Source organism: Tamandua tetradactyla, chromosome 7 (assembly GCF_023851605.1).
Source record: "Tamandua tetradactyla isolate mTamTet1 chromosome 7, mTamTet1.pri, whole genome shotgun sequence".
Classification (NCBI taxonomy): Eukaryota; Metazoa; Chordata; class Mammalia; order Pilosa; family Myrmecophagidae; genus Tamandua; species Tamandua tetradactyla.
This window is the reverse complement of record NC_135333.1, coordinates 137946117-138217554: the sequence shown is the minus strand read 5'-3', so window position 1 is coordinate 138217554 and position 271438 is coordinate 137946117. Positions and strand designations below refer to the sequence as shown.

General features: G+C 38.0%; 3 protein-coding genes, 1 non-coding gene and 1 pseudogene across 15 annotated transcripts; 3 read left to right on the top strand and 2 right to left on the bottom strand.

Annotated features, from left to right (window-relative positions):
* The first annotated feature begins 32200 nt into the window (after positions 1-32200).
* On the top strand, positions 32201-32419 carry LOC143690188 (phosphatidylinositol N-acetylglucosaminyltransferase subunit Y-like; annotated as a pseudogene).
* Positions 32420-38962: 6543 nt separating this feature from the next.
* Positions 38963-41420, top strand: LRRC10 (leucine rich repeat containing 10). Its single transcript, XM_077168129.1, has one exon. It carries the CDS (start codon positions 39077-39079, stop codon positions 39914-39916), a length of 840 nt encoding a protein of 279 aa, XP_077024244.1. The 5' UTR covers positions 38963-39076; the 3' UTR covers positions 39917-41420.
* A 14865-nt stretch (positions 41421-56285) lies between these two features.
* On the bottom strand, positions 56286-73418 carry CCT2 (chaperonin containing TCP1 subunit 2). The gene is made up of 16 exons (XM_077111402.1): positions 73244-73418; positions 72508-72582; positions 72342-72407; positions 71562-71673; positions 71158-71234; positions 70942-71054; positions 69921-70123; positions 68098-68198; positions 67796-67923; positions 66270-66373; positions 62058-62177; positions 61523-61651; positions 61208-61311; positions 60779-60878; positions 59621-59762; positions 56286-56552 (listed from the first exon to the last, which is right to left on the bottom strand). Exons 1-16 carry the CDS (start codon positions 73244-73246, stop codon positions 56522-56524), a joined length of 1608 nt encoding a protein of 535 aa, XP_076967517.1. The 5' UTR covers positions 73247-73418; the 3' UTR covers positions 56286-56521.
* LOC143643019 (U6 spliceosomal RNA) lies at positions 68275-68378 on the top strand. The gene has a single exon (XR_013156072.1). It is a non-coding gene; the product is annotated as a U6 spliceosomal RNA (small nuclear RNA).
* Positions 73419-86009: 12591 nt separating the features above from the next.
* On the bottom strand, positions 86010-264081 carry FRS2 (fibroblast growth factor receptor substrate 2). 12 transcript variants are annotated; one of them, XM_077111389.1, is made up of 11 exons: positions 263915-264081; positions 212130-212179; positions 191327-191451; positions 173124-173216; positions 171706-171748; positions 99717-99811; positions 94626-94717; positions 93210-93396; positions 92410-92568; positions 91902-92065; positions 86010-91222 (listed from the first exon to the last, which is right to left on the bottom strand). In XM_077111389.1, exons 7-11 carry the CDS (start codon positions 94689-94691, stop codon positions 90269-90271), a joined length of 1530 nt encoding a protein of 509 aa, XP_076967504.1. In that variant the 5' UTR covers positions 94692-94717; positions 99717-99811; positions 171706-171748; positions 173124-173216; positions 191327-191451; positions 212130-212179; positions 263915-264081; the 3' UTR covers positions 86010-90268. The 12 variants fall into 12 exon arrangements, with proteins under 12 accessions (XP_076967504.1, XP_076967503.1, XP_076967507.1 ...); XM_077111388.1 differs by lacking the exon at positions 191327-191451; XM_077111392.1 differs by lacking the exons at positions 191327-191451; positions 263915-264081 and adding an exon at positions 263741-263869.
* Between the last annotated feature and the right edge of the window lie 7357 nt (positions 264082-271438).

The window sequence follows — 271438 nt, the reverse complement described above, 5'->3', positions numbered from 1 at the left end:
TTTCCACCTCTAACTAGTAGCTCATCAGAATTCTCTCATTCTCCAGGACCCTCGTCTCTTTTTTACTGAAAGCTTTTCTTCTAACCCTCGTAAGCAGTAAGCTTCCATCTTGTTAATTTTGTCATTTCTCTTTTGGCTTTAATTTTTTCTTTCATATACTTTCTGACTTCTCCCAAATCTTCCTGCTCTCACTTTTTCATCATTCTTTTTACTTCTCACAGAAGCCCAGGCCGCATCACCGTGGCGATGAAACCTCCCCAACCCATCATGTGTATCAGTTCCCTCAATCAAATATGGAGCTAGAGGATATTTCATTGCTTTTGTTCTTTCCATTATAAGTCTAGAGAACAGACATATCTTTCTGGCTTGAACTTAGTGGACCCTCTTAGGGCATCTAATCTCACTGCACCTCATCCTATATCAGTTAAGTAGAAATAACTTCAATTATAAAAAGCCCTGTGCAAGAGCCAAATTAGAATTTAATTCCACCTGCCCTTCCCTCATCACAATCATTTTCTACATCCTCAACCACAACTACTTTCTGTTGTGCTGTAGTATTAATAGTAATAACCAAGAAGCTCCCTCATTTCATCTTACTGAACTTTCTCAGACATATCCTAAATCACTTTTGCACTCCTTATGTTTTTCTTAGTGCCCTGAGCCCTAATTTATAGGGCAGTCTTTTCTACTGAAATGGCCATCAAGACAAAAGAACCAAAGTTTTTTTTGTATGCTATATGGTGGGGTCACATTTTATTCTTTTTCCATGCAAGTGTCCCTCTATTGCATTACCATTTGTTGACATTTTTGTTTGTTTGTTTGGGAAGTGCATGGGCTGGGAATCAAACCTGGGTCTTCAGCATGGCAGGCGAGAATTCTACCACTGAACTACCTTCGCACCCCCAAGAACCAATTTTTAAATACCAGGATTGTTCTTTTATTTCAAATCTGACAAAATCGAGAAGGACCCCAATTCACCAGCAAAGCTTGCCATGCAACCCCAGTGAGTATTCATTTCCCCTCCAAACTCTGCATCACCCGTGTGTGCTGCCGGCTCATTGCTGGTGGCAGCACATAGAAAACTGAAAGCAATTGCCCTGGAAAATAGCCGCATTTGCCTCAGTTACTCAATTAATTTTCAAGAAAGCCTCATTTGCCTCAGTTACTCAGTTAACTTTTATTGAAGATTAAATTGTTGTGTTGTGTTGTGTTTCTGAATTAATCCAGAAAATGGGCCCAAGTCTTCCTATTGTCACAGTTTTAGATGTAGCCAATCTGTGCTACCTGGAATCATTTTCTCTGAGCTACCAGTTTTAGACATTTGCCTAAAGAGGCAGCAGATGGAATGTTGTAACTTGTATCTTAAAAATGAAGAACATTTCTCAAAGCAGGTTTTGTGCAGAAATGCTGGTGTGTCCCAGGTCGGTTGTCTGGGTCAGTAGTCCTCAACCAGAGGCAATTTTGCACCCAGACACACTCGGCAATGTCTGGAGCCATTTTGGTTGTCACACTAGGATAGGGGTTGCTACTGGCATCTAATGGGTAGAGGCCAGAAATCTGCTAAACATCCTACACTGCACAGGACAAGCTTCAACAACAAAGAATTATCTGTCCCAAAATACAGAGGTTGAAAAACCCTGCTTTGGGCCAATAAGAAAATAAAAATGAGGCAACCATCAAGGAGATTAATGAAAAGAGATGAGCTAGAGCAAGAAATAGAAGTAGAAGAGAACAGATGAAACCAACAACTGGCTAAATTCCTAGTGTGGACACACTGTGAAATAATTGTTTCTATCTTGATGCTAAAGGATTAGGTATCTCAAATTTAAAAAAAAAGAAACTGGGGGTGGGCCAGGGTGATTCAGCAGGCAGAGTTCTCACCTGCCATGCTGGAGACCCGGGTTCGATTCCGGACACCTGCCCATGCAAAAGAAAAGACTGGATTTGAACCCTGAGGTTCATCCTCAGAAAATCTCTTAGATGGCTTTTATCAGTCATCAAGTGTCATTAAATGCCATTGCTAGCAAGATTGCAATTTCCTGAGAGTGATTGTAATTTTCTTATATACAGGGTGACAATAGTGTATTATACCAATTATTTAAGAACATGTGCTAATAAACCACTAGAATGTGGCTAGACAGCTGATCCAGCTTCAGATTTTATATATGTCTTATTTAGGACCAAACAAACAAAAAAACAAAACATATCTTCTAGACAGACAATTTGGCATTTTATTTTTTATGCAAAGTATTTTTTAGCAGAGAATAGTTATAATGGGTAAGATCAGTGAACCTTTTTTACCATGGGCCAAGCAAATGCATGGATTCCCCCACCATTTCCAGGAGAAACCCATTAGGGAATTGGCAAAGTCCTGGATGTTGTCACCAGTCCAGTTGGGCTTTAATTCATAGGTCACCATTAGGTGAAAACTACAGGGGGTCTGGCACTCAGCTAGGGCTGGGTGGGCAGGAGCTCCCACTGCCTTTTGAAGTTCAGCCAGTTTGGTTGTTCCCTTTCATCCCCACTCCTGTTCTTCCCCCCAACTATTTGTTTAATAAGAAGCCCTTTGTTTGCATACATTCTTACAAAATGTGTATTACTGTTCTGTGACACTGTTTCCTAATTTATGTAAATATTTTCATATTATAGTTCTCGTCTGTTTTTAAGATACTCCCAAGTCCTCTTATGTTCATCTAACCCATTGCTTCTAACTGCTGCAGAATCCAAATGTGGTTCTATTATCTCTTACTTACCTCCTCCCCCAATTGCCTTCCACCTGCCTCCCCACAGTAAGCATCCTCAAACATCTCTCTTAATGAACCTGTAGGAGTTTCTTTAGGGTATATACCCAAGAGCAGAGTCTAGGGGTCTCAGGGTCAGCATATATTTTACTATGTATGTCCAACGACTCTCCACAGTAATGGTGGCCACCAGCCCTGCCCCAGCAGCACACAAATGTCCTTCTGTCTCCACCAGCATCACCCCACTACCACCTCAGTACTTGACATCACCTAAATTTCTAATTTCTCCAGTCTAATGAGTAGAACAACACCTAGTTGTTGTTAAATCAGCATTTAATTCCTTGGGATTTCTCTTCTGCAAATTTCCTTTTCAAATTCTTTGCCCATTTATCTAACGGGGCTTCTATATTTTTCTTGTTGATTTACAAGAGTTACTTTTATATTCTTGCACATTAGATGCTTGTTGGTTTTGAACATTGCAATGGTCTCTTCTCAATTCTCTGTGTGTCTGTTGAATTGTGTCCCTGTTGTGGTTTGTTGGATAGAAATACTTAATTTTGATATGTTTATTAATTTTTGTTTTATGCTTCTGAAATTTTAGATAAGAAAGTCTTTCCCATCCCTATGTCATGATATTCTCCTACATTTTTTCTATTACCTTTACAGTATTAGGCAGGGATACAGTTTTATTTTTCTCCATAGAGTCAAGTTCTTCTCAATACCACCTATTAAATGACAAGCTTATAAATGAAGAAAACTTCTAATCAGAACATTGGCTTCAAACCAATACAGCATCTGAGAGAGGTGAAAAGCAAAGTGGAATGAACAGAATAAAAAAACAGATGACCCTAAAAGCTCACAAAACTCTAGCTCCTGCCTACCAAATGCAAACTTCCTCCAAAACTCACCCCCTCCTGCTGTCTTTTGACTAGTGATTTTTCCCTTCAGTGCCAGGAGCGTGTAGCCCCTTGTTGCACTCTTCTACTCAAAAAGCCCATGAAAAATAGACCATCTCTCTTATCAAGCTGGGACGAAACTGTTAATAAAACCGTGATATATAAGGAACTCTTATCAAGGAGATGGCATTATGGGGTTAGTGCAGAATCTTTCACTGCTCAAAAGAAGACAGGATCAAAATCCAGAGAGGTGGAGTCCGTCATCAAACTATATTTAGGCTCCAGGATCAGCAAAGGCAGACACTTTATACAAGGAGGGCTGCGTCACTGGCTGAGCATTCTGGGGCCGTTGGGCTTTCCTAGGGTCTCGGTCTTCATTCCCCCCCAACAGGCTGTGCTCAGCAATGGGTAAATTGCTAGTGGTTACAGCCGCCCCCGGCTCTGTCCTTAGACATCAGCTGCTGCGCTCAGGAGAGTTACAGGTGGTTTCAGGAGAAAACTAACCTTCTCTTCAGTCCTCAAGGAACAAAGTTTTCTGACATGTGCGGCATCCTTGACAAGCCTGTTATTCATCTATAGAAACTGCAAAGGGAAAAGCACTTTTCAAGATTAGAAGGCATTTTCAAACACAGAGTCATCTTTTTCCCAATAAAAATGGGTTTTGATACTTTCATCTCTAATGAATGTCAGACGACCGGCTAGATGACACATTCAGTGCCTTCAGCAGAAGTTTGTCCCTCCTGGCTCCAGTTCAGAAGTTATGTTCCCTACGATACTTTGCCAGGGAAGAAGGTCCAGGTTGACCTGGCAAGAGGCCAGGTGGGATGAGGCCACGCTGTGGGTGAAATGGAAATGAGGCACAGCCTCAGCTGCCCTAGGAGGCTTCCACACCCTTCTCACCAGGATGTAAGCTCCATTCACTGTCTCCTTCAGCCAGTGCATTACCTGTATGTATAATGATGCCCAATGTGTCCCATAAAATACTAGATGTATCAAGTCTTGGAAGAGTAAAAAGAGAGAGACAGAGAGATTGAGAGAGAAGCCAGCAAGAGAGAAAGACAAGGAGGAAGGGAAGGAACCAAATTAGATCTAGATCCAAAGCTGGGAGACCCAGAAATCTCAATCAAATATGACCACAAAGTTAGCTGTGTGGTCTCAAGCAAGTTACTTTAACACTCTGGATGCTTATCTCTAAGATGAATGGTTAGACTGAGTGGTCATTAAGAACTTTCTCGAATACTATGCCAATGACATTTCTGGAGATTCTATGCATGGGGAAGGAAGAAAGAGACAATTATGACGATATTGAAAAAATGGACCCAAATGGCGAACGAAACAAAAAGGGATGGTGAATTAATACCTATTGGATACTTAGGATATGCCAGGGGTTTTACATGTATCATTTCAATCAATCCTCACAACTAATCTATGAGAAAAGTGTTGTTATCCTATTTACAAGCAGACATGGAGAAGTTAACTTTGCTGAAGTTTGCATGACAATCACAATTTCAACCTAGGATTTTAAACCACATTTCTTAGGCTCATCATGGATTCTCCCATTCCATACTGCATTCAAGAAGATTAACAAAAGTAGAATAGAATTTTCTGTCTGCAAAACACATGGAAGAGCAATCACCACACTCACTCAATCACATCCCCTGACCTAGCTGGCTAGGTCTGGGGAGCGAACTTGGGAAACCACATGAGTGGGAGATGTAAATTCCTCTGTCAGCCTCAATTCCAATGTGCTGCGAGGGATTCTGATGTTTTAAAGATACAAAATTAGAATTTTTCAACAACTGGCCCCTGAAAACAAGCCAACAACTTCATCTGCCTCTCAAAGAAAAACTCCTGCCTTTCTGTAGCATCCAGACATGTCTTCTTCCTGAGAAAGGTACTGCATTGGTCCCCAACGTGGGACATTCCTAATTGATTTTCAATGGTAGTTTTTATTCTACCAATTTTCTCACTATGTGCTGCCTGTAGGGCCTGACCCCTGTGTAAGGTCACTGTGATGTGTTCACCACCAAGGATTTACACTGGGGCACCTCGGAAGTTCCAATTTCCATGAAAAGAAAGTACAAAAGGAGAAATACTTGTAGCGATTTTACTGAATCTGTTTTTTTCTCCATTTTTACATTAAATAGAATCACATTTATTCTGGTGAGTTCCTTTACTTAGTAGTTTGAAAATTAGCCTACAGCCTCTGTTGAAAGTATATGATTTTGGTCTCGTGACATGGAATGGAGGTTAATACTCCATAAGGTAAACCCAAGCAGGTAGCTGATCATCTGAATCTGATTCTCAGATGACTCTTGCTTGGCCAGAACTTCCCAATTTACCACAATCTCCACCATTCCCTATTACCCTACACTAGGCCTGCTTTACCCAATTTTTACCTGCCTCACCGTGGTAAGCATCTCGAATTTGCAATGCTTGTACTAAAGTGTAGCTAGCTAGCTCCATGGAGATATCAACCATTATGGGTTCAATAAAATCCTAAAAGAGGGAAAGAATCAGAAAATGCAGAAGCTAAAAGGTACTATAAACACCCCACAGCCCCAAGCTGCCACTCAGACATGTTGAATCTGCATGCTTTTCTCTTTCTCACTCATCTCTGTGGGTGAAGTCTGTAGTTTTAATATTCTCCCTGGCTTTATCAGTGCTTGAAAGAAAAAAGAAGTAAAACCAAGTTAGAGCTATCTAGTGCAAATCATCCGAGAATCAGGGACTCATGGCACAGCCCGGCTTGACCTGGCCCCGTTGGTGGCAAAACTTGCAGAGATGTCAGACCCCAGACAACCCTGGAACAGCATGTCTTGCTGCATCATGCTGTGGGAGAAACTCAACCTCATCTCTCAGGCCATTTGCATAGCCGCAGCTGCTGTTCCTGGTACCCGGGAGACTGGCTACCTCGCCACAGGCACAGGTAACCAGGAGCCCTTCTGCTATTGCCATCCATCCACCTCCGGACGCATTGGTTGCTCTGAAGTCGGCTCTGAATCCGATGTCAGGAGGAACATCAAATATAAGAGACAAGAAATACTCTTGTAAACTTCAGTTCTTGAGTTGTCTCCTTGGGAAAGGGGTGGGGACACTGGCTTTGTGTTTAGCCAGCGAGAATTCCAGCGGCACTCTCTTCAGAATACACTTCAAGGGACATTCAGAGAACCTGTGGGAGGAACCCTGGAGTTTGAGCGTGAGGAGGAGAAAGCCCTACATCTGATTAGAAATGATCCTCTCCTTTGGCTGTCCCATCAATCACTTTTAATGGGGTGTGGCCCCCAGCCGCCGCTCTGGGCCCTGCAGCTGACCCACTGTGATGGTTGGGTTTGGATGTCAACTGGCCAGGTTATGGATTCCAGTTGTCTGGTCAGGCGAGCACTGGCCTCACCATTACTGCAAGGCTAGTTTCGTGGCTGGTTGATAAACCTGAAGGCTGGTGTATTAAACCATCAGTCAGTTGATTGCCTCTGTGGCTGATTACATCTGTGATCAACTAAGGAAGTGTCTTCAGCAAGGAGAGAATCCAATCAGTTGGATTTATTCCAACCAGTTGAAGACTTTTAAGGGAGAAAAGAGAAAAGAAAAGAGAATTTTCACTTTTTTCTTCAGCCAGCCAGCCTCTCCTGTGGAGTTCTTCAGGGACCTTCACGGAGTTTCCAGCCTCACGCCCTGCCCTGCAGATTGTGGATTCTTGCATCCCCTTGCTTGCGTGAGACATTTTTACAAGTCCCATATTTATAGATATCTCCTGTTGGTTCTGTTTCTCTAGAGAACCCTGATTAATACACCCATTAGCTATGACAAAGTTAAGGGATAGGTGTCACACTAATTCATGGCTTTTGCAAGCCCCACTCTGTTGTCACCCTGATCAAAAACACAGTAAAATTCAGACATAAACATGTCTCAAAATAGCCAGAGCAGTCCAGGTTGCTGGCACCATCCAGAGCTAGAAAGCTCCCTCTACACACAATCCCAGCCCTCAGAGCTTCCCAGAATCAAAAAGAACAGATGTGGGACACACCAAGGCATCACTGCCATCCCACACCCATGAACACTGCTGGCTGGGTTCCAGCCGTGTAAGTTACAGTGTATATTTCAACAGACTGGGTATACTCCCCACAGTCAATGGTGAAGGTCACTGAGGCAAATTCAGCAGTCTTCTGCAGTCTCTGCAGAGCACAAAAGGCAGAGAGAGCTCTTGTTTTTACTTTACATTTCATGCATAAAACCAAAATTCAAGCACGGCCTAATCAACCTATGTCAGGAACAGAGGTCTTTGAGCTTAAATGGTCAGAATATGAGCTATGGACTTAGATTGCACAAGTTCAAATCCTGGATCTACCGCTTTTTATGACTTTAGTAAGTTATTAACCTTATATGATTTGGTTTCCTCAAAGATAGAGTTCGTCATATAATAATAACTTTCTCTGGGGTAGCTGTGAGGTTTAATTGAATTAATACATACAAAACTCATAGTACACTGCCTGCCACTTAGTAAGCACTTAATAAATGCTTGTTATTATTCTTATATCATCATATTTTAAAATAGTATGGTGATTAAGAGCTTGGCACTGGTTCTATTCAGGCTAAGACAGTTCCTAACTTGTGACATAGCTTGTGACATTACTGAACATTCCTTAGCCTCAATTTCATCAACTAAAAATGAGGATAATGCCAGAGCCTGCCTCATGGTGTTCTTTTAAAAATTAAATGGAAATCATTGATGTAAAGGAGTTAACAGTGAGTCCGATGCAAACTTATGGCCTAACAATTGTTAGCTGTTATTATTAATGAACCAAATAGGCCTGAATTTAGGGCATAAGATTTGAGAATTTTTTAAGTTAAGATATAAAAATGACTATTTTGCTGAGTCCAAGATCTAGATATATAATTTCTTTAATGTTCTACCTTGCACAGATTTGATAAACAGCATTTGGCAAATTCCAGTTGGCAGAGGCAAGGTCAAAGCCAAGGACGAGAGAGGGGTCAGGTTCTCAAGAGCCGCTAATCGCAGCTGCCTCTAGGTGGCAGCATGTTAGCACGCTGAGCTGCGAAAAGCCCCAGATCAGCTCCTGAGGTTGAATCCCTCTAAACCCAAGGGTCGGTGTCACCTTCATCCCTGTGTGCTGCAAGAGGTGCTCGGATGCGCCTGAAGTGCTGCTGGGAGAGCAGGTTTGGGACAGAGTCGGACAGAGTCAGGGACGCCGTTAGGATGTGCGAGGGCCCTGTCTATGTAAACAATTCGGACACGAAAAACAGTGTGACAGCCCCTTTCTCACGCCACTTAGCACTAACAACAACAACAACAAAGGAGACCAGACCGCGGTGCGGGGCGCCCGGACCACCCACCCGCAGAGTGGAGAGGCGGAGAGCGGGTGACAGGCTAGCACTGCCCAGCCCCCGCCAGCCCCCGCCAGCCCCCGCCAGCCCCCGGCACCAAAACGGGTCTTGAACCTGAGGAAATTTAGAGGAAGTCACTCCAAAGCGCTGAGGGGTAATGGGGTGGGGTGAGGGGGTGGGGGCTCTCGAGGGGCGGGGTCTTCCTTCTCTGGGTCTGCAGCAACGCATGTGGAAGTGAATGCAGGACGTAAGGGTGGGAGGAAAGAAGGGAAAGGACCGGAATGGGGGAAGGGGTCTCACATTCTCTGCCCCCCCCAAAAAAAAATTCAGAACAGCTGGCCAAAACATCCCCCTGCTACTCCAAGGGCTTTACCAAATTGGGACAAAGGACAGCCCATGCACACACACTTCATTTCTTAAAACTGTTGTTAATATTTAGAGCCCCTTCCAAATGGATTGCTTCCCAAAGAAAGAATCCAAGAAATTGGCAGTTAAGAGTCTTAGAAGGGGGAGCTGATGCAGATAAAGATGAGTATGTCATCAACATCAGGAAGGTGCCAGATAGCTCCTCCCAGGTGTGCATGGCACCTGGGGACATTAGTTCAGTTGAGGAGGTAGATCAAGATGGGGACAGAGAAGGCAAGGTTGCATCAGTAGAAGTCTAACACAACAATCTGAGCAGCGATGGGGAGCTTCAACCTTCACACGCGTATCAGGGCCCCTCTGATGCTCCTGGCCTTCTCTTTCACACTCAGTGTGATATTATGGATTAGTGACTCTCTTCACTTGCTGGACATCAAGGAACAGACTTCAGGGGCTACAGACAGTCCAACCACAGGCTCCAGGCTGGGTGGAGTAAATGCATTCAAGTTGGGTCTTCATGTCACTGAACCGCCAGTTCCTAGAACTTTGTGGTGGGAAGGAAATTCCAGTGTTGCCTAGCTCAGGGTCCCAGTGGTTGCTAGACTTCTCTCTACAATATCCTTCCCAAGGGAATGATGGAATCCCTCCAATGGGAGACAATTCACTCCCTTGACCCACTGCATTCTGGGGCATCATGCTCATTAGGTGGCCTTCTCTGTGTTGAGTGGAAAGCTGCCTCCTGACAACCCAAACCCAGTGTTTCCCATTCTACCTTCCAGGAACATAGCTAATAAGTCCATCCTTTTCCCACACATGACCAGCATCAAACATGTATAGAATGTTGTTCTTCTGCTCCTATAGATGTCCCCAACACACACACACAAAACACATCTTTTCTTGAAACTAAGCCTTGCCAAACCAAAAACCAAACTATTCTTTTCATCTCATGATCTCCAATCCCTTGTCCATCCTGATCCCTCTGCTGGAAGTATCATGTTTTTACAATTTTCCTACTCAAATGTGCACCCAGAAGCTAGCACAATACTCCCCATGTTTCTTTCACTGATTCACAGTAGAACAGCATAATCAGCTTCCTTGTTAAAGACACTCAACTTCTATTCAAGTGGCCAATGCAATCAACTTCATTTTTTTTTCAATTCCATTTTTAAAGTTAGTTCAGAAGGGTAAAAACTAAATGTATTGCTTGGCAGAATGTTGATTGAATTTTGCGCTTTTAAATTAGGGGTATTTTAAACATGTCCTAAGCGCAAGTGGAAAAGTATGTTTTGTTGTACTTTTGTTAATTATCTAACTTTCCCACTGACTGTAAGCCCATGATGAGAGGGACTCGGCTAAATCCCTGGAGACTAGCACACTGTCTGGCATAGGATGGGTGCACATTTATTTGTTTAACAAATGAATGGATGATATTTCGAGAGTAGAAATTCATTTTTTTTGCTTTGTTGTAGTTTGTTGATTATTACTGTTAATAGTCAAGAGGAACTTAAGGATTTCCATATTTGACATGGCCCTGCAGGCGTGGCCATCGGCTAACTGAGCCAAGTGCAACAATCATTCCTCATTAACTCCAAATATGACAATTGGATATAAGCGAAATGTGATGGGTACCTGAGTGGAAGAGGAACCCATTTACCCTGGACTCCGCTCTTTCCCCCTTCCTCTTGGACTAGGAAGTAGGGGTGACGAGCAATATTGAAAGCTGTTGTGTTGAGGATGACAGAGCCACCTACCTGCCCTGCACTTGTTCGCGACCTATGACTTTTCCATGAGAAAGATCAAAACTTCTGTCTTATTCGAGCACTGTATTTGGAATCTCTTTCTTACAGCATTTTAGAGGTTACTATAACTAATACAACCACATACCGTGGGATTTCATCTCAGGAACTCTTCAGAGCATCAGCCCTTCATCCTGTGTTCCCTTTTCAATAATATTCCAGAGTCCATTAATTCCAATAACCACAAGATCTCTGAATGGCAATAAGGATTCCAAGGACTAGCCTTAGACATAATGTTTTAAGTCAACATTTGATATTCTAAAACTTCCAAGACAAAAATACCTGTACAATAAATGAAAATTACAAAAATGAGATTTAATCAAAACATTGAAAGAATCGTTAGTAGATGAAAAATACAAAGACAGAGATGCTGTGAAGGTTACCAAAACCTCTTTCAGCAACTGCAAAGACTGCAGAATCACTCAACGTAATTCAATTCTGACTCTATCCAGAGTTAAACCAGATCCCACAGCTCAAGGGCAACCTTCTACAAGATTGTCTTTCAGTCACAAGTTTTGGGTCTCAGGCCGCCTGCACTTCTGAACAGCTGGTTACAAATTCAGGGGTTCCCATCAACCCCTTCAGGTTCAATAATTCGTTCAAATGACTCACAGAACTCTGGAAGCACTGTACTTACGATTATAGCTTTATTATAGTCAAAGGATATAAATAAGGAGAAGCCAAAAGAAGAGACACACAGGGTAAGGTCTGGGAGGATCTCAAACTCAAGCTCCCATGGCCTCTCCATGTGGAGTCTGAGCACATCACTCACCAGGCATCGTAGTGAAGTGTTTTCTCAACCGTGGGACTCCTCACGGCTATGAGGGGACTGAGTTTAGATGGGGTCTCATTATGTCATATGGTTGAACTGAATCCGCAGCTCCCTCTTCCCTCCCAGCGGTTGGGGAGGTACGCTGATACGAGGTAGCGCAAAACCCTAATCACTAGATTGAATATCGCCAGCCCCCATCCTAAGACTGCAAGGGTGGTTGGCCCTCCTTGTCATCTCGTTAGCATATGAGCCATCAGGTATGGTCCCGAGCCCACCATGAAGAACAAAAGCATTTCCTATCATAAGAAATTCCAAAGATTCAGAGTTGCTTCCCCAGGAACCCATGACAAAGACCAGCCATGTTTTTGTTTCTGTTTTTCATTATACTGCAGATGCCAAGTCTGTTTTCTCCTCAATGGCACTACCAGAGCCTATTCTACATTGGCGGTTGCTTTGCCCTTGATCCTACTGGTTTTCTTTAGAGCTATTTATGGAGCACCTGCTAGTCTTGCAAGACCCATGCAATGGAAGTCATTTCTAGTTCCATCACACAGGTGAAGAAGCTGCGGCTCAGAAAGGCTCACATAACTTTCCCAAGGCCATAGACCTCTCAGAGAGCAGAACCAGAATTCAAGCCCACGAGCCCCAGAGAGTAAGTTTACAGCCCCACAGCACGAGGCCAGACTTAGGCAGTAACAACTCAAGCAAGTAGAGGAAGGAGGGGGAAGAGGAAGAGCATCCACTTTCCAGCTTTAGGTGTATCTCCTCACCAAGCCCTGGATTCCTCTCTCCAGTGGGTATTGTAGTGGCTCCAATATAAGCCAGAAGTTTCTGAATTTGTGAAGATGGGCTGGTGATAAAGAAGTGCCTAAACCCACAATGGCTTCACAACTATAGTGACAAAATTCAGCCTGCCCTTGATTTTTCACTCTGAGGGGAAACATGTGCAAACACATCAAAAGAGTGCCAAAGACATTAAGTCCGGACTGGTGATTATTATTTCTGGATTTTGAGAAGCTGTTTTATATACGTAACCTGATATTTAGAGATAAGAATGAAGCCAAACAGGTTGGGGTTAAAGTAATTCAGAACACAGAGGTAAGGAAGGTAGTGTCTATATTTTAGAACCACACATACTTCTTGAGACCAATAGAAGAAAGGTTTATTTTATCTGGAACTGAAATTTTCTGTAGTGCATAATTTAATTCAACCTATCTGTATAGCTCATTTGAACAAGTGAAACACAGGAAGCACAGAATAAGAAAGAGGTTTTAATCCTGTATAGATTATTGTAATGCCTGGATACATCCTAGAGTACATTAAGCAGATAATCAAAAAGTATTGGCAAAGTGAGGAGAGAAGAATATGGAAGTATTAAACCTTACCATCAGGGAATCCCCTGATACTGTGTCAGACTTTAGGGATATCCAAATCAATAGGCCATGCCCTCGATCATCAGGCTTACTCTTGTGAAACTTATGTAGGTAGCAGAGAAGTTTAGACTACCAATAGGCATGCCTGAGAGTTTACTTCTGGAGGACACCTTTTGTTGCTCAGATGTGTCCTCAGTCTCTCTAAGCCCAACCCTGCAAATGAAATCACTGCTGTCCTCCCTACATGGGACATGACACCCAGGGGTGAAAGTCTCCCTGGTAACGTGGGAGATGACTCCCAGGGATGAATCCAGACCTGGCACCATGGGATCAACAATTGCATCCTGACCAAAAGGGGGAATAGAAGTGTAATTAATAAAGTATCAGTGGCAGAGAGAGTTCAAATAGAGTCGAGAGACTACACTGGAAGTTGCTCTTACACAAGCTTCAGGTAGACCTTGCTACTACCTATCATAACCTGCCATCCCCCAACCAGGACCATTCCAGCCAATCCTAAAGAACACCTAGGGAAATTTATAAGATTCCATGAGGGTTTCAGGCACTAAGGTAACTTTCCAGAAACCTACAACCTCCAAATGGGTCCCTGGTCCAGATAAGTTCTGAAACCTAGCCCAGCCTCTCCAGAACATCAGATAGTTCCATCGCTCTACCCCACATTAGTGACAGACCCTTCCAATATCAAAAATTTAGAATTGCCATAACCCAAACACCTCTAAAGACAGGTATGTAAAGATCAAATGTGGTGGTGGAATTATACATAGAAGATAGCACTTAACAAATGAATATGAATGCTGAATCATTAAATTGATATCTCTTTGAGTCTCCAGTATTTTAGAGCAGCTAGAAGTAAAAACCTAAAATTGTGGAATTGTAACCCAGGTAAAACTCTGAAATATGCTCTGCACCTAATAGTGGTGCTGTTCTTTGAAATTTATAGCTTTTTTGTATACATGCTATTTTTCACAAAAAAAAGAAGGAAAAAAAGTCGATTGTGATGATAGAAAAACATTTAAACCCTCTAGCCTCCTATATTCTGGAACAGCTAGAAGGAAAAATCTGAGAGGATCATATGGTAGCCCATGACAAACTCTGGGATCTGTCCTGTAACCACTCGTTGAAGAGTGCTTTGACAATGATTGCTTTTTATTTCTTTGCTTTGTATATATGTTACATTACACAATAAAAAAAGTTAAAGAAATAAAAAGACTACCAAAAACTCAGGGTAGCAGGAGGGCCTTAAGCATGTGATACAAAATGAAGGACAGGGACTGTTTCTAACCTGAACACCCCTGGCATCTGAGCAGACAACCTAGCAGAGATGCACAGAAGATAAAACCTTCAGAGAAGGTGGCTACTGCCTGGGGTGCCTCGGGGTTCCAAGAGCCCCAGAGAGTGAACCAAGAGCTGCTGACTTCAACAGACATAGCCCACCTGTGCAGCTCTTCCTATACCCTGCTTCAACCTCCTTGAATAAGGTATAGAAGCATTCCCTGCACAGGGACATGTGCAATTTACATTAGAGGACTTGTCAGATAGAATTACAGACAGACTATCAAAGCCACAGACTGCGTCATTTTGTTTCCCTACTTAAATCTTTGCGGAGGAGTGTCCTCCGAGTGAGCCCAAATTCCTTATTATGGCATAGGAGGCTCTGCTTCCCTGGCCTCTGCTCCCCTCCTCAGCCTCAACTCTCTATACACCTACAGTTACCAGCCTCACGTGGTACTCCCCCTTTCCAGCCAGTCTGAATTTATTTCATTTCCAGCAATGGTCATGTACCCCACCTGACTAGGCCCTTTGTTTTCCTCAGGACTGAATTCATCAGACCCAAGGCAGCCTCCATCTGGCTAATTCCCACACATCCCTAAGGATGTGACTTTGATGTCACTTTCTCCTAGAAAGTTTTTCCCAGTCTCCCAGGTTAGGGTACTGCCTATGGGATCTTATAGCCTCTTATGTCCCCTACTAGAGAGCACATTCCTTGTAGAACTGAAGCTCTGTGAAGGCACCAAATAAGAGAGTGTATCTTATTTGATGCTTAGCATGTAGTAGGACCTTAATAAATATTTGTTGAATTTGTCTCCCCTCCTAGACCATGAGTTCTCATGGGTCATGTGTCCTGACTGCCTAGGGACCTAGCACATTACCTCTCATATGCTTAATCATTCACAAATATCTGGGGATGAGTTTTTTCACCTTGTCCAACTAAGATCCGATACCATCTGTTTCAATTTTATTGGCCCCCAAGTTACCAAAGTTAGGGTTTAGTTCAAACAAACTCTAGTACAGTTTGGCTTCTCAAGCAAGAGCTCCACAAAACAATGGAGCCACCTTGTCCAGTGCTGGAATGTAACTTCTTTTGCTACTAAGATGTCCTCCTAAGTTCATCCAAAATTGAACTTCCAAAGATACATTTACAGGATATGCTCTGATTCTACAATTCCACAAGAGCCTTTAAGAATCATGGAGGCTCCCAACAACCCCAGACTCCAAATTCATTATCAGCTGACAGTTTTGACTAAGTTTAGCAGTAGAAGAAATAAATGAGGCATTTCCTGGACATGTCTGAAAGAGGTGGTGCTGAAAATTCAAGCCAACGAGCAATAAATATAGCAAGAGCTCGGGAAAAATATAGAAAAGTATCTATTACTGTGGCTTCAAAAATTTCATGCCCTCTTTTTCAAAGCAATTTGCCAGTAATTTTTTTCCATGAGTTCAACCCAACGGATGGATCCTAAGTACAGGGGAGTTCATAACTCCCAGAAGCAACTCTCCACCATGAATTTTACCATGCCTGAAAAAAAAAAAAAACAGACCCTAGGAAACCAAATTGCTTTCAAGAAGGAAAGAAAATGCAAACGGAAAAATTCAGTGTGGACAAAGCCACAACTTTTCACAGTTACCCATCTGAGCTGAGGCTGTTTGTGTTTTGAGTCACATGTCATGTTGTTTGTCTAAGACAGAGTTTTTCACAGCCAGGTAGCAATTCATGATGAATACACAATCCTGAGAAAACTCAGTTTGGAAAAGCAGCAAAATAAGGGAGAAAGGGCAAAGGATGTACTTGTCACCCAAGTGACACTTGGGGTGTTTGACCCAAGTAGATGGGCCAAAACTTGGGCCATCCACTTGGATGAGCCATTTCACCCAAGTGATGAGTCATTTCAAGCCCTTGGGACCTTGGCATTTTCCTATTAGATAGCTGTGAGCTCTCCCTGAGATATGTAAAACACTTTTAGAAAAGCAAAGCCTAAATATTAGTTGCTGTCTTCTTACATCTTAGAATATACAAAAGCAAAAAAACTGAAAAGAGGAAAAGAAAGAGAACTGGAGAAGGAAATAAATTATTTTCCTTTGAGGCAGCCATCCAAAGCAGTGGCTCGAAATGGTAGAATTTACTCTGCACCAACAGTGAGGACATCTGATAAACAAAGAGACAAATGTTAGATGAAATGAGGCTTAAGTAAATCAATATCATCTTACACTGAATCAATTACAAAATGTCAGCATTGATGGAAGAACTTAGAATGTGTCTAATCTATTTTCTTTCCATTACAGATAAGGACTCAAAGGCTCAAGGTTAGTAGGTGGCTCGCCTAAGGACACATAATAAGTTGCTAGGACAGCTAAAACAGGAACTAAGTTCTCCTCTAGAACATACAACACTGCCTCCTAGTGTTCAGTCCCACAATTAGCCCTACAATCCCCCAAAGGCACCACATTATTCCATAATACACCTTAAATTACAAAATAAATAACCTGCAAATTCTGCCTTAAATATACACTATTTTTTTTTCATCCTAATTACCTTAGGTCGTAGCCCCATTAAATCTAAGTGATGTATAAATTTTTAGCCTTGGAATATATACTCAACTTGAGTGACGTTTTTTGTTGGTGTCATTTTAATCTTTTCTGTCCTGTTCTATCTCAGGTTTGATGCTATTTCTCAACAGGATGCTTTGGCTCAGAAATTTTCCCCATCACAAGAACCAGTGATTCTGATGCCAGCATTCCTTCGTCCAATAGCTATTTAATGAGTGTGTGTGACATACCAAACACTGGCCTGGAAGCTGACAATCTGCAGTGAACAAAAGTGACAAAACCACTCACTGGTGGAGCTTACATCCCAGTGGGGGGTGGCAGACAGTAAACACATTACTCAATAGAATATATAGCTGGGTAAATGATGATAATGTTATGGAGAAAGACAAAGCAGTGGAGGTGAAAAAAGGCAAAGGAATTACACTTTTTATAAGATTTGAGGAAGGCCTCGTTGAGAAGGGAACTTTTTAAAAAACATTTTTATTATAAAATACAGCATAAATACAAAAAAGCAATAAATTTCAAAGTACATTGTAACAAGTAGTTATAGAACAGATTTCAAAGTTTGGTATGGGTTGCAATGCCACAATTTCAGGTTTTTCCTTCTAGCTGCTCCAAGACACTGAAGACCAGAAGAAATATTAGTATCATAATTCAGCAGTCATGTTAATCCCGATCTTCTCTGTTATAACTCCTCCATCATCTCTGATCCTTCTCCCAATCTTTAGAGGTATTTGGGCTATGCCCATTCTAACTTCTTCATGTTGGAAAGAGGTGTCAATAATATGGGATCAGGAGATAGAACTAATTGATGTTCTTGGAAAGGCTGACCCCTCTGGGTTTGAGGACTTATCTGGACTAGGAACCATCTGGCGGTTGTAGGTTTCTGGAAGATAAGCTCAGTACATGAAACTTTTATAGAATCTCAGACAGAGCCCTAGATATTCTTTAGGATTACCAGGAATGGTTTTGTTTAGGGTTTGGCAAACTGTGGTAATTAGCATTATCTACCTGAAGCTCGCATAAGAGTAACCTCCAGAATAGCTTCCCAACTCTATTTGAACTCTCTCAGCCACTATTACCTTATTTTGTTACATTTCTTTTCCCCCTTTTAGTCAGGAAGGCATTGTCAATCCCACAATACCAGGGCCAGGTTCATCCCTGGGAGTTGTATCCCACATTGCCAGGGAGACTTTCACCCCTGGATGTCATGTTCTACACAGGGAGGGAGAAGGGAACTTTGAAGCAAAGATGTAAAGTAAGAAAAGGCAAGCCTTGCAGGTATATATATATATATATATATATATAAACAGTGAATGCAAAGGCCTTGAGGTAGGGAATCCCTTTTCAGTAATTTGATCCATTCGTTTTATTTTAAAAGCCTTCCTGTTAGAAGAAAGAAAAACAATGGTTCTTCACCAAGAGCTCATCATCATCTTGTCATTCCTCCCAACTGATACCCCTGATTACCCTAGACCAAGCCACATCAGAATTGTGCCAGGGCAAATGTCATCCCAGGCTCAAAACAAGACCCTCCAGAATCTTGCTCCTTGATGCGTATCTGATGAGGAGGAATGAAGCTTGCGTGTCTGAGTTAAAGGTTGGCGGTGGTAGTGGGAAGGAAGTCACAAAGGCCTTGCAGTCCAGAATTGGGGTGTGGATTTTATTCTAGGTACAATGAAAAGCCATAGGAGGTTTCTTTGCCAGTGTCTGTTATCTGACTTACCTTGTTAATGCATCGTGTTGCTGCTATGTGAAGAGTGGTCTGGAGAGAAATCCATGACCTGAACTGGACTATGGCAATGGAGATGAAGTTGGGGTTGGGGCAAGAGGCAGGCTATGTTTCAGAGATAAAGCCAATTGGTGAACTGGATGTAGTGGATGAGGGAAAAGGAATAATCGAGAATGGATCCTAAATTTCCCTTCAAACAACTGGGTGTTTCGTGGTGCTGTTTTCTGACATGGAGAAGACAGGAGGATGAGAAGGTTGGGATGCAGTGGGACAAAAAGTATAAAGAGCTTTTGTTCTTAGTTTTTAAAAAAGTTACATTTTTGCCAAAGAAATGAAACTAATGATGAAATCATCCCCACATAGTCAACTTCGAACTCAGATGGCTTTCCTGATGACTTCTATGAACTTGAAAGAAGAAAAACACCATCCCTATCCTCTTTCAGAAAGCAGAGCAAAAAGAAACACTTCACAATAAGTGTAGGGCACCAGTATTACCCTGATACCAAACCTGGCAAAGATATCACACAGAAATAAAACTGCAGACCAATATACTTCAGGAGAATGTTCACAAAATCCTTAACAGAATATAGACATATTGATCCACCAACATATGACAAGGATAAGACATCATGGTCAAGAGATATTGGTCAACAGGAATGCAAGTTAACATTTAAAATTCAAAATTTGAAATCTACCCTGTTAGCTAACTAAAGGAGGGAAAGCATAGATAGCCATCACAATAGATTATGAAATAATTTGAAAAATATCATTCACCTATTCATTATGAGAAAAAAACAACCTTCCCAACAAAATTGCTATAGAGACCAATTCCCTATATGTAATAAAGCACATCTATATAGACTCTTCAGCTAGTTATTTTTTTTTAGTATTTGATTTTTTTAATAAAAGTTGTAGGTTTGCAGAAAAACCATGAATTAAAGAGTTTAATTTTGTATATATTAAATTGCACCCAAGTAAAGATGTCAGACTACTCAAGGCACATACACATCTGAACTTAGAGAAGTCAGGAGAGGAGAAAGCATAGAGTCATGCTTTCAGAGAAAGAATGAAGCCATACATTACAGAGAATGAAGCCATATTGTTGGGTTAAACTGTCTAGGAACTTAACTAATACAGGTGCCCACCTTCTTTCCACATTGCATTCAGAACTCAGGAACAAGTACAACAGAAAATAAAATATCCCTCCACCTCTCCCCATATCCAAGTATCAGTCCCATTCATTTTTTTTTTCAGGTGGGCACAGGGAATCGAACCCAGGTCTTCAGCATGGGAGGAAAGAACTCTGCTGCTGAGCCACCATCACAGTGCCCCATGCCATTCACTTTTATCTTCTCCATTCCCACAATACCCAGGAGTTTTCCAGTCCATATCGAAGACAGAATGACTGCCCTCCTTGCCAGTAGGAACTGGAAAGGAAAGATTGGAATCAATTTTTTCTGGGAGCTACAAGATGAGCTTCTATTACTGCTAGAGAAAAACAAATCACTTCTCATTCTAAAGCCAATTTCTTTCACAACACATGGTATAAACATAGAGATCAGTAAGCAGCGAATTGGCATTTCTACCTTCTACTCATAACTACCTACCTAGCACAGCCAGGTGATATAATGTGGGATTCATGGTGTCCCGTGGAATAATGGACCGGGGTCTTCTGTGGTCACTCTGTGATCACTAACACTAAGCCAGATTTGTATTAAGAATTTTACCAGATTTTCTCAGTTAATGTTCACACCAGCCCTATGAAGTAGATTTTCCCACTTGACAATAGAGCAAATTGAGTTAGAGCAGGTAGATTGATTTATTCAAGGTCACAAAGACAGGAGATTGATTTTATCTGGGGTGTGTTGGATTGAATTATGTCCCCTAATTTAGATACATTCTTTGTCTTGATCCGGTATGAACTCATCGTAAATGAGAGCTCTCAAAAATGTTATTTTTGGGTGCATGGGTATTTCTGTGGTAGAATGCTTGCCTTCCATGTAGGAGACCCGGGTTCAATTTCCGTACCATGTACTGAAAAAAAAAATGTCATTTTAGTTAAGATGTGGCCCAACTGAATGAGGTTGGGCCTTAATCCAGATTTCTGGAGTCCTTTGTAAGCAGAAGAAATTCAAACCGAAAGACAGAAAGCTATGGGGAGGAGCTGGAAGCTGGAAGTCAGTGGAACGTGGAGGAGAAAGGAGAGGATATGGTCATGACAGGAAATCTAAGGAACCAAAGGATTGCTGGCCAACCAGAATGCTACACCCCCAGGAGGAAGCAAGCCTTCCAGCCTCTGCAACCGGGAGCCAATAAATTCTTGTTTTGAAGCCAACCCATTGTATGGTATTTGTCACAGGAGTTTTGGGAAACTAAGACACATGGTCACCTAATCCCTTTCTAATTCCTCAAGATAGATTTAAGCCATCCCCAAAGGAAAAAGGGGAATTGTTAAAACATATTTTTCTTTATAAAAGTAAGCACATTACCTAATATTTAGGAAAATTTGGAAAGAAAAATAAATCATCCATTAACAAAACTACTGTTAGCATTTTAACATGCCTTCCTTCCAACCTTATCTTTTCTTCTCCAGTGCAAATTTTTTCTCATAATTTTAATCAAGGCATAATATAAATCCTTCATTAAAGAATATTCCTAAAGATCTATTTTCCTCCGGAAATTTTCTACCCTTAAGTGTGTGATTTATACTATTTTTGATTTCCACAAATGTAAAAGCAACAGGTATCTGCCTTGACGTCCAGGAGCAGTCTGACCCAGAGTTCATGCCAGGAGTCTGTAATGTCCCAGCCTGCCCCAGTATGCTTCCCAGAGAGTCATGACTAATATAGAGACTGAGTGTGGACATGAAATCTCAGGAGAGGTCACAGGGCTGTCCCAGTGCACTGCACTGGGATCAGGTGTCCCAGGGAGAGCATTTGGGGCTTTGGGGTTGATTTTCTTCTTGCAGAAGTTGGCAGCACAACTGTCCCAGCTCAGGGCATGGAGAGCCCCAGGGGCAGCCATCCACAGTTCCTAGGATTCCTGGGAAGTTTTCCTCTGGCCACCAGACAACATGGCCATGTGGCAGCCCTCTCCATGAATCTTTTTCACTTTTCTGCACTCTATCCTGCAGAAGGCCCCTACTCCCTACTTGCCAGAAGCCTCTGTTCCTCTACTTTAATATTAAGGTACTCACCATCAGACATAGCCCTGGGGGGTTGTGGCCTCTGGAGTCATATGGACTCTCAACTCTGCCACTTACTACCTCTTTGGCCTGGACACTATTTAATCCTTCAAGGCCTGTTTCCTCATCTGAAAATGAGGATAACTATAGTCCCTGCCTTGCAGAGTTGTTGGGAGGGTTAAATGGACATTTAGCCGAGTATCAAGCATGTAGTAAGAGCTCAGTAAATGGTAGTTGTTATTATTAGTAAATTTATCCATACACACACTATGAAGGAAGGTGTGGAGCAATTGTCAATGCAATGGAAGCTGGAGAACACATGTAAACAACATGCTACTTATCAGGAATGTCCAAATTCTTGCAGCCTCTTAGTACCATCCAAGCACCAGGGAGCAGGGAGACTTCCTGAGACCCCCTCCCAATTCTCTTCACCTCTCTTCTGTCTTCCTTGTGCCATTTTCCAAAAGTACAGAAAGGACTATACCAGGGGTAATATTCCCATTGGGTAAAAACCCAGACCAAACCAGTATGATGCCAGCCATGGTGCTGAGATAGCGATCTGGGGGTGTCCTGCCACACTGGGTGTTACCGCTTTATTTCCTGGGTTGTGGGAAGTCCCAGGAGAGGGGCCAGGGAAGCTGGAGCAGTGGGAAGAGCACGCAGTGGGCTCCGGGAAACAGCTATTTGCCAACCAGCGGGAAGTATTTTGACATTTTAACAAACAATATGGCCAAAACAGCATGTTCCAACTTATTTGTCCCCAGGTAAGACCCTGGGAAGTTGTCTTGGGATCCCCTTGAAGAATACAGAGACCACATAGTAGATGAAGCCCATTTGGGGCACGTGCCCTGGGTGAATTGAGGAGAAGGGCTTTATCGCCCAGGAATCTGCTCAAGCATTAAGATACTTCCAACCAAGTCATTCCTTATGCATACCTCACTGATACAGTAGGCAGAACGAACCAGAAGTTGGACAAACATCACAGTGAATTCCTGAGGTGGGATGCCGATGCTGAGAGTCCTGGGTCTGAAAGAAAAAGGGACCAAACTCAATGAGCAGAGCAGGTTCGCAGCCCAGTACCAGTCCCTCCTGTCCATTCATTCAATTATTCATTCCAGTAATATTCATCAAGCCCATATAAGGTACCAATTATCCTGTGGGTTGGTGTGTTGGTTTGAAAAGCCATGTTTTAATCCTGATTCAATCTTGTGAGGGCAGCCATTTCCTTTAATCTTGATTCAGTACTGTAGTTTGGAATCTTTTGATTAGATTATTACCTGGAGATGTGACACGTCCAATTGTGGGTGTGACATTCCAGGTGGGTTTTGATTAGTTTAGTGGGATCCTTTAAAAGAGGAAAGATTTGGAGAGAGTCAGAAATGACGGAGCTGACAGAAATTTCAGAGCAGAACTGACACAGATGCCAACATGTAGAGAACAGGCACAAAGATGTTTGGAGATGCTTGGAGCACAGCAGACATTGCCATGAGATGTTAAGCAAGCCAGAACCTGAGACAGTCAAGGGAAGCCAAGAGATGAAAGCCAGCCCCGGAGAAGCAAAGTGAGTAACCCCCATAGGAACAGAAGCTGCAAGCAACGGAGTCCAGGAACAAGGGACCACTAGCCACCAGCCATGTGACTACCCAGCTGGCAAACGTGTTCCTGACCCACTGACGTCCTTGAATTAAGTTATCTTTCCTTGGATGCCTTAGTTTGGACATTTTTATAGGCTTAGAACTGACTGTAAACTTGTAACTTATTAAATTCCCTTTCTAAAAGCCATTCCAGTTCTGGTGTATTGCATTCTGGCAGCTTGCAAACTAACATAGTTGGGCATACAATAGTGAGCAAAACCAATAGGGTCCTGCCATCACGGGCCTAGCCTAGTAGGGCAGCCAGACTCGTGAACATAAAATTACAAAGCAAGATGATAAGAGTTACAGAGGGGAAATAGACAGGATGCCAGGGGAGCAAGGGAGATGCCTAACCCAGAAGTTTCCCCAAAGTGAGTACCGTTAAGCCAAGACCTGAAGGCTGACAGGGAGCTAGCCAAGTGAAAAGATGGGGAAGAGTGCAACGGCATGTGCAAAGCCCAGAGACTGGATGAACTATCAGAAGAATAAAACAGAAACATGTGAACTCAAGTTGAACATAATCATTTTTGATGTGTCAGGTTTTGGGTGCAACTGACACCAACAAGGTCATCTTGCCTAACCAGGGAATGGTTAGTGAAGACGGTAACCATGCAAATCTAATTTACAAACCAAGGGTGCACATGGCAATTAGAAGGTAGTGTCACAAAGGGTTAAGTGTTGAAATTCTAAGCTGGGTGACCCTGGGTAAGTCAATTCAACCTCTCTGGGCTGTAGCCCCCTCATCTATAAATGGAGGATAATGCTGGTGTCTACTTAACTACACTAGTGGTATTCAAATGGGAAAGCAGATAAAATCCTCAGCATGGTGAGTAGCATGCAGTCTGCTCTTATTAATAAAAACTAACTCTGTCTACTTCATACCTGCTACAATGGCTATTAAAAAAAAAACAACGGAAAATAAATGTTGCAGAGGATGTAGAGAAAAAGGAACCCTCATACGTTATTTGTGAGAACATAAATTGGTGCAGCCACAGTGGAAAACATTTTGGCAGTCCCTCAAAAAGTTAAACAAAATTACCATATGACTTAGAAATCCTACTTCTAGATACATACCCAAAAGAACTGAAAACAGGGACATGAACAGATATTTGCACACCAGTGTACATAGTGTCATTGTCCAAAGATGGAAACAACCCAAGGGTCCATCAAGCAATGAATGAATAAGCAAAATGTAGTATATGCACATAAAGGAATATTATTCAGCCATTAAAAGAATGAAGTTCTGATACACGTGACAACATAGAGGAACTTTGAAGACATCACGTTGAGTGAAATAAGCCGACACAAAAGGACAAATATTCTACGAGCTCACTGATATGAATTAATTAGAATAAGTAAATTTATAGAGTAAGAATCTAGAATACAGGTTACCGGGATCTGGAGTGGGTGTAGGGAATGAGGAGTTAATGCTTAAATTGTACAGAGTTTCTATTTGAGTTGATCGTAAAGTTTTGGTAATGGATGGTGGTGACGGTAGCACAACATTGTGAACTTAATTAACTTTACTGAATTATATATGTGAATGTGATTAAAAGGGAAATTTTAAGTTCTATAAATGTTAGTAGAATAAAAATTAAAAGAAAAAAAAGGACTGTATAAACACAGTGAACCCTATTTTAAAGGATGAACTACAGTTAATAGTGCAATTACAAAAATGCTTTCATGAACTGTAACAAATGTACCACGCTAATGCAGGGTATTGATGACAGGGTGGCATATGAATTTTATGCATGATTTTTCTGTAATTCTATCACTTCTCTAAATAAAAAAGCATAGATTTTAAAGAGAAAAATAAAACAAATCCATCCTAATCCAAGCATCATAACCAACATTTATCAAGTGTTTACTATGTACCAGTTTCTGTTCTACAAGACTTCCATGATTATTTTATTTAATCCTCATGACAACTCATTAATGAAGGTACTGCTGCTATCTGTGTTTCCCAAACTAGAAAACCAAGGCAGAGGGGTTTAATGACCTTCCCTGCTAGCCATTAAAAAGCTAAGAAGTAACACCAACAGGCTTCAGACCTAGGAAGTCTGGCTCCAGAGCACACTTCTCTAACCGTAAGTTTATACTATCCCCCAACTTCTCATGAAAGGAAAACTCCAACTTTTGATATAATTAAAAAAGAAAAGAACATACACATATGAAACGAGATGAGGAGATCACTGGGGTTTTGGAATGTGGTTACATTTCGGGTTTGCTTGCCCTTTCTAATCCTTTCTGGAGGTCAGGCAAGGCTTTGAAGCTGATTAAGCTAACTCCTGTTTCATGTGTGGTGTTTGATGAAAAGCACCTGACTTGTGGCACGAGGCCAGCATCCCAAGGGCCCGTAGGACTTGGGAAACAGCTGTGAGTAATCTGGGGCACCCGGAGAAGAAAGCTTTATCAGTTGGCCTGTCCCAAAGCCGCTGGGAAGATTCTTTATCTGCTGGTGCAGCAATGCCTCCAACTACCCTATTTTTAGAGAAATGCATTCTTCCCAGGGCTGTGCTTCTGAGAAAGGAGAAAGCCCGCTGTGTCCCAAGGCAGACCCAGTGAAGATCAAGCCACTTCTATTCGTTGGCCTGACTTAAGGCTCATTTTCTGCAAGTTTGCGGATTGCATTCCAAAGCATTTCCCAAAAGATTTATATGATGCCAGCTCATTCCCCAGGTGGGGGGGGATGCAGCGTGATGTAGCTTTCTGTGCCCAGAAATGGGATGTAAGACATTGTAAGGTGCTGCTCAATCAATAGCATTTTGTCAACATTTCAAAGAACACCACTCAAGGTCAATAAAAAGCTTTTTTTCACCCTGTAAGGATGCAAATATCTGCTTGGGAGACCTAATGACTTATTTTATGTTCTATGTCATGGTGGGAGGAGGAGGTGCAGGAGACAGTGGAACCGAGAAAGTTTGGCATTGGTCCAATAGGGTAACTGGGACCACCTGATCCAACCCTCTTGTTTCCAAACGAGAGAAAGGAGAACATGATAACTTAAACAACTTACCCAAGGTCGCATAGCAATGATTTCAAGAACAGGTCTTCAGAATCCAAGTCCAGGACCCTTTCTACATAACCACACCTCCCCATCAACGTGGCTCTAACTGGGTAGTATTCGGTAAGCATTCAAATGGAATCCTGCTAGTCTGAAAAACACCCAAGATGGGGAAATGCTCAGCCAATGTCACTGCTTCTTCCAAAAATAAATGGGAAAAAAGGCTCTCTAACAAGAAGGAAACAACTTGGCTTAGGTCCTGAGAAGTCCAGATCAGTTTGTGGTTTTTCAGAGCCAGATGTCCCCTCATCCCCAACTTAGTGACATTCATGTGATCACATAAGTGTTCTTTCGTCATCTTGACATGTAAACATGCTTTCTGAAGGAAACATGGCAGATATGTCCGAGTAAAAACTTCTGGCTGGTGGTCTTTCATGAACTCCTCCAGGGTTCCTGCTTCTCAGAGATGATGCCTGATGAACTTAAATTGGACAAAAGAGAAAAAAAATTCTGAGAAGACAAAGAGGGAGGAGCAAAAAAAAAAAAGAGGGATGAGCTCAAGGTTTCAGTTCCATCCCCAATTTCAGTTTATCTCATACCTGTGCCAGCCCAGTAGTGCATGTGGTGAATGAGAGGCAACAGTTACGGAGTGATGATGTCAAATCTTCAGGCTGGGCCAAGGTTTCCTCACCTCTTGCTGCCTAAACTGATCTGAAAGCACACCAAAGCCACCACGACCAGGTTCATGGCTCTTACTCAGTGGGCAGTCTTTACAAACCAGGCTCTTTTCTATACCGTTAGTCTCCCAAAGTTGTGAGATCGTTCCATCAATTCCAGAAGGTTGTGTATTGGCAGGTTGTTGATGTACCGGAGATGACCATAGCTGAGCAAATATTGACATCCCTTAAAGACGTGAGGTGGTACCAAACAAGTATCAGTAAGACAGAAAGCTTGGGGGAGGGGATAGGAGGTAGACAGGTATCCAGCTCCTTTGGTGTTTCAGACATTTGCTTTGTCATTTAATCTTCACCATGACATTACAATTGCCCTCATTTGACAACTGTAGAAAGACTTCCAAAGAGACTGAGCAATCTCCCCAGGGCTATACAGCCAACAAACGGCAGAACTAAAATGCCATCCCCAGACATTCCAGTGGCTGGTCCTGTTGGTTTCCTCCCTAGCCTTCCCTTTCTTCCTCGCTGAACCCTGGTTGTATTTAGGCAGCAGCGTGCCCACCTCCAGGCTGCCGCAGTTTAGTCACTTCTACATCCTCCAACATCACTTCTAGCTACTGAGCTTCTGATGCTTGGGCTGCAGCTCATGTTCCATTTCCTCATAAAAATGTTTGATGCACAGTAAAGACCAAAATCACTCTATCTTTACCACATTTCTGTTGTCCTATGGATTAAGCCAACTTTTGTGGACTGACCTGGGATATTACCATTCATAGTATTGGTTCTATTGGAAAATGCATTACCAAACTAATAAAGGATCAGTTGCAGAGAGAGTTCAAATAGAGTAGAGAGACTACTCTGGAGGTTGCTCTTACTCAAGCTTCAGGAAGACCTTGATACCTATCATAACCTGCCAACCCCCAACCAGGACCATTCCAGCCAATCCTAAAGAACAACTAGGGCAATTTATAAGATTCCACAAGGGTTCCAGGCACTAGAGTAACTTTCCAGAAACCTGCAACCTCCACATGGGTCCCTGGTCCAGATATGTACTGAAACCTAGTCCAGCCTCTCCAGAACATCACTATCCCATATTAGTGACAGACCTTCCAATATGAAAAATCTAGTATGGTCATAGCCCAAACACCCCTACAGAGAGGGATGGAAAGACTAAAGGTAATGGTGCAGTTATTCAGTGAAGATAGGATTTAACAAATGAATATGAATGCTGAATCATTAATTTAGTCTCCAGTATCTTAGAGCAGCTAGAAGTAAAAAAGAAAAATTATGGAATTGCAACCCATGTCAAACTCTGAAATATATTTACAACTAATTGTGGTGCAGTGCTTTGAAATTTATTGCTTTTTTGTGTATACATTATTTTTCACAAAAAAAGGGGAAAAAGTCTATTGTGCTGATAAAAAAAATATTTAAATCCTCTAGCTTCCTACATTCTGGAGCAGCTAGAAGGAAAAATATGAGAGGCTCATAACAAACTCTGGGATCTGTCCTGTAACTACTTGTTGAAGAGTGCTTTGGAAACTATTGCTTTTTTGTTTATTTGCTTTGTATATATGTTATACTATGCAATAAGAGAGTTAAAAAAAAATGCGTTACCAGATCTGCCACCCCCTCCCCCTGCCAAAGAAAACAAAATAACTTACAAGAGACTTTGCAAACTCTTTGCAAAACTAATGGTTCAAATTTCATAGATCCAAACCTAAAGCCATGTTTATATTATCAACCTTTTACTTATCGGAACATCTAGGAATACTACTACTACAAAAGAAATTCTTGAAAACATAGTTAAATACAGGTTATGGTTATTTCTATTTCATACCACTCCACTTTATTAACTTGAAAGAAAATCTTCAGTAATACTAAAAAAAAAAAAAAAAAAAAAGGCACTCCAGTCCAGAAGATAAAATATTCATGGGTCCATTTTATGATTACCATGCAGCATTTTCTCAAGGGGAGACTGGCTGGCATTAGTATAGCCCAGAATTTCTGAGCCTTGGCACTATTGCTACACATAACTCTTTGTCAGAGGGGGGCTGGGGCAGGGTGGGTGCTTTCCTGTGGAGTGTCTAGCTGTATCCCTGGAATCTACCCTCTAGGTGCCGGGAGCACCCTTTCAGTGTGACAATAAAAAGTCGCTTCAGATGCCAAATGTTCCCTCAGGGTGCAAAATAGCCACCAACGAAGAACGCTGGCAGAGGCTGGTGAATTGGGATGACCTACCTACAAGGCTGCATTAAAGCTGACAGCCATGAAAGCACTCCAGTGTGGGAGGAGGCACTGATCCGTATTCCGGTGGCAATCCTACCTTGGGGAAGTAGGGAGCAGACGGTCACTGAGATGGCCTTTGGCTGAAAACACTGGCGAGGCCTACTATCCAGGGCATCGAGAAATCCAGCTTCAGAGATCACAACCCCTCTCCTAGCTGGTTCCCAGGGATCGTGAAGCAGACGCCGCTCAAGGCTCACATCCCTGACCTCGGCTTCTTCGGCTCACACACAGGTCTCTAAAATCCACCGCTCCCACTTCAGTTCATTTCCCCCCAGCATTCAGCCCTGTGAGTCAATGGAACTCCCTCAGGGGCTCATGTTTCATTTACCGCTCACTTTTGAAGCCCCCTTTTCTCAGAACAAATGTCTGAGAACAAGAATTGCTGGTGAACAGATCCCAGCCATTCAACATTGAAAGAGAACCTAACGAACTTCACGGAATATTTTGGGAGACGTCTCTGGAATTCAGTTTTGGACACTTAGAGCAGGCTCAGCAGGCTTTCACAGTGGCAGGTCAGACTCGTAGGTGAAACCCTCAGTTCCCTCCTCAGCACCGAGTCCAGGAAAATACAAAATGGAGCTTATCCTATAGCTTACAAAAGCAATTGTGATTTTCTTCTTGGATTTTTCCAACCCTGTGTATATCTTAAATGCATTGACTAAATTACGTGAATCCTTCTTAGAACCACTCTGCTTTACCTCAATGATAATCAATCATGGAAAAAAATTTTATTCATAAATGTATATTGTAAATCACCAGCCACTAGCAGGTTGAGTTTACATTACCAAACTGAGAGTAATACGTAAGCTGTTCATACATTCACTCAAACCCTCCAGGGGGTCAGGGAACTTTGTCCTTTGTTCACTGCTTATTTGCTGAACAAATTAATGCCCACTTCATCTGAAGGCGCTGTGGTTAGTGCTAAGAACACAACAACGGGAACGGGGAGGCACAGTCCCTGACCTCAGGGAGCTTACATGCCAGGAGGTGGAGCAAGACAACTACCAAATAAATAAAACAATCACAAATTGTGGTGCTGGCTAAAATGGGGTATGGGGACAGTCTGGTTTAAATAGGAGGGTCAAGGAGGCCCGCTTCGAGAAGGTGCCTTTCAGCTGAGGCATGAAACGATGTTAAGGGGACGATGTTCAGGGGACTATACACACACATGCCACACATACATACAACATATGCATGCATACAAATGCTTTAAAACATATGCCCCATGTGTGTGCATACATGCATACCACACACAAATATATACACACAGCTTTTGGGCTGATGGAACATTCTCAGGGCTGAGGGAAAAGATGCTAGCACAACATCTGGAGACTTGTTTCGTTTTTCTTAGTGAAAAGAAGAGGAAAAGGCATCCCATTTCCCATAGCAGTGGTATTTACCATAACGCTGAATGATAAGAGTATAAGAAAACCTTGAACTAGTAATGACCCTGGAGTTAATAAAAGAAAAACTATTTTTCTTGGGCCTAACCCTGGATTTACTCCAAATGTATAGATTTTATGGGTATAGGCCTAGAAGCATTTCGTATTTAAAAATTAAAAAGTTATGATGGGAACTGCCTGAAAATGTAGAGCTGTGTTCCAGTAGCCATGTTCCTTGATGATGATTGAACAATGATATAGCTTTCACAGTGAGACTCTGTGAATGTGAAAACCTTGTGTCTGATGCTCCTTTTAGCTACTATATCAACAGAAGAGTAGAACATATGGAATAAAAATAAATAATAGGGGGAAAAAATGTTAAAATAAATTCAGTTTGAAATAGTGGTAAATGAAAGCGAGGGGTAAGGGGTATGGTACGTATAGTTTTTTTTTTCTCTATTATCATTTTCTTTCTTTTTCTGTTGTCTTTTTACTTCTTTTTGTAAATCGATGCAAATGTTCTAAGAAATGATGAATATGCAACTATGTGATGATATTAAGAATTACTGATTGTATATGTAGAATGGAATGATATCTTAATGTTGTGTTTGTTAATTTTTTTAATTAATAAAAAAAGTTAAAAAAAAAAAAAAAAGTTATGATGGGAGGGTGGGGTCTGGCCTGCGGGGCTGCGTCGGACCCAGGGCAGCTGGCGAGGTGCGGTGGCAACTGCGGGACGCAGCTGAGCCGGGCGTGTGGCAGGCTCGCCCCAGCGCTGCGGGGCGCACCCACGCCGTCCTCCGCACTCAAGCCGCCCTCCGCGGTGCTCTGTAGGTGGCTGCAAGCGTCGGGTCTACGCAGGGTGGCGGATTGGTAAAGGAGGGGAGAGGAACCCTGCAGGAGTTGTTGGTGTGCCCGCTCTGCGAGAAGACGCTCAGGTATAAAGCGTCAACCCATACATTGATCAATGAAGAGTTGAAATAACGTATCCCCCAAATTGATGGCATTCCTAACACGATACCACAGGCAGCTAGGATACGACACATCAAACTAAGAAACAAGAAGAAATGCAACAGCATCAGATCATAATTTAAAGAAACACAATGATTAAATTCTGCTAGTGCTCTATACCTTTTTAAAAGTCGGGGTGGTGGGTAGTAAGTGGGGAAGAATGCCTCTGTCTCTTCCTAAGTTGAGTGTTCTTATTCCACTGGTCTCTTTAGCAGGACTGTTCTATTCAGCCACTTTTTGAAGAAAACTTCCCCCAGGGCTGCACTAGCACAACCAGCCTGTGCTTTTATACTCTGCTCTTGCCGATTACTATACCAGTTTATGTGTTTTTCCACCTTTGGACTTAGATGGGTGTTAAAAACTCTTCAGACATAATTAACGCAACCAGAGCCAAGATGGTGTACATGTAATAATGATATGTCTTGGGCAGCTATCTCTGAAAGCTCAACAAGATGGAAATACTGGAGGCCATTTCCTTTGCAGGAAGATGCTTTGCCTTGCATCTGTCAGGCATGGGCCTATGGAATGCTTAAGCTGCAAAAGCTTCTATTATTGTACTCGTGTTCTGCCTTGTTATTTGAAGGTTCTAATTTATAACAACTGCTGTCTCAGAGGACACATTTCGGCAAAGTGTCTTGTTAGGGATTAAAAGCCCCAATCAGTTGATGACTATTTCTCGTCTCACTTTCTAGAAGTTAGTCATTTGAAATTTTGTTTGTTGAAATTCAAGCTTTTTGGTGAATTTAGGGATGACTAAAATAATTTCAAAGGAGCAGTACTAGAACAGTTTTAGAAAAATGCTTTTGAACTACTGTTACATAAACCTTCCACTAAATGGAAGTTTCATGTAGTTGCGAAAGTTTTGAGTTTAGAAAATTACCTTAATTTCTTTGGCATCAAATGCATACATTGATAATAAAATAAGATGTGATTCTTCCCACTCCCCCCAAAAAATTTAGGATTAAAATACCTGCCAGAAAGGTAACCATCATTGATTATTCTATATCTGAAGCTATCCCTCTCTACTCCCCTTTTCCCAATAAAAGTTACATTTATAATATTAGCACATTATAGAAACTACATGTGTATTAAATATCACACAAACAAAACTGTAAAACTCAAGCTTCTTACAAAAGGTACTATCTATAGCAGTATCGACTGGTGGAGAATAAATTAAATCTGTGTTCTTTCCTGTATTTAGTGTCATCTTTAGCATTTTAAAAATAATCTCAGGTCCATGGGTGGTTCAGTGATAGAATCCTCGCCTTACATGTGGGAGACCCAGGTTCAAAAGGAGAGATAAAAATGATCTCATTTCTGAAAATCTATGCCTAATTCACTAGCAAATTCATATCAGCTCATGCGTTTATACTTGTGAGGGCCTCCCAGGGGCCAGGTACTGAAATAGAGACCAAGGGATACTGCAGTGAGCAAGTTCCAGCAGAACTCTGGCTTTGAGATTATGGTCTGGGGGGTGGGGGTGGGGGCCTGGCCATCAACTGATGTCTATAGAGAGAAGTATTTACAGCCCATGATGTCATCATGTACATGACGCAGACTGAGAAGGATATGACTTGTAAGTTGGGACATAACAGATCAGAAGGAGCCAATGCCAGTCAGTAAAGAGAGGGGCAGAGGGTGGGGAGAGAGCATTCCAGGCAGAGGGGGTACATGTGGGAAGGCCCTGAAGGAGAAGAGGGTTGGTACATCCCAGGAACCCAGAGGATCAGTGTGGGAGGAGGCCAGAGAATGAGGACGATGGGAACAGCTGTTGGGCTGGAGAGACAGGCAACGGCCAGATGCAGGAGGACCTTGTAAGCTCGTTAGGGAATCTGGGCTTCGTTCTGTGGGGAATCAGAAAGCTGCCACTGAGGCTAGAAGTGGGGAGTGACTTAGCTTGTTACTTTAGGAAGATCCTCTAGATTTAGGGCTTCCCTGTAAGGTGGGCCTCTTGGAGTTGGTGTCCCCAAAAGGAGGTGTTGTGGCACCTTGTAGGAAATGGGTAGGGTGGGGGCCAGTGAGGGCACAATGGAGAGACCAGTGGGGATGGACATCAGTGGACTTAGGTATAGAAAAGATCAGTGTCTTTTCCTGAAGCCTCAAGATCTCAGCCCTACATATCCTGAGTAGCGCAGGACTGTGAACACACAGACCTTTGGAAATCGCGTAGGAACAGGTCACTGCAAAGAGCAGGCAGCTTTCCCCATCTCTCGTGTTGAAACTACTGCCTTTTCATACACAGACCACCAGTCCATCACCCCTTTTCAGGGCCCTTAATCACCTTCGGTTCTTGGCTGAATTAAGACCTGCACATCTTCTTTGGGTTTCTTAAATAAGCCTGTATAGAGCTCTCTGGGCTCTGGAAAACTTTGCCTATGTGGTAAACTGGGTTGAGTTTCCCATAGGGATCACATGGTATTTGTTTTATGTGTTAATGGACATCTGAGGACATCTGAGATTGCCATCCTCCTAGCAATGCTGGCTTAGGGAAGAGGCTCATGTGAGACTCTGAGAAGTCATTGTACCAATAGGCTGTCCCCTTTGCCAGTCAAAATACGGCCTGTCAATACCATGGGTTGGGTCAATTAACCAATCACAATAATGACTAATCTATAACCCACAATGCTTTCCAAGGGACATTTTACTTGCTTTAAATCTGATGAAGACACATGAGATGTGAAGGCAGAACGAATCCCCATTGTAGGTAAAACCCATGAGAAAGGATTAAATTGTTTCAACTCCCACAGGCTGAGCCTTCCTCAGCAACCCCAGGGCTGTGCATCTGCTTCAGTGGTAAAATATAAGGATGTGTGGGGAAACTCCGGGAGACCCTGGTGTTGTAATCCAGAGACAGAAAGAAGGAAGACAGAAAGGATCTCCTGAAAGGGGAAAACATCTGTTGCATAACAAGGATCACTTACATAAGAGGTTGTCAAAATTTGCCTCAAACTGAACTCCCTGGTTTCTTCCGCCACCCAGGGCAGTGCCCTCAAGAGGCTTCCCTTCTGCTTTGGATTTTTTTGTTTGTTTTTTTTGCATGGGCAGGCACCAGAAATGAACCAGGGTCTCCAGCATGGCAGGTGAGAACCCTGCCTGCTGAGCCACCGTGGCCTGCCCTGCTTTGGGTTTTTACTACTCAAGTTGGGATAACAATTTTGGAAGAAGACCCCAGAAGGGCCAGGTGTGTTTAATTCTCCCTGAAAGAGCAGGGAGCAGAGGAGAGAAAAGAATGATTACAAAAGGAGGCAAGGAGAGAGGGCAGGTGTGGGTTGGGAAAGGGGCAAGCAGCAAAGAGAGCTGCATCCCTGTGCCAGCAGCCATAGGAGCTCATGTTGTATTATTGACACTGTAAGGTATTAAAAAATTCAATGAAGTCTACATCAAAATTTTACTGTCTCCTCCCATTTAAAACTTCTTTCTGCCCAACTGAGGCCTGACCTATGAGTCCCCTATGGTTTGGGGACTATTTTAGTTTGCTATGCTGCCAGAATACAATATACCGGAAACGGAATGGCATTTAAAACGGGAATTTAGTAAGTTGCAAGTTCATAGTTCTAAGGTCATGAAAATGTCCAAATAAGGCGTCGAGGGAAAGATACCTTGATTCAAGAAAGGCTGATGGGTCCTGAACACCTCTGTCAGCTGGAAAGGCACATGGCGACATCTGATAGCTTTCTCTCCCAGTTTCTTGTTTCATGAAGCTCCCCGCTGGGCATTTTCCTTCTTCATCTCCAAAGGTCTCTGGCTGTGTGGGCTTTGTAAGCTCTGTAGCTTTTTCCAAAATGGTTCCCCCTTAAAGGACTCCAGTAAGCAACCCCACCTTGGATGGGTGGAGACATGTCTCCATGGAAACCATCTAATCAAAAGTTACCATGCACAATTGGATGGGTCACAGCTCCATGGAAACAATCAGAAAGATCGCATCCAGCAATACTGAATGAGGATTAAAGCGCATGGCTTTTCTGGGGTACGTAATAGCTTCAAACTGGCACAGGGACCCACAATGAGAAAGAAGTTGGGGGTAGAGGTAGGAAATGCATAATCTGTTCCTTCACTCTCTTTCCTCCACTTCTTTCCTTTCCACCCTTACTTTTAAGTACATAATAGAACCAAGTCAACCAAATGTTACCTAGTAAGAGTCCTGTTTTTAAGAACTGCTTTCCTTTCATTTCAGTGAACAATTATTAGTATGTAATAGAAATAATCCTTACCCATTAATGGTTTTTGAGAACTTATATGCTTGAAAAAGTCTTTATTCTACATCCTACTTCACTGATGCTCTGATGGGCTCTGATGGGCTCTGATGGACTTCTATGTTGGAAATTATTTTACCTTAGAATCTGAAGACACTCCTCCATTATTTTATAGTTTCCTGTTGTGCTGTCTAGAAGTCTAATGCCGTTCTGATTTCCAACTCTTTACCTGTTGTATGTAGTCTTCTGTCTAGAATCTTTTAAGATAGTCTCTTAAATTCTGGTACCCTGAATTTTACAAAGATATGTCCTGGTCTATTTCATTTATTGTTCTAGCAAGATCACAGGCCTTTTAGATCAAGGAACTCATCTAATTCGGTCGCCCAATTTTTTTTTCTTCTTTCGTAATTGTCTCCCTTCTGTTTTCCTCATTCTTCCTGGAACTCATTACTTGGATGGGGCAAATCCTACTTTGATCTCACAATGTTTTAATTCCTCCTAGCCTTGTTTTTCATACTTATATCTTTTTGTTTCATTTCCTAGTAGATTTTCTCGGCTTTCAGTGAGGGTTTCTCAAACTTTCTATTGTACTTTTTAATTTTTTTTTTTTTTTTTAATTTCTGAGTGCTTTCTAGTTCTTAGAACATTTTATTTTTTAAAAATAGCATCCTCTCCTTCTCATAGATGCTCTATTACCCAAAAGGAGGCAGAGTATTCACGACACTGAACAGGGAGCAAGACAACCTGGGGCTCAAATCGTGGCCCTGCTCCTACTGGCTCCTTCTAGTTACATAACCTCCTTGCACCCCAATAGCCTGATACATAAAAAGGAAATAGTAATTGTCCTGACACTTAAGGGTTGTTGTGAGGGTTGAGCGTGTTTAGAACCGTAGCCAGCACACAGGTGCTATAATTAACTCACTGATGATTTTGTAATATTATGATTTTCTTCTACCCTCTCCTTTTCTCTCTTGATTTCTTTTCTTAGAACTGTTTCATGAAGAGTGCTTCCTCAAGTGTCTGGTTGTCCTTACCTGCCTATTCTTATTTAGGGGCCAGATGTTAAAATGGTATGGGAAGTTGTGGGAATGGGGGTCTTAACTCCAGGAGGGGACTCCTCTGCCCCGAAAGAATTGTAACTCCATGAGAACAGGGCCCTTACTATCATGTCAGCCACTGGATTTCCATGCACTTAAAATGTAGTTGGTGCTCAAGTGGGCCACGGTGGCTCAGCAGGCAGAGTTCTTACCTGCCATGCTGGAGACCTGGGTTGATTCCTGGTGCCTGCACATGCAAAAAAAAAAAAGCAAACAAACAAAAATGTAGTAGGTTACTCAATACATATTTGATGTTATTGTTAAGACTTTCTGAACCTCAGTTTTTGCATCTGAAAAATGGGGATAAAAAATATCTGGCAGGTGTTGTGAGAAGAGATATATGTGTAAAACACCTGACAGTGCTTAGTTTTTAGCAGATGCACAATAAATGACAACTATTGGCAATCGTTATTAAATTCATTTCTAGGAAACCATGTGTCTGAGGCTCCTTTTATCTAGGGTATGGACAGATGAGTAAAAAATGTAGAAAAATAAGCAAATAATAGGGGGAACAAAGGTTAAAATAACCTAGTTATTTTAGATGGAAATACTAGTGGTCAATGAGAGGGAGGGATAAGGGGTATGGTATGTATGAGTTTTTTCTTTTTTCTTTTTTATTTCTTTTGCTGGAGAGATGCATATGTTCAAAAAATGATCATGGTGATGAATACACAACTGTGTGATGATATTGTGAGCCGTCAATTATACACTATGTATGGAATGTTTGTATGTTTGTATGTTAAGTTTTATCAATAAAAATATTTTTTAAATTCATTTGTAGGGATGACATCAAGGCAGCTGCTTCATGACATTTGTGGGCACCTCTGATGGTGCTAAATATAGAGGTAGAGAACAGAACCTCTTGAGAGGCCGGTTGTTACAGTACAAATAAGCAAAGCAATAAGAGGACTCAAGATAATAGCACTTGACATTGAATGTGTAAAAAATCCGAGAAGTACACTGGCTTCAGTCGTGATCTTGTGAGGAGAAAGCAGGTGGGGAATGATGCTGCATTGCCAAGTAGCTCTATAAAATCACCATTCATGTGCAATGCTCCTCTTTGGTCCATCACTCTGTCCAGTCTGGTATAAGCAATTGGGCAGTGAAGGCATTGGAGGAAGTTAAATGCTATGCCAGCCCTTCCCACAGAGAACTGTTTAAATTATAGTACATGCATATACTGGAATACCATGGAGGTATTTAAAATAATCTAGATATCTGCTAACATAAAAATATGTCTTTGATACATTATAAAAATAAGGCTCTTAAACAGAGTAAATAAAAACAATTTTTTTAAACAAATTGATGGTTTATAGCAAAAAGGCTGGGAGGACATACATTAAAATGTTGATAGTATATTTGTCTCTGGGTGGTAGGACTATGGGTGTTTTTCACTTTCTTGTTTTACACCTTTATATAATACCTTGATGTTTAATCAACATCGGGAAAGGCAGTGAAGTTATTTTCAGCTTTAAATGAAAAAAAAAAAGTTGATAAAGGGGATTGGGGCTTAGGTGCCTGGAGGCACGGATGTGAGTCAGACCTGGCCTCCTGGACCCTGTCCGTCTGTCGGGCCTGTCACCAGACACTCAAGTAGCTATCAGGAGCACTTTTCTCTGTTGAAGTGACTGGCTGTTGTCATGCAAAGCCCAGGTTATAGTGGGAGAGTAGGACAGGCCCCCGAGCAGTCAGCAGAGCTGCCCCGTTGGTTGGTGGGCTGGGGCTGGCCATGCCTCTGGTCTCTACATGGGGAACAGCATCAGGGCCCTTGCGGCCTTCATCCCTGCTGACTGCTGCCAGAACTATGTGGTTGGCAACCTCCAGGAGATGCCGCTGGACAAGATGGTAGATCTCAGTGGGTACCAGCTTTGCCACTTCCCCGTGCACGTGTGCTCCTTCAGGGAGCTGGTCAAGCTCTACCTGAGTGACAACCACCTCAACAGCCTACCTCCAGAGCTGGGACAGCTGCAGAACCTGCAGATCCTGGCCCTGGATTTCAACAACTTCAAGGCTCTGCCCCAGGTGGTGTGTACCTTGAAGCAGCTCTGCATCCTCTATCTTGGCAACAACAAGCTCTGCAATCTCCCCGATGAGCTGAGCCTGCTCCAGAACCTTCGGACCCTATGGATCGAGGCCAACTGTCTGACTCGGCTGCCAGACGTGGTCTGCGAGTTGAGTCTCCTCAAGACTCTGCACGCAGGCTCGAATGCTCTGCGTCGGCTGCCACGCCAGCTTCAGCGTCTGCGGGAGCTGAGGACCATCTGGCTCTCCGGCAACCTGCTCACCGACTTCCCCCCTGTGCTGCTTCACATGCCCTTCCTGGAGGTGATCGATGTGGACCGGAATAGCATCCGTTACTTTCCCAGCCTGGCCCACCTGTCAAGTCTGAAGCTGGTCATCTATGACCATAATCCTTGCAGGAATGCACCCAAAGTGGCCAAAGGCGTGCGCCGCGTGGGAAGATGGGCAGAGGAGACGCCAGAACCTGACCCCAGAAAAGCCAGGCGCTATGCATTGGCCGAGGAGGAAATCCAGGAGCCACTGGCACCTGCCCTGCCTCCTTCCTTTGCTGCTACCAGCTCCTGAGGAGCTTTGGTTTTTGGTCAACGCCAAGGACGCAACCAACTCCAGCATCTTTTGGAGGCCTATCCATTTGAGTGAAAAGGATAGCTCTGGGCCATTTGGAGTGATTCTGTTCACAGGGGATGATGGAGAGCAGGGTGAAATGTTGTAAATCACACTGAAAAAGAAGAAAAAAGAAGTCTGACCAATAGCATCTCTCCCAAAGGAAAGTTGTATGATATCGGTGGCATGACAGCCTAGAGAGATCACAACGTCTCTGTAAGAAAGTCAGCCTCTCCAAGCAGGTATTTTGAGATATTGAAGAACAAGAAGGGCTGGGATACTTTGGCTTCTTCCGATCATGGGGCTGCTGAGCTCCGCAAATAAGTTATTTGTTACAGAACTTACCTAAAAATTCAGGTGGCCTGTTTCCAGCCCTTCTCCGGACATACTTTCTTTGTTAAGACCATAAACGGTTTAAGATTACTGTTACTAATTCAGGTCCCTCAAAAGGACATTTCTACCTTGTTAGTCAGACTAACAGAAAAAAATCTTCTTGTTGTAGTTGCAAAGGCTTAATATGAAGCATTTTCCCAGGAGTTTAGGGCCTGCTGAGAACTGATGGAGAATGCCTCTTGGCAGATTGAGCTGCTATTTTAGACTTGACAGTGGTCCACACTGATCTAGCTTGTTTTCCCTAAAAGGCTTGACCCACAGGCTACTGCCAACTGTTTGCTGTCACTAACAACATTACAAGTCATCTGGAAAGTGGATCGTCTTCAGCGATGCCGTCTCTTTAAGTTCAAGCCTAGTTGTGATTCCCACCAACCTCCCTGGAGCACAGTCCTGCTGTTCTTTTCACATTAACAAACCAGAACCGAACTGAATCCCCTTCATGAAGGAACACCGTATTTCCACCATATTAGCTTAAAGATATTAGGTGAGAAATCTGTTCACTTGAAAAAAAGCATTTAGAAATTTGAATTGCAGATTGCAGTATATATAGGAATTTTCTGCCTCTTTAGCCTCACTGTCTCTGCCTTCATTCTGATTTGTGTTTTGATTTTTGTTTTGGATAGGACTTTTTGGCAGTTAGTGTATAAAAGTGGGTATTTTGGCCATTATTTTTTGTAAGATGTGCATTGTAATCTTTTCTTATTCTTGTGAAAATGTTAACTTCAAAGAAATTGCTGTCACAATGATATAGCTTTCACAATGAGACTCTGTGAATGTGAAAACCTTATGTCTGATGCTCCTTTTGGCTACTATATCAACAGAAGAGTAGAACATATGGAATAAAAATAAATAATAGGGGGAACAAATGTTAAAATAAATTCAGTTTGAAATAGTGGTAAATGAAAGCGAGAGGTAAGGGGTATGGTACGTATAGTTTTTTTTCCTCTATTATCATTTTATTTCTTTTTCTGTTGTCTTTTTATTTCTTTTTCTAAATCGATGCAAATGTACTAAGAAATGATGAATATGCAACTATGTGATGATATTAAGAATTACTGATTATATATATCGAATGGAATGATTTCTAAATGTTTTGTTTGTTAATTTTTTTAATTAATAAAAATAAATAAATAAAAAGAAAAAAAGAAATTGCTGTCAGTGCATGATTTAATAACACAATCCCATATATGTTTAATCCTTTTCAGCAAACAAGGGCACAGAAAGTGTCGTCTTAACTAAAACACTGTATTTTTTAAAAGTACTCTTGCCATAAAAGAATCTTAACTCAGCAAAATTTGGTTCTAAAATATCATTCCACAGCAAACTATTTTCATGCACATTTCATACCACAAATATTTCTTGCTAAACCAGAGAGAGAAAATTATATTGCATAATCTTTTATCATTATCTCCCAGTATATAGGGCATCTGCAACCCCTGATTAGACTACCAAAGTGTCCCTTTAATCATGTAATGGTATAAATAGGTATAAATAGATTTATATGTATAGGTCAAACATTTGAATATTTAACTCCTTTAGAAACAATTCCCAATTTCTATTAGATAGCTAGGATTTAATAAATGACTTTCTCACTCTATTGATTGAAACCAGACAATACTCAACTGATACTATAAACTGTGCCAACAAAATCTGCCCTCCGAGCTTTATCTGTAGCAAGTTGTATGGGTTGTTATGACTTTGTTTAGACCGTTATTCCCCTCCCAAGATAAATGGACCCATCTGTTTCAAGGTAGCTGCAGGCTATAGCCATAAAACAGAGTGAAGATAATTGACCCACATTGGCTTCTCACTTAATCAAATATCTAATTATAAACATTTTGGCCTATTATCAACTCAGCTGTTTCCTTCTAAAACAATCAATATATAACAGATGAATATTTCTCAACTAGGATTTACTACTGATTTTACAGCCCTAAAATGTTTCTTATCATGGGTTTTCATTCAATTTTGTAAAGAAAGCTCAAAATAGTCAATGAAATATATTTCTATGATAACCCTTCTGATGTCTCCTGAAAATTGACATAGTTGGAAAGTAAAATAAGAAGAAAATGTTGAAACACCAAATGTAAATTTTTACTCATGATTTCCCAAAGTGTTTCAAAGAGGAAAATTTCTTCTTCCAGAAGTTTATATAAGATTTTAGCTTCTATAAATGAGCACTGCCAACTTAAAACTTTAACGTAGATGCTATGGAAATGAGCTAAAGCAAACAAGTTATCTTTTTCTTTCTTTTGTCCTAAAGTGCAACAGCATTATAGTTTCTAATTTTACGCTTAAAAAAATGGGCTTGTACCAAACACCTCTAAAGAGAGGGATGGAAAGATCAAATGTGATGGTACAGTTATACAGAGAAGACAGGATTTAACAAATGAATATGAATGCTGAATCATTAAATTGATACCCCTTTTAGTCTCCAGTATTTTAGAGCAGCTAGGAGTAAAAACCTAGAATTGTGGAATTGTAACCATGTCAAATTCTGAAATATGTTCTATAACTAATTGTGATGTTGTGCTTTGAAATTTATCGCCTTTTGTATACATGTTATTTATCACAAAAAAAAGAAGGAAAAAAGTGATTGTGATGATTAAAAAAATATTTCAGCCTTCTAGTCTCCTATATTCTAGAGCAGATAGAAAGAAAAATCTGAGAGGATCTTATGGTAGCCCATGACAAACTCTAGGATCTGTCCTGCAACTACTTGTCGAAGAGTGCTTTGAAAACTATGGCTTTTTTATTTCTTTGCTTTGTATATATGTTATAACATACAATAAAAAAATTTTTTTAAAAAAACCTAGGATCTCCAAAGGAGAAGGTGGAGTTATAAAAGAGAAGATAGGATTTACCAAATGAGTATGACTGCTGAATCATTATATTGCTATTTCTTTTAATCTCCAGTGTCTTGGAACAGCTAGAAAGAAAAACCTAAAACTGTGAAACTGTAACCCATACCAGAAATCTGTTCTATAACTAATTGCTGTGCTGTGCTCTGAAATGTATTGCTTTTTTGTATATGTTATTCTTCACAATAAAAAAGAATAAAAGAAAAAAAAATGGGCTTGTACCCTAAAACCCAACTGTGCTCAAACAAATTAAAAGGATATATCACTCCACGGTCACTCAGAAACAGTGTTAAAGCAGAGTGATTAGGAACATGGCCCTGCAAAGTACCTGGGTTCAAATCCCAGCTATTGCCACTTACTAGTTACCATCTGTGCCCCACTTCCTTCATTAGTAAAATGAGTATAAAAGCTCTACTTCATGGGGTACTATAAAGATTAAACAAATCACTGCATGTCAGTGCCTGGCATCTGGCAGCTAATGATTATAAAACATGTTCTTTTATTAATTAAGTTTTATACTATACAGCACAATACTTATATTCACCCTAAAATCAGTGTAATTCCTTGCTTGAATTAAAAACATAAGTGGCAATAGAACAAAAAATCATTTCCTTTCTATAAATTAGTTTTTTAACAAAAGTGTCTATAGTCCTGAATATAAGAAATATAACTGCAATGTGATCAGATGCTTCTGGCTTGCCTAATAGGAAAACAAACAGATATGATTACCAAGGATTCTTTTTGCAGTTGCTAAATAACTAGACTTTGCCTTTTCCCTGTATTATTTTAGAATTCTTAAAATCACCAAAATAAGTACTTGAAACGTGAGGCTATTTCTTGACATTGAACCCATACGTTGCATGAGGGGTAGGAGGCATATGACTGAAGACATGGGTGGGTGCCTGCTTTACTTTGCTTTTTGACATTATAAAAGCATGTATACTCCTTGTAATCTCAGTGCAATAGAAAGGACACTAATGCTACTCAAAAAAAAAAAAAAAAAGCAAAATTTACACACCCCTTTTCCCTTTCTGGACTATGCACTTTTCAAGAATAGGAAACATCTCATTTTATCTTTGAAAATCCAGTGCTTAATTAAGTGCCACCACATTTGACTATTGAAGATGTCAGCATACACTGAGCCCCTAGGAGAGCACAGACTGGCATGGAACACTCTGTAGGTCTGGTACTAGCCTCAGTGTATTGTAAGTTAATTCATGGGAATCTTCTCAATGCCTCTTTGAAACAGGTATAAGTACTGCACACAATTCAGAAATGAGAAATTTGAGATCAAGTTTGTCATTATTCTTCATATTGGGAATCTGAACAGAAAAGTTTCACAGAAAATCTATGATTGAAAAAAGGCCAAGTCCTTTTTACATTTCTGTTCTAATATACTAGTAAGGCATAAGACAAAGCAGACTTTAGAAAGCAGTTTCATACAAAGAGTATATTCTGTTGATTTGTATTAGTTCTGGCAAGAAACTGCATTCACCAAAGACGGAGAGAGATGGAGAGACTATAACAAAGAGACTATTTACAGAGTCGACAGGATTGGGCAGTGGGGGGTGGGGGGACAGGAATCAAGGTAATAGTGAGGCACCCAGAGACTAGCCAGAGCATAAGCTGTTACCATCTGCAAGGCTGAACGATGAAAAGAAAGTTATCCAAATCCAGTAAGAGCTGAGAGCTATGAAAGGGGGGGCTGGCTGCCCAGTGAAAGCTGTAGTGGGCCATCTTGCAGGAATGAAGCCACTTACCAGAGACATGAGCAAAAACAGAAAGGAAATAGATCCCCTCTTCCCATATCCTGCCAGTGCCTCCTGAGTTGAACCCAACAGGAAACCAGCCCAAAGGGAAATTACTGTAAGTAGTATAGTCTAGCAGGGGTGAATTTCCACAGACTTGGAGCAGGGAAAGAATGGATCTTAGGTTGGGGAGAACAAAAAAAGAATAGCCAGCATTAAAAAAAGCTAGATACTAGGATAGATTTAACAATCCTAAGTTTAAATAACTTTCTATGCAGTGACAGTTAACTATTAAATAACATTTTAATCTGTTCTCATGTGGCAAAATTCTTGTGAAAATAAGGAAAATTTCACTGCTTCCATATGTGGTGTTTCTGAGTCAAAATGAACTCCATCTAAAACCATTTCAGGAATTAGAGGCCTAGGTTTACTTCATCTCTGAAACTGCAAAGATTTTTAAATATGCAAACCTGGGATTCTCTAGGCCTAAGGCAATACAATTTCTAAGGGCTTCAAAGAATATGGATTCAGTGGGGAGAAAGGCATGGTACACTCTTGGGTATAACAATTAGGCCTCCAATGTTTTACCTCTTTTTAGAAAGATTAACTTCACACTTACCGGTTTATCCTTTAAGGCCTTTGGAGAAAATGAGCCCGAGTAATTTTAGACTGAGATCGAACTCCAGGCTATCTGATCTCCTGGGACAGACATTTAAACCCACTGCTCCCATTGAAATCTTTGCAGGTTTTCTGTCATAATTCGCTGGCCTGCCCCACCTGAGTTGTAGGGAATCAAAACTGATATTTAATATGATAAAGCACCTAAAGAAAAAAAGAATTACGCAGCAGATGGCATTGCTATGTTACTAAAAATAAAAACTATCAGTATATTATTTTTCAGATGGTTCCTAAGCCAGATAAGCCTGAAATCCACAGCTACCACTCTCTCCAAGAGCATCAACCAGTTGCATCCTCCTCCCCCATAATGTCAACACCCCTTTTCAACATGAAGAAGTTAGAATAGTCATTGCCCAAATATTCCTAAAGATTGGGAGAAGAAACAAAGGAGAAGGAGAAATTGAACAGAGAAGATTGGATTTAACAAATAAGTATGGTTATTGAATCATAATATTGGTATTTCTTTTAGTCTCCAGTGTCTTAGAGCAGCTCAAAGGAAATACCTGAAATCATGGAATGGTAACCCATGCCATACTTCGAAATTTGTTCTGTAACCATTTTTTAAAATGTACTTTGAAATTTATCACTTTTTTGTATATGTTTTATTTCACAATAAAATGTTTTTTTAAAAAACTATACAATTCTCTTATAATGACAGGAAAAATTTCCCTTTTATATGATTTTTGGAAGACTTAAGCAGTTTTACAAGAATACCAATTTTACCCAGCTTTAATAGGTTCCACATAATGGTATTAGAATATTGAGAGTAACTTTCAGACAAAAAAAAGTTCACTGGTGTGTTTCTTTGAAAATTCTTTTGCTCCTTTATGGCAACAAAATGCCTCCTTATAATGCTAGTAATACCCAATAAAAACTCCTAACTTACTGTTGGGCTTTCTCATTTTTATTGAACATTCTGAATATACATGAATTATTAACCTCCAAATCTAAATTCTCCTTTAAACCACTAAACTCAGTATATATTTATGCTCATTCTCATTCTCTCTGGACTCCATTTACCAAGAATGAAAAACATAGAAACTCTACCAAAACAACAAATAATAATAATGCTTAAATCTAAAATATCCATCTTCTTTAAAAGAATACAGCCCTACTGAGTTCCGGGAAGATGGAGGAATAGGACAGGTCAAGTTCAGGCCTGCTCCAAGGAGCAGCTAGAGAAGTGACAGAAGAACAAATGGGACAGTGATTCCAGGGTGTAAGTGACTTGGGAGGGTCTTCTACACCGTAGGAGGTGCTGGTTGCAAAAGCTGAAGAACTGAGACACAGAGAACCTGAGACTGCTCAGCTATGGCAAGCAGCCTCACACACCCATTTCCAAACGGAGGCCGGGAGCCCTCAGGAGGGCACGGACCAGGAGACCGGGACTAGCAAATAAGCCAAGCTGTTCTCCTTCAGTGTACTACCCTCACATGCACTGCAGCCCTGCGACCCGCGACTCCCCCAACACCAACATATCTGAACCCCTTCACCCGACCCGCCCTGCACATCCTCGCCCCACAAACCCAGCTCCGTCTGCGCGCTTGCACAGCCTGCCTCACCTCTCCCACGCAAAAGCAGTGCCTCACCCAGCCCCTTCTGAGACCTGCGCACTGCCCCGGCCCTCCACCTCCCTGCCCCCTGCATGCAGTCACCGCCACACCTGGGCCACACCCGACCCCAGCCCATACAGTCGCACAACCCCACCCTGCGCCCCCTGAGCTCTGTGCATGTGTATATCAGCTTTTGGGTCCCCTCAGATCTATGCACGCACAAAAGACCTGCCATGCACCCCCAGCTCTGGATAAGCACTGACCTGCCCATCCGGACCACACTGGCCCCCAGCCCACATAGGCACAACCCTGCCCCGCTGCCCCTGAGCCCTGTGCATGCACACACCAGGGCCCGAGACCCCAGACCCCTGCACACCAGGGCACGGCCCCCAAGACCCGCGAACGCGCACAGCCACGACCTCCCCGCCAGGCACCCACACATCTGTGCACCAACCTCTTGAGCCCTGCACCCTCCCATATGCGTACCCTTGCCCTAACCCCCAGCACAACACCCTGCTCCCACACAAGGCAGGTGCTCACATATGCATCTATGCCACATGGCCCCAGCTCTGCACTGCTGTACACCCCCGCCCTAACCTCACCCCACACCCCTCATCCCCCACCCCTACACCTGTGCCAAGGCCCCGCCCACCCAACATCATCCGCCCCTGACCCATATCCCACAACCCCTGGACCACTGCCCCGATCCCGCACACCTGGACCACTCTCCCCTGCACAAGGACATAATCTGCCCTCCCAGTGCCCCAACCTCTGTGCCCCATACCCCACACCCTGAAACCCACGACCCCCATACTCCACAAACCCACCCATATACTGCCTGCGCACCAGCCCCTATGCATCTGCACAGCACCCCCATCCACCTTCCCTCATGTCCTACCTCTGTGTCTCCCACACTGCACCCTGCTCCTGCGCTCCAAGGCCCCTGCACTGCACCTCCACAACCCAATGCCCCACACCCCACGCTAACAGGCACCAGCATAGAGTCCCTGATACATGCCTAAACCTGTCACAGCACTGTTGTGCCCCACCCCACATCCCGTATCCTGCTCCACACATGGGTATGGAGTCTAATTTGAAGCTTTAGACTATTGAAGGAAATCAACTGCCAAAGTAACCCTATCAAGATATTACATGCCTTGAAGGCAAGAGAAGCATATGAAGATGTAGACAGATACAGCCCAGCCTAATGATCAAATTAAAACACCAGAGGAGACAAACTTTGGGACAACTAATCAAAGATGTTCATATAACTCCACTATATAAAATAAATGGGATGGCTAATGACATAAAGGAGATAAAAAATTTGAAAGAAATAGAAAAATAGCAGATATCACAAAGATTAAAGATGCTATAAACCAAATAAATATACTAGAGACACACAACAGCAGATTTGAAGAGGAGGAAGAAAGAATAAGCAAGTTACAGGACAGGACAACTGATTTCAAACAAACAAAAGACCAAGTGGCAAAAAAAGATGGAAAATTTTGAGTTGGACCTCAGGGAATTGAGGGACAAAGCAAAGCGCACAAATATAAGTATCATCAATGTTCCAGAAGAGAAAAGGGCTAGGAAGATTAGCTGAGGATATAATGGCAGAAAACTTCCTAACTCTTAAAAGGACATAAATATGCAAATCAAAGATGCCCAACAAACTCCAAATAGAATAAATCCAAATAGGCCTTCCCCAAGAAACATACTAATCAGTCTGTCAAATGTCAAAGAGAAGTAGAAAATCCTGAAATCAGCAAGAGAAAAGCAATCTACTATATACAAGGGAAACCACATAAGACTGAGTTTGGACTACTCTACTGGCATTCTGGAGGTGAGAAGGCAGGGTATGATATATCAAATTTTTTTTTTTTTTTTTTTTACATGGGCAGGCACTGGGAATCAAACCCGGGTCCTCTGGCATCGCAAGCAAGCATTCCTGCCTGCTGAGCCACCGTGGCCCACCTGGTATGATATATCTAAGAACCTGATGAAAGCCTTTCAACCAAGAATTCTGTACCCAGCCAAACTGTCCTTCAAAAGTGAGAGAGAGATTTAAATTTTCACAGACAAACAAATGCTGAGAGAATCTGTCAATAAGACCAGCCCCCCAAGAAATACTAAAGGGAGTTCTGCTGCCTGAAAAAAAAAACCAGAGAGGGATGTCTGGAGGAGGGTACAGAATTGAAGAGTATCATTAAGGGTAGCTTAAAGGATAAATAGAAAAAGAGGAAGAATATATAGATCTGATAAATAAAATCCAAAGGATACATGGTGGATTAAGAAGTGCCTTTACAGTAATAACTCTGTTAATGGACTAAACTTACAATTAAAAGATACAGATCGGTGGAATGGATTAAGAAATATAATCCAGCTACATGCTGCTTACAAGAAACTCATTTTAGACACAAGGATACAAATAGATTGAAAATGAAAGAATGGAAAAAGGTGTTCTATGCAAGCTGTAATCAAAAGAAAGCAGGAGTAGTTATACTAATATCAGACAAAATAGAGTTTAAATGTAATGATATCATAAGAGACAAAGAAGGACACTATAGATTAATAACAGGGACAATTCACCAAGAAGAAATAACAATCACAAATTTTTATGCTCTCAACCAAGGAGCTCCAAAGCACATGAGACAAACATTGGCAAATTTGAAGGGAGCAAAAGACATTTCAACAATAATAGTAGGAGACTTCAATATATCACTGTTCTCTATAGACAGAACATTCAGGCAGAGGATCAACAAGGAAATACAGAACTTAAACAATTTGATAAATGATTTAGACCTAACAGACATATATAGCTGTTACAGCCCCAAACACCAGGATATACATCCTTCTCTAATGCTCATGGAACAGTCTTTAGGATAGATCATCTGCTGGGGCACAAAATAGGCCTTTATAAATTTAAAAACATTGAAATTATTCAAAGCACTTTCTCTGATCACACTGGAATGAAGGTGGAACTCAATAACCACAAAAGAACAAGAACTTTCATAAACACATGGAGATTAAATAACACACTCTTAAACAACCAGTGGGTCAAAGAAGAAATTCCTAGAGAAATTTGTAGCTGTCTGGAGACTGATGAAAATAAGAACACAACATATCAGAACTTATGGGATGTGGCAAAGGCTGTACTGTGAAGGAAATTTATTACCCTAAATACCTATATTAAAAGACAAGAAAGAGCAAATATTGAAAATTAACTGCTTACCTGGAGGAACTTGAGGAAGAACAGCAAATTAACCCCAAAGCAAATAGAAGAGAAATAACAAAGATTAAAGCAGAGTTAAATGAATGGGAAAGCAAAAGAACAATAGAAAGAATCAATAAAACCAAAAGTTGGTTCTTTGATAAAAATCAATGGACTACTAGCAAGGCTGACAAAGGAAAAATGAGTATGCAAATAAACTAAATCAGAAATGAGAGGGGGGTTGTTACCACAGACCCTAAAGAAATGTTTTAAAAAATCATAAAAGGATACTACGAACAACTATATGCCAACACAGAAGACACTTTAGATGAAATGGACAAATTCCTAGAAACACTTAAGCTATACGAACTCAAGAAGAAATAGAAGATCTCAACAAACCAATCACAAGTTAAGAGATTCAATCAGTCATCAAAAATCTTCCTACAAAGAAAAGCCCAGGGCCAGGTGGCTTCACAGGGGATTTTTATCAAACATTCCAAAAAGAATTAACACCAATCCTGCTTAAATTCTTCCAAAAAATTGAGGAAAAAGGAACACAGCCTAACTCATTTTATGAAGTTAACATCACTTTAATACCAAAACTGGGTAAAGAGGCTATAAGAAAGGAAAACGTCTGTAAACTTGCAATATAATAAATTTCCCTTTTGTAAAAAAAAAGAAAGGAAAACTTTAGGCCAATCTCCCTAATGAACATAGATGCAAAAATTCTGAAGAAAATACTAGCAAATTGAATCCAACAACACATTAAAAGAATTACACACCATGACAAAGTACGTTTATAGCAGGAATGTGAGGATGGTTCAACACAAGAAAATCAACTAATGTAATACAGCACATTAACAAATCAAAAGAAAAAATCACATATCATCTTGATTGATGCTGAAACAGCATTTGATGAAATTCAACATCCTTTTCTGATAAAAACACCCAAAAGGTAGGAATCAAAGGAAACTTCCTCAACATAATAAAGGGCATATATGAAAAACCCATAGCCAACACCATACTCAATGGTGAGAGACTGAAAACTTTCCCCCTAAAGTCGGGAGTGAGACAAGGATGACCTCTTTCACTACTATTATTTAACATTGTACTGGACGTTCTAGGTAGAGCAGTCAGGCAGAAAAGAAATAAAAGGCATCCAAATTGAAAAGGAAATAATAAAACTTTCATTATTTGCAAGATGACATGATACAATACTTGGAAAATCCTGAGAAATCTACAACAATGTTACTTGAGCTTTAATTCAGCAAGGTGGCAGGATATAAAATTAATGTGCAAAAATCCTTTCTACACACAATGACTTACCTGAGGAGTCAATTAAGGAAAAAATTCCATTCAAAATAACTTAAAAGAATCAAGTATCTGTGTGATTGTGAAAACCTTGTATCTGATGCTCCTTTTAACTAAGGTATGGACAGATGAGTAAAATAAATGGATAAAAAATAAATAATACAGGAACAAAGGTTAAAGTAAATAGAGTAGATGGAAATACTAGGATCAATGAGAGGGTGGGATGAGGAATATGACATGTATGAGTTTTTTATTTTTTATTTCTCTTTCTGAGGTGATGTAAATGTTCAAAAAATTGATGATGAGGATAAATACCAAAAAAAAAAAAAAAAGAATCAAGTATCTAGGAATGAACTTAACTAGGGATGTAAAGGACTTGTACAGAGAAAACTACATAACATTGTTAAAAGAAATCAGAGAAGATCTAAATAGGTGGAAAGACATTCCCTGCTCATGGATAGGAAGGTTAAACATAGTTAAGATGACAATTCTATCTAAATTGATCTACAGATTCAACGCAATGCCAATCAAAATTCCAACAATCTACTTTGAAGGCTTGGAAAAGCTTAGTTACCAAATTCATCTGGAAGGGAAAAAGACCCCAAATAACTAAAAGCATACTAAAAGAGAAGAACAAAGAGACCCCGAACAGCTAAAAGCATACTAAAAGAGAAGAACTAAGTGGGAAGATTGACACTTGCTGATTTTAAAATTGATTATAAAGCCACAGTGTTCAAAACAGCATGGTACTAGAACAAAGAAGTATTGACCAATGGAATTGAATCAAGAGCGCAGAAATAGATCACAAAATCTATGGTCAACTGATCTTAGAGAAGACCCCCAAATCCACTGAACTGGGACAAAACAGTTTTTTCAATAAATGGACAAGAGAGAACTGGATATCAATAGCCAAAAGAATGAAAGAGGACCCTTATGTTACACTCTATACAAAAATTAACTCAAATTGAATCAAACACCTAAACGTAAGAAGCAGTACCATAAAGATCCTAGAAGGAAATGAAGGGAAACATCTTCAAGACCTAGTAATAGAAGGTAGCTTCCTAAACGTTCTCAAAGCACAAGCAACAGAAGAAAAAATAAATGAAAACTTCTCAAAATCACATGCTTTTTTTGCCTCAAAAGACTGTCAAAAAGGTGAAGAGGCAGCTAACTTGATGGGAGAAAATATTTGGAAACCACACATCAAACAGGTTTGATATCCTGTACATACAAAGAAATCATACAACTCAAAAACAAAAGAACAAGCAATCCAATTATAAAATGGGCTAAATAAATGAATAGGCATCTTTCTGAAGAGCAAATGCAGATGGCTAAAAAGCACATGAAAAGATGCTCATTTTCATTAGCTATAACAGAAATGCAGATTAAGACCACCTCACACCTGTAAGAATGGCTGCTATTAAACAAACAGGAAGCTATAAATGTTGGAGAGGATGTGGAGAAATTGGGACATCTAGGCACCCCTGGTGGAAATGAATAATGGTACAGCTGCTATGGAAGACAGACTTTGTGGTTCCCCCAGAGAACTAAATATCAAGTTGCCCTATGACTCGGCAATATCACTACTCAGTTTATACACAGAAAAATGATAGTGACACAGACATCTGCACACTAATGTTCCTCTTTCATTCTTTTGGCTATTGATATCCAGTTCTCTCTTGTCCATTTATTGAAAAAACTGTTTTGTCCCAGTTCAGTGGATTTGGGGGTCTTCTCTAAGATCAGTTGACCATAGATTTTGTGGTCTATTTCTGAGCTCCTGATTCAATTCCATTGGTCAGCATTATTTCACAACCGCTGAAAGATGCAAACAATCCAGGTGCCCATCAACAGACAAGTACATTAACAAAATGCGGTACATACATACGATGGAATACTGTGCAGCAGTAAGAGGAAATGAAGTCCTGAAGCACATGACAAGATGGATGGGTCTTGAGGATATAATGCTGAGTGAAATAAGCCAGACACAAAAGGATACTGTATGATTTGTTTTATGACCACAGTAAAGGTAAAATCAGAGGCTTTTAAACAGAATACAGGGGACTTAGAGATACACAGAAACTAGAGATGGGTGAAAGTTAGCTAACGAGATTGAACTTAAATTTAAATGTAAGGGAATAGATAGAAGTGAAGAGAGTTCACTAGTGGGTCTATAAGTAATATTATGATATTGAAGTGAACATGATTGAAAGGGGTCGTATAGACCCTTGTGTTCCACGGATTAACACTACAAATATAAATTAAGTTCTTGCATGACCTACTGCAAAAGTATAGGGGAAAAACAGATATTGCATGCTATGGGCTATGCTTAACAGGAAAACATCAACAGTACCACAGCAACACCAGGAGTAAATAATGGAGGGAGGCACAAGAGTTAAGGGGGGTTAAATTTTCTGTTTGGTGACGGTGTGTTTATTGGTTATCTTTTTCTTGGAAACAGTGGAATTAAAGAGAGTGTTGATGGACTGTTGACTTTGGACATTATACATGATGCCCAATGAATGGAGGGGGATGAAGGATGCACTGACTGAGAAGTAGATTGGGAAATGATGGTGTATACATATGATTGAATATTGTGCTGCTACAAAAGGAATGAAGTTATGAGGCATGCAACATTGCAAATGAACTTGTGGGGCATTTGGTGACGCAAAATAATCCAAAAACAAGAGCAGATATTATGGTCTCATTTAGAAAATACTTGTAAGAACACAGGGGCCTAGATTATAAGCTCTTACAGCAGTCACACTTAGTCTGGAGCGGTAATTGTTATTTCTGGATTTTGAGAGGCTGTTTTATATATGCATAACCTGATATTTAGAGATGAGAGCAAAGCTGATCACGTTGGGCTAAAGATAATTTGGAATACGGGGTAAAGACATTGTATTTTAGAATTTCATCTACTCTTTGAGACCAAAGGAGGAAAGGTTTACTCTATCCAGAACCTAAATTTTCCTAAATTCCTAATCATAACGTAACTCAACCTGTCTGATAATTTAAACAATCCAACAGAGGGAGCCCAGAATAAGGATGAGGGCCTTTAACCCTGTAAAGCTTAATGTAATGCCTAGATATAATCCAGGATATATTAAGATAATCAAATAATATTGGCAAAGTCCCTTAAAGGACGGGAGAAAAAAAAATACCGAACTATTACCCGGTACTGTGTCAAACATTAGGGACACCCAAATCAATAGCCAAGCCCTTGATCTTGAGGCTTGCTCTTGTGAAATTCATGTATGTAGTGGAGAAGCTTAGCCTATCTATAGGTATACCTAAGAGTTTTACTTTCGGAGGACCTCTTCTGTTGCTCAGATGCGGCCTCTCTATGCCCAACTCTGCAAGTGAAATCGTTGCCCTCCCTGCTAAGTGGGACATTGACATCTAGGGTGCAAAGTCTTCCCGGTGGCATGGGAGATAACTTCCAGGGATAAGCCAGGCCCTGGCACTGTGAGGTCAACAATACCATCCTGACCAAAAGCAGGTAAATAAGTGTAACAAGTAAGGTATCAGTAGCTGAGAGATCAAATAGTTGGGAGGCTACTCTGAAGGTCACTCTTAAGCAAGTTTCAGTTAGAAAATGCTACCTATCATAGTTTGCCAAACCCTAATCAAAAGTATTTCTGCTAATCCTAAAGTACACATATGATGTTATTTAAGATTCTACAAAAGTTCCATGCACAAACATAAGTTTCAAGAAACTTACACCCTCCAGAGGGGTCCCTGGACAACATTAAGTCCTGAAATGCAGAGGGGCCAGCCTCTATAGAACATAGTTCCATCCCCCTATCCCATATTATCAACAGACCCTCCCTACATGAAAAGGTTAGAATGGGCATATTCCAAGTACCCTTAAAGAGTGGAAGAAAGATAAAAGGTGGTGGTAGAGTTACACAGACAAGGTTGGGTTTAACAAATGAGTTTGACTGCTGAATCATTATAGTTTCCAGTATCTTAGAGCAGCTAGAAGCAGAAACCTAAAATTGTAGAATTATAACCCATACCAAACTCTGAAATCTGTTCTACAACAAATTGTGGCAATGTGCTTTGAAATTTACTGCTTTTTTGTATGAGAAAAAAAAAGGGGGGGATTGTGATGATAAAAAGAAAAAAATCAGAACAAAACCACCAAAAATAAATAGCCCTAAAAAGCACTAGAGGTGCTTGAACAGCTTGTAACATTTAAAATTACTTTTTCAAACTTAAAATAATGGAAACTACCATTTTTTCCCCAATGTAAAAGATAGTGCTTTGCAACATTAATATTAAAGACTATGCAACATTAAATGAGCTGTAAAGTTTATGGTACTTTCACTACATAAAATTAAATGGGTAGTAAAGATTGTATGATTTTGTTTATGGTCCAACAACAAAACCAAAAGATTAAAGTGACATGGTGCTTGACCCATTTAGCTTGGGCTTCTATTAAAAGATAACTATTTCATTAATTTTTAAGGTTTTTATGCTGAAACAACTCTATACTGCAAAAATATAATGACTCATTCCCATTAAGTAGAGTTAAATCAGGGTACAAATCAGTAAGACAGATAAAGAACGTAGTAGTTCTAAACTTTTATTTTAATGCACAGTATTAGAAACCAATTGGTTTTTATGGAAAAGCAAACAGCAAATAAATTAGACCCATGTTAAAATACAAGGTCAGCTAAATATCCAGGAACTTAAGGATATAACAGCCTCAGTTAACTTTGTTTCCACAGTCTTCTTTAAGAGGTTGAAGGCTTTCAAACATAACTTTGCTATGAACTGGTCCAGAACACAACATATGGGAATGCTTAACAGGGGTGGTGATCAGGAACACGTTTCCTATAACAATTACAAAATACACATGTAAGTAAAAAGCTAGTAGTGAAAAATGAAAAGCATGATTTTATATATTTTTTTTAAACAAAGTACAAACCCAGCTAGATCACTAATTTAATGAAAACCATTATAAACCAATTCTCCCCTCAATAATTATATTATAAAATCTGTGGAACCTTAAGGACTACAGTATTTAACAGTTCTCAATTTCTTATCCAAACAACAAACCTAATTAACAAAGACAATTTCCAGAAAAAGTTAATTCATGTTTTCAATTGACAGATGTGCTGGAGAATTTTACTAAATTGATCGAGGATAGTTACTCTTAACCAAAAGTTGTAAAATAACAAGGCTCTGGAGCCTCTAGATGAAAATTTCTGGATTACTATTTTAAAGGAAAGAAAAATGCCAATAGACAAGCTGTTGATGGGGTAACCCACTGAAGTACACTAGCATTAACCCTCACACACTGTAGATGTCACATTTTATTTTCTAGTGGCAGTGCAGTGAAGAGGAATATGAGAGTTTCTTGGGGAGGGAGGCTGATAAGTGTACTTAATGAAATTTTTTACTTAACACCTGGTCCAAGGAGCCAGGGCTTGAAAGACACTGCTGCTAGAACCAAACATAGCAGTAAGAGAAGTAGGTAAAGTACAAAAAAATCAAAGAGTACAGCATACTGGGGTCACATAAAGGAAGTGATAAATTTATCCTCAGGAGTTTTAGAAGAATGGGGATTAGAATATGATAAAGGATGTTAATCATCATTAATATAGAAAAAGTTAACAAGCAGTTGTTGCAGAGCACTGATCTGTGCTGCTTTGGTAATGTTAACAGAAGGTCAACAAGGAAAAAGAATTCACAAACCAGTAAATTTGGGAAGTCTGGGTTAAACAAAAGTATTCATATGTCTTCACCACAAACATCTCAGAATTTCTAATTTATTTTTAACAGACAAATCTCTGAGAGCAAAACTATCAGAGCAGGTAAGGTATCATTCCAAATCGTGGTTCAGGGCATGGAATTATTGCAAAGATTCATGAGGGTAGGTGTGACTATGTGACTTTACCAGTGTCAGAAAATCTTAGTAATAGAACCCGGTTTTCTAAAGACAATAAAAGCATAATAGCATTTTACCATCTCTGATGGCAATACTTTCAAGAAAAATGTATCAACTTCTTTCCTTGGGAGTACTTTTTCATTTCAAAATATGGAATACTTCCCATTATCCTATTGTCCCTCCAGGGCCAGTAGTAGAGAATTTCTATATTTTTTAGCCCAGCCTCCTTTCTACCACATCAAATTAGATTTGAATACTGTAACTCTTTTCTGTCCACATCCAAATCACTATTTCCTTCTTTTTCCTTCCTTCAATAGTCACTGACCAGAGAGCTACAATTCAGTCAAAAACTGCTCCTATCTAAATCGATTCCATTGATTTAGATCTCCCCTTTTGCACTCTAGATCTCCCCTTCCCTCTCCACTAGAGACTGCTCCCCTCTTCTACATCAATTATTCCCCCTCTCTACTAAATCACTCCCATTTAAACATGCTGAGTATTAAGGCTAAAACTCACACTCCCTAACTACATGCTTAAAAGAGCTATCTATAAGCACTTTGTCCAATTCCTCTTTTCTCAGCCTCTATTTAAACATACTTTAGTCAAACTTTTGCCCCCTCCATTCCACTACAATTGCTTGAAATTACCAATGGCCCCTAGGCTGCTAAATCCAATTTTTTAAGGTCAATATTCAGTCTTTATCTTATGTGACCTATTCACAACATTTTGAGAGTTCCCCCTTTAAATACTTTCTTTATTTAGCTTCCAGGACACAAACTTCCTCGGTTTCCCTCCTACCTAAGTGGCATCCCTTTTTAAAAAAATATGTGTATTATGGAAAATTTTAAACATACAGTTAAGAGCACAGATTATATTATGACCCCTCATATACCCATCACTCAGTTACCCATATTTGTACATTCCTTAAATCTCTTTTGTTGGTTGCTCTAATTGTTCCCAAACTTTATTATTGGACTCCTCTAGTGCTCAATACTAAAAATCTCTTCCCTTCTTCAGTTACATTCACTCTTAGGGACCCAGCCAAGTCTCTTGGCTTTAAACACCATATACAGGCTAACAACGTTTAAATTTATCAACTACAGCTCTTACTTCTCCCCTTAATTACAGGCTCAACTAGCCAACTGCCAGTACTCAATAGACATCTTTTTCAAATGTCCAAAACTCAAACCCCAATCTTCCTCCCAAATATCTTCCTTCCATCTCATATAAGTGATAGTCTTGTTTCTCAGGACAAACATCTTGAATTATCTTTTATTTCTTTTTCTCTCACATCCTCTATTCAACCCACAATCAAATCCTACTGGGTAAAGGATGATATGGCCCATACTTTCAAACTTCAACTTCTGTGTGAGACCAAAGGGAGAGATGTTTATTTGGTGCAAAATTTATATTTTGTGTAGCACATTATCTAATTTAACTTGTAAGATCCGTTTATTTGAACATCATAATTATATGGAACCTTGAATAGAGCATGAGATCTTGTTGGTTTGTACAGGTTAGTGTGATGCCCCAATATATCCTAGAGTAATTTGGGCAGAGAATAAAAAAGTATTTGCAAAGTCCCCTTAGGGGGCTGGGTAGAAAGGAAGAAATATTTAACTTCCCCATCTGGGGAATTCCTGATATTCTCACAGCATTGGGGAAACCAATTCAGTAAGGCTGAGCCCTCAATATTGGGGTTTGCCAATATGAAGCTTATTTGTGGCAAAGGAGAGGCTAGGCCTACTGATAATTATACCTAAAAGTCACCCAAGAGAACCTCTTCTGTTGCTCACATGTGGCCTCTCTCTTCTCTAAGCCAATCTGACAGGTGAACTCATTGCCTACCTACATGGGACATGACTCCAAGGGGAATAAATCTCCCCGGCAACATGGGACCTGACTCCCGGGGATTAGCTGGGACCCAGCATCACTGGAATGAGAAAGTCTTCTTGATCAAAAGGCAGAAGACAGAAATGAGACAAAAATGTTTTTAAAAGTGCTATGATACCTTGGTGCTGCTTTGATAATGTTATCCACACGCAGAATCACTTCTGCTGCTTCAGCTGCACTCAAAAGAACCTGTCGCTTGACTTGGAAACTTTCTGTTATACCCAGTACTGCCATATCTCCAATGGTACCTTCTTTCATATCTGAAAATATAAAATATTGACTAAATAAATTCCATCTTAAAGAACCAAAACATCAAAACATCTCTAATGCTTTAGAACAAATAAAATTAATCCTCAGATTTATAAAAAATAAGATTACAACACCTAATTATTCAACTTAGCACATTCTCATCAGCCTATAGAAACTCAAGGAAAGTCTTAAAAAATTAAAAGGTCACCTACTTACCATGTGTATCAAGAGAAGGCAACAGTGTCAAATAATGAAAATTATACAGAATACTACATCACACATTAATCTTCTATCAATGGATCTTTAACAATATCAATATTGTTATTTATGTAAGATTATTGCAGAAAATTTGTCCATCACTAATAACCATGAAATCTTAACTGGAAGCAAATTAAGACGTCTACCCAACTTTTTTCTCATGTAAGAATCCTACTTCATATCTGATACATTAATAAGTTCCCTTTTGTCTAGTGACAAAATTAACTCCCATCTGAGAGTACGATGTGAAGTTCTTTAATCTCAATGAAATCTGCCTTCTTTGCCACTTTTATCTACCCTCAAGAATGTCACAGAATAAACTGACTGTGAGATTAGGAGTTAACACTAACTGTATTACAAGAAATATAACAGAGTTTATATCTATTTCAGAATATAAAATACAGTTTAAGGGCGGGCCACGGTGGCTCAGCAGGCAAGGACGCTTGCCTGCCATGCCAGAGTACCCAGGTTCGATTCCCAGTGCCTGCCCATGTTAAAAAAAAAAAATAAAAATACAGTTTATTTGTATCCTACTGCCATTATATACCAAACTAGTCACAAATCCTCTATCCAGCTTTATCTTACTTAAAAAATAAATTTCTTGATGATACTGAGAAGAATATGAAGTTAAACAGCTTTTCCCAGAATAAATGTTTCTGAAGGGAAGAATCACAGGAGTCTTCTATATGGTTATTATGAGAATTTTGTCAAAAAAAAAAAGGCTTGGTAAAGTTACTTTTAATAACCAAATGAACAACTGATTTCTCACCCAATCCAGCAGTTATTTTGCCTTCACTGTGGGCAGCTCGAAGCTGCGCAACCAGATCTGCGCTGTCATAACCAGCATTGTCAGCTATGATGGTTGGCAACTATGAAATGAAGACAAATATAACCAGTGTTATTCTACTATAATAAAGTTGATTTAGTCCTAAGGAAAAGGCCAGCTTCTAAAAATTAACATTTTAAAACAACGTAAAACGTGCTTTCTTTTAATTACTGCTCATAAAGAAGATAAACTCCAGAATTAAGTAGAAAAGTGGTATGAAACACTACTTGTATTATTATTTTTTGAAATGGAACATTTTTAAAAGCCAAAAGTAAATCTTTTCTGTCCAAGATAGAAAAAAATGTATTCATTTTTTAAAACCATAAATACCCACAGAATTTACATTCAGATCTCTTGTTTTCATTATCTTACCATTCTCAGTGCCTTGGCATAAGACTCCATTGCAACAGCTTCTTTGCCTGGTGTTCTACTAGCAAGCTTTGTAACAGCATGAGCCATTAGCATCTCAGAACAGCCTATGAATTAAAATTTCAATAAAAAATTGTTATGCTTAGTTGCCTCCAAGGCACTGACTGAATTACTGACTTCCTTTCAGATCTGTCAAGTACTTCGAAATTAAGTGCAAAAACAATTCAAATAAAATTTCTATAAGAGCCTTTAAAATCATTATGATTCGTCCTGTACTTTAAGAGAAATAAAATATGTTCAATTTTTTCAAATGCTTACCTCCTCCATACACTGTTCTAGAATCCTTTACAGTTTGAGCAAGTACACAAAGAGCATCATGCAAAGATCTTTCTGCTTCATCTAAAATTTGCTGAGTGGCACCACGCAGAACAATGGTACAAGCCTCACCTAAAATTAAAAAATAATATTCTTATGGCACAGAGAATACCTACTTATTAAACATAAAACAGTAGGAATTATTTATGTAGGTTGTTTAACTAATTATTTGGCTTTGAAAATTAACATGTGTTCCACTGTTATAATTCTTTTTGCTAACAATCCATTTTCATAATAATAGTTTAAGTTATCAAGAAAAAAACACGTTGACTATACACTGTTCACAAAGGCAAGGTAAGTATGATTCAGGCTGACCTTAAAAAAGACTGAAATAAAACACATCATGCTTCTCTATATATAGTTAAGATTTACAGAATAACATATTCTAATATAATATAGGAACTTTTTCTTTCATTTCAATTCAATAGATCCTAGCAAGGATTTAGACATTTTAACTAGGATCTACACAACTGCTCACCAAGAGCTACCCCAGAAAAGTGAATGAGTTTGTCTTCTCCAATCATGACTTCCTCAATAAGTTTGCAACTTCCAAGCTTTACCAGCTCTGGGTGATCAAAAGTAGAGGCAATTTCACCACCTATAAACATAAATATGTATTAATTAAATGCCTAACAGGTTTAAAATTTGTCTTTCAAAAAAGCAGTAAACAGGTTAACATCAACATTTCAAAAACTAATTGCTTACAACATGCAGATACTTCAGACGGATTAACTTTCATAACTCCTCTATGAGATAAATTCTATTATCCCATTTTACAAATGACAATACTGAAGCAAAAGAGAGGTTTAGTCACCTAAGTTATAAATATGGTGAAGGTGGGATTCAAACTCAAGTTTGGCTTCAAACCTATACTCTATAGGTTAAACTGAGACATTAACCTTTAAGTCTGAACCTGAATTTAGATTCTCTTTTGAATCCAGTCTACAAGAGAGACCAGGCTTCTTATACAATTTTCAGGCACAAAAGATGAAAATGTTTGACAAATCCTAGTCCTATTATGTTAAAAACAGTACAGATTTTAGACACTGTTTTTATAGTGAGCATTTGGTATCTACATATTTCATAATGGAAATGTTAGAAAAAGGCTCCTTTGGGGTCTGGAAAGGGGGCAATGTATACTGGGAATTTCCCAGAGAAAACTTATGGAAAAAAAAATTCATTTTATTCCTTATGTCTCATCTTCTATTGCTATTTTCCTCCATTTTGCATGTTGCAAACTGAAAACGTCAGCTATTTCCTTTCCTGGTTCTTAATTAAGCGGGAGCTTGACTTCTATTTTCAAATTCCTTTCTCTAATTCATTACTCTTTTAATGATGCAGGGTCCATGTATTACCAACTAACCAGTTTCTTACTCCTTACAAATAAATATGCTGAATAATTAAAGCTCTATTATCTTTTTTTTTTCTTTTCCATATGTTCTTTTCCATGTTCATATGAAACTTAACCCCACAAAGAACAGGTCAAGCCTACTTAAAATTAGGCCTAAGAGTCATCCCCAAGAGAACCTCTTTTGTTGCTCAGATGTGGCCTCTCTCTCCAGCCAAAACAAGCAAACTCACCACGCTCCCCCTGTCTACGTGGGACATGACTCCCAGGGGTGTCTACTATCTTTTTAACTTTACATTTGTAAAAAAGACTATTGGTATTCCAAACTATAATTTGTATAGCTGAAGTTCTTTTTACTTTTGGTTAGCAAATTCCTAAGATATCTAAATGTGGAAACAGTATGGTTGGCTTTTCACTTAATTCTTCCATGTTTGCTTTCAAGACATTACTCGACATCTCCAAGATCCAATTTCACACACCTTGACAAATGAGATCCTGAAGATGGGAGCAGCAACTGCCTCAACTTCACAGCCATATAGTGAGTTTGCTTGAAGTAAATTTGTTTGTGAGTACGAGGCAATTTCATATATGAAGCCCTAAGACAGGTATCAACTTATTGCACCAATGTAATATCATTCACATTTATTTCCTATTTTATCTTGTATTTTTCTCACATTAAAAGGTGAATTACAAAAACATGAGCCCATACACTTTACATGTCAACTGAAGCCTCAGGTATGCAAAGATTTTAAAAGAACTTTATTTAATTAAAGCAGGCAAACAGCCACAAGGTAATTAATGAAAGAAAAAATGCCTCTTTAGGTCACAGGAAGACTATGCTCCTGAAATTATTAAAAATGGCGTAAGAATCTGGAAGTTATTCTTATGCCTTAAAAAGGTATCCTTTCAGTTTATGGTGTATTGGAGTGGCTAGAGGGAAGTACCTGAAACTCGTGAACTGTGTTCCAGCACTGATTCTTGAAGACTGTATAACTACACAGCTTTTACAATGTAACCGTGTGATTGTGAAAACCTTATGTATGGTGCGCTTTTTATCTAAGAAAGCTAAAAAATAAATATTATAGGGGCAGATACAGGGTAAAAATTGGCTAGATTGAAATACTGTGGATCAATAAGAGGGAGGGGTCAGGGGTATGGGAAGCATGTTTTTTTTTTTTGCTTTTTCTTTCTTTTTCTGGAGTGATGCAAATCATCATGGTGAAAAATAAACAACTGTGTGATGATACGGTGAGGCACTGATTGTATAATATAGTTGGACAGTATATGTGTGGACATTTCTCAGTAAAAATATTTTAAAAAAATTTTTAAAAACGAGAAATAAAATGTCAAAAAGGAAAAAAAAAGTCTTAAGAAATTATTCTGAGATGAAACCAATTCTGTTTTTCAAATGTGAGTATGCTTTAATTTCACCGAATACTAATAACAGTTTCAAAGTGAATACAATAATCCTAAAACCTTGACATTGCAAATGCCAGGTCTCCTTAATTCTCATCCCCAGATCCCAAACCAACTTTCCAACCTATTCATTCATTTTCCAGTATCTGAAGATTAGAGGATAGACGTTATTAAAATTTTTCAAGGGCAGCTTAGATTTCCCTAAAAACTATTTCACAAGAAAAAGCAGCAAGTTGTACTATATGTCATTTTAAGGTAGGTATGTGTCACATGTAAACAAAATTTCTACGCAACACAAGTGGGACCGTATCACTGGTATTTTTGAAGATGTAACTTTTCATTATACATCTTCATATTGTTTCACTTTAACATTTACTACTTTCAAAAAACTTTAAGTTAATAAAAGCAATGCTTACCTACTTGACCCACTCTCTGGCACATAAAGATTGCACAATGAAGATTACTATTATTATTGTACTCTCACACTGGGCACAAAGATTATATTACTCAAGACTTAAGACTTTCTTTTTAAAGTTCTAGTTGATTTAGATTATATGCTTAAAATGGTGGTCCTGTGGGTTTGTGAGAAAAAATATAGTATATCTTTAAGATAATGTTTTAAGTCTATACTTAGAGCAAATTTGGCATATAATTTGAGATTTGAACAGAATTTCTGTTTGGGTTGACCATAATGGTTTGATAATGGATGGTAGGAATAACAGCACAATACAATATGGTAAGTGTAAATAACTGCAATGAGTTACATAAGTGAATATAGATAAAAGGTAAAACTTAAAGTCATACATGTTATGATAGCACAAATTTAAAATATAGGACTGTATAACACAGTGAAGTATGTAGCACATACTTAGCACAAGTAAGACTATTCCTTTATGGATTATAACAAACATACAACACTAATAACAGGGTGGCATATGGGGAAAAACACACATAATGTAAACTATGGACAACAGTTAATAGTACCATTTCAATAATTTCATCAACTGTAACAAAGGTAACAACTGTTAAAAAGTACAATAAAAAAGTACTGCCATCAATTGTAACATATGTTCCACATCAATGAAAGATGTTGGTGGTAGGGAAGTATACATGAATCTTATATTTCATTCATAATTATTCTATAAACCCAAACCTCTCATTAAAAAAAAAAATAAAGCCTTAACTAAACTAAAGGTTTTGATCCAAATAAGTCAGATTTCTTAAGCTCTGTCATGGCAAGATAGGGGTGCCCATTTGTCTGGCTGGGCAACTGCTGGCCTATCTGTTGTAATGAGGACATTGCATAGAATTAAATCATGATCACATCAGCTGCATCCATAGCTGATCGCATTTGTAATCAGTCAAAGGGAGTGTCTTCTGCAGTGTGTGATGTTTAATCTAATCACTGGAAGGCTTTTAAGGAAGATTGAGGAAGAGACAGCCTCTCTACCTGCTTTGGCCTGAGAACCTCTCCTGTGGAGTTCATCCAGTTCCTTCATTGGAGTTATCAGCTTCACTACGGCTTCTGGACTCTACGTTCCAACGGTTCTGTGAGATACTTTTTTTTGTTGTATGCTGTATGGCGGGGTCACATTTCATTATTTTTTCCATATGAGCATCCTGTTATTGCAGTATGATCTGTTGAATTTTTGTCTTTTTTTTGGAGCGAGGGGGAGTGCATGGACCAGGTATCAAACCTGGGTCTCCCACATGGCAGGCAAGAATTTTACCACTGAACCCTTCCCCCCTCAACCTGAGATACTTCTATAAATTTTATATCTATGGATATTTCCTGCTAATTCTGTTTCTCTAGAGAACCCTAACTAATACAAGCACCTTGAAAGGATTTCTTCGTATTCTTAACAATGAGTTCCACATAACAGCACCCAGTAAGTCCAAGAGTTTGCTTGTTACAAATGTCCATACCTGTTACAAGAGCTAGGCGTTCCACTCCTGCAAAATCTGCATGCTCAATAGCCATGACACCAGCAGCACCAAAGAGCTGTTCAGGATAATTATAAATTAACTGCCTGTAAATAAAATACATAAAAGCATTACGTCCAAAACTGGTAAGTCACAAGACAAAATACAGTAGGCTAAAAAAACATGGAATTATTTTTACTTCACCGGTTATCAGAAAATGCAAATTAGAACAAGATAACCATTTCTTACTTTTACAATTATAACTTATAAATCTTAATACCAGTACATCCATGCTAGCATTGAAAATAAGTTTTTAAAAAAATATTGCTACTGACTATAAATTGGGCCCACAATTTATAAAAGTAGTGACGCACTAAAAATAATAAAAGCTCATATGTTTTACAGCCTACTCTTGGAGGTATAGCAAGAAAATTAATATTTAAAAACTGAATGGAGGAGACACTTGTCAGAATTTTTGGATATAACAGAACCTGCCAATGACCTCAATGTCCACTAGGACTGTGTTTAAATAAATCATAACATACTAATTAAATAATGGCAAATTCATAATTTTAAGTAAAAATTTGTACTTTTCACTTTAAAAATTTTAAGTGAAAAAACAAGTTACAAAAGAACAATAAAGGGTGGTGCAATGGTGGCTCAGTGGCAGAATTCTTGCCTGCTGTGCCAGAGACCCGGGTTCATTTCCCGGTACCTGCCCATTGGGGGAAAAAAAAAAATAAAAACCTGAAACGCTATACACACAACACACAAAAAAACGTCAACAGGATAAAGGAAAAATTTCTGGTAGGCAAGACTTTAATGTCTGTTTCTTCTTTATACTTATCTATTATCTAAGATGAGCAAATATTACTTTTACAATAGGAGTAAAAAGAACTTCCAAAAATTTGTAACTTAAAAAATATGTATTATCAGATTCACAGATGACATCAAAGTTTAGAAACTTACTTTTAAAAAGCCCACAAACATTTGGCCCAAAACAATTATTTTTAATTCAAGCACTATTACTCTATTTAGATTGTCCTAAAGTTAACTATTGCCACTGAACTCAAAGTGCTGTTCTTCTAGTGTTTTCACCATTCAAAACAATCCTCAAATGCTTCAGATGCTGAAAATTAAGGACACATGCAGAGAATTTACAAATTTTTTTCACACAAATTAAAGATAAGCTCCAAAACTCTTAATATGCATCATTTCTTCATTCTTGTCTCATTCCTATGTTCTTAGCCTTTTGTTAATTTTAACTCCTGTCACTTGGTTTGAAATTAAACCTCTACTCCAAATACATAAAGCCAAATCAGAAAACTGTTAACATAAAAAGGGTAAATTAAAAAAAAAAAAGCAGTGAAATCATTGCAATGCAAATGCCTTGTTGCGCAATATATTTATGTTTGAAAAAAGGAGTTTTTAAATATAAAATCCAATGTAAGGTATTTCCGTAAGTCCTCACAGAAAGAAAATTCTTTCTCAGACTATTACAAATACTGCCAGCACAAGCAAAGACAGACCTGTTAATAAAGCAATTTATTCCATGCTTAAGAATACGTTCAACTTTCTCCTTCATTTTTTCCTTTTCTGCATGTTCTATTTCTGCAACCTTTGCTGTAGAATCAACTCTTACACGGGAACCAAATATCTACAGAAGGAAGCATAAAAATAATATCACTTTCATTACCCTTACAGTTTCATAGCATATTTCAACATTTGTATGTACATTAAAAAATAAAGTCTTAAGTTTTTTAGTGCAACTGACTTTCAAGCCTTGAGTGTATAACAACCAGCAATTAGAATTTCAGATGTACTCACGCACCTTTATTTTGTCTGTATCCATCCCAGTATTTGCGATAAGAATTTTAGCATTTTCGATTCGTTTTGGTTGATTTACTCCAATTTTTTTATCCAACAGAAAACCTACAAGAAATACATGAATCATTCTACTATATTAAAATACTTCAAGGCTGCATCAGTAAATCTAAAAAGCTACCAGGTGCTTACTGTGGCAGTACATATACTAAAATCAGAATGATACAGAGAGCAGCATAGCTCTTGTGCAAGGATGACATACAAATTCATGAAGTGTTTCATATTTTTTAACGTAAACATAACATTTTAAGGGAGATGACTTGTTGGTTTTGGCTGTATATTCATAGAAACTTTTAAAAGAGATGAGTGATAGAGCTAACCCTTATCTGTAAATTTTGAATTTATATCAAGTTTCGTCCCATGTACAAAAGCTTTTTTTTCCTACAGAAGTTTTTTCCAATGGGGGGTTGCAAAGGAAAGCAGAATGTTTTATTATGATTTTTACTTCGGTGACCATGGGACAAAGTAAAAGTCCTAAACTCTAGGGACAGAAAAAAAAAAGCTATCAGCTTTATCAAATTAATCTTTCAAAGAATGTATGTAAGTCCCAATTTACCAAGCTCCTAAAACTTCCACTAGAGCAGTGGTCATAAAAACAATTTAGTAGGAAATATAAAAAAAAAATATATGAAACACAAAATAGTAAAAGTTAACATACTATTCTGAAACTTTGTTTCAGATACATACTACACACACAGGTGTATAAAAATATTAAGTTAAATCTACTTTCATTAGCTTAAAGCCAGTATCACAAGTGGAAACAAGCTGTGATGATTCTGGTACACAAGGTATTAACAGAGGTTACTAAACCTTTTTTTTGCATAGGCAGACACTGGGAATTGAACCGGGTCTCCGGCATGGCAGGTGAGAACTCTGTCTGCTGAGCCACTGTGGCCCACCCTAGTAAACTTTTTGAAGAACTGAGGCTGGTGGTAAATGGAAAAGCCATGGACAACGGAGTCAGACAAATCTGTCCCAGTCATGTCCCTGTTTACTGGCTAAGTAAACTTGAACAAATTACTCAATCTTATACACTCATCTGTAAAATGGGAATGTAATCAGTGGCAGAGACGCAAGTTACCCGCCTAGTGCCCTGCTGATTTGGAACCAGTATAAAGCCAGTACTGCCTACCTCTCCAGACTCATTTCAGATGAGGTAACTTTTATCTTTATTAAGCCACTATTAACTTGAGTTTTCTGTTCAGCTGAACCTAACCAAAGTTTCAAGTGAAATTCCTTGTACGGCTGGCAGAGAGTAGGCTTCAAGCTTGGTAGCTGTTAAGTGCAACTATCCATGTTTCAATGATCTTACCCTATCACAGCCCTTATTAGAAATGATACAGAGTCCTGACATAAATTCAAGAATATTTCCAGAATTATGTTACTCCTCTGAATTAAAGACATATGACATGCAGCAAAACAAAGACTCCAAATTATTGTTCAAACACAAACTGTAAAGCACAACTTATTCCTTTCTTCCCTTCTTAACAGAGAGAATGCTTACACACTTTATACAGGACATATTGAGAAGTAAAGACAATATAAAAACACTTCAAAAAACTCATACTCTATAAAACACAATTAAAAAAAACACAATATAACAAACAGATTAAAATGACATAAATAGTTACAATATGATTTGTGTCCTTTACAAGCTGATTAGCTTTGTATAGCATCGCTGGCCTGGACTAGCTAAAAACAGTATCTGCATAGTTTTTACCCCTCAGCATACAAAACTCCCATATTTGATACACACACAGACACACATACCTTCATCTAAATAGGAATCTACCAGACTTCCTCCTAGCTTCTTGATGACATGAATTGCCTCTAGATTGCCAGATCCTTTCAGTCGGAGAACAGCTTCTACAGCTAGCTTAGTAAAGTGGTCTTTGTGATGGGTGAGAAGTTTTGAAGATAACGTTGTTCCTGCAATGTTCATTAAATCTTGACGGAATTTAACTTCGTCAGAGCTAAAAACAAACAAAAAAGGATATCATATCTGTTCTTAAAATGCTTCTCTAAAGATATCAACTCCTTTTTTCAAAATTTATTCAGATACCCTATGTCAAATAGGTAATCTCACTCCAAATGGCAAGTGTTCTAATTTTTTAATGTACGCAATTTGAAAATAATTCAACAATAATCAAGAAATGCAAATTAAAAGTACCATTTTCCTCACCAAAAAAAAAGAAAAAGAAACAAATCATATTCGCACACGCTGTCAAGAACACAGGGAAACAGTCACTGTTATATACCTAATATTTTCTAGAGATTTAATAATGTAAATAAAAATGACTTAAAACACCTATATACCTCAGACCCAGCAATAACATAATTACTTGGTAACAAGTTTGTCACATTATTATAAAGCTAAAAATTGGCAACAACAACAAACTTTCAACGTAGACAAGTTGAGTGAATTATACCATAGTCATAAAAATCAAATGACTATAGTAAAATTAATACTGCTGAGAATATCTGACATTTAGAAATGTGCTTAGTATTCAACAAGGTTAAAGAAGCTAAAAACTCTCTATATAATATACTACTTGCTTTCTGTTTGCATCTTTGTTTTGATTATATAAGCAAAAAACCCCAGAAATCTAAACTTTGATGTTGATGGCTATCACTGGAGGATGATGTGGGTTTTTTTTTATTTGGGGAGGACAGCAGCATCTGTTTGTGCTTACCTTTCAGTGCTCTCCAGATTTCCTACGCTGAGCATGTTATAAATGAATGCGAAATTTTAAGAGTAGAAAAGTAGATAGTAGTATTTTGGTATACCAACCCATGATCAACTGCAGAACTCAACAGAGCCTCTCTTGCTGCCTTTGTAGCTTCTCTCCAACCAGCAATGATGGTCTGTGGATGAATCTTCTTTGCAATTAAAGTTTCTGCTTCCTATTAATAAACAGTGGAAAGCACTTGTCAATAGTGAAGATGTGATTACTGCTATTTAAACTACAGTAGCAAAACAAAGTTAAAGTTGCAGTTATTTTCTTACCCTTAATAATTCTGCTGCTAAAACAGTAACAGAGGTAGTGCCATCACCAACTTCATCATCTTGAACTCTGGACATATCTAAAAAAAATCATCTATTAACTCATATCTAATTCTGCTTTTTGCATTACTTCTCTATTGCTTAATGCTCCAAATACATCAATTACCAATCTAAATCTCACTTACCTAAGATTCCTTAACCTGACAGTCTCTGGAACTTTAAGGTCTGCAATGTAATAGTTTTAACCACCAATAATTATACTGCATTCTAGAAGCTTGTGTTTTAGTAATAACAATCCAGTAAAAAGTGGTGGGCAATTAACTGAAAGTACAATTAGTTAACACAGCCTATTAAAAAACAAGCTTCTTAAAATGTTAATGAAACAACAATATTATCCTCAGACTCACCAACTAAAACTTTAGCTGCTGGGTTGTCAACACCAATGTTTTTTAGAATAGTTGCACCATCATTGGTTACCATAAGAGAGGCATCTCGTCCACTGCTTAAAAGAATTTTATCCTAAAGGGAATATATTTGATCCAAGTTAAGACAGAGGTACATTTTTTTTTTCAGAGGTACATCTTGAGGAAAGTGGGTCAATTAGTATTCTCACACACTGTTACTGCATAAACACTCTGGATAGCTAGCTATTTTGATGTATCTACTCAAATTTTTTCAGTATGTACACCCCAAAACAAAGCCCTAGCATTTAATCCTACAAACACTACAAAGCACAGGGAGACAGGAATAAGGTTTGTTTCAGCACTGTAACAGTTGAAACAAGGGGAACAGATGAAGTGTCCATCAACAGTCATAGTAAACTATAAAATAATCAAATTGCTTCTCGACAGTTAAAGTGGAGGTAATATATCTACTTACGCTAACACAAAGCAAGCTACAGAAAAAGTGTAACACACACATTAAGTACACAGAAAGATATCCAGAATATGTAAATCAAAATAACAGTGGCTGCCATTGGGGAAGGGACTAAGTTTGGGGAAGGTGTTCTATCAAGACTTGAATGGGTACTATTTTGATTTTTAGTGAGAATATATTTATATCTTACTTATATAATTCTAAGTTTTAAAGATAAAAAAAATTTTAAAAACTAATCGTTATTAACTATATCTCTACCAATGACTCTAAAACAGTATTAAAATTTACAAAAACATTCCTGTTTTCCTTACCATGCCCTTAGGTCCCAAGGTGCTCTTTACCAAATCTCCAATGGCGATAGCACCAATGAAAGAAGACTGAAATAAAGTCAGAGAATGTCAGAATCAGTCACCTTTAAAGTCTTAAAGGAAGAGTACAATTTTATTCTTAAAAGCAGGAAGAAAAAACAAAGCTCACCAGACGAGCTGTCTCTGCTCTTTCTTCATCAGCTCCAGCCTTGAAGATGTTAACAGGTGCAAGGGAAAGGGATGCCTAAAAAGAAAAATCAAGAAACCTATAATTTGAATTATCAGTACTCTTTAACACAGTATGTTCAGAGTTCTTCCACTAGACTTAGAGTTGATATCTAAGCAAAAATTTTACAGCACAGTGTACCTGCTCTACATCAGAACAGGTGAGGCGGAGCTTGCAAAACCTGTACCAAACTAAATTATACTCCAAAGAAACTGCCTGTTAAGTACGGCACAGCTAAAAATAATTTTAAACTACGAATAAGAAAGTCGGGATCTGCAGACCACCTCGGGAGGATCGTCCGGCAGGCGAGGGAATAATGCCGCCAAGGCCTCCATCTTCAACCCTCGAACCTCCTGGACCCGCCCCAAGAGGGAGGGCAGAGCCAGCCTGGTGTACTAGAAATTTCTTCGCTCGAGCTAAGGCCTGGGCGGCAGAAATTCTGGAACTGTGGAGGCCGCGGAATAAGGCGTTACCTTTGAGGCCTACTCTTCTCCCCGCCCGGCGTAGAGGACTCACACCAGTGGGCACCACGCAGGCCCCACGCCGCTGCCCGCGCCATGTGCGGCGGCCCCACGAGAGAGGCACTGGGAGCCCGCGGCGCTGGGACAGGAGAGCGGGCAGTCGGGCGGTAGCCCACCTCGGGACACAGCAGGTCAAGAGCAGGGGTAAACGGACTCACCATGGCTCCAAAGAGTTCAGTACGCCCGCTAATTCCTTTACAGCTCACGCGGGAGGACTGAGAAGATGAGGGACACGGAAGTGACACCACACGCTCTTCTGGAGGGGGCGGGACCAGGCTCCGCGCTCCGCCCCAGACGCCGCTGCGCGCAGAGGAAGGGAAGAGGACGTTTTGAGTGGAGGCTCGCGAGACTTAAGCGCAGGTCTTTACACGGCAGGGGGCGGGGCCTCGGCCCACGCTCCTCCCTCTGCTACAGCACCACCCTCAGGCCCGGAAGGGAGGAGTCTGGCATTCTGGGTGGAGCCGGGCGGATTTGGCTGTGGGCGTCTTGAGGACAAAGAGACGCTGCGCCGCAGGATTTATCATAGCAACGGGGTTCTTGCCCGCCCTTCAGTTTTCTTTTCTTACATTTCGTTTTTAATGATTTGTTTTAAAGTAAACATACACAGTGCAAAGTGCCATATACTAATCATGGAAAACATAATTCTCCTACTGCATCATTACTCTTCCTAGAAGCAACGCCTTTGAACTTTTCCAGCTTTTTTTGGTTGTTTACATCGTATTCTTAAATATGTTTATTGCTGTTGTAATTTAAAATATGGCTTAGGTATTAAGAAGGAACACATACTTTCCTTTCACTGAATTTTAAAACGCTGCTTCTAATTGGAAGATGACTGCGCCAAAGGGCAGTCCGGGGAACTCTGGAGTCCTTTATCTTTGCGCATTTTCAGAAGGCTTTGCATTTTATTCGTTTTTTTTTCTCCTCACTAGTGGAGATGACTAACATACTCTTACATAATGTCTTGGTAAAGATAAAAAAATCAATGCCAAATATTTCAGATTTTAAAAACAAACAGTATTCTTATTTCCCAAAATGACCTCTAAGACTATAAAGCCAGTTAAAAAAAAAAAAGAAAACCCATTGGTTTTCTATCATCCGCTATTATCCACTTTTCTTCTGTTGGCTAGTTGCTTAGCAAGCTCCTGATTTTTGACAATTGCTTACATTTGACAGGTATTTTCTATTTTAAATTGCCTTTCTGCCTTTCAATACACTTTAAATGGGGAGGGTTTACACCAGGGTTTGGCAAACTATGGGAGACAAATCCAGCCTGCCTCCTGTTTTTGTATGGCCCAAAAGCTAAGAATGGTTTTTACATGTTCAAATGGTTGTGAAAAAAATTTTTTTAATGATTTTGTGATGTGAAAATTACATGAAGTTCAAATTTCAGTGTCCATAAAATTTTATTGGAACACAGGCATACCCCTTCGTTTTTGTACTGTCTGTGACTGCTTTTGCAATACATTGACAGAGTGAGTTATTCCACAGTCCTGTAGACACTTTGTGGCCTGTCAAGCCTAAGGTATTTATTATGGGATCCTTTACAGAAGATATTGCCAATCCTGGGTAACACTATTCCTAACATCCAATTTGAAAAGGAGTGTTCTAACTGAGTAAATTTTTAAAATCTACCTAGAATTTTCTGGGGTTTTGTGTGTGTGTGTGTTAAAATTGGTCTTTCAAAAGGAAATGCACTTCATTGGGCATATCTCAAATTGCATTCTGGAATGAGAAGAGTCACTATAATGAGCAGCTAAGATGCCTGCATAATATTGTAAAAGGCTACTTTTATTGTGGGCAAAATTACACATTGGGAAATATTTAATATTATGTCAACTGAAGGGTAAGCCTGAGGCTAACGATGATGGCGAAACCAATGGACCCTCCTTGCTAGGGTCTTCCAGTGGGGACTTGGGAGTCAGCTACTGCTACCTTGTGGAGCTGAGGCCAAAGGCAGCCAACAGTGACACCTGTGAAGAGACTCTCAGACATTTGTTTTTCTCCATTGGGTCTTCTGACCCTTCCTCTGATACCGGACAAAAGTGGTGAATTTTCTACCAGATGGCTGAAATAACCTATTCCTGAGACACCAAGGTTTCAAGGAGAGAAAGAGTTTAATGCTAGGCATGAAGCAGGAGAACAGATGGCTTAGTGACCCCAAAACTTGATCTCTGAACTGAAGTAATTATGATAATTTTATAGTAATAAAAGGTGGAAAGGTTTTAGGATAATGGCTCTAGATGATGTAATTAAGGTAATCTAATTATTGAGCCTGCACAGATTGATTACATGCTTAGTCACGGAATGTATATAAGAAAATGGCAGCCCCCATATGATGATGGGCATGATTTTTAGTATTATACTGAGGTACAAGTGACTTATAGGTTAAACTGTATGGATGGACCCATTTAGGTTAGATCCAGCTTCAGTTATCAAGATAATTTTGGAATTGGGATGGGTTAGTTCTGGGTTGACCTAAGGCCCTTCATTATTAAACATTAAGTCGATTCCTTGCCCATGCATCCCCAAAATAATAATAATAAACAAACAAACCTTATGGGCTATATTTGACAGGAAAACATCAGCAGTAGTACAGCAACAGCAGGGGTAAATAATGGGGGGGAGGCACAAGAGTTAAGGGGCGGTTTAGATTTCCTATTTGGTGAGGGTATGTTTATTGGTTCTCTTTCTCTTGGGAACAATGAAATATCTAAAATTGAGAGTGTTGATGGACTGTGAACTTATACATGATGCCTAGTGAATGCAGGTGGCTGAAGGATGCACTGACTGAGAAGTAGATTGATGAACAATGGTGTATACATGTGATCGAATATTGTGCTGCTACAAAAAGGAACAAAGTTGTGAGGCATGCAACGATGTGAATAAACCTGTGGGACGTTTGGTGAGGCAAAATAAGCCAGAAATGAAAGAGCAATTATTGTATGGCCTCCTTTAGAAAATGCTTGAAAGAAAACAGGGACCTAGGTTGTAAGCTCTTATAGCAGACACATTTAGTCTGGAGTGGTAATTATTATTTCTAGATTTTGAGAGGCTATTTTATATATGTATAACCTGGTATTTAAAGATAAGAATGAAGCTGTTCAGATCGGGATTCAGGTAATTCAGAACACAGGGGTAAGGAAGACATTGACTATAATTTAGAACCTCACCTACTCTTTGAGGCCAAAGGGAGAAAGATTTGTTTTGTTCAGAACCTAAATTTTCTTAACACATAATCTAACTCAACCTACCTGGATAGCTTATTTGAACAGTTGAAACACAGGGATCCCAGAATAAGAATGAGGGTCTTTAATCCTGTATAGCTTAGTGTAATGCCTGGATACATACTAGAATATATTATACTAAGCAGATAATCAAAAAATATTGGCAAAGTCCCTTGAGGGATGGGAGAGAAAATATGGAACTATTAAATTTTACCATCAAGGAATCCCCTGATACTGTGTCAAACATTAGGAACACCCAAATCAGTAGGCTAAGCCCTTGAACATGAGGCTTACTCTTGTGAAGCTTATGTAGGTAGCAGAGAAGCTTAGCTCATGTATAGGTATGCCTAAGAGTTGCTTCTGAGGACCTCTTTTGTTGCTCAGATGTGGCCTCACTCTCTCTAAGCCCAACTCAGTAAGTTAAATCATTGCCCTCCCCCCTACATGAGACATGACATCCAGGGGTGAAAGTCTCCCTGGCAGTGTGGGAGATGACTCCCAGGGATGAGTCCAGCCCTGGCACCGTGGGATCAATAATGCCATCCTGGAAAAAAGGGGGCAAAGAAGTGTAACTAATAAAGTCTCAGTGGCTGAGAGAGTTCAAATAGAGTTGAGATGCTCCTCTGGAGGTTACTCTTACATAAGCTTCAGTTAGATATTGCTACCTATCAAAACTTGCCAAACCCCAGCTAAAACCATTCCAGCCAATCCTAACGAATACCTAGGGCAATATATAAGATTCTACAAAGGCTCCATGCATTAGGGTAACTTTCCAGAAATCTACAACCTCAAGCTGGATCCCTGGATCAGATAAGTCTGAAACCCAGAGGGTCCAGCCTCTCCAGAACTTCAGCTAGTTCCATTTACCTACCCCATATTACTGATGGCCCTTTCCAACATGAAAAAGTTAGAATGGCCATAGCCCAAATAACCCTAAAGAGTAGGACAGAAAGATCAAAAGTGGTGGGTAGTGTGATGGTGGCTCAGTGGCAGAATTCTTACCTGCCATGCCGGAGACCCGGGTTCTATCCCTGGTGCCTGCCCATGCTAAAAAAAAAAGTGAAAGATCAAAGGTGGTGGTGGAGTTATATAGAGAAAGTAGGGTTTAACAAACAAATATGATTGGTGAATTATTAAATTGATATTTCTTCTAGACTCTAGTATCTTAGAGCAGCTAGAAGTAAAAACCTAAAATTGTGGAATTGCAACCCATACCAAACTCCGAAATCTGTTCTACAACTAAATGTTATGCTGTGCTTTGAAATGTATTGCTTTTTTGTGTGTATGTTATTTTTCAAGAAAAGGGGAAAAAAGTCAATTGTGATAATAAGAAAATACTTATTCCTTCTAGCCTCCTATGTTCTGGAGCAGCTAGAAGGAAAAATCTGAGATAATGGTATGGTAGCCCATGACAAACTCTGGGATCTGTCCTGTAATTACTTGTTGAAGAGTGCTTTGAAAACTATTGCTTTTTTCTTTCTTTACTTTGTATGTACGTTATATTATACAATTTTAAAAGTTAAAACTGCAGCAGCAACAACAAAATCATTATGGGCTGCCTTCAGTGATCATAAGACTCCAAAGTCAAAAAACCGGATAAAATGTGCATAAGTGAGGGTCAGTCACAAGGTTGTTCCAATCACAAAGGCACAAGATAAAGGCTATGCAATCATTATTAGATATCAAAGCTTGGATTACAGTTCAAAAATTTCAGGTATTTCCCTCTGTCTGCTCCAATATATTAGAAAGCAAAAAGGAATATCTATATAATGATTCAGCAACCATAATCACCCCTTAAATCTTAATTTCTCAGTTGCACCTTTTTTCATGCCACCTCTCCACCCAAAGGTTAAATGTCCAGCTTCTGGAACCAGGCTGCATGTGACTGAATTTCATCTCTTCCAGTTACTAGTTTTATAATCTTAGGAGAGTTCCAACGGTTCTTTAAGTCAGTTGGCTGAAAGTGATCTTGAAGAGTGATCAATTTACTGAATTTATTGGCTTACAAAATTATATATCATTAAGGTATTTACAGATTTTACTGAAATGTGTATCAAACGAGTTACAGGGCCTATGATGCACTGAGAATCCATGTTTCTGCAATATTTAGACTTTCTCTGCTCATCTCCCCTTCTCTCCACCCAATTTCTGCTTTCTTTTTTGACCCCTTAGCCATCCCTTCTCCCTGCCTCTCAGTCTTTGTGACCCTCTCCTGTTAGTGACCCTCAGTCTCCTTCTCTCTCTTCCACTTGGTATGAATTGGTTGTTAGTAAGTTGGCTTTTGTTAGTTGGCCTGCTTCCAATTACATTATCCCTCTATAACTATTATTATTAGCTATTATTATTATTATATCCCCAAGCTTCTAATAAATTTTGTTAAACATTGTAGCTTGGACTTGAGTGTACTTGGCTAGATGTAGAACCTAGGAAAGCACTGTAGCATGCTAGTCGTAGATAGCTAGAGGTGATTTGGGGACAAAGGTGGAGTCATTATCTAGAAAGAAATGGCTAACTGAAGCAACAAGCAACAAACAACAACCAATGCAGAGTTGTGGGACTTGTAAGCATTTCTCAAGAACACTCAGAAATACCTGGAGGAGAAGCCAAATGAAGGACCACATGTTTACAGTCACATGGGTTAGGGTCCATCTAGACTCCCACTGTTCAGGTAGTAATGAGATTGGAAAACTTGGTAATATCTGGATATTATACACAATTCTGATATTTGGTGGTTTGCCAGTGAAAATAGAGCACAATAGTCTTAGAAATCAAGGTCAAGATCATCTTTAAAGTAAGCTAATAAAATGCCCATGAAAATACTTCATAACTGTTAAAGAACACTGCACAGCACAAAACTCAAAGTTTATATGAAAAGAACTTACTAGTTAGTATTCAAGTAATAAATTGCTTTAGTTAATGTGGTTGCTTTTTTGTTGATTTTGTTTCTTTTCAGGTCACCTCTGGCTCCAGTGGCTTTCAAAGGGGATGGTACTGACCCTTGTTGGGGAGGGAGGGAGTTTTTAAAAACATATGGAGCCCTTTTAGGTCATCAAAATATTTGAAGGACATGAATGGAACTTCTTGGCTGGGAACAAGATAGATGTCTAGCATCCTGTGTGACCTCTGGGAGTTCCACATGGGTTTCATTCAATAGGTTAAAAACCTGCTTCTAATGTAATGAATCTAGAACCTAAGTCTGTTTTATATAGAGAGAATTTTGTTTTTGTTTTAATATACATATCATACAAATATTCCAGGCATGCAACTACCGTAAAAATTAATGATTTTATTGTTGAGAGAACTTTACAGAGAGTTATTCAACCACTTGGGGAAACTTACATTACTGAAGGTAAAGCTGCTTGTGGTATTTGCATTTGGGATAGTTGCGTTCATGCTGATTCCATGTAGAAGTGCAAGAATCTAGCTGCTTCATTGTTTCCAATGTATTTAAAAAAATTTTTTTTGGGGGGGGTACCTGGTCCAGGAAACGAACTTGGGGTTCCTTCATGAAAGGCCAGCATTCTAGCACTGAACCACCCGTGCACCCCCTAATTTATTTATATTTTCACTTTTTAATTGAGATGTTTTCTCATACCATATGTATTAGTTTGCGAATGCTACTGGAAAGCAATATACCAGAAATGAAACATTTAGGGAATTTAATAAGTTATAAGTTTACAGTTCTAGTGTCAAGAAAATGTCCAAACCAAGGCACCAGTGTTACTCAAGAAAGGCCGATGCAGTCTAGAACATCTGGGAAGGCACATGGTGGGCATCTGCTGGTCCCTTGCTCCTGGGCTTCATGGCTCTCAGCCTCTGTTTCCTGTGGGGCTTCCTCACTTGGCATCGATAGGCCTTCACTTAGTTCCCCCAGGACAAAACTCTCAGTTCTGGCTTGAGTGCCATATCATGGGCAGGCACATGGTGACATGTGCTGGGTCCTGCATCTCCAAATGATTGGATATAGTGTTGACTCTGCAGCTCTGAAGCAACTGCTCTCCAAGCATCTGTTTTCTGCTCTGTGCTTTCTTCAAATGTTTCCTATTTTAAAGGAGTGCAGTAAATTAATCAAGGACCACCCTGAATGAGTGGAGTCATATCTCCATCTAACCAAAAGGCCACACCCACAATTAGGAGCACCACTTCTTCATGGAGATAATCTCATTAAAAGAGCGCATCCACAGCTGGGAATGTCACATCTCTGTTGAGATAATCTAATCAAAAGGGTTTCCACCCATCAATTTTTAATGAGGATTAAAGGACGTGGCTTTTCTGGGGTACATAACACTTCAAACTGGCACAACATATATCATTCAAAGTGCACTATCAGTGGTTCACATTCGATTTTTGAATTTTTATTACTCAAAAAAATAATACAAATAAGAATTAAAATAAGAATAAAAGTGAAAAATAGAACACCCAAACATCCCATCCTTCCCATCCCTCCTATTGTTAATTTATTTTTTGTCTTTTTTTTTTCTTACTCTTCTGTCCATACATTGGATAAAGGAAGTGTCCGTCACAGGGTTTTCACGATCACACAAACACATGTTAAAAACTCTATGGTGGGCGGGCCATGGTGGCTCAGCAGGTAAGAGTGCTTGCCTGCCATGCCTGAGGACCCGGGTTCATTTCCTGGTGCCTGCCCATGTTAAAAAAAAAAAAAAAACAAAAAAACTCTATGGTTATTCAGTAATCTTCAAGAATCAAGGCTATTGGATTACAGTTCAACAGTTTCAGGTATTTCCCTCTAGCTACTCTAGCTACTCCAATACATCAAAAACTGTAAAGGGATATCTATATACTACATTAGAATAATCTCTCGACTCTATTTGAAATCTCTCAGTCACTGAAATCTTATTGTGTTTCATTTTTCTTCCCCCTTTTGATCCAGGTTTTTACACTCCTACATTGCCAGGGCCAGGCTCATACCTGGGGGTCATGTCCCACATTGGTGGGGAGGGCAGTGAGTTAGTTTAGAGAAAGGGGCCACATCTGAGCAACAAAAGAAGTTCTTGAGGGGTGACCTTTAGGCATAATAATAAGTAGGCTTGGCTTCTCTTCTGAAGGACTAAATTTCATAAAGGCAAGCCCCAAATTCAAGAGCCTGGCCTATGAAATTGACAGTCCCCAGTGCTTGTGAGAATATTAGGTCTTCCCCAAGTGGGAAAGTTCAATATTTCCACCCTTTTCCCCAGTTCCTCAAGAGAATTTTGCAGTTACTTTTTTTTTTATTTTTGGCATGGGCAGGCACCAGGAATCCAAACTGGGTCTCCGGCATGGCAGGTGGTAACTCTTGCCTGCTGAGCCACCATGGCCCACCCTTTAATTACTTTTTAAACTTCCGCCCAGATTACTCTGGGATATATCAGGGTATCAAACCAACCTTACAAACCAACAAGGTCTCACTCCCTATTCAAGGTTCCATGCAATTATGGTGTTCGAATAAACTGAGCATACACATTAAATTAAATAGTGTGCTACAGAAAATATAAATTTATAATTTATAAATAAACTTCTCTTCCTTTGGTCTCATACAGAAGTTGAAGTTTTAGAATACAGTTAAGATCATCCTTTAGCCTTTAGTCTGATTTACTATAGTACTACCCAAATTAGTTTCATTCATATCTCTAATTGAAGTCTGATCACTTTTTCATCAATCAATTGCTTTATGGGTTAATCCTGTCTTTCATAGCTGCAGCCTCTAGCTCTGCGTCTCAGGTGTCACACAAATACCTGAAGTTACAGGGAATGACAAGGTTATATACAAAGAGCTCAGCATCTCAGAATTTAGAAATAACCATTACAATTCCGGAATAGATATGACTGCTGTAAGAGCTTACAATCTAGGAACCCTTACAATAGGCCTTCACCTGATAACCTGTGTTCTCGAATTCAATTCTCAGAGTTTGCACAATATAGTTAGTTCATATCAGTGAGGCATTATAATATTTGTCTTTTCATTTCTGGCTTATTTCACTCAACATATTGTCCTCAAGGTTCATTCACCTCATAGTATGCTTCAGAATTCCAATGTATTTTAATAAGTAAATCCTTCCACACAATAACCTATGCTTTTATTATAAAATACTTTTGACTTATTCTTTTTATATTACAGGACATTTGTATTATCTTTTGAAGTTACATATGTAGGTAGGTTGTATCATCAATGAATTTCACTTCAAGAGTTAATGGTCGTTTACAGAATATTTGCTATACAAAAGAGGCATTGGGTCTTGCTGCAGCAGAGAAGCATACCAAATGCTCAATTTGGGGAAAGGAAGGAGTCAAAAATTTCCGTTGTGCATTTTTCCCCCAAGGGTTCTATTAACAACTCTTTATCAGGTATTTACTGTTTGCAGAGTACTGTGGCAGCTACTCCTTCAAGCTCTTTAATCATAGGATTTAGTTTCCTTGGTTGCTTCAGCAAACAGCAAGCAATGGGCTGGCCTAAACAATGGAAATTTATTAGCTCACAATTTGAGGCTGGAAAAAATATCCAAATGAAGGCATCAAGACTGTAGCATTCCAGGGCTGGATACCTGTGATCCCTAATCTTTAGCTTGTCACACGGCAAGGCACATGCTGGCATCTCCTGGTCTCTCCCTTCTCTTCTGGTTCTGTTGATGTTCAGCTTTTGACTGCTCCCTCTGTGGTTTTCTCTGTCTGAATTTCATTCCGCTTATAAAGGACTCCAGAATTTGGAGTCTTAATTTGGATTTAGTCCAAATTAGTCCTTAATTTGGATTAAGTCCCTTCCTGATCGAGGTGGGCTACACCTTAATTGAAGTAACTTCATCAAAAGGTTGTACTTACAATGGATTCATTGAGGAATGAATGGATTAAGGAATGGTTTACGCTTAGGAACATGTTTTCTTGGGCACCTATAGCTCCAAACCACAACAGGTATTCCCTAGGACTCTGTCCTTGAATGACCACACATTCTATAAATCTGTACATACTTCCCAGATGGCTCCTCAGCTTCACACTTAGATGTCAAGTGAGCCCTAGTCTTCCTGGAACTCTAGGTCAGTGCCTCTCAAACATCTGTGGTGAAGAACTGCTTTTTAAAAATACCAATCTATCTCAGACCAATATTTTCACAAAATACGAATTCACAGGCTTGGATGTAGCAGCAGTGTCAAATTGTTTCATGTTTTTATAAACATTCGGTTTTGATTTTTATCTAGCTGCAGGAACCAGTCTACAGATCCCACTTGGAATAGCACTGCTCTGTCTAGGACCTTACACACCACCAATTTTTCTGAATCAGGAAATAGCTAAAAAAAAAAGCATTTCTGGGATTGACTAGGGAAATCAAGTTCATTAGATATTAAGTTACATCCTGCAAAAGAATCACCAAAAGGCTCAAGAGGTAGAATTTAGGTCGAGTAGAACAAGAAATGACTATATTTAAAAACATGGGCCCTGGCAGGCAGATTGCTTGGGTTCAGAATCCTTCTTAAAGGATTCTGAAGCTCCATCACTTATAGTGTGGTACCAGGAGCAAGTTACTTAACCATTGTTTCATTTTTTTTTTTCAGTAAAAGGGGAGTGACAAAAGTATCTACCTACCTCATATGGTTGTCATAAGTTGACAAGAGTTAATACATAAACAGAGTACAGCCCATAGTAAACATTATATAAACAATGGCTTTTATTATGGCTATCCACAGGAAAGGAAGCATAATAACTAGAGATAGGAGGGAAGTATGGTAGAAAAATATATAATTTTTTATTTCTGTACTTTGGGCTTGGCTAGTTTGAATGGAGTTTTGTTTTGTACAGTTGTGAGACATGTCATAATCAAGTGACAGCTGAAAAGCTGTCTTATAAGGTCTGTTGTGGGTTGAATTGTGTCCTCCCCGCAAAGACATATTGAAGTCTTAATCCCCAATACCTCAGAATGTGATCTGTATTTGGAATCGCTACAGATGGAAACAGGCAACTCGAAATGAGGTCATACTGGAGTAGGGAGAATCCCTAACCCTACTTTTTATGAGAAGAGAAATTCAGTTACAGATAGAGGACAGCCTTATGATGGAGTGGACACTCCATGACTGGAGTTAGGATTGAAGACCAAGGATTTTTGGCAAACCACGAGGCCATGAGAGGCCCTACAGACACTTTGATTCAGATTTCTAGTCTCCAGAACTGAGACAATGAACCTTTCTATACTACTCTGCCTTTGCACATGCTGTTCCTTCTCCCTAAGACATCCTCTCTCTGCCTTTCTGTTCTAAGGCTTCCTTCAAAACACCTCAGGGATTACCTCTCCAAAGAAGCTTTCCTTGAAAATGCCCACTTCCAGGCTGAGTTAAATGGCCTTCCTTTGTGTGTACCTTTATCACATCATTTATATTAAGAATTCTAGTGACTGTTTTCTCAAAACTCCTAAGATATAGCTGATACCATTTTAGATGCAACAGAGATAAATTAATTCATTAAATACAACGCATGTTTAGGGCTCAATTCTCTGGGGGAGTGAGGGGAAGGGAGAGTATCCCCACTTAGAAGGGCTGTGGCAGACTATAAATTATTTTGAGGACAAGGGCTGATATCTTTATTATAGCATAGGGCCTGGTTCAAGTTCAAGCTCATTCATTAAATAAAAAGAACATGTCAATAACTACTGTCCTCAAAGGAGCTCTAAGAACAAATACAAAAAATAATCCAAAGATTTTTATTTCTGAGATCAAATGTCCAACAAGTTTTTCAAGATGCAGTCTCTGCTACCATATCTTAGCTGATGTACGTGTTCCATAATGTCTGTAAAAAGTAAGCAATCATATGTGGACTTGGCTTTCCCTTTCATTGTTTAAATTATCTCCATCTAGACCTATATCCAACTAGGCTTCCAGTGTCACTCAGTTGCTAAAAAAAAGTTGAGAATTCGAAAGCTGAGAACTACTAATTTGAATGACCAGGCTGATAAAAGTTTAAGAGGCTGTGGAACAAAATTTCATTTCACTTTGATAAAAGATATAACCCTAACTCATTTTAGGTTCACTTTGAAAATTGAGGCGGTGGTAGGTATGAAATTAAGAAATAAAACCTCTATCATAAAGTTTCAATAAGTGTGAGAAATATAAATATGGTAAAAGTTTAAACAGGTATACAACCAAATTTTTATTGAGGTTTTATTGCAATCTATTTTCAGCAATAAGGGGAAAGTAAGCATAACAATTCTGATTAGATTTTATTTAACAAAACAGTTTTCAATGAATGCTTAAGGTTAGTGTATAGTCAGCTTAGCTTCCAGTATCAACTTGAGTATTTCATCATGGAACTTGATGCCAGAATGACAACACTAAGGCATTGTAAGATTCTAAACCATCTAACATTAAACTGCATTTTACATTTTATAATTTTTACGGTGGTAAGGAATACTAACATTCTACAAGTTAGAATTTTAAAAATGTATTGCTTAGCCCTTATTAACTAAATTCAATTATTAGCTTATTCCTTAAGTACTCCTTGATTGTACTTCAAAAACTCATTTTTCCAAAGATAAAAAATTAGTCCTTGCATGACAAAAATTAAGCTTAAAAGCATAGTTACACTTGTCCTTAAAAGCATGTTTACATTACATATGACATAACTGCTCATGCCTGAAGACAAATTTTATATGGCAAAAAGAGATATATGCAAAAAGCTAGAGGGCAATCCTCCCATCCCCTCCAAAAAGCCACACTTGGCCTCAGTGTAAAAGTTTTATTTTATTGCCATGCTACAAATGTACGAAGTTGGCACTGACGGAGAAACAGAAAACAAAGAGTGGGGAGGGTAAAGGGTAAACGATGTTGTTACACATACAACAAGATTCTAATTAACAGTGGTGAGTTTTGCCAATATTAAAAATGCAAACCAAAATTTAAAATGCTGATAAGAAACAGCATTAAAAATACAATTTATGCATAGTACAGAATCACTTATGTCTTTTATTAGAAAATATGGAATGTTCATAAAAGAAATTAACCATAGGGGGTAAAATTCATATCTCATATACAATTTGGCAATGGTAGTCCCACTGTTAGACAATTTTTTTATAAAAGAAAAAATTAAAAATCTAATAAGCTACCTCCATACAAAGTTGCTATATTATGCCTTTACGTAGGAAAAAACCTTAACATTTATAATGCAAATTAGGACATACAATAATCTTACAATACTATACAATGTAATGAAAATAAAATATAACACAAAATTTGTCCTTTATAAAATGTGTATTTTGCATTTACTAATGCAAATGTGGCACACTGGTGACTACTGTACTATTAATACCAGTCCATTTCCATGCTATAGTTGTCCAATTTCATAGAATTGCAATTCTAATGATACTACAAAAGAATTGTGTTATACCCCCAAACAATGAGGAAGTAGGGATGAGTAATAGGGATGTAAAGAATAGGAAAGATAGATAGGGTGCTGGTTTGGGTAGAGTATATTGTGTTATGTCATAAAATACTTGTTAATTTTCAAGCCAAAATTTTTTTCTAAACATTCTCTAATTTTGTACCAATGCCTTTATTCAAATTTGGCAAACACCAAGGAAAAGCTAATGAGTACCATATACCTCACATATCAGAAATATGAATGAGATGTCAATACGTCAATTACTTCTGCATAATATCTTGGATGGTATGTCTAGCCCAAGGATATGTATGTGTATACACACACACACACACACACACACACACACACACACACACACACATATCCACACTTACATACATACACACATATACACACACATTGCACATTGCACAAAACACTAGGACAATATGGGTCAGGATGGATAGCACAGGGGGAAGCGGGAAGTATATTTCAGCTTGTCAAAACCTTTACCTTGAGGCAAAAATATGGTGGCACAACGTTGGGAAATTATGAAAACATAAGGCCCCTGTCCCATTTTTAATAGAACATTACTGAGGTACATCTTTATATGCCGTGCCACAGATGGTCTATTTGGGTGTATGTGTGTGTGTACACAAACATTAGCTTGACTTACTCTTATAACATTAATATCTATAAAAACAAAGATTGCTTGGCAAATTTCCATAAGTCCCAAATGTGGTGATCTATTCTGGATATACTGGGAAGTGAAAAGCTTTTTTTTTTCTTTTTCTTGTTGAATCTTCAAGATTAAAGTGCATATCTCATCACTTCACAGCAGCAGTAAATAAAAGGAACTATTTGCCACTCTTCCTGGAGGGAGGGAAGGCACTATATTTTTATTTTTAAAGGAAGATGAAACTGGGAAATAAAATACACTGAGAAAAAACACACATACTACCTGTATCAGCTTCCAACCTTGGTCTAGGATGAAGGCTGTTATGATCTACATGGATAAAACAGGACTCTCTTTAAGGGAAACTGCATGAACAATGATTATATTTCCAAAACCAAAAGGTGGGATCACACGGTTTGTCAAAAGAATAGAATATATAAAACTAGGTCTATCTCAGGAAATCTGAGACATATGGCCACAGTTATATGCCAATAAAATATCTCACTCTAAAATGCACCTAGTAACAGATACATTCTTTCAGACGGAGCTTAATGTCCAGTACTAGACTACCACAAAGGACAAGCAGTGTTCTAAATTATTTTATTAAATAGGAACACAGGTGATTTCTAGAAGGCATCTAAATATTAACACCAGTTGTATACATCTTCCTAAAAAATTCATACAGTACCTAAAATCAAATTCTTAGCAGACAAATTGGTCCCATTTTCATTTTTTAAAGCACATAATATTTATAAAGCATAAACTGTAATGATTATATTGGAGCTATCTAAAAATATAAAAACTAACTTGAAATTGGAGGAAAAATGATAAGGAGGTAAAGAAAAGAAAGTATCCAACCCCCGTAATGAATAAATAAGTCAGCCCTTTCATTTAGAGGTTAGTGTCCTGTGTTGACTGCTTGTTCTCAGAAAAAAACACGTGCACTCTTTCCATCATAATTCTTATTCCACATCACAAAAGCCATCACATAAATTTGGCACAATTAGCAATCTACTCAGAAGAAAGTATAACTGGAAAAAATATATTAAAATTGCAAACTGTAATAGGGAAACTGCACATGTATACCATTGTTCTCCTTTTTGGAGAACAGCAAACACTTTAGTAAGCACCAAGTTCACAGGGAAAAAAAAGAGAGAGAGAAAAAAAAGAGAATTCTGCTATGCACATAAACCAATGGCACTAAAAACAACAGACACCTTTAATAATTTATTTTCTTTATAATGGTCCCAACTCTATTGTTCTGTTAATCCATTCAATGTCCTATCATTAGGTTATTTATTTTATAGGTTGGCTGCTATTTGACTGAAACTTTTTCTTGCTAAATTAAGTTATATCTGGTATATCCAGAACATAATCTAAAAGTTCCTCATATTTAGAAGAAACAAAATATTTTGTAAGGTGATTTTTCTCTCCACTCTACCTTCTCTTGTATTCTCTAGTGTTTGGAAAACTAGGGCATTCTTGATGTTCCTAGAATTTGACATGAGGACTCTCATCATTTCATAAAAACTTCAGTTCATTTTAAACCTTAAATTATGATACAATTTCATTGCTACAAGACTTACATTGTACCTATGTTTGTAACAATATGCACATTCTGTTGAAGTCAAGGGATAATCAAAGATCCAGCTATGAATGAAAGGACAGCAGAGCTGAGGAACACTACAGTGGGCAGAGTACAACTGCAGCCATATAACTGAGTGAATCACTGCTAAAGTGCTGGGTAGAGTGCCCACAGAGAAAACATAGTACCTTTAGGAACTCTGTACGTTAAAAATATCCTTCTTTTTTTTCCCAGCTGCTAAAAGATCACCTATGGACACAAGTGAAATTTAAAATTGAGAGAATGTTTTTTTATCAACTTGAAAAGTAAACAGCATATAAATAAATACTGGACAAGGGCAACCCTGTTATAGAATAACAGTAAGTTCCAAATGAACCTTCAAAACCATACTTTGACAAAAACGCAAACCAAACAATGAACATATCACCCATCTTAAAACTATATACAAACTTTTAAGCAACTTAAAATCCAAAAAGACATTAACCAACAAAACAAGACATCCCAAACACCAAAGGAAAAAACCTGAAGATAAATGGGAATCTAATAGCACAAATGCCTCCAGAAAACTATGGTAATGTTAATAATATACAGGAAAAATTTCTCAATAACTCATGGTTCAGATTTTCAAAAGTTTTTGGGTAAAGTATGACCTGAGACTGATTCTTGAGCCTATTAAGATTCTGAATAAGATACTGGACATGCCCTTCAAATGACATGATGAGATGAGTAAACAGAAAATCTTATCTCTTTCTTGCCTTTTCAACACACACCAACAGCAAACCATATTCATGAACACAGTACTCTTTCTAGTAACGCTGAAGGCAAAGGAGCTGTCTGGTATATAAGGAGGTGTGGTACTTATATTTCCTGTACATATGTTTTGGCTCAAGTGAAAAAGCCATTAATTTATGAAATAAAGGATTCCTCATGTTGCATGCTGGAGGCCACATACCATGAATAGTGAATCTACAAATATTACTTTCAGAGCCTAGAGTTACCTGTTAGCAACACACATTATCAAGAGGCTTTATAAAATGTTCTAAACACCAACCACAACTTAGAATGATATGCATAAGTCCAGAATATTGATAACCAACCAGCATGTCACTCACTTCAACTCTCATTTTAAATAGGCACTGTGAAAATGGGAATGCTGCTGTACAATGAGCAATATTTAATGAAATTAGTGTTCTTTAATGAGTACCTGCTCTACATTAATTCCCTTTAGTTAAAGAAGCACATGAAATAATCAGAAAAAAGTTAGTCTATAAAAGGAGTTAGTGTTTAGAAATGAAAATGAAGCACTTGCATCTTCATTTTAAAAAAATTCACAAAGGTGCAAACAATGTAATGCTTTCCAGGCTCACATGGGCAGATCAGTACTATTATGTCTAGTTTTCCTAGATGTACCATCATCTCGTGGCAGTGCTTTCTGCAAATTTGACATAGCAGCAGTTCTTTCAATGTCTATCACAGCATACAGCTCTGTGCGCCTAGTAGGAGTTTGTGGAAGGGGAGTAGTAGGCGTTTTTGGAGTCTGAGGGTTGTCGGAGTCACTGCCACCTTCCAAGTCAACCTGTATGTAATTGAGCTGCCTGTGTTCTAAACTTGGGCGTCTGATATCAAAGTTAAAGACTGTTGGTGTACAGTCCCGACGTCTTGAATATTCTATTTTGTGAGCACTTGCTGGCACTGTTACATTCTCTGTATTTACATAGTTATGCATTGGATCTAGGTTATTATGGTAGCCATTTAGAGATGGGGTCTTTGGTCCTAAATTGTCATCTTCATCCCTACTTAGCTTGCGGGCTTCCCAAACAGGAGGCAAAGATGGTAAATTTTCATAGTTTAATAACGCAGTTCTCCTCTGAGCTGAGTTGTTGATATTCTGGGTATCTGAGGTACTTGTGGATGTCAGACGACCTCTCCTGACCCCTGAGGCACTAGGGATAGATAGCCCATTTATATTTTCATATACCAGTTTGTTAACAGAGGGTACATCTCTTCGTTCATCACTGTCATATCCAGTGTCCCATTCTGTGTTATTTGCAGAATAACTTCCACTAACTTGATCTCTTCCAAGTTGCTCCAGTTTCTCTTTTTCCATTAACTGTTTTTGAACAGGGGTTGGTCCTAAAACAAATTTGACTCCTTCTGGCTCAAGAAGAATCTGAGGGTCCCTTTCCTCAATACTACTTGGTTCTTCTTTTGGTGTATTGCTTTCAGCATTAGAAACCCTTGCCTCCACTGGGACATGCACACTTGTTCGATTTTTCCGTTCTTCTTGCACACCAGTAGTGTTGACATAGGTATGTACCTAAAAGAAAACAGGAAAGTGAATCAGTAACTGGCTTTAAAAACAAAAACAAAAACAAAAATGCCTGACCACATCAATTAATTTTATTAATTAACTTTCTCTCAAAATGTACTCCTACTTCTAGAGCTTTTGTGCCTAATTTTTATTAATAAAAAGGTAGGAGGAAGGAAATTTAGATATGTCTTCCTAACTTAAAAGAATAACCACTTTAAAATAACATGCAGCTTTATACATGGTGAAACAAGCAATATTCTGTAAAATCAGAAACAAAACAGGGACTATCATTTTCATGTTCTTCTAAATAGTCCCATCAATGCATTAAAAAATGATTCAGAAATAAGAAATAAGCATTGAAAAGGAAGAGACAAATGTATCACTTTACTTACAGATGATAAGACTATACAAATTGTCTTAATAAGAGTTCTGCAAATGCAGAGATATAAAATGCAAAACTGGGAAAAATATAATTAAAGCAAATAAAAACTACTTTGATGTCATGTTTTTCTGAATATCTTTACTTGTGCATACGCCAGCAAATATATACTATTTCCTCTGATTCTTCACTGTAAAAGTAACATACAAACAGTGATAGTTGAAACTCAAACTGAATAAAAACTTCAAGTATTATCATGGGAACACATACATACAATCAATATTACTGTTATACAGTAATACTTACTTGTTCCTCAGCCACAAGCAAAGGATGCGTAGATTCTTCACCTACTGAAGGCAGGCGTGCACTTCCCACAGATGGATGCCTACTTGAAGGATGGGATGAAGCATCTCCAAATGAGGGATATCGGGGATATCCATTAGGTAAGTTCTGAGAAGTGAACCCTGGAGCTGAGAAGTTTTTGTTTATTGGTTTAAGGAGAAAGGCAAGACATTAGGGGAGGAGAGAGAGAATAAAAGTGAATGAGTATCAAACATACACTGAGATTAAAATTTCTAGAAGACACAGTAGAAATCAGGGTGCAAATCATTTCTGGCTTTAATTTTCCATTCATATCTTAGAGCACATGCAGCATTAATGCTTTCATATTTTAAATATTAAAAATGTTTACAATGACAGCTAAGTTTTCAAAAACTGACATAGTGATTTCTGGTGTGTTAAAGAATAAATAACTATAATCAATACCTTATAAATGTCTGCTATTCAAAGTATGACAGTGGAAATGGGTACTTACTTGTAGGTGTTCGAGGTGTTCTGGGAACTTCTAATTCTGTCTGATGATTACTCCTTTCTACAACTGGCTCTTCCACCACATTTATACTATTATTTTGCATAATCTCTTGTAACATGTTAAATAATTCTTCTGCACGGGCACACTTAAAGGCAAAAATTCCTACAAATATAAACCAGGAGAGGATCACGGTTATCAAACCTTTAAAAAGCTAAAGGAGCATCTATCAAAGAACAACACTGTAAAGTTAGGATGCTGTGTACCAACAGCAAGAACGCCTTTCAAATAAATGTCTGATAAACTAATGATCTCCTTATTTCAAATGTAAAGCTCAAAAAAGGCTTGCACACCTACTCTGCTTTTTAACAGAAGAGGGAGCTCAATTCAGCATTATCAAGCCTTAATGCTGTTCTTTAACTGGTGTCTTGTTTAATTATTACAATAATTTGTAAGTAGGTATTACCATTCTCCTTTTATGGAGAAAAAATATGAAGCTCAACAGAGACCACACAACTCACCCAATGCCATTCAGGTAGTAGGCAGCAAAAGATCAAACTAGGCCAGTTTGACTCCAAAGTTTAGATTCTTTTCCCAACAAGTTATAATATAAAGACATATAGTAAATTTGCCAGGACTAATCAGTTACTGAAAGTCTTCAAATTAACAGGAGTCAAAATTACTGATGTAGAAACTGTGCTTAATAAATGTTTAATAAACGAATAAATATTTACTATATATCTTTTTTACAATATTTCAAATGTGAATATAAATGTCTGAAGAAAAAACATAAAGGCTCTACCTACCTTGTCCAGTTTGGCACCTTCGACCACTTTCAAAAGAAAAGAGATTTGAATCATAGCCATAACGTCGCAGGCAGAGGTAGTGCCATTTTACTGAGTCACGTTTGCGGGTGTATAAAATCAGTTCTGTGTCTGTAAGTTCCATTATGCCAGAACCTAACTCATTCCCATCATCATCCACATTAATAACCTAAAAAAGAAAGCTTACTTAGTGTTAACAAAATTCTCCCATGTAACAGCCATACAAGTATTTTACCAATTTTTCAGGAAAATGCATTGTTGTTGATTGGTTTAGTTATTGCTCTTTTGTTAGTTCTTTCATCAACCAATGTGTATGTAGATCATGGACTATGCAGCAGTGTAAAAATGGTTCATATCTCCAAGAAATTTACATTTTCACTGGGGAGAAGATAAACACAGAAAATCAACAGCATAAAACTGTATATCATTAACAGAAAAATGAGTGTAACAGAAACTGCAGAAGGCAGGAATTTTAGCTGGGCCTCAGGTATAGATAAATTTAGAAAGGAAATCAAATAGGAGGGGAAATCTGGTGGGTAAGGAGTTGTAGAATACATCAAGAGATGCAATGCTAAAGCAGAAACAAAGAAGGTATGTCTCAAAGAAACCAAAACAAGATTGATACAGAATTTATATACAGAATAAACATTTTCTGAATACTGAGTTTCAGAAAAAGTCCTAAGACTAAGAATAAATAACACTTACAAAGAACTTACTCTATGCCTAGATCTAAGTCAAGGGCTTTGAGTGTATTTTTTCACATTAATCCTCCCCCCAATCCTAGACTGCAGGTAAAACTATTTTCTCCACCGTACAAAAGTGGAACTAAGGTTTAGTGATATGGTAACCTGCCCAAGGTCACAAAGCTATGACATAACAGAGCTGTAACTTACACCTAGGTTTGTCTGATCCAGAGGTTATAAATTATAGCAAACTGAAGATAAATTACAAGAGAGACAAAGTAGCTGTAGATGAATAAGGCAAAAAGTATTTAGCCTACAGATAACAGAACACTACAAAAGTTTTAGCAAACAGGTTAATGAATGATGAAAGATGAAGATTAATTTGATGGTAACTGCAGGATGGATTACATTGCTGGAGGTAAAGTCCTATGAAGAGAGTATACAGGATTTAGACTGGGAGGTAGTGAAAAAGCTGAAAAAGGCACCCATAATATTGTGTTTTAAAGGAAATATTACCAGAACTGTGTTGCTAAATTGGATACAGAAGTCCAAGAAAAAAGACAGAGAGAATTCCAAACAGTTAGTAAGAAAATGCTGTCATCAAAAGGGAAAGTGTAAAAAAAGGAGTCTAGAGATAAAATTAAATCAAGATATATGAAGTGAAGTAAACATCCAAGCAGTCAGTAAGAGATGTAAATCAACCAGTTTTACTGACCTTAAACTTGTTCCGATGGTTATCTGGGACAGTGTCTTTATCTGGACAGCTACAACAGCTACCCATGGCTTCTTCAGAAGACCATGTGAGCTCTATATGAAAAAATTAGATATAGAATTTTAAAAATCATAAAACAAGAAAAGACTTCAGAAATCATTTAACACAAGCTCTGCAATATTTTGATCAGGAAAATAAAGCCCAATGAGGTATAGGGCTGCTGCCAGATTTCACCTATCTAGCTAGTGAATTTTGCTTAGTGACAAGAAAAATTTTTTGTAGAAGTAGACTTCACACAAGTCCCAATTTTCTAATTGGTTTTCAGTCTAATTTGCAAAGGTCTGCCTGCTCAAGAAATACCTTAAAAACACACCAATTTAAAGCCTCATATACAAATAGTATTTAAATAAAGTCAACCACGGAATTAATCCTTTATGACTTATCAGGATTTCACATTTCTCTTAAAAAAAACTGCCAAAATTGGGGTGCTGGACTGGATTTGGCAGGTATTTTGATTCTTATTACACATGGTAGTATCCTTTATGTATGCCACATGACAGGGTTCATTGGTAGATGAGACCCAAAACAAATCCGGAATAGTTCTTTAGTAAGAAAGACTTCTAAAAATTCAGGCAGTAACCTAACACACAGAATATTGGCAAAACTGATATAGCATGTCTGTCCAATCTTTCTTTCCCAAAGAAAGGTCAGAGGTTATAGTTGATATTAAGTTCAAGAACACTCAAAATGAATGATCAAAGGAAAAATTCAAAACATTACTTACAAATAAGAGGAAGAAGCAGAATGAACAGGACATTTTAAAGAAGGGGATGGGAAGGAAGCATAAGAAACTTCAAAAACATAAATCAGATTGAAACTTTCTTAAAATCCTCCAGAGGCTCTTTACCACCTTCAGGGTAAAAACCAAAAGTTGTCAGCATGACATATAAGGTCCTTCACAATCTGGTCCCTATCTACAGCTTCTGTCTACGCTCTCCTTCCTCTAGGCTTCAAGCCCTATCCTTAGGTCCAGTCATATAAAACAACCTGCAGTTTTCTCAGACCATCTGAACATGTGGGGCATTAAAAGGAGAAGAGAGAACATTCAGAGAAAAAAATGGCTGAAAACTTGCCAAATTTAATGAAAGACATAGATATAGACATCCAAGAGCCTCAACAAACTCTAAATAACATAAACCCAAAAAGATTCATTCAATAGTTTGAAATCCAAAGATAAAGAGAGAATTCTGAAAGTCACAGGGAAAAAGTATAGTATCATGTACAAGGGAGCCTCAATAAAATTAAGGGCTTGCTTTTCATCAGAAACCATGGAGGCAAGAAGACTGCAGGATGACAAACTCAAATGCAGAAAGCAAAAATATGCCAACCAAGAGAATGATAGGGGGAGGAGGCCTGGGGGCACAAAGGAATTTGGAAGGAAAGATAAACAATAAAGACTGAGATGGTATAATCTAGGAATGCCTAGAGTATATAATGATAGTGACTAAATGTACAAATTTAAAAATGTTTTGCATGAGGAAGAACAAAGGAATGTCAATAATGCAGGATGTTGAAAATAGATGGTAATTAATGTTTAAAACTTTAACTTAACTGTGCGACTAAAGCAAAAAATGTTTATTTGGTATAAAATTTATATTTTGACTAGAGCATTTCCTAATATAACTTATGTGGACAGCTTAATTGAACAAGATAAGTACATGGAACCTTGAGTAGGGCATGAGATTTTTTGTACGTTTGTCCAGAGTGATGCCTCGATAAATCCCAGAGTGATTTGAACAGGGAATAAAAAAGTATTTTCAAAGTCCCTTGGGGGAACGGTAAGAAAGGGGAAAATTCAACTTCCCCAAGTAGAGAATTCTCCGTGGGTGTGGACCTTCCTGGCAACATGGGACAGAAATCCTAGAATGAGCTGGGATTGAGAAAACCTTCTTGACCAAGGGATTGAGAAAACCTTCTCAACCAAAAGGGGGAAGAGAGAAATGAGACAAAATAAAGTGTCAGTGACAGAGATTCCAAACAGAGTCAAGAGGTTATCCTGGAGGTTATTCTCATTCATTAAATAGATATCACCTTTTTAGTCAAGGCGTAACAGAGAGGCTAGAGGGAACTGCCTGAAAATGTAGAGCTGTGTTCCAGTAGCCATGTTTCTTGAAGATGATTGTATAACGATATAGCTTTCACAAAGTGACTGTGTCATTGTGAAGAAAACCTTGTGTTTGATACTTCTTTTATCTACCTTATGGACAGATGAGTAAAACATATGGATTAAAAATAAATAAATAATAGAGGGAACAAATGTTAAAAAAAAAATGCCAACCAAGAATTATATCAGGTAAAACTATTCTTAAAATATGAGGAGACATTAAGACATTCCCAGAAAAAAAAAGTTGATGGAGTTTGTCAGTAGACCAGCCCTAAAAAAAGATGCTAAAAGAGACTTCTACAGGTTGACATGAAAGGAAACTAGGCAATAGATCAAAATCACATGAAGAAATAAAGATCTCTGGTGAGGATAACAACATGGGTAAAGAAAAATACTAGTATTGTTGTATTTTTGGTTTGTAACTCCACTTTCTACTTCTTCAGGATCTAAAAGACAAATGTATTAAAGGTAATAATAAATTAGTGATTTTTGGACTCATATAAACATGTAATTGTGACAAGAACTACACAAAGATGGGGGAAGATAGAAGGATATAGAAACACAGTTTATGTATACTACTGAAATTAGTTAGTATTGAAGCAAATGAGATTTTTACAGATTTAGGAGATTATGTTTAAGCCTCATGGAAATTACAAAGTTAATATCAAAGAATATGTAAACTGACAGAGACAGAAATTATAGTACAGGTTGCCAGGAGTGGGGGCAGAGAGAATAGAGAGTTAATACATAATGGGTATAGGGTTCCTGTTTGGAGAGATGGAAAAGTTTTAGCTTGGAAGGTGGTAAGGACAACACAATATTGTGAATGTGATTAATCCCACTGAATGGTATGCTTGGGAGTGGTTGAGAAGGGAAAGTTCATGTTACATATATAGTCCCACAATTAAAAAAAAGCAACTGAAGAGACAATGACAATAAAATGTAATACATGATCTTGCATGGGATAAGGGAGGAAACAGGCTCAACGGGATATTATTCGAACATATGAAAAAGTTGTAAGCTTTGTATCATTGTTAAATTGCTTGAACTTGATAACTGCACTTCAGGTAGTTACATAAGTGAATATTCTTATTCTTAGGAAATGTTCATAGAAGTATGAAGTCTTCAAGGAGCATAATTTATACAACTCACACTCACGTGTTCAGAAAATGGATTGGAAGATAGGCAGACAGAATGACACGGCTAAAATGTGGTAAAATGTTAAAACTGGTGGATCTAGGTACCTGGGATTGGGGAGAAGGGGGAGGTATGTTGGAGATCTCTGCATTGCGGTTTGCATTATTTTGTAACTGTCCTATAATTTTGAAAGTATGTCAAAATAAAAAGTTAAAAAAAAAAAAAGAAGACACTACTGTTCAGAGATAGTATGAAGAACGGTCTGCAGTTGAAATTTTAGGAAATACTAATATGTTTCAGTGTGGGACTAAAGAGAGGCCAGTTAAAGAATTAAAAACAAAAGATAAGAATTAGAAATAGAAGGGAACATTACAAACTAAGGAAAGCTTCAAAAAGGAGAGTACCCTCTACGGTATAGAATAGACAGAAGTCAAAGGTCAATCAGCAATTGGAAGACGAAGAAGTAGCTCCCAGAGAAAACAAAAAGCTCTTTCAGGAAGCAAGTTGAAAAAGCAAAGAGTAGAACATTAGGGTATGGACTGATAAGTGTTCAAAACAGAATATACTGCCTGAGTTATTATTTTAAGGTGACAGATTTACACAGGCTTGCAATCAGTGGGTTAGGAGAGGTTAAAATAGAAAAACAAAGATTAAGAGAGGGCTAAGTAACTGATGGATTCAGACAGAGAGGGAGATTAGAGAAAAGGAGTACCAGGGCCCAGACAGAGAGGTCTGCCAAGAGGAGAACCCTGTCCTCTGAGGAGAGAGGGAAGAAAATAAGGATGGATGGAACACAGCAGAGAAGGTGAAACAGATAATATTTACGGTTCTTAAATTCCTTTGGAAAATATAAGACAAAGTCTGCAAAATCAGGGACTTGAGGAGAATAAGACTATTCACAGAGGAGGTACCTGAGAAAGGTAACAGGATTGTTAGGTAGGCAATGCGGAGAACTTGGCAGAGGCTAGAGAGTAAGATTATGCTATTCTTCAGACTGTGCTCAGCAGTCCAGAAGGTAAACAGTTAGACCCAGGATCAGAGGGTAGGAGGGTAAGGAAATTCAAGGATGTTGGCAATACATGGATTTGAAGGATGGGCCATAAAGTCTGGTCAGAAAATAAGTAAAGAAAGAAGAGGGCTGACAGAAAAGGAGAAAAATGGAGGCAAAAAGGAACAGGAGATCTCAATAAAGTTAAAGACTGGACTTATTATGAGTGAGGAACTGAAATTGTTGGAATGACAGCTGTGGTCAACCTTCTAACTCATGGGAGACTTCTCTAAAAATGTGGAGTTTTTTTTTTTCCCACACCTCTATCTCTATCTCCTAAACCACAAACTCCTAAGCAGAGGGAAAGGCTACATACCAGATATTTGCATTTCTGACCATTATATTAATATTTGGAGACCACAATTAAATAATATATAGTAATGTTGTAAATACTTGATGAAAAATCCATGTGATCACATCAGCATACACTCCTTCAAGTTAATAACTCAGCAAAAACACAAACAGTTGTCTTATACTCCTTCACAGAAGTAAAATATGAAAAGTACCTAGAGTACATACAAGGACAAAAAGGTAGCTTCTGTTTGGGAAGATCAATAGTGCAAAAAGTTTGCTGAATATTTCAAATTAAAAACACTGTCTTAGTTTCATTGAAGCCATTTGTTCTTATTCTTGCAAGGCAGGAGTGGCAAATCAGTAGGCAAATGGTGGCACTCAAGACAATATTATTAAACTCCCTATTTAAAAAATATAATTTGTGGACTTGGTGATTAAATATCAAACTTACCTAGATCTGGCCATTAATATTCTTAGCCTCTGCTGCAGCATCAGGAGTTTAATCATACTTCAAAATACCATGTTTTCTTTACTTGCTGATTTAACCTAGAAATAGGAGGGAAAAATATCCAGAATTACTCATTTATTTTAAAATTATAGTTTTCCTTATGAGACTTCTGGCAGCACTGTTAGCTCAGTTAATCTATTTAAACAAATGCAAAAATCCAAAAAACTGATAAAAAATTACATAATATACAATTTAATTAACATGATATACACATGTTACTATTGATACTGTCTTTTCAAAAATAAAAAATGCAATAGTAAAAAAAGTTATCTGATGTTTGAATATCAGGAGTTCTAGAAGCACTGATTATGGCTTCTCACTACAAATGTGACACTGGACAACTCATTTCTCTATACTTATCTCCTCAGCCGTAAAATAGGGGGTTAGATTAAACTACCTCCAAGATTCCTTTTGAGCTCTCAAACCCCATTTTAGTTGGTGGCAGGCTAATTTCTTGCCCCCAGTCACTTTTCCTAAACCTCACCATCACTTCTCTCTAAGAGTTGAATCTCTTTAGAATCTACCCTTTATATCTTCCTATTCCCCAAGACCATCAAGAACCAAATTCAGAGCAGTCGGTCGATCAGAACAAGCATGTCACAGAGTCACAGGACAGCAATAAATTGTAACAAAAGATTACAGCCTGGAGTTACAAGAGATTTCAATCCCTAATCTTGGAAAGTTTCTGGCCAACTTATTCACTCTGTACAACACAGAAAAAAACAATTCACTAAAATAGAGGCAATAACATTTACTGAATATTTATACTATATCATGCATTATGTTAAAAGTTTTGCAAATAGTTTCATTTGAATCTATTTATTCAATAAAATTAACAAATATCATTGATATTTTAAAAATAAACATTTCTAAAACCATGTACCCACACACAATCAACTCTGGACTTCATATAGTGTATATATAAAATCATCTGACCAGTCAGGTGCTTGCTTATGCCTTTCATGAGTTTCTACTATGCCCTACCTTGGGTGGGCAACAACCCAATGCCTCTTCCTTAGCAACTCCCTTCTTCTCTCCAAAAGCTCAAACAGACATCATGCCTTTTCTCTGGCTTATAAAACTGTCCAGAGCTGAGCCAATTCTACCATAAACCATTTCTCTTAAATGAACATATAGCCTCTTTGTCTATTATCCAAGCGTTTTTAGCTAACTCAGGAGGATCTCTCTTCATCTCTCTCTTCATAATACCTTCCACCCTGAAATGAGTTTAATCACAATAAATAAGATTAAATGACAGTGATCTATCTTTTACTGTATATCAAAAACAGTCATAAATTTTGTAATGATGTATTAGAACCAGAATTTTAACCTATACAGCTTTAGAAAATATTAAAAAGCTCCTATTAGAATCCCTGAAAAAATTTTTTTTCTCTCCCATTTTCCGCCTCTTTTTGAGGATCAATATGTATTCAATTTTAGTTTTTCACTATTTTGATTATTCACACTGCCAAAGTATTCTGAAGTTTTTGCTTGCTTTTTACTATTTATCGGTGCAAATATCCAGCATGTCAATTACATTAGGGCTTAAAAGTCTTTTTGTGCTTCATTTAAAAGGACACCTTCTATAAAAGAACACATTCTGAGTTCTAACAACTCATATACCAAAGCACTTTGGAATGACATAACCCATTATGGATTGCAGGTGTCCTGCCTGTGACATTGGAACATGGATGCTTCAGAAACTCTCCATGACTTTCCTAACCCCCTTCAGTTTCTTCCCACAATTGGAAGGCTAAGAACTGAAAAATGATTGGGAGGGAGTGAGATGAAACAGCTTATTATTATGGTGGTTATTAATATAATGGGAATGCTTTTATATGAAATAGGTAGGTATATAACAGTATCAATTATGATTCTATATGCAAAAAGAATATGACTTTACCATGAAAATTAGCCAAAAGTATGCAAAATATTTTCTATCACCCTCTTTTTATACAGCAAACTCATTTTAAAGTCCTTACTGTGTCCCAAGCATAGACTTCGTTGGAATGTTCTCAATTAACCCATACAATACCCAATGAGGTAAATACCACCATTAATTTTGCTTCAAATGTGGGAACTCAGACTTAAAGACGTTAGGTAGCTTTCCCAACGTCAATAGCTGATAGGCGACAGGGACAGAATTAAATTCAGATCTATCTCCAAAACCCAAGCACTTATACACGTACAAAACTTAAAATAGTGGTTAGCATACAGTAAGCAGTATGATATTAATAAATGTTTGCTACTGAAATAACAATAATTTATTACAGTGCTGTATGTCTCTGATTAGCCATTCATTCATTCAACCTTTCTGTACCTAAATTTCCTCCCAGAGTTACCATGAAAACCAAACAAATTATGGATATAAAGATATTTGATAAAGTACATAATGTTTACAAAGACAAAGCATTATTATATTACCAATACAGGTACAATCCTGTCTTTTTATATCAATCACAAAGGAGCCTTTACACTGAAAACATAGAAAACCTAGAACTTAAGCACCATCCCCATAACAAGTGCTACATTAATAAATTTAGTCAAGTTATTCTAAATTTTATTCTTGCAGAATGACAAGAGAACACTGAACTCTATTCATGAGTGTGATTATAAATCTGGTGCTTAGGAAGGTATATTTGCTCTTTCAGTTCACTAGCACTGAATGTGAATTTGGCTTATACTACAATAGTTCTGTTCAAATACAGCTGGGATTGAATATTTATAGTTAGAAGCATAGTAACATAACTAAGTTTTGGGCACAGCTAACTGCTATGTTTAATTGCATTAAAACAATCAAGAGAATAATATTAAAAAACTATATTTTGTATCAGTGATTGAGCTGGTTGTTTTAAAATCAATGATTAGACCTCTTCTTGTTTTATTTATATATATTAGCTGTCTGTCTCTTCTTAACATTGATAAAGATTTTTAATTATCTAATTTATTTTGAGGAAGAAGAGGAAATAAAATTTAAAAAGCTAAGAAGGGGAGATTTCCAGGCCATTCTGCTAGTCACCTACACCTGGAGCCATCCTGTGAAAAATAAAGATACCTATAACATGGTTTCCTCATTTGCTAAAAATTTAAAGTACATACATGCACACAAAACCACAAAGGCATGTGTCATGGTCAGGTTCATGTGCCAGCTTGGCTAGGTGGTGGTGCCTGGTTGTCTGGTCGGGCAAGCGCTGGCTTGTCTGTTGCTATGTGGACATTTCATGGAATTAAATCATGATCATGTTGGCTGCATCCACAGCTGATTGCATTTGTGATTAGCTAAGGGGCATGCCTTCTGCAATGAGTGATGCTTAATCTAATCTCCAGAAAGATTTTAAGGAGGATTCAGAAGAGATACTCACTCTTCCTGCTTCAGGCACTTAGCGTCTCCTTTGGAGTTCATCTGGACCCTTCATTAGAGCAGCCAGCATCACAGCCTGCCCTACAGATTTTGGAGTCTTAAATTCCCACGGTTGTCCAGCCAACCTCTCCTTAGAGTTTGCTGAGGACCTTCATTGAAATTGCCAGCTTGTGGCCTGCCTGACTGACCTTGGACCCTTACAGTCCCATAGTTGCCCAGCCAGCCTCTCCTGAGAGTTCGCAGAAGACCTTCATCAGAGTTGCCGGCTTGCGACCTGCCCTACAGACCTTGGACTCTACATTCCCATGGTTATGTAATACGCTTTTATAAATTTTATATCTATGGATATCTCCTGTTGATTCTGTTTCTCTAGAGAACCCTAGCTAATACAGCTTGTGAGTATTTTTAAATACCTAACCATGGATTGGTTGTATCAGCATATTCCTAACCAGATTCTTCTTCCTCTAGATTTTTTTTTTTTTTTTTTATCAGTGTGTGCCAGGAAGGGATTTATTTTCCAAACTCGGGCTTTAAACCTTCAGGTAATGCCAGGTGCAGGGTGGGTAGGCCCATTCAAACATGGTTCTAGAAGCATCTCTGTGGTTTCTGAGGATAGATTGCTAAAAAGATGAAGAAATTTACTTTTTTTTTTAGTACCAAATTATTTTCTGTGAAGGAATGGTGCAAAGGAAAGAATTTGATGGGTGTTCATACAATTATAGAAAAGATAACCCAGCATGCATGTACTGCCATGGTGAGCACAGACGTCACCCCATGGCTCTGGGAAAGACGGCATAGGCTTTTAACTCTCATCATCACTGTTTTCCCAGAGTGTGCTTGTCAAAGAATACGCTGCCAATCTGCCAAGCTGGAATCTGGGGACCCATCTTGCACACATTGGTTACATAGTCACCCAATTCTTTGATAGATTTCACCTGCTCATTTAGGCAGTGTGGCTCAGTAAAGTCATACAAGTGGGGGTCATTTCTGCCAGTGGCCAATTTTGCAGTTTCAGTAGTGACTGATCCACCCTTTTTTCCAAGTGTAATGCAAGCTCCATTGCGTTCAGCCTGCTCTTCCTGTCGCCTCATTCTGGCTTCTTGATATCCTGAAGGAAGATTCAGCCACCTCCGTGGTTTTGCAGCTTCATAAGTTTCTCAGCATGTTCCCTCTCCTCCTGTGGCAAAGTTCTTCAAAGCCACATCATAACAGTCAAAGTAGTAAGACATTGACAGGCAGACGGAAGAGGCGTAGAGCTCCAAGTTGATCTGGCGGTTGATGGCGGCTTCTGAGTCCTTGTTGTAGTTCTGGAGCCCCCAGACAGGACATGGTCGCTGTGGCAAGTGGTTGAGGACAGGAGGGTTGAAGAAAGGCGGCAGTGCGGGACTGCCCAGGGTGGCCGGCTACGGGGTGAGTGCTGGTTCCACTCAAGTGCTGTTGAAGCAGGAAACCAGGGTGACTCTCTGTGAAGACATCTGGATATTTTCTCTTAATCTTGTTATTTGGGGGTTGGGTGGGGTGCTCAAGTTCTCATAGGCTATTAAAGCTCTTAAACTTTAGTTTTGTTTATTTGTTTTCGAACCTATTTCCATATGGCAAGTAGAAATAAAATTCTTAAAATGAGAAGGGTCTGTGCGTTGACAAAAACGAACATTTACTGAACACTTATGTGTGCCAGGTGCTTTTCTATTTTCATTCTCTCTCTTTATTTTTTATTAATTAAAAAAAAAATTAACTAGCACAACATTTAGAAATCATTCCATTCTACATATGAAATCAGTAATTCTTAATATCATCACATAGATGTATGATCATCGTTTCTTAGTACATTTGCATCGATTTAGAAAAAGAAATAGCAAGACAACAGAGAAAGAAATAAAATGATAATATAGAGAAAAAAATAAAAATACAAAATACAAAAAATATATATATAAAAACAGAACAAACAAACAAAAAAACTATAGCTCAGATGCAGCTTCATTCAGTGTTTTAACACAATTACATTGTAATTAGGTAGTATTGTGCTGTCCATTTTTGAGTTTTTGTATCTAGTCCTGTTGCACATTCTGTATCCCTTCAGCTCCAATCACCCATTATCTTACCCTATTTCTAACTCCTGATGGTCTCTGTTATCAATGACATATTCCAAGTTTATTCTCTAATGTCGGTTCACATCAGTGGGACCATACAGTACTTGTCCTTTAGTTTTTGGCTAGTCTCACTCAGCATAATGTCCTCTAGGTCCATCCATGTTATTACATGCTTCATAAGTTTATTCTGTCTTAAAGCTGCATAATATTCTATCGTATGTATATACCACAGTTTGTTTAGCCACTCGTCTGTTGATGGACATTTTGGCTGTTTCCATCTCTTTGCAATTGTAAATAATGCTGCTATAAACATTGGTGTGCAAATGTCCGTTTGTGTCTTTGCCCTTAAGTCCTTTGAGTAGATACCTAGCAATGGTATTGCTGGGTCGTATGGCTATCCTATATTCAGCTTTTTGAGGAACCGCCAAACTGCCTTCCACAGTGGTTGCACCATTTGACATTCCCACCAACAGCGGATAAGTGTGCCTCTTCCTCCGCATCCTCTCCAGCACTTGTCATATTTTGTTTTGTTGATAATGGCCACCTTTAGATTTTTTGTTCTACTAATGGTAATGCTGGAGAACCACTGTGTAAACCCTCAACACCTATTTTTAGCTCTCAAAAAAATAAAATAAAATAAATTACATCACTTACAAATCATTTCAGTATCTGATACTTTATTTTCTGGAATCTATGTCTAATCTAAATTCCTCACACTGCAATTTAAACCAGATTCCTCTCATCTATGTTTTCTTTGTAAGAGACAAGATGAAACCAGGATGATCAACAAAAAGTAAGTACATGTTTTTGTATGTTTAAATAAACTGCCATCAGTTCATTTTCTTACAGATAAATCTAAAATATTTTAAAGTGGCATTTCTTTATTTCAGACATAGCTGGTTGAAGTAAGTTAACAAAAGGATACTTAGAAGATAAAAATGATTTATAAACAGCTATCAATATAAAATAATTTTTTTTTAATGAGTTCAAACATTTCTCTATTCATCCATCCATCCATCAAGGCATTCAACAAGTATTTTCTGAGCACCTACTCTCTAGTACACAGAGTTAAAATGCTAGACATAAAGATGAAAGACACATTCTCTAATTCCAACTTTACTTACTATTGAGGGAGGCAGACAAGAAAATGAATCAACCAGAGAGTCATAGATTCTAGCATCAATGCTATCAGAGCACTTCAATCAGATGAGCAGAGGAGACAGAAGTGTTAAGAAAGGTTTCCTAGGAAAGGAGATCCCTAAATTGAGTTTGAAAGACAGATGGGAATTAGCTGGGGGAAGGCAATCTAGACCAAGAAGAGTGCATGCTAGAGCAAAGAAGCCTAAAAGAAAATGGCCTACTCCAGGAGAAGCAAGTAATTCTTTATGGGTGGCATGTAGGGTGGGAAAATATTAGGAGATAAGGGGGGAGAGTTAAAGCATAAAATTTGACTTCCGGAGAAGATGGCGGCTCAGTAAGACACGCGGATCTTAGTTTCTTCTCCAGGACAGCTACTAGGGGAGTAGAAACAATACAGAACAGCGCCCAAAGCCACAACAGAGATAAAAAAGACAGCGTACCCCATCCTGGAACGGCTGCCTGGCTGAGAGAAGCCACTCGGGTGAGATCGCCGAGGCGCGCGGGCTTTACCGGGCGGGGCGGCAAGCGGCCGGAGACACTCCCTTCCCCCTTCCCGGGCCGGCTGGGAGAATTGGAGAGGCGGTCCCCTGAAACCGCGGCGGCTGGCGCCCACACCACGCGCAGCCCACCGGACCAACTGAGAGAATTGGATCGGAAATCTCCAGGCTGCGGAGAACGGTGACGGGTGGGGGAGGCCCCTTCCAAACCCGTGACTCCCCGGGAACGTGCACTCTCCCGGGCGGGCCGCTGCAGCTGGCGCCCTCCCGCCACGCTTGTCGCCCGGGCGACTAGGAAATTCGGACGGGCGCTTTCCCGGGCTGCGGCAGCCAGCAACCCTCCCCGCGTTCGGACCCCGGGCCGGCTCGAACTCTTCCAAGCCGCTTCGGCTAGCGAACCTCCCGGACGGCGAGAGTTTTCCAAAGTTAAAGGACCCACAGCACCTTTTACTGGTGGGACCCGCAGACAAACGTGTGCCACGAGCGCCACCTACTGGGCAGGATAAGAAAAACAGAACCCAGAGATTTCACAGAAAAATCTTCCAAACTTTTGGATCCAATACCCAGGGAAATCTGTCTAAATGCGCAGACGCCAACAGAAGATAACGGATCACGCTCAAATAATTGAAAATATGGCCCAGTCAAAGGAACAAACCAATAGTTCAAATGAGATACAGGAGCTGAGACAACTAATGCTGAATATATGAACAGAAATGGAAAACCTCTTCAAAAACGAAATCGATAAATTGAGGGAGGACATGAAGAAGACATGGGCTGAACATAAAGAAGAAATAGAAAAACTGAAAAAACAAATCACAGAACTTATGGAAGTGAAGGACAAAGTAGAAAAGATAGAAAAAACAATGGATACCTACAATGATAGATTCAAAGAGACAGAAGATAGAATTAGTGATTTGGAGGATGGAACATCTGAATTCCAAAAACAAACAGAAACTATCGGGAAAAGAATGGAAAAATTTGAACAGGGTATCAGGGAACTCAAGGACAATATGAACCGCACAAATATATGTGTTGTGGGTGTCCCAGAAGGAGAAGAGAAGGGAAAAGGAGGAGAAAAACTAATGGAAGAAATTATCACTGAAAATTTCCCAACTCTTATGAAAGACCTAAAATTACAGATCCAAGAAGTGCAGCGCACCCCAAAGAGATTAGACCCAAATAGGCGTTCTCCAAGACACTTACTAGTTAGAATGTCAGAGGTCAAAGAGAAAGAGAGGATCTGGAGAGCAGCAAGAGAAAAACAATCCATCACATACAAGGGAAACCCAATAAGACTATGTGTAGATTTCTCAGCAGAAACCATGGAGGCTAGAAGACAGTGGGATGATATATTTAAATTACTAAAGCATAAAATTTATACTCCTGAGGGCAGTTCACATTTTCCCCAACTATTTTAAAGACACCACTAATATGCTACTGCAGTATAATGAAAAACTTGACTTGTCGTTGCACGGTTTCTAGAGAAGCAATCTGTGAATCTTTGGAATTTCCTGTAATGAATGTCTTTTATTCTCCTTGGATCCAGGACCCACAACTGGAAGTTCATATGCTAATGACTTGACACGGAGGGGCAAGCCACACCAGAAGTTTTAGGGTGGGGTCTGGCCTCACCCTCAACCAGTTGATAGTGAGTTGGGGCTTTCAGCCAGGTTTTTATCAGCCCAGCAACCCAACCTCTGGGAGGGAAGGGGAGCTGCAGATTGAACTCAAACATGTGAACATTTATTCTATAAATCATGTCTGCTTTATGAGACCCCTATATAAACTTGTGGTACCAGAAGACATAGGAACTTCCATGATTGAGAAAATAATGTGGCTGCTGTGCTGGGAGGATGATGCACTCTGACTCCGTGTGGAAAGGCTATGGAAGTTTGCATTTCAGACACTCCCAGACCACACCCTACGTGTCTCTCTTTTTTTGGCTTATTTATATCCTTTACAAAAATAGAGCTATAATTTAAAGTATAACATCCAATGAGTTCTGAGAGTTGTTCTAGCAAATTATGGAACCCAAGGAGGGGTAGGAACTCTCAAATTTATAGCCAGTTGGTCAGAAATGGGTGGCCTGGGTCCCCAAACATGCAACTGGTTCCTTTTTAAAAAATTTTTCATTGAGAAATCTTCACACGGATACTTTCTATACATGGTGCATAATCAGTGGCTCACAATATCATTACATAACTGTATATTCATCACCATGATCATTTTTCAGAACATGTGCATCACTCCAGAAAAGATATAAAGAAAAAACTGATACATACCATACACCTTACCTCCCTGACCACTAGTGTTTCCATCTACCCAATTTATTTTACCCTGTCCCCACTATTATTTATTTATTTATTTTTATTCATATTTTTTACTCATCTGTCTATACCCTTGATGATATAAAGAGCATCAGACACAAGGTTCTCAAAATCACACAGTCACATTGTAACATTTTATCTTTATATAGTCATCTTCAAGAATTTAGGCTACTGGAACACAGCTCAACAGTTTCAAGTATTTCTCTCTAGCCACTTCAATACACCATAAACTAAAACGGGAAATCTATACAATGCTTAAGAATAATGTTCAGGATAACCTCTAGACTCTCTCTGAAATCTCTCAGCCACTGAAACTTTATTTTGTCTCATTTCTCTCTTCCTCCTTTTGGCCAAGAAGGCTTTCTCAATCTCTAGATGCCCAGTCCTGGCTTATCACAGGCTTTTTGTCCCATGTTACTAGGGAGATTTACAACCCTGAGAGTCATGTCCCACAGGAGGGAAGGCAGTGAGTTCACAGGCTGAGTTGGCTTAGAGAGAGAGGCCACATCTGAGCAACAAAACAGGTTCCCTGGGGGTGACTCTTTGGCCTAATTTTAAGTAGGCTTAACCTATCCTTTGCAGGAATAAGCTTCACAGGAGCAAATCCCAAGATTGAGGGCTCAACTTATTGATTTGGTTGTCCCCATTGCTTGTGAGAGTATTAGAAATTCTCCAAATGGGGAAGTTGAGTATTTCCTTCTTTCCTCCATCCCCCCAAGGGGACTTTGAAAATACTTCTTTATTCACTGCCCAAATCAATCTGGGGTTTTTCGGGTCATCACTCACCTGGACAAATCAACAAAATCTCATGCCCTACTCAAGATTCCATGTATTTATGGTGTATAACTACACTGACCATACACGTTAAATTAGGAAATGCACTATCCAAAAAATAAATTTTGCACCAAATAAACATCTCTTCCTTTAGTCTCACCCAGAAGTTGAGGTTTTAAAATATGGACAATATCATCTTTTACCCAGTCTTCTAGTATACCATAGTCCTAGCCAAATCAGCATCATTCATATCTCTAGTTGAAGTATGATCCCTTTTTCAAGGGATGTATGGGGTACTGATCACTTTCACAGCTTCAGAGCTCTCACTGTGAGTCTCAGGTGTCACATAAGTACCCAAAGTTTCTGGGAAAGACCATGTTATATACAAACAGCTCTGTATCTCAGAATTCAGAATTAACAGTTACACCTCATGAATATATGTGAGTGCTGTAAAAGCTTACAATCTAGGACCCTTTATAATAAGCCCCAATCTCATAACCCATGCTCTTGACTTTGGTTCACCAAATTTTAATATTATAATGTTAGTTCATATGATTGAGACATGATAATATTTGTTTTTTTCCCCTGACATTTCATTCAACATACAGCTCTTAAGGTTCATTCACCTAGTTGCATGCCTCACAACTTCATTCCTTCTTGTGGTTCAGTAGTCCACTGTATGTATACACCATAATTCCCCTTTCCATTTCTCAATCCTTGTACCCATAGGCCACCTCCATTCATTGTGGATTAGGAACACTGCCGCCATAAACACTGGTGTGCAGATGTTCATTTATGTCTCCGCACTCAGTTCCTCCAGGTATATACTGAGCAAAGGGGTTTCAGGATCATATGGCAAACCAGCCCTCAGCCTCCTGTGGAGCCACCACACTGCCCTCTCCAAGGGGCTGCACCTCTCAATTCCCTACCGACAGTGAATAGGAACATCTCTTTCTCTGCATTTTCTCCAGTACTTCTCTCTGTTCATTTTTTTAATTTTCAACTTTTTTTATTGTATAGTATAACATATATACAAAACAAAGAAAAAAAAGCAATGGTTTTCAAAGCACTCTTCAACAAGTAGTTATAGGACAGATCCCAGAGTTTGTCATGAGCTATCATATGATCCTCTCATATTTTTCCTTTTAGCTGCTCCAGAATATAGGAGGCTAGAGGGTTTAAATATTTTTTTATCATCACAATTGACTTTTTTCCTTCTTTTTTTGTGAAAAATAACATATATACAAAAAAGCTATAAATGTCAAAGCACAGCACCACAATTAGTTGTAGAACATATTTCAGAGTTTGACACGGCTTACAATTTCACAATTCTTGGCCTTTACTACTAGCTGCTGCAAAACACTGGAGACCAAAAGAGACATCAATCCAATGATCCAGCATTCACACACATTTGTCAAATCCCATCTTCTCTGTATAACTCAACCATTACCTTTGCTCTTTCCATCCCTCCCTTTAGGAGTGTTTGGGCTACAGCAATTCTAAATTTTTCATATTGGAAGGGTATGTCACTAATATGGGGTAGGGAGATGGAACTATCTGATGTTCTGGAGAGGCTGGGCTAGGTTTCAGGACATAAATGGACCAGGGATTCATCTGGAGGTTGTGGGTTTCTGAAAAGTTACTCTAGTGCATGGAACCCTTGTGGAATCTTATATATTGCTCTAAGTATTCTTTAGGATTGGCTAGAATGGTCCTGGTTGGGGGTTGGCAGGTTATGATAGGTAGCAATGTCTAACTGAGGCTTGCGTAAGAGCAACCTCCAGAGTAGCCTCTCAACTCTATTGGAACTCTCTGCTACTGATAATTTCTTAAATTAAATTTCTTTTCCCCCATTTGGTCAGGATGGAATTGTTGATCCCATGGAGTCATCTCCCATCTCTGCTCCATTTTTTAGAACAGTTTTATTCACACATCATACAAGCCAGATTAAGTATATAGACATGTCTTCACCACCATACTCTAACTAAAGACATTTCCTTTTCATTCACAAAGAATCTATACCCCTTTCCCAATCACCCTGCCTGCTGACATTTAGTTTTGGCATAATGCTTTTGTTACTTTCAGTGGAAGCGTATTACAATGTTACTGTTGACTAGATCCTAGCTTACAATGATCCTACTTTTCCCCATCTATTTTCAACACCCTGCAATACCGTCATTTACTTGTTCTCCCTCATGCGCAAACATTTTTTAATTTGTACATTTAATCACCATTATTGCACACTCTAGGCATTCCTAAATTATATCTTCTCAGTTTTAATCTCTAATTTCCTCTTCGTTTTATACGTGCCCCTAACCCTTCACCCCTACCATATTCACATTCAGTTTCATTCAGTGTACTTACATTATTGAGCTACAATCAGGTAGTATTGTGCTACCCATTTCTGAATTTTTACACTTAGTCCTCTTGCATAATCTGTATTCCTTCAGCACCAACTGCCCAATCTCTACCCTGTTTCTGTCTCCTGATAATCTGTGTTTTTAACTTCAATTTTCGAAGTTCATTCTTAATGTTAGTTTGGAAGACCATACAGAATTTGTTCTTTTGTTTCTGGCTAATTTCATTCAGCATAATGCCCTCAAGGTCCATCTATGCTGTTATATGACTTTATTCTGTCTCATAGCCGCGTAATATTCCATCATATGGATATACCAGTTTGTTTAGCCACTCATCCGTTGATGGATATCTGGGCTGTTTTCACCTCTTGGCAACTGTAAATAATGTTGCTGTAAACATTAGTGTGCAAATATCCATTTGTGTTCTTGCCCTCATGTCCTCTGAATAGATATCTAGCAATGGGATTCCTCGATCATATGGCAATTCTAAACCTTAGCTTCCTGAGGAACTGCTAAACTCCCTTCCAGAGTGGTTGTACCATTTTACATTCTAATCAACAGTGGATAAATGTGCCTCTTTATCCACATCTTTTCCAGCATTTGTTGTTTTCTGTTTTTTTTTCCAATAATGGCCACCCTAGTGGATGTCAAATGACATCTCATTGTGGTTTTGATTTGCATTTCCCTAATAGCCAGTGAAGTTGAGCATCTTTTCATGTGCTTTCTAGCCATTTGTATTTCCTCTTCTGAAACATGTCTGTTCATGTCTTTTGACCATTATTTGAGTTGTCTTTTTGTTGTTGAGTTGAAGAATCTTTATATATATTTTGGATACCAAACCCTTATCTGATATGTGGTTTCCAAATATTGCCTGCCATTGAGTAGGTTTCGTTCTTCCTTTCTTGAAAACGTCCTTTGACGCACAAAAGTGTTTGGTTTTGGGTGGGCCACCATGGCTCAGCAGGCAGAGTTCTCACTTGCCATGCCGGAGATGCCAGTGCCTGCGCATGCTAAAAAAAAAAAGTGTTGGTTTTTGAGGCGTTCCCATTTATCTATTTCTTTCTTCAATGCTTGTGCTTTGGGTGTACACTAGGAAACTGCCTCCTATTACAGGTTTTATAAAGTATTTCCCTATATTTTCTTCTAAAAGTTTTATGGTCTTAGCTCTAATGTGTAGGGCTTTGATCCATTCTGAGTTAATTTTTGTATAAGGTGTGAGATATGGATCCTCTTTCATTCTTTTGCATATGGATATCTAGTTCTCCAAGCACCACTTATTGAAGAGGCTGTTCTGTCCCAGATGCTTTGGCTTGACTTGCTTATCAAAGAGCAATTGTCCAAGGATGAGATGGTCTATATCTGAACATTCTATTCAATTCCATTGGTCAGTGTACCTACCTTTATGCCAGTACCATGCTGTTTTAACCATAACTTCATAACATGCTTTAAAGCTAGGTAGTGTGAGACCTCCCACTTCATTTTTCTCTCTCGAGATATTTTTAGCTGTTTGGAGCACCCTGCCCTTCTAAATAAATTTGGCTATTGATTTTTCTATTTTTGCAAAGTAAGGTTTTGGGATTTTAATTTGTATTGCATTGATTACCAAATAATCAATTTGGGTAGAACTGGGATCTTAACTATATTTAGTCTTCCAATCCATGAAATGGTATACCCTTCCATTTATTCAGGTCTTCCATGATTTCATTTAACAATTTCTTGTAGTTTTCTGTGTATAGAACTTTTGTATCCTCAGTTAAATTTATTTTAGTGTATATTTATTTAGTGTATAGAAACACTACTGATTTTTGGGGTTCTGATCTTGTATCCTGTCACTTTATTTATTAGTGCTATACTCATTTATTAGCTCTAGTAGCTTTGCTGTTGACTTTTCAGGATTTTTGACATATAGTATCAGATCATCTGCAAACAATGAGTTTACTACTTCTTCCTTTACAATCTGGATGCCTTTTATATCTTTTTCTTGTCTAATTGCTCTGGCTAGAACTTCCCTCACAATGTTCAATAACAATGGTGACAGTGGGCATCCTTGTCTTATTTCTGATTTTAAGGGGAAAACTTTCAGTCTTTTCCCACTGAGGATGATGCTAGCTATGGGTTTTTTAATCTATTTCCTTTATCATGTTGAGGAAGTTCCCTTCTATTCCTATTCTTTGAAGTGTTTTCCTCAAGAAAGGATCTTGACTTTTGTCAAATGCCTTTTCTGCATCAGTCAAAATGATCATGTGGTTTTTCCATGTTGACTTACTGATATGGTATATTACATTAATTAATTTTCTTATGTTGAACCATCCTTACACACCTGGAATAAATCCCATTTGGTTACTGTGTACAATTCTTTTAATGTGCTGCTGGATTCGATTTGCAAATATTTTTTGAAGATTTTTGAATCTATATTCATTAGAGAGATTGGTTTGTAATTTCCTTTTCTTGTAGTATCTTTGTCTGGCTTTGGTATAAGAGTGATGTTGATTTCAAAGAACGAGTTAGGTAGCTTTTCTTCCTCTTCAATTTTTTTTTGAAGAGTTTGAGCAGGATTGGTACTAATTCTTTCTTGAATGCTGGGTAGATTTCACATATGAAGTCATCTGGTCCTAGACTTTTTGTTTTTGGGAAGCATCTTGATGACTGATTCAATCTCATTACCTCTGATTGGTCTGTTGAGGTCGTCTATTTCAAGTCAACAGTTGTTCATGCCTTTCTGGGAAGTTGTCTACATTGTCTAGTTTATTAGCATATAGTTGCTCATGGTATCCTCTCATTACCTTCTTTATTTCTGCAGGGTCAGTAGTTATATCTCCACTTCTTTTTCTGATTTTACTTATTTGTATCCTCTCTCTTTTATTTTGTCAACCTTGCTAAGGGTCCACTGATTTTTAATGATTTTCTCAAAGAACCAACTTCTGGTTTTGTTGATTTTCTCAATCTCATTTATTTCTCCTCTAATCTTCGTTATTTCTTTCCTTTTGTTTGCTTTGGGGTTAGTTTACTGTTCTTTCTCTAGTTTTTCCAAGTGAACTGTTAATTCCTTGATTTTTGCTCTTTCTTCTTTTTAAACATTGGCATTTAAGGCAATAAATTTTCCTCTTAACACTGACTTTGCTGCATCCTGTAAATTTTGATATGTTTTGTTTCATTTTCATTTGTCTCAAGATATTTACTGATTTCTCTTGTAATTTCTTCCTTGACCCACTGGTTGTTTAAGTGTTTTGAGCCTCCATATATTTGTGAATTTTCTGGCCGTCTACCTGTTATTGATACGATCTGAGAAAGTGTTTTGCATTATTTCAATCTTTCTGAATTTATTGAGGCTTGTTTTGTGCCTCAGCATATGGTCTATTCTTGAGAATGATCCAAAAGCACTTAAGAAATGTGTGTATCCTGCTGTTTTAAGGTGTAATGTTCTGTAAAAGTCTAGTTCATTTATTGTATTATTCAAATTCTCGTTTCTTTATTGAAACTCCGTCTAGATGTTCTCTCCATTGATGAGAACAGGAATTAAAGTCTCCAACTATTATGGTAGAGGTGTCTATTTCTCTTGTCAGTGTGGTCAGTGTTTGCTTCATGTATTTTGGAGCACCCTGTGCATAAATATTTATGATTTTTTATCTTCTTGTTGAAATGTTTCTTTTATTAATACATAGTGCCCTTTTTGTCTCATTTAATTGTTTTACATTTGAAGTCTAATTTGTCGGATAATAGCATAGCTACTCCTGCTCTTTTCTGATTGTTGTTTGCAGGAAATGTCTTTTTCCAACCTTTCACTTTCAACCCATTTTTGTCTTTGGGTCTAAAATGAGTCTCCTGTAGATAGCATATACTTGGATCCTGTTTTTTAATCCATTCTGCCAGTCTGTCTTTCGATTGGGGGTTTAATCCATTAACATTCAGTGTTATTACTGTAAAGGCAGTAATTTCTTCTACCATTTTGCCTTTTGGATTTTATATGTAGTATCTAAATTTTTTTCTCTTTTTACTTTTACTGATATTCCTCATTTCTATACTTTTCTTCACACCTCTCTCTCCAGCTTTTTCCTATCTGCCTGTAGTGCTCCCTTTAGTAGTTCTTGCAGAGCCAGTCTCTTGGTCACAAATTCTCTCAGTGATTTTTGTCGGAGAATGTTTTAATTTCCCCCTCATTTTTGAAAGACAATTTGGCTGGATATTAAATTCTTGGTTGGCAGTTCTTCTCTTCTAGAATATTGAATATACCATACCACTGCCTTCTCACCTCCATTGTTTCTGTTGAGAAATCCATCCATATCATTATTGAGCTTCCCTTGTATGTGATGGATTGCTTTTCTCTTGCTGCTTTCAAAATTCTCTTTCTCTTTGACGTCTGGCAGTCTGATTATTAAGTGTCTTGGAGTATGCCTATTTGGATTTATTCTGTTTGGGGTATGCTGCACTTGTTGGATCTGTAATTTTATAATTTTTTATAATTTTCAGTGACTATTTCCTCCTTTTCCCTTCCCTTATCTTTCTGGGACACCCACAACATCCATATTTGTGTGCTTCATTTTGTCATTCAATTCCCTGAGATCTTTCTCATATTTTTCCAATCTTTTCCCTATACTTTCTTTTCTTTGTTGGATTTTAGATTTCCAGTCCTCTAGCTCACTAATCCTTTCTTCGGCCTCTTCAAATTTGTTGTTGTCAGTTTCCATTGTTTTCTTCATCTCTATTACTGTGTCTTCATTCCCATAAGTTCTGTGATTTGTTTTTCAAACTTTTGATTTCTTCTTATTTGTCCAATGCCCTCTTTATGTCCTCCCTCAACTCACTGATTTGATTTTTGATGAGATTTCCATGTCTGTTTGGACACCCTGAATTAATTGTTTCAACTCTCGTATCTCATTTGAATTGCTGGTTTGTCCCCTTTGGGCGATATCTTTGATTTTCCTAGTATGACTTGTTATTTTTTGCTGGCATCTAGGCAATTGATTTCCTTAATTAGTTTATTCTGGAGGTTGTTTTCACTCTTTTACCAAGGATTTTCTTGCTGGATGGCTTTGTTCTCTATCTGTCCTCTGACATACAGTTCAACTTATTCTAGACCTCCAGCACAGGTTCTGCTTAACTGATAAGAATTTTTCAGTTCTTGTTTTCCTGTTTCTTTCCCTGCCTTTATGGGGGCTTTATTTATTTTTAAAGGAGGGTCAGATATTATAGACTCCAGTCAGATTTCCCTGACTGGACTAGCCCATGTCTCAGGAGGAAAGAGTCACCAGTATCAGTTTTCCCTGAGGCTGAAACTCAGCAGGCTGCCAGACTTTCTTAAGAAGCCTCTAGGCTCTGTGTTTCTCCAGTTTTGTCCAGTATGTGGCACTTGTCTGCCCATGGCTTCCCACCAGTGTAAAGTGATATGGTACCTTTAATTTCAGCAGACTCTCCCCACAGGGGTGAGGGTAAGACAGAGGAGAAGTTGTAGGTTGGCCTTAATTGTTTGTTTCCTAGCTCCTGGGGCTTCAGTTCCTTGAGGGAGGATTCCACTTCAGGGTCCCACCTTTTTCTTGGAGAAGGAAGACCTTTAAGAAATTAACTCCTTTCACCTGACTAGTTATTTTGTCTCTCAGAGGAGCTCAATTTTGCCCTTGCCTGGTGTCAGAGCTGGTGCCTGAGAAGGCTTCCAGTTCTACCGAATGAGCTCGTAGATAGTAGAAACAAAGAAAAAAAAAATCCTTTGCAGAGCAGGACCCCTGTTCTCAGATTTGTCAATCAAGAGCTTAAGTTATTATGTGGCTCTATGTATCTCCAGGCTCTATGTGCCCCACATCCACCCCCATTTCATATAGGTCCAGTCCTTTTCCAGTATATTGTAGTGTTCAACTCAAAAAGCCTCAGTTTGTCTTTCCTTTTTCCTGTCAACCCCACCCCCTCTCTGCCAGGGCAAAAATTCTTAATTCTCTTATTCCAGGTTTATCTGGGTTGGGGGCCTATTTTCATTAGTCAGAACTTGTTAAATAATTCTGCAATTGGGGCTTGGTGGAGCAAAGACTAAAGTCTACTTCCTTTCCCTTTGGGGAACTAGGCTGCTAGGCCCATGGGGAAGGGGTGTTGGCTTCTGCAACTTGGAGAACTTACATTGCTGTGTGGGGTCTCAGCTGCTTCACCTTGTGGGACTGGTGTCCGATGTGTATCTGGTCACAGATGTAGCCCAAGCAGTTGTTCTGTCCTGTTCCTGGCTATTTACTAGCTGCTCTGGAGGACGAACTAAATTCCATGTCATCTTCCCCACCGGAAACAGTCACTTTTTGCAGTGCGACTGGTTCTTGAAGGACAATCTCGTCAAAGGTTGACCTTAACCAGTGGAGTGTGGCCTAACTCCTGGTACCATCAGAACTGAACTGGATTAAGTAACTGGGCAATCCTGGCATGTGTTGATTGAAGTTTCTGATAGCAATACAGCTAGTGTCAAACTGTTGTGGAAGTTTTTGATAATCTGCACTCCTACTAAAATATATCTCTAGGAGCAGAAATCTAGATCTAGAGTACATAGGTAACTTAAAATTAATAAGAACCAAATATAATCTGTTTATAAACATTCACCCTAAAGAATCTGAACGTGGAGTGAGTATTATTGTCAGATGACCGCCTGAACTTCAGATTCCCCAGTCCTTGAGACCTTGAGAAAGGCACCCACAAAGTCACTTCCAATTATGCACTTTAATTTTTTGGGACAGTAATGCAAGAATCAACAAAAATGCCTAATAATAGCTTTGAGTATTTAGCAAATAGTGCATTTAAATTTCTGTATGGCATGTCAGAATTCCATATTTGTGTTCTGCAATGTAGTTATTATCTCCATTTATTAATTCTTAAAGCTGAGTCAAATGAAAAAATGATTGTTTAGCCCTCATAATGACTCTCCAGTTTATGAATGTACTAATACACATTAATCGATTAGTAGGGATTGAACTGTAGCAAAATAAATAGTTACTCATGAAAAACCATACATTACACAAAACCTTTGCCCAAAAGCCATTTACTAAAGTATGAAATTAAAGGCATTGTCATTTCCTAAATAAATGCTATATTCTTCTTATAATAAACATTGAATAACTTAAAGATCAATTCATTTCTTTTCCAATAATACACTTGTGTTTCTAGTTGAGAATCTACTCAATTGAGCAACATTATGAAGAATTATAAAATATTTTCCTTAGTATGGTATACCTAACAGTTCACAACATACATTTGACTGTATGGGTTATTCTTTAAAACAAAAATGCAAGTCTGGAGTGATAATTGTTATTTCTCAATTTTGAGGGGGCTGTTTTATATATGTATAATCTAGTATTTAGAGATAAGAATGAAGCTGATTAGGTCAGGATTAAGGTAATTCAGAACACAGGGGTAAGGAAGACATTGCCTGTATTTTAGAACTTCAACTACTCTTTGAGACCAAAGGAAGAAAGTTTTATTATGTCCAGAACCTACGTTTTCTATAGCACATAATCCAACTCAATCTGTCTAGATAGATCATGTAAAGAATCCAAACACAGGGAGCCCAATATAAAAATGAGGGCCTTTAATCCTGTACACCTTAATGTAATATCTGGATATATCACTTAAGGGATGGAAGAAAAATTAGGCAACTACTAAACTTTACCATCAGGGAAACCCCGGACACTGTGCCAAATATCAGGGTTACCAAAATCAATAGGCCAAGCCCTTACTCTTGAGATTTGTTCTTGTGAAGCTTAGGAATATAGGGGAGAAGCTTAGCCAACCAACAGAGTATTAGTCTTAGACTCTTACCTAAGAGTCACCTCCAGAGGATTTCTTTTGTTGCTCAGATGTGGCCTTTCTCTCTCTAAATCCCACTCTGCAAGTGAAACCATTGCCCTCCCCATTATGTGGGACATGACATCGAGGGATGAAAGTCTCCCTGGTGGTATAGGAGACGACACACAGAGATGCGCCTGGCCCTGGCACTTTGGGATCAACAACGCCATCCTGACAAAGGGGGGAAAAGAAGTGTAACAAATAAGGTATCAGTGGCTGAGAGTGTTCAAATAGATTCAAGAGGCTACACTGGCGGTCACTCTTATGCATGCTTCAGTTAGACATTGCTACCTACCATACACAGCTCGCCAAATCACAACCAAAATTGTTCCTGCCAATTGTAAATACTTAGACCATTATATAAGATTCTACAAAGGTTCCATACACTAGGGTAACTCTCTAAAACCTGCAACCTCCATATGGGTCCCTGGACCAGATAAGTTCTGAAAGGCAGAGGGGCCAGACTTTCCAGAACATCAACTAGTTCCATTCCCCTATTCCATGTTATCACCAGCCCTTTCCAATGCGAAAAAGTTAGAATGCGCGTAGGCCAAATACTCCTGCATTAGTTAGCACTGTGTAGACAAACAGAATCAACAGGAAGTGCTTGCAAATATAAAATTTATAAAACTGTCTCACGTAACCATGGGAATGCAGAGCCCAAAATCTGCAGGGCAGGCTGTGAAGCCGATGATTCAGATGAAGAGTCTAGATGAAATCCACAGGAGAGGATCGCCAGTGGAATCAGGAAGAAAGCCTGTCTCTTCTGAATCCTCCTTAAAAGGTTTCCAGTGATTAGATTACTTATCACTCATTAAAGAAGACACTCCCCTGGCTGACTACAAATGGAATCAGCCATGGATGCAGCTGACGTGATCATGATTTAATTCTATGAAATGTCCTCATTGCATTAGACAGGCCGGGACTTGCCCAACCAGAAAAACAGGTACCACCATTTGGCCAAGTTGACACGTGACCTGACCTTGACAGTCCACCCCTTGTCAACTTGGCAGCTATACACATCACCTTAAACCATATCTAATTTCTAAATAAAAAAATAAAACGCACATTTTTTTTTTCACCCAACAATACTCAACTGTCCTGCATACAACTGGAAATACATTAAATCTCTCCAGAATAGAGTGCAAGTCCTTGGGTAATATTCATTCTTAAACTTGGTATCTTACAACTCAAATATGATAACATGAACAAAACAACATTACAGTCTCCTGACAAGGATGCCAGCTCCACTGACATATTTTTGTATGTGTGGATTAAACCAGCAGGCAAAGTGCAGGGATGTTACTTGGCACATAGTAGCTCACTGTTCTAATAATTGCTTAGGGAATAAGTGGTAATTCTACAAACTCCAGAGATAAATTTTGAGTGAATTTAAATGGACTGAAGATATACAGCACTCTACACGAACAAAACAGCATTACAGTCCTCGTTTCTGTAACTGATCATGTGGCTGTAGTTCATATTTATCACTACCTTCTTCCAATACCCATTCCATGATTCCTTTACCCTCAGCAAGCACTTCAGCTAAGCTGTGGTTCTCTGCCTAGTAGGGTGACTCAAATCTTCATTCCTGAAGTTTCAGAGAAATCGGTAGTCCTGCCTGGATTGGGTTGTTGCAGTTTTCCATCAATTTTAATCACAGAGCATGGTAGTACTAAAAAGATGCCCTAGGGGATCTCCTGTATTCCAAGAAAACACTTTTTTACCTCCATTGTGCAGTTGCAGTCCTATTTTCCCCTAATAGTCAGGATCAATCACCCCAGACAATAATGTAATTCCCTTCTTGGCTTGTTGATCCAGGGACATGATTAGCCCAAAGTGCCCTTGCTGTTTCTCCTGGTGGAAGCGCTCCCCTTTTACAACTAAAACCTGTACCCCAGCAGGGCTCAGGGTCATAGGGACAGGAAGCAAAAATGTTCCTAGTGGATCACTAGAGGTAATAGTGGTACCACTCCCATTTCCACCCCTTGGTTCCTGGACCCATGTATCCTGGCAATGGGAGAAACAGCACCATATAGCAGATGTTGATTCACAGCATACACAGCTTCCTGGAAAACATTACCCCAGCGCTTACTGCCACCTAGTTGGCACTGTAATTGAATTTTCAAAAGGCCATTCCACCGTTCTATCAATCCAGCTGCTTCTGGATGATGGGGAACATGGTAAGACCAGAGAATTCCATGAGCATGTGCCCATTCCTGTATCTCATTTGCTGTGAAATGTGTTCCTTGATCAGAAGTAAAGCTGTGTAGAATGCCATGAAGATGGACAAGGCACTCTGTAAGCCCATGGATGGTAGTTTTGGCAGAAACATTGCATGCAGGGAAAGCAAATTCGTATTCGGCATATGTGTCTATTCTGGGTAGAACAAATCGCTGCCCCTTCCATGAAGGAATGGTCCAATGGAATCAACCTGCCACCATGTAGCTGGCTGGTCACCACAGGGAATGGTGCCATATTTGGGGCTGATTGTGGGTCTCTGCTGCTGGCAGATTGGGTACTCAGTAGTGGCTGTAGCCAAATCAGGCTTGGTGAGTGGAAGTCCATGTTGCTGAGCCCATGCATAACCTCCGTCCCTACCATCATGACCACTTTGTTCATGAGCCCATTGGGAAATGAGAGGAATTGCTGAGGAAAGAGGCTGAGTGGTATCCACAGAATGGGTCATCTCATCCACTTGAGTATTAAAACCTTCCTCTGCTGAAGTCACCCTCTGGTGCACATTCACATGGGACACAAATATCTTCATGTTTTTAGCCCACTCAGAAAGGTTGATCGACATACCTCTTCCTCAGACCTCTTTGTCACCAATTTTCCAATTATGGTCTTTCTAAGTCCCTAACTATCCAGCCAAATCATTAGCATATCCCATGAGTCAGTATACAAACACACCTCTGGCCAATTCTCTTTTGAAGCAAAATGAATAATCAGGTACATTGCTAGATGTTCTGCTCAGTGGGAGGATTTCCCCTCACCATTGCCCTTCAAGGACACCCCAGAAAGGGGTCGTAGTGCTGCAGCTGTCCACTTTCAGGTGGTACATGCATATCGTGCTGAACCATCTGTAAACCAGGCCTGAATTTTCTCTTTCTCAATCAATTCACTGCAAGGAACTCCCTAAAATTCCATAGCTCTGGTCTGGGTAAGAGAAGGTAATGTGGCAGGAACAGAGACCATAGGCATTTGGGCCACTTCCTCATGTAACTTACTTGTGCCTCCAGGACCTGCTCTGGCCCTATCTTGTAAATACTATTTCCATTTTATGACAGAGTGCTGCTGTGCATGCCCAACCTTTTGGCTTGGTAGGTCAGACAACATCCAGCTCATGATAGGCAACTCAAGTCTACTGCTAACTTGGTGGCCCAAGGTTAAGCATTCAGTCTCAACTAAGGCCCAGTAGCAGGCGAAAACTTGTTTCTCAAAAGGAGAGTAGTTATCTGCAGCAGATGGTAAGGCTTTGCTCCCAAATCCTAAGGGTCTGTATTGTGATTCTCCTTTAGGGGCCTGCTAAAAGTTCCAAACAGCATCTCTATTTGCTGCTGACACTTTCAGCACCATTGGATCTGCTGGATCATACGGGCCAAGTGGCACAGCAGCTTATACTGTAGACTAGACCTGTTGCAGAGCCTCCTCTTGTTCAGGTCCCCACTCAAAATCAGCACCTTTTCTGATCACTCAATGAATGGGCTGGATGAAGAATATGTTGTTGCCAAAATCCAAAGAGACCAACTAGGCGCTGTGCCTCTTTTTTGGTTGTAGGAGGGGCCAGAAGCAGCAACTTATCCCTCACCTTAGAAAGGATATCTAGACATACCCCACACCACTGGGCACATAGAAATTTCACTGAGGTGGAAGGCCCCTGTATTTTTATTGGATTTATCTCCCATCCTCTGACACACAAATGCCTTACTAGTAAGTCTAGAGTAGTTGCTACTTCTTGCTCACTAGGTCCAATCAACAAATCATCAATATAATGGACCACTGTGATGTGTTGTGGGGAGGAGAAACGATCAAGTTCCTTGTAGATAAGATTATGACATACAGCTGGAGAGTTGCTATACCCTTGAGGTAGGACAGTGAAAGTATATTATTGACCTTGACAGCTGAAAGCAAACTGTTTCTGGTGGTCCTTACTAATAGCTATTGAGAAAAAAGCATTTGCCAGATCAATAGCTGCATACCAGGTGTTCTAGTTTGCTAGCTGCCAGAATGCAATATACCAGAAACGGAATGGCTTTTAAAAGGGGGAATTTAATGAGTTGCTAGTTTACAGTTCTAAGGCCGAGAAAATGTCCCAATTAAAACAAGTCTATAGAAATGTCCAATCAAAGGCATCCAGGGAAAGATACCTTGGTTCAAGAAGGCCGATGAAGTTCAGGGTTTCTCTCTCAAGTGAGAAGGCACATGGCGAACACAGTCAGGGCTTCTCTCTCAGCTGGAAGGGCACATGGCGAACAGGGCATCATCATCTGCTAGCTTTCTCTCCTGGCTTCTGGTTTCATGAAGCTCCCTGGGAGGCGTTTTCCTTCTTCATCTCCAAAGGTCACTGGCTGGTGAACTCTGCTTCATGGTGCTGCTCTCTCTGAATCTCTCTGAGTCTTCTTCTCTAAAATATTTCCTCTTTTATAGGACTCCAATAAACCAAACAAGATCCACCCAAATGGGTGGAGACATGTCGTCCCTTAATCCAGTTTAACAACCACTCTTGACTAAATCACATCATCCAGGGAGATGATCTCATTACAGTTTCAAACATACAGTATTGAATAGAGATTATTCTACCTTTATGAAATGGGATTTATATTAAAACATGGCTTTTCTTAGGGGGCATACTTCCTTTCAAACCAACACACCAGGTACCAGGGGATGTACTGAATTGCTCAAGCAATGATACCACACCTGGAACAGGAGCTGCAATTGGAGTTACCACCTGGCTGAGCTTACGATAATCCACTGTCATCCTCCAAGATCCATCTGTTTTCTGCACAGGCCAAATAGAAGAGCTGCATCCTTCAAGTCCTTAAGAGTGGCAGTAATCTCTGCAATCCCTCCAAGAATCTGGTATTGCTTCTGATTTACTATTTTACTATGTAGGGAGCAGTTCTAGTGGCTTCCACTTGGTCTTTCCCACCATAATAGACCTCACTGCACGAGTTAGAAAGCCAACGTGGGGATTCTGCCATTTGCTTAATATGTCTATTCCAATTCTACATTCTGGAAATGGGGATATAACTACAAAATGGGTCCGGGGGTCCACTGGACCCACTGTGAGATGGAGCTGAGTTAAAACTCCATTGATCACCTGGCCTCCATAAGCTCCAACTCTACTGGTGGACTAGAGTGACGTTTTGGGTCCCCTGGAATTGACGTCACTTCTGAACCAGTGTCTAATAATCCCCGAAACATCTGATCATTTTTGTGCTGGTTTGAAAGGATGTATGTCCCCAGAAAACCCATGTTTTAATATAAATCCCATTTCATAAAGGCAGAATAATCCCTATTCAATACTGTATGTTTGAAACTGCAATCCGATCATCTCCCTGGAGATGTGATTTAATCAAGAGTGGTTGTTAAGCTGGATTAGGTGATGACATGTCTCTATCCATTTGGGTGAGTCTTGATAAGTTTCTGGAGTCCTACAATAGAGGAAACATTTTGGAGAATAAAAAAGAGATTCCGAGAAAGCCAGAAAAGAATGACGTAGCCACAAGAAGCAGTGAGCCCACTAGCCAGTGACCTTTGGAGATGAAGAAGGAAAATGCTGCCCAGGGAGCTTTATGAAGCAGGAGGCCAAGAGAGAAAGCTAGCAGATGATGCCTTGCTCACTATGTGCCCTCACAGCCAAGAGAGAAATCGTGACTGCGTTTACCAAGTGCCTTCTCACTTGAGAGAGAAACCCTGAACTTCATTGGCCTTCTTGAACCAAAGTATCTTTCCCTGGATGTCTTTGATTGGAAATTGGATAGATTTATTGTAACTGGGACATTTTCTCGGCCTTAGAACTGTAAACTAGCAAACTAGAACAATTTCTTTTCCCCAATGCACAGTTACCCTAGTAAAGTCCACTGTCCTCCTTGGGGAAGGCTTGTAGGAAGATTAACAGTATAGATTTGAGGCAGTGTAACAGGGTTCTCCCCCAAAGGGACCTGGTCTCCCCTTCATTAAAGGGGCTCTGGTCTGTAAACTCTCTCAAGGCTGGAAACTGATTAAGGGGCCATGATTCTGTGTTTTTGTAATTCAGGTTAGACTTCTATTCATTTGACCTAGAACTCTTGTTTATACAGCTCAAACAAGAATTTTGTATACTGCCCATCTATTGTATTTCTAGGTACCCCATGATTTACCAGCCAATGCCACAAATCTCTGTGAGTCATATAATTTTGACGCCTGCTTTGAGTTTGCTGTCTATTATAATAGCCATGTCCACCCTGTCTTTGTCAATTAGGTGATGCCACCTGGCTTCCACCAACTCGGAATCTGGTCATCCCCATTGTGTTTAAGGATTCCAGCTCAGTGACAGCAGTTCCCACAGTAATATCTGACCTACAGAGAAGTCCATCTACAGAGATCTTCAGGGATGATGGCACTAGTCTCACAAATTTATTTCTCACTGTCTGGTAAAAGGTGCATCCTCCAGACATTCCTGGGGTGTAAGGGAGAAGCTTTGCATGATAAATCCACGCTGACACTCCAGTCCTTCTAAGCCTCTGGATCCCCTCATCTACATTATACCAGGATAGTTCCGGCATTTCAACCTCAGGTAATGTCGGCCACCTTTTGATCCATGTTTCAACCAACCATCCAAACAAACTATTAATGCCTTTTCTAAGCCCTCAAGCTATAACATTGAATGCAGAATCTTTGCTTAATGGGCCCACATCAATAAATTTAGCCTGATCCAGCCTTATATTCCTCCTATCATTATTCCCACACCCTTAAAATCCATTGCCACATATATTCCCCCAATTTCTGTCTGTATAAATTGGGAAACTCACACAGTTCTTTTGGAGTATAATGTACCTCCTCACGTGTGATACTTTGTACCTCACCTTTAGGGGCCTTTTGGGACTTTATCTAGTTATTGGTCTGGAAGAAATGAGGGGTGGTGGGGGTGGGTCATGGATAGAATTAGAAATATCTTCCAAGCCATTTGCTTCAGGGTATTCATTCAGAGTTTCATCTGATGAAATAGGATTAATTCCTCTAGGGCTAATCCCTTCAGGTGGAGGTTGGGTAGCCAACTCCTCAAGGCAGGCTGGAGGTGGGGCAGCTATGTCCTCAGGGCAGACTATTACAGGGTTATCTAGAGAAGACTCAGCAAGACCTAGGGTTTCAACCTCAACCCTGACAACATTATCAATCCATATGTCACCATTCCATTTTTCAGGGTCCCACTCCTTTCCCATCAACACCCTGACATCAACAGCTGACACCATGTAACATTGAGATTTCAGTTTACATTGTAAAGTTTCTGCTCTAACAATAAGGTTCTGAGTCTCATTTTCAGAGATCTCAAGTTTATGGCTTCAGTAACTAAGATTTTCCTTCAGGATACTCCTAGAAACTTCTACATCTGTCAGGCGGTGCTTAAGCTTCTCATTTGAAGCCTTAAGCCCATCCCTTGCACTCATTAATGTATCCAGTGTATCTAACAACAACCAGTGAACATCTATGTACATCTTATTTCCAAAAAATTCTGTAAAGGTGTCAAAAACATAATCCTCCACGGCCTGGCTTCATACAAGCGAAGTATTAGGAGAATCAAATGGCGATATTTTGACTATCTCTTTTGCCAACTCACTCCATGGATTGGGAGTGTCACTCTGATGATGGGAATCAGAATCCTTTAGTGCCTCTGAGTCCAGTCAAAGTAGAAAACCATTCATAAAAGCCCATTTTTATGATTCTGTTTCTTAAGAACCACTCCTGGTACCAAGTTGTATTAGCTAGGGTTCTCTAGAGAATCAGAATCAACAGGGAACACTCGCAAATATAAAATTTATAAAAGTGTCTCATAATCATGGGAACGCAGAGTATAAAATCCACAGGGCAGGCTGTGAAGCTAATGATTCTGATGGAAGGTCTGGACGAACTCCACAGGAGAGACTTGCGGTGGAAGCAGGAAGAGAGCCTGTCTCTTCTGAATCCTCCTTAAAAGGCTTTCAGTGATTTGATTAAGCATCACTCATTACAGAAGACACTCCCCTTGGCTGACTGCAAATGCAATCAGCTGTGAATGCAGCTGACATGATCATGATTTAATTCTATGAAATGTCCTCATACCAAAAGATAGGCCAGCACTTGCCCAACCAGACTAACAGGTACCACCACTTAGCCAAGTTGACACATGACTCTGACCACGACATCCCCTAAAGACTGGGAGAGAGATCAAAGATCATGGTGGAGTTACATAGCGAAGGTCAGGTTTAACAAATGAGTGTGAGTTCTGAATTGTTATATAGATATTTCTTTTAGCCTTCGGTACCTTAGAACAGCTAGAAATAAAAACCTAAGCTTGCAGAATTGTAACCCATACCAAACTCTGAAATTGCTTTTACACATATACGTTATTTAAAAAGAAGGAGGAACATAAACAGAGAAGATAGGATTTAACCAATGAGTAGGACTGCTAAATCATCATATTGACTTTTCTGTTGGTCTCCAGTGTCTTGGAGAAGCTAGAAGAAAAAACAAAAAATTATGTAACCGTAACTCATACTAAACTTTAAAATCTGTTCTATAACTACCTGTTAAAATATATTTGGAAATTTATTGCTCTTTTAAACATATGTTACATTTCACAATAAAAACATGTTACAAATGTGTAACTAAATATAAGTTATTCTAAGTCCAAACTTCATGTTAGATAAATACACATATAAATTATTCAGTATCACCCAAGCATAAATATCAACAAAACACTAGAAGGCATGCAAGAATATCTCTAGACAATCATTTTTATACAGTGCAATTATCTGTAATTAAGTCAATGTTAGTGAAGGATAACAGAAAAGGGAAGTAATTTTCAAAACTGGATGTACAATGCTAATGGATGGAGATGGACCACGGGTACATTGGCTGATGAGTGGAAGGGCAAACTGTGATGCATACATACAATGGAATATTGGGTGGCTGCAGAATAGAAAGAAGTCGTGAGACACGCAACAAGGTGAAGGAACCTTGAGGATTATGTTGAGTGAAATAAGCCAGAAACAAAAGGACAAATATTGTATTGTCTCATTAATATAACCTAACTATAATAAGCAAACTCTAAGAATTAAATTTGAGAGCATTGGTGTACTGGTCTGAATCTGTGGTGGACCGCAGAAAAGCCATGTCCTTTGATCCTCATTCAATATTGCTGGGTGGGAGCATTTTGATTGTTTACATGAAGATGTGACCCACCCAATTGTGGGTGGTAACTTTTGACTAGATGATTTCCATGGAGGTGTGTCTCCACCCACTGAAGGTGGAGTTGTTTGCTGGAATCCTTTAAAAGAGGAAACATTTTGGAGAGAGTCCCTTTTGGTAGAGCCACATGAAAGCCAGCAGACGCTGCCATGTTCACCATGTGCCCTTCCAGCTGAGAGAGAAACGGTGAACGTCGTTGGCCTTCTTGAACCAAGGTATCTTTCCTCGGATGCCTTGATTGGACATTTCTATAGACTTGTTTTAATTGGACATTTTCTTGGCCTTAGAACTGTAAACTAGCAACTTATTAAACTCCCCTTGTTTAAAGCCATTCCGTTTCTGGTATATTGCATTCTGGCAGCTAGCAAACTAGAACAGATTTTGGTACCGGAGAGTGGGGTGCTGCTGCTGTGGTTTGCAAATACCAAACACGGTGGAACGCCTTTTTAAATGGACAAAGGGAAGATTCTGGAAGAATTGTGAGAAGCTTGATAGAGAAGGTCTGGAATCCTTTGAAGAGACTGTTTGTAGAAATGTAGACTCTAAAGATACCTCTGACCAAGTCTTACACAGAAATGAGGCATGTGTTATTATAGACTGGAAGGAAGATGAGCCTTGTTTTAAAATGGCAGATAATCTGGCAAAATTGACCAGTGGCTTTGGCTGGAAGGCAGATTTTAAAGGCCATGAACTTGAATATTTAGCAGAGGAGATCTCCAAATTAAATTTCAAAAGTGCAGCCTGGTTTCTCCTTGCAGCTTATAGTGAAATGCAATAGGAGAGACATAAGCTGAAAACTTAACTCCTGAGTACAAAGAAACCAGAAATTGAAGTTCTGGAAAATTCTGGGCCCCCAGAAAGGGAGATCCCAGAGAACATCGGCCCGTGTGAGGATTTAACCAAATGTGAAACCAGTCAGTCATTTCAGAGAAAGCCAGGATCGGACATGGAGTTATCCAGGAAAGATTTGTGGAAACTCCTTATGTCTGATGGGCATGATCCAACACTACTGCATAGAAAGCCGACAAGAGTGCTGTGGGACCTGTATAAACAGAGCCGCTGCCAGTCTGGACTGGGGGGTTCAGAGAAGGGACACATTGGAGGAAAAATAACTTCAGAGGCAAAACCATGGAGGCTGAGGTCTGAAGTCAAGAAGCCTTGGGCTAGGAGAGCAGACCCACCCAAGGCCAAGAGAGGGTGAGTTTGCCCCGAAGACAGAGGACGGGCCTTCCACCTCATTGCAGTAGAAAAGTCATGCCGCCTCAGGCCTTGGAGAGGGTGAAGCACATTCCTTGGGGTTTGGGGAGAGTCTGGCTGCCACCACATGCAGGGGCTGAGTGTGTGCCCTGGAGATGGCAGAGAGCCCGGGAGCAGCCCCAATGCTTGGAGAAGATGGAGCTGAGAAAAAGGTGGGCTCCCCAATGTCCTCCAAGGTTGTATTCGGAGAGAGGCAGGCCTCTGTGTAGGCCCTTGGAAAGGATGGGACTGCCACTTTCAGAAGTCCGGAGGACAAATGACTCTCAGACTTTGAAATCTAATGGACTTTGCCCTGTGGGTTTTCGAAATTGTATGGTTCCGGTGACCCATGTGTTTCTTCCTCCCTATGGAAAAGTGTATATGTATCCTACGAATGTTCCTCCTTTGTATGCTGGCAGCAAATAACTTGTTATGAGTTTTACAGGTCCAGAGCAAATGGAGAAAATTTTGCCTTAGGTCGGACCATGCTTGCAATTGACTTGAGATTTTATACTGTGTCTAATTTTGTACTTCATTTGTTTTGCTACTGAAAGGTTTAAGGTTTTCTGATATTGTTATGGAATGAATGTATTTTGCATTTGGAAAGAGCATGTCTTTTTGGGGTTCAAAGGGTGGAATGTGCCAGTCTGAATCTGTGGTGGACCCAGAAAAGCTATGCCCTTTGATCTTCATTCAATATTGCTGGGTGGGAGCATTCTGACTGTTTCTATGAAGATGTGACCCACCCAATTGTGGGTGGTAACTTTTGATTAGATGATTTCCATGGAGGTGTGTCTCCACCCACTGAAGGTGGAGTTGTTTGCTGGAATCCTTTAAAAGAGTAAAGATTTTGGAGAGAGTTCCTTTTGGTAGAACCACGTGAAAGCCAGCAGACGCCGCCATGTTTGCCATGTGCCCTTCCAGCCTGAGAGAGAAATACTGAATGTCGTTGGCCTTCTTGAACCAAGGTATCATTCCCCAGATGCCTTAAATTGGACATTTGTATGAACTTGTTTTAATTGGGACATTTTCTTGGCCTTGGAACTGTAAACTAGCAACTCATTAAATTCCCCCTTTTAAAAGTCTTTCCGTTTCTGGTATATTGCATTCTGGCAGCTAGCAAACCAGAACAGTTGGTTATCAAGAATAGAAAGTGGGTACAGTTGGGCAATCAAGGATGAATAAGTACAGAAAGTAGAATAAGTCTCACTGTAAAGGTTCTTAGATTGTAAACTCTTATAGCAGTCACTTTTATTACTAAGTTTTAATTGATGACTCTAAATTCTGAGATGCTGTGCTATTTATGTATAAACTGGTAGTTCCCTGAAACTTTGTGTATCTGTGTGACACCAGAGACTCAGAGTTAGAGCTCTACGGCTACGAAAATCAGCATTACTCCACACAGCAACTGTTAAAGAAGATGATCTGGTTAGGACTAAGGCAAATAAGAATACAGGGTAAAGATGCTATTGTCTGCATTTTAAAACTTTAACTTCTGGTGAGACCAAAGGAAGAGATGTTTATTTTGTTCAAAATTTAAATTTTCTTAGCACGCTATCTGATTTAACCAGTCTGGGTCAGTTTATTTAAAAATCTAATTACATGAAAACTAGAATAAAGAATGAGATCTTGTTATTCTGTACAGGTTATTAAATACAGATATATTCCAGAGTATTTTTGGAACAAAATAAAAATATATTTGCAAAATCATTTAAGGACTGGAGAAAATACATAGAACTGTTAAACTTCCCCGTTTGGGGAATTCCTGCTATTCTCTCAAGCATTAGGGACTCCCCATTAAATAACCCAAGCCTTCAATCTTGAGGCTTCCCCTTATGAAACTTGTTTCTGTAATGGTGAAGCTAAGCCTCCTTATAATTATGAATCACCTTCAGAGAATCTCTTTTGTTGCTCAGATGTGGCCTCCGTCTCTAAGCCAAACTCTGGCAAATAAATTCACTACCCTCTCCCCCTATGTGAGACATGATTCCCAGGGATAAGCCTGAACTCTGGCATCACGGGGTCAATAAATGCCTCCTTCACAAAACGGGGGAAGAGAAATGAAACAAAATAAAGTTGCAGTGGCTAAGAAATTTCAAACAGACTCCAGAGGTCATTCTGGAGGTTACTTATATGCAAGCTTCAGCCAGATATTTTCAAGTTGCCACAATATATGAATCCCCAATCAACAGTATTCCTGAAAACCCTAAAGAATACCCTGGGCTCTATCTGAAGCTCTATAAAATTTTACCTATTAAATTTATTTTTTCAGAAATGTCAAGCTTCCAGATGGCTCCTATGCCAGGTAAGCCCTGAAACCCAGGGTCCCAGTCTCTCTAAGAACATCAACCAATCATTCCTCTACTCATAATGCTGACACCCCTTTTCAGCATGAAGGAGTGAAAATGGTTATTGCCCAGATATCCCTGAAGACTGAGTGAAGGATCAAATGAGAGAGAGGATTTGTAACTGAGAAGTTAGGATTTAACAAATTATTATGATACTGAGTCATAATATAGATATTTCTTTTCAGCTTCTAGCATATTAAAACAGCCAGAAGGAAATACCTGAAATTGAACTGTAATCCAGTAGCTTCAATCTTTGATAATTATTATGTAACTACACAGCCTTCATCTTGTGACTATGTGATTGTGAAACCCTCATAACTAACACCCTATTTATCCAGTGTATGGACAGATGAGTAATAAAGACATGCACACACAAAAAAAGGCTGGGAATATGGGGGAAAAAACCTTGTACATAAAATATGGACAATAGTTAGTAGTAGTCTTTTATCAATTGTAACGAATGCAATGAATGTTAAAAAAAAAAAGCTGAATTACAAAAAAAAGTGCTATGATCAATTGTCGCAAATCTTCCTAACCAATGTAAATGTTGGTGCTGAGGAGGTATATGGGAATCCTGTATTTATATATAATTGTTCTGTAAATCCACAACTTCCCTAATAAATTTTTTTTAATTAACAAACAAAAACAACCTGAAAAAATTAACAAAAAAATAGTTTATGAATAAGATAAAAGGTAAATATATTTTGAAAGTCAGGTGGATATCATGTTAGTTACCAAACTAATAGTAAAAGCATAAATATTGACTCTGAGTATGTAAAATGTATATACATGCACACACACATAATCTGCTCAAAATAAGCTACGCCAAAATGCCAAGCAACTCTAAATAACCACTAAAACAAATTGCTTTATGAATAGCTCATCAGTGTCTGCATTTAACTCAATCTCAAATGTTCTTAAACATACTCTCAAAGGAAAATAAACTTGCTTACTTAATTTCTACTTTTAGGGTGATATATTCAAAATTGCTGTTTCAATCTAGCATTAAATAACTCAATTGATTCAAATACTTCAATAACAAAAATATATTTTCTGACACTCCTCACCCTCTCAGAATGCAACACCCATGCCAAAAAAACACTCAACCAGAACTATTTACACCAAGATAGATGTATCCATTTAATAAACTTTTCTGGTACCATTAAGCATTTTCACAAAATATTAAGAATATTTAATGACACCAAATGTTTCTGATTTAAGCTTAAACAGAAAAAAAGGAATACAAGCTAATATTTATTTTATTTTATTTATTTATTTTTTACATGGGCAGGCACCAGGAATCTAATTGAACCCAGGTCTCTGGCATGGCAGGCGAGAACTCTGCCTGCTGAGCCACTGTGGCCTTCCCTAACATTTACTTCAAATATACTAAATGCAATGTGGCGATCCTGTGCTGGATTATGGAAAAGAAAAACAATGGTAGGAGGAAAAAACTGATGAAATCTGAATTAGGTCTGTAGTTTAGTTAAAAGCATTGTACCGACATTAATTTCTTAGTTTTGTGATTATGTAAGCTGTGAAAATTAGTGGAAGCTGGGTGAAAGGTATACAGAATTTGTACTATCCTTGCAATTTCTCTGTAATTCTTAAATTATTCTGAAGTAAAAAGTATATTTCAAAATTACTCATGTCTACCAACAAATCTGAGGATTCTCATAAATGAAATTTTACACTTATTTCTCTCCCACATCCCCTCCCATCTCATAATCATATACTCTGAAAAAAAGACTACACTAAAATGGTAGCACTGATTTACTTAGTAGTGGAATAACAAGTATTTTTTTCTTTTATATTTTTCTATATTTTCCATAGAGATACTTTTATAATCAACAAGTTATTAACCTAAAGAATATACAAATCAATAGTTCATAAAGGCTTTTTTAGAAAGAAAAGCTATAAATGTCTAAGCAGAGTATGAAGGTAGACTATATACAAAATTGATTAGGGGAGAGCATAAAGAACACATGAAGTGGTCAGGGGAAAATGCCAGGAAAATTTAAGTAGGCAAACTCAAATTAGTAACTGTTGGAAGCCAGCCAATACCAAAGACTTAACTATCCATTCTCAGCCTAATGGTGCCCACTGTGAGCAAAGTTATGCTCAGAATTCACGTGCCATGGGGAAATGTTCTGAAAGGCCATATAATAGTAAGAATTTATGGAGATATACAACCTACCTGGGGTCACCTCAAACAAACAATGCAGTTGATACATAACTGCCTTCTGAGAAATTCTAGAGACACTCTTCAGCTCTGCAATATGTCCTCTAAGTTTTTCTCTTCCACTTCTTCCTTTTCTAACGCCTTTCCACTACCTGTTCCCAGCCCTTAGCCCAGTGGCCTAAAAATGAAACCCTGGAATCACTTAACAGCATGGGTAGAATTATCAGGTCAAGAGACAAATGGGAGTAGAGAACCAAATCCTATTTCAGATGTCTGACAGATGAGTATCACAGCAGTTTTTTTTGTGATACATTTATGGCAAAATATGTCTTAGAAAATCCATTAAGCCATAACAGTGGGAAATTTAAACAACAAATATTCCCCAAATAAAAAGAAAAAATAAAATTCATTTTGTCCCTTAAAAAAAGCTCCAGTAGAATCACAGAAACTGGACTTTGATAAATAGCCTCTACCAAGTTGTAACCAGGGTAACTGATGTGTGTTAGGCTGTTTGCTCCTCCTGAAAGGCAGTTCTGCATTTTGCATTGCTCTTTCAAAATAGTTTTTAATTATTAATTTGTTTGTGGACACACTCATTCTCAGCTGGTACTAGAAACACCACATAAATACGTATATTAATTCTCTTTCAGTTTGCTCATTAATAGGGTCATACTGCTTTTCATCTTTGATTAGCTGTTCCAAAGTCAATGTCTCCTCAGGTGTTTTAAATCGGTCATTAGGCTAGGCCATATCTGTCTGCATCTTCATATGCTTAGTGATCTTCTGTTGCCTTTGAGGCATGTAAATATCTTGACAAGCATATTAAAACTTCAACTACTGTGTGAAACTAAAGCAAGAAATGTGTATTTGGTCCAAAATTTATATTTTGACAAGTGCATCTCCTAATTTTACTTATATGGTCAGTTTAATAGAACACCATAAGTACATGGAACCTTGAATAGGGCATGAGATTTTGTTGGTTTGTCCAGTTACTGTGATGCCCCAATAAATCCTAGAATGATTTCAACAGTGTAAAGAAGCAAAGTCCCCTTGGGGAGTGGGGACAAAGGAGGAAAATTTCAACTCTCCCATCTGGAGAATTCCTGATATTCCTGTAACCAGGGCAGGCAATCAAATCAATAGGCCGAACCCTCAAACTTGGGGTTCACCCCTATGAAACTTATTCCTGCAAAGGATAGAGAAAGCCTACTTAAAATTAGGCCTAAGAATCAACCCCAGAGAACCTCATTTGTTGCTCAGATCTGGTCTCTCTTTCTCTCAGCCAACACAGCAAGTAAACTCACTACCCCCCACCCTCTACGAGTGACATGACTCCCAGTGGTATAAACCTCCCTGGCAACAGGGGACAGAAATCCTAGGATGAGCTGGGACTCGGCATCAAGGGATTGAGAAAATCTTCTCGACCATGAAGCAGGAGATCAGATGGCCTATTGGCCTAAAAATCTGGCCCCCCAAATTGCAATAATTCTGATAGTTTTATAGTGTCAGGAGATGGGCAGGTTTTAGGATAATGAGCACAATGGCTCTAGATGATGCAATCAGAGGTGATTTAATTATTGGGCACGCACAGATTGATTTCATGCTTAGTTACAGAATGCATGTAAGAAAATGTCAGTCTTAAAATGATGATGGGCATGATTTTTAGTATCATAATTAGGTATAGGGCACTTATAGGTTAAAGTTTAAGCTACTGCACCTGTCAGGTGGACCCTTTTTGTTAGATCCAACTTTGGTCACCAAGATAAGTTTTGCACTGGGGTGGGTTAGTTCTGGGCTGGACCCAGGGCCCTTCATTAAGTAACATTAGGGACTGGTCTTATTATCATAAGACTCCAAAGTTGAAACATCAGATAAAATGGGTACAAGTGAAGGTGAATCATGAGATTTTTACAATTACAAGGGCACAAAATAAAGGCTATACAATCACCATCAGAGATCATGGCAGCTGGATTACAGTTCAGAGATTTCAAATATTTCCCTATGTCTATGCTAATATACCATAAAGTAAAAAAAGAAATACAATATAATGATTCAATAATCACAATCATCCTTTAAATACTTACTAACTTCTTAGTTATAACACAGCTCCCTCTTATTTGATAATCTTCTCAGCCTTAAGGGATATATGGGCAATGATCATTCTTACTACTTCACGGTGAAAAGGGCCAATCGACATTATGAGACAGAGACAAAACTGGCTGCTGTTCTTGGAGAGATTGGTACTTTAGGTTTCAGGGTTTTTCTATCACAGAAAAATCAAGAGACAATAAGTCTTTGAAAAATAAGCTCAATAAATAAAACTTTTATAGAATCCAGGTATTCTTTAAGGTTTTTAGGAATACTCTTGATTGAGGTTTGGCATACTGTAGCAGCTTGCAGTATCTCGCTGAAACCTGCATAAAAGTAACCTCCAGAATGACCTCTTGCCTCTATTTGAAATCTCTTTATTTTATTTCTTTTTTCAGTTCTGGTCAACCAATCCCAAGATGCCATGACTCATCCCTGGAAGACTTGTCCCACACTGCCGGTGAGACCCACACCCGTTGAAGTCATGATCCACATGTGGAAGAAGTAAATAAGTTAATCTACAGAGTTTGCTTAGAGAGCGAGAGGCCACATTTAAGCAACAAAAGAGGTTCTGTGGGCATGACTCTTAAGTCAATTACAAGTAGGCTTAGTTATGCCGCTTACAGAAGTAAGTCTTATAAGGACAAGCCTCAGGAATGAGAGCTTCGCTTATTAAACTGGGAGGCCCTACTGCTTAAGAGAATATCAGAAATTTCCCAGGTGGGGAACTTTAGTATTTCTACTTTTCTCCTCCAGTCCCTCAAGGGAACATTGTAAATAGTTTTTCATTTTATGCCCAAAATACTCTGAAATGCATCAGGGTATAACATTCACCTGTACAGAAAATAAATATTTTATTCCTTATTCTAGGTTCCATGTCAAATAAAGCTGAATTAGGTTGCTTAAAAAAATTGACCAAACCAGTTAAGTTAGATACTGTGCTACAGAAAATTTAAATTTGGACAAAATAAACATTTCTTCCTTTGGTCTCCCACAGAAGTTAGGAGTCTTAAAATACAGACAAAATAATCTTTTACCTGGTATTCTGATTCATCTAAGTAAGTCTTAGCCAGATAAGCTTAATTTACATTTCTAATCAAAGTCTAATTTCTTTTTCAGCTTTTTAATGGTTGCTATATGGAGTGACTTTCAGAGATGGAGAACTCTAAGATACCTAAAGTTCAAGGGAACTACCAGGTTAAAAAAGCAAAGCATCTCAGAATAAGTAATAGTTAAAGCTCAGGAGTAAATGTGATTGTTTTAAGAGCTTATAACCTAAGCCCTGTTTTTTTTTTTTTTTAATTTTTAATTGTATAGTATAACATATATACAAAGCAAAGAAATAAAAAAGCAATCGTTTACAATGCACTCTTCAGCAAGTAGTTACAGGACAGATCCCAGAGTTTGTCATGGGCTACCATACAATCCTCTCAGATTTTTTCCTTCTAGCTCTTCCAGAATATAGGAGATGAGAAGGCTTAAATATTTTTTTTATCATCACAATCGACTTTTTTCCCTTCATTTTTGGTGAAAAATAACATATATACAAAAACGCAGTAATTTTCAAAGCACTGCACCACAATTAGTTGTGGAACATATTTCAGAGTTTGACATGGATTACAATTCCACAATTCTAGGTTTTTACTGCTAGCTGTTCTAAAATACTGGAGACTAAAAAAGATATCAATTTAATGATTCAGTATTCATATTCATTTGTTAAGTCCTATCTTCACTGTATAACTCCACCACCACCTTTGATTTTTCCATCCTCTCTTCAGGGGTGTTTGGGCTATGGTGATTCTAAATTTTTCATACTGCAAGGGTCTGTCACTAATATGGGGTAAGGAGATGGAACTATCTGACATTCTGGAGAGGCTGGGCCCTCTAGGTTTCAGGACTTATCTGGACCAGGGACCTATCTGGAGGTTGTAGGTTTCTGGAAAGTTACTTCAGTACACAGAACTCTTGTAGAATCTTACATATGGCTGTAGGTGTTCTTTAGGATTGGCTGGAATGGTCCTAGTTGGGGTTTGGTAGGTCATATTAGGTAGCAAGGTCTAACTGAAGCTTACCAAAAAGTAAACTCCAGAGGAGTCTCTCGACTCTATTGGAATTCTCTATGCCACCGATATTTTATTAGTTACCCTTCCTTTCCCTCCTTTTGGTCAGGATGGAATTGTTGATCCCATGGTGCCAGGGCCAGATTCACCCCTGGAAGTCATATCCCACGTCACCAGAAAGACTTTCAACCCTGGATGTCATGTCCCACGTAGTAAGGAGGGCAATGATTTCATTTGCAGAGTTGTAAGCCCTAATTTTTTTAATAAACATTTTTAAATGGAGCTACTTTCAGAAATAAAAATACTGGGCTACTGTCCTATATTGGAGTCATCAACCCCAAACCCCAGCAGAGGTTCTGTCTTGTTTTTAGCTTTACATATTTACCAGGGTTATGTTAATTAACAAGTAAAACATAATTTATATAACTGTCGTGCTTTTCTCTTAAAGTCTCTTTTTGGAGTAAATGAAATTTTGACTTATAGCCTGACCACACGTACTTTCAGAGAAGCATTTGAGCAAAGTAGTGTGACTGACAAGAAAGTATGGTGTTTCCATGATCTGTAACCTTTTTCTAAGAATAACTCAAAACCATGACTAACAACATCATCTCATGTCTAATGTCACAGAGCTCAGTATCAGGATATAACATGGATAGTGAGAACATTGTCATGTCTTTTAGAAATTTTATACACTCTCTAAATATATGAATAACATTTCACCAATAAAAATTTAGCTGACAAAAGGATAGGAAATCCTTTTTTATTATCGTAATATTTCTCAAACACCTCCTATGTAATATGTTACACATTTTAGCACCAAAGTTTTCAAGGTGGAAGAACAAATCCTTTGTAACAGTTTTCATTTAAAAAAGGACTTGTCTTCTGAAATAAAGGATGATAAAGCCAATATAAACATCAATAAGGATATTATTCTGTGATAAAATCTTTGCCTCCTAGACAAAGTAAGCAGATAGTTACCAAAAATTTTTTATAACTTTTCATTAAGAGCAAACTAACAAGGTCATGGTCAGGTTCATGTGTCAACTTGACCATTTGGTGGTGCCCAGTTGTCTGGTCAGACAAGCACTGGCCTGTCTGTTGCTATGAGGACATTTCATAGACATAAATCATGACCACAGTGGTGGCATTCACAGCTGACTGGGAGTGTCTTCTGTAATGAGTAATGCTTAATCTAATTACCAGAAAGCTTTTAAGGAGGACTCAGAAAAGACAATCACTCTTCTTCCTGCTTTAGCCAGCCAGCCTCTCATGAGAGTTCTTCGAGGGCCTTCATTGGAGCTGCCAACTTGTGGTCTGTCTACAGATCTTAGACTCTAGCATCCCCATGGTTGCCCAGCCAACCTCTCCTGAGAGTTCACTGAGTACTTTCGTTGGGGCTGCGTGCTCGCAGCCGGCCCCCTACAGACCTTGGACTCTACATCCCCACAGTTACATGAAACACTTTTCTATCTTCTGTTTATTCTGTTTCTCTAGAGAACCCTAGTTAATACAAACACCATATTTTAAAATTTCAGCTTTAGTGTGAGACTAAAGAGATGTTTATCCGGTGCAAAATTTATATTTTGGGTAGTATATTTCCTAATTTAACTTGTATGGTCAGTTTAGTTGAACACCATTAAGTACATGGAATCTTGAAAAGGGAATGAGATTTTGTTGGTTTGTGCAGGTTAGTGTGATGCCCCAATAAATCCCAGAGTTATTTGGGCAGTGAATAAAAAAATATTTGCAAAGTCCCTTTGGGGGAATGGGGAGAAAGGAAGAACTATTCAATTTCCCCATTTGTAGACTTTCTGATATTCTTGCAAAACAGTGGGAACAACCAAATCAATAGGCTGAGCTCTTGATCTTGGGGTTCACCCCTATGAAACTTATTCCTGCAAAGGATAGGCTAAGCCTACTTAAAATTAGGCCTAAGAGTCACCCCCAGAGAACCTGCTTTGTTGCTCAGACATGGCCTCTCTCTCCAAGCCAACTCAGCATATGAACTCACTGCCCTCCCTCATGCATGAAACATGACTCCCAGGGGCTGCAAGTCTCTCTGGCAATATGGGACAGAAATCCTGGGATAAGCCAGGACCTGGCATAAAGAGACTGAAAAAGCCTTCTTGACTAAAAAGGGGTAAGCAAGAAATGAGACAAAATAAAGTTTCAGTTGCTGAGAGACTTCAAACAGTCTAGATATTATCCTGGAGGTTGTTCTTATGAATTATATAGATATCCCTTTTTAGTTCATGATGTATTAGAGTGGCTAGAGGGAAGTAACTGAAACTCGAGCTGTGTTTCAGTAGGCTAGATTCTTGAAGACAATGTATAAAGACATAACATTTACAATGTGGGAAAAAAAAAGCAGACTAACAATCTACATTATTTTAACAAGGAGAACACGAAACTTTAGTTTTGTATGAATACACAGTTTGACACAAATCTCTTTTTTTAAAAAAAATAATATTATAACAGGTGTTCTAGTTTGCTAACTGCTGGAATGTGATATACCAGAAATGGAATGGCTTTTAAAAAAAGAGAATTTAATAAGTTGCTAGTATACAGTTCTAAGGCTATGAAAATGTCCCAATTAAACCAAGTCTATGAAAATGTCCAGATTAAGGCAACAACAAGAGGCTACCTTCACTCAAGAAAGGCCAATGAAGTTCAGCGTTTCTCTCTCAATCGGAAAGACACATGGCAAACATGGTGATGTCTGCAAGGTTTCTCTCTAGGCTTTTTGTTTCATGAAGCTACCCCGGGGGGCGTTTTACTTCTACATCTCCAGAGGTCTCTGGCTGTGTGGGCTCTCACCTTCCCCGCTTCTCCCACTAGCCCAAGGTTAATACCCACAATTGGGTATTAACACAATTGGGTATTAGCTTCTCCCTCTAGCCCAGCTTCTCCTGCTAACCCAAGATTAATACCCACAATTGGGTGAGTCACATCTCCATTGGAGATATCAAAAAGCTTCCAGCCAGCAATACTGAATGTGGATTAAAGGACATGGCTTTCTGGGGTCCACCACAAATTCAAACGAGCACAACAGGCTTATCAAATTTTTGGTCAGCATTGACTGTGACAGACAGAATTCACTTTTACTGTTTGGATAATATTTTCCTCTACCATTTTGCCTTTTGTATTATATATATCATATCTGATTTTCCTTCTTTCTACACTCTTCTCCATACCTCTCTCTTCTGTCTTTTCGTATCCGACTCTAGTGCTCCCTTTAGTATTTCTTGCAGAGCTGGTCTCTTGGTCACAAATTCTCTCAGTGACTTTTTGTCTGAAAATGTTTTAATTTCTCCCTCATTTTTGAAGGACAATTTTGCTGGATATAGAAGTCTTGGTTGGCAGTTTTTCTCTTTTAGTAATTTAAATATATCATCCCATTGTCTTCTAGCTTCCATGGTTTCTGCTGAGAAATCTACACATAGTCTTATTGGGTTTCCCTTGTATGTGATGGATTGTTTTTCTCTTGCTGCTTTCAAGATCCTCTCTTTCTCTCTGACCTCTGACATTCTAACTAGTAAGTGTCTTGGAGAACGCCTATTTGGGTCTATTCTCTTTGGGGTGCGCTGCACTTCTTGGATCTGTAATTTTAGGTCTTTCATAAGAGTTGGGAAATTTTCAGTGATAATTTCTTTCATTAGTTTTTCTCCTCCTTTTCCCTTCTCTTCTCCTTCTGGGACACCCACAACATGTATATTTGTGCGCTTCATATTGTCATTCAGTTCCCTGATCCCCTGCTCACATTTTTCCATTCTTTTCCCTACAGTTTTGTTTCTTTTTGGAATTCAGATGTTCCATCCTCCAGTTCACTAATTCTAGCTTCTGTCTCTTTAAATCTATCATTGTAGGTATCCATTGTTTTTTCCATCTTTTCTACTTTGTCCTTCATTCCCATAAGTTCTGTGATTTGTTTTTTCAGCTTTTCTATTTCTTCTTTTTGTTCAGCCCATGTCTTCTTCATGTCCTCCCTCAATTTATTGATTTGGTTTTTGAAGAGGTTTTCCATTTCTGTTCGTATATTCAGCATTAGTTGTCTCAGCTCCTGTATCTCATTTGAACTATTGGTTTGTTCCTTTGACTGGGCCATATCTTCAATTTTCCGAGTGTAATCTGTTATTTTTTCTGCTGGCGTCTGGGCATTTAATCAGATTTCCCTGGGTGTGGGACCCAGTAGGTTGAAAGATTTTTCTGTGAAATCTCTGGGCTCTGTTTTTCTTATCCTGCCCAGTAGGTGGCGCTCGTGGCACTCGTTTGTCTGCGGGTCCCACCAGTAAAAGATGCTGTGGCTCCTTTAACTTTGGAAAACTCTCGCTGTGGGGGAGGGTCGCCAGCCGAAGCGGCTTGGGGGAGTGCTGATCCGGATCTCCCAGCCGGCCCGGGAATCCGCACGTGGGGGGGGGGGGGGGGCGCCGGCTGCCGCGGCTTGGGGGAGTGCCGGTCCAAATCTCCCAGCCGGCCCGGGACACCAAGCGTGGCGGGGGGGCACCGGCTGCTGCGGCTTGGGGGAGTGCCTATCCAACGTTCCCAGCCGGACCGGGAAGTCATGTGTGTGGAAGGGACCCCAGTCGCCGGTCTCCGCGGCTTGGGGTACCTCTGATCCAATTCTCCCAGCCGGTCTGGGGGGCCGCGTGTGGGGGATTACCAGCTGCCGCGGCTTTAGGAGACCGCCTGTCCAATTCTCCCAGCCGGCCCGGGAAGGAGGGAGGGAGGGACTCCGGCTGCCAGCCGCCCATGCCCGGGGAAGCACACGCCCCTCGGTGATCTCACCGCTGTAGATTCTCCCTGCCGGTTCAGCCGTTCCAGAATGGGGTACGCTGTCTTTTTGGTCTCTGTTGTGGCTCTGGGAGCTGTTCTGTACCGTTTCTATTTCTTTAGTAGCTTTTCTGGAGGAGGAACTAAGACCCGCGTGTCTTACTAAGCCGCCATCTTCTCCGGAAGTCAGAATTCACTTTTATAAACTTGCAACTTTCCATAGTCATTCAGGTCTTGTAATATGTCTTTACATATTAGAACTAGCAAATTTATTTTAGGACAAACCATATTCTCTTAGATAAGCTTATCACATTTCAGTCAGGACTGACTACAAGAGACAAAATTCACTTTCCCAAACCTATCATAACTTTCCAAATCTATTCAGGGCTTTCAGCAAGCAATGACTACAAGAAAAAAAATTCATTTTCCCAAACCTTCTATAACTTTCTATATCCACTTAGGGCTTACAGTTATCAATAACTACCACAAACAAAATTCAAGTTCTCAAACCCTCTACAACATTCCATATCCATTCAGGGCTTATTGTCAGTAATGACTACAACAAACAAAATTCACTTTAATCAGAAAATATGATCATTTTAGTATGCAGAATAATAAAAATACTATCCATTACACCTATAGCATGCAACTAGAAATAAATCTGATAACAAATTTACAAAGCTGACATGGATACTATCTTCCAATAACAATATACATGAAACGGAGAAGAAACATTGATACTACAAAAATAATTGGAGAAAAAATTTATGCTTGGGTTTGGAATATAGCCAGACATTTTATACTTTATAAACAATACGCAAATGATTACTTTACAATATGCCTAAAATCTCTCAGTCCAAGCCAGCACTACATTCAAAGGTCAAAAATAAAATCAGCTCTTCAATAACTATGGGATTTATATCCAGAAAAAAACTCAAATTTTTCTCAACATTATTCTCAAGCACTACATAATACCAAGAATATGTCAGTACACAAAATTAAGTTATGGTTTCTAAAATAAACTAATTCAGAGTTCTATTTTCTCAAATGCTTTCTCATTCAAAGGTTTTACAAGTGCTGTCTCTTCTATGAGGTCTTCCCCTAGGTCTAATCTTTATTTATCTATTTAAAAATAAATTCTTCTAGCATTTTTATTCCTTTATTAAGATAATTAACAGGTTCATCATATATGTGTCTTACACTGTGCCCTGGTCAACGCAATTATCAAAAATAAACTGCTTGTATTAACAAAGCCAATATAAATCCAAATTCTTCCACACATTGGGGTACCAAATGGCAGAGCAATTAAGAAGTCAGATTATTTGAACTCCAGATAATAAAGGTTACAAAAATCTCATTTATATTTCTTATTAAACTCAACTGATTTCTTAAATAGGTCATATCTGAAGCATCAATATATCCTCATTTTATTCTATTTTATATAAATATCATTGTTACCTGGTATATTGTTCAGTTTTGCAACTTGTCATTTAAAAAAAAATTATTGTAGAGAATAACATATATACAAAAAAGAAATAAATTTCAAAGCCACACTGCAACAATTATAGAACAGATTTCAGAGTTTGGTATGGGGCACAGTTCTACGATTTTAGGTTTTCCCTTCTAGCTGCTCCAAGACACTGGAGACTAAAAGAAATATCAACATAATGATTCAGCAGTCACAATTATGTGTTGAATACTATCTTCTCTTTTATAACTCCACCTTCTTCTTTGATCTTTGTGGGTATTTGAGCTATGCCCATTCAAACTTTTTCATGTTGGAAAGGGCTGTTGATAATATAGGATAGGGGGATGGAATTAGTTGATGTTCCAGAGAGGCTGGACCCTTTGGGTTTCAGAACTTACCTGGCCTAGGAACTCATCTGGAGGTTGTAGGTTTCTGGAAAATAATCATAGTGCATGGAACCTTTGTATAATCTGAGATAGAGTCCTCGGTGTTTGTTAGGGTTGGTAAGAATGGTTTTAGTTGGGAGTTGGTGTATTAGTTAGGGTTCTTTAGAGAAACAGAATCAACAGGGAACACTTGCATATATAAAATTTATAAAAGTGTCTCACGTGACCGCAGGAACGCAGAGTCCAAAATCCACAGGGCAGGCTGCAAAGCCGACGACCCAATGGATGGCCTGGATGAACTCCACAGGAGAGGCTCACCAGCCAAAGCAGGAATGGAACCTGTTTCCTCTGAGTCCTCCTTAAAAGGCTTCCCATGATTAGATTTAGCATCACTAACTGCAGAAGACACTCCCCTTTGGCTGATTACAAATGGAATCAGCTAGGGATGCAGCTGACGTGATCATGACCTAATCCTATGAAATGTCCTCATTGCAACAGACAGGCCAGTGCTTGCCCAATCAGATAAACAGGTACCACAACTTGGCCAAGTTGACACATGTCCCTAACAATGACAGTTGGCAAACCAGGGTAAATAGCAATATCTAGCTGAAGCTTGTGTAAGAGTAGCCTCCAGAATAGCCTCTCAACTCTATATGAACAGCCACTGATACTTTATTTTGTTACAATTCTTTCCCCCCTTTTGGTCAGGAAGTCACCGTCAATACCATAGCCCTAGGGAGACTTTCAGCCATGGATGTCATGTTCCACATAGGGGGGAAAGTAGTGATTTTACTTGCAAAGTTGGGCAGAGAGAGAGAGAGAGAGAGAGAGAGAGAGAGAGAAAGGACACATATGAGCAACAAAACAGGTCCTCTGAAAGTAACTCTTAAGCATAACTATAGGTAGGCTTAGCTTCTCCACTACATAAAAAAGCTTCATGAGCAAGTCTCAAGATCAGCTTAGCCTACTGACTTGAGAATCCCTAATGTTTGAGACAGTATCTGGGGTTTTCCTGGTGGTAAAGCTTAATAGTTTCACATTTTTTCTCCCATCACTCACTGGCCTTAACAAATATTTTTTGATTATCTGTTCAACATACTCTGGGATGTACCCAGGCATTACATTAAACTATATAGAATCACAAGCCCTCATTCCCATTCTGGGCTCCATGTGTTTGGGCTATTTAAATGATCTATCCAGACAGGTTAGGTTAAATCATGTGCTACAGAAAATTTAGGTTTGGACAAAATGAACCTCTCTTCCTTTGGTCTCATAGAGTAGGTGAAGTTCTAAAATCGACAATATCCTCCTTACCCCTATATTCTGATTTACCTTAATCCTGACACAGTCAGTTTTGTTCTTATCTCTAACTGAAGCCTGATCTCTTTTTCAATTTCTTTAATAGCTGTTGCATGTGGCAATGCTGCCTTTCCACCTGCAGAACTCCTACTCTGAGTCTTAGGTGTCACACAGGTATCTAAAGTTCTAGGGAAATACCAGATTATACATATATAGCACAGCCTCTCAAAATCTAGAAATAACAATTACAGTTCCAGACTAAATGTGTAAGAGCTTACAATCTAGGCCCCAATTTTCTTGTAAGTGTTCTCTAAAATGTGATCATACAATATTTGTTAGGTATATTAGTTTGTTAAGCTGGAGGAATGCAATATACAAGAAATGGAGTGGCTTTTTAAAAGGGAATGTATTAAATTGTGAGTTTACAAATATAAGACTGTTAAAATGTCCAAATTAAGGCACCAACAACCTTTTCAAGAAAGGCTGATGCCAGCCACTTGGAACACCTCTGTCAGCTGGGAAGGCATGTAGCTGGTATCTAGTGGCCCTCGTTCCTGGTTCCTCTGCTTTTAGCTTCTGATGCCAATGGTTTTTTCTAAGCATCTGTGGGCATTCATTTAGTTGCTCCGGGACAAAACTCTAGGTTTCTTCACTTAGTTTAGCATATGCTAAGAGATTTCTTCTCTCCAGGTTTTGGCTATTTCTGTGAACGTTTGCTTAGCACCTGGCTATTTCTGTCTACTCTCCAAATGTCTAAATCAGCTCTGCCTCTCAGATCTGAAGCAACTGTTCTTCAAAAGCCCTCATCTGTATCAGCTGTGAGCTCGTTCCAAAATGTTTCCACTTTTAAAGGATTTCAGTAAGCTAATCAAGACCCACCCTGAATGGGTGGAGCCCTGTCGCCATCTAATCAAAAAGGTCAAACTCACAACTGGGTGTGCCACATCTCTGTGGAAATAAATAACCTAATTAAAAGTTTCCCAGCTACAATACTGAATCAGGATTAAAAGAAACAATGGCTGCCCCCACAAGTTTGGATCAGAATTAAAACATGGCTTTTCTGGGGTACATAACAGCTTCAAACTGGCATATTAGGCAACTCTTTTTTTTTTTTTTTCCCATGGGCAGGCACTGGGAATTGAATTGAACCGGGGTCTCCAGCATGGCAGATGAGAACCGTGGCTCACCCTAGGCTACTTTTTAAGAGGAATATCAACAATGTACTTATAGTTTATCAGTCAGTTTCTATAAATTTAGGGGGAACATACCTAAGTAGAATAAAATTGTGTTTGATGCAAAAAGTCATCACAAAAACAAATCAGACTAGACTTGGTCACTACATCTTTTTGCAGTTTTATTTCCATTTTTTTTTTTTTTTTTTTCTGCATGGGCAGGCAATGGGAATCAAACCTGGGTCTCTGGCATGGCAGGTAAGAACTCTGCCTGCTGAGCCATGTGGCCCGCCCTTTTTGCTTTTTTTTTATTCCTTCTAATGGAGGTTAAAAAAAACTCTTTGTTTTCAATATCCCAAAATTACAACCTTTAAAGTACATTGATTATTAAGCTATGGAAAATACACTGTAGTTTAATATGTCCCAAGCATAAATCCAGGTAAACATTTCCATAGCTCTCAAAGAGCTTTCATTTTATTTACTGAAATTTAGCAATTAGAACTTATTTAATTACTCCTACCTCAAGGGCTATTTATATTTTAATAATGATTTGTTTACTGTTGTTACCACTACAAAGCTATTATTGGAAAAAAAACAATTTTAACAAACATGGCCTTTCCCACAGCATTTCTTCTATGTCTACCATTTCTAATTTTCAGGCCCAGTAGAAAGAATTCTAAACTATACCTCCTCCCACCTTTTTGTACCCAATTCTTTCCTCACAGCTGTCTTAGGTAGTCAGACCATGGGAGCAGGGACAGGTGAGAAAGACTGAATGAGATCTGGCCTGTTGAACTTGGTTTTAAAAGTTTTAAATGAGGGCTGTGGGATTTGAGAGTTCCTATGCCCTTATTTTAATTGTTTCCAGTTGTTAGATTTATTTCACGTAAAGCTGTTGACCTGGACAACTGGAAAAGGTCTTTGCCTTTTCCCTGAGGCAGCACTCTGATAGCCCTCTACTACTTAGAGAAATTTCAGGGGTGCTTTCTTTCTAATGTAAAGCTTCGTTTACAGTATTACAAAACCTAAGGCTTAGGAACCCTACTTCCCAGAGAATTTTTTTCCTTTTTCTCTGAGACTTCAGGAGTACTAATTTATATTTTACAGAAAAAACGCTTATTTACTTTTAAGCAATTTGAATACAGCTCTTTAAGATTTTTTTTTATTAATTAGTAATTACCATCCAGAGATATGAGAATATATATTGAACAGGCAGACAGACACAAATATAGTTAGTCACACAAGAAACAAACACATAAATACTATTGAGAAGGACAAATAAAGGATTAATAAACATGATCTCATCCCATTTCTGCTCTCTTTTCCAGAACAACTCTTATTGTAATATAGAGTCATTTTCTATAGAACCATTTTCAGGCCATTCTTTCCTAATTCTAAATCATATTTAGGCCAGACTGTTTTTTCCCCTCACAGACTCATAACTAAAATCTTTCGAGTTTTTCAAAATACAGCCCAACTACTTAACAAATTTCAGTAATCAGTAACTAATTAGAAACACTTGAAGAATATAAGTGCAGCAACACACCAACAATTTTTAACATTCAACACTCACCATATATTTAAGTAACACACCAATTAATAATTAGATCAAACACAACAACTAACACTTACTATACCTAAGTAACACATCAGTTAACTGTTAAACAAGCATACTTAATTTCATTAAATTCCAATTACTTGTTGGATGACTTATTTTCCATAAATTCCAATTACTTGTTGGATGACTTATTTTCCAGCAGTAAATTTAACAAACTCAGGACAGGGTTTTAAAGTCTGTACAGACAAACAGGTCAGGGCTTTGAACCCTGTAAAGCGGGGTACCTAGAAAACAGAAAGGTGTAGAGGTCAGAGCAAACGGGATCATTCTGGAAGCAGGGCTTCAAGCCCAGGTTTAGGACTCAAACCAGTGTGTACTAAGTTTCTGATCCACTTTTACCTTGATGACCTCACCAAGTCAGATGTCTGGACATTGAACTGCAAACAGTTCCTCTGTGCCGGCAGAACAGGGAAAAACCCAATTATCAAGCCTCTAGACTAAAGGGCTTAGTGACAGCAAGAGGCTCAATTACTTTGTTTGCCTGTCCTATCGAACTTTGGGCAATTGGCTTCCTTGCTTCTTAGGACCATTCTTCCTATCTGGTCACCAAACTGATACCAGACAAAAGCAAGCTCTCTGCCTAATGCGCTCCAATGACCAATTCCCAAGACACCAGCGTTTCCAAGAGAGAACGAGTTTATTGCTAGGCATGAAGCAGGAGATCAGAAGGCCTATCAGCCTAAAAATCTGTCTCCCCCAAATTGCAGTAATTCTGATAGTTTTATAGTATCAGAAGATGGACAGGTTTTAAGATAATGAGCACAATGGCTCCAGATGAGGTAATCAGAGGTGATCTAATTACTGGGCAAGTACAGACTGATTACATGCTTAGTCACAGAATGCATGTAAGAAAATGGCAGCTTTAAAATGATGGTGGACGTGATTTTTAGTATTATAATGAGGTAAAGGGCACTTATAAAGTTTAAGTTAACTGCATGTGTCAGGCGGGCCCATTTTGGTCAGATCTAGTTTTGGTCATCAAGATAATTTTTGCACTGGGGTGGCTTAGTTGTGGGCTAACCCAAGGTCCTTCATTAACAAACATTAGGGGCTGGTCTTTAGTGATCACAAGACTCCAAAGTTGAAAAACCCGTTAAAATGGGTACAAATGAAGGTGAGTCAGGAGATTTTTACAATCACAAGGGTACAAGATAAAGCCTATACAACCTTTTATCAGATATTAAGGCAGCTGGATTACAGTTCAAAGATTTCAGGTTATTTCCTTCTCTACACTAATGTACCATAAAGGAAAAAAAAAAGGAATATCTAAATATATTGATTCAATAATCATAATCATTAACTCCTAATTTCCTGGTTATGATGTCATGAAATATTATTCTTTTGATTTCCACCCCCCAACCTTCTAAAAACATAAAAATCATCCTTAGCTTACAGGCTACACAGATAAATACAGAACAGCAGCATGTGGGCTGGATTTGGCCCACAAACCAGTTTGCCAACCCCTGATTTGAACACTCCAACTGGTAGGGAAATCCTTCTCTCCTCCAATTCACTCTTTCAGTATGAAAAGTGTGTGTGTGTGTCACAAGATTTGAGAGGAACAAAAGAGATGCTTAAAACGATATACTTCTATTTATATCCTTAGTCTTTCCCAATCCTTTTTGTACAACTCTTTCTGGGATACAGGCTCTATTTTTAAAACCAAAGAAGTGTTTCTGAAACAAATGGTAGGATTTCAGAGCAGCCAAGTCCCTAAGTTCTTAAGAGCACTGGATAAAACAATCTCATAATGCAAACTGTTGGAAACTATTTTCTTCATATATCAAATGGGAAAAAGAAGGTGAAGTAATGAATCAAAATTTTACTAGAAGCCAAATTTAGAATTTTGAAGTTTTCCTGCCTGCCACTTTAACAAAGACAATACGCACTCTTATCCTCAAAGTTCCTCAAGGCTTGTTTTCCTTCAGATTTAGCTTGATCTCAAACTCAGGATATCAATCATCTGTGGTGAAGGTAACTCTAAAGAGCCACAGTCACAAGTACTAAGGTCACCGGGGCTAGTCCCTCTAAGCACAATTTATGATAGAATATAATTTGAAAGCATTGTGAGAATATTTCCTGTTTTTAAAGAAACGAACGTGGAGAAAAATCCCTATAGTAATCAGCATGGATTTCTAAGAGATGTTTTATTCTGTTTCACTTTCAAAATGTTTCTTCCCAATACTGGCTGAAAAATTATTTACTTTAAATCTTCTTTAAAAATCTTTGAACTTTATTAGCTCAACTGTTAGTTACTAAGATTATTAGTTTCATATGATTAGGCATATAAAAAACTCATGTCAAAGCAGTTTTCTCTGAGCCTTAAAGTTTTAAATTTTCCACATGCAAATTTCAATTCTCTGAAACTATTAACTCTGCCTAATAGAAGGTAGAATGTGGCTAAAAGATTTTAATTCCCATATAACTGATAAATGGCCACAACAGTCCTGCTAATTAAACATTCTTTAAAACCTCACATTAGGTTCTAAAAGTCTTTGCTTTTGGTATTCTAAATTTCTCCAGCAGAAGATAATATTAGTCTCTGATAATACCAGGAAGGCAGCATGATACTATGAAAACATCATGGGCTCTAGGGCAAAAGAAATCTGAGTTCTTACTTAATCTCTCTGAATCTAAGTTTCCTCATGGTTAAGTTAAATATACTATTACTAATACCACTATTACCACCACCACCACCTAGCTTATGGTTGTTATAGGTTAGGAGGCTATTAGAGTAATAACAATGGCCACTGGACTAGGTAGTGAGAAATAAAGGCAGAGAAAAAAGGATGAATTAGAGTGATACTTAAGAGATAGCACTGTGATGGTCAGGCTCTGGTGTCAACTAAGACAAGGGGTTATGCCCAGTTGTCTGGTCAAGCAAGCACTGGCCTGACTGTTGCTGCAAGTTTTTGTGGCTGGTTGATAAACCAGAAGGCTGGTGTATTAAATCATCAGTCAGCTGACTGGATCTGTGGCTAATTACATCTGTGATCAACTATGGCATGCCTCCCACAACAAGATAACCTAATCATTTAGCGACTTTTAAAGAAGAGAGGCTCTTTCACTGCTTCTTCAGCCAGCAAGCCTTTCCTGTGGAGTTCATCCAGATCCTTCACTGGAGCTGCCAGCTTCCCAGTCTGCTCTGTGGCTTTTGGACTCTTCCAGTCCCATGGTTGCATGAGACACCCTTATAAATCTCATATTTACATGTATCTCCTATTGGCTCTGCTCTCTAGAGAACTCTAACATAAGCATTAGTAGCATCTGCTGTTTGATTAGACTGGGAAGGAAAGTGGGAGTCTAGGGAAATAAACAATTTTTAGCTTAGGTGATAGAATAGTCATTGAGTTACAGAATATAGAAGGGAGACAAGGCAGATAATTTCAATTTAGAATGTACTGTGATACATGTGACATCCAAATAGAGATCCTCAACAATCAAACAAATATAAGTATGGAGATGGGACAAAGATCTGGATTGAAGATAAGAGATCAGGGTGTCATCATCTTATAGAAGGAAACTGAAGGCATGGGACAAAAGGAGAATGCCCAGTGAGAAGAAAAGTAAGACCTACAGAAACCCAAAACACCAACATTTAAAGTAACTGCAAAGGAAGAAAAACCCCAAAAGAGCCTAAACAAATCCCAGAAGCAGGAAGAAAAACCCCTAGAGTGTGGTATCACTGAAGCCAGAGAGGACAACGAATCAAGGTGAAATGAGATGGAAAGAACAGTATCAAATCAGTTCGGTAAGACTGCAGAAATCAGGGACATTTTAGTTTGGAAAAAAGAAAATTAAACAGTATGGAATGGTACAAAAGAAACAGGCAACTGTTTTCAAACTTCTGTCTGAGTTATGGAATAATAGACTTGACTTGTTCCTGAGACAGAAGTTGAACAAAAACCAGAAGTCTGGGAATAAAATTTCAGACCAATACAAATAAGAACTTTTATGTGTATATAATAAAAAACTGATTTCCCTTTAAATGTTGAGTTCTCCAATCACTAGCAATGTTTCAGTAGATTCCACTACTAGTTAAGTGATGATTTGGGTTGCATGGGTGGCTGCCTGCCATGCAGGAGACCCAGGTTCAATTACTGAACCATGTGTTTCCTCCCCCTCCTCAAAAAGTTTGATTAGAGCTTTCTTTCAATTATGTAAATTTCAAGGACTAAAATAAATCTGAAACAGTTTGCATAAAAAGACACAACAACAGAGCTTTTACTTAGACATTTAAAGTAATGATTCTATGAGGTTTAAAAATTATATTCAATTAATTCTAAGCAAAATGAATAAAAAAGATAAAGGCATTTTTAACACTTTGGGTCCAAAGTACAGTGTTTAATATGATATAAAAACTTTTCAGTTTTCAAATTTTATGGTTATTTTTAGCTATAAATATTCTGTTTATTTCATTAGAACCTATGCAACTGAGTTTCTATAACTTTCTACTGCAATAAAAATGTGTCCTTTAAAGTGAAAGCTACTTTTTTTTCCAAAGGCAGAGTTCACAGAGTTCACTGTAATGCTGAATATTTTTCATTTGCCTCTCCAGAGACACTTTCAAAGAAACCTTTTCCATCAGTCTTTGTGCCCTAGGAGCCTGACCTGCACAAAGCACCAGCAGAAGATCTAGATAATGGGAAGAGATAAGTTAGGTACTACTCTCTGCTCTCACCCCCCCAAGACTCCAGGTTGACTGTGTCTCCATTCCTTACTAAGGTTCCTTACTGATGGCTTTTGTCATCAGCCTTTCCCTGTACTTACCGCTCTTGCTGGGTTCAAGTAACTACTCACTTCCCTTCCCCTTTTAGATCTTGAGTAGTAACAGCTTCTTGCTATTGCTAGCTAGCCTGGTCATCATTGCTTCCTGGTTTCTTTTTATCAGTCTAAACTCCGCATATAATCCCTTCATTAAATTCTCTTCTATTATACTTCTAAGTAGTTATGTTTCCTGCCAGAACCCTGATAACAGTTGCTACTTATGTTTTTAGTATGGTAATTATATCCTGCATGATAACCACTGGAAAAAAGACCTTATAAGAAAAGAGCCATGATCATCAACTTTTACATTTCTAGTCAAACCAACTGAAATCATCTTTAAGAATGAGAAATAAAAATTAACAACCTAAAATTTGGTTGCTGAAAGAACAAAAGAATTATCTGTTAACCTTACTAAGATCAATATCCAAAGTTTTTCTCTCACAGCTTTATCCAATCCAGCAATCCTTTCAGGTCCATCTTCAGAACATATTCAAAGTTAATTAATGTAACCCATTACATGAACAGGCTAAAGAAAAACCATACGACCATATCTCAACAGACAGAGAAAAAGCACCTGACAGTTAGATGAAAAATGGGTCTATTCATGGGGCCATTATCAATTGCATTCCACTGAACACAACTGATTTGTATTTCATGGCTAAGATGAACTTGCATTTTTATCAGTTTTCTATAACATACAGAGGACAAAATCCTGCAATGGTACCCTGCAAATAAAAAACAGACTTCTTAATGTCCTAAAAGGTCCCAATTATTTTTTTCCTGTCATTTCCAGTCCCCTCCTGCTCTAGTACCCTTATAATCGAATGTACTTTATAACTTTCCCCCTCAATACTGCTCCAGCTACACTGGCCTCCTTGCTGTTTCTGGAATAAAATAAGCATGCTCCTATCTCAGGGCCTCTGAAACTGCTATTCTTTCTGCCTGGAATTCTTTCCCCAGCTTGCCCCCCAACTTCTTTCAGGTCCTTACTCACAAATCAACTACTGGAGAATTTCTCTGACAACCTACGTAAATGCAGTGTTCTCTGATAACCCTACATATTGCAGGGGTGGGGGACCTCTCTAGTATTCCCTTTTCATCTTACCCTGTCATATTGTTCTCCACACGACTCATGACCAACTATCATGTTACATATTGACTTATTTTTCAACTCCATTTCCCCACCCCTCTGGCCCCACAAAATGTAAACTCCATAGGGTCCAAGACTTTGCTTTGTTCATTGCTATATTCCCAATGCATATAGAGTGCCTGATGCATAAAGTTTAGTTGAATGAATAAACATCCCACTCCTAGAAAGGACTCAAAAATAACAGTATACTAATTCATAAATTTTGCCCCTGAATTTCTTCAATATGACAACATATTAATAAAACTTCAAAGAACTTCACTTATTAACATAAGTTACTTGTTATTTATCTGACTTTTAAAAATGGAGCTCAAAATTATCAGATTGATCTTTAAACTAACAGCTAACTCAAGAAAAATGCTTTATAGTTTATGATGTAGTACTATAAAAATTCTCTTAGAGTAATGCTATCATGTTGCTGTCAATGTAAACAAGTACACTTAAAGACTTAGGTGGCACCAGATGTCCTCCTTTTCACATTATAGACATGCAAAGATTGTCATCTGGATTGCAGTTATGATAGCAGATGTGATGCCTGAACAGTCTATTTGGGTAAGTCAACTGCCTATAAGCCATTATCTGAATCATGTCACTTCCTCCAAGCCAGATCACTCCTTGAAGTTTGTGCAATTCTGGGAAAAGATGAGAGACTCTACAACTAAGACAACTGTCTATGATCATATTTTCAATCTTAAAAGGCACTTAATATTAACTAGTATTTGCTTTGTATATCACATGACCTACTTGCCATATACCAATTTCAACACCAACACCTAAAAGGTCTAGTGAACATAGTTGTTTTCAGTGAAAAAAGGAATGTGGTTACGTATGCTCAAATCTATAGAGAGGGAGAAAACACAAGTCTGAGACAACACAGGCTATTGAAATGATGGTTTAGCTTTTAACAGCATTAGCTTCTTCAAATATTTTCTTTCTTTACAGTAATTAACTCAAATATTTGTTTAAAAATTCAAAGAATAAAAAAGCTAATCTTTTCCCTGTAGTCAAATATATAAAGATATTGAATTCCTCTTGTTGATGTGGCTAAAATAACTTAAGATTGGGTTTGCTAGAATGCATACTTTCACATTTTGATTAAAATGCTACAAATTTATATGCTGATTTTGTTAAAACTAAATACACCTATTAGTAAAGGAAAATATCTAGACTACGCCCCTCCCAAAGAAGATACACAGGTTTGGAGGGAATGAATGCTGTTTTCTTAATATACAGCCCAAGTGACACTTGATTTATGTAATTAAAAGATAACCAATCCATCATTCAAGTGTCCAAGGCAAAATTATTCTAAAAAGCAAATAAATTATTTCTTTGATACCCATTAAAGTTATTAAAACTATGTTAAGATTATATCAAAGAATAAAAATAGACTTTTACAGAAAACCTAAAAAGTTAGGTTTGATTTAAATCAAAACCACCCTACCATCTGAATTTTGAGAAAAGTGTTATTGTTGTACTAGTACACCAGAATATAGAATAACTGGACTTAAAAATGTTAAAGCAGGTTTGTTACAATTAATGAACCTCTACTGCTAAATTATTATTAACTAAAGATATTTTATACAGATTTCCTTAGTATAAATTTAATGTCCTTTTTCTGTTCAGAATCCTATCAAATACTTCATTATACTTAGTTATCATGTTTCCTTAGCTCCTCTTGGCTGTGAGTTTTTCAGACTTTCATTGTTTTTGATAACCTGAACAAGTTTTGTAGAATGTCCCTCTAATGGATTTGTCTTGTGTCTTTCTCATGATTAGACTGGGTTTATGGCTTAGGGGAGGAAGACCACAGAGGTGAAGTACCATTTTCATCACATCATATTCCTTGATACATGACTTAAAATTGTTGATGTTAATGCTGATCTAGCTGAGGTAGTGTTTCTCAAGTCACGGTAAAGCTACTTTGTCCCTTGCATCCCATCTTTTACATACTTATGCTTTGAAAAATCATTATGCAGAGTCCACACTTAAGGAATGGAGATATATTCCATCTCATTGAGAGAGGAGTAGCTACTTAAATTCTTTAGAAGTCTTCTGTATGGCCCCAAACTTAGGGCCAGGGCTTTTTTTTTTTTAATTGGGCCCTATTAATTGGAATTCTGTGTCTTATTTCCTTATTTCTTGCATAAACCTTATCAAAAATTTAAATTTCTTTGAAATGGATCAAGGCTATCCATTTCTGGCAACACAGCAGATTAGATGCCCCAGTTGATTTTATTGCTTGAAACTCAAATGTTGCATAAATTATTTTTAAAAACATATTTTTAAATTGGAACACACATAAAGAAACTGTGGAAGGTGACTCGACTTTAAGGTTACCTCACAGTGCTGCTCTGAAAACTGCACAGAGGACTGGAGAGAGGCTACACGTCCTGTCTCCCTACTATGGGGAATGTAATCAAAGAATTTTGTATATCGCTGGAACTCCAAAGGGCCACACATGCAAAATATAGCTAAATGAACAGTAATACTACCTAGCAGAAGGTGAAAGCAAATTTTCCTACTTGACCTTGGTGCTGGGTAGAAGAAAGAAGAAAATCCTCCTGTGAGAATTTGTAATTACAAATTAGTTCTCAAATGAGTTTATTGCAGAAGGATAAAGATGAAGGGTGATGAACATGGAAAACAGACTGAAAAGGCCTAATATCTGTTTTATTGGGGAATAGTTATTTATGGGAGAAAACAGCAAATAAAGAGGCATTATTCAAAGAGATAATAGGCAAGAATTATAAAGACACCATGCTCAGATTTAGAAGGTCCAAAGAATTCCAAGTAGGATCATAGAACAATAAAATAAAACCAAATTTAAAGAAAGCATGGAAAACATTAGAAGGAGAAGGTCTGTCTAACGTATGTTTTACTGGGGAATAATTACTTCTGGTAGAAAATGGAGCAAATAAAGAGGCATTATTCAAAGAGATAATAAACCAAAAAAATTTTTTTTATTTACTTTTTTAAACATAACAACATACAAACATGACCATTCTTACCATATGATCATTCCATTCTTGGTATATAATCAATAACTTACAATACTATCACATAGTTGCATATTCATTATCATAATCATTTTTTAGAACATTTGCATCAATTCAGAAAAAGAAATAGAAAGAAAAAAGAAAAAAATTCATACATAACATACCCCTTACTCCTCCCTTTCATTGATAACAAATTATCATTTACATGCTATACAAACATTATACAATCATCTTCAAGAAACATGGCTACTGGAACACAGCTCTACATTTTCAGGCACTTCCTTCAAGCCTCTCCATTATATCTTAACTAAAAAGGTGATAATATAAGTAATGTGTAAGAATAACCTCCAGGAAACCCTCTCGACTCTGAATAAGACTAAGGTAAATCAGAATACTAAGTAAAGGATGATATGGCCCGTATTTTTAAATTTCAACCTCTGTGCGAAACCAAAGGGAGAGATGTTTATTTATATTTTGGGTAGTGCATGTAACTTGTCTAGTCAATTTAGTTGAACATGATAAATACAGGCAATCTTGAATAAGGTATGAGATTTTGTTGGTTTGTCCAGGTTAGTGTGATGCCCAAATATATCCCAGAGTAATTTGGGCAGTGAATAAAGTATTTGCAGTTCCCTTGAGGGACTGATGTGAATGGAAGAAATATTCAACTTCCCCATTTGAGGAATTCCTGATATTCTCGCAAGCAATGGGGACAACCAAATCAACAGGCTGAGACCTCGATCTTGGGGTTCACCCCTATGAAACTTATTCCTGCAAAGGATAAGCTCAGTCTACTAATAATTATGCCCAACAGTCACCCCCAGAGATCCTCTTTTGTTGCTCAGATGTTGTATCTCTCTCTCTAAGCCAACTTGGCAGGTAAACTCACTGCCCTCCCCACTACATAGGACTTCCAAGGGTGTAAATCTCCCTAATAATGTGGGACAGAACTCCCAGGCTGAGCCAGGACCCAACATCATGGGAAAGCCTTCTTGACCAAAAGGAAGAAGAAAGAAATAAGACAAAGTAAAGTTTCAGTGGCTGAGAGGTTTCAAAGAGTTGAGAGATGATCCTGGAGGTTATTTTTATGCATTATATAAATATCCCTTTTTAGTTTATGGTGTAGAAAAGTGGCTGGAGGAAAGTACCTGAACTGCTGAGCTGTGTTCCAGTAGCCTTGATTCTCCTGGATGACTATATAACTATATACCTTTTACAATGTGACTGTGTGACTGTGAAAACCTTGCGTCTGGTGCTTCTCTTATCCAGGGTATAGATAGATGAGTTAAAAAAAAATGGATAAAATAAAAAAAAAAAAAAGGGGGAAAAAGGAGTAAAATAAATTGGATAGATGGAAATACTAGTGGTCAATGAGAAGGAGGGATAAGAGGTATGGAATACATGAGTTTTTTCTTATTTATTTATTTTTCTGGAGTGATGCAAATGTTATAAAAAAATGATCATGTGATAAATATACAACTGCATGATGATACTGTGAGCCATTGTGTGTACAGCATGTATGGACTGTATGTGTGTGAAGATCTCTCAATAAAATATTAGAAAAAAAGTCAAAGGTTAGGAAATACAATACTGACCAAAAGAAAACAAACATAGGTATAAACAACAATAAAAAACAAACTTTTAAGGCTATAAACATTTTTAGAAAAAAGGGTACTTTTCATAATGATAAAATATTTAACAATTATAAAACAATTCTATGTTTGTATGGACGTTTTAATAACATAGACTCAAAACAATTAAGCAAAAATTTACCCACCTATAAGGAAAAACGGGCAACTACCATCGTGGTAAGAGACTTTAACATGTTTTTTTCAATAACTAATAGAGCAGTAATAAAATAAAACCAAACTGAATCCAAAGCAAAACCAAGAAAAACAAACACAGAAGATTTGAGTAGAACAATTAAAATAAGCTAGTAACATGAGAATTCACACTCTTTCCCAACACACTTGGAACACTTATGAAAAGTAGAAATGTGCTGGACTATAAAGTTAGTCTCTACAAATTACATTATAGTTTCTGACCATAATGAAATTAAAATAGAAATGAATAATGAAAAATTAATTTCAAAATTTTAAAAATATCATGTATTTTGAAAATAAGTATGCATTTCTAATAATTCATGGGACAAGTTAATGGAAATTAAGAACTGTTTTTAAAATGAATGAAACAAAATATTACATATCAAAACTTAAAGGGATAGCACTTAGAGATAAATTTAAGGAGTAAAATTCATTTGTAAAAAAAAACTAAAGACTCAGAGAAAGTAGACAGAAATAACAAAAGCAGAAAATAAAACAACAAAAATTTATGATTGAGATGACCAAGAGAACCAAAAGTTCATTCTCTGAGTAATTAAAAAGATAAAACCTCTGGAAAAGAGAAAATAAGTGGTATTAAAAGGGAATATAATTACAGATGCAATCAACGTTCAACTGTTAAGAAGATACTATAGACAAATTTTACACTATTAATTTGAAAACTCTGAAAAAATTTTAAAAACTTTAGAAAAATACAATTTATTAAAAATAATTCAAAAAGGAATGGAAGGACGCACTGTTCCTGATTTCAAAACTTACCACAAAGCTATAGTCATCAAGACTGTGTGGTATTAATATAAGGATTGGCATACATATCAATGGACTAGAATAGCAAGTTCAGAAATAAAACTCATGCATTTACAGTTAACTGATTTTCAACAAGGGTGCCAAGACAACACAATGGGGAAAGAGGAGTCTTTTCAACAAACTGGGCTGGGATAACATGCAAATTGAAAGTGGGACTCCTATCTCAAACAAAAATACTCAAAAGGCCTAAATGTAAAAACTAAAACTATAAAACTCTTAGAAGAAGACATAGGTGTTACTCTCTGTCCCTGAATTAGGCAAAGATTTCTTAGAAATGACACCAAAAGCACAAGCAACAAAAGAAAATATAAAGTGGATTTCAAAATTTAAAAATTTGTGCATCAAAAACACTATCAAGAAAGTGAAAAGACAATCTACAGAATGGGAGAAAATATTTGTAAATCATGTATCTAAAAGGTATTAGAAAGGTCTAGCATCCAGAATAAAGAATTCTTACAACACAAAAAATAAAAAGAGAAATAACCCAATTTAAAAATAACTGATAGATCTGAATAGATATCTCTCCAAAGAATACATACAAACAGCCAATAAGCACAAAAAAGAGGCTCAACCTCACTGTCATTAGGAAAAGTAAATCAAAACTGCAATGAGATACCAGATACCACTTCTTACTCACTAGGATGGCTATCGTAAAATAGACACATACTATCTAGTGCGGAGATATTAGAACCCTCAAACTGCTGGTGAGAATGTAAAACGTGAAGTTGCTTTTGGAAAACAGTTCAGCAGTTCTTCAAAAGGTTAAATATATGACCCAGTAATTCTACTCCTAGGCACCCAAAATTGAAAATGTATGCCCACACAAAACTTGCATGTTTTTTGGCAATCATAGCCAAAATGTGCAAACAACCAAATGCTCATCAACTGATGAATGCATAAACAAAATGTGATATAGCCATAAAAGTAAATATTTTAGCCATTAAAAAGTAAGGAATATATGCTTCAATATGAATGAACCATGAAAACATTATGCTAAGTGAAAGATGTCAGACACAAAAGGCCACATATTATATGATGCCATTTGTAGAAAATGTCTAGATAGAAAAATCCATAGAGACATAAAGTATACCAATTGTCAGGGACTGGAGATATAAGGGATGAGAAGTGAGTGCTAAAGGGGATTGGATTTCTTTTTGGAGTGATGAAAATGTTCTGAAATTAGATTGTGGGGTTGGTTGCACAACTTTGTGAATGAATTTTACGTTTAAAAGGGGTGAATTTCATCTCAATTTAAAAAGAAAAACAAATAAATCAACCATTAAGAAGAGAGAATGTCATCAAGGAACAACAAATCATTACAACCTTAAACTGTTCCATATAATAGTAAAAAAGGAATCACTTTCTAATTCATACCAAAATCTAACTAAGACAGTACGAGAAAAGAAAATTACAGGCCAATCTGACTCATGAACACAGATGTAAAAAATCTTCAACAAAGTGTAAGAAAAATCAAATTTGGTGATTTATAACAAAAATCAACCCACCTGACTAAACTGCATTCATCCCAGGAATATTTGGTTAGCTTAATTTGAAAATCAATGTAACTGATAAGTTAACAGATTAAGGAGAAAATTTACTTGATAATGTCTAGAGTTGTAAAAAAGCCTTTCAACACAATTTAACACCTATTCATGATTTTTAAAAACCAAATCAAACAAAATTCTTAGCAAAGTAGGAATAGAATGAAACTTCCGTAACTTAATAAGGGACATCTGCAAAAAACTTACAGCAAGCATCATTTTTAATGGTAAAATTGGAAAGCATTTCCTTTGAGTACAGAAAGATAATACAAAAATGTGAATATCTACAGATATCTAACACAGTACAGTAACGGAAGAGGGTAGACAAAAAAGACCAAGGACACAGAAGATAAACTATAGAAGAAACCTACCCCATACATGAAAATTTGCTATTAGACAAAGGGTGCTTTGCAGATCAGAGAGGAAATGAAGGGCTATTTAATGAATAACCAATTCATTATTGGGATAACCAATATCCCAATATATAAGCAATTATCCAACTGAAAAAAAGGTAAAATCATATTCCTTACCACTGTACACAAAAATCAATTACTAAGAGATTTAAGAATTAAATATGAAAGGTCAAAACCCATAAAGCTTTTAGTAGATACTATAGGGGAAAGTATCTTTGTGATTTCTGGATAAGAAAAATTTTCTTAAATATGATAAAATTATAAAGAAAAAAACCCATACATTTAACTATATTCAAATTAAGGATTGTTAATTGGCAGTTCTTCAAAAAAGGTTAAACAGATGTTACTATATGACTCAGCAATTTCTTCTATTTGAGGTGTGGGTATAAAGAATGTCATCAAATTTTATCAAGGTATATGTGAAAAATGTCACATAAAACAAATGAATTCAGTCAAAGATCAAATTATTTTAATCCTATAATCCCCTTCCATACTTTAAAACTAGACAATTAAATAATAAACCTTGTTAAAGCTAGTAAACTATCAGTTTTTAAATAATATATATGATAAGCTAATATAATAGGGCTGCCATCTTAAATATATTATACATTTGTTCTAGTTTCCTAGCTGCCGGAATGCAACACACCAGAGACAGATTGGCTTTTAATAAAAGAGGATTTATTTTGTTAGCGCTTCAGAGGAAAGGCCGCTAACTTTCAACTGAGGTTCTCTCTTACGTGGGAAGGCACAGGATGGTCTCTGCTGGCCTTCTCTGCAGGCCTCTGGGTTCCAACAACTTTCCTTGGGTGATTTCTTTCTGCATCTCCAAAGGCCTGGGCTGAGCTGTAAGTGCAGAGATGAGGTATGCTGGGCTGCTTGGGTTGTGCTCTCTCATTTAAGCACCAGCCAGTTAAGTCAAACGTCATTCATTGCAGCAGGCACACCTCCTAGTTGACTGCAGATGTAATCAGCAACAGATGAAGTTCATGTACCATTGGCTCATGTTCACAGCAACAGAACTAGGTGCCTTCACCTGGCCAAGTTGACAACTGAATCTAACTACCACAACATTTATGGCTTCATTTAAGATCAATACATTTTGGATTTGAAAACAAGAATTAAAAGAAGGACATGACTCAGTAAGCATTTATATTAATGCCTATATATCTCATTCCAAATATTAGCAATGATACCCATGGCAAAATCTAAATAATATTTCAGATAAGTGGGTGTTACTCTGACCCTTCCCACTGCTTCCTGGATCATTTTTTTAATCAAATGGGCTATTTAAGTCATCAGATGTGATGCCTGAACGTATGTTTGGATGCTCCAGGAAGAAACGTTTAATGTACTCAGATAAGATCCCCCTTGTTAAGCATAGCTTTAAAAAAAAAAAAAAAAAAAAAAAGGCAGTGGAGCAAGCAGACAATCAGGGCTTTCCAAATAGTGTGAAATTAAAAGTGTTAAAGAAAGAGGCACAATTACAGGGAAAACATTCATTTGGGGAACTACTGAACACTGTATATATGACTAAAAGAGATGAGTTGAAAGGACAACATTTATCTCAAGACAATACTTTCCTCCCACCTACAATATGAAAATATTGTACAAAATAAATTAATTCCCAATTTAACCACTAATGCATACTTCCCTTCACCCAAAACACACCCACACACATACATACACAGTAGATATTTTCAATCTAAACTATAAGCTCACATGAAAACAAAACCATTTTAGCCACGCACAGTCTCTAGCACTTCAATTTGTAGTTTCTACATGCTGCATTTTGTAAGCATGTGATTAGGAGGAATGATGCACAATCACACCACATTCCTTCCCTCAACTCACACATCAAGAACTTGCCCTCTCAGCTGCATTCTTCTCCAAACAGCCATGGTCACCTTAGCAACCCTATGCTCTTAATATGGACAGCTGGTCCATTTAAAGTCAGCCTTCTTGGCAAGGAAAATGCTTGTTCTTCAAATTGGGGGAGAGAGGAGAGATTTTCCTTTCAATACACATTACAGGGGTTGATTTAACTTGATCAGCACTTTTGTTCTATGGCAGGAATTTGTGTTAAGTTTCAACCTACTCTTGGTTGTTTTTTGTGGTATGTTTCTTTTTCTGAAAAATCTAAAGTAAGTGGCTGAAAAAATAAAATCAAATTGGCTCATATGGAACTCTAAGGAAGAATAGAATATGAAACAAAAAAGTATCTGAAATAATTGTATTTTATAAACCTGTATTTTTGAAAATTCAACTTCACTTAAATTGAGCTGAAAGTAACATCTGAAACCTTAATACACACAATAAGAAATCAGAGTCATAAAACCAATGTCTTTTTTTTCCCAATGTCTTTTTAACATTTCTGAAAAATAAAACATTTCTGAACAACAACGTCCTATAACTTCAATCTATTCAATAGACTACAAGTCTACTATATTCCTTTATTCTACCACCTGCATGTGAAATCTCTCACAATCTTTTCACTGGTTCAAATATAAGCTTTCACAATGAATACCAAATGGTCAGTATATCAGAGGACCTTTCAGACCGAGAATGACCTACAATAGCAATGGATTATTTAAAACCAATCTTGATCTGTGCTTATACCACTAATCCAAATTAAACTTCAGAATAAAAGACACAGGTTTATAAACTAGTTTACCTGATTTTTCATACAACAAATGAATAATCTGGGGAGAAGAGGATTATCCTATTCTAAAATATGCAACATCAAATTGCTCAACCCATACTGTGATTGTCTAAAGCTGTATGTACCCCAGAAAAGATCACAATCTTAAAGCTAATCCATTTCTGTGGGTGCAGACATATTGTGGGTAGGACCTTTTGATTAGGTTATTTCAGTTGAGGTATGCCCCAGTCTCCTCCTTACTGGAGTCCTACGAGCACGAGAGAGAGAGAGAGAAAAGCCAGAGAGGCCGAGAGAGAACAACACACAGAAAACAGAGAGAAACCACAGAAACAGAGAGGAAGCCACTGAAGCCAGAAGCTGGAACAATGAAACCTGGGAGAAAAGGGAGAAACGAACAGAAGTTGCCATGTGCCTTGAGGATCACTGGTAGCTGGTATTCAGGGAAAAATCACTGCCTTTTGATGCCTTGACTTGGACATTTTCACAGCCTCAAAACTGTAAATTTGCATGTTAATAAATATATTATAAAAGCCAACCCATCATTGCATTTCAGCAATTCTAGCAAACTAAACTACATACTCACAGAGAGATTCTAATGGCTCATACATCAAAATAAAACACCCACCCTTTAAGGAAAATAAAAAAACAAAACAAAGCAAAAAAACATAATTTTTAGTGTTCATTCTAAAATGGAAATATTTATGACATAATTTTCAATACAACATTGTGCTGGTTTGAAATGATGTATGTCTCCTAGAAAAGCCATGTTTTAATCAAAATCCCACTTCATAAAGGCAGTATAATTCCTACTCAATACTGCATATTTGAAACTGTAATCAGATCATCTCCCTGGAGGTATGATTTAATCAAGAGTGGTTGTTAAACTGGATTAGGTGACAACATGTCTCCACCTATCTGGGTGGGCCTTGATAAGTTTCTGGAGTCCTATAAAAGAGGAACATTTTGGAGAATGAAGACGATTCGAAGAGAGCAGAGAATGATGCAGCACCACGAAGCAGAGTCCACAAGCCAGTGACCTTTGGAGATGAAGAAGGAAAACGCCTCCCGGGGAGCTTCATGAAACAGGAAGCCAGGAGAGAAAGCTGGCAGATGACGCCTTGTTCGCCATGTGCCCTTTCAGCTGAGAGAGAAACCCTGAACTTCATCGGCCTTTTTGAACCAAGGTATCTTTCCCTGGATGGATGCCTTTGATTGGACATTTCTATAGACTTGCTTTAATTGGGACATTTTCTCGGCCTTAGACTGTAAACTAGCAACTTATTAAATTCCCCCTTTTAAAAACCATTCTGTTTCTGGTATATTGCATTCCAGCAGCTAGCAAACTAGAACAAACATAAATGCTGCTTTAGTAAATCTTAAGGATGACTATCACCTACATAATTTATTACTTATATTTTTGTTAATATATGTGTATTTTAAACTTTTGAGGTTATAAGGTTCTCCCTAATTAGAAACAATTCTTTCAAGTTAACCTTGTCCTAGTAATTAAATTTTCTCCATATAGCAAAATATCAATTGATAAGTGGCAGTATAGATTATAGTAAAAAGAGCCTAAAACTAATTCTATTACTGGTTTCCTCATTCATAAAATGGAAATACTATCTGTTATATTTATGCCAAATGTTAATGAAAGTAATATGCAAGACTACCCAAATATACTAAAAAATTAAAAAGGGAAAAAGTACTATATTACTCAAAAAGGTGCAATATTATTCAAAAATACTCAAAAGTTACAAAGGGGGAAGGTACTTTAGATAATCTGATGTTTAACTCTCAGAATTATTGTTTTTAAAAAAGAGAAGGGGCATATTAAACAATGCATGGAATACCAAATCAATATTAACTTCAAAAATTGTTGGTCTTTCAACAAAAGAGCTTTCAAACACTTAAGTGTTTATACATAAATAACTACTTTCAAAAAACTACCTCAACCTGGACTTCACTTACAGTAGACATTTGAATTTTCTTCCCCTTTCTATTCCACTACTAAATGGGGTTTCAAATTTCTTTCTAGCTACCAAAACTAACTGTCCCTTAGCCCTTCCTCCCATGCTAAATGCTCCCAGCTAGGCACCCTTAGCTACTTCCCAACCCTGGAAGCCCCTCCCTGGCCCAAGGGGGCCTGTCTCAGTCGTCCCAGGAGTCTCTATTTCCTCTTCACTACTATAGGGCACACCATCACCAGAGACTTGGAGCTGCTTAAGTTCCCACTTTCTGACAATTTTTAGAGACAGGATCCAAGAGAAATTGCTTCTTCTGATACTGCACTACTGTGTAACTGTGCTTCTGCATCCCAAATTTAGAACCCTGTACTTGTAGTGTTAATTATTCAGTTTTCACTCTGTATTGGATTCAGTGAGAGTCACAGAAGTTCCTGCTTAAGGAAGTAATTAAAAAATTAAGTTCAATAACAATACAACGCAGACATTAATAAGTAATAGATAATAGGAGGTCCCTGATATCACTGGTATTACCTTCCAGTTACTAAACTTTGGTTGGTTAGCACTAAGACCTAAGCATTTAATATAATGTTGGTAGAAGAAAAATACATGTTTTTTTGTTAGGCCCCAATTATCCTTTTCTTGACTATTCTAACAGACTCTTAGATAGGCAGTCTTCTGAACAAATGTTTGTATTTCTTCCTCTAAACTTCCACAGCACCTAACTCAAATTCTTTGACATCAATTCTAATATGTGAAATGAGCATAACTGGCCTTTTCTTAGATGTTCAGGTTAGTGTGCCTTATAAACTATAAAGGAATTTTACATATAACCTTTTCATTTTCATAATTACCAACTTGGAATACAATGTACCAGTTAGAAACAACAAATTACATTAGACACTCAGCAACATGGCCAGATTCTAGGGAAAAAATGGAGCCGGCAATGGAACACAAGAATTAGACTAAAATTTAATGTACAAAACCTTTTAGATAAATTAAAATACAAGTGCACAAAATAATAAAACATTTTATAAGATATAAAGAAAAAGATACATATCATGTATCTTAAATGTAAATCATTGCTTTTATGGGGACAGGACATAAAAGAAAATGAAGTAGGGTTTAACAAATGAGTATGACTGCTGAATCATTATATTGATATTTCTTTTAGTCTCCAGTACCTTAGAGCAGCTAGAAGTAAAAATCTAAAATTGTGAAACTGTAACCCATACCAAACTCTGAAATCTGTCCTACAACTAATTATTATAATGTGCTTTGAGATTTATTAATTTTTGTATTTATGTTATTTCTCAAAAAGGGGGGGAAAGTAAACTGTGATATAAATGCAATTAACAAATAAATAATACCAAAATTAAAAAAAAAAAAGAGGGAAAGACAGTCACAAACAGCTGAAATTTGATTACATGCTTCTGAGAAATGGGCAAAAGGAGTTCCATTCACAAGATGAGCCTTGCAAGTGAAGGCAGGAGAAACTGGCAAATGCCAAGGAATAATGAAAGTCTAAGCAACAAATGGCAGATGTGACCTATTCATGTGGCTCAAAGTAGAACTGATGAAATATGGCAGTTAAGTAAAAAGAGCAAGTTAAAGAACTACAAATATAGAAAAGAATGAGCTCATTAGACTATATGAATAAAAATGAAAAGATTCGCTTCCCGGTGCCTGCCCATGTAAAAAAAAAAAAAAAGAAAGAAAGAAGGGACTTTTAATGGATCAACAATGATGGTCATGACACAAACTGAGGAAAATCATTAATTTAATATTCCTCTACTGAGTAAAACGGCTATGTCAGTCATCTTTTTTCATAATAAAGTTGCCTCCAAATTGAATTTTTAAAGGTTGTCATCCTTTTAATACCTTTAACTATGTATCAGGATAATACCAAATAAATGGAAATAAGCTTTCCTTGATATTTTCTACTTTAAAAATTTAAAAATTATGAAAGCATCTGGGTATGGATAAAAATAAATATTTACTGAAACATATAGGGGAGCCCTCAGAGTACTGAAGACTATGGCCCTTCATTACCTTTAATAATTTGTATTAATGTAAAAGACTAATTTCATTTGCCAAAAACCAAAAAACAGATGAAATTCACAGGGACATGGATCTTTTGAAGTTTCTGTTTTTTCTTTAATCACATGGTCCAGGAAAAGAAGGATCTAGATTTCTCCTGAAGTTCTGCCTCACTGCCTTTGAGGAGTGCTCTGGAAGACCAGACGGTGTTCCATACAGGTTTCAGGACTTCACCTCCTCCCTAACCCCTTGGAATTAAAAGAATTAAAAAATAGAGAAAAAAGAGTTTCACAAGAAATTTGGAATGGTAAAATATTGGTCATACGCTTTTTCCTTCTCCTCCTTGGCTAGTGAGTCCTTTTTCACACTTTGTTCTCAGTGACCACGATAAAAACTTAACCAAATCTATAGCTGTTTCAAAAAACAGGTAAAAAAAGATGTGTTTGAGATGTATGCTCATCCTAGGATATAAAGTATTGAAAAAAGAATAAATGAAAAAACAGAGCTATTCATCTGAACGAGCTACTGCATACAAACATCATGTTGAGTTGCCAGATTCAATTAATCTTCAGCAATCACTACTATCAGTAGCAAAAAGTTCCTGAGAAGATTTAACTACAAAGTACCTTCATAAGGCTGCCAAGTAATTTGTTTTACATTCTGGGCATAATGTAACACACAAAAAAGGGGACTTTTTAATATCCACTTACTTCAACAATTCATCCTTCAGAAGTCTAAAGAGTATAAAAATGCAAATCAATGATGATTTGAAATCCATTGTAAAGGTGATCATTCCGTAATTTTTAAAGAACATTAAATGTTACTCAATCTTTATTATGTATCTTGTAGAAAACATTCTACCTTTGAAACTAAATATGAGTTACATATTTTTTCCATAGGTTTTAGAAACATACCTAAACAATATCTTTTAATCTAAAGCCTCAAAGAGTTTTATGACCCTTCTACTCTGCAAAGTTAATTATATAATGTCCACTAAGTAAACGATGAATAAGCCTCAATGAAATAACTTTTTCCTTATATGGATAAACCTATTCTTAAGGATGTGGGGAATAAACTGACCATTAGAAGAAGTACATGAGTTTAAAAAGCTAAATTTTATCATACCATTTTAATCCTAACCTCTAACAAGACAAGAGGTGTTTTGCTATCAAATTTTGAGATAGTAAAAGAGCAGCTAACAAATCCATGAGAATCTTATAATAATCAAGAATAGTTATAAATATGAGGAAAAGGATAATAAAAAAAAAAGGAACGAGAAAAAAAAAAAAGGAACAATGAGGCCTGTAATCAACTATACTTGTTTTATTACTATATTAACAATTTCTTACCTTGTGGAATTCTCTTCTGATAAAAACAGATGTAATTTTGTTCCTAAAAGAAATTCAGATAGGAAAGTTGAAATGCTATTTTTAAAACAGCAAGTCTCTTGGCAAATGAAAAGACCTATTACATTCTCACTGAAATCCTGCATTTTTATAAGGGAGGAAAATGTTACCACACAAATTTAAGTATAAGAATATTTTTTAAATCAAAATGCGAACATAGTACATTCAGAATACTGACATTTGATAGTACCAACATTTAAGAGATTAAGTATCAAATAATAAAAGCAATTTATTATTTTATAAAAATACATAAAATTTATTGTTTATTATTATAAACTGCATATTATTTTACTAACTGATCAAGTCAGTTTTGCTAGGTACACAATAATGTTTGGTACATTTTCATCTTCTAAAACACCAATATTCAACTTGTCTAAGATCTGATATTCTGATGGGTGCTTTTTTTCTTAGGTATAATTTACATGTCATAACATTTACTCTTTCAGTGTACAAAAGTAAATAGCTTTCAGTATATTCACAAAGTTGTGAAATCACCACCACTGTCTAATTCCAGAATTCATAACCCCCCCCTCAAAAAAAAACCCTGTACTGAAACGCACACTTTTAGTCCCACAGGCAAACATCTGAAACAAATCTAATTTGAAAAGATATGTAAGACACATATTCTTTAAAACACTATAATCGAAATGATGTTTTTTTAAATGTGTGGAGAAAAGACTGAAAAACAAATATCAAAAAATTATTAGTAGCTGTATTTGGATAATGGTAATATAACGGCTCTTTTTCATTTATTTCCTCAAAATTCTATATTACCTTTATGATTCTTAAAAAGATACAGCACAGACATGCATTTTCTAAAGCTATATAGTAAAATCTGTACTATAAGCCAAAGTAAAAACAGATATACACCTTGTATCTGATGCTCCTTTTACCTACCATATCAACAGATGAGTAGAACATATGGAATAAAAATAAATAATAGGGGGAACAAATGTTAAAATAAATTTAGTTTGAAATGCTAGTGATAAATGAAAGCGAGGGGTAAGGGGTATGGTATGTATAATCATTTTTTTCTGTTATCGTTTTATTTCTTTTTCTGTTGTCTTTTTCTTTCTTTTTCTGAATCGATGCAAATGTTAGTCTAAGAAATGATGAATATGCAACTGTGTGATGATATTGAGAATTGCTGATTGTGTATGTAGAATGGAATGACATGTTAATATTTTTGTCTGTTTGTTGTTAATTTTTTAAATTAATAAATAAAAAAAGAATAAAAAAACACTGATATACAAGCTGACATTTTTTTTCTTTAACATTCATTCTATTTTTTATTTTAAAATGTTTTTCGAAATAGATAAAATAACTATAAAGTACAATAAATAAGACTTGGCCACGCTTACCAATCTGATTGAAAAGCTTCAGCTGCATCTTTCTTTATGACAAGCTGACTGTTTCATCTCTTTTACAAATGGGCATCTACTTAATGGTCATTTCTGAAATAAAGATGCAGTTATTAAGAATGTTACAATAATGTTATAATTAAAAAAAATTAAAGGAAAATTACCTAAATTTTAGTGACCAGAGAGAGATATCAAAACAGTTCTTGATTAAAATTCTAATAAAAAATTTATTAATGGAGCTAAGTGTGGAGTGAAATACAGGCTATTGTCCCACAGGACCAGAATTATACAGCATGTTACATGTACTGGATATAAAATTCTACAGCCTCCAATGCCTTTCCCCCAGTGAGACTTTGCAATTTCTAAGCATTCCATTCATAGACTAGAGAAATAAAAAGTATACAAAGGAAAAAAGAAAAAAGGAAGATAGAAGAGCCTAAATTCACATACTTTGAACACAATAAATTAATTCATTGATTTTCCTAATTATAGTAATCAATGATATCTGGTGATTAAGGAGACAAAAATAGAGAAAATTGGCAATGCTGAAGAAAAACCACACAAATAGAATACCTGGTTCTTTACAATCAGGATCACAAATTTCATACAGGCCTTCAACATGTGTTATAACACTATCTGGCAATCTTACTTCATTTCTCCAGCTCAAGACAATTTTCTCTTTTATCTCCTTCTTCCCCAAACCTCCAGTTCTTGTAGCTTCCTTACTCCTCAGCTGATACTCTTGTCTCATATTTTATTGAGAAAATAGAAGTCTTCAGACAGACAGAAATCCCTTCTTCTTCACACAACCACGTGAATGTATGTCATACGAAAAACACAGTTTGGTGCCCCTTTTCTGCCTGTTCTGGATGACTTCTATGATAAGTATCACATGAACTCTAAAAGAGAGCCACTTCTCCCAACAAGTCCTTTTATGCAGTTATCTGTTCCACAAAGTGACCACTAATACAAAGTAAATCTACTCTGGAATCCATTCAGAGTGCCACTTTAAACTGTGTGCCATACTTTGTATATATACATACTAGAAAATTCAAATTGGAAAACCCACCTACAAAAAATATTGGCAAATAACAATGAAAAAGCTGAGTTTATACTCAAGGCTGTAAGCAAGTGAACATGGATTGGCTATCTACAGCACCAAACAGTTTCATGTGAGCCAAGTGTCAACCAAAGAGCGACGTATTAGATATTCCTTCCTTGTGAAAGTATTCTCAATATTCAGAAACGGTTACATTTTATGTGATAAAAGTATATATGCACAGTTTATCAACCTACGAATGAAAGACAAAACTCCAGGATACTATCTACAGAGCAAATAGGTTGGTGTTTAAGAAAATGGGAACAGAGAGGGAAGAAAAGGGGTGAAATAAGGATGCCCCAGGTAATTTTAAAAATTCTCTTCTAGTTCAGAAAGCTAACAGTGATAAGTGAAACATCTAAAGCCTAAAGCCAAATTGATGCCAATACTATCAAAAATAATTCACAAACTCATTAATTTTTGGTTTCTTTTTAATAATATGAGGTTAATGATTTCAAGTAGGCTCACCTTTTTTTAAAACTTTTTTATTAATTTTTAAATTAAAAAAATTATAAGTAACACATTCTTAACATATGATCATTCTGTTCTACATATATAATCAGTAATTTACAATATCATAACATAGTTGCATATTCACCATCATGATCATTTCTTAGAACATTTGCATCAATTCAGAAAAAGAAATAAAAAAACAGAAAAATAAAATGAAAACAGAAAAAAAAAAATTATACATACCACAACCCTTACCCCTCCCTTTCACTGATCACTAGCATTTCAAACTAAATTTATTTTAACATTCGTTCCCCCTATTATTTATTTTTATTTCATATGTTCTACTCATCTGTTGACAAGGTAGATAAAAGGAGCATCAGACACAAGGTTTTCACAATCACACAGTCACATTGTGAAAGCTATATCATTATACAATCATCATCAAGAAACATGGCTACTGGAACACAGCTCTACATTCTCAGGCAGTTCCCTCCAGCCTCTCTATTACATCTTGGATAACAAGGTGATACCTACTTAATATGTAAGAATAACCTCCAGGATAACCTCAGGACTCTGTTTGGAATCTCTCAGCCATTGACACTTTGTCTCATTTCCCTCTTCCCCCTTTTGGTCGAGAAGGTTTTCTCAATCCCTTGAGTCTCAGTTCATTGTAGGATTTCTGTCTCATGTTGCCAGGAAGGTCCATACCCTGGGAGTCATGTCCCACGTAGACAGGGGGAGGGTGGCAAGCTTGCTTGTTGTGTTGGCTGGAGAGAGAGGCTACATCTGAGCAACAAAAGAGGTTCTCTTGGGGGTGACTCTTAGGTCCAATTTTAAGTAGGCTTGACCTATCCTTTGTGGGGTTAAGTTTCATATGAACAAACTCCAAGACTGGGGGCTCAGCAAGTAGGCTTACCTTTGTTAAAATCACTGCTGAGTAAACCTTAATTTCACAAATGTTCCATAATTCCAATTCCACACATACTACCATATAATGGCAGAGACACTGAGGAAGTAACATTTCAAATCCTAAAATCTCTAATGAAAGCAGAGATCACACTTAAGCTTTAAGAAATTGCCTGAAGAAAAGAATTATAAATAGAATACTGATTTATAAAATAGTCACTGCTTTTGTCTGCATCAGTTAGTGGTACCTCTTAAGCAGCAACCTAAGAAATAAAAATTAATTTAAAAGAAATAGTCAAAACTATGATGAGAAAAGATATACAAGATAGAAGCCCTGATGCATGGAACAACATGGATGAACCCTGTGGACATTAGGTTGAGCAAAATAAGCCAGACACAAAAGGACAAATATTGTATTGTCTCACTAATATGAACTAATTATAATAGCAAACTCTGGGACTTAAAATTTGGATTATAGGTTACCAGGAGATAGAAAGAGGGCAGAGAATAGGAAGCTGATGCTTAAGGTGTACAGAATTTTTAATAAGGTTGACTGTAAATGTTTGGAAATGGATAGAGGTGACGGTGCACTATATTGTAAATTTAATTAATAGCGCTGAATATGAGTATGGTTGCAAGGAAAGTCTAGGGTCTTGTATGTCACTGGAAGGAAAGCTAGAGGTTATAAAACATAGTGAAAACTGTTCTGGGCAATGACTTTTTTATTTGTACAAACATAAGAATATTCTTAACTGAATTTTAACAAATGTACATCACTATAAAAAGGTGCTAATAATAATTGGGTGACATGGGAAAAATACAACTAATATGAACTAAGGACTATAGTTAACCATAACATTGTAATAAATTCAACTATACTAAAGCTGAGCGTCAATAATAGAGGGCTATAAGGAGCATGGGATTTTTTTTCCAGAGCAATGACAATATTCTCAAATTTATTGTGGTGAAAAATTTCCTAGCTCTGTGATTTTACCAAGAGCCATAACTGTACATTTTTGGGTGGACGGTATGGTATATGAATAAAACTGTTAAAAGAAAAGATATGTAAGATATATATCCCTTAAGCAAATAACTCCTCATCTATGGCAATTCTAATTCTACTCATGGGCAGTTAAACCAAATGCATACAAAGCAGATACAATTGTACCCAATTTCTAACAACTGAATACAAAATCAATAACTTTGATTTTAACAAATAAAGCTTTAAACAATGAATGTTTAAAAAGAAATCTTCAAACCAAGAGTCATTCATGATCCTCCCCTCCCTTCTTCTCTCTTTCCATATCTAATATGTCAGCAAGTCCCACTGGTTCTACCTTCAAAATACATCCAGAAACTGACCACCTCTCACCATCTCCATGCCACTAAGCTTCCTAGTGTGAGCCTGAATTACTGCAATAATCCCCAAAGTGATTGCCTCCTTCTACCTGTTACCTGATACCTCCCACCCCACAATCAATTCTCCACAAATAACTAAAATAATCCTTTTAAAATGTTGGACTCACAACACTCCTCTGCTTAAAACCCTCCAGTGGTTTCCCATTTCGAATAAGAGTAAAAGTGAAAGTCTTAACAAAACGTTACAGATGTTTTTTCACAACGGGTTTGCTGCCAGAACACAGGTGGCATGAAAACCATCACCATATCTTAAGCCAAAATGCAAAAAGAAAAGACTCATGTCTTTGGACACATAGATTTGGGCAAGTCCGCCATGACTGGCCATCGCATCTATAAATGTGGTAGAATTGAGAAAAGAACCATTGAAAATTTTGAGAAGGAGGCTGCTGAGATGGGAAAGGGGTTCTTCAAGTATGCCTGGGTCTTGGATAAACTACAAGCTGAATGTGAGCATGGTATCACCACTGATATTTCCCTGTGGAAATTTGAGACCAGCAAGTATTAGGTGACCATCGTTGATGCCCCAGGATACAGAGACTTTCTTAAAAATATAATTACAGGCACATCTCAGGCTGACTGCGCGTTCCTAATCATTGTTGTTGGTTTGGTGAATTCGAAGCTAGTATATCCAAGAATGGGCAGACCAGAGCATGCCCTTCTGGCTTACACACTGGGTGTGAAACAACTAATAAGTGATGTTAACAAAATGGATTTCACTGAACCACCCTACAGTCAGAAGAGAGATGAAGATATTGTTAAGTAAGTCAGCACCTACTTTAAGAAAATTGGCTACAACCCTGACAGAGAAGCATTTGTGCCAATTCTACCTGGAGTGGTGACAACATGCTAGAGCCGAATGCTAATATGCCTTGGTTCAAGGGATAGAAAGTTACCTTAAGGATGGCAATGCCAGTGGAGTCATGCTGCTTGAAGCTCTGGATTGCATCCTGCTACCTACTCATGCAACTGACAAGCCCTTGTGTATGCCTCTTCAGGATGTCTACAAAATTGATGGCATTGCTACTGTGCCTGTAAGCCAAGTGGAGATTGGTTTCTCAAACTGGGCATAGTGGTCATCTTTGCTCCAGTCAATGCTACAACTGAAGTGAAGTCTGTTGACATGCACCATGAAGCTTTGAGTGAAGCTCTTTCCAGGGACAACATGGGCTTCAATGTCAAGAACGTGTCTGTAAAAGATGTTCATCATGGCAATGTGGCTGGTGAGGGTCAGGACTTTCTCTGTTGTACATATGTATGTTCTCTGATGTGTTTGCCTGGGGAAGCAGCTAGGAATAAAAGACAAAATCTTTCATAAAGAGTGAAAGTCACTATTGTGTTAGGTCTCAAAATAACAACCCAGTAGCTCCTCATTTCCCGTTCTATAGCTAAATACTACTCCAAAAATATTAGTCCTTTTGTAAACTAGGGGAAATGAAAATAAAAATTAAGATTTGTTTTTTTTCCTTTCAAAAAGAAGCAATAGAAGGATAAACAAAGAACAGTTTTAAATGGTTATTTGTGGAGAAAAGAGAAAGCCAGGTAGAAGGGACAGGGATGGAACAGACTTCTCATAACTATCTTGTTTCATAACTTTTTCACAGAAGATGTGTTTAGGATCATTTAAAATACAAAATTATTTCAAAATGAAAAAAAATAAAAATAAAAGACAAATGGAAACAATTGAACCAGACTACACACATCAAGTTGCAAGCACAGCCATACAAATTATTACAAAGCTCTTTTAAAAGACAATATTTTAACACCATATCTTTGGCGTTATCCAAAGATCTATCCAAAGGTCAATAAAGGATCCTTAAAAAATCTTAAACTACAATCAGCAGTCTCATTGTTACTACAAATGATTAGATTAAGCATCACTCATTGCAGAAGACACTCCCCATTAGCAATCAGCTGTGGATGCAGCCAACATGATCATGATTCAAGTGCTTGAAACGTCCTCATAGCAACAGACAGGCCAGCGCTTGCCCAACCAAACAACTGGGTACCACCACCCGGCTAAGTTGACACATGAACCTCACCATGGCAATATATTTGAGATTTGCTTTAGAAAATCCAGTGAAGGGAAGGGGACTGGTTTGAATAAAGCTGAAATAGGACAAATCATGAAATGAGAACTGCTGAAGCTGAGCTATACATGAGAAAGGTCACTTCTTTTCACATAAAGTCTGGCATAGCACTCCACAATGTAAGGGTCCAAGCTCCTTCTGTCTTACTGCTTCACTGTCCCTATGGGGTTCTTTTGGTTTGCATGGTCCCAGATGGCTCAACCATACCACATTTCAACCAGCAGGGAAGAGAAAAAGAGGAAGGTGGTCATGCCTCACCCTTTAAGAATGTAACTCAGAAGTTAAAAGCATCACTTCCATTCACATCTCATTACCCAGGATTTGATCATATGGGTAATCTAGCTAAGAGAAAGTTGGCAAATGTATTGTCTTTCTGAGTAACTATGTGCCTAGCTAAAGACTTCTAATATAAGGAAAAAGACAAGAGCTCTGTAGGGGCAACTAGCAATCTCTTGTCTAGTTTGCCCCTCTAGTCACGCAAATATCCATGTGCACACATTTGCACACATTCATTTCCTACACATTTATTTCCAATCAGGTCAGTAAACATCAAAGACCCCTCCAGCTTCTACATTCAACTCACTCTTCCTGTTTCAGCCAGCCAGCCTCTCCTGAGAGTTCGCTGAGGACCTTCATTGGATCTGCCAGCTTGTGGTCTGCCCTACAGATCTTGAACTCTTACATTCCTACAGTTGCAAGAGACAATTCTATAAATTTCACGTTTACAGGTATCTTCTGCTGATTCTATTTCTCTAGAGAACCCAAGCTAAAAGAACATAAGATTCAGCAAACTGATAAATGAAGGGAAAGAATGAAATATTTATCTTGCATTTCTTTCATAAATGGTACCTTAGAGACACCAAAAAGTTAATAAAGGAAAAGTATTCTTTATAATTTCAACTATTATTGTAGAAGGAATGAGAAAATTAAAAAGTCACCATTCTGCAACTCCTAATGAAATAATGGATCTAAAAAATGATCAATGCAAACAGATATTTATTTGCACACTGATGTTCATATTATTCACAATAGCCAAAAGGTGAAAGCAATCCAAGTGTCCACCGAAGATGAAGGAATAAACAAAATTGTGGTGTATCCATAAAATGGAGTATAATTCAGCCATAAAAAGAATGGAGTCCTGATACATGTTACAATATGGCTGAACCATGAAGACATCATATTGAATGAAATAAGCCAAACACAAAAGGACAAATATTGTATGATTTCATTTATATGAAATACCTAGAATAAGCAAATACTTAAGATAGTGGATTACAGGTTATCAGGGCCAAGAATGTATGGGAATGGGGAGTTATGATTAATAGGTACAGAGATTTTATTAGGGGGATAAAAAAAGTTTTGTTAATGGATGGAGGTGTTGGTAGCACAATATTGCAAATGTACACATGAAAGTGGTTAAAATGGGAAATTTGGTGTTGTATATATGTTACCACAATAAAAACTACTTGAAAAATGATCAATGGTTGCTAAAACCATTAAGTGAAAGGTTTATAAGGAATTTCATAATGGGTCAACCAGACATGTTCAGAAGTACTCAGCATTGCACTCTAGCCATATCAGCCTCTTTCCTTTACGTAAACACATCAGGCATGTTTCTACTTCAAGGGCCCCTAGATTCGTTTTTTCCCTTGCCTGAGCATCACTTACTAGCTTATTCTTCCTCCATTTCTTTTAGGACTTTTTTTTTTGAACAAGTCACCTCATCAAAGAGATCTGTCCTGGTACCCCAGGCAAACCTGCAATATCTGCCTCAGTTTTCCTCATCTAGCAGAGAATATGTAAGGAGAAACAAGATAAATAAATTTTGGAGAAGATACTAATTTAAAACACAAGTGGCATCAATTTTCAGATCCTTAAAGCTATAACATTTTAAAAGATTTTTCTGGTCCCAACTTCAAAGAATTAATGAAGGCATAGCTACCACAGTGGCTGCTTTGTTTTTAGACCATAAATCTACAAAGAAGTGGTGGAAGATTAGCATTAAATGAGTCCCATTAAAAAAACAACTAGCAAAATAAATGGCATTCCCTTTCCTACCATTCATTTAAGGAGTTCTGTTTCCTAAAATTCCAACTAATTTCAGAAAACATTTAAGTACTTTAAATTTATATGTTACCTTTAGATTATTTTAAAACTTTAACTTACGTGTGAGACTAAAGCAAAAAATATTTGGTACCAAATTTATATTGACCAATGGATTTCCAAATACAACTTATATGGACAGTTTAATTGAACACCATAAGCACATGGAACCTTGAATAGGGCATGAGATTTTGTAGATTTGTCCAGAGTGATGACCCGATAAATCCTAGAGTGATTTGAACAGTGAATAAAAAGTATTTGCAAAGTCCCCTTGGGGGAATGGTGAAAAAGGAGGAAAATTCAACTTCCCCATGTGAAGAATTCTTGATACTGTCACAAGCAGTAGGAACAATCAAAGCAACAGGCTGAGCCCTCAACTTTGGGGTTTGTTCATATGTAACTTATCCCCACAAAGGATAGGCTAAGCCTACTTAAAATTAGGCCTGAGAGTCACCCCCCAGAGAACCTCTTTTGTTGCTCATATGTGGACTCTCTCTCTCACCCAAAACAAGCAAACCCATTGCCTTCCCCCTCTCTACGTGGGATATGACTCCCAGGAGTGTAAACCTTCCTGGCAACATGAGACAGAAACCCTAGAATGAGCTGGGACTCAGCATTAAGGGATTGAGAAAACCTTCTTGACCAAAAAGGAAGAAGAAAAAAAAATGAGACAAAATAAAGTATCAATGGCTGAGATATTTCAAACAGAGTTGAGAGGTTATCCTGGAGGTTATTCTTATGCATTATATAGATATCTCCTTTTTACTGGAGAGTTTGGAGGGAAGTGCCTGAAAATGTACAGCTGTGTTCCAGTAGCCATGTTTCTTGAAAATGATAGTATAATGATATAGCTTTCAAAATGTGACTCTGTAATTGTGAAAAGCTTGTGTCTGATGCTCCTTTTACCTATGGTATGGACAGATGAGTAAAACATATGGATTACAAATAAATAAATAATAGGGGGAACAAACGTTAAAATAAATTTAATAGATAGAAATGCTAGTGAGTGGTAAAGGGTATAGAAAAAATAGGGGAAACAGAGGTTAAAATATATTGGGTAGATGGAAATACTAGCAGTCAAGGAGAGGGAGAAAAGGGGTATGGTATGTATGAGTTTTTTACTTTTTCTGAATTGATGCAAATGTTCAAAGAAATTATCATGGTTATGAATATACAACTATGTGATGACATTGTGAGTTACTGCTTATATACCAAGAATGAAATGCTCATATGTTAAGAATGTTCGCGTTTGTATGTTATGTTTAAAAAATATAAAATTAAAAAAAATTTATGTTAACTTTAGATACTATGACCATCAGAAAGGATCAAAAGAACTAACTCTAACATGACTATACTAGTTCTGACACAGTATACATGTTTGAACTTTATTATTTTACTTTAAATAAATAAGCTCCCCCTGGGGTAAGGCCTACTCTATCTTTTAAAAATCCTGTGGCTGTCAAGCTTCAGTGTCTTAAGAGAGATAGCCAGAGGATAGAGAACACAGCAAATATGACTCAGTGATTAAATTTAACAGTTCTCAAAGACCAAAACAAAGATACCAGTTTTGGCAAGAGTTCTCTAGAATTGCCCCAAAACTGACGTATCCACATACCTTTCATCTGAACAATTTATTTTCATTTAGTTTAAGGTTCACAAAGTACTTGTTATATGCCTATCAAACTTTAGGTATAAAAATAAACCAAGAGTACAATGAAAACAATAAGCAAGAGTTCAAGTGTTAGATGATGAAATTTAATGTTAAAATCTGCTTTGTTTGGGGAAGGAGAGAGCCCATACATATTTTTGTGTAGAAATACCCCTAATTCGTCTGGAAACCATACTATAGCAGTTCAACCACTTGTAAGAAGATTACTGATATTTATAAGCAACTTCTGTGTGCCAGGAATTTACTTGCCTTAGCTGACTAACTTCTCAGAACTCCCCTACCAGAAAGATATTAACGAAGCAAAGTAGTTAAATAACTCCTGCAAACCAGAAAGGGGCAGATCCCATATTCAAAATCTCAGTCTTTCTTTTTTTCACTATTATAATCTGCAATAAACTGGAATAAAATTATTAGTCACAAATGTCATATCTGCCCTATATGCATAACATACAAATCAAGACTGCTTATTTAACAAATTTGCCCCATTCTTTCAAATTTGCTTTAGGCAAGAAGTTAAGGGGAGCATGGGATGGGGAGTTCTGGGAAGGTGGCTGAATGGGGTAGATCACGTTCAGCCCTGCTCCAAGGAAAAGTTAGAGAAGGGACTGGAGGGCAACTGAGATAGCGAATTCAGGAGTGCAGCTGACCTGGGAGAGCCTACTGTACCACACAGGATGGCCCTGGTTGCAGAGGCTGAAGAACTGAGAGGCAGAGGACCAGAGACTAATGCAGAAGCGTGGAGCCCACAAGAGTGCATGGACAGGGAGACGGGGACTAGGAAGTAAGCCAAACCGTGTTCCTTGAATGCACTACCCTCACCAGCGCAGCCCTGTGACCCGTGACTTACCCTATGCCCTATGCACCTGAACACCATCACCGGCCCACACTTCCTGCGCTCCAAGCGCCCCTACCCCACCAACCCCCACCATGTGTGCCTACTCCTCACCCCCACCCCAAATGCAGCCCAACCCACCTTTCCTGCACCCCTCCAGAGCACTACCTCCCACTCCTTGATCCCTATAGGCTGTCACCAGAGCATAAACGCTGTGGGTGCATACCTCCATACCCAGGCTACACCCACCACCCACCCACAGTGTCACACAGCCTCACTCGCCCACATCCCCCTGAGATCTGCACATCAGTTTATTACAGCACTCCTAGACCCGCGAATGCGCTCAATCCCCAATCACATCCTTCACCTCTGGGAACATCAATTTATAGCAGTCCTAGAGCCATGCATGCACACAGCCCTCAGTCCACTTTCCAGCTCTGAGAAACCAATGACCTGAGCAGCTGGGTCACATCTGCGCCCAGCCCACAAAGGCATAATGCCAACCCACTGCCATAGCTCTGCGCATGTGCACAAAGGGCCACACGCCCTAGACCAGTGCACACCAGGGTTACAGCCCCAGACCTCTGCACCCACACAGCTACATCATCCGTGGCTGCTGGACACCCATGTCCACAAACACCAGCGTAACATCTACAACGTACACCTATACCTATGCTGCAACACATAACTGCACTGTTGTGCCTCAGCCCCTACCCTGCACCCTGCTACATGACCAGCCTGCAAACCCAAAGCTTTACACTACTAAAGGAAATGAAATCAACTCCCAAAGTAAATCAATCAAGATATTTACATGTGACGAAAGAACAGACCACTAAGCATATCACAGTGCAGACAGATATAGCCCTGCCTAATGACCAAATTAAAACACCAGAGGAGACACAGATGTTGGAACAGCTAATCAAAGATGTTCGCATAACTCTACTTAATAAAATAAATGTGATGGCTAATGACAGAAGGGAGAACAAGAAGAAGACAGTAGAAGCGTATAAAGAGGAATTTGAAAGAATAAATAGCAGATATCACAGAGATTAAAGAATCTGTTGACCCAACAAAAAACATACTTGAGGCACACAACAGCAGATTTGAAGAGGAGGAAGAAAGAATAAACAATATAAAGGACAGGATAACTAATTCAAACACTCAAAACAGCAAATGGCAAAAGAGATGGAAAAAAATGGAATTGAATCTCAGGGAAAGGATAGATAAAACAAAGTGCACAAATATAAGAATCATTGGTATTTCAGGAGAAGAGAGGAGTAAAGGACAAAGAAGAGTAGTTGAGGATATAATGGGGGAAAACTTCCCAACCCTCATAAAGGACATAAATAAACAAGTCAAAGAAGCCCAACGAACTCCAAAAAGAATAAATCCAAATAGGACTTCCCCACGACACATACTAATCAGTCTGCCAAATGTTGAAGAGAAGCAGAAAACTCTGAAAGCTGCAAGAAAGAAACAATCTACTACATACAAGGGAAACCACATAAGACTGAGGTCAGACTACTCAACTGGCACCACAGGGGAGAGAACGTACTGGTATGATATATTTAAGATCCTGAAAGAGAAAGACTTCCAGCCAAGAATTCTGAACCCAGCTAAACTGTCCTTCAAAACTGAGGAAGAGATTAAACTTTTCACAGACGAACAAATCCTGAAAGAATTTGTCAACAAGAAACTGGCTCCACAAGAAATACTAAAGGATGCTCTGTCAGTCAAAACAAAACAAAACAAAAAAAGGACAGAAGAGGGAAGTCTGAAGGAGGGCACAGAACTGAAGAGTACCAGTAAGGAAAACTTAAAGGATAAAAAGTGAAAGAGGGAAAAGAATATATGCTTCTGACAAATAAAAAAGACAAGATGGTGGATTCAAGAAAGGCCTTTTCAGTAATAACTGAATGTTAACAGACTAAACATACCACTTAAAAAAGATACAGATTGGCAGAATGGATTAAGAAATATAATCCAGCTATATGCTACTTTTAAGAGATTCATCTTAGACACAAGGATATAAATAGATTGAAAATCAAAGGATGGAAAAAGATGTTCCAAGCAAGTTATAATCAAAACAAAGTAGGAATAGCTATACTAATATCAACAAAACAAACTTTAAATGTAAAGATGTCATAAGAGACAAAGAAGGACACTATATATTAATTAAAGGGACAATTCACCAAGAAGATAAAACAATCAAAAATGTATATGCTCCCAATCAAGGCGCTCCAAAGGACATGAGACAGACACTGGCAAAACTGGGAGAAGCAACAGATGTTTCAACAATAATAGTAGGAGACTTCAATACACCACTCTTCTCTACAGACAGCTAGGAAACAGAGTAGTTAAACAACTTAATAAATGAATTAGACCTACATATATAGGTCATTCCACCCCAAACACAAGGATACACATTCTTCTCTAGTGATCATGGAACATTCTCCAGGATAGATCATATGCTGGGGCATAAAACAGGTTTTTATAAATTAAAAATATATTCAAAGCACTTTCTCTGATCACAGTGGGTGAAGCTGGATCTCAATAACCACCAAAGAATGAGAACATTCACAAATATGTGGAGATTGAATAACACTCGTAAACAACCAGTGGGTCAAAGAAGAAATTGCTAGGGAAATCAGCAGCTATCTGGAGACAAATGAAAATGAGAATACAACTTATCAGAACTTATGGGATATGGCAAAGGCTGTGCTGAGAAGGAAATTTATTGCCCTATATGCCTATATCAAAAAACAAGAAATGGCAAAAATCTGGTGACATGGGAGAAGACTCTCGGGGATGAATCTGGCCCTGGCACCATGGGATCAACAATTCCATTCTGACCAAAAGGGGGGAAAGAAGTGTTAAGTAATCAAGTATCAGCAGCTGAGAGTTCACATTGAGTCAAGAGGCTACTCTCGATGTTGTTCTTATGCAAGCTTCAGTTAGACATTGCTACATATCATAACCTGTCAAACTCCACCCAAGACCATTCCAGACAATCCTAAAGAACACCTATGTGTAAGATTCCACAAAGGTTCCATGTACTAGTGTAACTTTCCAGAAATCTACAACCTCCAGATGGATCCCTGGACCAGTATAAGTCCTGAAACCTAGAGGGTCCAGCCCTTCCAGAGCATTAGCTAGTTCCATCTCCCTACCCCATATTAATGACAGACCCTCCCAATATGAAAAAGTTAGAATTGTCATAGCACAAACATCCCTAAAGAGAGGGATAGAAAGATCAAAGGTGATGGTGGAATTATACAGAGAAGATAGGATTTAACAAACGAATATGATTGCTGAATCAGTGAATTAGTATTTCGTTTAGTCTGCAGCTAAAAGTAAAAACCTAAAACTGTGGAATTGTAACCCATGTCAAACTCTGAAACATGTTCTACAACTAAATGTGGTGGTGTGCTTTGAAATGTATTGCTTTTTTGAATATATGTTATTTTTCACAAAAAAGAAAGTAAAAAAAGTCGACTGTGGTGATAAAAAAAATAGTTATACCTTCCAGCTGCCTATATTCTGAAGCAGCAAGAAGGAAAAATTGGAGAGGATTGAATGGTAGCCCATGACAAACTCTGGGATCTGTCCTGTAACTACTGGTTGAAGAGTGCGTTGAAAACTATTGTTTTTTAAATTTCTTTGCTTTGTATATATGTTATACTATGGAATAAAAAAGTTAAAAAGAAAAAAGAGGACAAACAGGAAAAGTTCACTGCTATACAATAAGAAACTTCGATTTTAACGGTTGAATCAGAAGAAAACCCTACAGCAGTTGGTTTTAAGGGAAATGAGTAAGGGCACAATTATTGGTATTTATTCATAATGATTAACCTCAATCACCACTAAACAGCTGACTGCTATTCCATATTTTCCAAGAAGTCAGGGGAAAAAATGCTAGGGTTTTAACAGAGTGGGAATGCAGGTAGTTTTGGTCAAAATAGTTGCTGTACTTTTCTGAATGTTTGGGATATTTCTCTCATTCTCTCCTTTCTCTCTCTGTCTCTTTCTGTCTGCCTCTATCTGTCTATACTCATGCACATTAAAGTATTCTATTAATATCAGGGTTAAGTTATAACACCTACTTTTCCTTCTCTGGAAAATCCTTTGTGGGGAGCACCTTAATTCCTGATAGCATCAGTTAACACTGATCTTAATTCTTCACACTCAACAAAATCCAATTTTTTAATTGTTATTAATCAGAAAATATTGTATAGGGATATTTCCTTTCTAAGTTATAAGCTTAATTGATTATTAGATGCAACACTGCCTATCACAAAGCAAATAAAAGTAACATATTTATTCTAAAATAAAAATCAAGGCAATTCCTTAACTATAAGGACCTGTTATGCAGGAAATGGGCCTTGCTGCACTAATGCCCACAATTATTTAAAGAAAATAAAAATTCCTCAGAACAAATTATCCTCATGACAAAAAGCATACCATTTAAACATCAATTTACCATGTACTGTTTGCAAAGACCAGGACTCAACTGACTGATCAATTTAATCTCCCAAAGACCTAAATACAGGCTCTACTCTTCCAAATATTTGTGTGTACTGGGGAATTTCAGCATAAATTAAACTCAAAAACAAAAATCTCCCTCAAAATACTCAAATCACTGCATGATGGTTAAGGATAATAAAGAGACGGGAAGGTGAGGGAAGGGAGGGCATATACCAAGGACATCAATTATAAATAATTCAACCTTATAAAACACCATAGAATTTTAGTATTTCTTTCAAAACAACAAAATGCAAACGCATCGGTATTCAGTATTTCATGTATGCAAACCTAGATTCAAACACAATTAGATGGTCTGCATGGTTTTAAAATCATTGTTTCAGGCATCATCTGTGATGTTTACTTTTGTTTTTTTAATGTCAAGGAAGTACACAGCATATGGAGTATGTACTCTTTCTTAAAACTTTGCTTTTATCATACACACAATCTCTCTCTCTCTCCTTCACTCTTTCTTTGTGTTTGTCTTTCCCTCCCTCCCTTCTTTCCTCTTGCATATACTCACAGAATATGTATAAGTACTGTTGCTTGAAATTTAATTTTGTCTATAAACAGATACTTACATTTTCAGTCATGATGCACTTCTTAGTGAGAAACAATATTACATTTTAATATTGTTATTCTGTTTAGAACATCAAAGTAAGAACTTCCATTCCTTCAGCATTATGAATAAGAAGTATAAAAATCTAAACATCAGATCCAGGGGCCTTATTACTTTCTATGAATTTTAATGTAATACACAACAAAATATTCACTATGGAGAGTAACTTGGTATTAAAGCAAGTTTGCCTTTGTTCCTACTACTCCAGGGAGTTCAGTTATTTAATAGCCTCTTCTTGAGACATACAGGTATGTCACCCCCAGTTCCATCAACCTTCTCAGAAGTGGAAGCAATTTTCATAAAGCTCACTTAAGCTCCCTTATGTTCCAGGGAATAATCCATAACTTGAAAATTAAGTAAACTAAGAATAGTTATACTTTTTTTTCCTGGATTCCTCCTTTATCTATTAGAAGAAAAAAAAAACCTATCTCCATTCTTAAGAAGCTCTAGTAAACTCAGAATTTTTCAGCTATGTATGGGATATAGAGACAACTTTTACCACAATCAAACATTTAAGATAATTTCTCATGGTGGGCGTCGTACGAGGGATAACGAAAGCAGGAATGACCAACACCCTTCCAATTTTCAGCAAATCAAGAAATGGATTAATATCTCGTGAAAAGGCCCTTAATAAATCCATAATCCCAAGCACTCAATATAAGTTATATCTGTTTTCTCCAAGTGACTGCTATGAAATATTGGTCCTCCTGAAATCCTCAAAACTTTTGGTTAATTCAGATAATTTAGATAATTCAAACAAACTCGGAAGCCCTCTTTAACTTATATCTCCTCTGGTGTATATATATAAACAACTTGCTTAATTGTTTATATTTAAATGGCAGGAAGGAGGGCAAGAAATCCAGCTCATAAACTGACCATGTTAGAAAGAACAGATTTTGAGAGTGGAGAAAGGAAAAAATAAAATAAAATAAAAAAGCCTGTGGAATCATTTTATATTTTACAGATGAAACTGAAACAGCTTATGAACAATGACAGAATTGAAGCTTACATTATAAATGGTATTTTCCCCAAGAATTACCCATTCCAAACAAATCTACATTTTAGTTTAATATATACATAACGTATTTAACAGACAGCAAGGCTGAAAAATTTAAATGAATGCATGAATTTTGGGTACAATATATAAGATAAGGGAAATTAAGAATGACCTGTGGTGAGACTAAAGCAAAAAATGTTAATTTGTTATAAAATTTAGATTTTGACTAGAGCATTTCCATATAACTCATGCAGATAGTTTGACTGAATGTCATAAGTACCTGGAATCTCAGGTAGCACATGAGATTTTGTTGGTTTGTCCAGAGTGATGCCCTGATGTATCCCAGAATGATTTGATCAGTGACTGGAAAAGTATTTGCAAGCCCCCTTCGGGGAATGGTGAGAGTGGGGAGAAATTCAACTTTCCCAAGTTGAATTCTTGATATTCTCACAAGCAGTGTGGACAACCAAAGATGTAGGCTGAGCCCCCACTCTTGGGGGTTGTTCACATGAAACTTAACCCCACAAAAGATAGGTCAAGTCTACTTAAAATTTAGGCCTCAGAATCACCCCCAAGAGAGCCTCTTTTGTTGCTCAGATGTGGCCTCTCTCTCCAGACAATATGATGAGCAGTCTCACCACCCTCCCCCTCTCTGCATGGGACATGACTCCCAGGGGTGTGGACCTTCTTGGCAAAGTGGGACAAAGATTCTGGAATGAGCTGAGACTCAGCATCAAAGGACTGAGAAAAACCCTAGAATGAGCTGAGAATTAACATCAAGAGACTGAGAGAAACTTCTCCACCAAAAGGGGGAAGAGTAAAATGAGGCAAAGTGTCAATGGCTGAGAGATTCCAAACAGAGTCGAGAGGTTATCCTGGAGGTTATTCTTACGCATTAAGTAGATATCACCTTGTTGTTCAAGATGTAGTGGAGAGGCTGGAGGGAACTGCCTGAAAATGTAGAGCTGTGTTCCAGTAGCCATGTTTCTTGATGATGATTGAACAATGATATAGCTTTCACAATGAGACTCTGTGAATGTGAAAACCTTATGCCTGATGCTCCTTTTAGCTACTATATCAACAGAAGAGTAGAACATATGGAATAAAAATAAATAATAGGGGGAACAAATGTTAAAATAAATTCAGTTTGAAATAGTGGTAAATGAAAGTGAGGGGTAAGGGGTATGGTACGTATAGTTTTTTTTCTCTATTATCATTTTATTTCTTTTTCTAAATCGATGCAAATGTACTAAGAAATGATGAATATGCAACTATGTGATGATATTAAGAATTACTGATTATATATGTAGAATGGAATGATTTATAAATGTTTTGTTTGTTAATTTCTTTAATCAATAAAAAAAGTTAAAAAAAAAAAAAGAATTTGGTATGGGTTGTAGTTCCACAACTTCAAATTTTTGCTTCTAGCTGTTCCAGGACACTAGAGACCAAAAGAAATCAAAATATAGTGATTCAAAAAAAAGAATGACCTGTGTACCTTTCAGGATGACAAACATAATAAATAACTTGCTTCCTTGGTCCAGCTCTTCAGGGCAGTGTACACAGTGTGGGAAGATATGCATAGCTTTTCTTACACAGATGATTACTTAAATGCACCATTAGCTGATGAACACAAGAAAAATAAAACACAGTACAACACCTTGTTTTCAACCTGGTAGCTTAATAAAAGGACTACTGCTTATCTGAGGATAGATGGTTCACTAAAACAATGTGTTTAAGAGGTATAAAGCTCAAATAGAGTAGTGCAGTAGCATAGTACATAGCATCAGCTACATTTAAACAAAAATCCATTTCATATAGTTTGCGTTGTACCAAGAACAAAAAATTCTTAGAGAAATAATAGCATATCCTAAGAAGGATTAGATGAGGGTAAGGGCAAAAAGCACAATATACTAGTATTAAAATTTTAGCATTTAAAGAGGACAAAAATCACTTTTAACTTCATGGACATTTACCTTACATCAAGCAATTAACTAGTACCCAGCACACATTTAGACAGTATTTAAGAGCGTGTGTGAAAGAGGATTTGATCTACTCACTTTCACAAAAATTATAGTCCCATTTAACCCCCAAGGCACAAGTGAATAAAATAACATTATTATAAATTGCTATTTTGGTGTTGTTCTGGTAGCACAGAAAATTCTGCACTGACAGACTTGTACTAAAGGAACAATTAATAAGAGTTGTGGTTTATTAAGAAATACTGTCGTTTGCTTGGCTTCACAGTAACTTGAGTACTTGGTTACTTCCCAAGTTAAATAACAGCTCCTGTTTCTTACTTCTATATATCATAGATTTTTTTTAAGGCTTTAAAACAAAAATACATAAGTCAACTTAAAATGCAAACTGGTAAAGAGGTTAAGAACATACTGTTTGCTTTCGGCAAAGCACTGATTCAAACTGGGAAAAAAAAAATCAGAAGGAGAAGAGTATCATTGTTTTTCAACCTAGCATTACAAATAACAAAGGATATAAAGAATGCTGCATTTAGGATATTATTGTGTGACTTTCCTCCCATATATATTTGTCTTTGTCTCTCATTCTGTCTGTGAGTGTTTCATTTCTTTCTCCCTCCCTCCCTCCCTCCATGCCCCCTCAGTCTAGGGAACTCTATTTCCCCCTCTCCTTCATGTCTGCTGGTCTCGCTCAATAGCTCACTTCCAAGCACTGAAATTTAAAAAGTATTTTATCAGGTGGTAGCCTGAAGCAAAGTGAATTGCAAAAATAATCATAAAATGATAAAAAGAATCTAAAAGGAGTCATTTTCTGAAAACATGAAAGCAAATTAAAACCACGAATTTTCAACTTCCATTAAGACGCCTAAATCTATATACATATACACAAGATATTAATAAACTTAGACTCAATTTAACAGACTCATTTAAAGGGTTTTGAGTTAAATATATCAGAAAGCCATTAAAAGAGTCAGTTTAATATAGCTATTATGAGCACAGACTTTGGAATTACAGCTTTGTTTGTGTCCTTGCCTGCCATGACAAACTTTATAATTTAGGGGTATGTTACTGTGTTGTCAGCCTATTTCCTCACCTCTACAGTGAAACTAAGAAGGGCTGTTGTAAAGATCACATGAGCTAATGCTTGTTAAACACTTAGCATGGTGTCTGGCACATAGAGAAGGCTCAACATACATTAAACATACTCAGGATACCACCCTATATTTGAAACATCAGATGCAGTGAACATCTATCATACTTTCTGTCTAGCACCCAAACTTTTCCCTTCTGAAATTTGAGAACTTCTCCCATACTATGACTTTAGAAGAGTAAACATTTTCCTACATCTCTTATACATCTAGGCCATGGGCTCTGTCAATCACAAGCTCAGCCTAGACTAGGAATGGGTAACTAGTAAGAGAGACAAGCAGAACCAGAAGGAACCCTCTCTTTCTACCAATGGCAGAACAACTGCAGGAAAATCAAGTCAAGGGCAGAAGAAGCAGCATTTCATCAACCAGAGCTAGCGATGACACTGGAGCAGACTGTGGTGTCTCTCTGTCTCAGCACTGTACTGGTATCCTCCTGGGATTCTTCATACAATGTGATTTTAGGCATTACTGTTGGCTGCTTAGCCCTGAATTTGTTTCTCTAACCCTTAAAACAATTTGATGAGACATTAAGCCTTACCTGATATCCTTTTTTACTTCTTCATTTTGAAAAGCTACTTAATGTTTTCCAAATATTATTCCAAATATGTGTTTCTACAGACAGGGGTCAGTACAGGTCAATAACATTCTATAGAAGAAACCAATTTTTAAATACTGAAAATCCAAAAAGAAGTAAGACCTCACATTTATCTACATGCGGATATGTTCCATGGAAGATTTTTGGCATTTAAACTGCAAAGACAAAACGATAGTGGCTTTCTTTCCCACACAAAATACCGACAATCTTTCCGTACACCCTACTCTTTTTTTTTTTTTTTTTTTTTTTTTTGTATGGGCAGGCACTGGGAACAGCCTACTCCTAATTATTATCTGGGATGCCAAGTACATATCCTACTGATGTTTAGAATTAGGGCTCCACTGGACAAAATAAAGAGGGAGCAGGGCTAAGCACTAGAGCGAATTCAACTTTTTCTTTAGTTTTATAAAGTGGATTTATTAAGTCATGAGTTTACAGTGCCAAGAAAATAAAAACATCCAAACTAAGACATCCAGAAAAGGATACTTTGACTATGAGGGAAACGCTGACGATTATCTGGGTTTCTCTGTCACATGGGAAGGCACATGGCAACATCTGCTGGCCCTTACTCCTATTTCTGCAGCTTTAAGTTTTGATTTTAGTGGCTTTTTCTAAGCACCTTTGGGTCCACACTCAGGTTCTTCAGGGAAAACTCTGAGTTTCACCTCTTAGCTTAGCATCTCCAAATGCCTTTGTCTTACTTTCATTTCTCTGTTCCTGTGTAGGCACCTTCAACTCCTGTGAGTCCTTAGTAACATCTCTTGGGAAATAAATATCTGTCCCCTCCAAACATATGTGTTGGCTCTACTAAGGAATCCAGTAAAATAATTAAGACCAATCTTGAATGGGAGAGGTCAAAGTTCCATAGAAATAGTCGAGTCAAAAGGACAAACCCACAATTTCATGGCTTACATCTAAATGAAAAAAGTTAAATCAAAAGATCCCACCAGGGTAGGCCATGGTGGCTCAGCAGGCAGAGTACTCTCCTGCCATGCCAGAGACCAGGGTTTGAATCCCGGTGTCTGCCCACACAAAAGAAAAAAAAAAAAGATCCCACCATAGAATAGGTCTACCCCCACGATATCAAATTAGAATTAAAAGGACATGGCTAAGAGGAGACTTCCAGGAAGATGGATGAATAGACTAGCTCAAGCTTAGCCCTGCTCCACAGAAACTTAGAGAAGGGACAGAAGGGAGACTGAGGTGGTAATTTGGGAATGCGACTGACCTGGGAGAGCCTTCTGCAGCACATGCAGCAGCCCTGGTTGCAGAGGCCGAACAACTGAGAGGCAGAAAGCTGGAGCCTGGCATGGAGGCGGGGAATCCGTGCGAGTAGACGGATGGGAGTCCAGGACTAGGAAGTAAGCCAGGCTTGTTCCTTGAGCACCCTCACCAGCACAACCCTGTGACCAGTGACTCACCCCATACCCCAGGCACACAAACCCCATTATCCATTCCTATTCCCCACACTCCAGGTGCATCCGTCCCACTAGCCCTCAGTGCACATACCTTTCCCACACCCCTAACACAAATGCAGTCCAACCCACCTCTTCTGCACCCCTCCCGAGCACCATCTCCTACTCCCTGGTCCCCACAGGCTATTGCCAGTGCATAAAGACTGTGGGCACTAACCTCCAAACCTAGGTTACCCCTGCCTCACCCCTGCCCATTGTGGCACAAGCCTTACTCCAACCTGCCTGAGCTCTGCGCATCCATTTATGGCACTCCCAGAACCATGCATGCACAAGGGCCTCCCATCACATCATTCAGCTCTGGGAACCGCACTTTACAACAGTCCTAGAACAGCACATGTGCACGGCCCTCAGCCACATTTCCCAGCTCTGAGAAAATGCTGACCTCCACAGCTGGATCACATCTGCCCCCAATCCAAAAAGGCATAACAAGCTGCTGCCACATCTCCACACCTGAACACAAAGGGTCCCAGGTCTTAAACCAGCACATACTAAAGTTACACCCCCCCAGACCAGTGCACTTGCACAGCTACATTCTCCCTGGCCGCTGGGTGCCCACATTCACAAGCATCAGTGTAACATCCCGAACCTGCATCTATACCTAAAACAAATCACCACATTGAGTGCCCAACCCGTGCCCTGCTCATCCCACAAACACAAGGCCTTAGACTACTGAAAGAAATCAACTCCCAAAGTAAATCAATGAAGATATTTACATGCCATGAAGACAGCAGAAGTTCATTAAGCATATCATAATGCAGATGGATATAGCCCTGCCTAATGACCAAATTAGAACACCGGAGGAGACAGAGACGTCAGAACAAATAATCAAACATGTTCATACAATTCTACTTAATAAAATAAGTGGAACAGCAAATGACATAAAGGAGATTAAGAAGACAACAGAAGAGCATAAAGAGGAATTTGAAAGGATAAATAGAAAAATAGTAGATATCACAGAGATTAAAGACATTGTTCACCAAATAAAAAACATCCTAGAGGCACACTACTCCAGACTTGAAGAGATAGAAGAAAGAATAAAGGATATACAGGACAGAATAATTGACTTGGAAGACTCAAAACAGCAAATGGCAAAAAGATGGAAGAAATTGAATGGGAACTCAAGGAAATGATAGACAAAACAAAGTGCGTAAATATAAGAATCAATGGCGTCCCAGAAGGAGAAGAGAGGAGTAAAAGGCTAGGAAGAGTAGTTGAGGATATAATGAGGGAAAATTTCCCAATCCTCATAAAGGAATTAAATATACAAGTTAAAGAAGCCCAGCAAACTCCAAAAAGAATAAATCTAAATAGGCCCCAGGGATGACTTCCAGGGATGAATCCAGACCTGGTACCGTGGGATCAACAATTCCATCCTGACCAAAAGGGGGAAAATAAATGTAATTAATAAAGTATCAGTGGCAGAGAAAGTTCAAATAGAGTCGAGAGGCTTCTCTGGAGGTTGCTTTTAACTCAAGCTTCAGGTAGACCTTGCTACCTACCATAACCTGCCAACCCTCAACCAGGACCATTACAACGAATCCTAAAGAACACCTAGGGCAAAATATAAGATTCCATGAGGGTTCCATGCATGACAATACTAGAGTAACTTCCCAGACATCTACAACCTCTAGATGTGTCCCTGATCCAGATAAGTCTATCTGAAACCTAGCCCGGCCTCTCCAGAACATCAGATATTTCCATCTCCTTACCCATATTAGTGACAGACTCTTTCAATATTAAAAATTTAGACTTGCCATACCCCAAATAACTCTAAAGAAAGGTATGGAAAGATCAAAGGTGATGGTGGAGTTATACATAGTAGACAGGATTTATCAAATGAATATGAATGTTGAATCATTTAATCGTAACTCTCTTAGTCTCCAGTATTTTAGGGCAGCTAGAAGTAAAAACCTAAAATTGTGAAATTGTAACCCATGTCAAAGTCTGAAATATGTTCTACAACTAATTGTGGGGCTGTGCTTGGAAATTTATAGCTTTTTTGTATATATGCTATTTTTCAAAAAAAAAGAAGGAAAAAAAGTCAATTGTGATGATAAAAACATATTTAAGCCCTCTAGCCTCCTATATTCTGGAGCAGCTAGAAGGAAAAATGAGAGGATTGTATGGTAGCCCATGACAAACTCTGAGATCTGTCCTATAACCATTTGTTGAAGAGTGCTTTGAAAAGTAGTGCTTTTTTATTTCTTTGCTTTGTATAAATATACTATACAACAAAAAAAGTTAAAAAAAAAAAAAAAAGGACATGGTTGAGTGAATTCAACTTTAGAAGAACAAACCGGATTTGAACACAACCAAACCCAAAGTCCAGTCAGAGGCCCATCAGAGATTAATACAAGTTTTAGTATATTTATGTTTGTGCCACTTAACATTATTAAAAGCTAATCAATCTGAATTAAAGTTAAGCATACTTCTATGAACAGTTTCAAGCTTACTGAATCCCATTTTTATGAAGATTCCATTTTTTAGCTCAATTCAAAATGGGTGAAGGGATACTTCTGAGTTCTCAAAAAGAGTCATCGTATATTTTCTGTCCAACCCTTTCTTTACTCTGCCCTTTCACCCTGAGGCAAGTCTGTTTTACCAGAGGTAGGCTTTCTGTTTTTGTCTCATGGGAAATAGTTCTGAATGACTGCAGAGAAAGGTCATTCTGTGAGACGCATTTTGCTTTAAGCCTAAGGGACACCCTGACCCCATTTTCCCCCCAAAAGATGCTCAAAGATTTCTATACTATCTCTTCCACCCCTGCAAAATATCTCCAATCTAAAAGCTCACAACAACCAGCACAAGGCACTGATATGTTATACTTGAGAAGAAGGAAAAGGAGATACACATATTTACTTTTAATAAAATGCCCATGCACAATTAAACTTGATTCCGATATCCTTTTAAAATACATGATATGGGCATGCATGAATCCACACCCACCCAGCGCACGTACACACCCGTGACCCACCAACTCTGCACCCTGCCTACTCTGCACCCTGCAACCCTCACACGTACTCACGTGTATACCTACAACGCCTCCAACCTGTGCCACATCGCCCCACAACATGCACTCACATTCACCCACGCCCCACCCAACACCCCACTGCATGCACCAATGCTCAGGACACACCCCACCTACACTGTTATTCCACTACCAATCCCTGAACCTCACCTGTGACCCACACACATGCACACCAGTGTCCCACAATCCCTGCGCCCCAAACCCAACACACCACCCCCACGTACCCACACCTTGCCCCCCACAAACCCACCTCCTGCACACCCACACAACACCCTTCATCTGCCCCGATGTGCCCTGCCTCTGAGTCTCCCAGTTTGTGCACCCACACACCCCACCCTCACAGCCTCAGGCCATGCCCCACAAGCCTGCAACCCACACACCAACTTCCCAGGCAACACCCTAACACCCAAACCCCATGCCTAGCCTTGCACCGCTCTTGGTCACACCACTGGGACCCACCCCACACCCATTCCATAAATACAAATCTTTAGACTGCTGCATAAAATCAAATTCCAAAGTAACACTATGAAGATAATTAAATGCTTCGAAGGCAACAGAAAATCACAAAGCATGTGATTAGTGCAGTCTAATGTCCAATTAAAACAAAGAGGAGACCAGGCTCTGGAACAATTAATCAAAGATGTTCATATAACTCTACTACATAAATTCAACGAGTCAGCTAAAGACATAAAGGAGATCAAGAAGACACTAGAAGCATAAAGAAGAATGTGAAAGAATACATAGAAAAATACTAGATCTCACAGAGATGAAAGATATTGTAGACCAAATAAAAAATATACTAGAGACACAAAACAGCATATTTGAAGAGGCAGAAGAAAGAATATGCCAAGTACAGGGTAGGACAATTGATTACAAACACAAAAGAACAAATGGCAAAAATGATGGAAAATTCTGAATTTAGATCTCAGAGAAATGACGGACAACATGAAGTACACAAATATAAGAATCACTGGTATCCCAGAAGGAGAAGAAATGAGTAAAGAGCTAGGAAGATTAGTTGAGGGGATAATGGGGAAAAACTTCCCAGCCCTTATAAAAGACATAAATATGCTTATTAAAAAAGCCAATGAACTCCAAACAGAATAAATCCAAACAGGCCGACTTAAAGGCACATACTAATCAATCTGTCAAATGTTGAACAAAATCAGAAAGTCCTGAAAGCAGCAAGAAAAAAGTATCACATACAAGAAAAACCACATTAAGAGTGAATTTGGGCTACTCAAAGGCACCATGGAGGCAAAAAGGCAGTGGTATGATATATTTAAGATGCTGCAAGAGAAAAGACTTCTAGCTAAGAATTCTGTACCCAGCCAAATTGTCCTTTAAAATTGTGGGAGAATAGATGTGTCCCTAGACCAGAAAAGTACTGAAATCTATAGGGCCCAGCTAGTTCCATCTCCCTACCCCATACTATTGATAGCCCCTTCCAACATGAAAAAGTTAGAATGGCCATAACCCAAATACCCCTGAAGAGTGGGATAGAAAAATCAAAGAAGACAGTGGAGTTATACAGAGAAGGTAGGGTTTAATAAACGAATATAATTGCTGAATTATTAAATTGATATTTCTTTTAGTCTCCAGTATCTTAGAGCAGCTAGAAGTAAAAACCTAAAATTGTGGAATTGCAACCCACACCAAACTCTGAAATACATTCTACAACTAAATTGTTGCGGTGTGCTTTGAAATTTATTGCTTTTTTGCATGTATGTTATTTTTCACAAAAAAGAATAAAAAGCCAATTGTGATAATAAAAAAATATTTATTTGTTCTAGCATCCTATGTTCTGGAGCAGCTAGAAGGAAAAATCTGAGATGATGGTATGTTAGCCCAATGACAAACTCTGGGATCTGTTCTGTAACTATTTGTTGAAGAGTGATTTGAAAAGTATTGCTTTTTTCTTTGATTTGTATATGTGTTATATTATACAATAAATGAATGTTCCTATTTCTCCATATACTCTCCAACACTAGTAATTTTCTGTTTTCTAATATCAGTCATTCAAGTAGGTGTGAAATGATATATCATTGTGCTTTTAATTTGTATTTCCCTAAAAGCTAATGACACTGAGCATCTTTTCATGTGCTTTTTAGCCATTTGTATATCCTCTTTGGAGAAAAGTCTGCTCAAGTCTTTTGCCCATTTTTTAATTGGACTGTTTGTCTTTTAATGAGTTGTAGGATTTCTTTATATATTCCAGATATTAAACCCTTATCAGATATGTGGTTTCCAAATATTTTCTCCCACTGAGTAGGTGGTCTTTTCACTTTCATGATGAAGTCTTTTGATGTACAAAGGTTTTTAACTTTTGTAAGGTTCCATCTATCTATTTTTTCTTTTACTGCTTATGCTTTGGGTATAAAGTCAAAGAAACCATTGCCTAACACAAGATCCCAAAAAATGCTTGCCAACATTTTCTTCTAGGTGTTTTATAATCCTGGCTCTTATATTCAGGTCTTTGATCCATTTTTTAGTTGATTTCTGAGTATTGTGTGATGGAGGTCCTTTTTCATTCTTTTGCACATGGATATCCAGTTTTCCTAGCACATTTGTTGAGACTGTTCTTTCCCAGTTGAGTAGACTCGGCAGTCTTATCAAAATCAATTGGCCACAGGTGTGATAGTCTATCTGCACTCTCAATTCAAATGGCATTATCCTTGTGCCAGTACCATCCTGTGTTCACCACTGTGGTTTTGTAATAAGTTTTAAGATTGGGAGATGTGAGACCTCCAACTTTTGTTCTATTTCTAGAAGGTTTTAGCTATTCGAGGTCCTTAACCCTTCCAAATAAATTTCATAATTGACTATTTCTGCAAAGTAAGCTGTTGGAATTTTGAATGGAATTGCACTAAATATGTAAATCACTTGGGATAGAACTGATATCTTAATGATATTTAGTCTTGCAATCCATGAACACAGAATATCCTCCCATTTATTTAGGTCTTCTTTGATTTCTTTAAGCAGTTACTTGTAATTTTCTGTGTACCAGCCCTTTACATCCTTGGTTAATTTATTCTTAGATATTTGATTCTTTTTCTTGACTTCCTCCTCACATTGTTCATTATTTGTGTATAGAAACACTACTGATTTTATGTGTTGACTTTTTGAATCCTGCCATTTGCTGGATTTATTAGCTCTAGTAGCTTTGTTGCAGATTTTTTAGGACTTTCTATATACAGGATCATGTCATCTGCAAGTAAGGTTTTACCTCTTCCTTTCTAATATGGATGCCTTTTATATCTCTTTCTTGCCTAACTGCTCTGGCTAGTACTTCCAGAACAATGGTGAATATAATAGTGGTGACAGTGGGCATCCTTGTCTTGTTCCAGAAATTAGAGGGAAAGCTTTCAGCCTTTCACCATTGAGTATGATGTTAGCTGTGAGTTTTTCGTCTATGACCTTTGTCAGGTTGAGTAGTCTTCTATACTTATTTTTCTAAGTGTTTTATCAAGAAAGGATACCTTGTCAAATGTCTTTTCTGAGTCAATTGAGAAAATCATGCATTTTTTCACCTTCATTTTGTTAATATGGCATATTATATTCATTGATTTTCCCATGTTGGACCACCCAATCCACCTGATAGAAAACCCACTTGGTCGTGGTATGTAATTCTTTTGAAATGCTGTTGAATTCTATTTTTAAGGATTTTGTTGAGAATTTTTACATCTAAATTCTGAAGGGAACTTGGTCTTTGGTCTGTAATTTTCTTTTCTTGTGTTATCCTTACCTGGCTTCAGTATCAAGGTGATGTTAGCCTCACAGATTTAAGTAGTGTCTCCTCTTCTTTGATTTTTTGAAAGACTGTAAGCAGGACTGGTAGAATTCACCTGTGAAGCCAACTGGTCCTGGGCTTTTGTTTTGGGGGCAGTTTTGATGACTGATTAAATCTTACTTGTAATTGATCTACTGAAGTCTTCTCTTTCTTCTAGAGTAAATGTAGCTTATTCATGTGTTCCTAGAGATTTGTCCATTTCATCTAGGTTAATTTGTTGGCATACCATTGCTCACAGTGTCCTTTGATGATTCTTTTTATTTCTGTGGGGTCAGTAGTAATGTCAGCCCCATCCCCACCCCAATTTCTGATTTTATTTATTTGTGTCTTCCCTCTTTTTGTCAGTCTAAGGGTTTGTCAATTTTATCTTTTCAAAAAAACTAACATTTAGTTTTGTTAATTTTCTCTACTGTTTATTATTCTCAATTGCATTTACTTCTGCTCTAATTTTTGTTTATGTCTTTCCTTCTGCTTGCTTTGGGATTAGTTTGCTGTTCTTTTTCTAGTTTCTCCAGGTATGCATTTAGGTCTTTGATTTTAGCTCTTTTTTTTTTAATGTTAAATGTTTAGGACTATAAATTTCCTCTCAGCACTGCTTTCGCTGCATCCCATATATTTTGACATGTTGTGTTCTTGTTTTCATTTGTTTCAAGCTATAACGTGATTTCCCTTATTTTCGTCTTTGACCCACTGACTATTTAACAGAATGTTGTTTAACTTCCATATATTTCTGAATTTTCTAGTTCTTTGCCTGTTACTGATTTCCATCTTCATTCCATTATGGTCAGAGAAGATGCTTTGTATAATTCTATTCTTTTTAACATTTATTGAAACGTTTTTTGACCCAGCATGTGACCTATCCTGGAGAACAGCCCATATGTACTTGAGAAGAATGTTCACCCTGCTGTTCTGGGGTGCAATGTTCTGTATATGTCTGTTAAGTCTAGTTCGTTAACTACATTACTCAAATTCTCTGTTTCTTTATTGAGCTTTAGCCTAGATGTTCTATTGATGAGATTGGTGTATTGAAGTCTCCAATAATTACTCTAGAGGTGTCTATGTCTCCCTAAAGTTTTGCCAGTGTTTGCCTCATGTATTTTGGGGGCACTATGGTTAGGTACATAAGTATTTATGATTGTTATCTCTTCCTCGTGGATTACCCTTTTTATTAATATTAGTGTCCTTCTTTGTCTCTTTTAACAGTTTTTGACTTAAAGTCTATTTCTGTCTGTGTTATTATAGCTACCCCAGTTCCTTTTTTTGATTACTATTTGCACGGAATATCTTTTCCATCCTTTACCTTCAATCTATTTGTGCCTTTGGGTCTAAAGAGTATCCTGTAAACAAAATATAGTTAGATCATACTTTATCCATTCTCCCAACCCGTGTCTTTTGATTGGGGAGTTTAATCTATTAATATTCAGTGGCATTACTGTAAAGGCAATGTTTCAGCCATTTTGTCCTTTGGTTATAATGTCATATATATATATGTGATATATGTGATATATATATATATATATATTATATGCCTTTTCCTTGTTCAATTGTATTTTGATTCTTACATGAATTAAAGAATAGAGTTGTATAATGAGGTACAGTACTACTGGGTTTTGCATCTACCCATTTAATTACTATGCCGGTCTGAATCTGTGGTGGCCCCCAGAAAAGCCATGCCCTTTGATCCTCATTCAATATTGCTGGGTGGGAGCATTTTGATTGTTTCCATGAAGATGTGACCCACCCAATTGTGGGTGGTAACTTTTGATTAGATGATTTCCATGGAGGTGTGTCTCCACCCATTGAAGGTGGAGTTGCTTACTGGACTCCTTTAAAGGAGGAAACATTTTTGGAGAGAGTTCCTTTTGGGAGAGCCACGTGAAAGCCAGCAGACGCCGCCTTGTTCAGCATGTGCCCTTCCAGCTGAGAGAGAAACACTGAACGTCATCGGCCTTCTTGAACCAATGTATCTTTCTCCAGATGTCTTTGACTGGACATTTCTATAGACTTGTTGTAATTGGGACATTTTCTCAGCCTTGGAACTGCAAACTAGCAACTCATTAAATTCCCCTTGTTAAAAGCCGTTCCACTTCTGGTATACTGCATTCCGGCAGCTAGCAAACTAGAACAATTACCCTTACTAATGATCTTCATTTCCTCATACTTCAAGCCACTCTCTCCTGTCTTTTTCTTTCCACTTACAGAACTCGCCCTTTAGTGATTTTTGTAGGGCAGGTCTCTTGTTAATGGACTCCCTCAGCTTCTATTTAACTGTGAATATTTTAAACTCTCTATCATTTTTGAAGGACAGTTTTGCCAAATAAAGAATTTGTCCAGAGCATGCTGTCAAATCTTGACCTGATGATGCAGTTAATTATGGCCAATCCACAAACTCAGCAGTTGATTCAGAGAAATCCAGGAATTAGTCGTATGCTAATTATTTCAGATACAATAAGACAAATACTGGAACTTGCAAGGAATCCAGCAATGATGCAGGAAATGATGAGAAACAGGACCAAGTGTTGAGTAACCTGAAAAGCATTCCAGGGGGATATAATGCTTTATGACACATGTACACTGATATTCAAGAGTCAAATGCTGAGTTCTGCACAAGAGCAGTTTGGTGGTAATCCATTTGCTTCCTTAGTGAGCAATACATCTTCAGGTGAAGGCAGTCAACCTTCTTGTAACAGAAAATAGAGACCTGTTACCCAATACATGGACTCCAATAGCTCCCCAGTGTTTATCAGCTTCCAGTGGCACCAGCAGCACTGTGGGTGGCACTGGTGGGCAGACTACTACTGTGACAAATTTGGGGAATGGAGTTGGAACCAGTAAGCTCAACACACCAGGAATGCAGAGTTTGTTGTCACAAACAACTGAAAATCCACAACTTATGCAGAACATGTTATCTGCCCCATACATGAGAAGCATGATGCAGTCACTAAGCCAGAACCCTGACCTTGCAGCACAGATGATGCTGAATAATCCCTTATTTGCTGGAAATCATCAGCTTCAAGAACAAATAAGTGAGGCATGCAACTAGGTGAATGAACCTCAGTATGTTGAATGAAATGTCAGAAACAAAAATACAAATATTATCATGTCTCAGTCATACGAACTAACTATAATATAAAAACTCAGAACTAAAGTCAAAAGCATGGGTTATCAGGTTGAGGCCTATTGTACAGGGTCCAAGATTGTAAGCTCTTACAGCAGTCACATACATTCAGGAGTTGTAATGGTTATTTCTAAATTCTGAGGTACTGAGCTATTTGTTTATAACCTGGTCATTCCCAGAAACTTTTGGTATTTATGTGACACTTGAGATTCAGAATTAGAGTGAAAGTCAGCACTACCCCCACACAGAAACTGTTTAAGAAGTTCAAAGAGTGATCACACTCCAATTAAAGATATGAATGAAGCTGACCTGGATAGGACTGGGCTAGATCAGATACAGAGTAAAGGATGGTATCATCAAAATTTTAAAACTTCAATTTCCGTGTAAGACCAAAGGGAAAGATGTTTATTTGCTGCAAAATTTATACTCTGGGTATGCATTTCCTAAGTTAACTTTTATGTTCAGTTTAGGTGAACACCAAAAGTACATGGAATCTTGAATAGGGCAAGAGACTTTGTTGGTTTGCCCAGGTTAGGATGATGTCCCGATATATCCCAGAGTAATCTGGGCAGTGAAGAAAGAATTATTTGCAATTCCCCTCAGAGTACTGAGGAGAAAGGAGGAAATATTCAACTTCCCCATTTGGAGAAATTCTGATATTCTTGCAAGCAGCAGAGACAACTAAATCAATAGACCAAACCTTCGATCTTGGGATTCACCCCTGTGAAACTAATTTCTACAAAGAAGAGGCTAAGCCTACTTAAAATTAGGCCTGAGAGTAACCCCCCAGAGTACTTTTGTTCCTCAGATGTGGCCTCTCTAAGCCAAAGGAGCAAATGAACTCACTGCCCTTCCCTACTTCATGGGACATGACTCCCAGGAGTGTAAATCTCCCTGGCAATGGGACAAAAATCTCAGGATGAGCCAGGACCTGGCATCAAGGGATTGAGAAAGCCCTTTTGACCAAAAGGGGGAAGAGAGAAATGAGATAAAGTTTCAGTGGCTGAGAGATTTCAAACAGAGTCTAGAGGTTATTCTGGAGGTTATTCTTATGCATTATATAGATATTCCTTTTTAGTTCATGGTGTATTGGGGTGGCTCGGGGGAAATACCTGAAACTGTTGAGCTGTGTTCCAGTAGCCTTGATTCTTGAAGACAACTGTATAATAATATAGCTTTTACAATGTGTGATTGTGAAAACCTGTGTGTGATGCTCCTTTTTTCTAGGGTATGGACATTTAAGTAAAAAATAAGGATAAAAAATATACAATATGGGGGGGACAAAGGTTAAAATAAATTGAGCAGATAGAAATACTAGTGGTCAATGAGAGGGAGGGGTAAGGCATGTGGCATGTATGAGTTTTTTCCTTTTTCTTTCTTTTGCTGGAGAGATGCAAATATTCTAAAAAAAAAATTATCATGGTGATGAATACAGAACTATGTGATGATACGTGAGCCATTAATTGTACACCATGTATAGAATGTTTGTATGGCAAGAATGTTTGTTTGTTTGTCATTTACAATAAAAATATTAAAACAAAATAATATTATGCTTTCTCGTAAGCAGCATATAGTCGGATGATACTTTTTAATCCATTCTGCCAATCTTTGCCTTTTGACTGAAGAGTTTAATCCATTTACATTTAGTTACTCCTGATAATGCAGGACTTTCTGCTGCCATTTTTCTAGTTAGCCGTGTCTTGTCCTGGGCTTGTGCTTATTGGTTGTTTTGGAGTTCCCTTGTTTAGAGGAGTCTGAATGTCCCCTCTATTTCCCAGGAGACAGACCTTCCCCTCCTGAGTGTCTAAAGCAAGCAAATCTTTGACCCAGATTGTCTGCCTCTATGGTTTCTTACACTCTTTTTGTTGTCTCATGCTGCTTTGGCCTAAAGGACAAACTGGGGGAGGGGGGAGACGTGGGGAAACTAGCTGGAAAGGAGATTCCCAAGTCAGTTTTTCCCAGCCAAAACCAGGCCAAGGACCGACAAAGGGGGCCAGACCCAAAGTATCCTGGGGAGAAGGGTGCTTTCACAAAGGGTGCTAGGAGCTTCTTCCATGGCTTTCCAAAGCTGAGCTTTCTTGGCTTGCCCAACAAATGCAACCCTTCAACTAACTGTCCCCAATACTGCACTAAGGAAGTGTAATGTATTAAGTCTTCTCAGCTGCCAACTTTGTCAAGGGGTAGAGATAGAACAATGGCCACCATCAAAGCTGGGCCCCCAGCAATTCAAAGTCACTAATCAAACATCGTAAACAGTGATGGTTTTAGGGAAAAGGATATTTATGTCTCTGTCATCAGTAAGCCAAGGCCAGACCACATGGTAGACTGCCATGAGAGTGGGGGATGGACACCAGTAACCACAGCGAAGTCTCCGCCATTAGTGAGCCAGGACCCCTGGCAGCCTCCTGTGAGAGTAGGGGATGGGCACCCATATCCACACTGCAGAGACAGCAATTTACTGTTCTTTACCATAATTTACCAGCCTCTTCCTTCCTCCCACTCTTCTTTAGATGCTGTACATCTTACTAGCCTCTGGAGTTTCGAAATAGTTGCTCCAGACAGATCCTGCCTATACAGTAATTGTTCCGGCAGAAGGACTGATTTCTAGATCTTCCTACTCTGCCATCTTCCCACAATTCTGCCCCATCCCATAATTTTTTTTTTTTCATGGGCAGGCACCGGGAATCGAACCCGGGTCCTCCTCTGGCATGGCAGGCAAGCATTCTTGCCTGCTGAGCCACCGTGGCCCACCCCATCCCATAATTTTTAAAAGTACTAGCAGAAATGTTTTAAGTAGTATAAAAATAAGAGAAGTAAAATTAATGAAACATTTCTGGACCACGAATGGGCTTGGGATTGGGGTTCTCATTCACCAAAGATGAAACTAACAGAACATAAGGCAAGAAACTCACATTCAGAAACATTTTTGAAATTTGCATTGAACTTAATCATAGAGTAATTGTAAAATGTGAGGTCCCCATCTATTATGCTAAAGCATAAAAGATTATATCACATCTGTCCATACAAACCCAAGGAAGACTTTTCCTCTGCTATAAATACACAAAGGATTTTTGTTGATACTATTTACTATGCCTGCTCTCAGCCTGAGGATGTTTTTGTATCCAATCTCAAATTGGAAATAGGATGCCATCTGTCCTCAAAATGTTGAGTTATTGGCAGAAATATAGCTCCATGTCTAATAGAACTTTTATGCTTCATTATTCTTCTTTAGATGTAACTAAGACCACCTGTACATGTACAAATATAAATCAAAATGTATGGTATACACTGTTCTAATATACCATATCTGATATTTGCCTGGTATGAGAATAAAGACTTTGTACTTATTTATCACCAACTCCCATTGTTAAGCAGATTAATTCGTATTATATATTTTTTATTTTGTTATTTTATTTTAGTGTTCCAAAGTCAGCTACACAACAAATCCTACTTTCCTACCACTATAAAAGCAGAGAAATGTTTCCACAGAAATGTACTCCCAAAACATTAAACCATAGAATGTATACTACAAAAGAAGGCCAATACTTCCTTTGCTTCCATTTCCTCACTGGTAACATTAGGTATGGCATAATATCTAGCAATCTTTTAGGAATGAAACGTAGAAATTCACCCAGAGTTAGCAGATTTCTACCAACAGATACACAATTATCAGTAACTCAGAAGTAAGGAATTGACTACAAATTGACTACAAACAGACATTTGCACACTAATGTTCATAGCAATTGCCAAAAGATGGAAACAACCTAAGTGTCCAACAACAGATGAATGGATAAACAAAGTGAGGTGTATACATATAATGGAATATCATTCAGCCACAGGGAGGAAGGAAGTTCTTATACATGATACAACATGGATGAACTTTGATGACATCATATTGAGCGAAATATAACTCAGATGCAGGAGGGCAGATGTGTGATAATCTGACATAGAGTGAGCAAACTTGTATACTCAGAATCTAGAATATAGGTTGTCAAATGAAAGGGTTAATATAGGGAATGGGATTTAGGCTTAAAATGCTCAGGACTACTGTTTGGAAGATATAAAAAGTTTTGGTGGTGATTGTGGTGATGAACATGATTAACAGCACTAAATATATATCTAAAGGTGGTTAAAAGGGGAAATGTAAAGTTGTATATATGGTAACAGAATAAATATATATTTTAAAAATTCATGGAACTACAGTATACAAACTACGAACCCTAAGTTGAACCATGGACTGCAGTTAACAGTACAATTATTAAAATACGCTTTTATCAATTAAAAAATGTTCCACACCAGCACAAGGTATTAATAATATGATGGTATATGGGAATCCTGTATCTTGTGCATGACTGTTCTCTAAACCCACAACTTCTCTAATAAAGGAAAAAAAAAAGTAAGGAATTGGAACTACTTGACCACTATCTTACTCTAAGGAGGAAGAAATTGTGTGTTTTTAAAGTTATAGAATTTGTATTACACAAAAAAGATTTACTACAATTATAAGAATCTTTGTATCGGAAAAACTGTATTTTCGATGAGCTGCAACTGCTAACATAGTAGACTTGTTATTTTTTTCTGTAATTTATACTTTGCTTAATTTTGTCTTCCTATATAATAAACTCTTTTCAGTCTCCTCGAAAAAAATTGTTTGAATAGTTGATCACCAAAATTGACAGTAAATGGTTTATATATGAAGTTTCTTGTTATAAGGAACTGAAATAACCACATTATTACTTGCACAAGTTGAATCCAGAGAAGTCCATCCTAGCAAATAATCTCCCTTTAACAAATAGACAGGTGTTTCTCCAAGCTTTTATACACACTTACACTAGTGTTACCCATTAAATTATGCTTTTAGTGTGGTAAATTTATCAACAGTAACAGAATGATGTCTTCATGAACAATATGATAAATGAAGCCCCAAAATAAAACAGATTAAGATTGGGGATTTATTTTCAGTTAATCAACCCAATTCATTTTATTGACTGTTTCCACAGAACTAATGACCCACAACATGAAGAGCCAGAGTTCAAGAATCTGAAGAAAAACCTTGAAACGATCAGTAGAGAATATTTTTACAGAGTAAACTCCATTAACATTTACTTTTTTTGTTGTGCTAAACTAAACATTGCTCAAAATAAGTTTAAAATCCCTAACATAATACAAAAGAAATATACCTTCTAGTAGATACTAATTATGGATCAAGCACTTTCAAGAGCAGATAACGTTATTTTTCAGTAGTAGAAAGGAGAATAAGTACTATCTTCACATTTTTTTTCATATTTTAAAGATTTTCTATAAAATTTTTATAATCAGGAAAAAAATTCCAAATTTTTTTCCCTTTTAGACTCATTGTTTCATTCATATTTAGGCATCCTAATCCAGTCTCTCATTAAGTCCTCTTGCCTGACATCTAAACTGACCTTTGTCAAACAATAGCCTTCATTAACCTAATATGATCATATGAGCCATAATATTTCTGAAAGTTACTTTTACTAGATTATTCTTCTCTTCAACAATCTTCAATGTTTCCTTGTCGCCTATAATAGTAAGAGTTAATGACTTCTGTAATCTAGCCCTAACCCTACTAATATAATATTTACATAGTATCTAGAATCAAGTTTTTCAAATAGTGACTCCATCATCTACCAGCTCTGTGACCCTGGTAAGTTAATTAGCCTCCCAGTACTTTGGCTATATATTTGTAAAATGAGGTTGTTATGAGGATAAATGTCCAAGCATTTAATAAAGGCACTGGCACACAGGAGGGGCTCAATAAATAATAATGCCATTATTCTTCATAATCCTACCCACAAGCTCTGCTCAGTGCTAGCTTTCCCACTCTCACAAGCACACTTCACTCTTACGTGACTGGCTCATGGTGTTTCACACACCCAGAATACCTCTGCCAACCCTCCCCTTCTTCAAGACTCGTGTACAGACTAGATAAATAACCCCTACTTCTCTAATCGTCTTCCTCATGACTCTCCCATGGTAGGTGAACTAATACTCAACTTATCTCAAAACCTTACAGAGCTCCGTGTTCTTTGTCCCAACTTTTTCTATCAGACTATAAGCAGTCTGAGAACAGTAACTGTGCCTTATAACCTTTGTTCCCTGACACATTTCATCAATATAAAATAACTGTTTTGCATACATTAGTCTTTCCTCTCCAATGAGATTTCAAACTTCTTGAAATCAGAAGTATCTTATATTTTCTTTGTAATCTCCTAAATATCTAGCATAGTGCTACTGGCAATTTCCAATGGTATAAAAATCAAGAGTAGTAGGTTAAAGGTTCACTAGGCAAAAAATAAATTATGCTGAATACATTCAATGGTACAATTTTGGGGTCACTTATTATTCCCACTAGTTTGAATCAACTGATTCTTTGTTACGAAACGTAACATTTAAATGACCTAAGCTCTACAATATTTAGACAACATTTACTTAGCGATTATAAATGCCATTTTTTATTAGCATTTTTGCTCAAGTATGTATTCTAGGATGACAGAGATACAAGATACCAAAAAGCTCTCACTCATGACTTCTCTTTATCGCCCAAGGAACACCTGAAATTCCAAGAGATTTAGTCTTCACATCATAGTAGATGAAAACCTAGAAGCAGGACACAGGTATGGGAAAACTTTCTCAGATTAGTATAAAGCAGTGGTTCTCAACCACGGGTAATTCTGTCATCTCCTACCCTCTCCTGGTGACATCTGGCAATGTCTGAAGATACTTCTGGTTGTCACACTAGCCTCCCCAAAACAAAGACTTACAGACCCAAAATGTCAACATGCTGAAGTTGAAAAGCACTGGTATAAAGGAAAGAATACAGAGTTAGAATCCTAGATCTACATTAAGAGACCTTGTGCAAATTATACAATCTCTCTGAGCTAATTTCCTCATACATAAGCCAGTTTTCTCATCTATGAAAAATATAATATCTAAATTGCAGAACTGTTAGGAGAATAAATGGAGGCAGAGCACTTACCACAGAGCTGACTCTAAAAATGTTAATTTCTACTCTTCAGACTGAGTAGGAACTTTTCCCCATCAGAGGCAGAGCTCTGGCCCTTCCATAGATAATTTCAAAATATGAATGACACAATTTATTTTCTTTATTTCCTATCATAATCTAAGCAACTTGGAGAGTTCTTACCTTATTGGACTTCCTCATCCTCTAGCATAAAGTAAGCATTTGGTAAATACCTGTTAAATGAACAAAAGAGTAAATAAGCTCTAAGTTTATACCCATTACATCTGCTGAATCCACTGCAATGTGGAGAATTATCATAGAATATAAGAAACATTAATTCTTTCCCTGGAGAAGTTAAAAAATATTAGGAGATACCTAACAACAAAACAAAATATACAGATAAATTTAACATATAGTAAGCACTCAAAAATGCTCATGAATTGATGACTAAAATTTACATAATAAGGTCGCAAATAAATACAATGTGATGCAAATAAACAGGATTAAATAGACTTAATCAAGGAAAGACCTATTTTTAGTTTGCATAACCCTACAGAGTACATGCAGCCAATATTTTCCAAAAGCAACATTAATGGCACACTTAAAGAACAATCATCAGAATGACAAGTGCTATCATTTGTCATTTTAGCAATACTCAGCTATATTTCATAATTCAGATGATGGTAGCATATTTTAACAGCTTCAAAGGCCATTTTAAGTAATTTTTTTAAAACCACATTAGATTCTAATGAAAGCTTACCAAATTCCTGACATCTCAATTATCTTAAATGGTCTGAGAAAGATGAACAAAAGGGATTACGCCCAAACAACTCAATACTTTACTTAAAGGGCTGAGGTCAAGCATACCCAAAGTGTGTTAGAAGCAACTTCTTATATGCGCTATGTAACAATTATTTTTAAACCAACAATTTTAGAAAAACAGAAATTCCTATCTAGAGTTTATATAAATGTAAGATACTGGCTTTGCAAATGGCAGTAGAGTTTTAAGATCCCTTTCTAAAATAATAGCCTCTGTCTGTTTTGCTTGGTATTTTACTGTGTTTTTAATTTCAAAACTAAGCTTGCCAACACTATTCTTCTCAAAATCTCAAGAATTCTATTACTATTTTAAGCTAAATTAAAGGCAAATAGACACATTCAACCCATAGCAGAAACATGCACCAAGTGTTTCTTGATGCTTATTAATAGACTGAGAAATTCAGACACGTCTCAAGAACAACAGCTGTACAGTCTGTTTTGCTCCACCAAACAGAAAAAGAACTACCACTACCACTTCAAATGAGGCCGGCACTATAATACCTTTAAACTAAATGTAGTATAACAAACAGAACATTCTCTTTAAGTCAAAGCTTTTGTGTATGCTTTTACTTCAGGGAAGAATGGTTAGAGTACTCAAAAAACCATATGGAGCCAAGATGTTCTGTCTTATTCCCCAAAACAATCCTTATAATACCCTCAACAGGGTGGGTCACTGTGGCTCAGTAGCAGAGTTCTTGCCTGCCATGCTGGAGACCTGGATTAGAGTCCCGGTGCCTGCCAATGTCAAAAACAAAAAAAAACCCTCAACACTATCCACCCACCTCCCTCCAAAAAATAAAAGGTAAAAAATAAAAAGAACAAATTATAAATACAGAACATATAGATTGTCTTTCCTTGTCCGTACCACTAAGAATGTTCATCTCTACCCCATTTCCCTTTTCTCAAACTCTTCAAACCTTCCTGACAATTACAGCCATTTCCATTCTTCATCCCTTTCCACCATCTCCTTCTAGGCCTAATTCTTATTAATGCACCTGAATTCCAGGTATCAAGATACCCCGGGTGGGACTAGTAAGAGAGGAAAGCCACAATGAAAAAACTCCCCATTTCCCAACTCCCTCCCTTTTCCCAGCTCCCTCCTCTCCCTGGTCCAGAGTAATGGAATGAAAAAAGTACCTTATATTTATTCCATTACCTTTCTCACTTTTACCCCTAATTCATTCACCCAACCCCACTCCAGGCATTCTACTCCTCAAGAATCACCCTATCTAAACCTACTTCCCTGCCTCAGAACTAGAAATCACAACCAAAGTCTAGATTTTGGGGAGACCCAATTCCCTAAAACAGAGCTACAATCGGATTAATGAATTACTGATGGTTAGAATGTATTGCAATAGAATGGGTTTAATAGTTTTTTAATGGCCTGATAAATACCACTTCTATATGACTTACTGTAAAAAATAGGGTTCTAATCCCAAATTCTTATCATTTTAAAAACAATATGTTCACAAGATAAGAGTAAAATTACACTGACTACTTGTAATTAAAATAATACAGTTTTGAAAGTAACCAAGTGAATGCCATTTGCTTATGCAACATGAGTGATCAGTGCTAGTAACCACAGAATGAAGAAAATAAGTCTTCTAGTTATAAACAGCATATAACTAGTGATCACTTTTTTTGCAAAGAGTACATTATAAAACTAACATTAATATTTCAGAAAATTAAAACACCAAGAAGAACAATTTGGTAATATCTATCAAAATTTTAACATACGCATCTATTGACACAGAAATTTCACTTTTAAAACTTTAAACTGTTGATATACTTGTGCGGGTGTTAAATATGTACACAAAAATACTCACAGCAATATCATTATTTATAAAAGCAAAAAAAGTTTATTGGAAACAAACTTAATGTCCACCAAAAAGAGAATTTATAGTATGTTCAATATAATGGAATACCTTGCAGCCATTAAAAACAGATTGATATGATTGTAAATATAAGAATACCTGTTACAAGCGCCAGTGCCTCAGAGGAAGGGATATGGTAAGGCAGGGAAGAAAGAAAAGAAACTTGCTTTTCACAATAAATCCTTCTGTAACTTTCAGATTTTGAACCATGTGTATTATTACCAATTTTTAATAAATGAGTAATTTCTAAAACTGTTAAAGAATTCAGACCATTCTCTCAGATCCTCTTATGCATAAATAGTTCTATTCTCTCTCATTTGCAGGCAATGTTAATTAGGACTGAAAATCTCAGTGGCTAGAAGTTACCAAAAACCAATATACAAGGGTAGGCAGCTTATCTCCTCTTCAGTAAAAAGTACAATTATGACAACTACGCATCAATCAAAACAAACTTGAGGTTAAGAACTTATCTAACCCAAAGCAATGTTTATAATAGAAATAAAATTGGATGCAATATAATTTTAGACTTGATGACCAGTTTAAAGAAAAAAAAAAATCAAGCAAACTCTACAGCCCATGGGTTTGTTGTCATAACAATTATAGTCTTATGTGGTCTAAACTATACATCAGCAAACACAGAAAGATGTTAGCATATCAAAAATTCCATACAATTCTTTGCCAGATTCAGCCAAATACTGAGAGTAATGAAAAAAAAAAATTCCCAAAGAGAACTGTACACTTAAAAGGAGGAGAAAGAGTGACTCAGAATTATTAGGTGGAGTTTACATATCCTGACATTTACAAAGGCAAAAGGGCTTCATCAATTGAAGTTCATCAATGAATGCCATCAATAAATAATTTTCACTTTTATTCTACATAATAGTTCATTAGTAGTATACTATTTACTATGACTCAAGAGCTTCTGAGACACTTGATATACCTAATAAATGGTACTCCTAATAATATTAATTACAACAATATCAAAGTCAATTATACAAAAGAACATTTAATTTCAATTTTAAAGCCAGTGGTTGCCAATCAAAATTCCACGACCATTTGAGGTAGAACTGAGTTCATCAAATTTTTTCCAAGATTTTAAAATAGCCCAATAGCCTCATATACTGTTTTAACTACAGTTTTATACGCTAACTAAAATAATCTAATTTCATTTGGATTGGAATTAAAACTCATCATGGCACACCAATTATCCCATTTAAAGCTCTGGCTGTAGGTACAGTTTTCAAAAATAAAAAGTGAAAGCCCAAAGAATTATTAGGTAATACAAGTATTTATTTGGTGATAAACTTTTTTAGATTCTAGTATCTGAAAATTAATGGAAATAAGAGTAATTCTGTTTGTTTTTTTCCTCTATACCAGACCCTAAATACTGACAAAACTTTTAAGTTCATCAGGAAAAAGGTTTGCATGTGCTGGGTGAGGAGGAAAGACACCTATGCATTACAAAAATACATAAATCATCCTATCCTTTTCTTTAAAATCTAGTGGCTTTACTGATACTTCATGAAATAGTAAGCAATGACATGGTTAAAGATGGCTGGCAAGATTCCAAACTGTTAAGGAAATATAACGGAGTTAGAACAAAGTTTACGTCTGTATTCTCCACTCTTTTTCCTCCTTTAATTTCATGATTGCCTCAGCAGTTACATAACTGCAAGGTTTGAGCCATATTTCTCACATACACACAGCCACTATAAAATAAAATGATTATAAGTTTAACTTCACCAAGGAATGCACCCTCATGTTTTACACAGAGTCGGTGCAAAAGAACTAAAGAGTAAAATGAAACTAGGACCTGAGATGTGGGAAAACTGCAAGAACACTACACAAACTCGACCTGAAGACCACTCAAGAGTTACTGAATGACTGGGTAAATTAGATGATACCTGAAAGTCACCTAGCACCTGCACAGTAGGTAAGAGGACAAAGCTGTATTTGAACCTAAGCAGATTTAGATACAAACACCAGGGTTCCACCACTTATTATCTGCTTGATCTTGGAAATGTTACTTAACTCTCTGAACCCTCAGTTTTCTGATCCATAAAATGGAAACAATAATAGTAATTCAGCAGAAACTCTTAACAGATCTCCACTTTATCAATTTACAGAAATAAAGCCCTCTATCCCTTCAGTATATCACTCTCCAATGCCTACCACAGGCAAACCACCCGCAGCTGGTAGAATCTTTAAAGGGGGCCATTTTTTTTAACATGTCCCACTCTTCTGCTTCCACCAGATAAGCTGGATTCTTAATAAAGAACCAGCTGTTTCTTCCCAAATTAGTTTATAACAACTGTTGTTACTATAATCATGTAATTTAAGATTATGTAAACCCATGAATTATGAGTGTGAAAGGCATTGTTTCTGTGAAAATCATGTTGAATTTTCAAAAAAAGATTCAATTTATTTAAAAAATTATTACGCAATTAGGTATGAGTTAAAAAAAAAAAAAAGCCCTAAAAGAGTAGCAAAGAGGACTGTGGGTAGGAAGCTCCAAGAATCTGTCCCTTTACCTGAACAACTATTTAACAGGTAGGAACTGTCTGAATCAGCTACTTTGAAACACCAAAGTCTAGTAGAACACTGTGCAACTTCAAGGAAAGAGCAAAACACAGAGACTGGTAAGTCACATTAGTAACTTGCACTCTCCAGGGAGCTACTCAGAGCACGAATGAGTTACTCAACCCCGGCTCCTCATGCAGCTTACCGGTGTCAGGGTGGAATATAAAGACATAGTTCCTGTATTAGCTAGGGTTCTCTAGAGAAACTGAATCAGCAGGAAATATCTGTAGATATAAAATTTATAGAAGTGTCTCATGTAACCATGGGAACGTAGAGTCCAAAATCCGTAGGGCTGGCTGTGAAGCAGACAACTCCGATGGAAGGTATGGATAAACTCCACAGGAGAGGCTCATCAGCTGAAGTAGGAAGAGAGCCTGTCTCTTCTGAATCCTCCTTAAAAGGCTTCCAGTGATTAGATTAAGCATCATTCATTGCAGGAGACACTCCCCTTGGCTGATTAAAAATGGAATCAGCTGTGGATGCAGCCAACGTGATCATGATTTAATTCTATGAAATGTCCTCATAGCAACAGACAGGCCAGCACTTGCCCAACCAGACAAATGGGTACCACCACCTGGTGACTTTGACATGAACCTGACCATGACAGTCCACCCCTTGTCAGCTTGGCAGCTATACACATCACCTTAAACCATACCTAATTTCTAAATAGAAAATAATTAACGACATTTTTTCCTCACCTAACAATACTCAACTGTCTTGCATACTACTGGATACACATTAAATCTCCCCAGAAGAGGGTGCAAGTCCTTGGGTAACATTCATTCTCAAAGTTGTTATCTTATAATTTAAATACTATAATATGAACAAAACAGCACTACAGTCCTCATTTCTATAACTATCATGTGGCTGTAGTTCATATATTGATCACTAACTTCTTTCACTACCCACTCCATGTTTCCTTTACCCTCAGCACGCACTTCAGCAGGCCGTGTTTCTTTGCCTGGTGGGATGACCCAAACCTTCATTCCTGAAGTTTCAGAGCCATTGGTAGTCCTACCTGGATTGAGTAGTTGTAGTTTTCCATTGCTTTTAATCACAGGGCATGGTAGTACTAAAAGATGCCCTAGGGGATCTCCTATATTCCAGGAAAACTCTTCTTTACCTCCATTGTGTAGCTGTAGTCCTATTTCCCCGACAGTCACAGCCAATCACACCAGCCAGTAACATAATCCCCTTCTTGGCTTAATGATCCAAGGGCAGGAGTAGCCCAAAGTAACCAGGTGGCAGTCTTAGATTTCAGTTCAATGGAATCATTGTTGCTTCTCCTAGTGGAAGCAGTCCCCTTTTGTAACTAAAACCTGTAGACCAGCAGAGTTCCAGGTCGCAGGGACAGGAAGCAAAAATTTTCCTAGTGGATCACTAGGGGTAATAGTGAGTGGTGCCACTCCCATTTCCACCCTTTGGTTCCTGGACCCATGGATCCTGGCTATGGGAGAAACAGTACTATACAGTGGGTGCTGATTCAGAGTATACACAGCTTCCTGGAGAACAGTTCCCCAAGATTCAGGGGTGTGGAGTCCAAGAACGGATTACTGCTTTCCAATTATCTATTTCAGATCACTGGGATGCCTGGCTCTGAGAGGGGACATTGTTCCAACTCACCTAGGGCAAAAGCAGCAGAGGAGCCTTAAAGACCCATCCTCAAAACTACAGAAAAGAGTTGAAGTGGTAGATTTACAAGAAAAGTACTGAATAAAAAAAAAGCCACACAGCTTCAAAGCGCCCTAAGAGAAGCTCCTGGCACCCTTCCTGGCCACTCCCTCAGGCCCACTCCAGGGCAGTGTAGAGCTAGCAAGTTTCCCTTTATGGATCCCAGCCTCCTTCTAGCAGAGAAAGACTACATGGAAAATCCTCTCCAGTTTGCCCCACCTCCTAGAATTTGCCAACTGACAAAAGCAACTTGAGATAGTGAAAGTCATATAAAGAAAGGGAGACTTCCAGAAAGATGGCAGATTAGGACAGGATGAGTTCACTCCTGCTTTGAGAAATAACGAGAGATGGGAGAGAAAAACAGCAAGGAATCCAGTTCCAGAGTACAAGTGACCAGAAAGGGTCTTCTACACTATGCAGGAAAATTCTGGATGAAAAAGCAGAGAGATTGGGATAGAGAGAACAGGTTGAGTGTTTTCAGTCGTGACCTCACTGGGACAAGCAGTGGTACACAGAAAAGTGCAGGTCCCAAAGGATCAGGGTGCTCTTGCCCTCCAGCCTACCTCAACACCAAGCTTGGGAAATCATCCCTTGCAGCACCGCAGTAGGGAGCTCCCATGGAAAACCCAGAAACCAGCAGACTTACTTTCACTGCACCAGTACACAGTGCCTGCTCTGACCTGAGACAGGCTGCTGTGGGCACCTAGTTTTTTGGCAGAGACTAGGGGATCCAACAGCTGAGAGGAGAGGGAAATGCAGAGCGGAACTAGTTTGACAACTGGCCGAGAAAGGAGACTTACACTGACAACACTCTCCTTTCCCCAAGGAGGTCCAGAGCCCTCAGGCATGCATGGTAAGAGACACAGGGAAGAGGAAGCGTGCTCAGTCACATGGCCTGGGACCAGCCACCAGGCATTTCCAGGTTAGCTGCCGACAGAGACAGCTGAAATACCCTGTCTAACAGCCCAAAGTCATCACACGCGGGAGCCAGGGTCCACCAGACCCAATGGTCCCACAAGCGAAGTCTCTGCCAAGGTGTATACTGCTCACCTTCCAGCCCCAGGGTTGGTGACTTTCAGCATGCACCAAGACCAACAGTCCTGGCTGGAACTGCACAGGTTCTCAATCCAGATCAGTCAACTGCAGTAGGAGAGAAGTGGGCCTGAGGGGGAGAGGGGACTCAAGAACACCATCTTCTGGGAAGAAACGGAAAGTGCAGTCAGGCATACTGCCTAACTTCCTAGCTTTTAACAGATCCTCAAGGAGAGACGCATTTCCTAAATGAGGTCTGGGTCTTGGTTTAGGGGGAATTACTGACAAACCAAGTACAGAAGGGGACCGTCAACACAAACCCAAGCAAACGTAAAACCTTAGGTGAGTCAAGGAGCAACTTTCAAAATAACCTTATCAAGGTAATCAAATGTCTGGAAAGCAACAAAAAAATCAAAACCACATAAAGATGCAAGTGGATAAGGCCCAGACAGAGGAGGAAATTAAAACTCCAGAAGATGGTGCAACGGTGGCTCAGTAGCAGAATTCTCACCCGCCACGTCAGTGACCCGGGTTCAATTCCTGGAACCTGCCCATGCAAAACAAAAAACAAAAACAACAACAAACAAACAAACAAAAAAGCCAGAAGAGACACAAAATCTGGAATGACTAATCAAACAAGTTCATACAACACTCCTAAATAAATTTAATAAGTTAGCTAATGACATAAAGGATATCAAGAAGACACCAGATGAGCATAAAGAAGAATTTGAAAGAATAAATAGAAAGCAGACTCATAGAGATGAAAGTGGGTGTAGAACTAATTAATATACTAGAGATACACAATGGCAGACTTGAAGAGGCAGAAGAAAGAATAAGCGAACTAGAGCACAGGACAACTGAATTCAAGCACACAAAAGAAAAAGTGGCAAGACAGATGTAAAAATTGGAATTGAATCTGTGGGAAATGATGGACAGCACAAAGGGTACAAATATAAGAATCACTGTGAGACTACTCTTATGCAAGCTTCAGCTACATATTACTATTTATCATGGTTTGTCAAACCCCTACCAAAACCATTCCTCCTGCAAACCCTAAAGAACAGCTAGGGCTTTATCTGAAATTCTACAAAAGTTCAATGCATTATGATTACTTTCCAGAAAGTTACAACCTACAGATGGGTTCCAAAACCAGATAAATCCTGAAACCCAGAGGGACAGGCCTCTCCAGAACATCAACTAGTTGCATCCCCTATCCTACATTATTGACAGCCCTTTTAAACATGAAAAAGTTTGAATAGGACTAGCCCAAATACCCCTGAAGATAGGGAAAAACATCAAAGGAGAAGGTGGAGTTACAACAGAGAAGAAAGGATTTAACAAATGAATAACAACTGCTGAATCATTATATTAATATTTCTTTTAGTCTCCAGTGTCTTAGAATACCTAGAAGGAAAAACCTAAGATTGTGGAACTATCATCATAACAAACTCTGAAATCTGTTCTATAATCAATTATTGTGGTCAGCTTTGAAATTTACTGCTTTTTTATATATATGTTATTTTTCACAATTAAAAAAAAAAAATTCATTTGTGTCCCAGGAGAAAAGTAAAGGACTAGGAAATTAGTTGAAGAGTTAATGGTGGAAAACTTCCCAATGCTCATAAAGACATAACCAAGCAAATCAAAGAAGTCCAACAAACCCCAAATGAAATAAATCCAAATAGGCCTACTCCAAGACACATACTAATTAGACCATCAAATGTTGAAGAGAAGCAGAAAGTCCTGAAAGCAGCCAGAGAAAAGCAATTCACAACAGTCAAGGGAAACCACATGACAGTTCTATGAAGGCGAGAACAGTGATATGATATATTTAAGATCCTGAAAGAGAAAGACTTCCAGCCAAAATGTCCTTCAAAACTGAGGGAGAAGGCGGGCAATGGTGGCACAGTGGCAGAGTTCTTGTCTGCCATACTAGAGACCTGGGTTCGATTCCCAGTAGTGCCTGCCTATGTTTTAAAAAAAAAAAAAAAAAAACCTGAGGGAGACCATTTGGAGAATTCTTGATGTTCTTCAAAAGCAGTCTGGGGACAACTGAATCAAAAGGCCGAGCCCTCAACCTTGGGGTTTGTTCATATGAACCTTATTCCCAAAAAGGACAGGCTAAGCCTACTTAAAATTAGGACCAAGAGTCACACCCCCCCTCCCCCCAGAGAATCTCTTTTGTTGCTCAAATGTGGCCTATCTCTCTCTCGGTCAACATAGCAAGCAAACTCACTGCCCTTCCCCTCTCTACATGGAAATGACTCTCAGGGGTGTAAACCTCCCTGGCAACGTGGGACAGAAATCCTAAAACGAGCTGTGACTCAGCATCAAGGGACTGAGAAAGCCTTCTTGACCAAAAGGGGAAAGAGAGAAATGAGACAAAATAAAATGTCAGTGGCTGAGAGATTTCAAACAGAGTTGAGAGTTTATCCTGGAGGTTATTCTTACACATTATATACATATCCCCTTTTTAGTTTATGGTGTATTAGAGAGGCTAGAGGGAAGTGCCTGAAACTGTACAGCTGTCTTCCAGTAGCCATGTTTCTTGAAAATCACTGTATAATGATAGAGCTTTTGCAAAATGACTGTGTGACTGTGAAAACCTTGTGTCTGATGCTCCTTTTATCTACGCTATGGACAGATGAGAAAAACATATGGATTCAAAATAAATAAATAATAGGGGGAACAAATGTTAAAATAAATTAAGTAGACTGAAATACTAGTGATCAATGAAAGGGACTGGTAAGGGGTATAGAAAAAAAATAGGGGGAACAAAGGTTAAAATATATTGGGTAGATGGACATACTAGTGGCCAATGAGAGGGAGGGGTAACGGGTATGGTATGTATGAGTTTTTTCTTTTTCCTTTTTATTTTTCTTTCTGGAGTGATGCAAATGTTCTACATCATCATTGTGATGAATATACAACTATGTGATGACATTATGAGTCACTGATTATGTACCAAGAATGGAATGTTCATATGTTAAGAATGTTCTTGTTTGTATGTTGTCATGTTTTGTCACTAAAAATATAAAAAAATAAAGTGTCAGTGGCTGAGAGATTTCAAACAGAGTTGAGAGGTTATCCTGGAGGCTATTCTTATGCATTATACAGATATCCCCTTTTTAGTTTAAGGTGTATTAGAGAGGCTAGAGGGAAGTGCCTGAAACTGTAGAACTGTGTTCCAGTAGCCATGTTTCTTGAAAAGGATTGTATAATGATATAGCTTTTACAAAATGACTGTGTGATTGTGAAAACTTTGTGTCTGATGCTCCTTTTATCTATGCTATGGACAGATGAGAAAAACATATGGATTCAAAATAAATAATAGGGAGAACAAATGCTAAAATAAATTGAGTAGAGTGAAATACTAGTGATCAATGAAAGGGAGTGATAAGGGGTATAGAAAAAAAATAGGGGGAACAAAGGTTAAAATATATTGGGTAGATGGAAATACTAGTGGTCAAGGAGAGGGAGAGGTAAGGGGTATGGTATGTATGAGTTTTTTCTTTTTCCTTTTTATTTCTTTATCTGGTGTTCTCAAAATGATCGTGGTGATGAGCATACTACTATGTGGTGACATTGTGAGCCATTGACTGTACATCATATATACACTGCTTGTATGTTAAGAACGTTTGTGTTTGTATGTTGTTTTGGTTTGTCAATTAAAAAAAAATGAGGGAGAAAGATTAAAATTTTCAGATAAACAAAGGCTGAGAGAATCTCATTCCAATATAAACTAACACCAATCCTAATCAAGCTCTTCCAAAAAAGTGAGGTAAAAGGAACACTACCTAACTCATTTTATGAAGCTCTAATACCAAAACCAGATAAAGATGCTACAAGAAAGGAAAACTACAAACCAATTTCCCAAATGAACACAGATGCAAAAGTTCTCAACAAAATACTAACAAATCAAATCCAACAACACATTAAAAGCATTATACCACACAACCAAGTGGGGCTTATACCAGGAATGCAAAAATACTTCAAAGGGTAGGAATCAAAGGAAACTTCCTCAATATCATAAAGGATATATATGAAAAACCTATGGCCAGCATCATACTTAATGGTGAGAGATTGAAAGCATTTCCCCTAAGATCAGGAATGAGATAAGAGGATGCCCACTGTCACCACTATATTCAATATCTGATTAGCTAGAGCAATTAGACAGGAGAAAGAAATAAAGGCATCCAAACAGGAGAGGAAGACGTAATTGCAGATAACATGATCCTATACCTGGAAAATCCTGAGAAATCTACGACAAAGCTTCTTGAGCTAATAAACAAATTCAGCAAAGCAGCAGGATACAAGATTAATGTACAAAAATCAGTAATGTTTCTATACATAAGTAATGACCTTACAGAGGACAAAATTAAGGGAAAAAAAATCCATTTAAAATAGAAACTAAAAGAATCAAGTATCTATGAATAAACTTAACCAGAAATGTAAAGGACTTGTACACAGAAAACTACAAAACATTACTAAAATAAATCAAAGAAGATCTAAATAGGTGGAAAGACATTTCATGTTCATGGAAAGGAAAGTTAAATGTAGTTAAAACGTCACTTCTACTCAAATTGATCTATAGATTCAATGCAATAACAATCAAAATTCCAACAACCTACTTCGAAGACTTGAAAAAGGTAGTTATCAAATTTATTTGTAAGGGAAAGAGACCTTGAACAGCTAAAGATATCCTAAAAAAAGAAGAACAAAGTGAGAGAACTAATACTTTAAAGCTTACTATAAAACCATGGTGGTCAAGACAGCATGGTGCTGGCACAGACATAGAAATACTGACCAATGGGATAAAATCTAGAGTGTGGAAAAAGACCACCAAATCTACGGCCAATTCATCTTAACTAGGCCACCAAGTCCACTAAGTTGGGTCAGAATAGCCTTTCAATAAATTGGCATGGGAGAACTGGATATCAATAACCAAAAGAATGAAAGATGACCCCTACCTTACATACCGTATAAAATTTAACTCAAAGTGGATTAAAGACCTAAAGGCAAGAGCCAGTACCATAACACTCCTAGAAGAAAATATAAGGAAACAACTTCAAGACCTAGTATAGGAGGTGGCTTCTTAAACTTTTGACCCAGAGCACAAATAATGAAAGAAGTTATAGATAAATGGGAACTTCTCCAGAGCAAATGATTTTGTGCCTCAAAGGACTTTGTCAAAAAGGTGAAGAGGCAGCCAACTCAATGGGAGAAAATATTTGGAAACTACATATCTGATAAAGATTGACATCCTGTACACATAAAGAAATTATACAACTCAACAACAAAAGAACAAACAAGCTAATTATAAAACAGACAAAATATATGAATAGACATTTCTCCAAGGAACAAATACAAATAGGTAAAATGCAAGTAAAGTGATGATCATCTTCATTAGCTATAAGGAAAATGTAAATCAAATCAACAATGAGAAATCAACTCTCACAGCTATAATGGCTGATATTAAACAAACAGGAAACTACAAATGTTGGAGAGGATGTGGAGAAATTGGAATACTTATTCACTGCTGGTGGAAATGTATAAAAACAGCCACTGTTGAAGACATTTTGGTGCTTCCCCATAAAATCAAATATCAAGTTGTCCTACAACCCAGCAATACCACCACTCAGTATATACCCAGAAGAGCTGAAAGCAGTGATACAGACAGACATTTGTACACCGATATTCAAAGGGGCATTATCCACAATTGCCAAAAGATGGAAACAATTCAAGTGCCCATTAACAGACGAATAGATAAACAAAATGTAGCATATACATATGATGGTATGTTATGCAGCAATAAGACAAAATGAGGTCCTGAAACATATAACAACATGGATGAACCTTGAGGACATAGTGCTGAGCGAAATAAGCCAGACATAAAAAAAAATAGATACTCTATGATTTTGCTAATATGACCGTGGTAAAGGTAAACTCAGAGGCTTATAAATCTAGAGATACACAGAAACTAGAGATAGGTGAACAGTTACCTGATGAGACTTAACTTATATGCATGGGAGTGGATAGCACTAATGGTAATTCATTAGTGGATTTATAAGTATTGAGCAATAGCGCCATACTGAAGGTGAATATTATTGAAGGGGGTTGCAGAGTGATGTATCCCACCGATTAACATTATAAATATAAGTTCTTGTGTGAACTATTTCAAAGGTCTGAATTTTGTACAAAGAGTTTTAGGGGGGAACCACTATTGCATACTATGGACTATGTTTAACAGGAAAACATCAGCATTACCACAGCAACACCAGGGGTAAATAATGGGGAGAACAGAGTTAAAGGGGAGGTTAAGATTTCCTATTTGGTGAGGGGGTCTTTATTTTGGGAACAATGAAATTATCTAAAATTGAGAGTGCTGCTGAAGTATGGACTTTGAACATTTAACATGATGTCTAATGAATGCAGGTGGTTAAAGAACACACTGACTAAGAAGTAGGTTAGTGAATGATCGTGTATATCTATGATCGAATATTGTGCTGCAACAAAAAAGGAACAAAGTTTTGAGGCATGCAACATTGTGAATGAACCTGTGGGACATGTGGTGAGGCAAAATAATCCAGAAAAAAAAAAAGCAACTATTATATGATCTCCTTTAGAAAATGCTTATAAGAAAACAAGGGCCTAGATTTAAGCACTTATAACAGTCACATTTAGTCTGGAGTGGTAACTATTACTTCTGGATCTTGAGAGGCTTATTTATAATCTGGTATTTAGAGATAAGAACGAAGCTAATCAGGTCAAGATTAAGGTAATTCAGAACACAGGGGTGAGGAAGACACTGTCTATATTTTAGAACCTCACCTACTCTTTGAGACCAAAGGAAGAAAGGTTGATTTTGTCCGCAATCTACATATTTTGTAGCACAAAGTCCAACTCAACCTTTCTGGGATAGCTCACTTGAACAACTGAAACACAGAGAGCCCAGACTAAGAACAAGGGTCTTTATTCCTGTATAGTTTAATGTAAGGCCTAGATACATCCTAGACTATATTAAACAGACAATCAAAAAATATTGGCAAAATCCCTTGACAGACGGGAGAAAAAATATGGAACTATTAAATTTTACCACTGGAGAAATCCCTGATACTGCGTCAAACATTAGGGACACCCAAATCAATAGGCCAAGCCCTTGATCTTGAGGCTTGCTCTTGTGAATGTTATGTATGTAGCAGAGAACCTTAGCCTACCTATAGATATCCCTAACAGTTACTTCTGGAGGACCTCTTTTGTTGCTCAGATGTGGCCTCACTCTCTAAGCCCAACTCTGAAAGTGAAACCATGACCCTTCCCCGCGACGAGAGACATGACATCCAGGGATGTACGTCTCCCTGGCAGCGTGGGAGAGGACCCCCAGGAATGAGACAGGCCCTAGCACTGTGGTATCAATAATGCCATCCTGACCAAAAGGGGGAAATGAAGTCTAACAAATAAGGTATCAGTGACTGAGAGTCAAATTGAGTTAGGAAGCTACTCTGGAAGTCACTCTTATGGAAGCTTCAGTTAAACATTGCTACTTATCATAACTTGCCAAATCCCAACCAAAACCATTCCAGCCAATTCTAAAAAACACCTAGGGCAACTTATAAGATTCTACAAAGGTTCCATGCACTAGGATAACTTTCCAGAAACTTACATTTTCCAGATGGGTCCCTGGACAAGGTGAGTAGTGAAACCTAGAGGGGGTCTCTCCAGAACATGAACTACATCCATCTCCCTACCCCATATTACAGACAACCCCTTTCAACATGAAAAAATTAGAATGTCCATGGCCCAAATACCCCTAAGGTGTGTGTGCTGGTTTGAGAAGATGTATGTTCCCTAGAAATGCCATGTTTTAAACTAAATTCCATTTCATAAAGGCATAATAATCCCTATTCAATACTGTACAGCTTGAAATTGTAATCAGATCATCTCCCTGGAGATGTGATTTGATCAAGAGTGGTTGTTAAGCTGGATTATTCCATTTCATAAAGGCATAGTAATCCCTATTCAATACTGTACAGTTTGAAACTGTAATCAGATCATCTCCCTGGAGATGTAATTTAATCAAGAGTGGTTGTTAACCTGGGTTAGGTGATGATATGTCTTCACCCATTTGGGTGGGTCTTGATAAGTTTCTGGAGGCCTATAAAAGAGGAAACATTTTGCAGAATGAGAGATTCAGGGGGAGCAGAGCAGAACGACATAGCCACGAGAGGCAGAGTCCACCAGCCAGCAACCTTTGGAGATGAAGAAGGAAAATGCCTCCTAGGAGGCGTCATGAAACAGGAAGCCAGGAGAAGCTAGCAGATGATGCCATGTTCACCACTGGCCCTTCCAGATGAGAGAGGAACCCTGACCATGTTCACCATGTGCCTTTCCAGATGAGAGAGAAACTGTGACTATGTTCGCCATGTGTCTTTCCACTTGAGAAAGAAACTGTGAACTTCATCAGCCTTCTTGAACCAAGGTATCTTTCCCTGGATGCCTTAGATTGGACATTTCTATAGACTTGTTTTAATTGGGACATTTTCTTTTTTTTTTTTTAATTTTTTAAAATTTTTTATTAATTAAAAAAGAAATTACAAGAAACAAACACTCCCAACACCTACACTCAGCAATTCACAATATCATCACATAGTTGCATAGCCATCATCGTGATCATTTCCCAGAACATTAGCATCAATTCAGAAAAAGAAATAAAAGACAACAGAAAAATATAACAAACAGAAAAAAAAAATTTTTACAGGCCATACCCCTTACTGATCCCTTCCATTGATCACTAGCATTTCAAACTAAATCTATTTTAACATTTGTTCCCCCTATTATCTATTTTTATTCCATGTGTTCCTCTCATCTGTTGACAAGGTAGATAAGAGGAGCATCAGACACAAGGTTTTCACAATCACACAGTCACATTGGGAAAGCCATATCATTATATAATCATCATCAAGAAACATGGCTACTGGAACACAGCTCTACATTTTCAGGCAGTTCCCTCCAGCCTCTCTATTACATCTTGGATAACAAGGTGATATCTACTTAATGCATAAGAATAACCTCCAGGATAACCTCTAGACTCTGTTTGGAATCTCTCAGCCATTGATACTCTGTCTCATTTCACTCTTCCCTCCCTTGGCTGAGAAGGTTTTCTCAATCCCTTGATGCTGGGTCTCAGCTCATTCCAGAGTTTTTCTCAAGCCCTTGATGCTGAATCTCAGCTCATTCTGGGATTTCTGTCCCACGCTGCCAGGAAGACCCACACCCCTAGTAGTTGTGTCCCACGGGGACATCTTCTTAGCCTTAGAATGGTAAACTAGCAACTTACTAAATTGCCCTTTTTAAAAGTCATTCTGTTTCTGGTATATTGCATTCCAGGAGCTAGCAAACTATAACAGAAAGATCAAAGGTGATGGTGGAGTTACACAGTGTACATAGGGTTTAACTAAGGAGTATGACTGCTGAATTATTATATTGATATTTCTTTTAATCTCCAGTATCTTAGAGCAGCTAGAAGTAATAACCTAAAATTGTGGAATTGTAACCCATACCAAATTCTCAAATCTGTTCTACAACAAATTGTTGCACTGTGCTTTGAAATTATTATTTTTTTGTATATTCGTTACTTTTCACGAAAAAGAAAAAAAAAGTTGATTGTGATAAAAAATATTTATTCCTTCTAGCCTACAATGTTCTGGAGCACCTAGAAGGAAAAATTTGAGATGATGGTATGGTAGCCCATGACAAACTCTGGGATCTGTGTTGTAACTACTTGTTGAAGAGTACATTGAAAACTACTGCTTTTTCCTTTCCATGCTTTGTATATATATTATATAACAAAAAAAAAATTTTTTTTTTTAAAAAGGATACTACCTCAACATGATAAAGGCAGCATATATGAAAAACCCACAGCTAACAAAATATTAAATGGTGACTGAAAGATTTTCCTGTAAGATCAGGAACAAGACAAGGACACTCACAATCACCACGGGTAATCAACACTGTACTGGAAGTTCTTGTCAGAGCAATTAGGCAAGAAATAAAAGGCATAACAATTGAAAAGGAAGCAGTAAAACTTTCCCTATTTGTAGATGACATGACTCTTGATACAAAAAAGTACTTTAAAATCCACACCAAAACTACTAAATGAGCTAACAAATGAATTTAGCAAAGTGGTGGGGTGTAAGATCAACACCCCAAAATCAGTAGTGTTTCTACACAAAAGTGATGAAAAGGGGCGTAAAGGACTTATATACAGAAAACTATAAAACACTGCTAAAAGAAATCAAAGCAGACCTAAATAAATGAAAAGACATTCCATGTTCATGGATTGGAAAACTAAATACTGTTAAGACGTTATCTACGCAAAGCAATTTATAGATGAAATGCAATCACACTAAATTCCGACAACCTTCTTTCTGGAAATGGAGAATCCCATCACCAAATTTATACAGAAGAGAAGGAACCCTAAATAGCTAAAGCCATCTTGAAAAAGAAGAATAAAGTTGGAGGCTTCACATCTCCTGATCTTAAAACTATTACAAAGACAAAGTAATGAAAACAGCATGACACTCAGTGGTTATTTTAACTCCACTGCCCACAAACTGTTCCACTTGAGCAGAAGAGTGATGAAACACTGACTTGAGCACAATAGCCCGGGGGGGGGGGGGTGTCACTGCCTGACTGACTCTAGGGCTTGCTGCCAGCAGGAAATAAAGACATCACTCATTATCTTTCCTGACATTCTGTTCCTGACTTCCTGAAACCAACTTTTGAAAGGAACTCACACATGTATGCGAGAACACACTGATGTCACAAGAACAACATTCAGAAATTTTTATCTAGGAAAGAAAAATTTCCATGAAAGCATTATCATCTGCAAAGAGGTTCTCACACTCACATTGAAAACAGCAATGATATGAATGAACCTTGAGGACATCATGTTGAGTGAAATAAGCCAGAAACAAAAGGACAGATATTGTACGGTCTCACTAATATGAACTATAATGAGCAAACTCTGAGAGTTAAAGTCAAAAGCATAGGTTATCAGGAGATAGAAAGAGGGCACAGACTGGGTAATCAATATTTAAGGAGTACAGAATACTCAAGGTTGACCACAAAGGTTCAGAAATAGCACAATCCTTGGTGAGCAATTGACAAAGCTGAGTAAAATGAGTACGGCTGAAAGAGGAAGCTAGAGACCAGAAGGAAAGCTAGAGGATAAAAACTGGGACTGATAACGTAGCAAAATATAGAGTGGACAATGATGGTGGTTAATTGTATAAATGTAAGAAAGTTCATACATGAACCAGAAGAAACGTACATCACTATTACAAGGTTATAATAAGAGAGTGATATATGGGAAAAATTCAATTAATATTAAGTAAGTAACCACTGACCTCACAGAAATAAAGGAAGTAATGACAGGATACTATGAACAACTTCATGCTAATAAACTCAACAATGGAGATGAATTGGACAACTTTTTAGATAGGCATGAACAACCAACTTTGACTCGAGAAGAAATAGATGCTCAACAAACCAATCACAAGTAAAGAAATTGAATCAGTCATTAAGAAGCTCCCTGTATTAGTTAGGGTTCTCTAGAGAAACAGAACCAACAGGGAACACTTGCAAATATAAAATTTATGAAAGTGTCTCACGTGACCGTAGGAACGCAGAGTCCAAAATCCACAGGGCAGTCTGCGAAGCCGATGACTCCAATGGATGGCCTGGACGAACTCCACAGGAGAGGCTCACCAGCCAAAGCAGGAATGGGACCTGTCTCCTCTGAGTCCTCCTTAAAAGGCTTCCCATGATAGGATTTAGCATCACTAATTGCAGAAGACACTCCCCTTTGGCTGATTACAAATGGAATCAGCTGTGGATGTAGCTGACGTGATCATGACCTAATCCTATGAAATGTCCTCATTGCAACAGACAGGCCAGCGCTTGCCCAATCAGATGAACAGGTACCACAACTTGGCCAAGTTGACACCTGTCCCTAACCATGATACTCCCCAAAAAGAAAAGTCCAGAACCAGATGGCTTCACAGGTGAATACTACCAAACATTCAAGAAAGAATTAGTACCAATCCTGCTCAAACTCTTCCAAAAAATTGAAGAGGAGGGAAAGCTACCTAACTTATCCTATGAAGCCAACATTATCCTCATACCAAAGCCAGATAAATATATTACAAAAAAAGAAAACTACATACCAATCTCTCTAAATAATATAGATGCAAAAATTCTCAAAAAAATTCTAGCAAATTGAATCCAGCAGCACATTAAAAGAATTATACACCATGACCAAGTAGGATTTATCCCAGGTATGCAAGGATGATTCAATACAAGAAAATCAATTAACATAATACACCATATCAACAAATCAAAGCAGAAAAACCACATGATCATCTCGATTGATGTAGAAAACGCATTTGACAAAATTCAACATCCTTTCCTGTTGAAAACACTTCAAAGGATAGGAATAGAAGGGAACTTCCTCAAAATGATAAAGGGAATATATGAAAAACCCACAGCTAACATCATCTTCAATGGGGAAACACTGAAAACTTTCCCCCTAAGATCAGGAACAAGACAAGGATGTTCACTATCACCACTTTTATTCAACATTGTGTTGGAAGTTCTAGCCAGAGCAATTAGACAAGAAAAAGAAATACAAGGCGTCATGGTCAGGGACATGTGTCAACTTGGCCAAGTTGTGGTACCTGTCTGGCTGGGCAAGTGCTGGCCTGTCTGTTGCAATGAGGACATGTCATAGAATTAGATCATGATCACGTCAGCTGCATCCACAGCTGATTCCATATGTAATCAGTCAAAGGGGACTGTCTTCTGCAATGAGTGATGTTTAATCTCATCACGGGAAACCTTTTAAGAAGGATTCAGAAGAGACAGGCTCTATTCCTGCTTTGGCTGGCGAGCCTCTCCTGTGGAGTTCATCCAGACCCTCCATCGGAGTCATCGGCTTCACAGCCTGCCCTGCAGATTTTGGACTCTGCATTCCCACAATCACGTGAGACACTTTTATAAATTTTATATTTGCGAGTGTTCCCTGTTGATTCTGTTTCTCTAGAGAACCCTAACTAATTTTCACTGTTTGCAGATGATATGACACTATATGTTGAAAACCCCGAAAAATTCACAGCAAAACTACTAGAGCTAATAAATGAATGCAGCAAAGTGGCAGGTTATAAGATCAACCCTCAAAAATATGTAGTGTTTCTATACACTAGTAATGAACAGTCTGAGGGGGAAATCAAGAAAAGAATCCCATTTACAACCGCAACCAAAAGAATAAAATATATAAGAATAAATTTAACTATAGAGACAAAAGACCTATAGAAAGAAAACTACAAGAAATTGTTAAAAGAAATCACAGAAGACCTAAATAGATGGAAGGGCACACCGTGTTCATGGACTGGAAGACTAAATATAGTTAAGATGTCAATTCTACCTAAATGGATTTACAGATTCAATGCAACAGCAACTAAAATCCCAAAAACTTACTTTTCAGAAATAGAAAAGCCAATAACCAAATTTATCTGGAAGGGCAGGGTGCCCCGAACAGCTAAAAATATCCTGACAAAAAAAAAATGAAGTTGGAGGTTTCACGCTACCTGACTTTAAGGCGTATTATGAAGCTACAGTGGTCAAAACAGCATGGTACTGCCATAAAGGTAGATATATTGACCAATGAAACCAAATAGAGTGTTCTGATAAAGACCTTTTCATCAATGAACAATTGATCTTTGATAAGGCAGTCAAAGCCAACTCACCTGGGACAGTCTCTTCAATAAATGGCGCCTAGAGAACTGGATATCCATATGCAAAAGAATGAATGAAAGAAAACCCATATCTCACACCCTATAAAAATTAACTCAAAATGGATCAAAGATCTAAACATTAGGTCGTAGACCATAAAACAGAGGAAAATGTAGGGAAATATCTTATAAATCTTATAATAGGGGGCAGTTTCCTAGATCTTACAGCCAAAGCACAAGCATTGAAGAAAGAAAGAAATGGGATCTCCTCAAAATTAAACACTTTTGTGCATCAAAGAACTTCGTCAAGAAAGGAAAAAGACAGCTTACACAATGGGAGACAATATTTGGAAACGACATATCAGATAAAGGTCTAGTATCAAGAATATATATGAGATTGTTCAACTCAACAACAAAAAGACAGCCAACCCAATTACAAGATGGGCAAAAGACTTGAGCAGACACTTCTCAGAAGAGGAAATACAAATGGCCAAAAGGCACATGAAGAGATTCTCAAGTTCCCTGGTAATTAGAGAAATGCAAATTAAAACCACAATCATCTCACACCCACCAGAATGGCCATTATCAATAAAACAGAAAATGACAAGTGCTGGAGAGGATGTAAAGAAAGAGGCACACTTATCCACTGCTGGTGGGAATGTCCAATGATACAACTGCTGTGGAAGGCAGTTTGGCGGTTCCTCAAAAAGCTAAATATAGAATTGCCATATGACACAGTCATATGCTAGGTATCTACTCAGAGAACATGAGGGCAAGGACACAAATGGGCATCTGAACACCAATGTTTATAGCAGCATTATTTACAATTGTAAAGACATGGAAACAGCCAAAATGTCCATCAACAAGCAAGTGGCTAAACAAACTGCGGTATATACATATAATGGAATATTATGCAGCTGTAAGGCAGAATAAAGTTATGAAGTATGTACCAACATGAATGGACCTTAAGGACATTAGGCTGAGCGAGATCAGCCAGAAACAAAAGGACAAATACTGTATGGTCTCACTGATATGAACTGACATTAGTGAATAAATTTGGAGAATTTCGTTGGTAATAGAAATCATCAGGAGATAGAAATAGGGTAAGATACTGGGTGATTGGAGCTAAAGGGAATGCAGATTGTGCAACAGGACTGAATGTAAAAACTCAGAAATGGACAGCACAATACTACCTAACTGTAATACAATTACGTTAAAACACTGAATGAAGCTGAATGTGAGAATGATAGAGGGAGGAAGGCTGGGGGCACAATTGAGATGATAAAGACTGAGATGATATAATCTAGGAATGGCTAGAGTGTATAATGATAGTGACTGAATGTACAAATTTAAAAACTGTTTTTGCATGAGGAAGAACAAAGGAATGTCATTACTGCAGGGTGCTGCAAATAGACGGCAGTTAATATTTTAAATTTTCAACTTATGTGTGAGACTAAAGCAAAAAATGTTTATTTGGTACAAAATTTATATTTTGACTAGTGCATTTCCTAATATAACTTATGTAGACAGCTTAATTGAGCACCATAAGTACATGGAACCTTGAGTAGGACATGAGATTTTGTTAGTTTGTCCAGAGTGCTGCCCCAATAAATCCCAGAGTGATTTGATCAGTGAATAAAAATGTATTTGCAAAGTCCCCTTTGGGGAATGTTGAGAAAGGGGGAAAATTCAACTTCCCCAAGTTGAATTCTTGATATTCTCACAAGCAGTGGGGACAACCAAAGGTATAGGCTGGGCCCTCAGTCTTGAGGTTTGTTCATATGAAACTTAACCCCACAAAGGATAGGTCAAGCCTACTTAAAATTAAGCCTAAGAGTCAACCCAAGAGAACCTCTTTTGTTGCTCAGATGTAGCCTCTCTCTCCAGCCAATACAACAAGTAAACTCACCACTCTCCGCCTGTCTATGTGGGACATGACTCCCAGGGGGGTGGACCTTCCTGGCAACGTGGGACAGAAATTCTAGAATGAGCTGAGACTCAACATCAAGGGATTGAGAAAAACCCTAGAATGAGCTGAGACTCAGAATCAAGGGATTGATAAAACCTTCTCCACCAAAAGGGGAAAGAGTGAAATGAGACAAAATAAAGTGTCAGGGTGGGCCACGGTGGCTCACTGGCAGAGTTAAGCCAGAGACCCAGATTCGTTTCCTGGTGCCTGCTCATGTAAAAAAAATAAAAAATAAAAAAAATAAAGTGTCAATGGCTGAGAGATTCCAAACAGAGTCGAGAGGTTATCCTGGAGGTTATTCTTACGCATTAAGTAGATATCACCTTGTTAGTCAAGATGTAATAGAGAGGCTGGAGGGAACTGCCTGAAAATGTAGAGCTGTGTTCCAGTAGCCATGTTTCTTGAAGATGATTATATAATGATATAGCTTTCACAACGTGACTGTGTGATTGTGAAAACCTTGTGTCTGATGCTCCTTTTATCTACCTTGTCAACAGACAAGTAGAACATATGGAATAAAAATAAATAATAGGAGGAACAAATGTTAAAATAAATTCAGTTTGAAATGCTAGTGAACAATGAAAGGGAGGGGTAAGGGGTATGGTATATATAATTTTTTTTGCTTTCTTTTTATCTCTTTTTCTGAATAGATGCAAGTATTCCAAGAAATGATAAAAAAAAAAAAAAAACCTTTTTCAATGCCCAAACCTTTCACATAGTTTGTTCTTTGTATATATTTTTACATTCTGAAAATGTTTAAAGCTGTAACAATAAAAGAAAATTTTCACACACACCCCCAAAAAAATATTAAGTAAGGTCTATAGTAAAAAGCAGCATTATAATATTCTTTCATTATTTGTAACAGAGGCACTATACTAAAGCTAAATGCCAATAATAGTATATGTAAGCAGCATGGGATTTTTTTCTTCAGAAGAAATGAGAATGTTCTCATATTACCTATAGAGGTGAATGCATAACTACATGATTATACCAAAAGCCACTGCTTGCACACTTAGGACGGACTGTATAGTGTGTGAATAAAACTGGTAAAAAAAATAATAATGGGAGAAAAGGGATATGGGATGTTTGGGGTTTTCCTTTTTATTCTTATATCTTTTTTCTTGGAATAATGAAAATGTTCTAAAATTGTGGTGATGAACACACAACTATGTAATGATACTGTGGGCCACTGATTGTATTCTTTGGGTGGATTATATGGTGGGTGAATATGTCACAACAAAATTGCATTTACAAATTTTTTTTTAGGATATATGGGTGGTTCAGTGGTAGAATGCTCGCCTTCCATGCAGGAGACTGGGTTCGATTCCTAGACCGTGCACCCAAAAAAAATTTAATAAAAAAAAAATTTTTTAAGTATGGCACTGACATAAGGACAGACATATATTCAAAGGAATTGAACCGTGACCTCAGAAACCAATATTTATTGCCCATAAATGTTTAACAAGAAGGCATAGGCCACTAAATTGAGAAAGAATACTCTCTTTAACAAGTGGTGCTGGGAAAACTGGATACTCATTTGCAAAAGAAGGTGGACCACTATCTCGTACCATATACAAAAATCAACTCAAAACAGATAAAAGACCTACATATAAGAGCCAGAATTATCAAACTTCTAGAAGAAAAACATAGGGAAGGATCTTCTGGCCCTTGTCTTAGGCAACAATTCCTTAACCTTTATACCCAAAGCACAAGCAACAAAAGGAAAAATAGATAAACAGGACCCTCATAAAAAAACTTCTGTGCATCAAAGTACTTTATCATGAAAGTAAAATGGAAACCTACATAATGGGAGAAAATATTTGGAAGCCATATATCTGACAAGGGTTTAAAATTCAGAATATATAAACAATTCCTACAGTTCAACAATAAAAAGACAAACCAATTTTAAAATGGGCAAAATACTTGAATAGATACTTCTCTAAGGAAGATACAGAAATGGCCAGAAAACACATGAAAAGGTGTTCAACATCATTAGCCATCAGTGAAATGCAAATCAAAACTACAATAAGGTATCGTCCAAATCCATCAGAATGGGGACTATTTAAAAAAATGGGAAATTAGAAGTGTTGAAGAATATGTGGAGAGAAATAGAAACACTCTTTCATTGCTGGTGGGAATGCAAAATGATACAATTGTTGTGGAAAATGGTTTGGCAGTCCCTCAGAAAGCTAAGTATAGAATTACCACATGACCTGGCAATCCCCCTCTGGTTATATACCCAAAAGAATTGAAAGGAGGGACCAGAACAACTGCCAAAAGATGAAAGCAACTCAAGTATCCATCAACTTAAACAAAATGTGGCATATAGACACAATGGAATGTTATTCAGCCATAAAAAGGAATAAAGTTCTGGCACATATGAAAACATATAGCCCCTGAAGCCATCAAATTGAGTGAAATAAACCAGGCACAAAAGGACAAATATTGTTTGATCTCACCGATAGTAAATAATTAGAATAAGCAAATTCATGGTCAGAAGCTTAAAAAATAGCTTACTAAGGGACAGGGTAAGTAAAGGGAATGGGACTTAATGCTTCAGTTGGGCAAAGCTTCTATTTGGGATGATAGAAAAGTTTTAGTAATGAATGATGGTGATAGCAGTGCAACACTGTAAACATAACTAACAGCACTGTAATATATATCTGAATGAGGCTAAAACAGGTAATTTTAGGTTGTTTATATGTTACTAGAACAAAAATTCAGAAAAATAAATTATCCATAGGACTGTACAACACTGTGAATCCTAGAGTAAACTATTATACAACTAATAACACAATTATACAAAAGTTCTTTCATCAATAGCAACAAAGGCACCACACTAATGCAAGGTGTTAATAGGATAGTGTATGGGAACTGTGAAATGTATACATAATTTATCTGAAAAGTATATAAAAGGGCAGAAAGATTTTAATATTACATTTAAAGTACCTTTAAATTCTCTCCTCTAAAGAAAGGGATACTATTAGGGTACTTAATAAAGAATGCATGAAAGCTGCAGATTATGCTAAAGAGACAATCCAGAAATCTAATCAGAAGATCCAATCAATGAAAAGAAACCTTGACCCTATTGGGGAAAAAAATGGTAAAGAAATGAGTAAGTTAAAATTAAATTAAATGTTTAAAATTTATATCTTTTATGCTACAAACCAACTTTTCCAATTATATACTCAGCATATCACAAACAAGATCTTCATATGAAGCTACCTCAAAAATTGATAGGACTGGTGAAACTTCTGGGAAGATAGCTGAATAGAATAGCTCAAGATTAGCCACGCTCCATGGAAAAGTTAGAGAAGGGACAGAAGGGCAACTGAGGTGGTGATTTGGGAGTACAGCTAACCGGGAACAGCCTTCTGCACCACAGAGGGTAGCCCTGGTTGCAGAGGTGCGGAGCCCACAAGAGTGCATGGATGGGAGCTGAGGACTAGGAAGTAAGCCAGGTCACATTCCCTGGGTGCGCTACCCTCACCAGCACAGCCCTGTGACCGGCAACTCAACCTACACCTCATGCACCCGAACCCCATCACCCGCTCCCATTCCACGAGATCCAGGCACCCCCACACCACCAACCCAGTGCACGTACTTGCCCCACACCCCCACTCCAGGTGCAGGTCAACCCACATCTCTCCTACACCCCTCGGAACACTACCTCCACCTCCCTGTTTCCTGAAGGTTGTTGCCAGTGCATAAAGGCTGCAGGCACTAACCTCCATAACCACGCTACACCTGCCCCCCGCCCATAGTGTCGCACAGCCTCATCCCCTGAGCTCTGCACATCAGCTGGTGGTAATCCTAGGCCCACGCATGTGCACAGGCCCTGAATCATGTCATTCAGCTCTGGGAACTGCACTTTACAGCAGTCCTAGGACCGTGCATGCACACAGTCCACAGCTACACTACCCACCTCTGAGAAAATGCTGGCCTGCGCAGTCAGGTCAGATCTGTCCCCAATCCACGAAGGCATAACACCGACCTACTGCCACAGCTCCATGCATATGTACAAAGGGCCCCAGACCTTAGACCAGCACACACCAGGGTTGTGCTCCCCCAGACTGGAGCACTGCACAACTACATCCTCCCTGGCCACTGGGCACCTACATTCACAAGCATCAAGGTAACATCCCCAACCTGTGCCTATACCTGCCCTGAAACAAATCACCGCACTGAGTGACCCACCCCGTACCCTGCTCCCTGCTGTACAACCATCCCACAAACACAAGACGATCACTAAGCATATCACAATACAGACAGATATAGCCCTGCCTAATGACAAATTAAAACACCAGAAGAGACACAGATGTCGGAACAAATAAAGACATACATACAACTCTACTTAATAAAATAAGTGGGATACCAAATGACAAAAAGGAGATCAAGAAGGCACTAGAAGAGTATAAAGAGGAATCTGAAGAATAAATAGAAAAATAGCAGGTATCACAGCGATTAAAGATTCTGTTGACTAAATAAAAAACATACTAGAGGCATACAACACCAGATTTGAAGAGACAGAAGAAAAAATAAATGATATAGAGTACAGGATAACTGACTTTGAAGACTCAAAACAGAAAATGGCAAAAAAAGATGGGATAATTTGAATTGGATCTGAGGGAAAAGATAGACAAAACAAAATGTACAAATATAAGAATCATTGGTATCTCAGAAGGAGAACAGAGGAGTAAAGGGCTAGGAAGAGTAGTTGAGGATATAATAGGGGAAAACTTCACAACCCTCATAAAGGAAACAAACAAGTCAAAGAAGCCCAATAAACTTCAAACAGAATAAATCCAAATAGGCCTTCCCCAAGGCACATACTAATCAGTCTGTCAAATGTTGAAGAGAAGCAGAAAATCCTGAAAGCTGCTAGAGAAAAACAATCTACTACATACAAGGGAAACCACATAAGACTGAGTGCAGACTACTCAACTAGCACGCTGGAGGCAAGAAGGCAGTTGTATGATATATTCAAGGTCAAGAAAGACTTCCAGCCAAGAGTTCTGTACACAGCCAAATTGTCCTTCAAAATTGGTGAAGAGATTAAAGTTTTCAAGAAAAAGAAGTCCTGAAAGAATTTCTCAACAGGAGACCAGCCCTACAAGAAACATTAAAAGGAGTTCTGCCAGCTGAAAAAAGACAGGAAGGGGGGGGGGGGGGGGCGGGAGGAGGGAAAAGAACTGAAGAGTACCAGTAGGGGAATTTAAAGAATACAAAGAGAAAGAGGGAAAAGAATATATAGATCTGACAAATAAAATAAAAAAGATAAGACAGTGGATTCAAGAACCGACTTTTCAGTAATAACAGTGAATGTTAACAGACTAAACTTATCAATTAAAAGATACATATTGGCAGAATGGATTAAGAGACATAATCCAACTATATGCTGCTTACAAGAGACTCATCTTAGACAAAAAGATACAAATAAATTGAAAGAGAAAGGATGGAAAGGGATTTCCCACACAGGTTGTAACCAAAAGAAAGCAGGAGTAGCTATACTAGTATCGGACAAGATAGACTTTAAATATAAAGACATCATAAGAGACAAAGAAGGACACTAAATACTAATTAATGGGTCAATTCACCAAAAAGATATAACAATCATAAATATTTATGCTCCCAATCAAGGAGCTCCAAAGTAGGAGACAGACACTGGCAAAATTGAAGGGAGTGATAGATGTTTCAACAATAATAGTAGGAGACCTCAATACACCATTTTCCTCTATAGACAGAACAACCAGACAGAAGATCAACAAGGAAATAGAGAAATTAAGCAATTTGATAAATGAGTTAGACCTAACAGACATATATAGGTCATTACACCCCAAAACACCAGGATATACATTCTTCTCTAGTGCTCATGGAACATTCTCCAGCACAGAGCATATGCTGGAGGCACAAAACAGGTCTTTATAAATTTAAAACCAGTGAAATTATTCAAAGCACTTTCTCTGATCACAATAGGATGAAGCTGGATCTCAATTACCATCAAAGAATGAGAACATTCACAAATATACAGAAACTAAATAAGACACTCTTAAACAACCAGTAGGTCAAAGAAGAAATTGCTAAAGAAATCAGTAGCTATCTGGAGATGAATGAAAATGAGAATACAACTTTTCAAAACTTACAGGATGTCAAAAAAACACAAAAAACTGGTTATCAATTTATTGTCAGCGTCTGATGCAGCCACTCATGGCTCCTAGGACTTCCTAAGCTGGGTCAATGGGATCATATTGTGAATGCCTCACCACAAAGTGACGAGTCCAATGACGTCTCATTTAGGGTTAAGAATATTTCAAGGATCCTTAATATTTTGATTTTTGCTTTCTGAAACTGGATTTTATCTTATCTTATAATTTCAGTTAATCTGAATTTGTATTCTCTACACATGATATTTGACTATACCATTGACTGTTATGGAAGTTCAATGTTGTATGTCTCTCTCTACACTGTGATGCACTTAACTTGTCAATTTTTTTGTACTAAAAATGTACAATAAAGACTATTTTGAAGATCTGAAAAAAAAACTTATGGGATGTGGCAAAGTCCATACTGAGAGGGAAATTTATTGCCCTAATTGCCTATATTAAGAAAAAGTAAAGGGTAGGCAATGGTGGCTCAGTGTTCTTGCCTGCCCTGCTGGAGACCCAGGTTCAATTCCCGAAGCCTGCCCATGAAAAAAAAATAAAAATATAAAAAAAAACAAGAAGGAGCAAAAATCAAGGACTTAACAGCACACTTGGAGGACTTTGAGAAAGAACAGCAAACTAATTCCAAAGCAAATAGGAGAAGAAGAAAGAAGAGCAAACTAACCCCAAAGCGAATAGGAGAAGAGAAATAACAAAGATTAAAACAGAGTTAAATGAATGGGAGAACAAAAGAACAATAGAAAGAATAAAACCAAAAGTTGGTTCTTTGAGAAAATCAATAAAATTAATGGGCCACTAGCAAGACTGACAAAGAAAAAAAGAGAGGATGCAAATAAACAAAATCAGAAATGATAAGGGGCACATGACCACAGACCCTGAAGAAATAAAAAAAAAAATCATACGAGGATACTATGAACAACTACATGCCAACAAACTAGATAATTTAGATGAAATGGACAAATTCCTGGAGATGCACAAACAACCTACACTGACTCAGGAAGAAATAGAAGATCTCAACAAACCAATCACAAGTAAAGAGATTCAATCAGTCATCAAAAATCATCCCACAAAGAAAAACCCAGGGCCAGATGGCTTCTTGGGGAATTTTATCAAATATTCCAAAAACAACTAACACCAATCCTGCTCAAACTTTTCCAAAAAATTGAGGAAAAAGGAACTCTAACTCATTTTATAAAGTTAATATCATTTCAATAGCATGGGTAAAGATGCTATAAGAAAGGAAAACTACAGGCCAATCTCCCTAATGAACATAGATGCAAAAATTATCAATAAAATATTAGCAAATAGAATCCAACAACATATTAAAAGAATTATACACCATGAACAAGTGGGGCTTAAACCAGGAATGCAAGGATGGTTCAACACAAGAAAATCAATTAATGTAATAACAGCACATTAACAAATCAAAAGGGAAAAATCACATGATCCTCTTGATTGATGCTGAAAAAGCATTTGACAAAATTCAGCATCCTTTTCTGATAAAAACACTCCAAAAGATAGGAATCAAAGGTAACTACCTCAATATAATAAAGGGAATAGATGAAAAACTGATAGTCAGCATCATACTTAATGGAGAGAGACGGAAAGCTTTCCCTCTAAGATCAGGAACAAGACAAGGATGCCCACTGTCATCACTATTATTCAGCACTGTGCTAGAAGTTTTACCTTGAACAGTCAGGCAGGACAAGGAACTAAATGGCATCCAAATTGGAAAGGAAGAAGTAAAACTCATTATTTGCAGACGTTATACTATACTTGGAAGGTCCTGAGAAATCTACAGCAAAGTTACTTGAGCTAATAAACAAATTCAGCAAGGTGGCGGGATATAAAATTGATATGCAAAAATCAGTAACATTTCTATACACAAGCAATGACCTAGCTGAAGAGTCAGTTAAGGTAAGAAATTCTATTCAAAATAACAACTAAATGAATCAAGTACTTAGGAATGAACTAGGGACATAAAGGACATGTACACAAAAAATTACATAACATTGCCAAAAGAAATCAAAGGAGATCTAAATAGGTGGAAAGACATCCCTGCTCATGGATAGGAAGGCTAAATATAGTTTAGATGTCAATTCTCCCCAAATTGACCTACAGATCCAACACAGTACCAATCAAAATTCCAACAACCTACTTCGAAAATTTGGAAAGCTAACTACCAAATTCATCTGGAAGGGAAAGAGACTCTGAATAGCTAAAACCATTCTAAAAAAGAACAAAATGGGAGGATTAACACTCCCTAACTTTAAAACATATTATAAAGCCGTGGTAGTCAAAATGGTGTGGTACTGGCGCAAAGATAGAAGCACCGACCAATGGAATTGAATCAAGAGTGCAGAAATAGACCACCAAATCTATGGTCAACTGATTTGTGACAAGGTCCCCAAATCCTCTGAACTATTATTCAGAGATTATTGAAAATAGTCTTTTCAATAATTGGGCATGGAAGAACTGGATAGCAATAGCCAAGAGAATGAAAGTGGACCCCTATCTTACATCCTACACAAAAATTAACTCAAAGTGGATCAAACACCCAAACATAAGAACTAGTACCATAAATCTTCTAAAAGGAAATGTAGCATAAAGGTATAATCAGAGGCTTATAATTTAAGAATATAGGTGACTTAGAGATGGGTGAACCATTGGCTAATGAGGTTGAACTCCAATATAAGGGAAAAGATAGGAGTGAAGGTGGTTCTCTAGTGGGTCTATAAGTAATATTACCATACTGAAGATGAACAAGATCGATAGGGGTTGTATAGACCTACCTGTCCCACTGATTAACACTAGAAATATGAATTCATTCTCATAAGAATTATGTCAAAGATATGATTCTTCTACAAGTCCAGGATACGGGGGAAAACTACTGCTGCTTGCTATGAGCTATATTCAAAAGGAAACCATCAGTTCTACCACAGTACCAACAGAGGTAAATAATGGGAGGAGGGACAAGGGTTAAGAGGAGGTTTAGATTTCTGATTTGGCGAGGGTGTGTTTATTGGTTTTCGTTCTCTTGTGAACAATGAAATAATCTTAAACTGAGAATGCTGATTAACTGTGGACTTTGGGCCATCTATGTAATGCCCAATTAATGCAGGTGGTTGAAGGATACACCGAAAGAGAAGTAGATGGGCAAACGATGGTGTCTATTTATGAACAAAGGTTGTGCTGTTACATGCACCGATGTGAATGAACATGTGGGACATTTGGTGAGACAAAATAAGCCAGAAACAAAAGAGTAAGAATGGTATGGTCACCTTTAGAAAATGCTTATGAGAAAACACAGGCCTAGACTGTAAGCTTTTAGAGCAGACACATTAAATTAAATCTGGAGTGGTGATTATTATTTCTGGATTTTGAAACCTATTTTATATATATAACCTGATATTCAAAGACAAGAACAAAGTTGAAAAAGTTGGGGTTAAAGTAATTCAGAACACAGGGGTAAGGAAGACAGTATCTATATTTTTAGAACCACACATACTCTTTGAGACCAAAGGAAGAAAGGTTTATTTGGTCTGGAACTGAAATTTTCTGTAGTACATAATCTATTTTAACCTATCTGTATAGCTCATTTGAACAACTGAAACATAGGGAGCACAGAATAAGAGGTCCTTTAATCCTGTACAGATTATTATAACAATACATCCTAGAGTATATTAAGCAGATAATCAAAAAGAATTGGCAAAGTCCCTTGAGGGATGGGAGAAAGAATATGGAGCTATTAAACCTTATCACCAGTTAATCCCCTGATACTGTGTCAAACTTTAGGGACACCCAAATCAATAGGCATGCCCTCAATCATGAGGCTTACTCTTGTGAAGTTTATATAGGTAGCACAGAAGCTTAGACTACCTATAGGCATGCCTAAGAGTTACTTCTGGAGGACCTCTGTTGTTGCTCAGAAGTGGCCTCAGTTTCTTAAAGCTCACTCTGCAAGTGAAATCATTGCCCTTCCCTCTACATGGGACATGTCATCCAGGGGTGAAAGTCTCTCTGGTGATGTGGGGAGATGACTCCCAGGGATGAATCCAGATCTGGCACTGTGGGATCAACAATTTCATCCTGACTAAAAGGGAGAAAAGAAGAACTGCAATTAATAAATTATCAGTGGCAGAGAGAGTTCAAATAGAGTCAAGAGGGAACTCTGGAGGTTGCTCTCATGTAGGCTTCAGTTACACCTTGTACCTATCATAACCTGCCATCCCCCCCCCCCAACCAGGACCTTTCCAGCCAATTCTAAAGAACAATATGTAAGATTCCACAAGGGTTCCATGCAGTAGAGTTAACTTTCCAGAAACCTACAACCTACAGATGGAACCCTGGTCCAGATAAGTCCTAAAACCTAGACCAGCCTCTCCAGAACATCAGATAGTTCCATCTCCCTATGCCATATTAGTGACAGACTCATTCAATATCAAAAACTTAGAATCGTCATAGTCCAAACACCCCTAAAGAGAGGAATGGAAAGATCAAAGGTGATGGTGGAGTTATACAGAAAAGATAGGATTTAACAAATGAATATGAATGCTGAATCATTAAACTGACATCTCTTTTAATCTCCAGTATTTCAGAAGAGCTAGAAGTAAAAACCTAAATTATAACCCATGTAAAACTCTGAAATATGTTCTACATCTAATTGCAGTGTGTGCTCTGAAATTTATTGCTTTTTTGTATATATGTTATTTTTCACAAAATAAAGAAGGAAAAAAAGTCAGTCGTGAAGATTAAAGGTATTTAAACCCTCTAGTCTCCTATATTCTGGAGCAGCTAGAAGGAAAATATGAGAGGACTATATAGTAGCCCATGACAAACTCTGTGATCTATCCTGTAACTACTTGTTGAAACTTGTTGAAGAGTGCTTTGAAAACTATTGCTTTTTTATTTCTTTGTTTTGTATATATGTTATACTGTACAATAAAAAAAGTTAAAAACAAAAAAAAATTAATTGATAGCATTATTCTAAGGAGTAAATAAGATTAAGTACTTAAGCATGGTGCCTAACACCATAAGCATTCAGTACTCCTAACTTTCAAAACATAAAAATGTAAAGTGCACAATTTCGTTGTTATTGGGTTGTAGTTTTTTTTTGTATCATGTATTATACACACTTCATACATCATACTACGAGGCGTATAACTTCTGGGTGGCCATCAAAAATGGGAAGAGGCCCAATACTCCTGAAAGCCCCCAAGAGACTGCAGTCTCGGGGGTGCTATACTTAATAAGGATAAGATTACAGGAATGTATTAACATGTCAACATGATCGGGCACTTGAAGTTGACAAGAACATAGGAAAAATGCATGAGGTTCAGGTGGTACCAGTGGAGGGAGCAGCAGCTCTCTAAACAGGGAACAGATAGGGAAAAAAATGCAAGGATCCACACAGAAGGGAGTGACCAAGGTGAAAACAGCAGGGGCCAGAGAGAAGCAATGCAGAAACTGGCAATTACTTGTAGGTAGCAAATCTGTAATTTAAAAAGACGTGTCTGGTAATTCAACTTATACCTCAGAACTGTTGAACACTGGTACAGACATTAAAATGCTTTCGCAAATTACTTAAAAACAAATCCATTTCTAAAAAGTTCATGTCATTATGATATTATAAACAATTTTAAACTCTTCATGAAAAATAAAAATAAATTCCTCATGGAAAAATTTTCCATAACAAAATATACTCTAAAATTAGAACAACCAAGTACCATTCTCACCTTTTAAGTTAGGGGCAAAAAGTTAGCATGAATATCCAATCTAAAAAGGATACAGTAAAACAGTACTGGTTATACTATCCTTTTGAGAAGAAATTTGACCAAATGTTTCAAGACTAATATGAACCTTCAAATCCTTTGGCTCAATAAGCCCTAATTAAAAATATGAGAAAATCTCAATGCTCAAGGGTGCTTTCTAAAACATTTCTTATAATAGTGAAAGTTAAGTATGATCATAACACAGAAAACATTTCATGTTAAATTTTCAAAATATGCAAACAAAATTAAGCAAACTATAAATATGATATAAAATATGCTCATGAAAAAGGCTATAAAAAACTGTGAAGTGATAATGATTAGTGTTAGAATTAAATTGTTTTTATTTTCTAAACTTTCTGAAATTCATTTTACTCTTAGAATTAAACAAATTTTATTTTAAAAGCATACATCTCAAAAGCTTCCGTCCGGTATGATTCCATCCACATAACATTCTAAATATGACAAAACTAGCAGTTGGGGGGTAGTAGGAGACTGTAAATATAAAGGGTAACACTATGTAGTTCTTTGTGGTAATGCTACACTTCTGTATTTTGATTGTGGTGTTGGTTACACAGTACTGTATATGGGATAAGTTGCACAGAGTGATAACACACACACACATAAGTGCAGGTTAAAAAAATGGTGAAAAGTCTATATAGTCTGGTCTAGTTAACAGTAATAGATGAATGTCAATTGCTTGGCTTTCATATGTTGTATAACAGCTATATAAAATATCACCTTTGGGGAAACTAAATGAAGAGAACAAGACTACTCTTTTTGCACCTTCCTATGAGTCTAATTCAAAATAAAAAGCTACAAAGAAAAAAAAAGCATGCCCTAGCATACATAATATTAAACTTTTGGGGGGAAGTGGTACTAAGAAATATGGAAATGTAAAATGAGTCTTGTAATATGTAATTTCCAAGGCACTCTATTACCTACTATTCAGAAAACACTTTAGGAAGTAAATGGCAGATTGAACATAATTTACTCAGGTCAAGCTTAAATAAAAGGCTTCAATTTAAATGAAAATACCAATTTTCAGAAATGCTTAACTGAATAGTTTTGAACCTCAAAGCCTATACATGCATAATCTTTAAATAACTGTCTCCAGAACTTTCTCCTTTGCCAGAAAACATTTTTAACAGATATAAGATTCTCTTACGTATGCGCAATTTAAATAATGAGCAAAAGTATATAATAGCTCATTACCTCTGGACTCTGCTTCATGACAGCAAATTAACCATTTTTAATTTCAATGCCTAGCCCATTTCCTGACACTTAGTAGGCTCCCAATAACCAGCTACTGAATCTACCAGTCAATGTATGAATTCATGTACGAGGCAAGGTTCCACACCCAAGTCACTCCAGCTTTAACTGGGAGAGGGAAGTGAGCGGTAGGAGCTAGGATGAAAAAAAGGGTGAACTGGGAAAAGGCCCAGCTTCTACCGATTTACCAGTGAAAAGATATTAACCAGCACTGCCCCCCTAGTATCAATGAAAAGTTGACCTTTGGAAAATCTCAAGTTGCCTCCTCCGATCAATTAAATATTAAAGGCTTGTTTAATAACTAGTTAAAGAATTGAACTGACATAAATAAATTTGCCTCACTAGTCTTTAAGCTTTCAAGAAAGCCAAATATTCTTTGCTATGTGCAAATTTATCAGCTTTTTAATCCAAAGAAATCCTAGCTAAAATTATGCAAAACACCAAAAACTCCCTCCATTTTAAATTTTCACCAATTTTTTTTATCATTTTAAATTTTTTATTAATTAAAAAAATTACAAGAAACACAAACATTCCCAACACATACTCAGCAATTCACAATATCATCACATAGTTGCATATTCATCATCATGATCATTTCTTAGAACATTAGCATGAATTCAGAAAAAGAAATAAAAAGACAACAGAAAAATATAACAAACAAAGAAAAAAAATTTTACATGCCATACCCCTTACTGACCCTTTCATTGATCACTAACATTTCAAACTAAATCTATTTTAACATTTGTTCCCCCTATTATTTATTTTTTTTAATTTTTTTTATTAATCAAAAAAAAGAAAAGAAATTAACACAACATTTAGAAATCATTCCATTCTACACATGCACTCAGTAATTCTTAGTATTATCACATAGATGTATGATCATCATTTCTTAGTACATTTGCATCGATTTAGGAAAAGAACTAGCAAAACAGCAGAAAAAGATATAGAATGTTAATACAGAGAAGAGAATTAAAATAATAATACTAATAAAAATATTTATATATATATAAAAAGGAAAAAGAAAAAAACAAAAACAAAAGATACAAACACACAAACAAAAAACCATATTTCAGGTGCAGCTTCATTCAGTGTTCCAACCTAGTTACATTACACTTAGGTATTATTGTGCTGTCCATTTTTGAGTTTTTGTATCTAGTCCTGTTGCACAGTCTGTATCCCTTCAGCTCCAATTACCCATTATCTTACCCTGTTTCTAACTCCTGCTGGTCTCTGTTACCAATGATATATTCCAAGCTGATTCTCGAATGTCGGTTCACATCAGTGGGACCATACAGTATTTGTCCTTTAGTTTTGGGCTAGACTCACTCAGCATAATGTTCTCTAGGTCCATCCATGTTATTACATGCTTCATAGGTTTAGTCTGTCTTAAAGCTGCATAATATTCCATCGTAGGTATACGCCAGAGTTTGTTTAGCCACTCGTCTGTTGATGGACATTTTGGCTGTTTCCATCTCTTTGCAATTGTAGATAATGCTGCTATAAACATTGGTGTGCAAATGTCCATCTGTGTCTTTGCCCTTAAGTCCTTTGAGTAGATACCTAGCAGTGGTATTGCTGGGTCGTAATCCATTCTGCCATTCTATGTCTTTTGATTGGGAAAATTCAGTCCATTAACTTTTAGTGTTATTACTGTTTGGATAATATTTTCCTCTACCATTTTGGCTTTTGTATTATATATATCATATCTGATTTTCCTTCTTTCTACACTTTACTCCATACCTCTCTCTTCTGTCTTTTCGTATCTGACTCTAGTGCTCCCTTTAGTATTTCTTGCAGAGCTGGTCTCTTGCTCACAAATTCTCTCAGTGACTTTTTGTCTATAAATGTTTTAATTTCTCCTTCATTTTTGAAGGACAATTTTGCTGGATATAGGAGTCTTGGTTGGCAGTTTTCCTCTTTTAGTAATTTAAATATATCATCCCACTGTCTTCTAGCTTCCATGGTTTCTGCTGAGAAATCTACACATAGTCTTATTGGGTTTCCCTTGTATGTGACAGATTGTTTTTCTCTTGCTGCTTTCAAGATCCTCTCTTTCTCTTTGACCTCTGACATTCTAACTAGTAAATGTCTTGGAGAACGCCTATTTGGGTCTATTCTCTTTGGGGTGCGCTGCACTTCTTGGATCTGTAAATTTAGGTCTTTCATAAGAGTTGGGAAATTTTCAGTGATAATTTCTTCCATTAGTTTTTCTCCTCCTTTTCCCTTCTCTTCTCCTTCTGGGACACCCACAACATGTATATTTGTGCGCTTCATATTGTCATTCAGTTCCCTGATCCCCTGCTCAAGTTTTTCCATTCTTTTCCCTATAGTTTCTGTTTCTTTTTGGAATTCAGATGTTCCATCCTCCAGTTCACTAATTGTAGCTTCTGTCTCTTTAGATCTACCATTGTAGGTATCCATTGTTTTTTCCATTTTTTCTTCTTTGTCCTTCACTCCCATAAGTTCTGTGATTTGTTTTTTCAGATTTTCTATTTCTTCTTTTTGTTCAGCCCATGTCTTCTTCATGTCCTCCCTCAATTTATTGATTTGGTTTTTGAAGAGTTTTTCCATTTCTGTTCGTATATTCAGCATTAGTTGTCTCAGCTCCTGTATCTCATTTGAACTATTGGTTTGTTCCTTTGACTGGGCCATATCTTCAATTTTCCGAGCGTCATCCATTATTTTCTGCTGGTGTCTGGGCATTTGATCAGATTTCCCTGGGTGTGGGACCCAGCTGGTTGAAAGGTTTTTCTGTGAAATCTCTGGGCTCTGTTTTTCTTTTCCTGTCCAGTAGGTGGCGCTCGTGGAGCTCGTCTGTCTGCACGGCAGTCGGCCTGGGAAACCGCGCGTGGAGGGGGGGTCGCTGGCCGCCGCGGCTTGGGAGAGTGCCGGTCCAAATTGCCCAGCTGGCCCGAGATGCCAAGCGTGACGGGAGGGCCCCGCTATCCAACGTTCCCAGTCAGACCGGGGAGCCACGTGCGTGGAGGGGACCCCAGTCGCCAGCCGCCCCGGCCGGGAAAACGCGCGCCCCTCGGGTATCTCACTGCCGCGGATTCTCCCTGCCCGTTCAGCCGTTCCAGAATGGGGTACGCTGTCTTTTTGGTCTCTGTCGTGACTCCAGGAGCTGTTTCGTATTGTTTCTGTTTCTTTAGTTGCTTTTCTGGAGGAGGAACTAAGACCCACGCGTCTTACTAAGCCGCCATCTTCTCCGGAAGTAGATCAGCCGGTATTAACTTTTGATTAGATGGTTTCCATAGAGATGTGTCTCCACACATTCAATGTGGGGTTGCTTACTGGAGCCTTTTAAGAGGGAACTATTTTGGAACAACTGCAGAGCAACCAGAACCAACAGAGTCCACACAGACAGAGACCTGGTGGTGGACGTGAGCCACGATGAACCTGATGTGACATTCAACTGGTACGTGGACAACGTGGAGATGAGCACAGCCAAGACAGGGCCAAAGCAGGCGCAATCCAACAGCACTTACCGGGTGGTCAGCGTGCTCCCTATCGCACACCAGGACTGGTTGCTTGGTGATGGGCTTCTACCCCGGTGATATCGATGTTGAGTGGGAGAGCAATGGGCAACCGCTTCCTGAGAGCAGCTTCACATCCACGCAGCCCCAGGAGGAGCAGGACGGGACCTTCTTCCTCTCAGTAGTGGTCCCCTGCTTTGATTCACAGATGACGTCTGCTTGATGACAAGCTCCAGAGAGCCTGATTCTGGGCTGGTTTGAATGGCCAATTTGTGACCAAGAGTGGTCTTTGAATTATCAAGATTTGGTGCTGCAGGATCTGAGACGGATCACGTGCGAGTCACCAGCAAATGTGATATAGCCCGGGACACGGACACGCCGAGCCCTCAGGAGTGGAGCCTGCCTTGGAATGGAGAATTAAGGCAGGAGTGCGATGCACGCACCAGGTAGCCACCAGTGACTCCGACAGGACAGCGAGGACAGGAAATAGAATGGGTCCCTCTGGTTATTCACAGAGCCAGCGACAGTTTTTCTTCAGGTCCTTTCTTGGTTACCAGATAACTTAAATTCACCAATTTTTTAAGTATATTTATTTTCTATATATTGATCTACTATATTACATAGTATCATGTTTATATTCACATATATAAATATAAAATATATAAATAAAAAGGCAATCACACTAGAACTAATACACTTAGATCAGATAGCAATTCACACTTATAGGTTATTTAATCATTCAACAGTCCAGGGTACTGACAATAAAACAGTGAACAAGCCACACACCACGACCTGACCAAGCTAATAATTTAGTAACTTAAAAGGCAACCGTAGCTAGTGAAAAGAATCTTAAAATAGAAACCCACAGTTTGAATTCTAGTGCTAGCTCTTATTAGCTATATGTCTCTGAACTTTAGTTCCAGAACCATTAAAACAGGAAGTCTTGTCATGGAATTTAAATAAAATTATAAAAGTTAAAAATGCTTTGCAAACTAGAAAGCACTATACAGATGTAAGGTATATTATTACTGTCCTTATTTTTTCATTAAGAAAAAAGGAAAACTAGTATACCTCCCTGCAGATTGCTTATTATTGCAAGGGGAAAATAATAGAGTGGAGAAACTATACAACACCTTCACCAAAAGTAAAATCAATAATGAGATGCAAAGACATTATGTCTCCAGATGTGATTTCCCGATATACACAACACTTTTGTAATATTCTGACTGAAGATATGTAACTTGAATCAAATCATGAGGTAAATCAGATTAAACTGGATAAATCCAAATGGAAAAATATTCTACAAAATAACTGGCTTGTATTCTTACAAAATGCATGAAAGACAAAGAAAAGCTAAGGAAGGCACATTTCCAGATTAAAGGAAACTAAAGAAAAATGACAACTAAGCATTAATATATGATCCTTGACTGGGGTCCTACTGATAAAATTAGAATATAAATTAAAAATTAAAGTATTATATCACTGTTAAATTTCGGAGATTGATAGCTATACTATGATGCTTATTCATAAAAGTTTAAGAACATTAGGATACTATCCTCTAGCATTTTAATCATAAGCTCTAAAGTGCAAAATTTTAAAGCATGATTAAAAATCACTGCAAAGTTAATACAGGGTACAAAATTCATACTTTGACTAGTGCATTTCCTAATATAACTTATGTGGACAACTTAATCGAACACCATAGTGCTTTGAACCTTGCGTAGGCCATGAGATTTTATAGGTTTGTCCAGAGTGATGCCCAGATAAATCCCAGAGCAAGTTGAACAGTGAGTGAGAATAGAGAAGTGTTTGCAGAGTCCCCTAGAGGGAATGGTGAGAAGGGGGAAAATTCAACTTCCTCAAGTGGAGAATTCTTGATATTCTCACAGGCAGTGGGGACAGCCAAAGCAATAGGCCGACCCTCCAATCTTGGGGTTTGTTCATATGAAACAATCCTGCAAAGGCTAGGCAAAGCGTACTTAAAATTAGGCCTCAGAGTCACCCCCAAGAGAACCTCTTCTGTTACTCAGATGTGGCCTCTCTTTCTCTCGGCCGACACAGCAAGCAAACTCACTGCCCTCCCCCTCTTTACATGGGACATGATTCCCAGGTGTATGGACCCTCCTAGTAACGTGGCACAGAAATCCTAGAATGAGCTGGGACTCAGCATCAAGGGATTGGGAAATCCTTCTCGACCTAAAGGGGGAAGAGTGAAATGAGACAAAATAAAGCGTCAGTGGCTGAGAGATTCCAAACAGAGTCAAGAGGTTATCCTGGAGCTTATTCTTACACATTAAAGAGATATCACCTTGTTAGTCAAGATGTAATGGAGAGCCTGGAGGGAACTGCCTGAAAATGTGGAGCTGTGCTCCGGTGGCCATGTTTCTTGAAGATAAACGTATGATGATATGGCTGTCGCAGTGAGACTGTGTGGTTGTGAAAGCCTTGTGTCTGATGCTCCTTTTGTCTACCTTATTGACGGACAAGAAAAACATATGGATTAAAAATAAATAAATAATAGGGGGAACAAATATTAAAATAAATTTAGTAGATGGAAATGCTAGTGATTGATGAAGGGGAGGGGTAATGGCTTTGGTATGTATGAACTTTTTTCTGTCTTCTTTTTATTGTTTTTTCTGAATTGATGCAGATGTTCTAAGAAATGATCATGATGATGAACATACAACTATGTGATGATAGTATGAGTTATTGATTATATAACAAGAATAGAATGATCATATGATAAGAATGTTTGTGTTTGTATGTGGTTATGTACCATAAATTAAAAAAAGAAAGGGAGGGGTAAGTGGTATGGTATGTATGAATTTTTTTATCTTTTTATTTCTTTTTCTGAATTTATGCAAATATTCTAAGAAATGATCATGATGATGAATGCGCAGCTATGTGATGATATTGTGAATTAACGATTATATATGTATAACGGAATGATCATATGTTAAGAATGTGTTTTTTGTTGACTTTTTTTAATTTAAAAATTAATTTAAAAAATTAATATAAGAAAGATCTAAGGAACTTCACAATCAAAACTTATTAAACAGACCAAAAAAGTACGGCACCATGAGCAAGAGCCAGCAAAATCAAAGACAAGAGAAATATATCTTCAAAGCGCTCATATACTGGAATTATCAGATGCAAAACATAAAATAAATTGCATATGTTTTTAAGAAGTACTACAAATCTTGAGAACATGACAAAGGGAACAAGACTATTTTAAAAAGGATAAAGCAGACTTTTTAAAGAACTGATATTTCTAGAAATGAAAAAATATAATAAATGAAAAATTTAAAAAAACCTCAACGAACTGGTTAAACACAGCTGAAAAGAGAATTAGCTAACTGGAAGAAAAGACACCAATTATCCAAAAGGTGACAAAGAAAGATAAAGAAGTGGAAAATATGAGAGATTAAGACGCATACAGGGTAGAAAAAAAGTAATTTAATATACTTTAAATTCAAATTTCAAAGAAGAAAAAATATAAAAGAAAAAAATGTAAGGAGAAAATGGCCCCCAAACTATCAAAAAGACACCAATCTTCAGATCCCAAAGCCTGGTGAATAACTATGAAGGCCCTCCCCCACCCCCCAAAAAAAACCTACTCACAGCTCAATGAAAATGCAGGATACCAAGCACAAAGAAAAGATTTTAAAACTAATCATACAGAAACAACAGATCACTTATCAAGGAACAATTTACACACTGACTGCACAGTTTTCAACTGCAATAAGGGCCAGAAGAGTTCAATAAGATTTATAATGAGCAAAGAAAAAAAATAACTGCTACCTTAGAACACACATTCAGAAAAATCATCTTCAGGAATGAGACTAAGATTTTCAAACAAAGTTTTCCATCAACAGACCCTCAGGAGAGGAAATTTCCAAGGCTGTATTTCATATAGACAGAAAATGATCCCAGATAGGAGATCTGAAACGCAATAGAATAAATTTATACTTGTTAATAGGTGGCCAAGTAAAAATGGAATTAAAAATACATTTATAGCCCATGACAAACTGTGGGATCTGTCCTGTAACTACTTGTTAAAGAGTGCTTTGAAAACTATTGTTTTTTTCTTTCTTCACTTTGTATATACATTATATTATACAATGAAAAAAAGTTAAAACAACATTTATAAAAATATTCTTAAAAGGGAATGAGTAACAAAATTCAGATGGTGGTTACTGAGGGAGCATTCACAAATGACCAGGAGTATAAATAAAGGGGTCTGAAGGTGCTAGCAGTGTTCTATATCTTAAGCTGCTAATTCATTTTGTAGCCCTTTAAACTACATATACTACAGTGCATACTTCTGTACGTGTGATATAAACAAATTTTTAAAATCAATATAGAAAAAAATGTAAATACCGCTTATTCCCTCCAAAATACAGACTACTTCCCAAACTCTGGTGTTTAAAATTGAAACAATAAACAGATTCATTATTCATTCAACAAATACCTTATCAATTTTCTAATCTTTGCCTATAACTGAGCTAAAACTTGGCATGAAGATTCTTAATCTCTCTTCTTCCTCTTGCCTTCTTAACTCTATAGACCTGCCTGACCTATAGACCCTAGCCACCTGTGACTATTCACTTTTAAATTAATAAAACTTAAAATTCAGTTCCTCAGTAACACTAAGACACATTTCAGTTTTTAGCAGCCATCTATGGGCTACCATATTGAACAGCACAGTTACAGAACATTTCCCTCATTGCAGAAAGCTCTAACAAACAGCGCTGCTATATCTCATTATATACTAGAAATATATCCATGACTAAGTAATTTCTAATATAAATTGACTAAATCCCATTTTTAAGTCATTGTATTTCACTGAAACTACAACTCCTTAGCACTATTTAAAACATTTTTCTGCTTATTAAAAAATACAGAAAATATCAAAAATTGTTCACTGCCCTCATTGTCTTCTCAAAGCACACTGGAATACAGTGATGGAGAAAAAATAGCCAAAAATAAATGAATGTTAATCACAATGCCACTAAACTGTAATACAAGCCATATGATAAGTATATAAAAATTTACAGGATGAACATCATCCATGTCTTCTTGAAGGCATCAATTTTGTTGACATTACTTTAAAACACTGTTTACAACTTAAAACTTCTCTAATTAAAAAAAAAAAAAAAGCTATGGTGAACAGAAACATTTTACCTATGCAATTAGTACAGCCTCTGCCATGCAATTTTTAGGACTTTCTCAAACTGCCAAGTACTTGGTTCTCTGACTGTGAGTTTGATTTATAAAGCTTATTTTTTACAATATGTTACAAAATTGTTCTCTGAGATTATAAAGATCTGACATCATAATAAAATCAGGCTCATCAAGTTTACATAAATGAGCTAACAAAATGTAAAATTTGTTTGAACTTTTTAAAATAAAATCCTATAGGCATCAAGAAATCTACTCAGAGCAGGACACTTTGGGCTGTATCCCTAGATTCCTGAGGGTTCCCATCCATTTTTTTCTGTCAGGAGTACTTTGATGGAAAAAGTTAAGCACTGCTGAAATAAATTAATTTCATACGATATTTATTTACCAGAAACGATATGATATACAATAAATTTCTATTACCAAAAAAAAATTCTATTATACAATGCCACCTTTAAAGCAACAAACCTTCAGTTTTCTTTAAAATTACACGGGAGAGCCCACGCTATTTCAACTTAACCTGAATATTTTGCTTTAGGCATTCTAATGCATATTTAAGTATGTCCATAGCACTCTTAATTTTTTTAAATTACCTAACCAAAAATACTAAAAGAAAACAACTGTTAAGCCTTAATTTAACAGTCACTTAAACTGGGTTTGCACCTTAATTTTTTTTCCTCTTCTCTAATTGAACCAGGGAGTCAACAAGCTTCTCATCCAGACAACTGAATGCAATTTCAATAAGTTCTTATGTTAATAACTGGCTTGCATCCCACGAGGACTTCTGTGGCTCCACTTACATAACCTATTATGCAAAGTACCTCCACCATTCTCCTTCTCTAGAAAGCATTTTGAATACTGATATTTTTTCAAGGTTTACTTTCTATACTAAATAAAAGAGATTTTCTCTCTCTAGCTTTAACTATCTTTCCTGCACAAGAGGTGGAAAAGAAAGCCAATTTATGCCACTTCACTGTGTCAAAGGCAAGTTATTTACCGCGTTAGCTAATCAACATAGTAATGTCTTACAGCAGCACCCCCCAGGCAGCCCCTACAGGTCACCAGTTTTCTCCTGGGACTCTAATTGGGAAACACAGCCTTAAACAAATTCTTGGGAGCAACTTGTGTGAATTCAACTGCAAATGGCCTGAACTGCTCCTTGAAATACACTGTAAGTATTTATTGTGAAAATTGACAAAATTAAATTCAGTGGTGGTAAGAATCATAAATATAGCCCGTATAAGGTAACAGAAAGGTAAAAACCCAAAACCTAATTGAATATTCACAAATGTTAGGTGAATACTCTCCCACATCCCACAGGTTCTGTTTAAGCCAAGATTTTCGGAATTCACAGAACTATAACCTAAAAAGAAAAAAAAAAATAGGGGATTAGCACAGGGTTGCCAACTTCTACTCTGCCAAGAACATTTTAAAAAATAACTACCCATTACCATCACCATCATTTCATAAAATTACATGCTCACACCAAAACTGGTAAAAGATAATTTTAGAAAAAAAGAATATCTTTTAAATTCAATAGATTTAACTTTGTGAAGAGTTAACTACATTCTCATTTCACTTCAGACAAGTGAAAACTGTGTCAAGGACCAATACTACTCCATAGCATCTGAGAAACTCAGGTCTAAGCAACTAGCTCCCAATGGGAAAAAGAAAGCAACAGCAGGACATGCCCAAACCAAATATTAACCTATTCAATAACAAGGAAAGGAAAGCTTGCAGGGGTTTAGGGAACTCTTCCAAGGTCAGAGAGCACAAATTCTGACATAGGTCTGTCTAATTTCAGAGTCAGAGTTCTTACTCATTATGCCAAGTTTCCTCTAATATTTTTCCAGTAGTATAAAGACCTACCCTTATCCAGACAAACCTTTGTGACCAATGACAACAGAGGAATTTCCAAGACAGCTGATGAGAGCAAGAGGTACACTCCCTGATCATCATTCAAACTGAAGCTAAATGGAACACCTGACCTTTGCCTCATTAATACCAGGCTCACTGCAACTAAGCCAACCAGCCCAGACAAAACACACACAAAACCTCCTGTCTCCAGCAACACTGAAGCAGGAATCTTAGAACATTTCCAAGTGCCTGTGATATAGAGAAAAACATATTTCTGAAAAACAAAAGGAATGTATTAATTATCAAGAAGGAAATAAACATTCCATAGTAACTGCCTAAAAATAATAAATTTGCCCACAAAAAGTTACTTGAAGCCTCAGTCTGCAAACTCTTACAACTACCTTTTACACATCAATACAGAGGCTTCTCCTATTTAAATATGTAAACAGAAAACCACATGAATTTCTATAAATTTATAGTTAACTAGTTTCCAAAATAAAATGTATACTTTTTATATATGTATATTATATGCATATAATGAATAAATGGTATCTTATCATCCCACCACTCTAAGATATCAGACCATTTATTAACATCACAGAAAAAATACCCTTGTTCGTCAAAAGTACTCATAAGAGAGAGCTGGAAGAAAAGCAATATAACAACAGTAGTAACAAGAGGCACAAAAACTATCTTTGAATATTCAGAGGTTCTTGACATTGAAACCAAAATCAAAAGTCACACACAGAAATAATGGAATACTGTATCAGAGATTTGCTTCCAAATCCTCACATTATCAGCTGTCAAACAAATGTCTAAAATGAACAAACAGTTAAGTAACCAAAGTCTCGCACCCTGGACCAAAAGATTCTGAAATAGTTTGTCCTCCCTGAAATAAGAGTAATGATAGTATAGTATTCTTCCTAATAATAGCAAGAAAATTTTATTTTTGAATTTACTTTACACTGAAATTTGAATTTTCAATGATCAAATTCTTCCTACGCCATCTGAAGCCACATGAGAAGCCCTGACTATCAAATTTCTTTATCCACTGTATAAAATAATCTAGTATCTTTTCTTTCTGTTTTAAAAAGATGCCATCTAAAAGGTGTTTTTTCTTTTTCCAATGCCCCTACATTTTTGCCGTTGGCACTTTCATCTCCTTACAAATTCAACTAGTATGTGAACAATCTCCTATACCCATGTTTAATGTATACTTAGCCCTGACTTCTCCCCTGAACCTACAAACCCACATTTTCAAAAAACCTCTGGGCATTTATAATATTTGTCAAGTATATAAAAAATTAATCACATCCAGAACTGATCTCATTATGTACCTCTTTGCCCACATTTCTAGTAAGAGTAGCACCATCCCCATCAATTTCTATCTCCTCCATACTTTCCCTAACAATTCTCTCTTCCATCCGTCTACTAAAGCAATTGCCAAGTGCTACTTAATCTGTTCTTATCCCACTGGCACTGCCAGTGTCCAGTATTTATCCTGTACTAAAAGTCAACTTTTCACAACAAATCACTCTATATACTACCTCAGGTTTCATTACCTCCCCCAGATGTTGAACTCCTAAATACAGCATAGCATTTTAGCACACTCCACAATCCAACCCCAATTTAAATTTCAAACCTTTCTTCTAGGTAAAGTGGTCGACTAGTTTCTCTTAAGAGTTCACAATGTACTTTCCCACCTCCATATTTCTCCACACCATTCTCTTATTTGAAAGGCTTTCTTCACCCATCTACACCCAAACTCAGCAACTATGTCTTAAAAGCTTATTCTTTACAAGGCTGAACTCAGGTTACCAGCTTATTGGGAGCGTAGCATGATGCAGTGGAAAGGCACAGGCTTTGCCACCAAGCAGACTGGAGCTCAAATCGAAGCTCAGTCACCTCCTGGCTATCTAAGCCCGGGCATACTACTTAACATATTTGAATCTCAGTGTCCTCATTAGTAAGAAAGATTCTTATATGGTTGTTCAGTAGCCTAAAAACATGTATGGAAAGCAAATGGCTTAGCACACAGTGCTCAATGAATAGCTTCAAGTATTACTATATCTCTCTTTAAGTATTACTATACCTCATCACTTTCCATGATGATTCCAGCTAAAAGTGAACCCTTTTTTCTTTTGTACAACTCCAAATCTTAAGTCAAAATACTTGTGGTATTTACATATATTTATTTTCACTGTAAATGTTTATGCAAATATTGTTAACATCCCTTACCAGAGTTCAAATTCCTGAAAACCAAAAACTTGATCTTTGTATCCTATAATGCCTAGCACAGTGCTTTTCATGAAGCACTCAATGATACCCACATCCAGTGTTAAGTTTCATTTGCGAAATTAAATTTTTTAACATACCTAAACAATGTCTTTTCTTCATAATTTCTGACACACCTTAGAAAATTATTACCAAAACATGAATTTTAGTTGTTATAGCTTTATTTGCACCTCCCCGTTCCTAAGATAGCCTGAGGCACAGCAAATGTAACCGAACTGTTGAATTGATTTGAATATACTAAAATTTACAATGCTTAAGAGCATCTGATTTTTCCCCAATCATCTTTTTCTGCTCTTAAAATTCCTAAAATACTTTCTCTCACATCACATTAACTATCCATAGTTAATTTGTCCTAAAATACAAATCCATAACTATATCTATTGACTCCTTTTCCAGATTCTCTTTATTTCAGTATTCCAACCTCATGCTCTAACCAATTAAGCACTTCAAATACTAAGAACCTACAGTTTTACCCAGTCCATGTACACACCTCCCCCCCCCAAAAAAAAGAATCTACAGGTTTCCTGTAAAAGTCAGCACCTAATCTTCTCTCCATACTTTCTTTTTTTTTTTGTATGGGCAGGCACCAGGAATCGAACCCCGGTCTCAGGCATGGCAGGAGAAAATTCTGCCACTGAGCCACCGTCACATCACCCTCTCCACACTTTTTTCCAGGGGCTTCAATATATTTTTTTAATTAGAGAAGTTGTAGGGTTGCAGAAAAATTACACATAAAATACAGAGTTCCCAGGGACTTTTTAAATCATCCACCCTTCTCAAGAGTGTTCAAGATCAACAATCTGAAATAAATTTCCCTTTGCATAGAATTCCACTGAACTTGTCACCTCGGTATATTTTACCTAATTTATGATATTTCCTCCATTTCTAATGGGGAAAGGTGAGAGAATGAGATAAGACCAAAATAACTATAGTACAAGATGCAGGTAACTGTCATTGGTTTCATGAAGGTGGTTTGTGTATACTTTACATTGCAAAAACAATGGCCATCTGCTGATAGTCATAATCTGCAATAAATGCATTCCCTTATGGCCATAACAAAAAATTATCCTTAAACAAGGAAAAACTCTATTTTCTACAATCCTTTAAGTAATACTTTATCAAGTAAATCAGTTTACTAAAAGAACTATTCACTCACTACTTCCTCTAGGAAAATCTCATTTATCCGAAGCAAAAATTTTATAATAGTATTAAAAAAAAAAAAAAACTATGCCCACATGTGTGAACTTCTGCACTACAGCAACAGCTATAACAGTATAAGAAACCTCTTGGGAATAACTGAGAAAAAAGATTCTTTAAAAGTTAAGAAAAAATGACAGTTCCAAATACAAAGGTAAACTTCGCGGGAGAAGTGTTAATAATTCTCCAACCCTTTGCAATCAATTTCAATACATGCAACCACCGAGGACTGATCTCTTTCTACAACTGTGACTTCAGGCAGCCACAGGAATGAGAGGAGTACAGATTAGAGAGGAGCATCATTTTTCACGTCTGCAAGAAAAAAAGCGAACGTATCTGAACTGATTTTTCTCAAGCAAGGCGGGTTTAAAAAAAAAAAAAAGACTACAACAACTGCCTCTGCAAGCTTTCAAGTAAGGAAAGATCATGTGAGGCATGCCACGGTGACCTACGTATCCAGAACCGGTCCCGAAAACAGTCCAAATCGATCTCCAGGGCGACCCAAAGGGGGTCTGGATGAAAAGCCTCGCGAAAGATCCCTAGCGTCTACACATGCACCACCCCACCCTGAGACTGAAGAAATGACACCCCAGGGACCCGGGTAATTACTGAGCCCGAGGAGAGACTGATCAGAAGAGGTGAAGGTCGGGGGCTGGGGTCCAAGATTGGGTCTGACGTTTAGGTAGCTAGCCCCAGGTCCGCCACCGAAAACCAACCCTGAGGCGGCGCGAAGTCTTGGGAGAGCAGAAATGAGGGAGTCGGAAGGACTAAGGCCCAGACCAGCCCCAACCCCGAGTACCAACAGCAATAACAACTCCGGCACCCCCTTTCCGGCTCCACCCCGTCCACCTCACGGCGGCGCCGCCCGCTCCTTCCCTCCCGGCGGGCTCGGCGGTGAACGCGGCGATCGACGACCCCCTTCCCCAACCACCAAGCCCGCAGTCTGAACGGGTAGCAGGGCCTCGAGAGCGACAGCCCGGACGAAGGCCCGTGGCCGTCACAGTCCCTCTCCAGGCCACTCACCGTTAGGCCCGGGCGCCTGGAAGGGCAGGGCGCGCGGGTCGGCGGGCACTGAACCCCCACTCCGACCCCGGCTGCTGCCCCAGCTCGGAGCCGATCGAGCCTCAGCGGCTGTGCCTACAAGGCCTCTCTCCGGCCCGAACCTAGGGAAACACTTCCGGGGGAGCGGGGGAGCCGGGGGAGGGAAGAGTTTTGGCACCGGAACTGCTCGCGGGCTGGAGCTGCAAGGGCCTCCCAGGAGGGGCGGGGCTCCGTCCATCGCCCGCAGACCCACCCCCGGCCTCTCGTCTAACCCTTTCAGCCCCACAGTCCCTCGGTTCCCCAGGCTGTGGCTTTACCCTTTCTGTTGTTTGAGTTATTCTGCTCCGGCCACCATATGTCACCCGCAAGGAAACCGCAAGCCTCGGAGAATTTAGGTGCAAAAGTCCAGCGCACGCTACCTTCTTATTCTCGAGAGTGTTGTTTCTACTCTAATTTGTCTCCTTTTAAAATAATAATAGTTGACGTTATTGCACTTATGGTAGGCGCTTACGATAGACACCGAATGAGGCTCTTCGAGTACATTAACTATCATGCCTAAGCCTGTTGAAGTTGGTGTTAATATCTACATTTTGCAGAGGAGGAAAACAGTCCAATACCTCACACGTTGGCTCTTGATTGTATTTTAACTAATAGTGTGTGTATAGATCCCATCTATGTCCAACGAAATGGTTAAGTTCTTTAAGGGCAGGGACCAAATTAGTTTCCTTAACTACTTGCACTTCAACAGAGGCCAAGGGCTGGAGTACTCTGAAACCGAACTGCCTGGGATCCTATTTGCTTTAGCTCCGGGCAACTTAATTAGCCTCTCTAAGCCTCAGTTTCCCTCTTTGTGAAATAGTCTCTCAGTCTCTCTCTCTCTCTCTCTCTCTCTCTCTCTCTCTCTCTCCACACACACACACACACATACATGCAAAATCTGCATTATTGGAAAGATTCGAAATTATAGCGTATTATGAACACTTGGCCGAGTACCTAGCACTGATGTAGGACTCCGTAGAAATCAACAATTTCCATACCTCATCAGTAATAGGAACAATTTCTCCTTCAATAGAGTCACTAGCGAGAGATAATTCAGAAAATTATGGGTTAGCAATAGGCAATAGAAAAAGTTAATAAACAAAATAATAAAGAAAAAGTAGGGGTTTTGCGATGAGAAAAATGAACTCCCTGAGGAAAAAGAATAGTCGGGAACCAGCATGGATGCTTGTGAAATTGTGAGCCAAGATGGTATAAGACCGGTAAAGTCAGGTGCCAGGCAGGGAATGGAGGAAGAGAAGGAAGGAAAAGGCCACAAAATCAGAAAGATATAGAACATCTCAGGCATATTGTATCTGGGGCCAGATATGGATAAAAGATTCTGAGAGATGCCTCTTAGCAAGCATACTATCTGCAAAACAAATTTACAAGCATATCTTGAAATTGCGGGGGAGGAAGATTTTAAAAATTTTTCTAGTAAGAGAGGCAGGGGAAATGGAAATAGTTCAGAACCCCTTATTATGAATTTAAGATGAAGACAATGCCATTGCTTTACTTACAGAAGTGTCTCTATTATTTTGTTTTTATGATCCTGATAGTGTTTGTAAATACTTACCTAATATCCAAATGGAAGCAGCCTTTCATACCTTGGGGCATAAAGAAGAAAAAAAACCAAAGCTTAGGTTGGCAGGACTCACTAGTATCCTCTGTTTCCACCCGGGCTGGGCTAACGGGGTAGTGAGAGGAATCCTGAACTGCTGACTGTTATCAGGCTCGCTGCTAGACTAATCTGTTGTCATTTAACCTGGTCACATAACTGGTAAATGGTAAATTTTCAACAGAGGTCTGGCTCGTCATATGCTTTTCACCACTCTACCAGTGGTTATCAAATTTGAACTTAATTCAGAACCACCTGGAGTACTTCTTAGTAGAACACAAATTGCTGGATCCACCCCCAAAATGTCACTTAACTAAACCAGTGGTTCTCAGGGTGTAGTCCCTGGACCTGCACCATCTAGGAACATGTTGCCAAATACAAAATATCAGGCCCCATCCCAGACCTTAAGAATCAGAAACTCTTGTGTGAGGCTCTGCAATCTGTGTTTTAACAGACCCTTCAAGGCATTGTGATGCCTGCTCAAATTTGAGACCCACTTTTAAATGTACTCTACACTGTCTTCCACAGATTCCTTTTTTTCTCCCTAAGTATTTTTAACAGGAGTAACTATACAAAGCTAAAGTTCTTCCCATCAAATTAAATGACGTACTGAAACAGCTTAATTCGTTTTTTGCTCTCAGTGGAAGATGAAGCTAGGGAAAACAATTAGTATTAATGGAGGGCACTTTTTTTAAATTACTAAAATTTGTACTGAAATTTAACCAGAAAATACTGGATTAGGGGTGGAACTAGCCTTACTTGAGAACCACTCTGTGCCGGGGCTTTATATGGGTTTTCTAAATCAATCTTCACTACATTTCTATGACGTTTTATGGTCTTACTTTTGCAGATGAGAAAAACTGAATCTTAGCTGAAGTAACTGATTTAAGGCCCCATTCTTCCAAGTGGCAGAATCACATTCGTTTAAACAAAGATCCCTCCAATTCCAAAACTCATGCTCTTTCCACTGCATGGTAGGAGCCTGGAGAGCAAAACTCCACTGTAGGCTCTACTGCCCCACATATGCTTACCCCTGTAAGCGATTTAGCCTCTATTTCAATTCCTCCGTCTACAAATAATGTTATCATAAATCTGCCCTCCCACACTGGATGTCAGAACAAATGAGAATGTAAAAATGTAAGCTCTATGCACTTTTTGAAGAAAAGCAGTAAAAAAGGCAAGTCATTACAGTGTTATATGTTTAGTCATGTGTTGTTCTGCGAGCCTGACCTTGAAATCTTTCCTGGTTATCTTCTGATTCGTACGTAAGAAGTTCAAAGTCTTGATGCTAAAGAAAAAGACATTTGCATCTTTTGTCAGCCTCCTGGAGGTTAAAGTAGATGCCAGAGAATCTTATGCTTCTCTTTTAAAAATTGCAGGTAGTCTCTCACTGGTTGACCTTCTCCATAGGCTCCAGTTTGTTACCTAGAGATCTCTCCCCCAAACCCTTTTCTTCTCCCTATTCCAGGCATCCCTCCATCCTCCTGCCTCCACCCACTAGGGAAAGACTTAAAATTCCTGTTACTTTATTATGTAGAAGGATTTAGCTCTCAATCCTCATCTCAGAACAGATTTCAGCCTATCTTTGTTGGCAGAATGGCCAAATTGCACAATTCCAGGGGGTACCATTCACAAAGAATACCACAAGAATTGTGCTCAAGGGGGTGCCAATTGCACAGACCACAATACCAAAGGCAGTGACCCTTGGAACTGTGCAAAGCAGTGGCCCCATCTATGCATAGCTCCTAAATCCATTAAGGTGTTTTGTTAAACAAAAGAGTCATCTACTTGGGTGTCCACCTAACACCAAACTTTGAAATAATAGGGTTCTTTGTTCTTTGTTTTGACATTGACCCAGTTGAATACTTAAACTACTGGCTTAAGTCCTGGGTTCTACCCTCTAATATGGTATTTTTCACTCTCTTCTGTGACATTGTCCCGTCTCTCCATTAGACTTGTGTGGAGACTTTGCCATAATTTGTTCTCTTCACCTTTTTGTTTGTGCCTTAGCACAAGTGCTCTAAAAGCATTTGCTGATCTGAATAATAGCACCATGGACTAATATATATATACATATATGCATAATAGTATATAAGGCAAAGATTTGACCAATGGCTGTCAAAATGTGTATTGACCATAGAGTTTTGTACCAAGAAATAAATTAAGCAAAAAATTTTAAATTGAGAAATGTCACATTAAAAAAGTCCAATTTCTTGTGTCTCTTGAAAATTTGGACACTGTGGCACACTCTTCAGGTATCTTACAAAGCACCAGCGTCTTTGGCTTGGGTGCAACTGCTTTCTTTAGGTAGGACTCTGAATTTGCCTCACTCACATGTGAAATTTTCTTCTTAGGCACTGCATTTGGGGCCATTGATGTATGGATTCATGTGGATGTAATAGAGAAACAAGTAGAGAATTTTGCCTTAGAGATTTTAGATACACTCATAACTATTTTTGAGTATTTCAAAAATCATTTTAAATTGCTTTTTCTGGATAGCAACTTCTGGTGTACCATGTTGCATCATTTCTAAAAAAGCAAGGCAGGTACAGACATCAAAATATAAATATCATTACCATCAACATTTTAATGGAGTAAATCTTATTTGGCAATTGCCTTGGATATAAAAGAGAGAAGACAAATAATAACAAATACTTCAATAAATTTTGCTACATATCCAGTACTGTTCTAAGCATCTGCTAACTATTTTAATCCTTATGGTAACCAGCCTATGAAATATGATCCTTACTTTTTAGATAGGGAGGCACAAAGACAGCTAGTTCAGGTAGCTAACAAGTAACAAAGCCAGGATTACAATCCAAGCAAAGGGTCTTCAGAGGTGTGCTCTCAACTACTAAACTAACAGACTCTTCCCATGTGCCAAAGTCCAGACCTTTCATAGGGTACTGTAATATATCCACACTGTTGAAGACAGATCCTTCTCATCGCCTTCCCCTCCACATCCCAAGTTACACTAATGTGTTTGTAATATGCATTTTTGTAATATATAAACTGCCAGATTTCTAAGACTTCATTTAATTCAAATAGAATTCTTGCATAAAATTTGATTTTATGGCAAGTTATCATGAAGAGTCCTTTATATATGGTGAAAGACAATGAGGGCAATTTGAAGTGATATAATATTGACATTGGTGAAACCAATATCTGTAGTCAAATGGTGCTGCGTAGAGAAATGGGAGATAGCAAAGTTCAATTTGAGAAAAAAAATGTCACATTGACACAGATGCAGTAAAAGCTTAAAAATACAGAACCTACAAGGGAATGGACATCAAATTTTATCATATTTCACATTTAATTTTTAATTAAATATCTGGAAAAAATACTGGAACTGACATCTTCCTATAAAAGGCTTAAACTAACCAAATCTCTACTGTTGACCAAGCTGAGCTTTTTAGTGTATGTTTCAGGAATTTCATGAAGAGGCTACATTTCCTCTTCACTATCTATTATGAAAATGCAGCCCATCTTACTCTGCCTCAGTTTCTCTTTCTGCAAAATATGAATGCCAGATACATCTTTTCTGACACAAAGATGTTGTGAGACATAGCTAATAAATGACTATAAAACACAGTTCTTTGAAGTATAAAGCACTGCATAATTACCAAATACTATAATAATCATCCTCATAATAACAGTAATTTTCAGCCAACACATCAACCAGACCTAGAAGCCTTTAGTCACCTTCCATTTAGACCAAAGCATATGTGCCAAGTATGAAATAAAATCAAAATTTCAAACCACAAGCAGGTTCCACTCCCTTTCTCTTCCCTACGCAAAAAAGTCAAGACTGTCAGAGTCCTGTCTCAGCTCCAACACTTGCTGGCCATGTGACCCAGATCTCTTGCCATTCTTTCATCAAATGAAGAGGATCATACTATGAATAGGCACCTCTCAGCATTATTGAGAGGGTTCAAGAATTGAGTGCATGTAAAATTCTGAAACAATGCCAGGCAACGTGTAAGTGCTCACCATTATTGAGAGGGTTCAACAAATGAGTGCATATAAAATTCTGAAACAATGTCTGGCAGCCTGTAAGAGCTCAATGAATGTAAGGGACGAGGAAGACCAGCAGTGATATCTGAAAAAAAAAATTAATAGTGGGCAACAGTCTAACCATGTTATTGTATGGAAGAGAAAGAAAAATCAATGTAATTTTTTTTTTGTTAGAGAAGTTTTAGATTTAGAGAAAAATCATGTAGAAATACATAGTTCCCATATACCACATACACAGTATCCCCTAGTATTAACGCTTTGCATTAGTGTCGTAATTTTGTACGAAGATGAAACAATGCTAGAATTATACTAATTAACTGTAGTCCACAGTTTACATTAAGGTTTGCTTTTTGTATTGTAAAGTCTTAAGGTTTTTTAGCCTTTTTTAAAATAAATACACTTTTTTAATGCAATTTTACTGAGATAAAAAAATTGCACATATGACTGTATATCATACACCATACAATCCATCCAAAGTATACAATCAATGGCTTACAATAGCATCACATAGTTGTGCATTCATTACCACAATCAATTTTAGAGCAGTTTAATTACTTCAAAAAAAGAGATAAAAATAAAAAAATAAAACCCAAAGATCTCATATTCCTACCCCCACCTACACCCATTATTGACCCATAGTATTGGTGTGGTACATTTGTTACTGTTGGTGAAAGAATATTGAGAATTTACTGTTATCATCTCAATTGATGCAGAAAAGGCATTTGACAAAATTCAACATCCTTTCTTCTTGATAACACTCCAAAGGATAGGAACAGAAGGGAACTTCCTCAACATGATAAAGGGAATATATGAAAAACCCACAACTAACATCATCCTCAGTGGGGAAAAATGAAAAACTTTCCTCCTAAAATCAGGAACAAGAGAAGGTTGTCCACTATCACCACTGTTATTCAACATCATGTTGGAAGTTCTAGCTAGAGCAATTAAACAAGAAAAAGAAATATAAGGCATTAAAATTGGAAAGGTAGAAGTAAAACTCTCACTGTTTGCATGATACTATATGTCAAAACCCTGAAAAATCCACAGCAAAACTACTAGAGTTAATAAATGAGTACAGCAAAGTGGCAGGTTACAAGATCAACAGTCAAAAATCTGTAGTGTTTCTATACAATAGTAATGAATAATCTGAGGGGATATCAAGAAAAAAATTCCATTTATAATTACAACCAAAAGAATTAAATATTTAGGAATAAATTTAACTAAGGATACAAAGACCTATACAAAGAAAACTACAAGAAACTGCTAAAAGAAATCACAGAAGCCCTAAATAAATGGAAGGGCATACCATATTCATGGATTGGAAGACTAAAAATAGTAAAGATGTCAATTCTACCTAAACTAATTTACAGCTTCAATGCAATACCAATTGAAATCCCAACAACTTCCTTTTCAGAATAGAAAAACCAATAACCAAATTTATCTGGAAGGGCAGGGTGCCCCGAATAGCTAAAAATATTCTGAAAAAGAAAAATGAAGTTGGAGGTCTCACACTACCTGATTTTAAGGCATATTACAAAGTTACAGTGGTCAAAACAGCACGGTACAGGCATAAAGATAGATATACTGACAAACGGAATTGAATAGATTGTTTAGATGTAGACCCTCTCATCTACAGACAATTTATCTTTGATAAGACAGTCAAACCAACTCACCTGGGACAGAGCAGTCTCTTCAAAAAATGGGGTCTAGAGAATTGGATATCCACATGCAAAAGAATGAAAGAGGATCCATATCTCACACCCTACACAAAATTAACTCAAAATGGATCAAAGACCTAAACATTAGATCTAAGACCATAAAACTGTTAGAAGAAAATG

Coding starts and splice junctions, on each gene's coding strand:
- FRS2 (XM_077111389.1), bottom strand. CDS start 94,691: ATGGGTAGCTGTTGTAGCTGTCCAGATAAAGACACTGTCCCAGATAAC. Junction 92,569..93,209: donor AAGGTGCCAAACTGGACAAG/GTAGGTAGAGCC, acceptor TTATATTTGTAG/GAATTTTTGCCTTTAAGTGT. Junction 91,223..91,901: donor TGCTTGTGGCTGAGGAACAA/GTAAGTATTACT, acceptor GTTTTCTTTTAG/GTACATACCTATGTCAACAC.
- LRRC10 (XM_077168129.1), top strand. CDS start 39,077: ATGGGGAACAGCATCAGGGCCCTTGCGGCCTTCATCCCTGCTGACTGC.
- CCT2 (XM_077111402.1), bottom strand. Junction 68,199..69,920: donor AGATTCCTATTTAGATGAAG/GTATGTGTGTCT, acceptor TATTTCTTGTAG/GTTTTCTGTTGGATAAAAAA. Junction 59,763..60,778: donor CAAAATAACTGCTGGATTGG/GTGAGAAATCAG, acceptor TTATATTTTCAG/ATATGAAAGAAGGTACCATT.